The 288,358-nt window shown below is 38.3% G+C and overlaps 3 protein-coding genes across 12 annotated transcripts in view; 2 read left to right on the forward strand and 1 right to left on the reverse strand.

Moving 5' to 3' along the window:
• Positions 1 to 24,201: 24,201 nt before the first annotated feature.
• Positions 24,202 to 134,632, forward strand: fut8 (fucosyltransferase 8). Its single transcript, XM_005803108.3, has 10 exons — positions 24,202 to 24,391; positions 83,298 to 83,879; positions 95,550 to 95,668; positions 97,044 to 97,206; positions 104,017 to 104,131; positions 110,454 to 110,691; positions 121,007 to 121,253; positions 130,129 to 130,305; positions 130,670 to 130,820; positions 132,956 to 134,632. Exons 2-10 carry the CDS (start codon positions 83,677 to 83,679, stop codon positions 133,292 to 133,294), a joined length of 1,752 nt encoding a protein of 583 aa, XP_005803165.1. The 5' UTR covers positions 24,202 to 24,391; positions 83,298 to 83,676; the 3' UTR covers positions 133,295 to 134,632.
• A 78,209-nt stretch (positions 134,633 to 212,841) lies between these two features.
• gphn (gephyrin) overlaps positions 212,842 to 288,358 on the forward strand; it is a 90,136-nt gene continuing 14,619 nt past the window's right edge. For 2 of the 10 annotated variants that reach the window (XM_023347633.1, XM_023347638.1), the window contains exons 1-10: positions 212,842 to 212,983; positions 248,238 to 248,316; positions 254,694 to 254,751; positions 254,852 to 254,944; positions 259,600 to 259,694; positions 259,917 to 259,983; positions 264,835 to 265,107; positions 266,593 to 266,727; positions 278,874 to 278,915; positions 281,043 to 281,117. In XM_023347633.1, the coding sequence (XP_023203401.1) occupies positions 212,920 to 212,983; positions 248,238 to 248,316; positions 254,694 to 254,751; positions 254,852 to 254,944; positions 259,600 to 259,694; positions 259,917 to 259,983; positions 264,835 to 265,107; positions 266,593 to 266,727; positions 278,874 to 278,915; positions 281,043 to 281,117 (981 nt within the window). In that variant the 5' untranslated portion in view covers positions 212,842 to 212,919. Of the gene's footprint in view, positions 212,984 to 247,053; positions 247,337 to 248,237; positions 248,317 to 254,693; positions 254,752 to 254,851; positions 254,945 to 259,599; positions 259,695 to 259,916; positions 259,984 to 264,834; positions 265,108 to 266,592; positions 266,728 to 278,873; positions 278,916 to 281,042; positions 281,118 to 288,358 lie in introns of those variants that run through there. The other 8 variants (XM_023347634.1, XM_023347635.1, XM_005803111.3 and 5 more) reach the window with 8 other exon arrangements.
• Positions 281,128 to 288,358, reverse strand: part of LOC102217171 (red-sensitive opsin-like) — a 7,753-nt gene continuing 522 nt past the window's right edge. Inside the window, exons 1-2 of the mRNA XM_005803109.2 lie at positions 284,480 to 288,358; positions 281,128 to 284,149 (exon numbers count right to left, since the gene is read on the reverse strand). The exon at positions 284,480 to 288,358 is cut by the window's right edge and continues 522 nt beyond it. Coding sequence (XP_005803166.2) covers positions 283,179 to 284,149; positions 284,480 to 284,582 — 1,074 coding nt within the window. The 5' untranslated portion in view covers positions 284,583 to 288,358 and the 3' untranslated portion in view covers positions 281,128 to 283,178. The remainder of the gene's footprint in view (positions 284,150 to 284,479) is intronic.

Genomic DNA, 288,358 nt, shown 5'->3' on the forward strand with positions numbered 1-288,358 from the left:
GGATTCTGTCTGATTTTTCATCACAAACCAACAATTGTACACATTGATATTGTGTAATATTTAAATTGCAGTTTTATAAATTGTGAAGATCTGAAATACTGCCATGCAAAGGATCATTTTTCTCTCTAATGTATAATTTGGATCAACCAATTGTTGTATTTTAACCAATATTATAGTATAGACTAGCTTTAGACCAATTTTGTTATCTACAGAAATTTACAGCAGAGTTCACAGTTTGATATAACACCTTCCGAGTGATATTCCAAATAGCAAGATGTGTCACGCAGACAGAGTCCATGCAGTTCAAATAGCAGTAAAAAAATCCACAGTGTGGTATTCACATTGAATCATAGAGTATTTCTTGTGGTCTAAGGGGACATTAAGTGGTGAAAAACTGTTTCTCTTTTGTCCCCATTCAAAAGCAACATCATTTTGATTTATTTGTCATAAAACCCCTTTTATCTGAAAATAGACGGCACTGTGACGGCCTGCTACTCAAAAGTAGACAAACTACTCATGAGTATTTCAAAAAGCCTGACTTCAGAAAAAGGCGGTTGCCTTTTTAATATATCTCACTCCTTGACTGGGGGCATCTGAACAAGATAAACAGTGTTATTCATTTTATCTGCCGGTGACAGCACTTCTCTTCAGTGTCTTTGCATCCGTCATGACAAACAAAAACGAAAACGTCCACCAAAAGCCTTCTGGGGGAAAAGATCATAATAAAACTGCCTCCACTCCAAGCTTCATATTTTCTGACCTGATCTGGGTGTCATCAGGAATCATTTATCAGCTTTTGATTCACCAGCTAATCGAATGGGTCAAATGAAGGTGTGGGAATTTTCTCAAAATATCACCTCCAGCTAGTTCATAGCAGCAGTGGTTTCTGCTGCTGGCTCTTGTCTCCGTTATTTGTCATTTAAAAAAAAAAGAACAATTATTGTTCATTTGTGTGTTTAATTCACAGGATGTAATCTAAGCGTAAGCAGAGATTTGCTTAGAACTTGCTTGAGCTGTGGAGTCTCTTCAACCAAAGCTTTACACATAATTATTTCCAAAGATTATAAATTGCTCTACTTTGCTGAGCTGAATTACCAAATTCATCACGACCATTTTTATCACAAATACTTGGTGATAATAAGTGAATATTTGATGATGGGGTAATAACACCGAAGTTACAGCAGGAGCAATAGCATTATTATGATGATGATGATGATAATGATGACGGTTATCGTTGTGGCTCTGATGAAGTTGATGATATGCTGTGTGACTGTAATAATAATGACAAAGGGGCTGCAGATGAAGAAGGTAATAAGGTTTTTAATAATAGCATCCAGATAGGAGTTATTTTCAGGAGTCAGATATGAGTCTGGCTCATGGAGATTCATTTCACACCTTCGTATTTCCAGGATTTGACTCATGCATGGCTGTGCTGGTTTTTATGTTCCTTTGGGATATTTTTAGGGCTTTTAGTCAAAGTGGAATTATCAGATTGTCAGATGTGACAAGTTGAGGATGCTGGGGCACGCAAGACTTTGCTGAAATGCATAGGTGTTACTTAAATCGCTTGACATAATATGCAACATATATTTAGGTGCACTGCAGGACAAAAAAAATAGATTTGTCTGTCTGGGACCATTGTGTCCATGTGCAGCCAACATTACAGAGCCTTTATCCATTTTGAATTAACTTGCAATCAAGAATTTCTTTCAGAGTAATGAAATGAAACCCATTTATGAAAATATAATTTAAATAGATAATCTAAAACGGTGATGTAATTATGTTCCTTGCATCAAGAAGATTAGATCCATTTTTTTCCTGCTATAATTAAGCCGATGTCATTTTTGGCTTCAGTTGGTAATTCTTTTCTGAAAAATTCAGATTGATGACTTTTTTGTTTTTTTGTTTTTTTTTCCAATGTGCTTCTGCCGCTATTTTGGAGTTATAAAGTCTGTCCCATTTAAGCACATAGATAGAGGGGAAAGGAAAGGGCAATAGAATCAAAGCAACGCTTTTTGATGAGAGAATAACATTCCAACATGAAGTAAAGCTAAAAAAAAGGAATCTTACATAGTACCCCCTTTTAAAGAAGAATTGGTAAAAATGGGTCTCTCTGTAATTGCACTTTGAGTATTTTCTTAAAACGAAAAAATAAAATCCTATCATATGAGGATTTTAAAATATCCTCATATGATGCCACCATTGTGTGGTTAAACCTTGAATCATTGAGCATTCAACTTTATTAGAACCAAATAATTTTCGAATGCTTTAATTTAAACCTTTTCAGTATTTCTGAATGTTTTTTTCTTTTTTTTAAGGATTCTTCTTTTATTAGTTTTTTTCCTGATAATTTCCTGTCCACTTCCTGTCCATTTCAGATGAATGGTTCTTTCTCTGTTTTTGTTTTTGCTTCCTGGGCCACTTAGCTGTGATCTATGATTAGTGTAGACATTAAAATTGCTGCCAAGCTTCAGGGACACATTATGGTGTCGCAGCACATAACAGGCAACTCAGCAAGGAATCAGTTTTAAATTGAGTCTTTGTTACAAGACAATTGTCACAAAGTCACACTTTTATCCTATTTGTTATGTTCAATCCATAAATGAAAGCTAAAGATAGCATAAGGTCATAGACAAAATGAACTGATTCCTTAAATTTATTTAAGTAAAAAAATCAACCTAAGCCGGACTAACGAGCTAATTTCATGCAGAATGGTCATGACCATGACACAAGTCCAGTCCAGTACTTTCTGACTGCAAGGTAACCATGCCAACAACTCTGCCACCTTGCAGACCAAGACATTTGCACAACTTTGCAGTAGTAAATACTACATTTTTACATTTTGTCAAGTTAATGCCAAATACTGTAACGTTTTTGGTTGGATTTTCTTGTGATACACCAACAAAAAGCTGCACAAAATGTATTCAGACCCTGATGCAGTTAAATAAAATCTAGTCCAGCCATTTTTCTGCACAAGTTGCCTAACTAGTAAATAGAATCCATCTCTGTGTAATTCTGTTTACAATACTTTTGCAAGGCACTGTTGGCCAAAAGTAATAATTGTTTCTAGTATCATTACCCATCTTTACTTGCTCTATGATAATGACAAACTGGTTGTAGTTGATGAATAGGAGGATGCATGTGTGTACTTGTAAATGATGTAATAATAATGTGTTAATGAGCAAACTAATAACTACAATGGCATGAGAATGAAAAGGAGCTTGAGTGAAGATAGTGGCAGTAATCAAGCTAAACACTGAGGCAGTTTTATGCCTAATGGAGTGTATTTTGTGTCTATGTAATAGTGCAAGTGAGAAACAGCTTATTTCTCTGACAGGGAAGCATCATGACACAAACATTATGTATAGCAGGAAGGCAACCATGGCAACGATTTGTCTCAGCATAATATCCCATGCGCACAAGGGTCCAAATTAGTTACAAAGCTTCACTACGTGTTTGCGTTTAGCTAATTTCTACTAAACTATCTTGCCAATTTATCTTCCCAAACAGTCTCTCAATTTGTCTGTCGTTTTCTAAGGATTCATTGGGGTTTTTGAAGCAGGCCCCATAACCAGCGGATATGTATCTCAGAGAACACAGATGCTGCATAGCCGGCTTCACAGAGAGCCGCAAGATCCCTCCGCAGATGTGCTCATTTCTGGGAGCAAAGACGAAACGCCACGCCTGTGTGCAGGATTTGGACACATCATCTGGAAATTATGCAGAAATAAACTGCTAAATAATTCATCTGGGGACAGATTCTGCCTCATGGTAAATAATGGGTTTACTTTATGTCAAGCAGTGTGCCCTTATGACACGTTCAAGCAAAAAGCGCTAATTAAGCTGTAATCAAAGAAACCTCGCCTTTGTTATATGATCCATAAGATCCATATGATCCTCAAGGGTGTTTAAAAAAATGCAACAAAACAAAAGAGAAGAGATTCATTCAAATTAAAAGATTTTTTTTATTAATTCATCACACCGCTGATCGAAGACTCTCAGCTCGTTTTTTTGTTGTTGTAATTATTTTAGAGCTGCTGACCACGACCTCCCCCCTGGGAAGTTCAACCAGCAGAATATCAATAAAGTAAAAAAAAATAATAATACTGAGGTCCATCTCTTCAGTTTTAGGTCGACAGCAGAATGTGTTTGTGTCAGTCTGTCTGTGGGAGTTCAATTAAAGCAAAGTAGATGAGAGCCACCCGCGTTCTCTGAAGACTGTGTGGTAAGAGGAAAAAAAGAGGAAATTTTTAATATAACTTCAACTAGTGTTGGTGTTTGCTGTGTTGATTTTCTGTGGAAGAGGGGTTTAAAAGAAGCCAGGCCAAACTGATCCACTGGAATGAGCTCTGGGGGATAAGTCGGAGGATTAAGTGAAAATGTGAGAAAGTTTTTTTAAAAAAAGGAAAAAAGTCAAAAAAGAGGGAAAATGTCTACAGCACAGAGAGAGGGAGATGAGTGAGAAATGAAGATGAAGTGAGGCAGGGAGAACAGACAGAAAACTGTCTAGGATGTGTTAGGACAGAGGATGAATATTTGAGGCTATAGTTAAAAAAAAAACTTCTAATAAAACCAACTGGCTTCTGGCTGCCTTGGAAAATGGAAAAAGGAGGTGCTGCGTGTTGAATCCAGGGGCCAGTGGAGCAAGACAAGGCCTGGTGAGCATGAACAACTTGGCCAGGCCTTTCTTTAGGGGCGAGACATCATTTACAATCGGTGGTTCTTTAGCTTAGCCAGAAAAAATTAAACTCCTCTATATCTTAAAATCTGTCACTTGCTATAATGCACCACAATAAAACACATCTCATTCTGATGACATGATGAATGGCGCTCTTTGTGTCGTGACTCCTGCTTCGGTTGCGTGACTAATGCAAACAGCACAAAACTTTGCCTGAAAACAAACGCCATGGAATGAAATCGTGGAGAAAATGAGCCTGCTTTGGCCGACAAAAAGAACCGGGAAGCTGCTTTGCTCACAGTAAACACAAATCCTTTCTGCTGGGGTTCCAGTAATGACTAAAGATACCTGCTGTGCTCTCCCCGCTTGTTCCTTTTACACCTCTAGGTTTAGCCACTGCTTCGCAAGCCTGGCAAACACACAAAATGTATTTTGGTGTGCAAAGTGAAAGTATAACTTTCAAATAGTACAAAACTGGCCAACTTTTATGCAAGATTAAAATTCAAAACCAAAAATACTTGTCTAGCAACTGAACTTAGACATAGGATTCATTTGTTAGTAGGTTTTGAAAAGCTTTTAAATTCCCTGTTATTATACAGTAACCCAAATAGAATAAAATTAGGTTTCCTTGCTAAATAGTTGGGTTATCTAACTGTTACGGTCTGACCAGTAAGGCACAAGGACAAAGGCATATGTAAAAAAATATTTTCTATTTATTTTTCCAAAAATTCTTCACAAAAAGACTTCCAACATCAAATCTCAAAACTAGAGCAAAATGGGCCCAAAAGAAATCAACTAAGGCATACCTAACTCAGGATAACAAACCAAAAACTGACCTCACACAATGAACACACAGGGGAATTTATACACAAAGGCTAGCCTACACAAATGAGGAGGGGGATGGGAAATGAGACAAAGACAAACAATGCATAAACATAAATAACTAATTCAAACCAACACATTCTGACTACAACACAGCTGTAAAAACAAAACAACCTAACACCAAAATATTTGAGCAGTTATGCTATTAGTAGAGAGAGGCAGATTCTTTAACATCAAGTCCCCTGCTTCCAGCAGCCTGATGGTTTATTCCACTTCCTCAGTATGTTGTTTTGAAACTGTGTTTATGCTTTCATTATTATTATTATTGTTATTATTATTATTATTATTATTGTGGCTGCAAATTTGTCCTTGTTCAAAGATGCATGTTGTCTAATGTGACCAAACTGCTACTTGTCAATTAAAAATTTTTTGCAACCTTGTATCCTTTAGAAATTCAGAAACTGTGCTTTGTGCCACAACTGTCTTTGAATCTGCTCCTGAAAAGCTTTCCAAAAATGTGAAAGAACTCTCGCAGGATGCAAAGCTGTTTATTTTAAAGGCATAAAAACACGCTTCAGGCAAAAGGCATTTCCGTAGAGCATAAACAAACTCTGAATATATTTAGCAACTTGGTGCATCGGTTTAGCTTAGCCTTACTGCACTTCTCTGTGACTTGTTATTAAGTACAGGATGGAAGTTTCTCCTCCTTGGCTGTCCAAATATTTCTTCCACGGTCTTGTCTTCTTGGCAACAGCAGCAGTTCACCGTGATCTGAAAATATCGAGCAGAACAGAGCTCATCAGGGAAACTGTCACCTCTGTCGGTGCAGAGCAGACAAGAGTGAAAAGGTGCAACGTTCACAGAGAGCGGTGACATGAGTGAGTGGATTTGCCTGAAATTAAGAACTGGTGCCCGCTGAGATATTGGACTCACCTCCCCATTACACATAAATCCCCGCTGCCCTCATTATGAAGTAAATTAATCTTGTCAGATGCCCAGACATGGCTGGATTTAGGCTCACACTTCCCATCTATCTTGACAGTGCGGCCTTTGTCCTCATCAGAGAGAAGAGATGCCCTTGTCAAATGTAAGAGACTCTTCGTTGACGACTTGACAACGTGGTGACTCAACGTCTTCTCATAGTACGTTGAGTCACCATGTTTTCTTCACCAGGACTTTGTTTGGATAGTTCATTTGGTCTGGACCAATGACAACCAAGAATTAAGTCCTGTAGTGAAAACCCACACCAAGTGTCTTTCTAGAGTAACCTTCTAAAAGCTTTATAAGCTATTTATAACCAGCACATGTTAATGTACTTTATATTTTTATTTCACTCAAAAGTTTTATTGTTTCCCCTGAGTCCAGGGATCTACAACTTTCACAAAGGCTCGTAATAACTTTGGACAAAAATAATAATTTTTACAAATGCTATATTTTTATAATTAAGATGTTTTCAATTCAGTTTATTTATGTAGCACCAATTCACAACAATATGAATTGGTGCATGTTTTATATGTTTAATGTAGTTTTTGTTTTGAATTTTCATACCAGAATGAAACCTGAAAAAAAGATTTTTGTAAAAACATTTAGCTATACACTGAAAGATGAAAACAGAAAAAAATGCTACTTTCTAGGAAAAAATGTCCTAATTTAGACATTTATTTAAAATTACAGAGCTGCCGTCCAAGGAAAAATGAAGAAAGTAAAACCATATTATATCATAAAAACTTTATCGTTCTAAAAATCTTTCTTGTGTTTGCATAGTATATTATCATGTTATTACAAAAATAATTAAAATTTTTATAATATAACATTAATAATACACATTGTATGGGTGCATCTTCATTAACAACACACATCTTTCCAAGCATTTTATTGAAGTGTGAGTGTGTATTGTGTGTCTTCTCTGAATCTCATGAGGATAATTACATTTTTGTCATTTGCAACTTTGTGTTGGACTATCACATAAAATGTCAATAAAGTACTTGGAAGGATTTGCTGTGGTGGCGCAGCGGGTTAGCACGCCCCACGTTTGTAGGCCTTAGACCCGCGGACGTCGCGGGTTAGACTCCCGGTCCCGACGACCTCTGCCGCATGTCCTCCTCCAAAAAAATGGCGCCGGCTCAGCTGGCTGCCTGCAGACACAGCTCCTGTCGTGTGCTGTAACTGCGAAATAATTTCCCTGCTGGGATGAATAAAGTAAATATTATTATTATTATTTGGCTTTAACTTGACAAACTATTGAAAAATTCAGTGAGTATGGATACTTCTGCGAGGAGCTGTATCGGTCTTTGTAAAGGTGCACTGCCGTGATTTGCCTGTCATTATTCTGTTCTTGCATCGTCTTTAGTGTAGCTATCAGCAGGAAGAGGAGCCCTTTGTCCCATCCTGCTGGTTAGCAGACTGAAGCCTGCGCGGCCATCACTGCATCCGCGCTTGTCACTGTCGGTTTCTTATCATTAAAAGAAGCCCGATAGCAGGGAGAAATGAAACACGTGGTTACTCCTTCTTCCTGTCTGAAACTGATAGGTTTGTTTTTTCCTCGGCGTCGTTAAGTTTGGTGCGTTCAGTGATGCCTGAATGGACTGTGTGATAAGCCATTGGGAGGATTTTTTGGAGAGTGGGTTAATCTTTGTTCTTTGCATGGTCTACAAGAGAAAAATCAGTTTTTTCCCTAAAGTTTATGGGAGGGGTTGCAGCACTGCTGGATTCTTGTTTAAACGTGTGAGGGGGAGAATATGGTAATCGCAGGTTTAAAATAATTTTTTTCTGATTTTCAATTCTACAGCACCGAAGGATGTAAAAACATGTAATAGTAATTAGGTTTTTCACATTGTGGGAGCAGATTGGTGACTTTAAATGTATCCTGAGGTCAGCTTTCTTAATAGAAAACATTTCTAAACATACTGTGCAGTCTGTGCTTTTTCAGTTTGTAATTAAATGCTCTGTTCCCTGGTAAACACCTACCAGCAGCTGCTGGAAGAGTGGACCAACAGGAAACAAAGATTATTATAAAATGTTTTACCCTTTTTTAATATTAAAATTTAAACATTTTAATTGTGAGTCTTTAAGACATTAGTATGCACATTCTATTACAAAGTTTCATTCAAAGGTTTTCAGTTTAAGTGATGCAACCCCAAATGTTTTGGTGCAGCGATTGAAATGTTAGAATTGAAATATCCTTCGAACATGTTCCTTTTCACAAAGGATTCCTTCCAAGTTCAGGTAAATTAAAAAAGGCCAATAATTACCGTGCAGAAATCAGTTTCATTTTCTTTTCGGATTAGACTGTAGATTTCTTTAAAAGATGTGTAGGTTTCTAGTATTTCTTCAGGTTTATAAATACTCTTTCAAGCCATCTCTTATTTTCTCCACTTGTAGCATAAAGAAATCTCTAATGCACAATATGGATCTTGTGTTTTTAAATACAACCTGAAAGATATGCTTTTTTCAAGCTTGAAAAGAAACACGACTGCACAAAGCTTTCAAACGATACACATTTGAATAGCTGCCATTGTTAACATTGTTAAGAAGCAGTATTGTCTGACCAAGGAGTCTGGATAGATTCTGTTCTCCTATTGAACATCTTTCACAACCATCATGGTTCCTGTGAAGTATGGAAAAGAATGGGACTTGATTTAAATATATTTCTATTATAAAAAGGATAATGGATATGGAAAAATCTTTGAACTGTCCTTGTTGTAATTGGGTATCCATCCACCCACTTCCTCAGTCTGTGGTTTTAGAAGGTCCCAAAATTAAAGCCTGACCACTGTTGAAATGTCTTCCTTGAATTCCTGGTGAACTTTATTCATACTTCAAAAATGAGCCAGACAAATAAAATGTGAGTTTGTAAATGTGTGAAAATTGTATTTGAACAAAGAGAATAAATCATGGGCTGATGACATCTTATTGATACATCAGCTCCATTCTTTTCTAAGGACATAATCTTCAAATTTAACATCAAACTGTATTGAAAACAGTTTGAAACTAGTCAATGAGTTAATTAAATCATGATAAAATTAAAACCTTGGGTTGATAACTTGGCACATTGTTGTCAAAAGTGTTGTGATTTGAAAGACACCTGAGTTTTTCTTTAAAATCTATATGATGATCTGAGATCTAAAGTTTTACTTGATTTTTTTGTGTTAATTTAAACAGCAGGGCTGTGAGCAATGCGCAAAGTAATGAACAGCACTCCCAACTTGACCCCAAAATCTACTGGTGTTACTATTGTCTGTGAAAGAGTGTGTGTTTTCAATTGTGCCTTTAGGTACAGTGAATTACTTTTTTATTTGCTTGATTCTTTTTTTGCCACAGTTTAGTTTTCATTTCTCAATCATTGTCAATTTTGGGAAGATATGGCTCAGAAAAAGCAGTTCTGAAACAGGAAAATAGTGAAACAGCCTCCAAAGGACCATTGTTGCAGGAAAAGGTTACTCCAGTCAAAAACTGACATTTTGAAACCCGTTTCTGACCGAATATTTTTCCTTTTTTGTTTTTTTAATAAATTTCCTTTTTTATAAGAGCATAAAAAGAAGTACCTATCAACCCCTCTTTGTGTGATTTTGAATATATTCACACAGTCCAAGCAGAAGTAGGGAGTACTGACAAAGCTGCCCACATGCAGTGCAAGCAACATCAAAAAATACCTACCATTTACTATCCATGTATCACCACTGGATCTGCCAGATGCAGCAAGAGATTTCATTGAAAACCAACAATCTCACAAATTAGAACAGTGACTTAGCCAGGCCCCTAACTGCAGCAGATCTACAACCATCTCAACTACCACAATCGAATTTAAATTCCTTCTTGACTTGCTGTGTACAAGACTGGGCTTTAGAGCGGTCATGTTGTAAAGATGACAAGGATTTTATTTTTTTTCTGCAGAGGCAAGCACGGCTGCTGAGTGCAGTGTCTGAATTGAAAAGAAATCCCCCTCTTACCAGTAGATCTTGACCTTGAGTCTTTGTTTTACTTTCTATTCAAATGACTGGCCTTTTCAAGCTGAGTGTAACTACTGATGAGTTTCATGGTTGCACCGATTATGCCCTTCATTATCTGTAAATGCCAGGCACTGCTACAAATGGAAGACTTGGAGCCATTTAAACCTGCTTCTGACAGTAAACACAGGTGCCTCCATCAATCATGAGATGACACGAGTACAACAATATGGAAGTAGATGTCAGCTTCACAGTACAGGGTTCATAAAATATCCTGTCATAAACACTAGAAGCCCTCATCGCTTTCTAGAATGCCGGTGCAGGCTCCTTGCTCTGCAACCCATAAACTTGTTTATGTGTTGAGAAGTAAAAGTACGAAAAACACAAAAGAAATAGAAATGCGTTGGAAAACATCTCAAAATGTACACCCTACACCAGTAGACCCCAACCCAAACCCTAGAGTGCAGTTGTACTACATATTTTTGATGTTTTCTCCCTCCAACACAGCTGATTCTAATGATTATGATCCCATTACCTCCTTTGCATGCCTGTAATTGCTGCAGAAGCCTATTAATCACCTACTCATGTAACCCAGGTGTGCAGCAACAGGGAAACACCTCAAACATGCAGGACAGTGGACAATGAGGACCAGGATTGAGGACCTATGCACCAGATGCTGGGTCCAAGATGTTAGTTTTTAAGTGTTTTTATTTACACTTTCAGTCCTGGCTGGATGCAATAGAAACATCCCTGAAATGTGTGTGCTTGAACGTTCAGTAGCTTTTATATTTAGCCTTCTTGAAGACACCTAAATGTTTTCACCTAACCCAACTTTTTGAAATCATGTCTGATTTCAACAATCTTAGTTTAATCTGAAGAAAGGCATCTCCAGTTCCAGATGTCAATGGTGGCTATGGACTGTTGACAATGTGCTGTGTTGTTTTTGTGCCTAACATACGTTTTGGAATTGGGGCCCAAAAATTTAGGTTTGCTTCATCAGATCACAACTCTTTCACCCACATGGTTTTAGAAAATATTACACATCTCTGGATATTTTCTTGGGAACAAAGCATTCAGTCTTGCAATTCTACTCATCAGTACAGAAATAGAGAACACAGTATATAGTTGTCACATGTAGAAGACAGTCAGTCCTTGTTAGAAAACCCCTGCAGTGCCCCCAGTATTGCTGAAAACTATGGCTTCAGGTAAAGGATGCATGTTATATTTCTTCCTCTAGTATTTTTTGTCAACTGTACAGGATATATGCCATATCTGGAAAAGGTTTTGAGATGATTTATCAAAGTCTCATTGTTTTCTCAGGGCTGTGTACTTTTGAGAGACACTGTATGTATTGACGTATTGCTAGCATGTTAGCAATTGCTGCTTCATCTCCAGACATAATACATTGTTTATATCTAGTCGCCCCTCAGGAGTCACTCTGTCCTCAAAGCATGTTTCTTTTCTGTACAACATCTATATTTTTATTTCTCTTGTCAGTCATTATAAAAGAAGTGTCTGAAGGAAAAAGTAAACACTGCAATTGCTCAAGCTCTTGGCAAGTGACCCCTGGTGAGCAGCGTGGTTGGGAAAAAGGGATTTGTTTACAGCCTGAGTGCAGATCGCTGCTCTCTTCTTCCATTCTCGATGACATTTAGCAGCCAACGGCATCAGGCGACACCGAGGACTGGAGACCTGGTCATAACAGCAAGTCAAAATCCTGCTGCTAATCCAGCACACACCATGGGCTGGCTGTTGAAAAAGGTCAATACTGTTGATCCCGATGAGTCATTAAGTGTGTAAGTGTAAGTAGGTAGACGAGATGCGAGATGACTGTCTTTTATCTGAGGTTTTAGTTTTGTTTTTCCATGTTGAGTACCCTTGTTACCTCTGTACCCCAGAAATCCTTTCATCTTTGTTTTAGATGCAGCTGATGCCATCGTGAAATTTCTAGCTGATTTGGAAAAGGATGAAAGGAGGATGAAAATGATGGCGATGATGCAGGGAAAGCTGTTGTGTCAGGACTGAGCTCCCTTTGCTGCAAGGTACCATCACACCTGTTTTTGCATCGACAGCCTTGACGGGACCTCCTGTAATCACAATTTTTATCCAAATTTAACCAATGGGAGACTGTCACATTTGTTTCTCGTTGAGTTCAATCATTTGGCGGATTTACATATCCCAGCAGTTAGCCTGGTGGCACAAAGATGTGGGTGGCATTAAACAGAAATATCAACGAGGGAATGCAGAGTGCACATCATACTGATTTCATATCGACTAACGCACAAGCAGAGTTTCACACAAATCCTTAACAAAAACCATCATTAGTGGATTCTGCTGTGGATTATGTTTGCCAAGCTGCACAGAGTCATGAGGATAGTAATGCTACTGTGATATTACACTGCCATCTAGTGTTTGAGATAAAGAAAACCATCTCAGAATTTTCTACACAACCAATTTAATTTCTGCATTGTGCCTGCATTTGGCAGGTACACCATGACAACCACTTTGTTCAAGAATTTATATTAGAAAGGTGAAAAAGTTCAAGGGATAGAGAGAGGTATAAATAGCAACAGCCCCATACTAATCCATCTGACTACATCAATATGAGACAATTTTAGATTCGTCCTACACCTTTTAAGACAGTATAAGTATTACTATAGGTTAATATGGCCTTTAATGTACTGGAAGCACGTTTTTAAATAAAACGTGCTTCCAGTACGTTTTATGAAGGTCATATGATTATGACCTTCAAGGAAAAAATCTTTAGGATACATGTTTTATTTTAAAAAAAATTTAAATCTTTTAAGGTCATTACTCATTTTAAATGTTTCAAATATGCTGGTCGGCAATGTGATATTTGAGGACTTTTGCAGTGATGTTCTGTTAAAAGGTTTTAAGTGAGTTATTATTTTACCCACAAAACAAAAGTGTCTTGCTTTTCTCATTTAGTATAGTTTTATGAATGTGTGAAACAGCTCTAGATCTGCATCAGTAACGTGTCATTTGGTGAATGAGTCAGCCCTGCAAACACACTCTCCATATGTGGAGGGCTGAACTCCATATATGGCTGATACTCCTAATTAGCTATGAATCAAGTCATACAGCTTGAATTCAATAGGAGCATAAGGCAGCCAATCACATGCAAAAACTGATGTGAAAAAAGGAAGAGAGGGGCAGACACTCAAAGGCTAGAATAGTGATATAGGTGAGATACACAGAGAGGACAAAAAAAATGGTCAATTGGATTTAAATTCAAGTAGGTTTTAAATATTTTACTAAAATGTTAAACTGGACTTATTGTGTTTCCCTTTAGACAACCTATAGGTCTACATGTTATGCAAAACTTGTTTATTGCATTTTTGTTTTTCATGACGTCATTCTCTGGTTAGATTTTTTTTTGCTCAGTTCTGCCTATTTTGATCTTATTTCAGAATGAGCTGTTTTAAGACTCAGTTTATTTCATGCAAATAAGCTGTTGCCCCCCAACTCAGTGTTTGCACTAGCACTTTATATGAAAATGGCTGCAAACAGAACGCAGTTGTACAACCATATATGTGACCTTGAGTCAGACCTTGAAGAGGAAGAAGTGTAGCCTCCTACACAACTATCAAAATGCACCAAGTAGTTTCTGGATGGTATAGTCAACAACACTTGTCTTTTCCAGCAGCCATTATATAAATTGATACAGTCAGGTGACCAAACATGCTCATCTTCTAACAATAAAGTGGACGGCACTGTGCTAGATGAGGGGCTGGGGTCATCTGGGGTTGATAGGTGAGAGACAGTGTTCGCTGATTGCGATGTCAATATCGGGGGGGTTGAAACTGTTCTTTTTCCAGAACCTAAAAGCATTAAGTTATTGCAAGAAAATTTCTGGCTGGTTTTGTTTAGTGCTTGGACTATTTCTAGAATCGGTACAGGCCCAAATAGATGTACAAAAACTTGCAAAAAGGGAATCTTTCATAATAGAATCTTTGAACAATAGCAAACTGTATTTTTTTGTCATGGAAAAAAGCATAGAAATAAGACTTATATGAGAACAACAAATAAAAATCGATTACCACTTTCTTCTTTTCCTTTCGGCTTTTTCCCTTAAGGAGTCCTCACAGCGAGTCATCTGTCTCCATGTAAAACTTGATTACCAGCTAATAAACTGTAATTGATTGACAATTTGGGTAAAAAGAAGGTAACGAGCAACACTAAAAGAAAAGCCATGTGGGAGCTGAGCAAAAAAAGAAACATTTTCATCACTAGTTTGCAGCGGATGGTTGAAATAAGTTGTTGATTATTTGTACCGGGGACAGAGTTGGAATGCAGTGCGCCACTAATTATCTTCTTGTGAGAAGCATACACAGAACATGAAACAGAAAATATTCCCTGTCAGAGTACCTAGCTAACATAAAAGTGTGGCAGTGTAAAAAATCTATAAAATGATGATGATTTAAATTGCTACAGCTTTTTGAATTGCTTTAGTTTTATGATTACTCGGATCGGAAATGCTATTCATGTTCAGTTGTGTTTCACTCAGGAAGATCTGGCAGTGAACCACATCCTGCATTTCCTATGATGATAACCAACCATTCTAAGCAAAATAACGGTTTAAAAACTACAAAAAATTTAACTCAAAAACAAATTATATTCTTTTTGAGATTATTTTAAAACGGCAAAAAACCTGGTCTCAGACTCCAAGACCAACTAATCTGAATTTGCAATAAATGAAAAGGTCAAACTTGTCTTTTACTGCAATTTAATTTCATTACAGTTTGAATTTAGCTCATCTATGAAAGTCTCAGAGATTTGTGAGAGAACGTTAGTGAACAAACAGCAACATGAAGATAAATAAACCAGAACGGTGAGGGTTAAAGTTGTGGTGAGATGAAAACAGAATTGGAAAAAAAACCCAGTAAAGTCCACTGACCACAACATCCCCTCTGTGAAACATGATGATTGGGATGCTGTTCTCCAAAAGCCAGGAGGAACCTGGTTAATGGAAAATGGACAGGGCTAAATGCAGGGCAATCTTGGAAGAAAACCTGTTAGGGACAAAAGAATCAACACTGGGGGAGATGCCAAAAAAACCCCACCTCAGAATAAAGCCAGAGCTTTAGTGGAATGGTTTAGATTAAAGCCTGTTCAACTTTTTCAGTTTCTCAGTCAAAGTCCACACCTAAATTCAATTAAGAATATATGGCTAACTTGATAGCCAATGCTCACACACCACATTATGTTTAATCAATCATGAGTTTGTTTTTTTAAAGGTCTAGCTACTAAAAACTCCCAAAAGACTTGCAGCTGTGATTGTAACCTCTAATTGTTGCTTTTGTTTGGCAAATAATGTGGATGAATGGTTCACCGTTCTGTCAAGATCTTCCATGCATGTAGAAATGCATACATTTCTATTTTACACAAGTTTTTTCTTTAAACTAGGACCTCAACTGGGCTGCACTGCAAGGCAACAGTGCTACTCTGTTGTCTTGCAGCACTCTAGCCTATAGTTAGTAGCATATTACCTCAGCTAATGCACAGTTCCAGCAGGTGTTTGCTAATTGCTTCTGGCTAGTCTGAAGGAGCTGAGTGAGGGAGTAGCAGGTATTTGAGGCAGAACCCCAGAAGCTTGAAAATTGCAGCACCAAGGAGGAGCTGCCGCTCAAAGGCAGTGCTGGGTCCCACCAATCGTTTTGCGCCGCTGAACGGTTGCCATTGGAGATTAAAGGATTTCTCAAACATACATGAAAGATTCAAGGCAACACTCCAAATGATGTTGATGAGTGTGAGGGATTTACCCCCCCTCAACAGGTGTTGTTGTTTTTTTGTGCTTCCTGTATTGTTGCTTTATTTAATATTTTGTTTTGATCATCCTCTCTTTCCTTTGAGGTCATGTGCTGCCATGGAGGCGCGCCCATGAGCAGTGATGCCTAGGACCTGGTGTTTCCAATTTACCTTACTGGGAAGGTCCATTGTTTGAGAAGGAGAGATGTTTGTTTTATTTTTTGTTTGGTACCAGCTTATTTTTGTTCGTGTTAAATTGTTAGTTGTAATTCTGTGAATATTTGTTTAGGAATATTGTTTAGCACAAATGTTTGTTCTTTTGTTTACCTGGAAATGTAATTGTTGTCTCTGCCCTTAATTAGTCCTGGCCATGCTTTAAAAGCCAGGTGGTTTGAATCAGAGGGATGGCTCCCTCTTGTTTGGGAATGTTTGTCAGTTTGAAAATGGTCATGTAATGTGCAAAGAACGGATATAAAGAAAAGTTTAGAGCTCTATAATGGCTGGACTTGTCTGATTTGGGATCGCAAACCAACATTGTGGTGTCAGAAGTGGGATGCGACGCTGATGTCCGGATAAGAGCTAATTATGGGTCCAAAACAGCAGACAAAAGGCCTCAAAGTGGCAGAAGCAGCTCCAGTGGAGGATGCAGAGCAGGATGGAGCTACAGGCCAGCCGACTTTGCAGTGCAGTGTTGAAACTGCGTCTGTGGACATGAACAGTATTTCTGCCATGTTGGAAAGTTCCAGAGTGATTTTGTTGACAGATGGGACAAAGAAGAGTGTAAGCAAGAAAGGAGATGGCACCAGATGCAGGTTGAAATTAACAATCTAAGAGATGATCTGGAGAAGCAGCAGAAAGCTGAAGCTCAATCAGGCCCCTCTTCAGAAGCAGATGGCGAGCCAGCCACTGGGACATCAAAAGTAAAAATTGTGTGGGGAGAAGAACAGGAGAGGGCCTTCCAGGATTTGAAGCAGGCACTGTGTCAAGAACCTGTACTACAGAGCCCAAACTTCACTTTACCCTTCACAGTTCAGACCGATGCACCTGCCAGGGGAACTGGTGGGGTTCTTTTGCAGGGAGAAGCAGAGAAGAAACCAGTTGCCTACATTAGTAGGAAGTTGTTTCCGCGAGAGACCAGATATTCGGCAGTGGAACTAGAGTGTCTGGCTATCAAATGGACAATTGACTCTCTCAGATATTATCTTTTGGGGCGAGAGTTCACTCTTGAGACTGACCATCGGGCACTGAAATGGTTGGAAGCCATGAAAGACACAAACAGTCACATAACACGATGGTTCCTGTCTCTTCAACCTTATCAATTTAAGATGGGGTACATTCCAGGAAAAGAGAACACAGTTGCAGACTTTTTGTCTCGCTGTGAACCACAGCGAGTCTCCTGAAGGGAGAGAAGTGTGAGGGATTTACCCCCCCTCAACAGGTGTTGTTGTTTTTTTGTGCTTCCTGTATTGTTGCTTTATTTAATATTTTGTTTTGATCATCCTCTCTTTCCTTTGAGGTCATGTGCTGCCATGGAGGCGCGCCCATGAGCAGTGATGCCTAGGACCTGGTGTTTCCAATTTACCTTACTGGGAAGGTCCATTGTTTGAGAAGGAGAGATGTTTGTTTTATTTTTTGTTTGGTACCAGCTTATTTTTGTTTGTGTTAAATTGTTAGTTGTAATTCTGTGAATATTTGTTTAGGAATATTGTTTAGCACAAATGTTTGTTCTTTTGTTTACCTGGAAATGTAATTGTTGTCTCTGCCCTTAATTAGTCCTGGCCATGCTTTAAAAGCCAGGTGGTTTGAATCAGAGGGATGGCTCCCTCTTGTTTGGGAATGTTTGTCAGTTTGAAAATGGTCATGTAATGTGCAAAGAACGGATATAAAGAAATGTTTAGAGCTCTATAATGGCTGGACTTGTCTGATTTTGGATTGCAAACCAACAATGAGGGAAAAACATTAAACACAATGTAAAGCTAAAATAAGTCGACTTAACGTAATATTGCCCCTTTAAGTTAATTGATGTCTCTAAATTGTCCTTAGAGGTGAGGATGTGGTTGTTTATCCTGTGTTGCTCTATGACGAACTGGAGACTAGTCCTGGGTGTACCTTGCCTCTCACCCAATGATCACTGATGACAGTCAGAAGCCCCTTGTCTCCTCTCCTCACCACCTTGCAAAGATAAGCTGCTTTCGAGAATGAATGAATGTTTGAACCTGTCATTTTGCAGCACATAACTCTGGGTTCTTATGTTTGTTTTTCTTTTTCTTTTTTCAATTCTGCATCTTGTTCTGAAAAGCTGGGCGGAAAAATCTAAATGAAAAGGTCAAGAGGTTCGACCTGCCTCTCCCTTCAGTGTAATCGACATTGAGGGTTATGTCAACTGGCTTCACCTGCAGGTGGTTTGGATGGTGTGTTTGAGTTTTTTATTATTTCATTTTTTATGTTTCGAACTGCTAGGTTTGTTTACATAACCAGTTTGTGGGATGTTCTCTTTTGAACACAAAAAGCAGGTGAATGTAATAGCAATTCAGTTGGAACAAGTCATGTGAGATTTAGGCAATTTTCCTACCTGAGGTGTTTAGACCACTTAAAACAACCTCTGGTTCACTCCCCTATCCTGCCCCACCATTGCTGTGTGTCATTTGTGTTTATGTGAATTCAGCGGTTGCACTAAGGTGCAGATAAAAATACTTGGTACAATTCAATTATAACCCAAATGGCTTAATACTGTCTTGTTAACAAAGAGCGCTCCAGCTTGGCTCAGTGCGGTTAGGTATGCTATTTTATGGTCCAACGTATTCAGGAGAGTATTTCCAACACTAGTTGAACTCTCACTGGAGGGTCAGGTGGGTGTTAAACGCAAACACTTAGCATGGCATCATACTAGGGCAATTACACTAGTTTGTCTTATACTTGTCGCAAGCAGTGACACTTTTCTTTCCCCCAATCAAACACTCTGTCATCTGAGCAGCTCCACCCTTACCATATAGTACCTCTGGACTTACAACTGAAGAGGGCCCAGGAATGGTGCAGTAAAAGTCAGTTGAATGTCTTCATTTGCAATGGAAACAAATAAAAGAGCTTACTGAAATGCTCTGACCTGAACGGTTCCCCTCAGTGGAAACAAGGCATTCATTTTCCATGTTTTCTACTAACTCGGAGCAAAGCATCTGCTTCCTGTATTTACATTTATTTTTGGTACTCCTGCCCCAGACACATCTGACCAATAAACAGACTGAATGTTGTATTTGTAGCAACAGTTTTTGGCTTGTGTGTGTGTTTTGTATAAAAAACACAAACCATTCAAAAAAGTTACAAGTTAACAAACTCAGCAGCTGCATGCTAGGTGCACAAAGGAGCGTAATCGCAGATCCTCCCTTCTAGAAGACTTCGTAACCATCACTGCTCTTGACAAACAAAATAAATGTGTACATCTCTGCTGTTAACACATTTTTCTCATTTCTTTTAGATAATCTGTTGTTTCTTTTTATCCACAAATATACATGCACACTAAATTTTTTGTACTTATCCAACCTATTCTATTCTATTCTATTCTTATTTGGACCAAAGCAGGCTTGATTCACAGGCCTAGACGTTTGTGTAGAAATGTGCAGTTCCTCTTATACCACATGATGGCGGTGTTTTGCCAGCATTAGTCATTGAAACAGCTAAGTAAGACGGAAAATATGTGTGTAACAAATGTAGGCGAGGGTTGTTATTGTGATTCAGCTCCTTGCCACAGGAGAGAGAGACCTCTCAGAGGCGCACTGCATATTTTTCAAAAATTCATGAAATAGAGGCAACAAATAAAAAAGCCTGTGGGTATTATGAATTTGATTTAGTGGCTTAATTCTCACGGGAGACAGAAAATGGGGGTAGGAAAACAGCATGCAGTGGTTCATGGAGTGTTGTGGTAAATTATACATTTAGAGGCAACAAATTGCAACCTGAAAGCTTGTTTACTGTTTCACAGCATCCAGTACTAAAAGAAGATGTATGCATGTGGTTTGTCTTTCCTTTGCAAACCAACTTGACCCCAACTGGGGTAAATTCATGAGTTTAAAAAGGAATGGTTATGTCTACAAAACATTAGCAACTGTGCTCACATTCCTCTGTGCTTCAGGAAGGCATCATTTAGCAACATGAAAGGTGTGTGTGAGGGAGAATGTCTCTATTGAGTATGTTTCAAGTTAATAAACTTCTGCTGTACAAAGCTGACCCACCGCAATAAAAAATGAATGCCATTTAATTTGAATGATTAGACCAAATCACTGAATAAGCAGGTCTTTGCATAGAGCAGAATTTGATGAAGTGTAACCTTTACGGCACCAGCCGTGTAACTGATGACTGATCCAGAACCTGTCCGCCCAGGTTTGCTTTTAATAAATGTAAATGGGTAGATTTTGCATCAGCATCAAGTAGAAAAAGACTAAACTTTTTCCCAAAAGCTGAGAGTGCAGAGGTGGAAACTGAATCAAGGAAAAATACAGATAAGCAGATTTCCAGCAGGCAAGCTCATCCTTCAAGTTTGACTTTAAACATGGACCTTGTCCAAAAAAAGAATCTGTATTCTTCATTTTCTTACACTTGGTCCTTGAATCTTTCCTTCAGGAGATTTATCAACTTGTTAGCTATACAAGTTTCTGATTTACTGTCTTTTAACTGAAATTATACTTATTTTAGCATTTGCATATGTTACTACTCCATTTTAATTGTTCTATGAAGTGTTTGCTTCATCCCTTGTTAACCAGCTCAATATTTTTTTTTAAAAGATTTTCATCTCTTCTTGATTCATTTACCTTTGAGCTGTCATTTTTGCATGTTCACTTGATCATTTTGTCAACATTTCAGTTCCTTTTCTGAGTGTCTGTTTCAGTTTTTCATTTGTTTTGATGTTTGCAGCCGTTTTGCATGTATTTGCTGCAGTTTTGCATCATGCGCCATCTCCCTGCTGTCCTTTTGTGTTTAAGAGTACTTCCCTCCGCAATTGCACTGGGGTTTGTATCTATTTGTATTCATTTAGCATATCCCTTTAGTCAGTTCTGTCTTGATTTGCATATTTATTTTGTGTGTAAGAGTTTGCAGTCCATTTGAGTTTGTTCAGTATCTCATTTTAATTGCTTTGCACATTTTCTGCTATTTAAATTTTTCTTGTGGTTGTGTGCTTCACTTTGTGCCATTTTGTAGCTCTGTGTAATTGTTTTGCATCTCTTTAGAGTTGCTCCATGAAGCTATGTGAAAATTTAATAGAGTTGCCAACAAGGAATACCAATCATTTTTTAAACAGTGTCTAAACCAGAGCTCAGGAGTCAGGAGATGAACTCAATCTAACAGGTTGTTCCTCAGAATTGTGAAGTAAACGTTTGTGTATTAGTTTATTCAACGCAGTTTAAAATTGTTTATTTCATTTTAGGAAAATTCAGTATTTTTAAACTTTAAATTAAATCAAGTGAATAGTTCAGTTTGGAAAAAAATTGTAAACTCACCAACAATCCTCAAATTAGCCATTTAAAACATATATATTTATATGTAAATAAATTTGAATGTATTCACCAGTGTTTCAAATATGCTTCATTTTATTTTTATTACATTTAGTCATACTATTCAATTCTCTGTATAATATAAAATTTCTTTGTTTAGTGTAAATTCTTCTCATATTCCAAACTTGGATTTTCCATGCATGATATAAAAGTGGATTTCAAGTTTGTCTTAGATTCCTAATCTGCAAACTGTAATCTAAAAAGATGAGGCTGAGACCGAGCACACCTCTTGGGAAGTAATAGGCAATATCGATATAAATGAGGAATGATCACTTTGCATTACACTGCATGGCTCCAGAGGAGAAGGGAGTGACTCCAGCTGGCATCATCTCCTTCTCTATGTGAGCCCGAGTGAATGCAGTACAACAACCTGACACTGGTGTGCGCACTGCAGCTTCCATTCCAACCCACTCACACCAGAATCCGCAGCAGCCAAAATCAAGCCAACCTGCATCAGCCACACGCATGCAGGAAATTAATTTGCTACGCCTTCAAAATAAATCACCTATTCTATTCCCAAGCCTCTGGTGGGAGGTGGAGGCACTTTGAAAACAAGGATAAAGATGAGTTCTGCATATGGAGACTGAGGAACTGATGGGAGAAATTTGTGCTTCATTTTTATTTATGTTTGCGGGTTTCCTTGCAAATCTGCAAACGGCAGATTTTAACTCACAGTCAAAACAATTAGTAAAATCAGAGAGGGCAGAGCCAGAAATTAGCAGAGATTATTGGGGCAGAAACCAGAGCAACTGAGTTTTTTGGGGTCAAAAAAAGAGAATTGCTCTTTTTATTAAATATATGTTTTTCTAAACACCACATTTTCTAAGTTTTCAAAGTACAAACCCATCAATCATTTTGAAAAATAAAGGCCAGAAATCCTTTAAGATGTGAACTAAAACCCATTATGAAATGACTAAATAGCATCAACTAAATATGACTATTAAGTCTAATAGTAATTAAGGGTAGAATATTTTAGCAACAATGTTTGATATTTCTGTTTTAAATGATTGTGTAAACATTGTAAAATAGTGAGGGAAACATTGCCCTCTTTCTCTCTCCCTGGTACTTTCACCTTTTACTGCATTTATGCATTATTTATAGTTATTGTTGTCATTAACATTTTGTTCTCTTAATTTACTCTTGGCACATGCTTAGCCTTGTCTCCTTCCTGTAAAAAGCCATTTACTATAACTTCTGTCTTTTGTATTCTATAGATGAATCTACTGGATTAGCATTAGTCTCTTTAACCATGTTTCTCAAAACATTGTCCACTAACCACTAACAGCTGTATCTGCTACTAATTACGTGTATCGTATTTTTCTTTAACAAAGAAAAGTGACTGCTGTATCCTTTTAACAGTTGGTCATGGTGCATGCCGACTCTCTATTCATTTACTGTGGAAAGCCTAATCCATTTAAAAAGTAGAGGTTTAGGTTTATGTAAAACTGACTTTTTTGAGCTTTATATCATGTCATCATGAAATTACACTATGTGCTTGGAAAGTATGACACCATCCCTTTAACAAAACTATGAAAGTCTGAAGATTCTCTATTGTATGAGCATAACTACTGTGTTTGTTGGTTACTTTCTATGCAACCTCTGTTACACTATATGGTTGTGAATTTGCCTCAAGCTATTTCTGGATTTATTAATGCAGCCGAGGTGCCTGTGTGTGCATCTTCTACCAACATTAAGCATCACATTGCAGGCCCTTTGTTCCCATTTAGTGGTAAGAGTTTGAATGACATCCAGTTGTGATTTTGCATTATTCATCTGTATTTGAAATACTGTGGTGATTAACCATTCAGAAACTTAGTCAATTTCAAACTCCTGGTCTGCCGCAGAAACAATAAAATTCATGAATCAGGGAAATTTATTTAATTGCTTTTCTTTTCTGCACTCTGCATTTATTGCAGTAAATTAGACCTACCCCTAGGCTATACTTCCTTAATTTAAAAGTTGCTATGTGTACATGATTAAGCATGTGGTTCACCTCAAAAAGTCATCTGATTACAAATGTGAAGTTTGAGATTTAGATCTTGTGTTAGTGTGGGAAGTTCGCTCACTTCTGCTGGCTTGTTTCTTTGCCTCAGGCTGGGTCTAATTCTAATGGTCCTGTAGTGTAATTTGGATTGAACCGCACTTTATCTTACTGGATCTGAATTTCATAATATGATATTATGAATTTCAAAATATGATTTTATGAAATGATCTTGAATTTGGACAGAATTGTGTTCCATATTTCTGGAGATAAATCGACGCTTTTTGTAAAGATTATATGTCTTTAAGTTGGCGCGATGTAAATAAACTGACTTGATAACTTCACAAGTAAAGCCCCGGCAAAAATGCCACTCAAAGATGAAATTACAAAGACTTTTATTTTTGAAATTCTTCACCGGATGTTGTGTTTTCCCTCCTCCCCGCTCTGTGTTGACACCGGCCATTCAGTAGATCCCCACCGAGCAGACTGGACTGCCGTATTCAGAGACCCAAGCTCCTCCAGTTCCTGTTTCCGCTGCAGCCTTTCTGCTCAGTTTTCTGGAGCAACAAGACTCGCAGCAGACCCAGCCTCCAGCAGCCTCGCCGCCGTCCCTCCGGTCGGATGCCTCTGGAAGCTGGCGCGTCAGATAAAGGTAGGAAGCGAACTATCGCTTTCATTTTGAACGCAAACGCTGTAAAAGGAGGCAGCGCTTCGGCTTACATTTCCCGGCCTGTTGACTGCGTCGCGGCTGATGAGATCAGGGTAGCCAAATAGCGGTCACGGCAGAGAGCAATCCCTGTTACCGTTATCTGAGCGCCGCTGCTCGGATGTGTTTGTGCGTCTTCTGTTGGGGATGTGAGGATGCTAGCCGGTGCTCCGTGCCATGCTTTGTTTATTAGTGAGCAAAGCAAGTAGGACCGGTGTTGTTACCTTGGTTTCAGTTGTGAGACCGTACATTCAGTGTGGTGGATGAATTAATCATTTATTTGACAGCTTTTCTTTCAGGTACAGTTAGAGCTAGAAGGCACTTAGCTTAAGTATAAGTATTGTTTGTGATGGTGTGGCGTCTGCATGAGATAATGCCGTAAAAGAAAGAAAGAAGAGTGAAACACATGTGACCCACAACCTGGAAAGAAACCCGCATGACACAATTAGTTGTGCATCCTCTTGTGTCGTCTTGTTTTGCTGCGAGTGCAGCTGCCAGTTTGGTCAGCATCATCGCTGCGGCCAGGATGAGAAATGTGCAGGGTGATAATCACCACAGCCAGCCAGGCAGGAGTTTGCTTTCAGTGTCTTGAGGTGTGGTTTAATAAGGCCTCTGATACGGTGATTAAACGAAACGGTCTGGCATTACACCAGGATAGTGACAGGGTGACTTCTGTTTCACACAACTTTACAAAGCTGTTATGATTACAGAGGCCGGAAGACGTCATGCAGAAGCAATGATGTGCTAAACGTGGATGGTGTGAAATGACTTGGTGTAAATGTGCAGCTCTTTGGAAACTGCACGCATCCAATACATTGCATGTAAATATTTGTGACCCGTTCACTTTTCCATGATTTATTGTTACCACCACAAACTGCACTGCGTTTTATTGGATTTTTATGTGATAGATCAAGCAAGTTATAGGGTCTTCTCCAGCCTTGCAGCTCCAGAGGAATATTTCTTTTGTTGCTGTTTCAGTCATATTGGATGTAGAGAATCTGTGAACTAATTGTCAAGTCTTGCCGCAGATTCTCAATTAGATCAAAATCTGGACTTTGACTATGCCATTTTAACACATTATATAATCTAAACCTATTTTGACTTCAGTTTTCTGGTTTTTGTCCTGTTGGACGGTTTCACTCTGCCCCATTCACAAGCTTCTTTACAGCCTCTGACGTAAGTTATTAATGAACTGTCGTGTGTTTAGTTGCATCCATCGTGTCATCAACTCTGACCATATTCCCTGCTCACATTGTGGGGCGGGGGGAGGAATCCACCACATGACACTGCCACTACCAAGTTTCACCACAGACATGCCGTTTTTAGAGTTGACAGCACATATTTGCTGTCATTTCTGGCTTGTGACTTCATTTTGACAGCCCGTATTTGTGGAGTGCACCACTAATAGTTGTCCTGCCAACAAGATGTAGAAAAAGTCCAGTATTATTTGTTTGTCTGCTGTTTATTTTATAAGACTCTTTTCATCTTCCTCACATGACAGCAAACTGTTTTGACAGTAAGTGCCGTAATAATTCCAGACTCCCAATCCATTTGCACAAACATTCCTACTAGAATTGCAGCTGCTGATAAGGCGGAAGGAAACTCAACTCCTATGGACAACTAATTCATCATTAATGTTATCTTATAAAGCCTGCCTTGGTTACTGGCAGAGCAGATTGATTGAGTTAGTTGCCCTAATTCATTCATGAATAAGTAAACAGCCGTATATGTTGCGGCAACAGCACTTTGTGCCACAGTTGGAAGCGGTGATGGCGGGGGGGACGCGAGTCTTGTACTTCGGCAGCAGCGACCAGGCCTTACTCAGATAGATGTCTGCCTAAATTTAAACTGCTTTCAACTGTCAGAGGCCAATTATTTTACGTAAAGCAAAAGTGACTCACTGTTCGGCTGCAATTTGCTTTGATCAGGGCTGTCGTGCCATTTTTTTAATTTTTTTTTTTTGCACTGAACTTAGGTATTCATATCTGCCAAGTGCAAATAATTACATTGGAGTAGTTAATTCAAGGCTGTGCAATTTTTGATGATTAAATCAAATAATAGCAAGGGCAGTCAGAATGATTCTTAATATTTTCAAGAAAGGCTTTGAAGCTTTTTAAAAAAGTTTTTAGTAGAAACCAGCTTTGACTTTTCAAACAAATGACTTCAGCACGCTGGCACCTTTCCTGTCATGTTTACACCTAGTCACATGCATATGTAATGCATTTTGAGAAGTAGGCTCTGTTTGCTGTATTTCATTCTCTCTCTTTCTGCCCTTTATGGCCCCACGTCTAATACCTCACACCACTGTCTGTCTTCATTTTTTGACTAATGACTTCATTAAACACATTAGTGTTGCTCTGCCAAAGCCGTTAGGCGCGCTGCACTGAGCAAAAATTGGCGGTGACTCCTGTGATAATTTAACCTGTATATAAAATGTTGGCATTTGTCACATGGTGAGGAGCCTTTCTGTGTTTGTTTGGCTTTTTTCTTTTGTGCAGCAACTCACTGCCAAGTGGAGTTTTATTTAAAAATAGCACTCGGATTTGTTTTTCATTTCAGTTCTGTCTGCAGCAGCAGCCCCGTCACCTGCACAGCTAGCGCCCATGTTTGCATGAAAAGCCATTCTAATTTCAAGCATCACAGTGTTTTGGCTCAGTGTACAGTGTGTGTATAATGCTTGATATTGGCTTCAGTATGCTGTGTATACATCCTCTTCCCTGCTTTCGTTGTTCCAGATATATCTTGGGTTTTTCCCCTCCAAAGACATCAGTAGGTTGATAATGGGGATGGGGTTTTGGGGGGAGCCTGAATGAAGCAGAATTTATTTCTAAGAAATATTTTGAGGTGGAGTGCCTCATACTTTGAGCATAAACAACAGGAAAGTAAAAACTCTATGCAAGACCTTGAAATTCTTGTATCAAATTGTGTTGACAGAGTGACCAAAGGAAGCATGTTCATAGCGAAGCATTGTATTGTTGGAATTGTTCATCTCAGTGCAGGGAACCTCAGTTTTAGGCTAAGATGTCTGTGTTAAATGTGGGGAATAAATATCTATGTATTATGTGAAGAAAACAACGTTTGTTTGCAACTGGTTGATATTTTGTGCAATATTTGCCTTTCATGTTGGCTTTATTTTTTCTCTGCCATCTTTTGAAACCAATTACTAATCTAATAATACGTACAATGGCAATAATAACAATTGAACATGTCAGTATTTTCCACAATAAATGTATTTTTAATGGGGCTATTGACACAAAATTCACTATCTGAGTTACATAAACGTACAAAGAATCAAAAACAAAACAGTCAATAAATTAGGTTTTGTGTAATAACGTGGAATGGCACAGAAAATAAATACTGAAAATGCTTTGTGAAATGTTTTCAATTCTAAGGAGAAAAGCCTTTGTTGGTATTGACAGTTTATATTGTTAAGCTGGTTAAGAATGTCCCAACTACATTTATCTTTTTGCTATACGAAACCACTTTAGTACCATATGCTAGAAAGCAACCCCACACCAAAATATTCCCAGTTCCTAACTTCACAGTTGATATGCTGGTTTTCATGTTTCTCTTACAAACATGGTGTGTGCAATTTCATTTAAAGAGTCCAGTTTTAATCCTATGTCCTAAGACGATACTCTCCCAGTGTTATATTGGTTTGTTCAAATGTTCTGCAGGAAACTTTAAACAAGCTTCAAAGTGCCCATCACTTAGGTCTGAGTGTGCATGGTTAAAAAAAGTCACCCCACGGTTCCCAACTTATCCAGTTTATCGATAGCAAATTTTTTAGACCAAATAAAAAATCTGTATTGGCCAAAATTGGAATCGGCAGGTCAGGCTTTTTAAAGATTGGTCAGATAGGTGCACTCTATTGCGAGTGTCATTAGAGGTTTCTATGTATGTATCAATTACTTGGGCTTTTAACCACTCTTAGTGTTAACTTCATGTCAATAAACCTATTGAAAATATATAATACAAATTTTTTTGACATGATCAGTACTTGTTTTTCTCCCAGTTCTGTGGTGAAGACTTTTAAGAGAACATCATCTATATCGTATGTATGTAGGCACTGAATTTCTTTTATATATTTTCAGAATGTGGCTAAAGGCCGAAGTCTGTAGGAGAAAGCTGTTCCTCCATCAGTCTTCCCTCGCTGTCATCCTTTGCGGAGGGCCATTATTATCTGTATTGTAAGACAGAGTGTCTGTCTGGTGATTGTGTGAGCCAATCACAGGGTGAGTGTGAGACAGGTTTCCATGGAGAATGGTGGCGAGGACCGGCCTGAGAGGCTGCTGAAGCTCAGCTTGAACAAGCTAGACTGATCCAGGCTGATAGCATTCTCCAGCAGGTGAAAGAGTAAGGCCCCAGAAGCACCTTGCTGTTTATCTTCCTGTCTCACTGAGGAGTTTGGAATAGTTCAGTTTGAAAAGAACAATAGTAGCTCTACTCAACAGCTTTGTGGCATTAGGTTGGATTTTGTTTCTATACAATGGATTTATATAACATAGAGCTATCTTTTGTTGGTTATCAAAGATCCTACGATGTTAGATTTGGGTCATAGTTTAGCTTAGAATGTGGCCTGCCTTTGTTTCAGTTGTTACCAGAGCAAGGGCTTGACCTGAACGCTACCTCAGACGGTCTGCTACCCTGGCTCTGTTTGGCCCTGCAGGGATGTTGCTCAGCAGGAGAGAAAAAAAACCCAAGATAACATTAGAAAAGATGTGTATTTCTGTCCTCACATTAGGCAGACTTATGTGTGTTTGGTTTTGCTATATCTTGGGCAGTTATTGCTACAGCAGCCATGCCTGGGAAGTGAGTCTTCTTGGCTCATTGGGGCTGTCCAGAAATGGGCATCCTGTACTTCCATTCCCCTTTTTTTTCTTGTATAGGTAAGAAGCACATAACTTTGTAGTTCCTTGACCTCCTGTGGTTTTGCATAAATTTCTTCCTCCTCCTGAATTAATCCTTGCAAGTATTCATACCCCTTCCATTTTTTTCACATTGTGTCATGCTGCAACCATTAACTTCATGGAGATTTTATGGGATTGAGCAAGGATTAGCAGCTCTAGTCCCAGTGAGGTACTGTCCTTTTATCTTTGGATACCACTTGCTTCCTGAACTACGCAAGTTATAATGGCCAGATCTTTAAAAACTTTCTGTCATGCCAAGGAGGTTATTTTATCCTTTTGAGTTAGGTGTGTCAGAGTAGATATGCATCCAAATGTTGCAGGACAGTGGTGAGCTTTTGGCCAGTGTTCGGCTCTCTTCACTCACACTATAAAATCCAGTGCAACTAATTGGCATCTGTGTGTAATGGAGTCCCACTAAAAATACAGCTGTTCTGTTAGGGCTTTAGAGTTTTGTTGGAGCACATTAGGGAATAAAAAAGCCCCGTTTGAAAAAGGACTGTGGTTAAGCTATTAAATAATATCCCAAGGTCTGGACTCCTCCAAAGCACATTTTAATCCGTCATCCGGAAATAGAAAGAACCCCGCTGTGAAACACTGTGGTGGCTACATCATGCTGTGTGGATGCCTTTCTTCAGCAGGGACAGGGACACTTCTCAGAGTTCACAGGAAGATTGATTGAGCTACATACTGGCCAATCCTGGTAGAAACCCTTCAAGAGGCTCTGGAAGTATTTTAAACTGCAGAAAGGTTGACCTTCTGGCATATTAATGACCCTAAACCTACAGCTAAACCCACAATTGTATAATTCAGAATGACGTATTTTCATATCTTAGAATTGCCAACTCAGTTTTTAGAACTATAGCTGAGAATCATTGCAAAGATTTGAAAACCTATGTTCCCGAATGCTCTGATTCAATTTGACTGAGCTAGAGCTATTTTGCAAAAAAAAAGTTCATAAATTTCTACATAGCTAAATATTTTTAGCTACAAAAGCAATGAAAAACTGTTGGTACAGGGAGACTGAATACACATGGATGATATATTATTCAGATTATTTGTAAAAGGAAAAAAACACAACAATCAATCTCATTATTGTGTTAATCTGTCATTTCATAAATGCTACTTGCTACATTAAAACTTTTTTTGTGTGTAGTTCTGTGAGTGTGATCAACTACATCAGAACAAATGAAGGTTTCCAGCTCTTTTTCTTCCTTAACAGCTGAATTCAAATGGGTATGACACACAGTGGGAACTTTTAGCTCATCAGAAGTTGCTCAGGGATTCACAGTGGGACACAAACACCCCCCACCATCCACACCCCCCATCTTCCCTCAAAACCTCCCACATCCTCGCAGATTCCCCTGGTGCTCAGTACCCTTGGCCCATCAAAGTGCCTTTTAGCTGCTGTGAGTCCACGGCTGAGGACGGGATCAGAGCGAGCACGGAGGGCTGGAGGGATTCAGAGACGTTGTGAAAAATTCTCAGCTGCCGGAGAAGACACTGTGCTTTCTGGGTTTTAGAAAGTGGCACCACACAGCGCCTTACCTAAAGCTGGATCTGAGTTCGCTTTGGTCTTCAAGACCTTTTTCTCTGAACTGGAGTGTGTTGAGCGCACAACCCACTCTGATAGCATCAAAGGATACGCAGGACAAAGGTTTTGGAGTTTGGAAAAAGCAGATAGAGGAGGAGATTGAGATGGCTGCCTTGCTTCAGGCACAAACACTCAGATCATTTCTAGAACACAACAGAACAGCTGAAGAACCAGACGCTGGACATTAGGATCACAGTGACAATAGCCCCAACTGGAACTCAGAGTCCCCAGGCCCACAGCAACATGCAGAAAGGCAGAAAAGAGCACGACTATGAGCTCATGTGACAGAACTGGTGCAGTTCCCACACTTGGGTAGAAAAGGTTGTGTGACAGGCCTGCCTCTGCGTGGGGCAAAATTTGGGATTATTCTGCTTTCAATGCCGAGTCGGAGTTTCCCAGCAGCCACTCCATCGCCACACACATACACACACGCGCACGCCCTCACACGCACACACGCTGAATGTCCTCCATTTAGCCAGGAATATCTGATTTAGTGCTAACCAGTATCGAGTGCCCTGTGTGTGACCTCTTCACGTGTCCACAGAGGGTTCATCCCCAGGCCCTGGAAAGTGGGCACTGGAATGTGATGAAAGGTGGGCATTACCTTGCTCACAGGTGGGGAACTAGAAGTTTCACTCCTGCTAGTCCTCCTTCCTGGAGGGCTTGTTTGCATTAGTAAGGCAACATTGTGATTGCTGTTGAACTATTGATCTTGAAGGGGTCAATTAATCTCTCTGACCTGCACCGAGAGGTCATGAAGCAAGGTTACTTGCTTTGTAAAGCTGGAAGCGATCCAGTGTTACTTAACACCTAACCCCTTCCTCCCTCCCTCCCATATGTCTTTGCCAAGTTCACAAGAGGTAAGGTGATTAATGTGGATGGTTTGCTGCTCTATATCTCTCAATAAGTTCATTGTAAGTGCATGTGGCATTTGCAGTGTGTGCTGCTGATGATGTGGCGGCGTGTGGCCGTTGGCTGAAACGGTTTGCGAGGGATCGGAGAGGATTGGCCTGATTGGATTTCAGCCGCAGGAGTCCTGTCACCTGGCACAGCGTGGTGCTCTGGAAGTCGGCGGGGCGGTAATCAGACAGCAGTCAAACTGTGAAGAAACCGCAAAATCGGCAGTCAGGCACTGATGGCACACTTACTCACAATGGGGAAAAAATGCCAACAAATACTCGGTATAACTCAAGGGGGTTGTGTGTAAGATGAACAGTAAAAGTTCACAATCTGAAGAAAGGAAAGGTTTCTATTTTCAAGGACTGGAATCATAAGAGAAAGTAGAAGGTGGAAAAATATCGGTGTTGGAGTGATTTGCTTGTTCTGTTGTTTACTTGCTGAATAAATGAGCTTTGGAAATAAGTTGCTTTTTTATAAAAGATATACATCCATCCTCCGTCCACCTGTTGAGTAGTCCACCCATCATATCTTTCCGTCTGTCCATCCATGCATTTGCCTGTACTACCAGCCAGCCCGGAGTTTTTGCAGGTTTTCCATATTTAAAGGCTGATCACCATAGAAACTGATTTTGACAAAGACGTACATAGAAGTACTAAACTATTTTGTCGCCTTTAAAAACTCAAATGCAGCTTTTTTTTGTCTGGATTCCAGGAATATCTGCCATGCTTACCGTCTTTTTCTTTTACGGGTCGAACTAAGATGCTAATGCTTCTGTTTGCTTTTCTTTTTATAGCGCTTGTTAAAAAGCACTCTGGGAAATATAGGAAATCACTAACTCAAGCCAAATATGATGAAAAACACAAACAACAAAATTGTAAATATACCAATGAAAGCTGAAATGCATTGTTTGGCACATATTGTGCTTTTCAAAACATTGCGGATGTATCTGAAGACACGGCATGCTTTAGTTGTTTTATTTTTTTTATATCGCTGCACAATGGAGTGAGGGGGATTTAATTGGGGTCATCAGCAAAAGATTCAGCTGATAATGCAGAGAAGGAAGAGGAGTGGAATTTTAAGTAGTCGCCTGTTAAAGGTACATGGATTTGTTATAGCCATAAGAGACTGAATGTAATCCTTGATCCTAACATCTCAGGCCTTTTGTTGTAAATTCAAATAGACCAGAAATGATTTCCGTTATCCTTGAAACGTTTTTTTTTCTTTTTCTTTTAGCATAGTGAGCAGCATGGCCATATTATTGGAAAAAAATTATGAAAAGTGGATTTTATGTTCATATTTCATACAAATCATTCTCTGCTAGGTTTCTTTACAGCTGATTTAAAATTCAGAAACTTTCCTCAACTTTCACAGTTTATTTCCTTGTAGTCAGGAGGAACACGAACAGACTTTCATGATGATCCGACAGTAAAAAAAAAAATAGAAAACGACCATTTTGTCACCGTTAATGTGACTCAGCGCAGGTGATATATTCACTTGTTTTATCGCTTTCTATCAGTTTGAGTTCATTACCCTTGGCCACTGCATGCTATTTTTACAATCATTCTGCAACCCAAGGACAACCGACGTGAAGGAGCAGCTGTGATTCCCACAGTGAGCAAGCTTTACTTCAGGCTTTCATGTGGTTGGCTCAGCAAAATACTAAAGCGCGGAGCAACTAGATCTACAAAGCAGGGAGAAAGCATCACATCAGCATGTTTTGACAGTTATTGTAATTGCAGTGCATTTAAAGAAAGGATTTATTGTTATATTAACCTAATAGATGCATCTTGAAACATTTCCAGGAGCGTTCCGCTCCTAGAATACGGTTGTAATATCTCTTATTAGACCTCACTGTGATGTTCAATTTATGATCGCTTAATGGTATTCCTAGGTATTAGGGAGCTCTGTTGGCCAGGAAAGTCTAATTTCCAATGCTTTGGTTATTGATTGAATTATAAAATGAATTTATAATGCTTATGTTGCAGCCAGTGCAATATATATGCTCTTCTTTTATTTTATGCTGCATTGTCAATAAAAATCCTCTCCTTGTGCCAGTGCAGATGGAAGTTATTTATTGGTTGCAGGGGCAGTCAGTCTAAGCAATGCGCGTGCTTTATGAAAAGCAACATGCATTACTCTCGAGACAAAGCAGGCAACACAGAATGACAGTGGTTTTTCATGTACAAGAAACAATTGAATTTTCTGTTCCACATCACCCCTAAAATAAATATTTGCAGAAGTGAAAAAATGGGCTGCTTCCATTATCAGATGCTATGTTGAAAGTAAATTGAGATGTACAATTAGTATTGTTACTTTCTGTTGATATCTGATTCATCTTTTCATGTGTAATCCCTCTGTTTTTAATATTTTGCATAGCTGCAGCTTCCCAGTTAATGAGTAAGGTTTTAAATTGTGTTGTCTGTAAATTTGCTCTTCATACCAGTGCTTCAACGTTGATCATTCCTCTACAATATATAATCTCCTTCTACATTAAGCTTCTTATTTATTATAATACAAGATTATATGCTCTCTGGTGTCTCTGAAACTTCAGTCAGTTATGCTGCACATTTTTTACTAGCATTTGTAGATTAGCATTGGCACAGTTTGATACTTTGTAGAATGGAAAAAGAATCTAGTTCTTATTTTCCCTTTTCGTCAATTGTTTTCCCTGTTTACTTTTTATATCGTGGTTTTATGTTTCAAATTGTTTTGGATTCTTAAAATTATAATTCTGTGTGGTATTTAATTAATTCTACATTGAGCAGGGATTTGTTAAAATCGAGTTAGATTTCTGAAACCTTTTCTTATATGTTTGAAAACATAAGCATTAGGGTCATTATAGATTTTGAATAAATGAAAAAACTGAAATATGTGGACAAATTAGATTGTTGAGTAGATTATTGTACCCTGACTACAGTTTCATCAGAAAACAGTTTGTGATTTATTAATAAGCTAGATGTACAAAAAAAACAACAAACAGGCTTTTCCTGATCAATATCGATTCTTGTTTCAATTTTCCAGATCTTATAAAAAACAGTGTGCATTTTTTCATGTATTTTGATAGATGTAACAACTTTTGAATTAACAGTAAAAATTCAATTGCTAAATTATTCCTATTTATGCACCAAAGCCTTTATCTTATTTTCAACTGAATAAAGTGCCCCAAAGTACTTGTTGTTGCTTAACACCATTACAGACAGTCATTTTTTACATGCAGTATTCGGTAGAATATTATAGTTCAAGTGTCGTCCATTCACACTCCACAAGTCACTCATACATTTTCCTAGTTGGGTGAACTATAACCCCCTTAAAGCCCACACCATATGTAAATTTTCAGTTGTTGAGATGCTGGAGCTCATGGAGAGAAAGGCAGGGACATTGTGTATTGGTTAAGAAAGAACTGTATCAGGAAATTGTGTGTGAGCTGTAATCAATACAGTGGACCTCTGGTGTTTGTGGGAGTTGGGGACTACAACTGCTCACCAATCCCTGAAATCTGCAAATACTTGACAAATAATTAAAATGTTTATAACTACCTATTTTAACAGTTCAAACACCAGATATACCTTAATGTGCATTGATACTCACAGTGGAAACCATCTTGGAGGTTTTCCTTAAGGTAGAGACCTTTGGAGATGCAGCCAATTGGCACCAAGGAAAATGAGTGGTCCTGGGTTGGAGGCTTTGCAACCACCAGCCAATAGCATATCAAGTAGTATTTAATCTGGGTATTTCAGCTTCCCAATTTTCATGTGCTTGAGAATATTTTGGGCATGGGAATAAAAACTGTAAATAGGCAAATATTCCATGAATAAGTTAGTTAAGTACAACAGAAAAATCCACAAATACTTGACCGTGAAAAAACGGGGATCCACTGTGTCTTCATCAAATCATCTAATCTTTTTTTTTAGCCCTGACGATCAGAAGCAATGAAAGAAAATATAGTCTGTTCTGATCTTTGGCTGATTCATTAGTGTATATTTGCATGGAACCTTTATTGTATTAGGGCATTCTTAGTTTGTCTGTTGTTGTAAACTCAATTTTTCACCACACTCCGAGTTACATTGCAAGTATACCTAGAAAGAACAAACAAGTGAACAAAAATCCTTGCAAGTTTGTTTTTTTTTTGGTTAAGTTTCCTGTCACTAACTTGCTGTCCCATGTCAGCACTCTTTAAAATAGTGCATTTTGCTGCCTCTGCAGGCTTGTAAATGCCTCTCAGCATTTATAAGAGTGGTATTCACTTATGGCAAGAACCTCAGTAAACCAACGCAAGGCCATATCCATCTGACACTTCTGCCATGTAGCCTCAGAGATTTTGCCCTCTCCTATTGTTCCTCTTTTCATACTTTCATTGCACAATCTGACATTGTCTTATTGCCAGTGCCATCGGTGCATGAAGGACTTTGAAAGGCCAGTTTGGCAGACCCTGTCCTCAGTTTTAGCTTTTGTCTTGAAGAGCAATAACAACATGCCAGTCAGATATGAGGCTCCTAATAGGCCTCAATGTGATGACACAGCTGTCCAAGACCCATTATGTTGTTGGAGCTGTAAGACACATTGGAGGAGGGGAGGAAGGAAAGCCACAGCAAGTGCCTGACCGCAGTCCAAAAAACATGATGCAACATCATTCACTCAAGCAGCAGGGAAAGCATGACAGAGGGCCGAGAAAACAGCATGGAGTTAGGCCGAGCCAGTGGGACGGATCCTGTCTGCGTCAGTTGCCCCTGAGCCAGTTTTGACGAGGATTGAGAAGACATTCATGTGATGCCAGACACGCTACCACGTTGGTAATATGCATCTGTAGAACAGCTACGTGACACGCTGGATGAGAAAAACAGAAACATGTCTTTGTGTGGCTGTTTTTTGATCTGACAACAATGCTACAAATTAAAGTCGGCATATCAAGTTAATGTGGAGCTTTAAATACCTTCCAAGAACTCTTTTTTAACTCTGATTTTGGAAGATAAAGGATTATTGTTGATGGATTCACTTTTATGGCTGCATTGAAACTTTCCATTTTGAAACAAAGAAAATAAAGCTGGAAAGCTTTCTGAACTGCTTTGCCGTGACATTGCAAGATCAATGAGGCACAATGAAACCCCATATGGCATACTTACTCAGTGTCATTTCACGTTAATACCATGTTATGGAGTCATTTAGATACCAATAGATCTGATCTTCTGAGAACTAATTTTATAGGCATTATTGAACCTAGATCTTGGGAGTAGTCAGGCTTCATGTGTAACTCAGCCCTCCGTTTAAAAGCCGATCTATCTACTCAAGTGAAATAACAAAACGCCTTTCTCAATCATAGCAGCATCACCCACCTCACTCGCTCTGTTCGTCCTAATTGAGGCACTCTTGAGCCACGTTTATCACTGTGGCAACGTTACCCCACAGATAATCATTGTCTTGTGGATTAACATAACAACAGAGAGGAGGCTTTGCTTTAATTCCACCAACACTGGACCAAGCTCCTTTGTGTCGGCCTGCCTGTCGGGCTTGTCTTAACTGGGATTAGAAGCTTGGGCCCTCATGTTGTGCACATGCCCTCTCCTCAAGAACTTGGCCTAACTTTCCATTGTGCCCTTGGATGGTTCTGATTATTATGAATAGTAAACATGCCTTGGGTAATCAAAACTTGATAAGAAGATTACCTTTTAAGGTGTAGTAGACATATGCCATCAAGCTTTGGTCTGCCATTTAGACATGGACTGTTTACCAATGTCAATGAATGAAAAGGTTTTGAAACAATCGGGGTTAAAAAAGAGAATGCCATTCCTACAGACTGAGGTCGTTCTTAATTTTTACAGGACAGAATTTTTGGACAGTCAGAGCAACAGAGAATTGAGCATCCTCTGTTGCTCCTACTAACATTATGGAGCAGTTGAAGAAAATGTTGATCATCTGATAAAATTCATACAATTAGTTTTTTTTATATGTAATATTGTAAAAACTGATAATTTTAATCCAGGTTGTCAGATTGTGAAAGTCTCACTCCGGCCCGTGTCTACTACCATTTAACTGGTAACTAAAACTAAAGGGCATTTCTTTTTAAGAAAGAGGCAGAAGTGCCAACCAGCTGAGTTCAAATTGCTTATGATGCTGAAAGAAATTTGTTTTAATGTTAGTCTAAAATTGATCTGCCAAATATTCTTCCTTTTGAAAAAGTGACACGTTGAAAGCATTCTTTCTAAAGTAAATTGACTGAATTTAAATGGCACTTTTTGTGTCATAATGACCACTTAAGGCACTTTACACCAGAAACACATTGGTTCCTTTCCAGGCAAATGAACCAATGTCTTAATATAGCATTGGACACACACAGGGCTGGTGTGAATGCACTCTTTATTATTTCTGTCATGTTGTTTGTGCAAAGGCAACTGATTCTTTAAAGTTGAACATTTTATATTAATTGTGGTTCAAGTGTAACATAAAACCTGAGTTTACATGGAAGTAGTCTAAATAAGTAACAGAAATTGTGACAAAATGACTTTTACCTAATGGTACTGAACCAGCACACATAAGTGCCCTGGTTGGTGTCATTAGAAATGAGTCACAATTGGCAGCAAGTGGGTGGCTGGTGGCAGCTGAAGGGAATGGAGGCAGGCATGGAACAGGAGTGTGCTGTGCCGTCCTATGCTGATCTTGTCAGAGCAAAGCGGTGCTCCTCTGGGACACTGGGTGTAACCATTTGTGTCCTCCAAGCTGCAGGGGGGTTGAGGACTGAGGCGGGGGAGTGAAGGAGAAAGTAAAGACAAACAGTGGGGAGCAGGGGCAGGCACTGACCTCGAAAGCACACAATATTAAGAAGAAGAATAAAAAGCAGTCTTCCCAGTGCTTCACTAATATGCGTGGTAATTTAAAGACTCTACAGAAAAGAAATGTCAGGGATGTGTGGGTGGGCACATTTCAGAGAGACCAAGAGAGAGAAGGAAAATGATGCATCAACAATCTGCATGGTGGTTTCTTGCGGCGAACCAACTCTGGCTTCTTGAGCAAACAAGTGGCGAAGCATGCAAAAGGAATTTCAGGCCCTCTCAAAAAGATGACCACACGATGGCTGGGGAGCTCCTTTGAGCGATTAGCAGAGCCTTTATTCTCTCACCGCACAGACACAAACCTGTACACACAGTGATCTTTGTTCCATTTATTCAGTGATTGTGGTTTCACGCATCTTCCTGCAGCTGACGTTATCTAAGTACATTATCCATTGCTAGGCTTTTTATCCAGACTGATAAGATGTGTTTAAGGCCAATGTTTAATTTAGTGTAGCATGCACTGTAAGTGCTTGGCAAAATCATAGCAACCTGATATTGCCTGAAGCTCTGGATAGCATTTCTGTAGTATTTTGGTTTTCTGTAGTGACTGCTTTGTGAATTCTCTTGAATGTTCTCGTTTTGTGGTCGGTTTTTCAATAATAGAAGATCTAAACGATCAAAACATCTTGTTTTTTGTGTCCATGCTTCCTTGTGGAGCTGCGCACGAACAGTTGGAGCGGAGGGGTTTGGGGAAGGAGAGTGGTGTGAGGCAGGGACCAGGTGACATCTGTGACCTAGCACAACATCGGTGGATGCTGGACACATGCTCCCTCCTCAAAAGCTGCTGGCACTGTTTCTGCCTCACTGGGCCCATGCCCACACAAACACATCCCCAAACGCACACATATATTTTCTTCAGTTCAAGAGCTGCTTAACACATTTCTGTCTAATTAGTTGAGTTTAGCTAGTTTTGCATTTTCAAACAATTGTTTAGCAAACATGAAGCCCTGGCGAGTGTCAGGATCATCCACTTACAAATCACAAATCCCTGAAATGTACATTTTCATCAAATCTGATTGGTGAGCTTTTTACCTACAAATAAAATAAAACTCATCTCACAAATAGGTTCTTTCTAGTGCACATTGGTGCACAAAATGCACTCATATAGGCACCAATGCAATTATACACATTTCCATTGCTTTGCAAAAATTACCATCAGTTCATAGTTTCGTACCTTGTATCACACCCACAAAGTGCATTTAATTACAATTCTTTTGCGGTAGACCAACACAATGCAATATATTGTCGAAAACTGAAAGCAGAAATAAAACATGGTTTTCGAAATGACTTCAAAATGTGCTCATCCAGTGTGTATGCTCACCCTTAGCCTTAAATAAAATCCATGGAACCTCATCACTTAATTTCAGACTCCACCTGTGTGTAGCATGGGGACTGTCAAGGAACTGGGACCAAAGCTGGGACAACACAAATATTAGCTGTGACCACACATGAAACAATATTAGCTGTGAACCCAACAAGTCTAATCTGGCTTTTATGCGTAGGCAGTTAAAATCTTTTTAATGTTTAAAAGCGGAAGACAAGACAGAAAGAATGCTTACAGTATGCTTTTGAAATTCTAACACTGTAAAGACAAATGATCACTTTTAAGTATGGTGTTGGCTCCATCATGATATAGAAAGAACATTCTTAAGCATGATAAGGAAGCTGGTAAAAGTAGACAGGAAGATGAATAAAGATTAGAAGAAATGCTAGAGGCTGCAAAAGACTTTATATTACGGTGGGAGTTCACCTTTTAAAATGAGTATGACCCTAAAAAGACAGCCATAGTAATAATAGTACAGAAATATTAAAGTACTCACTAATGGGGGCTGGTTAGATATGACCGACTTTCTTTCCATTTTTTTTACATGAACAGATATGAAAACCATGTATCATTTTCCTTTCTTTTCACAAACTCATTTGTGTTTGTCCATCACACAGAGAAAATCACAATTAAATGTCATGAAACAAAATAGTGGAAAAGTTGAAGGACTGTTATTACTTGGCTAAGTGCCTGAACTGAAACTTTTTGCAGTTTCACAAAGTGATAATCAGGTAATTAATCATAGTTTCTGAACTATAAACCTATTATATTTAGTAAGCCATTAGCCGTGTTATAATTGAACTGTTAATTAAAACGGAGACCATATTTTTCCTTTATTAAGTCCCAAACTCCCCTCAGTAGTCGATTTTGCACTCAGTGAAAAAGGAAATATTGAAAAATGTCTAAAAAAAAGTGAAGCAGCCAGCTTTTGATTAACTTGTTTAAAAGTAATAAACTACTCTACATAGCATTGCCACAGGGTGGTAATAAAGGCTTCATATGTCATTAGGTGTCCTAATCAGACAAATCTACAATATGTGAAGAAAATTTACTAGTAAATGATTGTCCTGAAGAAATATCTCTCAGGAGTTCTGGGATCCTCACACACAGTGTTTGCATCTCTCTTCCATAACCTAGCAACTTTTTGGGAGACAACTTGTTTGGCTTGTTTGTATTGTTAATGTTGTCTTTGACTATAGTGGCCAAGATAGGACATTGAAGCGATAAGTTACAGAGTATATTAATGTTAGCATTAATATGTAATTTTTTTTGGAGTGACCCAGACAGAGACCTGGCTTGGGTTCAAACGATAACATGGAGATCTATCGTCAAAATACCAGTGAAGACATGCAAAAAGCTGGTCCACTAATTAAGGAAGGGTTTGATTTCTGTCCTACTAATAAAGATGCTTTAATAATAATTAGTTTTTAATATGCCATTAAAAAGAAAGTTTAATAAAAACACGGAAAGTGTTTTTTTTTAATTAATGGAGCTTTTACTTTGTTTTTCTAATTTCTGTGAGCTAGTTGCGTCATTTTCATTCAGAAGCAAACTTTTTTGATAAATTAACATGGTAAGTTATCGTAGAGGCTACAGTGATTCCAGCTCCTTCTGAAAAATCTAAGTACTGATATACCCAATTATAGTTAATACATAACACAAGCACTCTGCCTTTTATTGCTTCTGTTGCTCTACCAACACCACCAGTTCACTTAGCGTAGTTCCCAAAAACTCAAAGTAATTCACATCTAGGACTATGTCATAAAAGGCACTAGATTCCTGCCAAAAGTCAGGATGTATATTTTAATTTTTTTATTTTCTTTGCATGCACCTCTACCCCTCTGTACAGCTCATCACTTCCCTTCTCTTCTCCCTGCAGGGAATACAACTCTTCTCCTACTTTTTTGCATCCTGATAAACCAGACTCTGCCTCTGATCTTTTTTATCTGCTTGCATCTCATGCTGTAAAGTCCTCTTCTGTTTGTTCTAAGCTCCTTGACAGTTTTTTTTCTCTTTTGCCCCCTCATCCCTCTCTCCAACCCACTACTTCTCTCAGGTGACGGCTAGGGCCACGTACTGGTACGCAATGAATCAGACTTGTCAAAGTAACCAAATTGTATGTTGACCCGCATCCCAACCCCTAGTGTTTATCAGAGTCTATGATGTACTGTAGCTAGATAACCCCCTCCGAACTCTTGCTTTCTTTGTGCAGTATAGATTTGTTGCACTATATCTCTGGCAACACAAGGCTCTCCTTGCCTGCAGAGGGTGTGTCCAGCGCAGGCTACGCTTGGATGCGTCAGGTTAATGCTGCTGGCTAGCACGGATCCAGCAAACAAACATCTATTACTGAAAGCAGGGAGAATGGTTATACAGCCAAAAGGCCACACACAGAGTGTGTGCATACGTGTGTGTGTATGGTTGCATTTTTCGACATGATTGTGTAAGCATCCACGCTGACCTAGTATGCACAGCGCATTTCAAGAGGAAACTGTTTCAGACCAGCTATAACCAGGCTTGGGGCTGTGGTGTAATAACATCAAGTTGTACTTGGCAGAAGAAGAAACCTTTAAACAGATTGCAGCAGCAAACAAGTTTGTGTGCAATTCCTGCTTTGTGAGGTTGTTGGTCAGCATTATTTAACTCTTGCAAGCTGGAAATGAGAAATTACTTGTTGATGGTTGGAAAATTAAGCAGATTACTATGTTTTCCTTAAACGTAAATAGAAAGTCCCTCAATTTATTTTAATTCTAACATTTTTTTTTATTATTTTTGTTGTATTCTTGGCTGAGAATTCAGAATCCAGTTTGCTTGCACCCCTCAAAATTCATTGAACATACAGTATTTATGGGAAAATGATTGTGAATTGGCTTCACCTTACAATTAAATATTGATGAGTCTGGGAATCAGAGAAAATAGGCAATTTGAATGTCACCTGAAGCCTTCAGGAATGTATTTCAACTTCATTTCCTTCTGCGCAAGATAATAAGTTCAAGTATGAGTTTCCTTTCTTGGCAGCGCAAGACACAAAAAAAGCCTGGGGAAGAACAACAGCCTTATGAATTACTTCATTGGTTGATTGTTGACCTTGGAGGTGAAAGTGTTTGTTTTTTTTAAGTAAAAAAAAAAGGGCTAATTACTAAAAAGCTCCACTGTAGGGTATAAAAAGGAATAAAAATCTGAACATTTTAAGCAAGCACTAGTTGGTTTAAACTTTTGATGTTAATTTATGTAAATGAACCAAACAAGATAGCTATTGCTTTGTTATCCTTATTTTAAGTTCTAATATTTCCTGTATTCCCTGAAGATAATATTCACAGAACAAAAAAGGTATGTCAACCTCCATGGCTGTATTAGACCCTAGACAACGTTCCCAATTGATCCTATTTTACTCCATTGACCTGAGTGGACATTAACTGGTTGTTATCCATATTGCACGCGCTGCCGAACGCATTCATGCGTATCGCCTGGTGGACGGGCGGGGAAAATGCGCGACAGCTTCTGCGATGGCTGGCGGGCGGCGGTGCTGGAAACTGCGCCAGAGCTTCTGCGGTGGCGAGCGGGCTGCGGCTCTGGAAACTGTGCGAGAGCTTCTGCGGTGGCTGGAACCCCCGCGGTGGCCAATAGGCCGTAGCGGTGCTGAGCTGCGAGGGCCGCTCGAGACTGCTTGCAGCTTTAATTATATTTGATATTTATTGGGGTGTCTGAATTCACAATGATTTTGCCCTCTATATTCCGGTTTAATTCTAACAGCTCTGGAAACGTCATCAAAGCTTAACCTTCATACAGTAATCATGTTGCATGTTGTTGCTTAGTCTACAGCAAATCACAGAAATTTCATTAAGTCTAAAGATGGATGGAGTGGACATTTACCAGCCAATAGCAATTTCTCACTGAAACTCAAACTAACTTCTGCGAACTTTGTTTTAATTCAAAATTAGATATAATATAAAAAATGTTGAAAATGCTGCAGCTTTCTTCATGTAGGTAGTGGTTTTGAATCCAGCTGAAAATGAAGGGATTACAAGATTATACTTGTTCATGAATGAAAGGACTCTGCATGTCTTTAATTTTTAGGACACAGTGCTAACTTCTTTTCCATTCATTAACTATTTCTTTAGTAGCAATGGTTCACTTTGTCATAGTGTTGCCATAAAAAGAAAACTGATCAGGTTTTCAAAGGCCAATAAAAATGTAAAATTTTCTTTAAGGTCTTCTTTCTTTTCCAAAGATTATGAATCTAAATTCATAAATCTCCTCTTTAAAAGCTCGTAAAAAGGACTTTGAAGTACATTGAGTTTGTTGATGCTTTTATTGACAGAAAATGCTAAGAGTCCTTAGCTGAAAATCTGATGTCTCTTCATTGGAACTATAGTGTGAATCAAGGGGAAAGTGGCTCATCCCTATCTGTGGCTAATAGGATTGAGTAGAGGCACATTACTACTTTTTGTAGTTGGTAAAAAAAAAAAAGAAGCTGATACCACATTCAAGACATAATAAATATGTCAGCCCATTTATGGAATGTCAGTTGTTCTTAAAACTTGTTTAGAAATGTAAACAAATGTACTTTGGCTCTGTTAACTCTTTGCCTGGCTATATTTTGTTGTAATTCTTGTAAAAGTAAGTCTTGATATGATATTGTTGGCATTTCAGCCAGCCATAACAGCAGCCCCTCATGCTGAAGGTGAGTTCAGCATGGTAGTTCTAAAATGGCAAATTACTAAAATCTGTGATATATTTTAACCTGCATTAATTCATGTTCATCTTTGAGTGCAAAAGGAAAAGAGAAAACATTTGGGAAGATTCTCTTTTACTAGGCTTTCCCTCCGCTACACTTTGATATTTTCCTTCCGTCATATTTACCCTTGACTTTGTATTGGCCTAAGAATGCAAAGCAGTTATTTTATGTGAAGTCGTTCTGGTAAAATGCACCTCCTTCTGTACGATCTGTCACACTCTCAGAACCTCATTTTCTCTCCATCTGTCACTGTCTCTCATACTTCTTCACCTTCTCTTCCCATTTCTTTCATATGAGTTGATTTACAAACAAAAATAGCTCGCAGATATGCAGTAATGTTAAAAACCGGGACTCTTGAGTTAGTTCTAATATTCCGTCAACTCCTCTGCGTCTCCTTTGTAAGCTCAACACTTGCCGTAGCTCAGGTGTGAGAATGAGGTGGCAGCCTGCTCTCTCTGTCATGTCCTCGGCTCCCACTGGCCTTCCAGATGGCCTTGTTGTCACCACCGTACCTTTTGGCTCACACAACACTCCCCGCCTCCTTCATCAGCCCTATCCCTAAGCCCCTTTCTCCTCCAAAAAGCACGCAGATGGAAATTATTGTGTACGTGTAGAATATCAAACAAACAATTCCTAATTAGGTTGTTGTTTTGGATCTAAAACAAATGGTAAAGCAGAAAAAGCCAAAAAAGATCAGGCTTTGTTTAGAAGGTTTATTTTGTTGCCAATGTTCCAGAAGGCTCAATGAGTTGGCTTTTTGTTGTTGTTGTTTTTTACGATGTTCTTCACATTTGATTTGCATGAAAGAACTTTGTGGTGGTTTCCACACCTTTTGGCATCTTAAAATAATTTAAATTCTTTATTGCAAAAGTAACAACAGCAGCAGAACATCATTAGGCCTGCAACATTTTAGATTCTTCATTGGAATTACTGATGGGCATGTTTAGTGCTAGTTTCAAGTAGGACTGTTTAACAAACTGCACATACTTACATTTGTAATTTTAAGACAAAAAATAAATACTGGCACACCTGCCAAATAAATGATTGCCATTTAGTTGGGATCTGATGGCAAAGATTTCACCCTTTGCTGTAGTTCTCTTACAGTGAGCTTTGAAGAATGTTTTTATCTCCTTTTGTGTGGTGGTTAAAGAAAATTGGGTACTAAGCCAACAATTGCAGTTGTGTTTTTCCTTTGAATTATTGTTCCGATTGAAGAAATTGTCAAACTAGAGATTTTAGAGGATTCCTTGGGAATGTTTAGAAAACCTGGGCTGAAAGAAAAAAAAAAATCCCTTGGAGATACCAGCTTCCCGTGCTGTATTTTTCTAATAAGGCCAGAAAAAACAACAACAAAGAAACAACTCTTTAGATTCATCTGTGCAGGAGGCTTCTGCAGCAGAAAAGTTTTTTTTTTAATCCCTGCTCTTTAAATTATTCAGCAAAAGTCTACAGATGGCTGTTTCGCTTTTGTTTTGAAATGCAGTCATGCATGTTTCCCATCCATTCAGCACTGTGGATTCACTGTGAGGTTTCTGATGGGAAACCAACCACTTGCTTCCTCCTTTGGCCACAATGCGAAGCAGCTAACCCCTGCTTGTTGTTGAGGAAATGAGGGCCGTCCGTCTCACCGTGCCACTCTGACGTGGTTGTCATTTTTGAACTTTGATTCGGGCCCCCTTGTTCTTGGTTTTAATTCTGTTCCCATCATCTCCCCTTTCAGTCATTATTGAAACAAGGTTCATCTATTCAAAGACATATTCCCATTCGGTCTGTGTCTCAGCGGCGCTCCTTTTCATTAACATGCCTCATTCTCACCGCGCTCCTCTTGCTGTTAATACATTCCTCCTTACTTCCCCTGGTGAATTCCTCTGTGGTGTGTATAAATAAGCTCCCATTTGTTGTTCCTATCATGATCATCTCTCCTGCTGTCCTTCCCTCCCTTTCAATCTCTCCCTGTATACCCCTCACCTCCTCTCTTCTCCATAACCTTCCTCTCTCCCTGTTTGCTTCCAACCTCGCTGCAGGGTTATCAGCCTCCTCCCACCCCTGTTTCTGCTCTCCCTGTCACACTGGCCCCGCCATTCTCATCCATCCATGCCTTTCGCAGAGAGCTAAAGGCGTTCAAAGTCCGTGACTCCACCGCTGACCTGTCTCTCGCTCAAAAATAGCGCCGATATAATCAAAATGAGATACATCTCTGCCGCAGGTGATTTTAATCGCAGAGTACAGTATGAGTCGCTTTTGTTCAAGCCCTTTTCAGATCAGCAACCAGAAGACGGAGGGGTTTTGATATTTTTTTTTCTCTCTGTGATGTGATCACAGCCAAACTTTAGTTTTTCAGGGATTTTCATCCATATCTTGCAGTCCACTTGGTATTCTTTGGTTGTTGTCCACGTAATGGACCACATCAGCACTATTCTCTTCAGAGCCATTCTCCCCCACCTCTCACAAAAGAGTTAGCACTTCTCCGGCAAACTCTTGCTTCAAACGGCGCACCCCGCGCTCACGCACACAGCCGCGTTTGAACGGCAGAAATCCCAGTCTTGATGTAAAAAGTGCTCACAAATGAAAAGTCCCCCAGAATCCTCCTCGGTGGAAAATTGAGTCATGGCCCCTTCTGCTTGCGTAAACTGACAGACAAGCCAAGCGAAAAATGGAATCAAAAATGTCCCTATACTCGGGAGTGTGTGGGCTTGAGCGGTGACAGTGTGCAGCTCTGTAACAAGCACATGCAAATCAAGTCAATCCAATCCCCCAGGCTCATTAAATAAAAAAAAAATGTCACTGAGGACAAAAGCTGGAATCTGCTGTAACCTTGCATGTCCATAATAAGTGCTCTTCGCTAATGTGGAGTGGAAGGATGTAACGCAGGTTGACATTATGTGGCTGGCTCCTTCTTGAGTCTGAGCTATTACTGTAGATTCTGATTAGAGAGGAGTGTAAGTTAATTATGTATTCAGATTGACCTGAAGGGACTCTTTCACTTAAATGTTGCCTCATTATTGATTAGTAAGAAAACAAACAAAACAAAACAAAAAAACTAATTTTCTTTAAACAGTGACACAACATGATATAACACATAACACTTCTCTAAAATCTTTCAGTAGCACAGTTAAAGTGGAATATGCTTTATGTTTAGTTGGTTGCTGTGGACTCCACTGTGCTGAGTTTCCACTTATCTATATTTATTTTTAGTGTTGCGTGAGTCAGTGAGTAAAACCATTCTAAATTTATGTCTGATTTGAATACATCAGCCACTTAAAGCGTCTTTCCCCTTTTCTTACTCGTCTCTTTCCTTTCAAGAGCAATATAATCTTTAGTAGTAACAAGAATAGAAATTGTGATTTTTTATTTTTTTTACTCTTAAATCTTGTGAAGGCTAGCTACTATTTGTAGCTTTCAGTCTTGTTGAATTTCAGTTGCTTCTGCAGACACTCCATTACGTAGCCTGTTCTTGTTTAGTTAATGCTTTATTCAGTTGTCAAGTGATTTGTGTTTAAAGTTCACTACCATTACGATCCTGAAATCAAAATCCTAGCTTAAATATTTTAGATTGAAATCACAACTCAACCACACCTGAAGCTTGGCTTTGAATCAGGTTTCTTTGGAAACAGAAACTGATAGTTGGACTCTTCCTTGATGACTTGAGTAGTAAAAGAAAGGCACAGTTAGATTGCATAATTTTTCCCAGCAATGTTGATGCCTTATATTAGCTTTCTGTTCAAGTAATTACTTTTTTGGACTTAACTATCAAGAGTCAGCACACAGCTTCAGCTACAACAGCTAGAAAATAGTGTATCTGAGTGTAGTGATGGATTCAGACCAGAACCTTCGGATACACATAAAGACGGTTGCAAAATTGGCCTTCTATCACCAGAAGAACATTTCCTGGATTAAAGTACTCATGTCCCAACTTGATCTTGAAAAACTCATTCAGGCATTTAGCTGTAGTTGAAATTAGTCACTGCAACAGTGTCTTAAGAAGTCTGATAAAAAGTCAGTAAAACAGCTGCAAATGATCCAGATGCTGCTGCTCGTGTTCTCACTACAACTAGGAAAATTGAGCATATTATACTAGTTTTAAAGTCCTTACACTTGCTCCTTGAAGCTCAAGAAATAAACACTAGACGTTGAACAAAGGTCCAGAAAACTGCACTGATTCTGCAACATTAATTTCCTTTAAATCAAGTTAGTTTCCTGTGATTAATAGCAACTAAAACATCATTAACAATAATCTTTTTCAGACTGTCATTATTTTTCCCATCCTTCCCCCTCTACAATATAATGTTTTTCCTTGTTTATTGTACTTTCACATACTTTTTTCTAATCACATAAGCTCTTTAAAGTGCCATGTTGCTTAAGACATTTTATACAAATAAACTGCCCTGCCTTGCCTTATTCCAGGGGGGAGTGGTTGCTACATTTTGCTACATTAGCTCTTACTCCCTCCTGGAGTATTAAAAGATGTATGATGATGGCAAACAAAAAGAAAAAACTCAAGAGTGGCATACTTTTTAAGTAAAACTGGTGTTCCAAGTTTTCAAACTTTGCTGCACTGTCCCCAAATGAGCCCTTTATATAGTGCTAAAAAGACAGTAATGCACCATGGCCTACATGTGCGTTTCATAACTACCTTTAGTGCTACATTGGTAGTAAAAATGAGCCAGAAGTTGCTCATTGGCATTATCTTATCTATATAAGCCCACAGAAGTTGCATGCGCATACAGGATGTGGGCTAAACCCATAAAACAAATGCAAACACCATATTTTCTGCTACATCACTGGTTTTATTAGTGTACTGCAGAAACCAGCTGCGGGTCTATAGAATAGGACAAACAGAGGTGGACAAACGCTGGATCATAGTGCAAATAGCTTTTTATGGTTAATATTGGTTCTCATGCACATTTCACCAAATGTATATTTATATCTATATATAAAGTAAAGAGTATGTGTATATGTGTGTATATTTATGAAATGAAAGTTTATTGTAAGGTGAAATACTAAAATATTGAAGTGCACCTTTTTTTCCAACTTTTTTTATATAAAATTCAATTTAAATTGTAGCCGTCCAATTTAATATTTGAGAGACTGTTAAAGCAATTTGTTGTGTCTATAGAAGTGCTTTAAGCTGCCTTTCTGTCGTCGTGATTTAATAGGAGGAGAAACAACATCACACCATTTGTGTCTGAGGGAGAGCAGTCGGCATTACACAGCTCTGCAGTTACAGACCTATGAAATCATTGCAAATGCCACATTTTAGTGCATACAAGCGATCTCTAGTGGTCATTGGGTTAGCGGCGTGGTAAACTCTCAACAGGTCACCAGTACATGATAGGAAAACACATGGAGAGAGAAAACAAAAAGTACATTAATTGTTGATGTGACTACATTTTTATGTTGTGGTAGGAAACCGGATTACCCATAGAGAAGATATGAATTCTTGGAAAGAACATACAAACTCCATGAAGAATGACCCTTTGTCAGGATTTGATTCAAAATATTACTTAATGGAAGGCAACAGTCCCAATAACTGTGTTGCCATGCTGCGTGTAGAAAATACAGCTTTCTGTTGTTCTTCACACAACTTTTTTGCTTACTATTTTGGCCAATTGTCTTTTTCTCTATGAAAATGTTTGACTCAGATTTTGTCAGCACGAGCCATGCATATGTACTAACATCCTAAACGCCTTAAAAATAGTTCTTGACCCAAATTTCTGGTTTTCTAATTAACATTTGTACTTGAAAATGACCAGCACAACTGTAGAAACCATGACCCTTAAGTCAGCAGAGTGGAAAGGAGAACCCATTTAAATCAGGCTGCACTGATCTTTGAGTCTTTTCTCACACTGATGGGTCACATATGTGCAAAGAGGACTTGGGCTCTGACAGACAGTCTTCATTAATGCTCCACTCTCTGCTGCAGAGTCGAATCAAGGTGCTCCACACACGAGCACCCTTAAAAACTGAAGCGCTTTCACATGCATACATCCATCTAAGCAATGATACAGGCAGGCTAAGCGTGGGCACTGATGGCTTCACCACCTCAATCGATGGGTGCTTAGAAAGGGAGGGAAAAAAGTAGATGGCAGGCCACTGAGAATGATGGAACGGCTGGTATGACCCGTTGACTACTATGTGATAGCAAGAGCTTAGCGCCACTTCTGCTCAACATGCAAAGCCCATTACATTAACTCACTTGAAATCCAGCTGTTTCCATTAAACGCTTCAATTGTGAAAAATCGGTCGAGCTGTCAGCAGATACACTGAAACCGAAAAAGAGAAAAAAAGCCTTCTCACTCCCAGGTGTGAAATTATGCTACAAACAAGCTGCATTCTGTTTCACTGATTGGCTATTTACCCAACGCTTGTATGCAGAGTCAAAGCAAGTGCAATGTTAGAATTGGTGTATTGTCATAAATTGCCTATGCTAGGTGTAACCGATTTCATTTAAATATCCGCCTCCACAAAGAGCTGGCAGATGCCACGTGTTTCAGTATGTGATCCTCACAATTTACTGCGAGACTTGGCAAAGCTTAGTGCAGTGTCTGTCACAGTGTTCTGTTTGTGCTGTCATTCAAATGTTTACTTCCTGATAGCCATCTGAAGTGTAATCAGCAATATGTGCATTGACTCTAAGCCCATTTAGTGGTGTGATTGAGTCAAACGATGGACAAACAGGCAAAGCCCCTGCAAACATTTTTCTTAGATAGAGGTCAATCGCTGACTGAAGCTGCGTCTCCCTGATCCGTCCTTGACCTTACTGGCAGTAAAGACGTTGAGAGTGCGGCAGAGTGCAAAGTCAAGAGTATACACATGGCGCTTTGTAAACAGCTGGCTTAAGCTAAGGGGAAGAAAAAAAAAATCCAATTTCACTTTTTCATTGTTTGTGATCTTGTTCAATGATGGCTCAATTATACAACTTATTTTCTTGCATACATACTAAGATGTTTTGTCTTTAACATAGTTTTATAAAGTATTTTGTATTTTGCATGCATTTTTTAAGCTTACTGGGACAATTATTGGCTTCTATATTAACAGAATTAAAAGCTATGTTAGCAATTCTCAATGTCTAATTGTTGCATACAGTTGTTGCTGAACAGGAAGTGTAGAGAATTAGGTATGTTAAAGTTGTGTATCAGTGGGGTTATTGAAGGCATAGAATTTGAAGCATATTACATGCTTTTGTTTTTGTTCTTTTTTCAGTTGTATTGTCAAGAAGCAAGAGTTTAAAGTCCAGATTAGCTTGATGCTATCACGCAATACATGTTGCACTAAGTAGAACATTTATTTACTGCTGTTTTAAGAGTATTAAACACCCACTTAGTATTTCTACAGTTCTTATTGCACAGAACATTATATGTTTTTACCATTCTGGTCTTTATAGAGTAACAAGACCATAATAAACCATTATTAACTGGTTAATTAGTCAGGCTATCTACTCCATTAGCAAGTCTGCTGTCTGCTACTTAACAGCCATACCTTTCACAGTTTGCCAACTGTAGTTTTAAAGCAGCGCTACTTTACTACGAGACTTTGCCATACAGAGATACTGCAGAGAGCATGTCTTTATCATGTGAAATAAGTCATGTATTAGACAAGAAGATATAATGAAAAGCTCTAGATATTGTGTATCTTTGTCTGAGACTCTTATTTTGAAGTAGGAAAGATAGTGAGCATGTTTGAAAATATCTTTACATGCAGCAGCTAACAACAGAAAAATGATTTGGTGTTAAAGTAGAAGAGTTAACTTCCCGTCCCTTTTTTTTGTTTGTTTTTGTTTTTGTTTTTAGGAATCTAACAATTTGTCAGATCAAATTTAAACCCAATCAAATAGAGATTTTTTTTCAGATAGAATTTTACATTATTATATTCTACTTGAATAAAAAGGCCACTTTTAAGATAGAAGACCACAAAACAAAGACTAGAGTGAATCTTTCTGCATTGACTACAGATTACTAAAACCCCGTTTGGGATTTATAAAACTGAGAAAATTAGTATTGTTAGTTAACCAAAAAAAAAAAAAAAAATGTGGCAAAAATTTCATTTTGCATAGTTCTCATGAGCCGAATAAATCTTTACACCCCCTGTCTGTCTTATCTACTTTGTTTGCTGAAAATCTCAGATTGCCCATAATAACTGGGTTGCCGCTTCCTGTAAGCTCTCTGTCTCGCCTCTTTCCTGCATCAGCAACATCTCCTCTTCAGCTTGTAGGAGATTTGAGGCTTGTATTCCAGGCATTAGAAAAATCTCCGTTTGCTGCCCCTGTATAATAACACCTCTCCGGTTGGCATCTCACTCATCATAACAAATGTTAAAAAGTTCAAGAATAACTGTCTGAAACCGCCCAGTCAGGACAAGACAAACTAAAATGCAAAACCTGTGTTTCAGAGGAAACGTAAAGGGAAAGAAAAAAAAAATCCCAGAAAAACAGGTTAATTTTTTTTTGTAATTTACCCAGTAGTCTCTTTTCTTATTGCTCTGTATAATTACAGAAGAAACACTTAAGAGCTTTTATGCTTTCTTCTATAAAATTAGAAGTTTATTTACAAGAAGTAGTTTAAGGCCACTGTCACTGGTTTGTTTAGTGGGAACCAATTACGTGTGTAGATCCTCAAAAGGCTGTGCTTAAAATATAACAAAGCAATGAAGAAAAACACCTTTACAATTCTTTCAAATATGAGTATGTGGAAACAGCCAGGTGTTCCTCTTAAAGTCTCATTTTTAAGTTTTAGTCAAACACAAATTTGCGAACTTAAAATAAAAAATTCTGAAGTGTGTGATTGAAATGGCGTTATTAACATGAATAAACTGGAGCAAAGCACAGAAATGGCATGACAGAGATTTAGAAAAATTTATTATGACAGAAAATCCAAACTAATAGCAAAGCCATAAATTACGGTGGACTTGTCCTTTGAAGCGTGTGCTACATTCCCTCGAGACTACCTCTCTGTTTCAGTAGTTCCCACACGAGTCAAATAGCTGCCTCCTAACTTTTTTTTTTGCATAAAAAAGATGTTCAATGAATCTAATTATTCTGATAGATTATGTTCACGTAAACGTTGAACACTGGGCCCTGCTTGTTGGTTTGAAACGCTCCTTCCCTCACGGTCTCCTGCCTAATTAAGTTGTACCAGATTTTCTTTCCCCTCACCATCCTCGTGCTCCGCTAATCACATGAGACAGTTGCAGTCAGGGACAAGACTGATCAATCTCATTAGATGAGCTGATACATCTGAGGAAACTGCATGAGTATTGGCTGCTGGACATGCGGCGACAAATGGAGCCGCGTGACTCGGTGTCTGCTTCAAAGTGCATCCCTTTGAGCGGTTAGGGGAATGAAAACAAGTTTTGCTCCATCAGGAGTGCAACGCGGAGACGGGGTAATGAATTCTAGGGGGCTGAGCATGCTAACGAGTTCATTATTGCTGCACGGTTTAGGAGTAATTACCATTTTGCATCCAAAGCAAGTCAAGACTGAGTTGCGCTTGTCAAATTAAGACAAGTGTGAACTCATAAAAAAGTATTTGCATAAGCGTGAGAATGCACTATGTGAATTTGTTTACCCGGCTGTCAGTGGCTTTAGTTTGCTGACATACTCATATAACCTTTGGTGCATTAGACTGTAACGAGAATTTAATAGCATCTCCTGCGACATGCAATTGTAAAATAAGTCATTTTGATTATCATAGCTTGCAGCTAACTAAAACCATGTAATTTCAACACCAATAAAAAAATATTTTCAATACAGAATGTTGCTATCTCACATGTGAGAGTTTTAGATAGTGACACTTAACGTGTTTTAAACAAACTAAGGGGAAAAAAATAGACTGTATTTGCACTCTGTGGTCTAAAGTTCACTTTTTAGATAAAAGTACATTTTTATTTCATTTTCTAATTGAGGTCCTACAGTTTGGAGAAGGAGTAGAGAGGCACATAAATCAAGTTGCTTCAGATCCAATGTGACGCTTCCACAGGAGGACTTGACAAGGTCTGTCACAATAACAGATTTTGCTGGATGATAAATTGTCCCAATAATTATTGTGATAAATGATAAGATTGCTGTTTTTGAGACCTTTTCCAAGTAATATATTGGTAATGGCAGAATAATTTGAATTTTTTTTCTCAAAAACTAATAAATATTAATTTCGTAAAGAACCTTTGACACGAGAGCTGGAAGATATTTTAAATACCCAAAATAAAACACAACTAAAAACAATATTATTCTTGAATATTGAAAAAATTGAAACATGAAATAAAATGGATTACAATGTCTCTGTGAACAAAAAATATTAATAATCAGAATGCAAAGTATGACCCTAGTTTAAATGGCTTAGTCTCAACAAGTACCCACACTGCCAAAAGTACCAATTACTGATTTACTGGCCATACTATCACTGTTGACTAGCTAGCAAACTGACCTAACCTAATCCCCATAGAAAATGTAGCCATTTCCACTGGAGACAAGCTGGACATTGCTATAAAAGTAACTTAGGCTGCCAAACTACATTAATGGAAAAATTAATGAAAAAGGATCCCCACTGAGTATTTACTATATTGTGGATGGTCATAGTGTACAGCAACATTCACGCAATATTTAAATTTGCATAAATTTATAAATTAATTCGGCTTTTAAATTAATAAAAGCCGAATTATTATTATTTTTTTATCAGCTGTAAAAGTTTGAAATATGTCACTTTTGTATATGTAACAGATGTACAACAAAAGTTACACTTATTTTAGTTAAGTGAAATAAAGTACGTCTTTAGTGCTGTAGCTTACTGAGCTGCACTTATTTGTTTGTCATTGTTCAGCGTTAACCTGCTTAACTCTGAACCTTTCGCTCTGTTTCCTTTTCTAGCATGGGATTGGAAATGGCACGTTCCTAATAAGCAGCCATGCATATAGCCCACATCAGATAAGTAGGTTCGTTGTTTTTTTTTAGGTCTCGGAAGAACATCATTAATTATAAAAAAGAACAAGCCCTGAGTAGTTGTCTGTGTTGCTACTCTTATTCCCTTACTTGCCAGAATATGCAGCCACAGAGGAGGATGTGCGAGAGCATCCCCTGTAAGCCTCAGAACTCTCTGATGCTTCATTAAATCTCTTTGCAGAGGTTGCTCAATCAATGTTCCTGAAAAGACGGGATTTTAAGAAGATCCCAACAGACGTGTAGAGAGAGATTGATTCTGTACATCAGCGGATGTGTGACATTGGCAGCTTAGAGCTAAAATTGCTCCGGATTTAGTCTTCCTCGAGATTTTAAAAGGTTCATTTTACTAAAAAATTTTTTATTCATCTTTTTTCAAAGACCATAATTATTGTATTAAATTTTTAGCATATGATCGCTCAATTGCAATTCCCTGATTTTCTCATTTGTTTGCTTTTAACTGGTAATTAAATCCATCAACTGAATGATTTATAGCCTCAAATTAGGAATCCTTGTTGTTTGCTTCTTCTTTGTTGTCTTGCACATGTATTACTTAAAACATCTTTCATTAGAGTGGTTACTGAATAAATCATAAGAGCACATGAGAGAAGTGATTAAACTTCATTATGTTTTACAGTTAGGGTGTAGCTCCTCTTCCTTGGACTCATAATTAAAGTAAATCATGCCTCCCATGTTGTTGTTGTTATTATTATTATTATTATTATTATTATTATTATTATCAACAGGCACATAGGGAAGCAAAAAAAAAAAAAAAAACACAAAAGTATAAGATCTAAGGCTACAAAGGCACAAAATGTATTCCCAAATAAATTTGCTAAATTGCATCTGTAGCTGGAAGCACATTACATCTGTGATCAGACAGATACATAACTAGAAATGATGCACAACCACATTGTTTGCTGTGCTCGTTGCAAAGCCTCCACCTATTGGTATTTATGACAGAGTGCCTTTGTTGTTCTGAATAAACAGAGATATTACTGCGAGCACAGAGTTCAGCCCTCACTGCCAGCTAGCCACAGGCACACGCTCAGTCTTCTGGGTAAGAAATATGTTCACTGCTGGATCAATTTGAGCGCGAATACCACAAGTCAGGGGAAATATATGACTCTAACTTTCATTTTAATGTTCATCCCTCTTAAGAGGCTGCAAAAGCATTCAGCGGGGGAAAAAAGAGACATTCAGTAGGCCCATTACACAGTTCCAATCAGGGATTTCAGTCGATCAGTGAGAAGTTTAGCAACGCTCATTTGATTCTTCATTCTTGTTCTTGCGTTCCAAAAATGTATACCAGCCACAGAGTTTTGTAAAACTATTCATATTCCTTCGATGTTTCATATTTTCTGTCACAACAACCACAAACTTCAATGTCTTTATTGGGATTTTAAATGATTAATCAATGCGATGTGGATAATTGGGAAGCGGAAAGAATATGATAGAAGGCTTTCAGATTTTTCAGATGCGTTGCGTGCCATTTTGTTCCATACAGCTGTTCAGTGAAGTCCTCATTTGTTGAAGAACATTCATGAACAAGTAGCATAAAGAAGACCAAAGAATGCGCCACACCACTGAGAGTCAGGGATGCTGTGCAGAACTTTAAAGACAGTCTTAGGTTATAAAACTTTATCCAAAAGTGCAAAGCTTGTGGAGGCACAACCCAAAAACTTGCAACAGTAATTGCGGTAAATAGATGTTGCACAATATATTGACTAGGAAAGCCTGAATACACATCCATACCACATTTTAGAAAGTTTTGAAGACCTGTTCCTTCTACCTCACATTCATGCACTACTTTGTGTTTACCAAAAAAAAAAAACAAAAAACAAAGTTTTGGGGTAACACAAACAAAAAGGGAGGAGTAAATAGTTTTGCAAAGTACTGTGATTTAATATAACAATTATGGTTTCGACAAATCATCTCTAACTTCAACAGAAAAAAAATTTCTATTTTTCTGGTTTCTAACAACGGTTGTATCAAAACAGCTGCCTTGAAAAACATGCGGCTTCTCTGCAGGTGTTTAGCTTTGTAATTTTGACTGAGGGTTTGCTCCTCTTTTCATATGCATGCCACTGCAGGTGCACAACTGAGACTTGGAAACTTCACATTACAAAGATTGCTTTTTTTTTTCCCTCTCAGAAATGGGAAACTAGGAAAGAGCTTCTTGAAAATTTGACGTGATTTCCGCAGGGTGAATATTTAGTTGCTAGGCAGCAGTTTTTTGGCATCCGATTGCAATTGTTAACTGAACAAAACAGTGAAAGGTGTGGCAAAAAAAGAACAAAAAACAAGAGTAGATCAGATTCTGTTTTATGAACAAAGTGGCAATTTCATGCGGTTTGAGCCGAGTATGTTGTTTGGATAAATTGGCCCGCATGCTGGACAGCTGATTACCAAAATAAGGCCTTTAATCAGCACGGCTTAACATTACTGCAGCCTCCTAAGAAGGGATTTTATTCAAAGCTCTGAAACTTCTAGTTTTTCTTGGATTTAGAAAATAACCTGAAAATTTCAAAGTAAGACAGAGCTGCTGTGGACTTACAGTTGAAAGCAGATGTTTACAGGAGATATTTTATTAAATGTTTTTTATTTTTTACCCTGTCTGATGTTTAAATATACTAAATATTCCTGCTACATATCAGATAGGATTACCCAAAATATTTATATTTAACTTTTTTCTTTCCTTTAGGTTACATACATTCTATTAATATGTGGTATCATTGCCTTTTAGGTGAACCTTCTAATATAGTTTGGTGGAATTTTGACCCATTCCTCTTGACGGCAACACAAAACTAAATCAGTATTCCAGACTTTCTCCCACACTCTTTTTTTCAGTTCTTCCCACAGATTTCCTGTGGCATTGAGATAAGAGCTTTGTCATAGCCAATCCAAATCACTGACTCTGTTGTTAAGTTACTTTGCAACCACGTGGCAACATGATAAGGTTTGTTGAACATTAGGAAAACCCATTTTGTCCTGTTTTATCTTAATGTTCTGCATATTGTCACCTGATGAGGCCATCTATTATGTAAAGTGCACCAGTCTCTCCTGCAGCAAAATACTGCCACTATATGATGCGGCCGTCTGCATGCTTTAGAGTTTGGAATGGTGTTGTCAGGCTTGCAATATCCCTTTTGTTCCAACAATGGGAATATTAGTCTTTCTGACCAAAGAATTCAGATTTTGTTTTGGCAAATCACAAGACATGTCTCCAGAAATTGAGTGTATTTGCAAATCTGTCTTTGTGTTTGTTTTAAATTAATGGCTTATTCCTCTACTAAGAGAAAACGATGGTGTCTTGTAATAGTTTTATTAATATCTGGTACCATAACTGCATGATGTTTTTGCATCTTTAGATATTTTATCATTATTCACTCATTATCTTCAGGGTTGTGGCTGCTACTTGCCGCTCTCTACCACAGAAGAACTCCATGACATTGATGCAGAATGTTCCTAATATGATTCTCCATCCACGCCCAATTTCTTCCTCAGATTAAAAAAAAAAAATCTGTCATATTTCTAATCTCAGGGCATAATAGTATTTGCTGAGCAAAATCCGTTTAAAACCTGTTTTTTTTATATAATGGCTTCAAGTGCGTGACATTGCCTGCAGCCTCCTGCCTTGAACAGTGGAATGATGGGTCTAATTTTGGGTAATGGGTGACTCAGCCGGCTTCCTCGTGTGTCCCACAGTGGGCTGCAGATGGTCGGTGAGCCACGGGTGCAGGGAAGCCATTGTTACACACACATTCAGTCACACGATGCATCAAGCCTGTGACACATGCAGCCAATTCTGGCATTTGTCAAGCCACATCCAGGGAGAGGATGGTGGAAGTAATGAGCCCTGCTCAACTATAGGTGAGCAAAACGCAGGCGGAAAGGGTTGATCAGTAGCCAAGATAATCGAATCATTTGTCATCAGATTAGATTAAAGCACTGAACCTTTCCTGGGGCGGTCGCAGGGAGCTAGCTGCTGCTCTGGGACTACAACATTGATGGGAAGTTATCCTGTGCGGTAAGTGATTGCTTACTTTTTTCGCTTGAACTTATCCGTACATAATTGGAGATAGACACAAGGTAGACTGCTTGGAAGCTGCAGGTTTTAAAGGTGTGTTTGGCCCTGCATACTGGCTGCTGGATGCGGAGAGGTGAAGGCGTGGTGGGGATTCGAGGGGGTGGCAACCAGCAGCATGCTGGTTCCCAGTGGGGAGTGTGACTGAGGGCAGACAGGAGCCGGGTGCTGCAGTGCTTAGTTTACATTCCACGGAGTCGGTTAAGCTTCACCAAGCACTACTCTGCTTAGACATGCTTACAGACACACACACCTACACACCCCCACGAGCACACCCTGATGTCTTTGCAATTTGTCTGAAAATATAGCTTTGCTACTCTCCTCTGCTCCCCTTTGAACAAAACCCCTGTACTTCCCAGAACCCCTCATCATACTTTTTCAACTGCGTGAACGGATAACAAACCATCACATCTGTACCACTTCGCCTCATCCCCGCCCTCTTTCTTTCCCAAGTTACCTTGGCAACAGCGTCACCTCACTTCATTGTGATGGAGTGTGGATGAGGAAGAGAAGGTCCTGCGAGGTTGCAGCGTGCATGAGTCGGTCCCAAGGGGAGCGCAGACCCGTTTACAAGACAACCCAACAGCATGGTCCTGCCGTGAACCTCCCTACGGCCCCTCAGCCCTCGGAGACTGATTACCAGAGGTCAGAGGCCGATGTGTGTAACCCTTCAGAGATCAGCTGTGTGACCTGACTGCACATAGGGCTTGTCCGGATGGTTAGGCGGTAACATGTCTGCTGTGGATCATCTGTGAGCCACTGAAGGATCAAGGGCAGTGCTAGCATCCCTTCTGTAGAAATTAAAAACTCAAGTAAAGTAATGTGTGTGTAGCTCTTATTTTTTTTGTGTGTGTGTCATATGGTGGCTTTGGGATTTATGCTTTTGGGGAAACATTTTAATTGATGTTTCAAATGTTTGCATTGCCATGATTGTTTGCGATACTGCTGAAGAGTGATGGAGCTATTTCCTTTGAGACTTACTGATTGCCTTTGTGTCAGGGGAGAAAAATAATTTCTTTAGGTTTATGATCAACGGTTTTTGTTAATCAGAGTGCCTCTGTGTTGTTACTATGGCTGCTATTGATTCAAGTGTTAAAGTTAATAATAGATTTAATTATTTAAAAAAAACATTGCTTGAAAATTAAGCTGTAAATGAAACCGTGGTAGGAATTTTCACAGGCAGTTGATTTTAAAGTGAACCTATTAAGCAAATGTCAATTTTTGCATGTTTTTGTACTTTCATTTGGGTCTCTAACAAAGCTATCTCTACTGCTTCTAGAAACAGTTCAAGCGCTAAACATACATATATATATATATATATATATATATATATATATATATATATATATTTTTTTTTTTTTTTTTTTTTCTAACACCCTTGAACCCAGGACCTTCTTGCTGCAAGGCAACAGTGCTACCAACTACGCCACTGTGCAGCCCACGCACACACACACATATATATATATATATATATATATATATATATATATATATATATATATATATATATATATATAGAGAGAGAGAGAGAGAGAGAGAGAGAGACACAGAGAGAGAGATGTATATTTAGCGCTTGAACTGTTTCTAGATTTTCAGAATTTACTGAATTTGATTAAAATATGCAAGAAAAACAGAAGAGAGGATGAAAAAGTATTTGTGTTTCCAGACTTCTCTTTTCCTTCCATCTATCCATTAATCAATTAGGGAATTTCTTAGACAACATGCACTGAAATTCTTTGTATTGTATTGAAATTCATTTCTAAGAGGGAACTCCCCTGTTATTATCCACACATAGAGAAGTGTTCATGGGCATCTGGGGCTTGGTACAATGTGACCTCATCTACTTCTAACATGAAGGGTTTCTTTAAACACAGCATAACTTAAACTTTCTGCACAATATTCACAAGGAATGTCTTTAACCTGAATAAAGCTATCTGTCTGTATAGCAAAATGTAAATATTTAATTCAAAGTGATACTGTCTTAGCTGTATTAGTTTGCTGGAAATATGAATATTAGGTCCTACAGGGGTTGTCATGGCATCTGGTAACACACTGCTGCTTTATGACGCATGCAACCCTGGGCTCCTGCAGAGTGAAGATATAATGAATGCTTTAGATGGAGCAATTTTTTTTGGTGAGAAACAATTCTGAGGATTGAAAGCAACAAAGCAGCAGTAGTAGTGATCATAATGATTTGCACTGGTGCAGTCAGCGACCTTAATAAAGCCAACCCTCATAAACTGAATACATTCGCAAAGCTTCTGTTATTTTTGTCTACAAAATGACATCTAAAAGCTTATTATTGTAATACAGTGCAGCAGTGTTTCTATTATGCTGAACAAAAACACAACTCTGTGCAAACCCACCACCAAGTTCAGCTCGAGAAATGATCATAACAGTCCTCTCTTACACAGCCAACAAAAAGGCATTGTATTCCTGACAAAAGCAGCACGTACCGCAGGACTGTTGCACAGGATTGCATTAGGGTTTACAATCCTTTGTTACATATTTTGCCCACTGTTGGAAGACAGCTACCAACTTAGGCGAACAGCTGAAGCAGTTTAAACAAACAAAACTTACCAGACGTTATGAATGCTTTCAAATGCAGTAGGTTTTTCGCTCCGTCACGTAATACTTCTGTAAATTTGCACGATCAGGTTAAATGACGCCCGACTCGTTAGTCTGTAAAAGAGAGGGAGACTTTTTGTGCCTGAGCAAAGATGTGATATTGAGCCGACTCAATGAAATGTCAACAGAGGCCCTGCCAAAATACACCCTACTTCAGTCTGGACTCTCAGCCGAAATCTGGTGAGGGTGAGCGTCTATCAAGTGGTTGGAGGAGGATTTATCTGTATACAAATCATTAATACCCCCCCCCCACCCCCCCACTCTTCATCACTGTAACCGCTTGCCAACTTCAGGGGAGATCCTGCATATGCTGCAGGTTTGTGCGCTTCACAGAAAGCTCAGCGCATGTCTGTGCTTGGTTATATCTATATTTATGGAAGAATTCCTGGGCTGCGTGAGTCCTGCCCCGTTTCTGCCTCCCCATCCCCATTACCTGCAAAAATGACATTAAGGAAGCGCATAAACATTTCTAGCATCTGACAGGAAAACGGGCTGCACATATACCACGGCATCAGATAATTCAAAGCAGTGGCATGTGACAGGTCGTGCAGATAATGTTCGTTCCTTTCTACCCCTGCAGTCCCACAGAACTTAGTTGAAAGGACCTGTAACCCAGCGTGAACAACTTTTTTTTTTTTCTTTCGTAGGAGACAGTCTGTAATGAGAAAGCCCCATTATGTGTCCAGCAGGAGCTTGTGCCTTTGCGCAGCAGCATCTCCCACAGTTACCCATGAGGTCTTTCTCTTTGTTAGTTAAGGGGAAGAGCAGCCGCAGACGTCCCTCGCTCTCTGCTTGTTAGCCAGCAGTAATGACAAGGCTGTGGGGAGCCAGGCAACCAGGCCAAGATGCTGGCAGCACGTTCCCCTCTGCTGGCCCTCAGCTTACCGACAGGAAGAGGAACAGAAGCAGACAGCATGGAGGACACACTGGGAGGATCAGATCCAACAGACTGGGGAGGAAAGGGAAGATTGTAGAGCAGGATGAATATATATATTTCTATTTTTTTTACCTTTGCCCAGACCGAGACCAAACCGGGCCATTATCAACAGGCATACAGGCGGGGTCAAGGAAGTACCTCTCTTGTTCAAAACCTGGCATAATAGCTGGCTTGCTCAGCAGCACCGGGATCAATGCATAATTTGTACAGAAATTGCCTCTTACGGTTTGTGTTTCTCTGGGATCCTGAATTTAAAGGGACGTGATTTGAATTTCTGAGTCAAGGAACTGTTTGCATCGGGGCAACGTTGCAATAGAAATCTCTGCAGGGAAGAATTTCCCTAACCAGTCATAAGGATCTCACGTTTATCTCATGATCTAATGCAATACTGTAAACACAAACTCTGCCTCTGGCATGTTATGACTTGAAGTGCTTGTACATTATAGCTGTACCGGCTTGTCTTGCATGCCGCATGCTTTTTTTAGATTTATCAGAGATGGAGTCGCACTGAAAAATTTCTTGGTGATTGTAATAGGCCCATTTCAGCCTGATGACCAGCTGATGAGTAAGCTATAAAATAAAAGAAAAGGATTTTTCCGAAATGTGACCACGCCATACTAAGTGCTCCCAGGTCATGCTAACACCTCTCTATGTTGTGGAATTCCGTGTGAAAAAAATATAGGAAGTTGGTTCTTGTAATATGATAGGGTAGGGTAACCCTGTAGGGTCCTTCTACAGTAGAAGGAGGGACTGGGTTGGTCGGCATGCTTTTTCAACTGTCTGGCATATTGGATTTAACAAGTATTTTTTTGCACTTGCAGTGAATAGTCAGTAGTTGATAATGTATTGTATGATGCGCTAGTGCAGGGGTGGGCACTCCTGGTCCTCGAGGGCCGGTGTCCTGCAACTCTTAGATGTCTCCCTGGTCCAACACACCTGAATCCAACAGCTGAATCTCCTCCTAAGTGCAGTCAAGTTCTCCAGAGTCCTGTTAACGACCTCATTATTTGACTCAGGTGTGTTGAAGTAGAGATGCATCTAAAAGTTGCAGGACACCGGCCCTCGAGGACCAGGAGTGCCCACCCCTGCGCTAGTGTCTACCTCAGTTCTGTGTGCATTTATAACATAAAAATCCCCAAAAAACACAAGAAAATGGCTTTTAGGTAGCTGTCCACTGCAGTGACCACTGGCATGAAAGTGAAAGTCATTTTCAAAGAAACAAATAATTGAGGAGTTGACTTTTTAAACCATCTCTAACATCAGCTGTTCATATTTAGAAATGTTGCAAGCATTAATATAACAGCAGTCTCTGAAAATGTAGATCATCAAATTGGAGATTTTCAAAAATTTCCATGACAGATAAATGTTAAACGCGCCAACAGATGGAACAAAACAAAACGTGCTGTGTGTCTTGCTCTCTCTCGCTGTCCTACAGCCTTAATGAACTGCAGACATATCTGAACCAGGCGTAGATAATACAGTTTAAGGACTGATTCTGTTAACCAGGCAATTTTTGTTTTGTGCATTGCTTGTTTTTATGTCACAGCTGGCCAGATCACTCATTCAATGGCCTAGATACTTGAGGGAAAAATGTAGAACTGAATTTAATTGCTTTTATTTTAAACCAAGTCAAAACAATTGGCTCAGTTTCTGTTAAAATATAGTATACCACATTGGCTATTACAGTTAAAATAATAATTTGCTTCTAATGTCTATTATCTGCCCAGTCCATCACAGGGCAACACACACATGCACACATTCTCATATCTAGGTCTATGTCTCAATAAAACAATTTTATACGTAGGAACAGTACAATAATAAAATTCAAACCACAATTGTTTAAAGCTGTAGTATTTTGCTACATAACAAAATACCTAAATACTGTATACCAAAATAATGCATGGGGAGCCATGGAAATAATTCCTATGTTGCTTAAAATTTAAATGCACTAAGTATATTTAGTGTATTTAACGTAAATCATGCTTCATTTGAGGAAGATGAGACCAAATGCAGTCGGAAGTCGCTGCTTTGGTTTGTTGAGCTGAACAAGAAGCTGCTGATGCCGCTTTAGGGGAGGATCAGCTTTTGAGGAAGGATTTTGTTTCTCGGCTTGGCTGGCATTGATAAGCTGCGGCGGGGCGGTTGTCCCGAGCCAGGGCCCAGCACTTGGTAGACAAGAGCACAGATAGTGCAGACTTATTTAGTGGGTCTGAAGATAGTGAACTCCTTAATTCCTCATGGTGAAGCATGCTTTTGGCTCAGGCGTCCACTCATCGGCCACGGCCATCATCCATTCTTTCCCTCTTTCTCATAAATTTGTCAGGGCTTTTCAGAAAGACCAATCTCTTATGCAGAAAAAGAGATTAGCTTAGCTCAGCCTTCTCCAAAGCCTTGCTGGCTGCAGTGCTGAAACACAATTGCCTGACCAATATTGATCAGATCGGGATGTAACCTTGGTCTCTCAAGATTGACCTCCACATATAAGCCTGTGTTTGTAGTTTTGCATAATTTGTTCAGAAAGGGTTGTGCTTATTTTGATTTAATCTTTCTTGATTCTTTCAGCTTCTTCTGCTCATCGAGTGTTGAATTCTTCCTGTGACGCCATTAGAAAGTTAGTACAGCAGACTCTAAAACAGAAAAGAAATGGTGACTGGATCTCCACAAGAGCAAAATGGGATAGCTCTTGTTATAAATAGATGTCATCAATCTGAGAAAATGTCCTTCATTTGGCATTCGTCAGTCCTGGAGGGAGAAATGCATATTCAATCTTGAACAATGAGTGTCAGTCACTCTACTTTCATCCAACACATGACAGCTGTGCACAGCGGCTGCTTACACAGTCAGAGAATAGTAGCTGCAAGGAAGTCGGAGGGAGAGGAAACACAATCAGTGTGTTACTGACAAACCTGGAACATGATTGATGGACAGTTCATACTGGACATGATGCACATGTAAAAGTTTGTACCAGATTCTTATGTGCACCATGTAAAAACACACATCATCCTTTTCTTTTGTCTGACATCAAATAAGACGATTTCTTTTCTGTTTCAGCCAGTTACGATGAACAGATTTTTTCCCATTTGCTCAAAGAACTTTTTAGAGAACTTTTATTTTGCTTTCTTTAAACTTAGAAGTTTGTATACATGAAGAGTGTTATGCCTTTACTAGTTTAGGAATGATGATGATGATGTTTTGGCTTAAAAGATTTTAAATCATTTAGGTTAAATTGACACACCACTTTGGGTGTATTTAACGCAACAGCTCAAACAAACTTGAAAACTAGCTGAATTTTGGGTAACATGTATAAAAGTGCTTCAAACAAATACAAGTTCTCAAGAATGTTTATTTGTCACACTATTTTTTTTTTCAAATAAAAATCGGTTTAACAGTTTTCATAGATTTATCTGGATATATTTTAAGTAATACTTCAAAGTAGAAGTCATGTAGGCTCAAGAGATTTTGTTGCATTAAAATTTTGTTGAGATATTACTCACAAGTTGATTAAATTACCCTTATTGTTTCTGATTGTTTTAGAGTAAAAAAGGGGGAAGCCTACAAACCAGAGTGTACAATTCAAACTACAAAGTGGCAATGAAATTATCTGTAAAGTTAAAGTCAAAGAATAAATTCAGTGACCCTAACTTTTGTATGATTTAATATCAAAATATAAGGATAAAAAAGTTTATATATCTTTTTATAAAGTCTATGTGAAAACGGCATGACGTCTGATGCAAAACGAGTTGACCGTTAACATCCCAAAGCATCGTGAAGGAGTCCATCTGTCCCCTGCAGGATGTCCCTCAACTGATCCTCCCAACTGTAAGGGCGCCAGCGTGTTCAAGCAAGGATGCAGCTGCTCCCAGCTGGATTGCTGTGTTCTGCCAGCAGTGGAAGAAATGTTTGGTCTTTCTCTCCTCACTTTCAGCTTTTACCAAGTCACGTTGTGTAAACTTCTGCTCTGGCTTTCCTGTGTACTAATACGGCCTCTGTGGTGCCTGCTCCGGATGGAGGGCAGGACTCCATCCGTCTGTTTGCACTAACGCGTAAATGTATTTTTGTTCTTGTCCGTACGCAAGGAATTTTGTTTGTAACTGTGATTGCGTTAGCCGAACTCGCCAAGCCTCCGGTTTTCTCGTTTGCGGTTTGCCAACTTTGATTTTTAGCGACAGATCCGTGATGGAAGGTAGAAGGATGGTGGCAGGTTTCTCAGGGGCCAGTGCAGACAACGGGGAATTGCTTCCTTTTATCCACTAGTAAACAGCTTCATCTTCTTCAGGTGTGCCAAGGGTTTTCTTCCCCTTATTGACTCTTCCTTTCGTTCGTGTCCAGCTGCGGAATGCAGAGTTGAGCTATTTGGGGCCAAGCACGAGTGAATACGCCGGAAAAAAACAGGAGCTGGTTTTGAAAAGCCGCAGAGGGAATGTCTACCGCGGCCTGTAATTGTCAGTTTCATTACACTGATATAAGCGGTTCATGAAAGTCAAGGCTGAACATAGTGAATCTGATTAGTGTCTCCAGTCAAGCAGAAATGCTTTAGTTTGATGACAGGATTGTTTTGCTACAACACCAGAATAAACTCTTCTTGAACCAGTCAAAGCAAATCATCCCTCCATTCATAAAAAAAATAAAAAGGATCGGCACAAGAAGGAATCGGTTACATAATATATGCATTAACTACTAACAACTTACAAACAGGTCACATCGAGTGGAAAGAATCATCCAAGTGGAAGCTGATGGGCTGAGCAGACCCACAACAACTCCAGACGTAGAGGCGGAGTGGAAGAGACGGAGGTGAAGTCATGCATACGCACGAGTACGGACCTGAAGCAGAAAACACAACCTGACGGGGACGTGGCGGTCTGTCAATACGGCTTATGATGCATTCAGACTGATGCAGCGAGAGCATAAAAAAGGCGGAACTCTTTAACAAAGATGAAAGGAAATGAATAAACAGTACTGGTAAACATTTGCTTCTGAAGTGAAGAACTGTATACCTTGGAAATGTTCTGAAATAATCAAGAATTGAACTCCGTTTTGGTTCAGTCCACCAGATGTTACTACAGTTCTTTGTAATTCAGTCTTTTTTGACAAGTTCATATGTAAAAACCACCAAGCTTTATGGAAGCTTCAGAGGTTTGGTAAAGAACTAACAACATAACCTTCATCAGAGAAAAACACCAGAGGTTGATGGTACCTCTGGAGGAGCTGCAGAGATTCACAGCTCATGTGGAAGAATGTTCTCTCAAACACAAATTGAACTTTTAGCCTTTTTTAGAACACGCAACACATTGAAAAAAAGAAGCCAATTTCTCAAAAATATGAATTACTTGCAACATTAAGTGTCTGTTGCAATCAAAAGCGCTGTTCCAAAGCATCACCTTTGTATTTGCCATGCATTTACTCTATTGGACCGTTTGAATATACTTTCACTCACCATGACAGACGCCCACACCTGATGTTGATTTTAGTGATTAAGACGATAAAGAACCCAGAGACTGGTGGGACAATGTAATGAAGAAAAATGTATGTTAGGCCCAATATATCTCAGTTATCAGCGAGCAATCATAAAATCAGTTACAATTGAGATGCAATATTAGGTATAGAATTTTATATTCCGAGTGAATACAAAAAGTAACTGTGAACATTTGACCAACTTCATTCAGCCTACTCGAGAGAAAATGTGGGTGGATTTTTTTGTACCTAAAGCTAGGGTGAGTCAAATAAGGAAGTGTGATGATGATGATGATGACTATATAAAGTTTGGATTTTTCTAGGCTGAAGATGCTCCACTGGAGCAGTGTTGTCTGCAAAGCCTCGGGAGTTTTTTAACAGAAGGCTAAATGAGTAGTTCATACGTTTAGCACTGTAAATGACAAAGTAACTGACATAGTGTTGAAAGTTTAGGGAAATATGTGTAGCAATATATATCATATTGGTAAATATCGCAATAACAGCAGTATTACTACAGGCTATCAATATTGGCCCAAATCTTCATATTGATGCATCTCTGATAATTAATCTTGAATTAGAGTAATTCAGGAGTAGAAAATGAACTTGTAACAATAATAGCTCACTTTTGTAAGTCAACCTGGACCAAAATTACACAAAAATCTGAAACTATATTTAATGCAATAATAAAACTAAAAAGCATCAGTCTCACAAAGACACTTTTTGCTTTCATCTTTAGTCAGTTTAATAGATTAATCCTCTTTTTGCACAACCTTTTTATAGGTTTTGTGTCCATGGGACCTATGGGATGAGAACAGAGACACATCAGCCATCTGCTGTTGTGGTTCACTGCGTCGCCCCCTTTGTTTCAACTGGGATGCTATGAAGGAAATGTATTTTCCGTCTTGTACGTAAATCTATATTTGCACATTGTAAACATCAGCTGCGGAGCTGGAGCGCAGCCCGCTGTATTTCATATCTGCTTGCCTCTCTGCTCCATCCGCCACGTACTCAGTCGCCGTTCGTTCTGAACCACCCACCAGGCAGCAGCTCCCAGTAGGTGTCAAAAAAGAAAAGTTATTTGTATTTTGTGCAGCACACCAGTTGATTAAAGCACAAGCGGACATGTCCGGGCAAAAGAAGTCGTTTGCTCACCCTTTCTGAATACAAATGCCACTTTTCAGATTATTTTCTCCATAAAAAATTTTCAAAATCATCTGTTTCCTTTCACTTCAAAAATATGCACTGCCTGTCTATTACATGGAGTCCTAATAAAATTTACGGCTATGATGTGACAAAATGCGAAAGAGTTCAAGGATTACAAGGCCGTGTACATCCAAGGCTACTGTTCTCATGAATTTCATAATTTCTCATTGTTAAATTAAAGTAAGACTGTTTAAATATTTTCAAGTGACCGAGACCCAAACTGATTAAATTAGAAAATTCATTACAGGCTTACCCAACGCTGTTCCCTTCAGGTCCCACTGGGTTGGGGTTTAAATGCCAAGCTCTAACCAAATTCAGTAAGGATGAAGAAGAGGAAATGAAGTTAAGAGGAAGCCAGGGAGCAAAATAAAATGGAAGATGGAAGAACACCCGCAGAGGTGTTCATATAAGGGCAAGGCAACAAAATCTCTCATCTACACTTGTCAATTATTAATTTCACAGTCTGCTTGTTATTTATGGAGGTTGGCAGCATGTCAGCAGCACAATGCAGACAGACCAGTGGTTGAAGGTTGAGCCGATGCTTTATTTTTGTTCCATCTCACTTGGGTATCTTAAGAAACGAGAAAGAAAGAATGAAGCTGACAGTAAAGGCAGAGCCCCTGCAACGTTTTGCTTGCCAGTGACATCCCGACTTCTGCTCGACTCCGCGTCCCAAAATAGATTAAACTTCAACAGTCTTGTCTTTTTCGGTCAAACGTTCTTTTAATTCGGTAACATTTCAAAATGCATGAAACTGCTTTGTTTTGTCGTTGCAGAAAGATTTTGTTTATGCACATGCCAGGAAGGTTACCTTGCAATCAGCTGCCTGGGACAGGTGCCAGCTAATTTTTGTTTTTCCTGTCAAGGTGAAAGCTTTAAGGCTGAACAGAGCACAGGAGTTCTTCACTGATTAGACTTAAGGTCAGCATATTAGCCATCCATTAAGGGGAAAATGATGGGAGTTTATGTAGCGCAGTGATGAATCTCTATTGCATCTCGTGTTTTTTTCATTGCCACATGTCTCGTCTCCTCTTTTCCTTCCTTGCCTCTTTATTATTTTCCACGTCTGTATGTCTCTAGAGCTATTTCTCTTCTTTTGTCTGCCTCTACACGCTTGAGCTGTGTCCTTTGCCCTCTTCCCTGTTTTTAGTCTTCCTCTTCCACAGCTGCTCGCGTCTCGCCTGCCAAAGCTCGCTCCTCTTCATCTTTTCTTTTTCCAGCCCCGGTCGTCTTTGCTTTATGACTCAAGCCTCAGAGAGAGAGCTTTGAATTGTTGCAGGGTGGTGTTACGTTTGCCCTGAGCCAGGGCATAATGGGAGTTAACCGCCGGCTGTAAATTCGGCCGCAGAAGATGCGAGGGGTATGAAATGTTCAGCGGTGGGGCGTGCTGCTTATTGTGCTGGAAATGTAACTTATTGCACATGAGACTGCCGGGCCCCCCTGTTCTCGTCAATCCTCGCTTTTATTGGGAGATTGCAAGAGAAGATCACAGCAATTTTTCCTCACCGTCTCCCTCTGTGGCTGGTGTTCCCTAACCGCCTGTTTCAACCCCAGACACATTTATTCTCCGTTCGTTCTCACTGCAGTGCTTTTCCCAGTTTTCCCTTTTTTTTTCCCCTTTCACTATTATCTTTTACTTGCTAAACTATTCACACACCTTAAAACGTTTTCACATCTTGTCACAGTGCTACCACAAACTTGATTGTGTTTTATTGGATTTTTTTTTCTCGTGGGATTACTCTGATACCCCTAAATTAAATCAAGCAAAAATAAAATAATTCAGAAGTCACCTGATCTCAGTAAAGATCTGACTTCAGAGAACACTAGTGAACAAAGAGAATCATGAAGAGGAGGTTTAATATACAAAACACCTCAAAGAGCACTTTTCAGTTCAAACTCTATTTATGAAAATAGTAGAGCACAAAACAGACCTAACAAAACTGCACTTAATGTAGCTGCCTGAGCAAAGAGAGCATTATCTTAAAGATCAGAGATTCGTCAGAACATTTCAGCCTTGAGGTGTAAAATTTAGAAGAGGCCAACCCCTGGAGACTAGCAGACTCACACATTTAATAATATATTATATGTTATATATATTGAATTCTGTATGTAAAGATGCTATAAATACTGATCTGGAGCTTTAAATGTTGTATTTTTCAAAGGGTCCCTGCCTTGGTTTACATAGGTGTGTACCCAAACTCTATCCTGCTTGTGAAATTGTCTCGAGGCTGTGTAACATCTCTGCGATATTTCCTCCCAAAGACGTCACTGCGTTTAATCCAGAAGCACCTCATTTGTAGTCTTGTCCTTTCTTCCTGGAATTGATGACATTACCATGAAACCACCTTGCATTATGCCAGCCTTGTGTCAACTTTGGCACACCTCAAACTGACAGCATCTATCTTTCTTCCATTCTGCCATTTTAAATCCATCAGGGCCAACTAAACCTTCAGCGAGGGCCGTAAAGAGACAGAAATAAAAAATACCGCAAAGGAGGGTTGCTGCTGCAGTGCACAGTGAGGGGAAAATAATGTATGTTTGCGTCATTTAGAAACTACAACCCTATTTATAAACTAAGAAACCAGTAATTATGAGTATCTCTGGACTCTTTAGCTTTTACTGTTATTTTGCATTCACTGCAGACTGCAGACAAATTATAGAAATGACAATCATCAGTATTTGGTCTCACCACTTTTGCAACTTTATTCTGATTGTAATATGAAGAATGTGAATGTTCAGAGGATCTACTGAGTTGCATTACACATCCGTGAATATTTGGGGTATAAAATCAGGATCATCTATAATGGTGCCTCTACCACTCTCTCTCATTACTCTCTATGCTTACTTTTTGCCTTGGTTTTCCTTTCTTTTTCTGTTTCTTTTCTACTGCAAATGAAGTTCATTCAGTTCATTGCATATTCATGTTTTCCAGCTCGGATTTAATTTTGTTTACAAAACGTTTATTTTACTTCCTATTTTATTGATTTAAATATATTTGATCATCTGTTTCCACATTCATCCATCTTTTCCATCCATACATTATTTCCATCTGTTTGTGCAAGCACCGTAATGCTTCCACTCTTCCACTCTAACTTGCTGGTTCTGTATTTAAAGCTTGGTCAATATAACATTTATTTCCAGTAAATGTTTTGCCATGTAATTTAAAATGCATCTAAAAACAACTGAGAACTCTAGAAATTTCTAGTCCGGACTCTTATGAAAAATGTCTAGGAAGCTTGTTTAGAATGACCTAATGAAGACTGGCAACCTCTGCATGGGGTCACTGAAAACCCGTTCACCCTCCCCTCTCTTTAGCCGGTCCCTGGCACCCCGGGCTGCGAAAGGTCAGTCATCTTTGGGACTCATTATGTGGAACAGAAACTGGAACAGACAGTAAATGCGTGTGAGTCCCAGCAGCAATACTGCTCGAGGTAGAGGGGTATCTCTGACCCTGAGTTTATTCTTTTCACTCTCACGTGACGATGGTCAAGGTTCTTCGCAGCCTACAGTTGGGCTCACACACAGGATTTCTTTACAGCGCTGAGCGTAGAGTAAATGATCGATTTTGAATTTCTCTGCAAACCGCCCATCACCACATAAACACCCGACACCCAAGGTCCTTGGCTCTCGCTGGAGGCCTGATACATGCAGCCGCTTGGATGTCTTTGACTCCTGCACTGTAAGTTTGTCTCTCTCAAATACAAACGCACGCTCCATTGCAGAGCCAGTTCATCACCTTCCCTGACACGGAGGATTTACAACGCCGCCCTTGACCGTGGCTCGGCCCTGAGATCCACCTTCTCTCGTCAGGAGACAGATTGGGTTGGCAGGTGTGACACGCTCCCAACTCCACGGTTTTATGTGGACATAAAAAGTAATAGAGCAGAGGAGTGATAGGTGCTTTTCATTGCTAATTATGTCCCTCTGTGGCAATTAAAACCTGTTTGCATACACTGTTGGCACAAATGAGCCACATCACACCCCCGCCACTTGGCCAGTGAGGTGTATGTGGGTGCGTGTATGCATGAGTACCAATCTTAGTGTCACCCTGGGGACGTGAGTCCATGTGTATCCTGCTGTCAGCGAATTTTCCACAGAGATAACCTTGAAGAAGAGGCCGGGCACTTGGCTGGGACTCTGAGCGCCAAACTGGAGCGGGCCAAGCGATGGCACCGGTAGAACTTCTCCGAGACCTTTAGCCACTTTGAGGAGACTTAATCCCAAAGTTGCAATGAAGTGGAGCAGCTTAAGTGCTTTAGTGAAAGCAAAAGCACACACAGTTCGTTCATGAAAATGAAAGACCGTCTCTGTGGATACCTCTTGAAAAGAGGGGAAATAATTGACTTTTGCTCATCCTTATTTGATTAGAAGTTAAATGGTAACATTTAAATGATCTCCCAGGCTTACATTACTCTGGTTTATCAGCCAATGTACTTCAAACGAAACTTGTCAAATTATCTTTTATTTCGATGATTGTTTTTTTCTCAAGATGACTTTTTTATTTTAAATGAAGGAATCTTTACTATATATATATGAATACGTATATGTATATATATATATATATATATATATATATATATATATATATATATATATATATATAATTAGCTTGCAGTTACTCATGTATACTAGTAAGAAATGTAAATAAATGAAAGATTTTTTTTTCCAAATTGCAGATAAATATCACAGTAGCGCAGCTGAATTTGTGTTTTGTTTGTTCAAATCATTTAACCCCCTATTTTTCCACTGGAATGTAAAGAGATCCGTCTCCTTTTGAGCCCATTTGTTACTTTTTCTTTTTTCTGCAAATAAATTTTGGGTCAGTTGTTTAAGTGGGCCACTAAATCATTTGGGTCTGTCTGAAGAATTTGCTGGCTGGCCAAGCAGTGGAGCTCTTGGGTCCATGTCATTGAATATTGCCCTACATACTTAACGTGGTAGAGTCTTTTTTTGCCACTGCATAAAAAACTATGGATGCCCTGAACAGTCATTCATTGTCTCTTCCAATTGAAGAATAAGAAAGTCTAAACCAATAATAAAAAAGAATGCCTGACTAGAACTGTCATTCTTCAGCTGATGTTTTTACTCTGCTATCATGTTTCCCTTCCATTTTTATATGACTTGCTATTTGGGGTTCTAAAATACTTCAATGCAGTTTCAGTTATTATATGGCGACAAAGCGTCTAGAAAACACTGTTAGAGAATACCTTTATATCTTTGATCAACAACATAAAGTGGAAGGCTTTTGATAAGTTTTACAAACTTCCACAAAATATAGACTAGCTTTTAAAAATTGGACACTCAAATTAGCTTGCCAGGATTTTGGTTGATAAAACATCCCAGGAAATACTCAAACAAAATTTTAAATCCTGAGTTTAAGAGTTTAAAAATAAGTTAAAAATAATCAGGAGCTTTATTTGAAACCTTATCAGATTAAGGTCTTATTTAAAACGTAAATTGATTTATAAAATTGATTGTACACAGCTGAGGGATGTAAACTCTGACAGAGAGCTTTAAGACTGAAAATGGGCAGTTTTTGCTGATTTTACTAAATTAAATAGAACTGAAAAATGTATAAATTAACATGTGTATTTTGAGGTTTGAATTATTGGGTTACTGTCGTATGCCAGATTTCCCAGCAAACCATCTACTACACAACAAATGACTTAATTCATCACATCCTAAATTGTGACATGGAAAGAAATAAAATAATGCAATATTTTAATCAGTCTGTAAATGTAAGCTACGTGTACTGTAATTTGTGCACAATTATAAAATGGCTGCATAATAAACTCCCACTGAGGACATGACCGCGGTTTATAATACGTTTGCTGTAGGGTCTCTCCTTCCATATGTGTATATTAAAATTCATTGCATTTATTTGGCCGCCGTGCCCTTTAGTCCCCCGGCTTTCCATCAATCTATTTTCTCCAATTTCCCCCATGCTTGTCCTTATGCCCGACTTTCTCTCCGCCTTTTAGCTGAAGTTAATGGACTACTGCACATTCGGCTTAGAAATGTTGTGAAGTAAACAGCAGCTCATGAAATATTTACCGCTCTCCGATGTGTGAGGGTGGATGCCTGAATGTCTGCGGATGCAGTCAGCTGTAGCCAGCGTTTTGCTTCTCCCACTCCCACACACACACACACACACACCCTCTCTGTGTGGCACACACTTGCATGTAAAACACCGGGGGCACCCCAAAAAGCTATGGGTGCCTGTGCATCTTGGCACAGAATCAGTATTGAAAGGCGGCGCTGGGAGGGGTAACGTTCTGTTGCTGAGTGAGGCACACATTTTCTTGCATTCGTATTTACTAAAAAGTTGCATTCTGATAACATTTTGGTCTCTGATGGAAGCAAAAATGTGAAAAAAAACATTGATCTATTAAGAATTATAAGCTTTGTTAAATGTATAATAATGTTTGGAAACTAATCAGGTTCATATTCTGCTAAAACGCATAATCTAGGTGGAAATGTTTAGTTTAAGTTCAGCCATGACCTCTCAGATTTCAGCACCACACCTGCCACCCTAGAACAATGACTGAACACCACAGTTTAGTCCAAGTGGAGCCTTACCATTGGTGGAACCAGTAGACAAACATAACATAGCATACTTTGCTAAAATATATTAAATATGCATTAATATATTAAATCAGGAAGGCAGGGCTCACAACTGCCCTGCATTGACATGGCGACTCTTTTCCCCTCCATCTATTAATTAAGATCCCTATTTGACTTTAGTATTTTATATAATATAACTCAAACTGTCTTGAACTCAGTTGAAAAGTTGTCACCATTGTGTATCTAAAACTACTTAATTACGGTAAAATAAATATTCCAAGAACAGAAGGTTGCTGAACTGAATATTTATGCCAGGAGGGACTGTGGAGATTTTGCTGCCAGTTATGAGACTATAAGTAATCACTGTAGCTTAATGGCAACAGAGATGTGTGTTTGTCAAAAAAAAACAAAAAAACGCCTGCTCAGCAAAGACCATTACAGGATATATTATAGATAAAAACTGCCGCCAGAGTTGGCATTTTTGTTGTTAATGTTTTGTCTCTGTAGTCCAAACAGAAATTCCCCCGCATTGTACCTCATAAACTGATAAGGACCATCAAATGTCTCAAACTGGTGATGTGCTGCACTGGAAAAATCTAAATTGTTTGGAATACTTTGATGTTATCAGCAAAAACCCATCTGCTCCTCATTTGGTGCTCACATTGGGTTTTATATTCCATATAAATATTTAAGTATCGCTTATATGTGTAAGTTTGTGTGAAAAAGCTTTTCCGCTTTCTTTAATCTTTCTTCCCCAAGACTGTTCCGCCTTCATTTCCAGATCTCTCACCTGTTTCTCAAGCACATCATACCTCTCCTCCACCATGTTATATGCCATGACATGCATCACATCATGCTACATAACCCCTTGGGGTTGCCAGTAGCAACACACAGAGTTTATATATAATCCTCTGAACAAGCAGAAATGAGAAGAGAGTACATACTGTGTATACACGATTCAGAATGTTTTAAGAGGCGTTCCTATATCGTTTAGACACTTCTTTATACAATGTCCAATATGGGTGACAAACTCCATATTGTCCTCGGAGCTGAGTTGCAGTGTTGGTGTAAAAGAAGCCGCTGTAAGCTGAGCTGCATGCATAATTCAGTAGTGAACCTCATCGCCGTTCTTATTGCCTGGAGACCGGGGGCTGCAGATAAATGACCCCTGCCATGCCCTCACACACCAAAAAAAATCACCAACAGACCCAAAAGCAGGTCAGTCTTACTGACCCCCAGGCCTCTTCAAGTTGCTCCTGCATAGCTACATTTTGTGATGGTGCCAACAGTCTGTCCTACAGGGTCACTCACACCTCAGCAGCTCAGACCATAAAGGGAACGTAATGTTATCGAAAATTCAAGGTGAAGAGAGAGCTTTGGTAAGCTCGGGTGTAGCAGGTGCAGACAAAGGTTGTGTTTATGAACAGCACAGGCCCACTTATCATATCCATTTACAAAGAAGGAAGGCTGTATGTTTAAGGAGACGCGTAGCTCATCCTGCCCATTACTGTTAATAGCTGCATTCATGTCTCCACTTTACTTTGAGGCTGAGGATTTAAGGGAATAAAGGAGAAAACTTTTCTAAAATCCCTCGGTCAGCAAGTCTGTCACACTGTCAAACTTGCATAACTGTCCCACAGTGGGGAAACTCTTATTTATTTAAATGGCATTATTATCATTTCCATTAATAATGTATACCCTTCTGTTCGTTTGACTGAAGGGCAGATGTGAGAGGGTTCTGAAATTGCTCAAATCTTCAGTGGAATATTACTCTGGCAGATTTTCATCAGTGGAACAAATTGTGGCGGAGTATCATAGCAGAGCAACATTTTCTCTTTAATCGGGTTACTTTCTGCGGACAGAGGACTCAATAGACATCGCTTCATTCTTTTAATTATAAAAACCAGGCTATCTGAAACTTTATAATGTGTTTCTCCTCTCCTGTGCCACTACATCAAAGCCAAAGCCGAGCTGAAAGGCATGATGAAAAGGAACTATAGAACCCTTTCTGCTCATTCTGAAGCCGCTGACTGGATTTGATAATTGTCCTAAGGTTCAGTTGGTACAAATGGCTTTCATTTAAATACTGAATCAACATTCAAACCTGCAGGTTTCACACATTCAGAGCAGAGTATGTTTATTTACCAGAATCTTACTGAACGTGGTCATGGTCATATTTTGCTGCTGTCTTTGTAAACTCAAGCAACGTGATTACGTTATTCAATCTACTTATACAGTTTTTGACTGGAATTGGCAATATAGACTGTCCAGATATGCTGTGTCAGGAATGTCTGTTATGATTTTCATTTTACTGTTTGGCAGGAATTAGAGCGGCACGGTATTTTAGAAACAAGCGACATTCGATAACACTGATGAATGTTGCGATAACTATATGAATTGCGACAGTAAACAAATAATTAAAAAGTGTTTATGTCTTTCTCCTTTGGGTTCCCGGCAAACAAAGGACTCAGATAATGAGCAGTTTATCCAGCTACTGGTGGAAAAATCATTACTTCTGTCACTGCTAAAAGGATTTTATAAGAAATTGCTTGAGGTCTGCTGTTTTGTAGTAGTAGTTCCTTCATGACTTGACCACCTTGCCAGCTCTAAACACTAGGATGTTTTATTTGGCCTTAAACAACAAGGATTACCAAATAAATTACTGTTCTTGTGGTAATATATTAATACATACATAATAGGAAGTGTCATTAAATGCTCAGTTTAAAGATTTTGAAGGATAAAATATCAATCAATCAAGTTTATTGGTAGCTGGAGAAAGTTATGGCACATCCACATATTGATTTGTTCTAAGCATTTGTTCTAAGCATCTGTTTAATGCTTGGATGGGTTCAGAGTCGCCTGGTGACTTTGTAATAAAGAGTCATTTACATAGTTATGGTAGCTAATCTATTCCGATAGTAGATTTAGACTTTGTAACTAGCCCAACAATGGTTATGCTTATGCACAAGTTCTTGTAATGATATGCTTACTGTGTAGCCTAAATGCCTCTCCAAGCAAATGCTCACAGAAAAAACTAAAGTTAAACAGTAATTTGCAAATTGTTGCAGTCATACAGAAACTCAATATCTCCAGGAATTTAAACTTTTTAAGGAATGAAAAATGTGTTACTTGTGAATGTAAATTCACAGACTTTGGTGAAAGTCACAAGCTATGTTTGATCATTTTCACAGGGTATTTATCAATGGAACAGCCGAGATATGACTAAAAATAAAAATGCAAGGTTTCTGCCTCAAGGAGACAAATTGCTTGTTTTCCCAAAACTTAAGTCACCACAAAATATTACGTTTTCTTTTTTTGTTTTTGCTTTTTTACACTCTTAATCTAATTTCTTCTTAATCTTTTTTTTTTTTTTTTTACAACTGGTTAGAACATTACACACAATGGAAATATGAATATAAGCAGAGCTGCAATTAAGGAACATTCAAGAACACCTGCTTTCCCACTGCATTGCAGCAAGCAGGCTGTCAGATCACAAGATGTTGACTAAGTAACTTTATTAACTTTTTTATTCAAGCCTTCGCTTACTTATTTTTACACTTTAAGACACAATGCCATAGAAACAGAAAACATGTCATCTCTTAGAAACTAAAGCTGAAGAAAAAAATACTTTAATTACTAAAGCAAAAAGACAAGATGAAAGACAACCAGTTGTATAGGAAGATAGCAAAACTTTACAAAGTAGTGCTATTTTTTTGGTGCTGACTGGGTCTCTTTGCTTATGACTTTTATGACATTTAAGGTTGACAGCATTCAATGTCATCGTCAAGTAGAGGCTCGTGGGATACAGCAGACCCCTTGCAGTCCCAGATCTTTTAGTTTAAAAGTTATTGGAACACCAACCTTGTCATTAACGGCTCCATTTCCCTGAACAATCAGAATCGAGGAGTTTGAACCTGCCAACACTATAAAACCACGGAAAGAAAAAGAAGCTGATATTAAAGGCCACTGAAGTAGTTATTTGTTACCTAGCAACAATAAGCTCTCCAGTGAAGTGGTTGAATAATTAGGTCCTGTTTGCCTCTAGTGCAAAAACAGTTGCGTATAATAAAAAAAAAGATCCTTTTTGCCTCCTAATGCAGTGACTGTATTTTGAACTTGCCTTGAAAATAAATACCTTTATGCACAATATATTCTGTGACATCAATACCCCTCCATTGAACCATTTAGTGTCTGTTTTCACTTATTAGTATGAGCTTCACAAGTAGGTTAAAATTAATCTCAAAATCTTGTCAAATCCGATTTAAACATTGAAAAGTTTCACATGTATCTGTTTTGAGTCTGATGCACTCAAACCCCTTTTATGGTTCCTCAAACACAGAGACAAAGGTTCATTCACCCTGGCTTTTAGTGAAGTCCCAATCATGCATTATCTAGCAGAGTGCTATCCTCACGCACCTCTTATTTTCCATAATAAAACACAGCTCAGCACTTTGTTGTGCTGTATGCATAAAAAGGAGCTTCTCGCATTCCAGCTCAGGTTAGGAAGAACCGTAATTGTTGCTAACTACTTCACATATTTCAGTATTCCTACATTGTTCAGTCAGAAGTGAAGAGGATTCATCTGCACCTCTGTGTTTTACTGGGAAGTTTGTGCCCCCGTTGTCAGAACACCCCCTAAAATATTACAGCATGCCACCGTTTATGTCCTACATATCAACTTTAGCACTGCTGTAAACATGAGCCACCGCTAACTCGTTTCCTCGCTGCCACAAGAACCCAGCAGGAACATTTTTACTCAGTTTCTACAGCTCAGATGGAAACACAAGAGAGGCTGCAGCATGCCAATCAAGCCCATCCCAACCAGTGCCACTCATGGAACATCTAGGATGTTTGGCATCATTCCAGCTTGCTGTTATGATGGCACACATGTAGATGACTTGCACACGCATGCACATATCTGCCACTCTTCATCCTGTCACAGGTCTGGTCTCGGTGACATGGCAGGGCTTTGTTTGGGAGTTGACAGCGAAGGCTGCTTCATAAACTCAGCACGCATCCATCCCCATCCTCTCTGCTGCTTGGGGATGAAGGAAAGAGGTGATCCAGCGTTTGTTTGTTTTTTTCTAGTTGTTCCTCTTCTCTGGTAGTGCACTGAATCACTTTGAGACGGGTTCAATCTGTCACAGAGCTTATTAGGAAAACTTTTTGTTGGGTTTTTACTCCAGACGTGGGACAGTGACCAGAATTGGACAGTTTTTACTTGATAAGTCTCGAATTAACGATCATTGACAAAATACAAAAAAAACCAGTTAATTAAATGTACCAAAATTCTAAACTATCACTTTAGAATTTTTCCTGTTTTCCTTCTCTTAATGCATTAACCAATTGGTGGTTTGTTAACAATAAGCTAAAACTTAGGGAAATGTGTAAAGTTTCAATTCAATTAAAAAAAATGTAATTTTATCCCAAGGATAAAATAAATCTGAAGAAGCTTCTGACTGAAGACTAGCTTTATGTTTTATGACTGTCATGACATGCTTTTCCTTCAGCAAAGACAATATTGTACAGTAACATGTCCTGCATGGCATCATTAGTTGTTGGAAAGTACTGCTAATCCACCTCATTTGCTTTTGCCGCTCTTCTTTAAATCTCTGTCTGGCCATATGTACAGAAAGACATTTAAGTTGTGGTTATGATCCTCGCCCATTTTGATGGATGAAAGAGATGGCGTGAACTTCCTCCTTTTCTCTCTGCTCTTTGGTCCTGCTCTACATCCAAAAAGTCTCCAGGATTTTGGGTCATAGTTCAGGTATTATTTGAGTTTTTGTGAAGCTAATCAGCTGGTTCTAGTTTTGAAAACAGCACCTTGTTGCCACGGTTACTCATTATAGCAATTGTCTGAAAGTAAAACAGTAGCAGCAAAAATCTTTCCCACTGCACAGCATCCAAAACCAGAGGGAATAATTGGTGAAACATTCGCTGCCTCAACCAAAACAATTATGCACAAAAGTCTACAAGGAGAACAAATCAGAACTAATGTAACAAAGCTACTCCCACATGGTGCTGCCATTAGTGACGCAATTCTAGAAAAATAGAGGCGTTGATCTTATATTTAATGCTTTAGGACTCATAACTCCCATATCCATCAAGGACCCTGCAATACATTCCCTTCTTTTATTTGTTGTTATAGTGTGAATTTGCAGATCAGAAAACCGGAGATCGACCAGAAAAAGCATCTCTAATTCTTTTTCTGAATAATTTAGCAAAGGTTATGCTTTAACTGAGGGTTAATGCACAACCCTTGAGGGAGAAGATGAGTGAATATGTGGTGACTGGACTGAATAAAAAAAAAAGAAAGAAACTGAATCTTTTAGTGTCCTTGCTTGTGTATATGTGCATGCTGAGTTCATTGTGGATGTGTACAATCGTGTACATAATGCGCGAACAGGCTAGACGCAGAAAGTGGAACATCCGTGTCCTGTCTCTACAGAAGTACAGCTCAGCTTAGGGACTGCACATCACTGTGTAAATGCAAATTGCAGTGTCATGCTGATCAATCCTGTGGGCTGCTGAGACAGGTTTCTGTCGGGACCAGTCAGCAGCATCCAGAGCTGCTCTATCTTCTGCACGGCGCTGTCTGTCTCTTTCCACTTTGGTTGTATAGTTGCTTTTCGTCCATCCTTAAAGTGATTCTATTTGCCTCAGGACATATTTGCAAATCAAAAAATAATTAATGAGCTGGTTTGCATATCAGAGTTAACCACACGTGACCCGGCTAACTCCTTTTTTCTTTCTTTGTTTCTGCAGAATGCAACTTGAATAAAAGAATCCAGTGGGACTGGACGGGCACAGTGCAGTACTCTTGGATAAGCTGGTCAGCGCGGAGCCGGGGGAGAGGTGAAGCCACTAATCGGGCCGTCATGCTTTAGCACACAGGAAAGACTGGCTGATCACTGGAGAAGCACCGTTTGCCTTTTCATAGATAATCCTGAGCCACAGAGGCGCGCATCTCCCACTTATCTGCCATTTGTCATCCTTGCAAAGATGCCAGTGCCAAGATTAGCGCGGTGGCATTTCTGGTGACGGAGCACACAGCTTGCGTGCGCATCCAGGCAGGCAGGCCGGCTGGTGGATCGACGGACGGACGGGCACACCACAAGATATTTTCGGTGGGCGTGGTGGAAGCATGAGGCCCTGGGCAGGCTCTTGGCGGTGGATTACCCTGGTGCTGCTAGCCTGGGGCACTCTCCTCTTCTACATCGGTGGCCACTTGGTGAGAGACAGCGAGCATCCAGAGCGGTCCAGCAGGGAACTCTCCAAGATTTTGGCCAAGCTTGAGCGGCTTAAGCAGCAGAATGAAGACCTGCGGCGCATGGCAGAATCTCTCAGGTAACAAAATGTTCAAATTGACAGATTTATCTTCAACACCAAACACAAACAAAGTAATTTTTAGTTTCTAATTGTTGCTGTTGTTTGCTTTTAGATATATACTTTATTAATCATGTCCTCTTTATAATATAATCTTCAAATTAATTGAATTAAGATGTTTTCCTTGCAGAGTTACCCCACCCGCAGACAACACTGCTTGGTGGTGAGATGCTTTAAATAATACATCTTTTTAAAAAAAGTAACAACTGAACATGTTGGTAGTCAAACTAGTTAATATAAATGCTTTCTGTACTAAATACAAATTTTTTTAGATATCCGTGTTTTACATTGGCTATTGCTATTAAATTAATGGGTTTGCTACTTGTGTAGTGGGCAGCATTCATGCTAACAAACATAGCTAGACAACAGGTAGAGAAAGCTGCTCTATGTGCATAATAACTGAACAGTAGATGGAAACATAAGTCTGTCTAATGTTCAAAGTTTATGCCAGTACCATTAGAAGTAGACTTATAAATTACAACTTTAGATTTGTTGCTCAGATATGACTATTCTCTCTGAAAGTATATGGAGCAATGGATTCGTTAGCAAAGTATTATATCAGTGAACCACGAGACTTTTGCAACTAAGTATTTTTGGACACATGAAAACAAAATGGAAACATTGTTCTATAACCAACTGTTAGTTTGGCTTGGTTTGCATCTTCAGAACCTGGATTCCTCTTTTTACCAAATTAGTCAAGAGTAAATTGCCAGTTCATCTGTCCTACTGATGGAATTCTCTTTAAATGTATTTAAATCTTTTGTTCTCCTGTATTCCTCCACATATTTGCGTGCAGCTTCTCCTAACTCTGAGGGGGGGGGGGGGGGGGGGGGGGGTGCTGGAAAAGCCAGGAGAACCTGCAGCGGAGGGGGGGGGGAGGGGGTGTTGGGGAAACCAGAACACCTGACGCAAAGCTGTAGAGACTCAGGATTGAAATTAGTTAAAGTTAGGAATCATTGGGTCTATTTAGTTTTCTATGTTTAGCTTTTCCACATTGGCTCCTTTTTTTTTTAGCCCAATATGTAAAACATTAGAATAGAAACATCATTGAAAAACCATGGTAAAAATCTTTAAAAGCACTATATTTATAAATGTCTAGTTAGTTGAGGCTTTCACAGCATCTGTGCAAATCATCCAGTGGAGGACATTTGCAGGACGTTATCTTAGCACTGGCTGCTCTGTAAATATTTGAAATGCTTTTCCAAAACCACATAATTCCCTGGGATTTTGTTTGTACTAAAACTGATAAGGTGAAATTTTGAGTGTTTTTTTTTTTTAAAAAAACACTCAACAGTGGACATAATGCACCTGTTAAAGTCCTGCAACCACCACATGCGGTCGCCTCACTTTCAGTCCAATCACAAGAATTAAAAAAACAACCCGGAGCAGTCGATGGCTTGTGGTGAAGCTTCATCAGACATCCACGATTGTAGCAGCTAATCAGTGGTGTGATAGATGCTGAGTGTGACAGATGGATAGCGTGTCACACGTCTCACCAGATTTTGATATTTTAAAAGACAATAGCACATTGTGCAAGTCCATTAACCGCTCAGCGTCTTTCACACATTCAAGCTATTTGTAACAGTGAGGCAGATGGTTCTGCTCTTATCACCGCATGCTGACAGCGTTTTTCAAAACACTCAAACCCCAGATCTAGACATGGATGTGTGTGAGCTTGCCGCCTTCTACGAAAGATGCGATTAGTGCGTTCTTGCGTGTGTGTGTGTGTGTGTGTGTGTGTATGTGTTTGTAGTTTTAAGGGAAAGCTTCAGATGTTGCCATAGCTGTTCCTCTGTGATATTCTGATTCACTTTGATGCGAGGACCTCATCGGTGCACACAAACATAAAAAAAACAAACACAAGCATTACTTCAGACAGCTGGTCCTTGATTAAATCCCCTGCTTTTGTAATTATTCAGATTTGGCTCACAAACACAGGTGGAATTCACGGTATCAAAAAAGGAAAAAGGAAAAAAAAACAAGTGCAGCTTTCAGTCGATGTCCAGATGGGTCCCTGACACACTGCGTGCTCGCAGCTTGTTATTGAGTTCAGGATGTTGATCTGGGACTGAGGACTCGGCAGTTGTTTACTGGGGTAGAGCAGCGTTGCCTTGTCAAGTCCCACTAAGCTTCAGCTAAGTATCACAGAAGAAAAGCCAAAAGGAAACTGCTGGTTTGCTGAGGTTAAGCTTTATGAGCTATCTACAGCAAAAGGGCTTATTCTGGCCTCTATTCACTTCTATATTTTTAAGCTTGGGGTTAGGCTGCTCATAACTCTTGAACTTTCTGACATTGTTTAACTTCAGAACCACAGACCGCAATGTGTGTAATTTCGATTTTATGTGGTAGAACAACAGAAAGCAGTGAATGTTTGTGAAAGAGGAAAATGGTGTGGTCATTTTAAAATTAAAAATCTGAAAATTGTTGTGCGTATTTGTTTTCAGCGTGCTTGAGTCAATATACTTGTTAGAACTATTTTTGTGCAAATACAGCTGCAAGTCTTTGGTGTATGGCCTGGCCAGCTTTGAAGATCTAGAAACTGAAATGTTTTCCCATTACTCCTTATGCAATAGCTCGAGCTCTGTCAGATTGAAAAAAGTGCATCTGTGAGCATAAATTTAAAGTCCTGCCATTCTCAACTGGATTTAGATAAAATCATCCTCAAACACAGTGTCTGAGCCACTGTAGCATATGAAAATGCTTTAATAAATCCCAATTGCAAAGTCATCTACCCAAATGATGTTTGCTCTGCTGGCGGAGAACTGGGAGGGGCTTAGCAGGAGTGGAATTGATGCGGATGGGACTTTAATACCACCCACGGGCAAAATGTGTTGTTTTGGCCAAACCTTTCAAGAGTCAAAGATATCCTGCAAGTTCCCAACTCGGTTGATGTGCAAAAAGCCTCGGTGCTCACAGGCTGACAGGAGGGAGAGAGGAGAGTGGATGGGAAGAGGCAGGGCCAAGGGGTGGACTAGCTGGGTCAGGCTTGGAGCCCATTCATAACTGCTTGCAGTTCTAGTTCCAGCTCTAGCTCCAGCTATTTGAAGCCTCTAATTGTTTGTCTTCCAGGATTGTGTTTATCTCCGTCCGTCTTCCAATTAACTCTGAACAACATCTCCATTTCTGCCGTAGAAAAGTATCTCTGCAGTGTGACACTCCAACCAGCATTTATGAAATAGCACTTTGTGCATCTAGACAGTGGAGTTCAATGCATAAACTATCTTTAATAAAGGATAGATTTTTGGATAGAACATCTAATATCTACCCTGTCAACAGATTCATCTACATCAGTCTGGATGTTAACATGGGGTAATTAGTGCTTTCCTTGCTTTGCCTGTCAGTTTATGAGGACAGACATTGTTTTCTTTGTGTGTAGTTGATCTCTACTCTTCTGATGTTTTTAAATGTGGACATTTTTCAGACTTGTAGAAAAAAATATTTTTTTATGTAGTAACAGTTTGCGAGAAATATCACTTTAGGGCAGATTACGGAAATATATTTAATTCAATTATTTAATCATTTATATGACTAAATGACTGCCTAATTGTTCGATCCTAACTATCAAACAATGCAGCAAAGTTTAGTTTACTATTCAAACTGATTTATCTAAGAATATCCAGCAGATTTTATTGAATCCACTCATCCCCAACAAGCATGTAGCAACAGCGGACTGTTAAAAAAATCATGACTCAATTTACTTAGACTTTTTTTTTGCACTACTATTTTCCCACTAAAATACAAATAGGAGTTTGAATACTTTAGCAAAATATTGCATGTACCCCATTAGTGTCTGTTATTCTTGTATTATTGGCTTAAAAAATAAATGAGTTGCCGGTGAGCTGTCCATCATCCCTGCCGCTGGCTCCTCTTCACATCTACTCCTCCTTATTTTCCGCCTTTTCAAACCTCCTTCACCTCCGTCCTCCACCTCCACCAACAAACTGCTGACAGTGGAATGTCACAGAACGGCCGACTGTGTAACAACTCGCCAGTTCAATGATCACCTAATTCGGCAGCTCACTCGTTCCGCTAATTTGGAATGAGAACACGGATCTCTGTGCCTCGTACAAGGAGCAGAGTCGATTTCTAGGCGAGCATCCTGCCTACATCTGATGAAAAAAGACAAATTCATCCAAAGCGCCTAACTGTCACATCAAGTGTGCTCATTTTTTACGAGTGGCCTCAGAGAAATTTAAGCCCATAAAAGTGACATTATTACATATCATGTTGAGTTCTTACACTGTGAAAAACTCATTGCATTCGAACTGATTTATAGATCGGAGTACAATTCAACTTGTTTAGTGTCATTACTCCACAGCAGCAAGAGATAGATGAGTTGGGTATTATCAGGCTGCATGGTGCAGTGATTATATATCTGACAGAATTCTAATGTTTTATTAGTTTTATTTTCTTTTTACCACCAAGTTGGTTTTTCAGTTAGATAATTTGATAAATCACTGACAGGACAAGAATCATGTGGCCCCCCGACAGATTTCTTCTTTTTTTCCTTTTTGGTCACACTTTCTGTTCAATAAATGCATTTTATTGAACTGAAAAATGCAGTTTTGAAATGATGATTGTTTTTTTTTTTAAGTGAAGAAAAGCAATGTCATTTATCAAAAAGTAATTACGCCTTAAACGGGAAAATTGTTCCATCCTTGGTGGCAACAGCTGCCATTAAAGCGTTGGCAGGGAGTCTTTTACATCACTGTGGAGATAGTTTGGCCAGCTAATCTTTGACAGAGTTCTGGCACCTTGGATGGTTTTCGAGCATGAACGGCTTTCTTAAGGTCTAACGACGGCATTTAAATCAAATCTACATCCAGACTTTACCCCAAAACCTTCTTTTTTAAAAAAAAATCCATTCAGAGTAACACCTGCTGGTGTGCTACACATCATTATCCTTTCACATCACGAAAGTGTGCTTGAGCTTAAGGTTAAAAGCTAATGGCTCTTAGCCCGCACTCAGTTAGGGTAAATGGTTCAGGTCCAGCAGCAGCAAATCAGTCTCAGATCATCACACTGCTGCTATTATTTATTACTGTAGATATTATTTTTTGAAATGCACACAAAAAAATGTTTTAAAAACTTTCCCTGGATATTTTTCTGAAGGTTTTCAGATTCATCAACATCTGCTTTGGCTAATCTGGGATTGACTTTTTTTTATATCTTTATTGGTCAGCAGTTATGTTGTCCTGGTAACTCTTCCTCTTTCTTTATACTAGAACATGGTGAGTTGCTTTTGGAGATGTTTTAGCTTACTTCATGCTGTCAGATACGTTTTCTTAAGGAGATATTTTAGAGATTTGGCAGAAGAGTGAGTTGTCTGATTATACAATTTATTTCATGATCTGAAACATGTAAGTGTGACGGATAAGCAGAAACAAGATTAAATCTGTTTTGGTTTATCCTAGCTTTAGTCCTCGTGCGCAATTCTTAGGACAGTCATGTCTGGTTAATCAGCGTCCGTCAACGCTTGGATTCAAATTAAATTCACCTGGCTGACCTACAGATGCAGTCCAATGAATCAGGCCACTCTTGAGTGATGTGAGTGACAGGCGGTGTGCCAACCCACCAATCACCCGGCAGCATTAATGAGAGGTGAGCATGAGGTCGAGTTGCTCGGCCTGTCTGGCTCCGCCCTCTCTGCAGCTGTCAGTCACCCCGGGCACAGAGCCACTGCTCCCGCAGAGACGATGACACGTGCCAGCCTGATGGTGCGACACCAGAGGGAGCAAGGGGGTAAGAGTGACAGCTGGGGTGAGTGATGAGGATCTGATCGATGTCCCCCTTTTCCACCCTCCTCTGGCATGCCAACAGAGGGGATGCAAGGATGGAATGAAGGAGGGTGTGAGGGATGTTTAGGAGGAAAGGGGAATCGAGAGAATGATGGATGGCGTAAGGACTTCACTAAGTAAAGAGCAGCAAGGAGAAAATGAAAAATGACATCTGAAGGGATGAGAGGAGTTGCAGAGACCACAGTCATTGCCCTAATCGGTTTTATTTGTTATTTCAGCTTACCTCGGGGCCAGCAGAATGTTTGCTGTTGTGCAATAATGTCAGAAACAAGCCGGTAAAGGAGATTTATGCATGGCGTAGCACTGTTACAGTCGACGCAGATCTCTAAACCCCGTGTAATGTGTTCTGCGAGTTAAAATGGATGCAAGGAATTATTTGCACACACGGGGCCATGTGACTCAGATTTATGTACACTGAAAGAGAGAAAAGTGCATCTCTAACAAATTGTTTATACATGCTTCAGCGGAATTGTCTTTTAATGGTATAGGTTATTGACCATTAGACCTCAATTACTCTCCTTATGTGTCCTCGTGTGTTTCTCAGTTTCATTTTGTCTACAGTTGCTCGTAAAACCTACCATTTCCGAATACATCTGCCTCATTTGGGTCTCTATCTTTCAAGTCAAATAAGAATGTAAATTTTAACCATGAAAAACTCATTTGTATAGCTCAGTGTGATGAGGTCACTGTCTTCTCAAGTAAAGGTTGGAGCGAGGATTGACCTTGTGCAGAAACTGGCGCCACTTCAGGACCTGAACTCCAGTCGGTCTGCAGGGCGCGCTCAGGCACACATAAGCCTCATTGTTAGGACTGTCTGTGGTCGGGATGTCTCTGTCAAGTAGAGCTCAGAGCGGAGCTGGCGAGCTAAAGATGTTGTGGACATGTGAGGCGGGAATGCAGTATACAGAATCAGTTTACTTGGAATGTTAACGTTTGAATCCGTAGACATGAAAGCAAGGAAAAACTTAAATTGATTTGACATATGATAGCATAGTGAAGTAAAACAAAGCCACTGTCTGAACTATTCTTTAAGGCTTCAAAACCGATTTAAGTTTTCATAGTAAAACAAGATTTTTCCACCCATTTCCCCCCACTTGACTTATTGGAATCAAGTGGTGTGAGGTACAAGCAAAGGCACTCAGTTATCAAGAAATGATGAAACACAGTTTTCTGAGGCCCCCTTTACACTGAACTAAGCCCACTCTCTTTTGAAGTATTACAGAAAAGTTTTGGGGTGCATCAAAAAAACAGGACACCCCGGTTTTGTGTAATGCAGGATTTTTTCTTGTTTTAAACATGAACTTAAGATTGAGTTGGAATTAATTCTTCATGGTGGCTGCATATCAGTGGAGGACTATGCTAGAAGCAGTGTTAGCTCAGGCACGATGTGTAGCCTGAATGCCAAGTTATGAATTGGTTATCAGGAAATTTTATTGAGAACTATCGATGCTGGTTGGATCCTAAGGCTGCAATCTCGTCACACACACGCCAGAGTGGCTGCTTTCTGAATATTTTTTCTACCACTGTTGACTATCCAGCTGCTTTCATAGTGTGTCTTAGCACTGCACTGGCAGCTACAAACATATGCTTACATGCAGCTAAAAATGAACAATCCATAATTTTGGTTCACCATTATTCCCACACCTTGCACATAGAGGTGAATATGCAATGTTTTTCCTTTGAAAAGTGAGTTACAGATATAGGGAAGAACACTGCTCCAAATGTACAATTTGGAAAATATTTGTTAAAAGAGCTGTTTAAATGCAAAGTGCATCAAAATTTAATGATTTAAGGATATGCCTTTTTAAATTCAGAAGAGTAGACCTTGTAATTGCACATTAGAAAGTTGTGGGAGATCAAGAGAATCTGAAATACGGATGTGGAGAAGCGCACACTACCAAATGACACCTAAAGATTGGTTTGTGGGTAAATCAGAAGAACCTGTGAGAATTCTAAGCTGCAGTTAAAATGCAAAGTGCATCACAATGTAATCATGCATGAGTATATCCGTTTAAACACAGGCCAGTTGGTTCTTTGTACAAAGCCAAAGGGTGTCCATGTAGCCTTCTTTCATCTAGACCTCAGAGAATGCTTCACATCTCCATCCATATGTATGACTTTTCAGGTCAGCACATAAGTTTCCTTTTGAAGTCAGCCTGAGTATATTAAGTCTTTCTACAGGAATATAAGTGCAGTTTTGCCACGCGGGCCCCCACTGTTCAAACTCGGCCCCTCGGCTCTGATCACCTTGTGAACTCTGTGAACACTGGGTGTAGAAGTGGGAGGCAGTGGTTTCACCACCTGAGCTCAAGTAAAATATTTGAACCTTACCTGCTTCTCGACGCAGTGCTTAGAGGCAGCAGGCCTCATCCTCCCCCTGCTTTCAGAGCTCATCTTTTGTTCTCCTGTATTCCTCCACATATTTGCGTGCAGCTTCTCCTAACTCTGAGTTTTCTTTTCATCTCTTACCTTTCCTGTGTTGTTTTATTTAGATGTTGTTGAATCCAGCTACCTTGTCTAATTTCTCCTTCAGGTTCAGTAGTCTTTTTTGTTGTTGTTGTTGTTGTTGTTCTCTGTTTGCCTTTTCTGGTGTATCTGTTAGTTTTGATTTAGCTCAGTGTTTGGATATATTTTATATCGACAGATCTTGTTCTGGGTGCGTTTTCCATGACTGATGCTATGACAAGTGCACCGGCAATTTGTATTCTAGATAACCCTCATATATGGTGTTCGCACTAATTAGCCTGTGCTCGTATGGCCTATTTCTTCTGCCTTGTTCAAGAAGATATCAAGTTGTTTTATGTCATCGTTTTAGCAGCACTTAAAACCCTTGGAAAGTGATGAAGCAAGTCTTCCTTTTTGTATTGAGGTGTAACCAGCATGTTAAGGTGTGGCCTATGGGGAAACGCTGCTGAATATGGTACAAAGGATAATAGAGGAGAGGAAAATGTCACAGGGTTTTATTTCCATGATCCGTCTCAGGGTCTTGTAACGGATACACCATAGATCTAATAATAACAGGAAATCTGAATCCAATAAGGGCGAACTCTGTTCTTGGAAAGTATGAAAGGTTGATCATTGTCCATCATTGGTTTACATAATGTCTGAGTAGAATATTCTGCTCTTTTTCCTACAGCTTCCAATGCCCTTGAAGTAGATTGTTCAGTTAGTAGTCAGTGAAGTGGGAGGCAAGGGCTTCTGAGGGACCAGACTCGCACATTGAAGGGAGAGTTTTGTGGCGAGAGGGGCCGTTGCAACTTTAAAAGTCTCATCTCTATGCCTGCAGGCGACTGATGTTCTTTACTGAAGGAGCAAATTGAGTTTGCATGCCTTGATGATTTATTATGTCTATTGCTCAGGGGTATTTGCAAATACAATGCTGGAAAAAAAAACAGCACATTTTCTACCATGTTAGTGCCATTTTTCTTCCCCTTGACTGATATAAACTTGGTGCTCTAAGGATGTCAAAGTGCTCAGTTGTGGTTTCGGTGCATGTGTGTGTGGTAGTTATTCACGGTTAACTGAGGGAGCTGGAAAAATGCAAATTTAAATTTGCATTTATCAACCAGAGATAATTCACTAAACACTTAAAATATGCAACAGTTCCGCAGATAAATTTAGATATATGCAAATGAAAATAGTTTATTACTGTACATTAGGTTAATTGAACTGAACGACTGTCCAAACAAGCTTTCAGCGGTAATGAAAAACAGCTTCTGCACTTGTGAATTTGATGACTGCGGTATGTTTTTTTCTTTCATTCTTCCTTTTTTTTTATCACAGATGTCTATGATGTGGAAGAGCCTGAGATGATCCCACTCATCACACTTGTGGGCTTGGAGCAGTGATTTTATACGACATCTGTGATGAAAGTAGTTTTCCTATTTGTTTTAGCACTATTGGGATGATAAAAGACCAGCTGGAATGCTGTTGCACTCTTGTAACGACTGAGTCTTAGAATGTGAACATTTCATGCGTCACTTTAAGTTCTTCAGATTATTCCAGGGCATCTAGATGAAATTAATCTCATTTGGAAACTTCCCTGTTTGTGTTCAGACTTTAGAGCTTTAGACGTGCATCTGAATGGTTCAGCAACAACTTATCCTGTCCTGGCCTCACTTAAGTTTTATTTTCAGAATGATTCCTGCAGACTTCGTTATGATGGTAATGACAGTATGGACAAAGAAAAAAGCTGGTGAAATGAGCTTAAGTTAGAAAATAATTTATTTTATAATTGTGATTCGATCAAAAACTTTGTTTCTGCATTTTGACTTGTTTCACAAATAGATTAAACAATATTAGCCACTGGGTCGTTATTTTGAAGGGCTTTCAGACATGAATTGTTTCTGATAATAACAGCAAATAAGCATGTGTTAGGTAAAGTAAACTCTAGACTTTTAATTTCCCAATATTCCCACCAACTGTCACATTTTCACCAAGACTCCTGATTCCTTTTGTAGCCCATCTCAGCCTGATGCAAAGATTTTGACTTGTCCATGTGGGAAGCATTTGAATGACAGAAATTTATTTTGTAAACAAGTTCTATGCATATTTTGAGGTCAAGAGCATCTTTTATTGAGTGATTTATTGGTGGTTTGGTTATTTGTTTGATTTTTAGTTTGTTGGGTTGATTGACTTATTGGTTTGTTGTTTGGTTGGTTGGTTAAATGGCTGATTTGTTGATTTATTGCTTGATGTTTCAGATTATAACATGGTTTTTGGTTCTGTAGTTGCTTGTGTGGCTGATTAGCTGATTGTTTGCTTGGTCGTCAGTTCGTGTCTTGCTCAGTTGGTTGGTCAGTTTCTATCTGCAAAATGGGAGTGCTGCTAGTATTCTGAATTCTGTGTTTGGAATTACCTACGTGTTAATGTCAGTGACTCACAAATTAATTTCTAAGTTTTGAGTGATTTCTAAGATTTTCAGATTTTTTGCACACATTGAAATTGAACCATCGTAAAAACGGACTTATCAAAATGTAACTATCATAAAAAATTTAACTTGTCAATTTGTACATGAGCAGACATTAAAAAAAATTGGCAGATCAAATACTTATTTCCCCCCGCAGTACGTTGGATTTGTTAAATTTAGACATCACTCTTGTAAAACTGAAGTAAGAAAAAGTTGAAATAGTTGTTTTTGTAATTTCAACTTTACGAGCTTATCAGGTGCTTCGTCGTGTCACAGCTGAATATCACTCTGGGTTTATAATTGCTTTTTATATTTTCCTATTATTCCACATAATCATAGCATTTTTCTGTAAATTGCCATTCAGTTCACAGGTTATTCAGCAGATTCTCAGGACGTAGTTCATGGATGAGTTTGGAAGCAGATGAGAGGTCGAACCCAACAAACATGGATTTTATCCGGTTTGTATTCTGAGCACAATCTTGAGCTCAAAATTAATACACGGGGCCACAACTTTGGGGGTCTACACTGGAATTTTAACAAATTATCTTTGTGGAAGTTTCAGCGGTGAACATTGTGAAATGCAAGCCTCCACAGCTCAGTTTTCTCAGCAACTTTTAAATTGAAAGATGAGACCAGAGTCACCCAAGCAAGAGACGTCTTGAATCAGACGAACCACAGGATATTCTTACCACTTCGCCTACCTCCTGAGTCACAACTGACAATTAGAAGAAAGTTTTTTGACTAAAATAGTCTGCAAGTGGATGCCTTGCGGAATCCATCTAGAGTTATTCAGAGAATAACTGAGCATTCCTAAAAATATTATTTTGTTATTCCGTCAATGCATTGGACTATTACGTTCAGAGTTTTTGACATGTTCCTGCCATTAATTTCCTAAGCCACCCGATGTCTTTTTGGGCCTTCCAGGATACCAGAGGGTCAAGCAGAAGCCGGGTCGCTGGCGGCAGGAAGGCTCCGCTCCCTGGAGGACCAGCTGACCAGAGCCAAGCAGAAGATTCACAGCTTCCAGAAACTAACTGGAGATGGTAAGTAGAAAGGTGTTTTGCAGCCTGGAAAACCTTGGAAAGTGTCAGCATTTTCCAGGTTTGGATTAATATGATGGGGGGGAATAGAATCTGGACAGGTATTTATTCTAGACTTCAATACTTTTCTTGTAGTCTCAAATTCCCATCCATCTGTCAGTTTCTATCTCCACTCTGTATTCAACCATTCATCCCACCTTGCTCTATATCATCAACCCACTCATTGGTCTGTTGGTCTTCCTGTTAATCATTTTCCCTATAATATTTCCTGGTTCCATTGCCAGTAATATCTACCTTAAATTCATTCTGAAGTCTTTCATTTATACCTTTGACAAAGATCGAAAAGTATAAATGAAGAGAAAATCCAGAAATCTGCCGAATAATGAAACTTAAAATAGGCTCACCCAAAACGGCTGCAAGACGGGGTTTGGCACAAAGTTGGAGCATGTTGAGCGCATTGTAAGTGTGTGTGGGCTCACGATATAAATCTAGATATGGTGTGAAACCTCTCAGCTGCTTGTGTGAGCTTTTGCCTGCAGGGACGATGTCAGTTGAGGCCAGTGTTCAACCCGCTGCAGCCTGACGACGGCAATGATGACGGTGGAGCCACAGCGTCAATGGGGCCGGGTTATATGTGTGTGCTTCCTACTATAAGCAGTGGTCAAAGGGGCAGGAAAGCTGTCAGGTGAATGGGGGAAACGTGTGAATGAAGTGGGAGCAGTGTGAATCCCCCCGCCGGCAAAATAAGAGACTGAGAGGGAAGAAAAGAGACGGGGAGAAAATAAAAAAGGACATGTGAGCGTAGAGGGCAGTGGAGGGTCAGTTTTTCCATCATGCTGCAGGGGAGAAAAAGCTAAAAATACCCTCCAGCTTTTTCCACCAGCAGAGCGGGTAAAGTGAGGAGAGTATCTGAGGTAGAAGATTTAAAAAAAAAAAAGAAGAGCTTTACCATCTCCAACACTACCTCCAACTTCTCCTGCTTGAGGCTGTTCTTCTCTTTGCTCTGTTCTTTTCCATTCTGTTTCTCTCAACAGAAACCAGGGCAGGCACATGCAGTACCCTTGTTGGCTGCTCCACATTGTCTGGGTTCAAAAGGGGTATAAATTTCCTGTGTGTGAAAAACATGAGAGAGATTATGCACAAAAGCAGTGATCAAGTGTTTCCTAACGATGTCAAAGTAACCTGGGGTCAGAGTTCCCGTCAGCACATTTACTGGCGAGAGGTTATTTATCCACTATGATCAGAATCTTTTGAGAACGTATTTAGTTTCTTCAGTCTGCATTTGAGTCTGCGTTATTGGTTCATTCTCTTTGATCACACCGGCCGCTTCAAAGTGTTATAAAACCCTGCCGTTCTCTCCTCCCTACTCTCCCCGCAGGGCCCGGCCCCACGCAGGAAGAGCTGCGCAGGAAGGTGGAGAACGGCGTCAAGGAGTTCTGGTACTTTGTGCGGAGCGAGGTGAAGAGGCTTTCCAATGTGGAAATCAGCGAGAGGCAGAAATATGCTGACACACTCCTGCAGGACCTGGGACATCAGGAGAGGTGAGCATGTGCAGCAGCCTCTGAGTTAGGGAACTTCTTTACTCCTTTTAAGCTCGGTTTGCACTTAGTTCCCTCGAGCAATATACAGTGCTCTAGGTTTGTGTTCCTCAAATTGTTTGGTTTGTTTTATTTATTTCTAATTTGAAAGATTGAAACCATTAATGAGACACACAGGAGGCCCATGCTCCTTGTAGCAGTGCATTCCACAAATTTCTTATTTTATATTGCTGTTGGTAAATCTAACACTACACACCACTTTGAAGCCACCAACCCCGCCGTGGAGAACAGTAGTGGCAGCATCATGCTGTTGAGATGCTTTTCTTGAGCAGTACTGAAAGACAAGTCTGAAAAAGACTTGTGGCAATCAGAATCAGAATTTTTTTTATTGTCATTGTGCAAGAAAGCACAACAAAGTTTGTTTCTACAAATTCTACAAGGATAGAAGTTTAGCTAATAATCTTTGCAAAAGCTTGAAAACTGTTATTCATGGATGATCTTGACTCAGTCTAACTGAGCTTGAGCTGTTTTGCAAAGAACGGGCAAAAACCTTTCCATTTGTAGGGGTGCAACGCCGATAAAACAGTGTTCATCAGCCCTGTACTTAGATGTGCTTCTTTTCCATCACAAAGAAACCTGTTTACATTTTTAGTTAGGTGTGTGGCAGCAAGAAAACACCTAAAACGAGCAGGACAGTGAGCCCTGAGGGCAGCGTTTAGAAACACTCTATAATCCTCATTGTTGTAAGTGCAGCAAAAGATGGCATATTTTTTAGGTATTTGTTAACAATAAATGTTGAATGTGTTGCCCTGTTTTGTTTTGTCTCAAATAGCATCCTGATAAAATGCATCAAGTAGCTCTATAGCAAAATACAATAGCCATTGTGTTGTCCTTGAAAATAGAGAAACATGTCTGCTTCAATTGAGTTTTAGACTCTAATGTGTGATATGAGTTTTGCCGGTGTGAAAAAAGATGGCTTTTTCTTGTCACAGCCATCAAGAAAAATGACTTTGTGGGACTAACAGCCTGCTATGGACTTGTGTCCCTGTATTAACAGGTTATTGGATAATAAAAGGCTTAAAATGTCTGAAAGTAAAAAAGCCATCACAAGAAAATGGTTAAAAGCAGAACATAACATTTAATTAATGCAAAATATATATCTTTTTTTCCATAAAGTAACTTGTAGTTACTCTGACAATGTCCTCTGCATGATGTGAAGAGAGGCCCCTCAATAGTTCAGTTATTCATGACTCAAAATAGGCAGTAGAAAAACACACAAAATAAATTATAGAATAAATCTACAGGTGATTGAAGCCAGTTTGATGGATGCAGATAGAAAGTTTGCAGTGTTTTATTTCATAAACAGAAAATTTAATAATTTATTTTCCTAAATAAATTATCTTTAGCTAAACACTTAAGATAGCTTAAATGTGCCAGCAGAGACACTCATTAATCCCAAAGCTCTATGGAGCAAAATATATTGTTAAAGTATTTTGTGGAACGAAAAACATTGGGGGATTGCCATGTCTTTTCAAAGAAACTATGAATTATTTATATTTAATAATACATTTAAATTACATACATTTTTATCTGAAGCTTGTTTTTTTCTCCTGCAGTCAGAAAGTCACTTATTACCAGATGGTTGCAGTTTTGCTCCAATTTTTAAGCAAATACATAAAAATACTAACATTTTCCAAATCAGAATGTCTTTTAAACAGTGTTATCTTTCTTAAAAACTACCCTCCCAACCTTCATTTTCTGTTTCTGTTTTATTTAAAGACAACAACTAAAAAACTCCCACATTCAAAATAATAATAAAGAAAAAACATCAACCAAAATTGCTTCTTCTCTGCTAGGACTTGATTTGGATCCTGGCATCTCTAACACTGCTCAGCAGCACACGCTCCTTTCAGAATAACAAAGGACAAAAAAACACGCCCTCTGAATCACCTGAAATTAGCTGCAGAAGGAAAAGTAGGTGTCACATTCCTAGATGTAATCCTTCCTGAGGCAGTTTACAGGACCTATTGTCTCAGGCATCGCTGCCTAAGTAGCTTTCCAAAAAAGAGATTAACCACCACATACACACAGACTAACTGATGTGGCAAAATATCTTGTCTGTATTTACTTACCACGTCTCTCTCTTTTTTTGATTAACTTATGTGTGATAAGGATAGAAATGGGAGAATGAAAAGCAGCAAAAAGAACAAATGTGCAACTTCATCTTTTACATTCTGCTTAGGATAGGGCATGCTGTGTTCCGAGTACAGCCTTGGTCTTGAGTGTTTTACCGAGTAAAATAGAAATGGAGCTCTAAAATTGAAGTATGAAAGGATTTTCCTGCTTTTCCAGTGGAATCAGTCGTTGCATTACGAGCCGCTTTTTGGGCTCATTCTTCCTTTCGGATATGGAAATAATGTTGATGTTCACAGCTGGCAAGCAAAGAAACATATGTAAATCTGATAGAAGTAATGTGTAGTGATTCTGTGTTCGTAGAGATTCCTTGGCTGTATGCTAACCATCACTTAGCATTAGGAGTGCTAATTAAACAAACCTCGGGATCTGTCACATAAAAACCCATTAAAATAAATTTGAATTTGTGGCTGAAACATGACAGAATGTGTGTTATCTCACGCTACTTAGTTATTGAAAAAGTGTGCCTTAAATTATATCGTTTAATAGTTTACTTCTTATTACTGTGAGGCCCAAAAATAACAGGGTAGTATTTCAAACTTGCTAAGCAGCTTAAGAACTTGCTTCTGTTTGTAAAAGTAGATTTGTGCGATATTGCGATATTTTGTGGTTCTATTGTGATACCAGTAAAAATTATGGTAAAAAAAAAAATTTCTTCTCTGCAAAGTAGAGAAGTACTACAAATGTTTGATGTAATTATATATTACATCAAACATTTAATCAACATATGGGAAATATGAGAAATGCCCACCCCTATATGAAAGTCATACGTTTAACTTTAGGATAATGCCTTTCGTCCCCCACCTTTCCTGTCTGTTTTCTCTCACATGATCTGTTCGTAGTCTTGCTGTAATCTCAACTTGAAACTCTGTATTTGCATGTCCGGTCCTAACCTTGCAGGGAAATGCACGACCGAAATGTTTGAGTGGCCTTCACGCTGCACATATGAATGACCACAAATATTTATGTTGGCACACACAAACTCATCTGCAGGGCTTCAATGCTGCGTATACGTCCTCTGTCTCGGAGCCAGATCCCACAGGGCCTGTTGGCTGATTCCTTCTTGCTCCGTTTTGCGGCCAGCCAGGTGTGTTCCTTACCGCACTGGGCTTGTGATGGTTCCCCTGTGTGAAAATTTTTTAGATCCATTTACACACCACACACGCACACACACACCATGCCTGCTGCTTCAGAATGTTACAATGAGTGATGATACTGTCTAAGTTAGCTTAGAAAGACACTCTTCACAATGGCACACTGCTGAAATGAGACAGTGCGTTTCTTCTGCTTTGTGTGCATGTGTGTGTGTGTGGGTGTGTTTACATGGGCTGCTGAATACATGTGTAAGAGTTCTCCGTCGCACAGGATGTGACTGATTTGGGTCGAGAAGTGAGTAATAAATTAAGCTTGCGTAAGTGTGTCTGAGTGTGTGATGCGTTTGCCCTTAGCTGCATATATCAGAAGTCTCGGGCATGTCTGAGAGTGGATGGCCACGACGTTAGGCAGTGTGTGACATGCACTCGGATTTGCTGTCAGTGGGATGTAGATGGCAGACTTAATCCAAAATACAGCTCAGGAGCCAGAGAGAAGCTGCTGTTGTCAACCAGCATCATAGATGCATAGGTCGTCTTCGAATCTATAAATATCATATAGGAATTGAGTCTTGAAATGTTCAAAACCAGGAATGATTTGAAGGCCTTAAAATATATCAACATATCTGAAGCTCACCTTATTTTTTAAAGGATATTGTAATCTTCATTACAGGATTGTATTTTATTTAATGTTTTTTTTTTCAATTTGAAGAAAGCAGTACACATATTTGCTAAAAAAATATCTTCTGCTCATGATCCTGGCTTTTAACGAATAGGAAAAGTAGTAATCCGTGCTAACAATAAAGGTTTAACCCGACTTAATGTAAGATTAAAAAAAAAACCCAATAGATTATATGTATTTTTATATCATGTATAAGTCTGGTTTAAAAGTTATGCTCACAAATTGTTTTTTTTTTCCTGAAACCTTTGCATTACTCTCTGTTTTGATTTATTTGGTTCTGGTCTTTGTTTGGTCCAGCTGTATGTTATGAAATGTTATGAACGGACCGCTGACCAAACCAGTATAATTCTCAGTCATGTCATGCTGTTACATGTTAGTTGTTGATAGTATGCATAATTGAGAGACATGCAGTGCTTAATGTTTGTGCATACACAATCTAGTTTATGATAAACAAACAAATACTTATATTTATTATGCTAATTGCAGAACCTTATGGGTTTATGGCAACCACAGACCCCAGATAGCTTGACATTTATTCAATAATTTCATATTTATTGCAATCCAAGCATTTCTTGGCAATGCTAATATTGCGTACACTGATACTGAGATACATTTGCAATATGTGGCGCATCCCTAGTTATTGGAATCATAAGTCACATTCTTTACAGTAGGACTTGAGTAAATTATTTTAAATTACTTTGTTCTGAAAGTAAAAGACAATAAAATATTTTATTTGAGGTTCAAGACAAGTTGCTTCTCATAATAAAAAAAGAAAAACAAAAAAACCCCACACTTTTCATAACTAATTTTCCATGTCTCACATTCCTCTAACTGAATGCACTGAATGCCTCCATTCAGTTCACATAGTCTTGCAAACAGTGGAACTTTTCACCTTTGGTGGCTTATGTGAAACTCTGCTTGTGAAAAACAGCACTGTGACCTATTGGGTAAGTTCTACATAATGCTACAAGATTTAAGCGAGGTATTTCCCCCCATGCAGTAGGTATAAGTCTTTTTTATTTTGCCTCTGCTGTTGTCAGGTTCAGAGAACAGCAAGCAGTAGAGCATGCGAGTAAGCTGCTTGCACAAGCAGACTATTGTTCCTGTGGTTTATTCATACAGAGGCTGTACTGTAGTTATTGTGAGAAAACAGTTAGAAGATATTGGAACTTTACACCAGAGTGATTATTTTTAGGGCTAGTAATTTCTCAAAGGTCAAGATTATCCTGCAAAGTGGAGCTCTGGACTTAATAAAATTGTTCCGTTACAGTGAGATGTAAAACAGCTGCAAGGGAAAAGGTGGTTTCGCCCCATAAAGTTGCCAGTTCTACAGCCGTATTGTGCAGTTTATGTAAAAACAGTGTGTTAATTTTTATTAGTTAATAATAACACCCAAGTAAATGTAGCAATGTTTCCCTGCAGACAGCTAGCCCTCTGCTTGTAATTCTATTTTCTTGTTTTTTTTTCTGTTTAACTTCCCACGGCATCACCAGATGCAGTGTTTGGGCGCTGGGTGATTAAACACCAGCGAATGAGAGCTTGTGGCTGTGATCGTCTATCACCTTCATTCATACAAAACATGCTCCATTGGCGAAAAGTTAGATTTGAAATAAAATCCAGGAACAAAGCAGCTCCACATGGCTGCTTATCATAATGAAAGCCGAGCTCATGGCTGTTTTCATACCGATACGTACACCGGTTACTGAAGCAGGTATTGCCATCTGTTTATCTGTTTCTGAACTGCAATTTCACAGTTTATATTTGCATTTGGTAATCTACACCAGCACAAACACTACTCTCAAAATAATCAGATGCTCAAATAAACAGCAAGCTTGGTAAACAGACCTGTATGTGGATGCAGCGTTCTCCTGCCCTGGTGGTTACATAACTCATCATGTTTGTTTGTAACTTTTGATTATATCCACAGTACAGTTGCATTTAGGTTTTCAGCTTTAACCTCACTGCTACCTAAACTATTACCCTTCAGCAATATTCTGGTGACACTTACCATCTGGCAACTGGTAGCAAGCAGCCAGCACCTCCTTTTCTCTTCATTTTGTTTTTGTTTGCAATTCTACATGAAATGTATTCTGTCTTTTTCTTTACATTTTCGGTAGCCAGAGCTATAGATCAGGAATTAACAAACCGTTAGATAAAGATGGGGACATTTTTTTGTTCAATAGTGTTGAGAATACACTTTACTTAAAAACTTAAAAACAAATACCTATACTGTTTGCATATCCATAAAAGGCCATATGCTTTTTAATGTGTTTAGATTCTACTAACTTACTTACTAACGCCATACTGAAAATAGCTGAAAATTAAAAGTGATGAAAATGCAGACGTTTAAAAAATACATTGATTTAAATGCATATGAGTTGGATTATCTACAGTAACAACAATAATTAAAATCACATCCAAACTGCCATGATGTAAAAATATTTTCTTCTTTGTCTTTTCTTTGACTTCTTCATTGTTGTCTTCTTTAGTTTTTCTGCTTCTTTTTCTGCGCTCTTTAAATTTGCAAAGTTAATATTATAGCCTGGGATAACATTTTATAGCAACAGCAATAATACAAATGACAATAATAATTTTACCTGACTTGAGTTAGTATTATTATTAAAAGTGCAATTAATGAGTTTACAAAATATAAAATCCAAAAAATGCTTTGGTTTAATTTAAACCCTCCTCTCTGTTTTTATGTTGGGTTGTGTGTTTATCCTAGAAAGCAGAATGAGCATAACATGTTTTATAGAAAAAAGTCATCTTTATTCAGACTGTGTTTATATTCGGATGTTGGTTTAAAAAGTAATCTCATTGATTGAAAATGTGTGCTTGTTTCTACAGATCCATCATGACAGATTTATACTACCTCAGCCAGGCAGATGGAGTTGGCGAATGGAGAATAAAGGAGGCTAAAGACCTGTCAGATCTGGTCCAGAACAGAATCACCTACCTACAGGTACCTACAAACACACCTGCTGCTCAGGCCAGCTGGCCCCTATTCTCCTCCGCACAGAAACATTTAGACAAAGCTACATTGTTAGCATTCATCCGAGTGTCTGCCTCACATGGACGGGCACGCATACGCATTTTTCCGCTTTTTTTTGGCCTCATTTGCACCATCTTTATGTGCCAGCGTCAGTTTCCACAAGTAGCAGGTAAAAAGAATGAAAGCAGCCGGTTTCAGCCGCGGGATCTGACAAGCGGGATTCTTGTTATTTGTCAGCGTTTTCGAGTCAAACGCATACACACGCTCACATTCCAAAAGACAGTTGGAATGACATATCTGCAGACATGCACACACTGAAATGTCTATGCAGTTTAAAGACAAATACTCCCATGCCCAGTCAGCCACGTTGCTGCATGTTCAAAAAATACACACACACGCATAAACACCCCTACAGTATACATATATGATATTCAGGACTCATCCCCTGGCCTGAGCAGCCCCGCTCCCCTTCGCCGACTCTGCCGCCGCAGGCTTTTCGAACGGGGCGGTGCGTTGCGGCAGCGGGTCCTGCAGCATTAATGAGCCGGTGTGTTTGATGAAGAGGACCCAGTCAGTCTGGCTGGGCGGAGACGGCACCACTAACAGCTGCTGTCACCACTGCTGAGGGATCACACTGCTCTACCAGCTGCCATCACTAATTCATCACACACACCTTCATGCGCACGCGGTCGCACACAGACGGATTCACCCGCACCTACAAGCAACTGTTATTGAAGTTGAGCCATAAGATTGATGCTCGTGCTTAAATGCAAAGCGATAGCCTGTATACACACATGTGTGTGTGTGTGTTTGGCTCTCTCATGCAGTTCCATACATCTATATGTTTCACCGAGACAGACAGGCTCCTCCTTCTTGTACTGCTGTTGCTGCCACCTGCATCAGCTTTCCTCTTCTTTCCTGCCATAGCTAACTCCATCTGTCCACTCGCATCATCCAGCAGCCACGGCTCCTTCAGATGGAGCTCAGTTGTTTTTTTTGTTAGTTTTTTTTTACTCTGATATTTATTACTGTCTTGTTTATTTTTTGTATCTTCATTGCCTCCGTGGTTATTTTCCCAGCGATAATTCATCACAGACAAAATGCGCCTGGTAACAATGAGTCAAATCCCAGCTTTGTTGTGCTTTCTCATCAGCGACACAGTTCTCGTGGCATCATGCCATCGTCGGAGCTTTGTCATTGCTTAGTTCGAAGAATACATGATTACATGATGACAACCAGTAAAGTATTGCAAGAACTGTGTGAAAAGATTATTTATTTTGATTGAAAAAGAGAAAAAAAACAGGTTATGTATGTGGTTTCAGTGCTGTCTGGAAATCATGGAATTCAATTTTGCTCTTTTCCAGTTTGGAAAAAAAAGGGAAAAGTTTATCAGAGGATGGAAAATATTAGAATTTCAGGACTTTAACCGCTGCCCTTCCTTCTGTACTTCTTTCTTTCCTTCCTCTGTACATGTATTTATTCATTTATTCCTCATTTAGCCCTGATGTCCTTCATCATGTACTTTTTCCTTCCCTCCTTTCTCATATAGCTTTTCTTTCATCCTTGTGTCTTTTATTGCTGCCTTCTTTTGTTTCAGTTCTTCCTAGTGGATATCCTTTCTTACTTCTTCACCTTATTCCTTGTCATCTTTCTTGTGTTCTTCCTTCCCTCCTTTATGACAACCCCTCTTATCTTACCTGTGTCTTTCCTTATTTGGTTCTTAATTCCCTCTCTTTTGCCCTTCCTCCTGTTTATTTCCCCTGTGTCCTATCATCCTTTTCATATGTTCTTCTCTCGTTCCTTGTCCTTCTCCCTTGCTGTTTTAATGTTCCTACATCTTTGTCTTCATGGTTTTCTACCTGCCCTTCTTCCTCGTGTCGTCCTCTCAGTCCCTTTAGGCGTTTTCCTTCATTCCACTATCGGCTGTAGAAATCATTGCCACAAGCTTATGGTTAACGTTTTTTGTTTGTTTGTTTGTTTGTTTGTTTTTTATTTTGAGCTGTAAACAGAGGACTGCAAAAGCTGTAAATTTTAATCTGAAAAAGCCTGGAATTTGTACGTGGTGTAAACATTTGAAGTAAAAATGTGATTTGGCCATTGTAAATGCTGTTAAAATATAAATAAATGTGGCTCAGTATACATTACTCAAAAAAGAGAAAAGGGTAAATACACAAGAAAAGTTGATTACTGTGAAATGCAACGGACATGTTTCCTTCCTTTTTTCTCAGTATAAAAAATGTGATCAGAAAAATGTTTAAAACACTTAAAAAAGGAGCTAGAGGTTGTTATACCAAGAAACAGATACCATCAAAATAACAGGAAACAATGTATTGTCTGTTTTTTGTCGAATTGAGGGCATTTGGGTAAAATGACTGTGATATCTAATAACTTGATAACTTGCTTTTCACTCCCCAAACACCTTCTTTTTGTTAATTGTAACACCTTGTCTCCTCGGCTTTTATTAAAGCAGCTTTCGGTGGTGTCATGCAGCGTCCTGGGATCTTCTAATGCCAGACCTCTAATAAACATAATAGCATAAAAGCCCTTGACCAACCAGTTATTGTTACATTTCTGCACATGGCACATAGTGCCACGTTCTATTTTGAAAACTGACCTGATTCTTTCTGCCTTTCTCATGTATTTGACATCCTGTCTACTTTAGCAGATTTGCACAGCTTCCAAAATAAACCAGGTGGGTTTAGCAGAGGGTCATTGTGTATAAACCAGAGCCAAAAACTGAAGCTTGTCCTAGCGTTAAACTTAAACAACCACACCAGTCTCTAAACTTATAGAACATCTATTTAAAACAATGTGATTAAGTGTAAATTGCTCATAAAAACAGCTGGAGCTCTGGGTGGTTTTTGAATAGCCCTGGAACTTATTAGGCTATTTTTACTTATAAACAATACAATTAGTTTGTATTTATTACCTTTAAAACGTTGTATATCCACATGCTGCACCGTAGAAGCGCAACTACTTGAGCAGGCGGCTGGTGATTATTCTCACAGTGTTTCAGTTCTGTATTAATGCGGTTATTAAAAAGCTTTTTTTTTCCACAGTCAGAGAGATGTGCAAATAACTGGAGATGGAAAAAAAAAGTTTCTCCGCAGAATCAAGTTGGACGTATTTTATCCAGATCGAATTAATAAGGTGTTCTCAAACATGTCTGTCATCATTTATAAAAATGGTGACAATTTTTTCTTGTTAGAGATGATGGAGGGGAAAAAACAGAAGAATTTTAGTAAACCATAACAAGTGAAGTATTTGGTTTTAGCTGCTGTTTCACTCTTTTCTGTCCAGCCCTAGGACTATATTTCTGGTTCAGTTCATATCTGAACCAGAAATTTAGTTCTGGTATAACAAAGTTATACCAGACTTGTTATAACATATAACTTTGTTAGTTGGAAAGTAGGATGTTCTTACACATATGGTGCTTTTTTTCTAAAATGTAAATGTCTCATGATGATTATGATTGTGATCAATTCATCTATTTGTTAATTATTGTTCTCATCTATGTATAAAGTCATCTTTTTGTCTATTCAATCTACCCACTGTAGAAATATGCACATTTAACATTTTACTTTGTATTTTGAAATTGACTTTAAAAATGAGGAATTTTCTACTGAGCCTCAGACTAAAAGCACATTGACTTTCTGTTGCTGAAAAAAATCAATTGGCTGTAAACTGTCAACAAAACAGGTTCAATGTCATTAAGATTTTTTTGGCGGACCATTATTCAGAGTATTTGAATTTTTTTATTTTTTATTTTATATTGCTCATTAAAACTTTGGTGAAATCTGTCAGTGTTGCACTGCTGGTGTTATTTTTTTATTTCTAAAATAACACCAATAAGAATACAAAGCCTGATATGAATATACCAACAGTGATGAACTGTTCTTTTATTACTCGAGGTCTTTTGCCGGTGGGAGCACAGAAAACGTCCTACATTCACTTTAAGCATCTTGAAGTGAGTGGATAGGGGGAGCACTGTGGATAATTACCTGAGGTTATTATTCTGTCATATTCAGTTGGTTTCAGCCATCGCTCCTAAACCAACAATAACTCTGTGGTCTGCCCGAACCCGAAGCGCTCCGCTGCTGACCCTGGGTGATAATATGTGAGCAGAATATCATTTAAAGAGGTACTTAACCTACAGTACGCTGCCTGTGCGTGCAGCTGGCGTCATTATCCTTGAGCCGTTCCAGCTCCACCATTAGCAACATCGGGTTCCATTGACGGCGGCTTTGCCTCGGCACGACTCGTGCCATAAAATGACCTCACGCAGATACAGTGACATGCCTCTCTATAGAGAAAGGAAGCTTTGAGAAGGTCGTTTGTAATCAGATGCCACTGACTGTAGATTTTAGTGGGTTATCTTACACCCATGGGGCTAATGGTGAACTGGGATTCTGAAAATAGAAGGAAATACCTGTGTGGGTTGCCGTGTCCCTTTTTGCGGCCGTTGTACTTTGAGTTATCGAGAAAGAGAAGCGTTAATCAGTTTTGGCCATCTTCCTGTCCTCTTTTGCTAATTTGTTTTTTTTTAAATACCATCTTTTTTAAAAACTTTAATCTCTCCTTATTTTTTCTCTCTTTTTTACTCTCTTGTTTTCCCCTTTACTTCTCCTGCTAGCGTGTGATAGGCAACGTTAGCCGGTGGGTGTTAGGCGGCCTGATTACTCTGAACTATCCACAGCTGCAGCAGCCTAATGAGGAAAACACTCCCATCAGCGAATAATTGCTGTTTAGGAAGCCGGTTGGCTTCCAGTCGCTCAGATCGGCTGCAGAGCGGATCACAACCCGCCCGGCAACTCGTCGGTGACATAGCGTGCAGCAATCTGTTGCGTTCCACTTGTTCTGTAGGTAAAATAGACGGTTTATTGTTCCTTCTCCCAGCCCCTCTTATTCGATATTCTTCCCTTCAAACTGCATAACGTTGCAGCTAATTTTTGAGCTGATGAATTGAGAGAGAGAGCATCGGAAAATGAGAAGGAGGAAGAAACAAAGGATATTAAAAGATAGGACGCCAAGAGAGCAGAGGGACGGCTTAAGAATTAGCTTAGGAGAACCACAGCGAAGTAAAAGCATCACTGAAAAAGGGAATAAGAGAAAACAAAAACAACAATGAAAAGATTAAAGGATAGAGCTGGCACTATTCTTTATTTTTCATTTTTTCTTGTTAACAAATCACCGGAAACGACTAGACCTGGAAATTAGTCAGTGTCTGTCAGTGGCATTCAGCCTATTTTGAAAGCAATCAGTAATTTTCCAAAACAGCTGCTAAAGAGCACTCTATCTTTTATTGAGTATCACCCAAACAAAAGCCAAATATAGATTAAATAGCTCTATATTCTTCAGGAATGAATAACTCTGTAGTGAATATCTGGGTTCCTACACAGATTTGAAGTCTGGAATTTGATTGAGGTATTCTCCAGACTGGGATTAGCAAAGACAAAAAAAAAATACAACAGAGTGGGAAGAAATATGCAGATCTCCTCTGACACTCAATTTCCCATTTTTGGTTAAGAAAAATGCAGACCCATTAATCTCTCTATCTGTCTTTTCATCCATTCATTTTAGATTCCTTCCTTCATTTTTCCCTTTCTGTTCCCCCAATCCTTCTTGCTTTATTCCTTCATTCTTTCCTTTCTTAATTATTTTCCTGCTTTATTCATGTCATCCTTTGATCATTTTTCTTTCCCTGCATTCTTTCTTTTTTGCTTCAATCTTTGTTGTTTGTTTTTACTCCAGTCCATCCATCCATTGCAGGTAAAATCTGACCATTGTGTAAATATCTGCTGTAAATTAATAGTGAACGTTTGTATTTGCTTGTTTTTTAAATCGTCAGAAATATCTGAGAATACAAAAGTAAAAATTTGAAAGTAAAAAGGTGCAGGAAACCTGGTCAGATGGGATCTTCAACACACAAAATTATCCCCGGAATTGCTTTTTTGTTGAAGAAAGACAACACTGATAAATTTGCATGTCCTTAAATAAAAGGGTCTTTTTGATTACAACAAAATAAAAAGTTTAGCCTCTTTCAGTAAAGCAGAATGATTGAATAAAGAGACAGCTGGAGATAAATAGAAGAGATCATTTTAAAAGACAAGCTAGGGGAAAATCATGAGTAGGCAACATAAAATTCAGAGTTCAGCACAAGACCGGCAATGAAAACTAATAAAACAATATGAGCCATGTGTTATTACGTGTCAGAGATCAGTCTTCTAAGAAACTCAAGGTGAAAGTTGAGTTATAAAAAAAACGTTGAAACACTCTCTCCTTTTTCTCCCAGAATCCCCCAGATTGCAGTAAGGCGAGAAAGCTGGTGTGTAACATCAACAAGGGCTGCGGTTACGGCTGCCAGCTCCACCACGTCGTCTACTGCTTCATGATCGCGTACGGCACTCAGCGCACGCTCATCCTGGAGTCGCACAACTGGCGCTACGCCCCCGGCGGCTGGGAGACCGTCTTTCTGCCCGTCAGCAACACATGCACTGACCGGTCCGGGGCTTCCACTGGACACTGGTCAGGTGGGTACTTCCCCAGTGACGCAGTCACACTATGAGCTGCATCTAGCGCTAGTGCAGCGCTAACGGCAAAGTGAACTAAGCAGCTGCTCAGTGCTTGGGTTTTCACACAGTTCAGAAGTCTATTATTTGAACATGTTTATTGAGAATCAGAGTATTTATGTACAATTAAATTTGATTTATTGGTTTCAGTGTAAAAAAATTTGACAATTGTTTAACATTTAAATTTAAGATTCAACGGATTAGCACGTTTACTTCCTAAAGCACAAAAATAATATTCATAAGTTGATTATGGTGTTACCATAGCTACAGTCAGATGCTATGAGTTTAATCTTTGTGATTGAGCTTCAAATTCATCTCAGCAAATAATAGCCAATTATCACTGATTGCATTCCAGCTTGGTCCATTAAACATCTCCAAAGGTTTGCTAAACATTCCACCAAATATATAGATTTAGTGAAATGCTGTTAGTGGTAGTGATGTTCTTAACAGGAAGAGAGGCCCCTAAATAACAGAGGTATGGACTCGAGTCATTAAAATCAAGACTTGAGACTTGACTTTGACTTTTACACCAATGACTTGGGACTTTACTTGACTTGAAGCTGTTTACTTGAAAAGACTTTTGTTTGAAAAGGTAATTGTAAGGATCCTGAACGTGACACTGTGGGATAGTTCTGAGTTCTGAATGGTAATGCAGCACGTTATTTTGTGTCTTGGTTAGTGATTCTGGCTAGTTTGATTCAGGCAACATGTTTTTATCAATACTGAGATGTGAAATTGGCTGTAGATTTAACCCCACTTGGACTGACAGATATTTATTTTACCATCACATCCAAATTCAAAACCACTGTGCTTTATGTGCAATGAGTGCATTGTGTGTTTGATTTTAAAAATAACACATGGTCTGTTACTTACATTTAACATAATTGGAACATTGTTTAAAAAAAAAAGGACTCAAAAGGACATAAAATTCCAAGCTCCTGTCTTGACTTGACTTGACCGTCTTTACTTGAGTCTTGACTCGGACTTGAGGACAAAGACTTGAGACTTGCAAAAGAGTGATTTGGTCCCACCTCTGCTAAATAATAATCTGCTTAGGGCCCCATGTAACCTTGGGCCACCTCTGCTCTATCACTGGCCCTGCCAGCAGTAATTATGATAAGTTACCTAATTATCTTTTTTTGGAATAACCCCATCTAAAAAATGTCCCTGGCCTATTGTTCTCATGTAAAAGTAAAGTTTGATGATTGTTGCTGCAATGCAGGATGAGGTTACTTTGTATTGGCCTTATTGCAGAAAAACCCAAGAACAAATAATTTGGGATATATTTCCTATAAACACATCCGCTGCCCTTCTGTCTTGTTTATGCTTGCAGTTTTCAACTGAGTCGATTAATCCTTTCCTTACATCATATCCATTTCAGCACAGGACAGAAATAAATTCCACCAATCATAGCAGGCTTATGAAGTTTTAATTCTGCGTGTTTTTCTTAGTTGCAGTCCCTGGACTGGAGCACGAATTCACTGATGGCTCTTATATTTTCACATTAAAAGCTGCTGCTGGGCAACGTAAACATACTTCTGCCAAAAATCCATTTTGACATCAATATTTAATGTCATCCGGAATATTGAGACAGTGTTTTTTTTTTTTAAACTTGCAACTACTTTTTCACATATTTCTTCTCTAATAAATTATGAACATACAGTCAGCGATATGTCTGGTATGTGCCTTTAAATTTGTCATGTTTCTATTAAGAGTTTTTTTTAGCATTGGTCTAAGTAAATGTCCATTAACTCAGGTTCTGAGCACATTATATTTTTAAACTGAGGTTCCTTGTTACATTTCTCACTCTCGCTCATACATGCAGCAGCCCAGTCATGTCAGCACGGCCTTGTGTTGTTGGCAGGACTTTTATTTGTGTTTGGTGAAGGTTAAAAATTCATCAAAGTTTTTAATTTCCTTGTTCTCCACCATTAAAACATCTTGTCTTTTATTCAAATAAGTCTTTACTGTAAACAACAAAAATCCATTTAATAAACAGCACAAGAAGCATAAAGTTATATGCGTTAAATTAGGTTTTGTTGGGGGTTCTGCAATTTCATGGTTGATGTACAGTGCTCTCCACCGTTATTAACACCCCAGCTAAAGACGGGTTAAAAGTAAATTAGTATTTTACTGTAGGAACATTGTCCCACTCTTCTCTTCAAATTGGTGAAGACAACCATACATCCTATTAAAGGAAGGTAGATGTGTTTTGATCTTAAAGAGTCATGAAATGCCCTAAAGAAAATAGCTACTGTAAACAGTTTTTATAGCGAGCAAAAGCAAAACTGGACAAGGACTCAAGTCTTGTCTTGTCAACGCTCACAATGCAAAAATACAGTAGAAGAAAAAACTCTAAACCTCAGAGTTGAAGAGCTGCAGAAAAGAGAGACATCTTGGGGTCATCAAGTTTCAGTCGTAACTATTAGACGGCTTCTAAATGCTAACTGGCTGCTTGAACATGAAAAGCAATCTTTCTGTTAGGCACAAGCATAAATTACGTTCAACAACATTAACTCTTTTACTTATTTTACTATTTTACTTAAATCAGTGATTGTGTTGCATATTGTACATCTATAACCAGGATGCTCACTCAACTTTTTTTGCACCGTTACTTAAAAAGCTTATGAATTTATTTTCACCTTTAAATTAGCTGCTAATCCCAGAAGTTTGCATCCCTCTGTCACTGACATGCTTATAATTTTATTTTATTTTCTGCAAAGAAGGCGAGCTTTATGCTTTTATCTTTCCTATTTAATTGCTTTTTACTCATTTCATTTTAGGTCTCATGAGAGTGTCTGACGCAAAAAAGTAGTTTATGCACCAACCGAGGGGCAACAGGGACGCGAGATGACAGAAAAACATGCCTCTGTTGCACAAGCTGTATATGGACTTGTGTGCATGCTGAGCATTGAGGTTGCATCCCGCTGAGTAAAAAGCAGAGATATCATTACTGTTTCAGTCGCGATGGTTGTTTGGTTGTCTGTTGCGGTTAGTGACTCAGACAGATGCTGGTGGTTTACTTGAATCCTGTTTATTATCATTCGCTCCCATTTTTAGAAAGTAACAAATTGGAACTTTGAAGAGAAGGCACAGCTTTGCATCAACTTTGTGCAAATATCTCCCAGCCCATATTGCACACTGGTGTCTTGTCGCTTTTATATTTGCAGCATATCTGTAGCTTTTATGCAACCAATGACCGTCATTTTTCATTCTGCAAAAAAAAACTAGCCATAGGTAGTTTTTTTTTTATTTTTATGAAACACAGATGATCCCGATTGCTAAAGGCCTGCAGCTCTGTCCAGCACTTACAACACCTTCATGTGTTCAGTGTATATCGCTCAGGTCTCTCTGTGTATGTTCCAGAGAAATGCTGCAGCAGCAGCAAAAGCTTTAAACTTTTACAGGCAGGAGTGGGCGTGCCAATAGAGTTCCCCAGGATAGAAATGGGTTTATAAGATTTCGTTTCTCTGTTCTGCTTCACTGCCAGTGTTGGCTGAGGAACAGTAAGTGGTGTTTGTGTGAGTGGGATTTTCCCACTTTATAAGCCATTACAAAAGACATGACGACATGGAAATAAAAACTTAATAAATTACCTGTAGTTCTGCACTCAATTTAAATCCTCATTATAATACAGTGCTTCATAAAAGTATTTATGTCATTTTATTGAGATTTTGTGACAAATAGTCACAAGGTACCACGTAATTATAGTTATGTGGAAGGAAAAGGTTACATGATTTCTAAATTGTTTTACAAATATAAGTAATCTAACTGGTAAATAAAGTTCAGCTTTGTGGAATTTAATATCAGTATAAATACAGCTGTTCTGAAAGGGCCTCAGTGGTTTCACACATTGACTGTAAAAGACTCAAACCATTGTCAGTGGTTCAACCTGAAGATACTGCCAGTTACAATGAAATAATTTAGATTAAAGTAAATCCATCCCTTCTGACTAAACTCAGGCTATTTTCCAAATAAGTTCTGGTAGAATTTTAGGTTTCAGTGTTTTTTTTAGTTTTGTGACATCTGGGGGCAATTGGTGGCACTTGGTTTATTTAGCACTGTCACGGTAAAGGGACTTGAATACAAATGCCGGCTACACTTTTCAGATTTATAAGTGTGAAAAAGGTTAAAAACTATACATCATTTTATTCTCCTCACAGTTTTACTCTGTGTTGTGGAGGGTTATCACACAGAATCTTGACAAAATACAAGTTTGTTTTTGTAACATAATATTTTACAAGTTTCAGTTGTTACACATTTTTGCATGTATATTTACTTCAATACGCCGAAAAAATTTAAAGGACTAATTAACAGAGTTTATTTATGATCTTAAGCATTTAGTGCGGCCTTTTACCTCAATTATTTTCTCTCTCATAGCTTCTCTGCGCTCATCTTTGAATTCTTTCAGCTCTATATTTGTATCTTATTGCTTCATTTGACTTGTGCTCTCCTGGGCTCCCTCTTCTTATCTCCTGCTCTCCCATTGCCTTTTCTCTCATATTTTCTCGCCTTTCATATGTCCTTTTTTTGCTTTTTAATGTATTTCCCTTCTTCCCGTTTATGTGAGTGGTGTGTGTATTAAAAGTTACATTTTAAGGACCCATATGTGCCATATAATATAATTCACGCCCAACAAGCGATTCACACTGATTGATTAGTGTTTGCATATGTAGGATAACACTGTAGATACAGGCTTTTTAATGTAAAAACTGTCATTATTGGTTTGTTTCTGTGACTTGTAGGTTATAGAATTTATTCTGTGCTGTATTCCTGAAACCAAAACACAACCTATTCTTTGTATTTATGTAAAATGTGCCTTCAATGTAGTTTTTCATGTTGTTTATGCTTACATAGGGGTGAACTTTTCTGGAGCCTAATGCCTCAAACCAGCAAAATTCCAATTTCCCCACAAATCATAACATGGATAGCCTGCTCTCTTTTAAGTGCTTCTCTTGGGATCTGAGACGCTTACAGACCAAAAGAAGATGCATGCTATGTGAGTCTGTGACATGGTATTTCTGTCAAGAAAACATATTGCTTTAGGGGAGGAGGAGAAGATAAAGACAAAGATAGCGATGGAGCTATTATTGGAGCCGCTGATTTTCTTCTTGCAAATGCGAAACGGAGGAGGGGGAAAAAAAACAAAACATTGCAAGAAATGCACATTCACACAAACATAACCCTCAACTCGGATTTGCTCCATCGCAGAGATTAAATGGCTTGTGGCCTAAAAAAAAGTGGAAAATAATATAATTCCAAATGAAAACCTAACCGTTGGACAGACAAGGAAATATAGATTAGTGATGGCCTGGTCAAATACAAAAATGAGACATTTTATTGTCTTTAGAAAGGTTGGTGCAGATCCTCAGCCATCCAGGATAATGGATTGCTACATGTTATAAATAGAACTGCAAATGTTTTTTGACGTCTTCATCCTAAATCCAAAATGCTTTTTCAATTTTAAAAATGAGTTGGTAGTATCATACTTTAAAGTTGTCAATAGTCAAACCTGAACTGGCCTCCTTGGGTCACTAATGGGGCTGTTGAGGCCAGATGAGACACTGGAGATGCCCTGCATTCATTTCAGTGTTTGGGTTGTCACTTGACCATCCAATCATTATCTCACAATGAACAAAGCAAGTTGTTTTGGCTGCATGTGTCAGTGTGTCAATTTCTGTAAGACGGCCTGGGAATATGAGTCAAAGCTTTTGAAAAATGAAATCTGAAGGCCTGTTTAGGGATATACGTCTCAAGAACATCTTGAGATGTATATAAACTGCTAAGTCTTGATTCAAAGACAGTTGGAAAATGATTGTGGTTCTGACCAGTGTATAATAGTATGAACATTAAAAAAATGATTTATGCAATATTTAAATCCCTGAAGTAAAAACTCTCTGCCTTAACATAAATTTATTTGATCTTACTTTGATAGAGTAAAATTTCTGATTCCTACTTTGGCTGACTAGTTTTAATTCGAGAATTAAATGAAATACATAGTGACCTAAAAGAAGAAAAGTCCTTAAGGTTTCTTGAATCTAGCAGAAATGAAAGAATCACCAGATTGCTGCAAGTCAGTGACTCAATGACTAACTGAATCAAAAAACTAACTTTTTCTAACTAATATCACTTTGGAATGCATGCAACTGACTTAAAGTCGAATTGAATCGTCTATATTTCTGTATATTGACTGTGATGTCTTGATTTTGTTTTGTTAAATGCCTTGAGAGATTATTTGTTGTAAAGCTGCGCTATAAATTAAGTGAATTAAATCCCAATGAATGCATTGAAGCATTGAAGAATATGTCCCAAACATTTGCCTCTAATCAAATTGTATTACAAATCATGCTGTTTGCTAGACTGATGGAACCAAACAAAGAAAAACAACAAGTTTTCAGTTTTGATACATTTAGTGACTACAAGGAAGAATTATTTGACCCGCAGAACATATCACCGCTCACAGCCGATGAAAGGGAAGGCTGGTGATTTTCTTTCACCGGCTCATTGATTCCCGCAACACTATTTGAAATATTGAGGCATTTTTAAGGGGAAAAGCACAACTATCCCCATTTGACAGCTTTTGGAATATTACTTTGCATTCATGCTGTGAAGAGGTTCTTCCTCCAGGCCTTTTCATTTTGATAGCTACATTTTATATTCTTTAATCTTTTTAAAAGAAAAACAGGTTGAAGCAGCAGGGCAGTTTGCCCCCGTCCCCAGTTTATTCCTCCATTTCACACTTATGCGTTACCATTTCATCCCCTCCGACAATAATGTCTAACCTGTAAACAAACCATTTTGTACCCATTTGCTTAAACCATGTACGGTACTGGAGATAAATGGTCGTAAATTATTGTGTATATTTTTATTTACAGACCGTGTGAGCTTTGTGGTCCACTCTATTTTCAGCTATTGTGTTAAAGACGCTTGTTTAGCTCACTTGACTCAGAAGACATAACACATAATGGGGAAAGTAACTATTTTTATGGATATATCTCACTTTTTGAAGTCATGTTACTGAATCTCTTCTGAAATTACTATAAGCTGTAAAGAAAACTTGCTTTGAATGGTCAACTGTCCCAGGGGGGTAAGAAACGTCCCCTTGACGAATTGATATGCTCAATATTAAGTCTTCCAATAAACAATTTCATTTCTTGTTGGGTTGGGGTTGAATTACAACTGTAAATTTACAATTATTTGGTGAATGTGAAAAATAACAAGTAAACCTGTAAGATATCATGGCTGCTTAAAAAAGACAAAAAATGTTTTTGTTTAGACAAAAAAAAAACAATTCCATTAACCTGGTACACATATTTTTAAGGTAATCATTTAAATTGAACATAATTAGCAAATACAAAATTTTTATTATTATAATGTCAGTAGTGATTTTTCCTTTAATTGTTCAAAAGGGTATAAACATTTAACATTCCATTGCTTTAAGGAATTGTAATAAAAACTTTATTGTTTCATTGTTTTAATACAATGTTTAATTATTTTTTTGAGAGACTCCTTCCTATTTCCAATCAGAAACAAATCTTACCCAAATTAAGCTTCTTTAGAGGAAATACAGATTTTATTAGAAGTTTTCTACAATATAGTGTTTGCTTTAGTTAAAATATTCAGCGACAATTACAAAAACCAACTTTACTCTTCTGGGTGATAGATGACAATGCCGATGAAGTGTCATCCATTCCTTTTTCCTATTACCTTTTGTTAGAAGCCATGACAAAAATATAGAAACTCGAATAGCATAATGCCGGGATTTTGATGATCTAATAATAAGTGTTAATGCCCAGACCTACTCCTGTTGCCTTATCTCTGCATATTGTTGCATCTTTGAAGCAAAGATTAGAACAACTGAAGGTTCCTTCTCTGGCTAAGTTCAAATTCATATGTAGAAACCCAGTTTATCTTTAAAACCGTGACTGGCTGACCAAAAAAGATAATTTGTCCAAGAAAGTGCACTCCTTTGTGAAAATATTTCTGCATTGTGCGTGATGCTGAGAGCAGAAGGCGAAACATAATGTTCCCTGACATGCAAAGACTGAAACAAGAGATCTCAAAGATCATAAATTCTGTCTCAAATGTATTATGAATGGAGAAGCTCAGCACTTTGTGTCTTGATGGTGTCACTCTCGGTTCTCCAGTTTCATAGTCTCTTATGAAAGATTTATTGGGGCCAGTACACATCTTAGACTCCAAATACAATACAGGAACTTTTCTTTTAGTTCAGATCCATATGCATCGGAAGAGGCTGTTACAGAAAACATATGCCGAGGTTGTGCAGTTAAGACATACTTGAGAGAGGCTTTGTGAGCTAATTAAGTAGCAGTGAGAAGCAGACATACTTCATATCTCTACATCTGTGCCAAGAAAAGCAGGCTTCAAAATATGCCCGTTCCCCCTTCTATGAATCATGCCAATGTTGTTATATAAGCAAAGACGAGCCTGGGAATATTTTTTCTGTTCAATATTTAATGCTTGTTCTAATTTATATTCAGTTCATACTCCGGCGCACACACACAAATCCAAGCCTTTTTTCCTCTACTTGTTTTTAGCATATTTTTTTAGCTACTCTGTTTCTGTGAAAGGCCGTTTTTAACGAGTCATTATGCCATTTATTTGGAAGCGTCTTATGGAGGCTGTGTTTGCAGCTGTGCTAGAGCCTGTGTATGGCAGTTACGAAAGTCACTTTAGTCTGACAGAGCACAGGCCTCAAAACTTGTCTTTTTACATAATTCAAGGGTTTTATACACATACACACACACGCCAGCAAACCTAGCTTGGGGTTTAAGACTGAAATGGAGTGAAGGTTGTGTCTGCCAGGCACATCCCTTCTGGCGAGATGTGATTAGCTGAAGCTCTTTGTGTGAGTTTGAGAGTGTGAATGCAATTTCTGTTTGTTGCCATTTTTATTTGGACCGACATAACTTATCAATGTCTGACCACATTCATTGTAGTTCACAGGACTTTTTTTTACCATCTGCACATTTTTATAAATTAGTGTGTGTAGATACATGGAGTTTGCAGGCTTGTACATGCTTGTAACCTTTGTTCTGACACGCAGGTGCACAGCTTCTGCATTTATGTATTTGGGTGCACAGTTGGCCTTGATGGTCAGGGAGGTCTGGCAGTTCAGGCAGTTGTGCAGTCCAGAGGACTGACCTTCATAATCAGCTCTCGTCAACCCTTCTTCTTGGGGCTGCTTCCAAGCAGGACTCAACCCTTGGACCATCCAGTGTTGGTCCACAAGCCACCACTTCCTTTTCCTTTTTAAGTGGACTGAAAGGTAATTGTAGCCTTTGAGAAAGGGCAGGCGAAAGTCATGAAGCTTGATTATGGTTACATGGTTAATTATTTTTACCATTCCTGCTAATTATGACAAATTACAGTTATAACTCTAAAACCTCATTATGACAACTACTTAAAAGAGTTCCAAAGATTTTGATGTTTTAAACTTAAAAGATATTTTTCTGTCCATGACACCAATTCGTTCTCCATAATTAGACATTTGCGTCCACCAAGTCCCAGTCCGTTTCTTAAAGGTAATAAAATTGATGAATTTGTGGCTTTAAAGTGGAGTAAGATAATGCACCTCTATTCTATAGTATTGTGTACTCACCAATGCGACTCCATAAATCGGCTTGTAATGTAACTCACTGCTGCTCTAGTTAACTGTATGCAGACAAAATTAGGATCGAAAGTTGCTGCGAAACATCATAAAATGTGATAAAGTGTTTCAGCTGCTTTTTGTGTAATGTTTGTTTTTCTCTGGAGTTTTCCTAATGGGAAACTTGCTCATCTCTATAAATTTGACAACAGCTGCCTTTTAGCAAAACGTAAACATAAAATTTTATACCCAAATCATCTGAAAATGCAATGGTAATAGATCATGTAGTGCAACTTTTATGTACATTACCCAAAAATCCAGATTCCTTTTTCAAGTTCACGGTCCATCATATAACTTTTGACTTCTGGAAGGATGTTAAAATGATAAGTCCAAGTAATGAAAATGAAACGGCTGAGTGATGAGGTTTCACAGAGCTGATGATGTGCCTCTTCTTTGAACAGCAGTTCAATGGGAACTTTAAAAAGTGTGACTGGACAATGGCTGATTGGTGGAGAAGATTGGTCATCGTTGGCACATGTCTGACACTAAGATGTCAGACACTAAGATCTGACATCTTAGTGTCGGATATCATAGGTCACCTTTATGGGTCCAAAAACAGGGATTTTCTTTATCCTTATCAATTATTTTGTATGTTTTCTGATCTAGGGGAGGCTCATGATAAGGATGTTCAAGTTGTGGAGTTGCCCATTGTGGACAGTCTACACCCTCGGCCCCCCTACTTACCTCTGGCAATCCCGGAGGACCTGGCCCCGCGTCTGCAGCGTCTGCATGGTGACCCGTCTGTCTGGTGGGTGTCGCAGTTCGTCAAGTATCTTGTTCGCCCTCAGGCGTGGCTGGAAAAGGAGATCCAGCAGACCACCGCCAAGCTGGGCTTCAAACATCCCATCATCGGGTAAGGACACTTAGCTCTCTCTTTTTTATGTTTCCGGCCTTGCTTTAATTCAGTGGTTACAAAAGAGTCAGTTACTATGGTATTCCTCTACAGTAGAATTCCTTTACTATTAGAGAAAAGAAACTGAAATGTTACTCATTATAGGGTTTTGCTTTGTATTGCTGCACTGCCGGCATATACTCAGCTTATGCTCATGCAAATCAACTAGTTTAAAGAAATTTCATCACTCTGTACTCATCACTCAGAGGTTTTTATTTATCTTTTAAAAGCAGTTTGTTTGATCATTTCTTGTTTTTGCTGTCGCCCTCAGTGACCTCAAATCAAATCAGCTCCTTCAGTTTAGCTAGGAACTTGCAGAATTAAATGCTAGAGGCTGTTTCAAATTAAATGAAATTGGACGAGACAAGGAAACTACACTTTTTATTAGATGCAGTGGCCTAGCATCTGTTCTTTTATCTTCAATGGCCTCTGTTAATTAAGTCGAACTGTTCGCTTCATTTCCTTCGCTGTCAACCAATGTTTCAAGAAGCCGGAGCATCACAGTGAATTTATCAATTTGTGCTATTATTAAGCATTATTCATCTAATCAAAGTAGTCTCGCTTTGTTTCAATGACCTCTATAATCCAGAAAATATTAAACACAAAAAGATCTATATCTGTGTATTTGTTGTTTATTTTGAAATGATCCCACACACACAATCATGTTTTATCAAAAACTTTTTTTTCATAGCTAAATATAGTTTCAGATACATGCGGCATGTGCTCTTTTGTACTAAATTCAGCCCACAGATAAGTCTGTTTATAACAAGACACAACAAAAGAGTGGTATGCTTTCCTAAAGTGTACTGTTTATAGAATAAAGCTTTTATTTTTTTGTTAAAATTAATACTGAGTTTAAAACGCTGGGCATTAGTTTGAAAGATCTTCATTTTTTAATAAAAGCATAGAACACAAAAATAGTCCAAAAATATCAGACTATGGGAAGATATCTATTTTATTTTATTGTATTTCAAATTAGGTTAGAAGATTATTCTTTTTTGAAAGTTATTCATTCATATAATATTTCATAGGAAATCCTACAATCTACACGTTATATTTTCATTTCAATTTAGTCTTTTTTTAAATCAAAAGGTTAGTAAAATATTATGTATAATATATAATAATCAAATTTAAAAAATCTCTCTTACCTATAAATTGGTTTTGCACAGTTTACAAGCATTTCCATATTGCAAATTATGTTGACTAATTGTCTGTCACCCATCTAAGTCTTGATATTACTGTTATGAAACTACACGTATAAAGTTTAGATGAAAATTTCAGATAATACTACGTAGTAGGGTTTATTTTATATGCCTCATTACTGCTCTGTTTGGACTGGGCTATCTGCAGGAGTTCACCACTGTTTTAAACTTACTTGGTCCAGTTCAGCAAGTGAGCTCTAACTCACTTGCCGTTCACAGTCCATCAAAAGTTATATGATGGACAGTGAACTTGAAGAGCACCCTATCAAAATACTGAAGACCAATTTTGAGAGCAGCACTCTCTTAAACAGCTTGTACATTTTTTAGCTGTTTACTTGTTTACGTTTCAGCAAATCCCCATCAGGCGCTGCGGCAACCGGCTCTTATGTTCTGTCAGCTAGCGTTTTCTCCAGTCGTGATATTCTGATATTCTTCTTTAGCAGCATTTTAAATCTGAAATCAAAAAGACTTTGCAAATAATTCTTGGCAGTTTTTCTAGCACACATTGAAGCGTGTTGCAGATGGTATGGGATTTACCTTAAGAAGGCAATAAGCATGATGACTGTTTAACTGTCAGACACTGGGAAGTCTTTCAAATGACTTTCAGGTCCTTTCAGGTAGTTGTAAGTCTCTGCAGAATCCCATAAGACTAACTCTGTTTATTTGAGGAAGATGTTTAAAACAAATGCTTAGACTTAGTGTATGATGTTTTTTTAAAGATTTACCCATGTCTTATCTTAACTGTCTTGTTTTACTTTCATGTTGCTGCTTTATGTCTTCATCTGTGGCCTTAGATGAAGTCATAAAGGGGGTTTGGTCTCCCATCCTCTCCGACCAAACCCTGGCCCTCAGATCTCCTCATTTATGATTGTTCTTCTGTCTTCAGTTGTTCACTCAGGGTTGTTCAAATATTTTCCACAGTCTCTCTTATGTACCCCAGGCATCATGCTGTACCTATATTCCTCCAACTCTCGCAGTTTTCCACATGTTTCTATCACTGCGCTTTGTGCTTTCCTTTGTACAACTCCTAACACACGACACATAGCCCTCCCTTTTTTCTATCCATGTCACCCGGAGAGGGGTTATTAAAATCATTTGGGTGTAGAATAAAGCTTTTATCTCTCGTTATTTGGCTTTCAGTAGTGCCACTTCGCACTGACGTCAAGCTGCAGGAAAAAGCCTGTGTGCATCTAAAAACAATGTGGAGGATGTAAAGGTTGAACTGAAAGTAAACCACAGAACTAATTTCGGGTATGAATGGTACCCTTGAATTTTGTGATACTGGAATAAGAGTCTCCCCCTAGTATGTTATACTTGTTTTGTTTGCTCTGTATTTTTTTTATTTTTTTGTCTTTTGTAATTTCTAAGTATTGTTTGATTTTTATTTTTGAATGTATTCCAAAAATTTCAAAACAATAAAGTTATAAAAAAAAAAAAGAAAGTAAACCACAGAAGTAGTGCGAAGATCAGGCAACAGGAGGGCAGGCTTGGTTTGATGGAGAGGGTGTCAAGAGATGTAGGATGACATTTTGCCCCCAAAGTCTTTCAGCGAACTCACACAAGTCCCAAACATCGCCATCACTCTCTCTGGGCCGCTCCCTTAAGACCCGTTCTGCAGCCATAAACTAGGAGCAGCCGTCAGCACAGATCCAACTCGCAACAATTTAGTGCAGTGTAATATTAGCCAGAATACCCAGAGAGAAAGTGCTGTTTCAGTCAAAAACACGCTTGCATCCTCCCTGTGCCCAGTATGGTTACCAGCAGGTCAGATTTCTCTGTGTGCTCATCAGTTTGGTGTGTTCAGTATGGTTGGAGCTGCAAATTTAAATAAAAATAACTCGCCTTCTGAGTTTACTTGTTTGAATCCATTATTTAGATTTTAATTTTGTATGCTGGTGTAAAAAGAGAGCAAAAGAAGCTTCTATGTCTGAATATTTAACTCGCATAAAACATCATGTTGTCTGCCTCTAGACTGGAACACAGGCAGTCGGAAATAATATGGCCCCTATATTTGTTTGAGGTTCTGGTTCCAGTAAGTAATTTTTTCAATCTTGTTTGTTTTTTGAAGCTATGCATAATCCACCACTTATGACCACCTAATTGTCTAATCATGATGTACTCAGATTTTTTCCATTCATTAATCTATCCACAAACCTTTTTCAAAAAACCTAATCATTTAAATTACTTTCTGTTGTAATGAAGTGAAGCCTCTGCATTCAATTCATTTAAATACTATCATCTTCACAATTAAATCTGATTAAAACAGGATAAGGGTAAGTAAGATTTATTTGGTCAGCTGTACAGAATTTGTTCTTCCGCTTGCAGTGACTGAGGAGGTCCATCAAACATGGGTCCAGAAGTTTTCATATGCAGTATATTTGTTTAAAAGAACATGTGAGACAAACATTTCTTACTTCATAGAGTTCATTTAGTAGCTTAAAAAAACTCACGATGGCTTTGTCTTTTCAGACGGCCCATTAGGTGTTGATGTTCATGATTCATCGCACCTTTATTATGGAGTGTGAAATAAGTAAAGCATACAAACCCACCTTCTAGCCTGGTGTACCTGGCTCATTTGTTAGTGAAGCAGACATTTTATTTCCCATGTTTATTCCTGATACAGCTCATACAGAACCAGCCTGGCTGGAGCCGAACACAACTGGAGGCAGTCCTCCTTAACGAACAAATTACTTATTAAAAGCCATTATGACTGCAGCTTGCCCCCTCTCCTCATATACATTGGTAGAACAATTGCAAATTGTTAAAGAAATTCTTAAGAAATACTTTACATACGAAATATGTTGTTGAATAATTTTGATTTTAATAGATAAGGGCAGACGTAATAGATTATGTGATTAGTTGATGGTGGCTGGCTGCTACAGCTCATTAAAGGTTCTGGACTTGTTCTGCTAACAACTAGATGCAGCAGAAGCTGATAAGAAGATACTTCTCTCAACTGTGTGCATGTAAAGAAAAAAACAAAACCCAAAGAAGCACGCTTTTAGCTATATTTTCTCTGCATGACAGCCATAATAAATATAAACTTAAGGTTGGTAAGGTAACTCCAACTTTCCAAGTCAGAAGTCTGATTTGCAATAAAACAAGAAGAGCAATTTCAGCATTTCCCCTTCCCCTACAGATATCGTTTCCACAAAACTATTAATATTTTGACCTTTATGACGAAACAGAATTGTGTTTTTTTTTTCTTTTTTTTTCTGAACATTTTGACTTTATTCGTGAAATAAACACACACAAATAACAATTTCACAAAAACTGTGAGCTCAACTTCCTGGGGGGAACAGATTAAATAAAAATCTCAAAAACATGAGTGGAACAAACATGACAAAATCAGGTGCATCACTGCAGGCTTGATGGCTCCCTGTGCTGGCATATTCTGAATCATGTTTTCCCTCCGTTCAAGTCGCCATATGCCAGTTCAATTGAAAGCAGTGGGGGATTTGAATTGACATGAGCCGTTTCAATCTGAGAATATGCTTTGGAAGTGCTACAATTGTGCAATCATTGCTGCTCCTCTTTCGACTCCTTGCAACCTTGACAGCTTATTAAAACACTTTACTTTGGCTGCTCTTTTAATTCCCCATTATCTATAATTTTACGCAATGAGGAAGCGTCTTAATAACAGCTCTGGCATGTTTTGATGTCAAAGCACGTGTTGCATAAGCAATGAGTTTATTGCTCGTGTGTATGTAATTATGAGCTGTTTTTCTAAAGACGGGAACTTTAATGGAGGCTGCGGTTTGGAAAGCCAAGTTTCCCTGAGTTTCTGTTGTCCTCTCGTCTGGCTTCTGATAGACAGCCAGAGCCCCGAGGTCAGTCTCCAACAAATAATTTATTCAGTCTATGTGCTATTGTCACAGTCTGCCAGAATCAGCACTTGCTGTGCCTTGTGTGGGCGTGTTTGATGCCATTAATGTATGCTTTTACGCCCACCGTGAGCATCGCCCTGCCTTGCCAATACTGTATGAATAGACGGGACTGAATTGAATCACTGTAGTGGCAGAGTGGGAGAGTGCCGTTAGGTTCGAAAGAGAAACCGGAGGGGGAGTGGAGTAGCAGAAAGCTGCGCGGTGCGTCACTACGGCCTCTGTTGCTCTGACAGATGGAGAACAGGGCTGAAAAAAACAGAGGTTTCACAGGAACAAAGAAATGCAGACATGAAAGAAGGAGGTGAGCAGGAGGGAGGGCTCCTCACAAAGCCTGATGTCAGGACCTCTGTCCGATCACAGACAGAAGACCAAATGAAACACTCCAACATCCGTGTCACCCACTCAACCTTCTGTTCTCACCTCCATTCTCTGGCTTGTGTTTGCCACGTAAATAAATCAGAGCATCCTTGAACAGGCACTGATTGATCTCCTGCCAGAAGCAGAAATTAGGTATAGCTTGTTTATTCTTTTTCCTTGAACCTTTGAGGCACTTTTTTTTTGTGCTTTTGCCTGAGTTTTTTTTTTTATATATATATAAAGGTAGTGGATGCAGCACAGCGGTTAAAAGAAGTCGTTGCGATCCGTAAATCAGTTGAAAGATACTGAACAGATAAAAGACAACAATTCTTTGTCCCTCTGAGGATTTCCTCACCCAAGATGTTCCAATGGATCCTTGACCCAGTGGATGGGTTTTGCAGTTCCCAGAGGGGAAATGTGCAAGTGTTTGCTTGCTAGAAACCTATTGAACACCATTATCATTGTCTTCAGTAAAGAATTTTTCACTTTGCCATAGCGTAACAGTCATTATACCGCTTGGTTCCTAGAGATGAGAAGGTATCACCACAAGGGGGCGCCTATTCCCTTTTTTCTTTGTTGTACTATTGTACAGAGTGAGAACTCGTTTTCCACGTCATTGTAGAGAGAAGCATCGTGATGATGAGGTGCAGAGCGGAAAACTATCCTTGCTTTTCTCGTGTATGAGAATATAATGTTAGTACCGTGGAGATCTGGCTTTACATGGACGAAGTGAAATAAAGTGAAAGTGTGGAATACTTCAACAGTACGTCCTGCTGTTTTGGGTTAGAGTGGCTAACCACCATTGCTTTCTCCTTCTCCAACCTCTCACCCCACCGTCACAATAGGCCAAGAGGCTGCTGGCCAAAAATGTAGACCATGCTTTAAAGAGAAAAACTTTGCAGCTGGTTGCATGTAAAAGATGACTGGCTTCTGGAGAAACTGTTTTCGGCCAGAGAAGATAAAGATTGAACTATTTGGCCCCAATGACAAGAATGTTTATTGTGTCAAGAAAGTATTCCCTTCCAGGTCTGGAAAAGTTTGGAAAATGTTGGAGTTTCCAGACTTTCTTCCACCCAGGCCTTATAACTTCTGAAAATCTAATTTTCTACAAACATTTTGAGTTTTATATTAGTTATTGGTAAATCCACAACACAACTGTAGATTAATATTTCATCCATCACTATTTTGTTTCTTGAGTCACTGACTGGAAACCCAAAGCTAAAAGCACACTGAGGAATCAAGTAAGGGCCATTTTAGTGCTCTTTATTTATTCAGCTGAATCTTTTATTTTAAAACTAGGTCTGGCTTAGATGCCAGCAAAGAAAACATTAAGACTCCACTTTTTTGCAGAAAAAATATCAAAGATCACAAACTGTAAAATAAACAGTATTCAATACTATTACTTTAAACTACTAAACTTTAAGCAATGTCAAGCAAAATCTAAGTCGGTCTTAAATGTCCAAAACATTTGAAAATCTGCCAGCAAAATCTGGTCTGGAAAAGTAAAAAAAAAAAAAAAAAATGTTGAAATGGAAAATGTGTCAGAACCCTAAGATACGAGAAGCCTTTAAAACCAAAGCTGTTAAGCATGGCGCTTCCTGCGTCACGTAGTGGAGCTGTTTCCCTGCTGCATTTCACAAAGTGGTTTTTAATTAGGAAGGACAACTTCCTCCAAATCTCCATCTCCACTTTCAAACAATCTTCTTGCCAGACTAATCCAGGACAGTGTTGGATGGTCAAACTGGAAAATGATGCCAAGAAAATCACAACTTGTTTCAAAATTAAGAGAACAGGCCCCAATTAGCACCAATTAGCTACTAGAATGTCTTTCACAGTCACTCTACTGGTTGGTAAAATATTTTTTTGCGTCACTCTCTGTATGTCTGGACAAATACTTGGTTCATGGACAGGTTGGGCAGCTCGTATAGGGAAAATGTGAAAATGCTCGCTCGATTTTCCGACTTAAATGGGAGATTTCTCAGATTTGGAAATTTCATTTGCTCCCCGAATCTAAATGTCACAATGCAGATTTAGTGGCAGCTGGTTTCATCATTGAATAATTCAGGATAGAAAGAAATTTTGTTTCGTCCTTCATCAGTATAAGGGTTGTTTCTGTGCCAGAGAGGGAGTACTTGTCTTTTTATATTTTCAAGCTGTGCTCTTCTCCTCACATGTAAATTCTGCGACCATGATTTCTCTGTTTTTCTCCTTCTTCCCTGGAAGCAATGAACAGGATGCTAAAAAGAATGACAACTGGGCTCATTATTTCTTTTCTTTCCTTTGTCTTTGAATCTCCCTATGATTTCTACTATAATTCCCTGTTTGCCACAGTCTCCTCATAGCTTTGTTTTTCTCCTATAGCTCTCCTGCTGCAACAATAAAATCATTTATAAATTGGGTAATTTCAATGGCTTTTTATTTTATTAAAACAGCTGGAGAATTTTTTAAAAAGATTCCAGGAAAGGAAGCTTAAAGCATTAATGTTATGGTGCCTTAGTCCTTTTGGTGACACTTTATTTGACCGGTTGTGAATAAGACTGTCATGACACCGTCATAAACATGACATAACAACCTGTCATGAACATGAGTAAGTCTTAAATAAAATTTATGACTGTTGTCATAAAGTGTCATTTGGTAAATCATGAAACATTATTCAGAATGTCTTCATTATGACAACTTGACATTAACCAAGAAATCATGATCTGACATAAACTTGTTATAAAAGTATTATTATTAGTATTTGTTTGTTTTAGTTGTTAATGAATTCATTAATTATTTTTTCCATTCAGCAAATAATGTGACTGCTGTCACACAAAGCTTCCATCACCTTGACTAATTTTTTTTTTTAAATGTTCTTACAAGCAAAATCTCTTTTACCACGTCTCACTTTTTGTATTAAAAATTAAAATAGATTTATGCCTAAAAATAATTGCACCAAAACATTACTCTTCATAGCGTGAGGACTTCTTTGTATTGTACCACAAAAAGTATTTGTGTTGAACAACTTAACTGTAATTATCACAATGGACTAGGACAAAAGAAACAATACAGGTTTTTGTAGACAGGCAGTATAAAATTAGATTTTTCAAAAGTTTTAATTCTGCTTCAGGAATCGGCACATTATATTAAATAAAAGGAGAAATCGATGACGAAATGAATTATTTGATTGTATTTTGGCATGAAAAGCAGACTGCTGTTTTTGCGCTTAAGTTGGAATCCGAAGTGGAAGTGCAGTTCTGATGAACTGGCAAGATCAGTACTTACTAAATTTAAAATATTAATTCACATGTTTGACATGTTTTATTTTTCTTTTGAAAAAACATCAAAGTATCGAAATTATCTGTGGCCTGCAGTGCTCGTCTATATAATCATGTGTTTTTGATTTTTCAGGGTCCATGTTAGGAGGACGGATAAGGTGGGCACAGAGGCGGCCTTCCATCCAATAGAGGAGTACATGAAGCACGTGGAGGAACAATTCCAGCTTCTAGCCAGACGCGTCAATCTGGACAAGAAGCGGGTTTATTTGGCCACAGACGATCCCTCCCTGCTGCAGGAAGCTAAGACAAAGTGAGTTTTTGTGATTTTTTAATCACAGCTCAAGTGCAGTGAAAAAGTATTCTCCCTTACATATCTGTTTATTTATTTTCCTTTTTTTTTGTCACATTTAAATGATCAAAGATAGGTTGGATGAATATAAAAATCTGTTTTTTGATGATGATCGCTGTTTATTATAGAAAAAAACTACCCACACCACTGAGTGAAAATATGATTGCCCCACTTGTTTAATTATAGGTGGCTTAAGTGACTAAGTTTCAAGTGTTTTCAGTAAAATAGCAACACCCATTCCTGTTGAATCAAGAAATTACTTAAATACAACCTGTCTGATGACATGAAGTACTCATCATCTTCATTTGTTTGTTTCTTTCCTCAGGTATCCGGACTATGAGTTCATCAGCGATAACTCCATCTCGTGGTCAGCGGGCCTTCACAACCGTTACACCGAGAACTCACTGAGAGGCGTCATCCTGGACATCCACTTCCTGTCTCAGACGGACTTCCTGGTCTGCACGTTCTCCTCACAGGTTTGCTCACAGCAGTTGACTCTTGGCTTGAAAAATAACCGTGCATGCTATTATATAGCATTTCTTAATGGAGTTTATTAAAAATTTAACTGAATGTTGTGTAATATGGAAAACAAGAAATTTGGTTGAGAGGTAGCAATTTCTTTGCAACTTTAGAGAACAAATTGCCCAGAACTGTATTATTTTGAAAATCATATGCATTAATTTTTACACTAAAAGATTTATCTGATGTGCATTTCGTTTTCTGATACCTTCTGCTGACAGAAAATATTTTACAGCTGTAAAAAAAAAAAAAAAAGCAACAGTTGATGTTTTCTACTTTGTCACAAGCCAAACTGGAACGACTTCATTAAAGACACTTGTGATTGTCAACAACCCCATTGTCCTATTTTCCCTCACGTTTCAAAGCGCAGAAACAATTACCCCATTTACTACAGCTTTGATGTTGCATCACTCCTTTGATTATTTTGGCTTCCAAAGTCGTGTTTATTGCAAATTTTTATGTGAAGTGCAAAGGCCTTATTCCAGTCCTAAAAATAAAGTGAGAGCTCCTTGATGCCAGCGTATAATCCTGGTTTATAAACCTACATCAAAGATCTCACAGAGTAAGGTGCTTAGCTCATTTTATGTTATACCTCTATTCTATAGAAAGAAATGGAGACTCCACGTCGCCGTGGCTGCACTATACAGTGCTTTGCTAAAGTATTCACACCACTTGACGTTTTTCACTCTTTGTCATATTACAACCACAACAGCAGTTCACAGAAATTATTGAGATTAACTAAAATTTAGAAGTCGCATGTGGGGTTCAGTCCTGGGGGATTTCTATTTAATATTTACATGCTCCTTTAGCACAAATAAGATAAGTTACCATAACTACGCAGATGATACACAGCTCTACATTACGATGTCACCAGATGACTATGAACCCATCCAAGCAACGAACAAAGGTGTGCAGCAAATCAATGTATGGATGTGCCATAACATTTTTGTCAGCTGAAAAGAAACAAAACTGAAGTTATTCTCTAGAGTTAGCACACAGATTCAGTTATTACAGCTAGAAACTACTGATTAGGCCCAAAATCTGGGTGTAGTGATGGACTCAGATCTGAACCTTCAGAAACATATAAACTTAATTACAAAGTCAACCTTTTATCACCTGAAGAACATTTCTGGAACACTTCCCATGCGTTTATCTTCAGGCGGAATGATTACTGCAACTATGTCTTCACATCTTGCTTGTTTCATAATTTATTATTGTGTTATGTTTGATTCATGTAAGTCACTTTGAGCTGCTTTGTTGCTGAAATCTGCTATTCAAACAAACTTGACTCAATTTACCTTTGGTTATATTTAAATAACTGACCCAGCTAACAGAGTAAAGGGGGTTGAATAAAAGCCCATAAGGCACATTCAAACACCATGGGTCATTTTCCATCTTGTTAAAAAATGTAATATATTTTTGTCAATCACATACAATCTCAACAAAACTTATCAAATCAATCAATCAAATTTTATTTACCATATTTTCCGCACTATAAGGCGCACCGCATTATAAGGCGCACTGTCGGCTTTTGAGAAAATTGAAGGGTTTTAGATGCGCCTTATAGTGCGGAAAATACGGTATATAGCACATTTCAGCAACAAGGCATTTCAAAGTGCTTTACATCATAACAAACACAAAGTCATGCAACATAGAATCAACAATCAAAACATGACATTAAGTAAAGTGCCATTGTTAATAATTACGTTTCAAATACAACTCTAAACCGGTGGGTTTTTAGTCGAGATTTAAAGGAAGTCAGTGTTTCAGCTGTTTTACAGTTTTCTGGAAGTTTGTTCCAGATTTGTGGTGCATAGAAGCTGAATGCCGCTTCTCCTCATTTGGTTCTGGTTCTGGGGATGACCAGAACCAGAAGACCTGAGGGGTTGGAAGTTTGATACAACAACAGCAGATTTTTAATGCATTGTGGTGCTAAGCCGTTCAGTATTAATTTATTAAAGCTTGTTGTTGTATTGTGACATAATGTGGAAAAGTTTAAAAAGTATTAATTATTTTGCAGGGCACTATTTCACTAATTTGAAAGCACCTTTTTAGACTGTAAAAATAATCCTTGCTTGTGTTTTTTTGTCAGGTTTGCCGTGTAGCCTATGAGATCATGCAGACACTCCATCCGGACGCCTCCTCTTATTTCTACTCCCTAGATGACATCTACTATTTCGGAGGTCAGAACGCCCACAATCAGATCGCCATCTACCCGCACCAGCCACGCAACAGCGAGGACATTCCCCTGGAGCCTGGTGACGTGATCGGCGTGGCCGGCAACCACTGGGACGGATACTCCAAAGGCATCAACCGCAAGCTGGGACGCACAGGCCTCTACCCCTCCTACAAGGTCAAGGAGAAAATTGAGACGGTGAAGTACCCACTGTACCCCGAGGCAGACAAACTGCTCAACTCTCAAAACAAGTAAAAAAAGAAGACAGTAGGGAAAAAAAAGAAGAGTATGGAGAAACATGTAGTCTCCGGTTCCAGGGAAGGAGGCTGCCTTTTTTTGTACAGAAGAAAGAGGCGTACACGCTGCGCTAAGCTGAGAAGAAAAGAAATAGCCTGCACCCAGGGGTGATAGGAACAAAATGCACTCTGTGTGTGTGTGTGTGTGCGAGTGTGTGTATCTGCGAAGGCGTGTATGAGTGCGTGCACTTTTGTAAATGCCTGTGCATACGTCAGGTCACGGAAGACTTGCACCCTACCACTGCTCCCTCTCCCCAGCGCCCCCACCTGACGTTTTGACGTTGGGTTTGTAGAGATACGTAGACGTGAACATTGATTTTTAAAACAAATCAAGAAAAAAGAAATAAAAAACAATTAAGATCTCCACGCAATCGGGCTGAGCTGTCCGTCCTGAAATGACACTGGGACTACTGTTAGCCTGGCACACCCCAGTACGAGCTTCGAATCAATGACTGAAGAAACAAACAAAAAAAATCAAATTATGTGTTTTGATTTTTATTTAATTCTTTCCAGTGGTTTTGATTCTAATCTTGCCTTGTTTTTCCTCATGTACTTTTCTTTGTTTTTTGTTTACTGAATGTACTGTGTCCTCTTCTTGCCATGCTTCTCGTCATCTCACCGTGCTTCCTCCATTTCATGTCATCACGTGCAATTAATTTCACTGAAACCATGTTGTGCTTTTATCGAGTGTTTTTAACGGTCTTAATTTTGTGCGCCTGGGGCTTGTGCATTGTATACTGTACAGTGTGTGTGCTCGTGTGTGTGTGTGTGTGAAAGAGAGAGTGAAAAGCAGAGAAGGATGTGTGTGATCATGTGTGCCTGTGTGTGAGGTTAAAGTCTAAGGGGCCATGTCATAACCATGTGCCTGGTTATTCTTTTTTGTATATCTGAGTGAACAGTGTTCGGGCGGCGGCAGTGGGGACTCTGATCGGCCCTTAGCACTTAGATCAAACCACGAACACCTGTCACTCCACTGCTAGCGATAACAAACAATGATTAGGTTGAATGAAGAGTGATAAACTCATGGTGCACCGATACACGAGCCGTCCCGAGGCTCACCAAAAAGAAGCTCTCCAATGATGATTAGGTCCTTTTTAGGCATTTTTGTCTGCCTCCACCATTGTCGTTTGTTTTCCTTTTTTTATTTTGCTGTTTTAAGATTTGAAATAAATATATGTTGTTTTTTTTTTAAGTGCTATGTCATATCAAACCTCCCCACCATGAAGGCTTTTTTCATAACTTATGTTCTTGGGCATTGTCTTTGATAACCACAAATCAAATAAACTTGAGAAACACATTTTTCCCTCTGGTTTGATATGTTTTTCCTTATGCAATCCATCTTGCCCAGTGATGGACTGGTGACCTGTCCTGTGCCTTTTGACTACTGAAAAGATTAAGCAGGTGCAGAAATAGATTGGTGGATTGGATAGAACTACAGTATATACATTTATCAATTCTTTCCCACTTGTGTAGGGGCTACTGCTATAAATGTAACTTCCAGCATGACTTGTTAATCTATAGACATTCCATTCATCTAAATTGGGTAAATTAGTGGGTAAATAGGAAGGATCTTGTCTCATAGCTCTGAAGGGTTAAGACTAAAAATGTAAAATGACACCTGGATCTGATTGGCAACCAGTGTAGCAACTTTAAAATAGAAGTTATACAAGTTAATCTTTTTGAGCGAGCCAGTATTCTTGGAGCAGAGTTTTTGACAACTTGAAGACAAGCAAGATCCTTCTTGTAGGAACAAGTAAACATGTCATTCAAGTTCACTTGTTGACACTCTTGATATAAGTTTTGAGATGTTTTTACAATGTATTTTAAATTATGTTTTAGAGAAAAAGCTTAATCAAATATAAATGTTTTGAGTCTGAGTCACTCAGTTGCTGTTTATTGTCATACATGCCACTGTCCGGTATCAAAATCTGGCTTTATCTGTAAGTAGATTATTCAACCACCACTTAATGTTTGGTAAGCAGTTAAACAAAGAGGACAGTTTGTGAACCTCGTGTGGCTTAAATGAGCAGCATAGCTGAATATCACAGGATAAGCATCATCACTAATTCGCTCAGTTATATGGCAAAAACAAGGAACAGCCCCAGTCCAATCAGGGAACCTGGAGGCTGTATCCTGATACCAGCCTCTTTCCCTCTACTTGTTAAGATTGCCTCAGGCATGCAAGTGAGTAATAAGTATTTAAGTGAGGAAGAGAAGCTCACTAATGGTGGTGGAAAAGTTTTCCTATAACTGCCCTAAATTACAACTCTTTCAATAGGAGACAGGCATTGGTCAAGCCAAGCAGAGCTGCCAGAGTGAGTGAGTGACGCAAATTAAGAACTGCACCTTTTTGGCAGAGCTCTTACTCCACTACAACAGAAGAGAGAGGCATTACTGCAAATAGGGCTCCACTCTGCCAGACCATCTGATTCTCTATCCTAATATCGCTCATGGCGATACTTGAACTCTTTTGCTTGAGGCAGAGCAATCCAGTTGTAAACCATGACAACAGACTTGAAGGAACTGACTCACATCCTAGCCACTTCGCACTTGCCTACAAATTGGTCTAGTGTGCACTGAAAGCCATGACTTGAATAGGCAATCCTATTCAAGTCATGGCTTTCAGTGCACACTAGACCAACTAGGGAATCCAGGTGGTAATCTCCTCGATTAGAAATTCAGCAATCTGTTGGAGTCTCTTCTTCAACACCCCAGAATAAACTTTCTCAGGGAAGAATAGTGTGGTCAATCAATTATTGGAACACATTCTTGTTAAATACTAGGACCACAACCCCCAGTCTGCAACTCCACAGATGTCATCTGAGATCTCCTTACAACACAGAAGAGGCATGTCAGGCACAGTCCAGCAATGTTCAGACCGTTCAGTGTCTCTGGGTCAGTCTCATACACAGGAGGAACATGAAATTGTGGAGCTTTTAAGCTACGTCAGTGACCTCGGCTATTGCGATACACTTACCTTTCTCCATCCTCAATCTGTTCCACAGAGAACATTTTTACTGGATTGAGGAGTAACTGGCTTCTACCCATCTGTAGAATCAGCTATTTATATTTGGAGACTCTCTCAAAGGTGTCCATCAGTTTTTGAAGAGCAAAAGTTGAAGTTAATCGTTTGATATTTTCATCCAAAAAAAAGAGGACACTGGCATCGAAAACATCTGTCATTTAAGGATCAAAGAATTAGGCTTTAGCTGTTAACTTCAAATACTATCACTAGTTTGTCTTATAAATCATGCAGTTAAGAAAGTGAACTCAGTTTTCCATCATCTCAAAGCCAGGGCTCCTAAAGATGTCATTGATTTGCATTTCAAACTGAGTGCCTTTAATAGAGACATTTCATTCCTTAATTTAAATATAGCATGTGACAGCTACATGACATTTCTGCGTTACACTCTGAAACATTTCTCTCCATGGAGACTCAATATAGACCCATCAATAAAGTACCAGGAAGACTTCTTGCTCTCGCTTATTATCCCATTTCCTACTTCCTGCACGTCTCGATCGTTTGTGATCTTGTTCAGTGTGTCTTATTTATGGGCTGTCTTGTTATTTTGTTACTCTTGAGGGCTTTGTGGGGAGTTTCATTACAGATCCCTCTTTAATTTCAACTGATCTGCATGCTTCATTGGATGCCCATAAGGAAAGTCACAGAGCTGGCAGAGAAGATTAGCTTTTTAGTGTAAGCAAGGAAGAATGATAGTTGGGTTTTTTTGTGTGTGTTTCTCTCTTTTTTTTGTTCCCACTTAGCTTTGACGAACAATATGCGACCAATTTGGCCCACGTTGACAAAGTGTTCACAATGCACATGCTGCAACGAACATATCTTTTCACTGGAAAAGCATCCCTTGCGGGCTTTATAAATGCACCCAGTAACTGGAGGACACTTTAATTAAAATACACTCGTCGCTGTCACAGCGGCCTGTTACAGTCATTTAAGAGAGACGTTAGTTCAGTTAATTATTCTGTTAATTGGCCAGCGCTTCTGATAGATAACACTCAGGTTTTCAACAGGCAGATTTCTTTCTTTGTGTTTCTAGTCTAATTAAAGTGTTGCTTATTAAGAGCGCAGAGGCTATTTGTGAGCCTCCCACATCGAGTCATGGCTTAAAAGGGGAACCTTTCCTTACATACACGCGTCATAACGTTCAACTTTTCCACCTGTTTTTCAAATGTTTATCTTAAATCAATAATTGTTACAGATGCCCAGAAATGACAGCTGTTTTAGACTTTGCTCACCAGGAAGCACTGATGGGGCTTTAAATGTAGTTTACTTCCTCTAGCACAGGTGTCAAACTCCAGTCCTCGAGGGCCGCTGTCCTACAGCTTTTAGATGTGCCACAGGTACAAAACACTGGAATGAAATGGCTTAATTACCTCCTCCTTGTGTAGATCAGTTCTCCCAGCCTTGCTAATGACCTAATTATTCTATTCAGGTGTGGTGCAGCAGAGGCACATCTAAAAGTTGGAGGACAGCGGCCCTTGAGGACTGGAGTTTGACACCCCTGCGAGTCTAAAGTATTTTTTTGCCCAATTCTAATAGATTCTGTACATCTGCAGAGAATACACTTTAGTGGCAAGAACTGGTTTCAGTATGTGCCATTAAAAGTTGGTGTAATGTCATGTTTGAAGTCAATGCAACTTATACTGTAGTTCCTCTTCTAAAGTCACTTGTTACAATGATTTTTTTTTCTACCACTTACAGTTAAGTTAAAGAATAAAATTGCAAGTTGAGAACATGTTAGAGCAAAAGTTGTAAAGTTACAATTAAGTGCCTAACTGAAGGTTTTCTTTATTTTTTTGTCTTCATTTTTTTAGACTATGCAGTAGTGTAGAGGAATTTTCGCTTTAAGAGTTTGTCTGAACTTCAATACATGAATTTAACCAATTAACCACAGTTGAGTTCAGTATTATCATTGCTACCAGTCCTGTCGAATGAAGAATCCCTCAAACAGAAAAGCCCAAAATAGGTTAAATGATCTCAGAAAGCGTTACCTCATGCCCCAATCTAAGGAAATGCAAAAACAGATGGGGAAACAAAATCTATGATGTCTATCAGTCTTGAAGGCCTTTGGGAACTCCAGCACGTCACATTAAAAGTCATTATCCACAAATTGGGGAAACATGGAATAGTGGTGAACTTTCACAGGAGGGGACGGCCTACCATAATCATCCCAAGCCAAGAGTGTGGCAATGACTCATAAGAGAAACAGGACAACATTGAAAGGATTACAGCCCTCACTTCCCTCAGTTAAGGTCAGTGTTAAAGATTCAATAATAAGAATTTGGGGGGGGAATGTCATCCAACACAACACAAAGGTCTGTCTCACATTTTAAACCTTTTTGGAGGTAGTGTTTTCAGTTACATTGGGCCATCAGTGTATGATCTTAAGCTCAAATGTGCTTAGGTTATACCACAAGTTTACTTCCAATAGTTCAAAACAAATATTTGAGATGCTTTGGCATGGCTAGTGTATTTCAGATTGAGTCATAGCATTTTTGTCAATTTAATTTTATGCCCTTTTACTCTAATTTGAAATATGCACAAGTGACATTTATATGCCAAATGCTGCCATTAATTTTATTCAGTACTATAAGCTATAAGTGCCTTTTAAACAAGGCAATTGGAGTCTTTAAGTTTCATTTCTCATTCAAAAGGCTTCCTCAGTTCTAATGATGGCTTTTCCAGGTTTTTATCATTCTAGTAATCAACACACGCTTTGCTTTTGACACAAGTCACCCATCCTGTGAAACGTTTGGGCTGTTGTCACTTACAAGATGCTTCCTAACGAGCTCATGAAGTGTCTCAGTCACGTGTTTCAAGGTGAAAATGGTTTTGAAACCACCTGGGCATGAGAGTTAAAGCCGCACTGTATGTGTTTGGCAGGTGAAACTTCAAGATGTTGTCCCCCTTTAAAGTGAATATTTCTTGATTTGAGCTCTGGCTTACACATGAGCATAGTTGCACCAATTCTTTAAATTACTGGTTTTGATTTAATCTCTTCCTATTTTTATTCCCTGGGTGTAAACAAACTATTGTGTAGCCATTCCTAAGCCAGAATTAAAGGTCCACTAATGTGCAAAATTTCACTTTTTGCATCTCCTGCTTCCAGAAAAAGAACAAGGGCAAAAAGAAAGATACCCAGGTAATTTTTGGGAACAAGTAAATGTTCTGCTGCTCTCTAAAACACAGCCTGTTTAAAGACCGGTAAATTGTTGGCGTCACAATTTGTTACCAAGCAACCTCAAACCAAGCCCAGCCCCTCACCTGGCAACCCAAGAGGAGCACCTCCCACTTCATTCAAAACGTGAAGGAAAATGTTTTGTTATGGGTTGCAATACATAACTTGTGCCATGTATTTTCTCCCAGCCACAAAGAACAGAGTTGCGCGGCTTAATTTCGTTCTTGCTGGCTATGTCCCTGCGATGTTGCCAAAGAAGTTTGCGCTAATCAGTTTTGGTAGGAGTCCTCTGAAAACTACCAACATAACACGGGGAGATTTCCCAAAAATACTTGGACCAAAGGAAGGTTCTGTTCCTACTGTTCATCAGAAATCAGAAGATGACGGCGATGTAAGTAGGCTACATAGTAAAGTTATGTGTTTTGTGTTGTTGTTTGGCTGGAACATGGCAGTTAGCATAAGCTAACGCGGTGCTAAGTGAGGCCTCCTGTGTCACACTCACCATAAGTTACCCGTTTATTGTCGGGATTGTTGTAAATCGTCTACAATGAGAAGATGCTGTGCTTATGAAAACGTGTCAGACATCTGGACATTACCAAGACTTTTTTTTATATATCCCACGTTGACAGAAGTGCTTCCTTTTTTAGCCTCACAAATATATAATTGAAAAGGGTCGTAATTGCTTTAAAAACAATCTGTTTTTGTGCTGACTTATTGTGCTTTGGGGTTTGCTTTGGGGTAAAAACTGTAAGGTTTTACCACTGTCTGCATTGTAACCATTTTCACGGGTCTGACGCGCTAATGTAAACAGAGTTAGGAGGGTTTGGCCAGCAGCAGCTCATTTGCATAATCGTTACGTAGCCCTAAAACAGCGCAAAACAGGCAGAACTGATCTGGTGGTGGTGCTGGTGTGGGTCTGTGTTTAGGTTCTCTGAAGTACAGTTTTGAGCCTTCCAAGGCTCTTTGTGTGTATTACACGGTCTACATATTAAGAGATCTGGATTTAGGAGCATTTGCATGGTAGCTGAGAAGAAGGGGAGTCAGGGTTGTTTTCTCTAAAGACAGAGTTAGGAATACCATCTAGAAGGTACATTTGGGGGATAAGGTGAGGATCTTTTGCATTTACTTACTGGAATATCCAATTTTATTTATTTTTTTTGTGGGGGAGGCAGCGGTGAATATTTTGATCAATCAATGGAATCAACAAAGTCACCATGTTTGCACAATAGTCTGGAGTCTTTTACAAGGCATTTCGCAAGTCAAGTGACATGAACTGAACTGAGTTGAATGAGTGTAATGAAAATAGTCATTATGAAAACTGAAGATTATTAAAGATATTAAGCGACATGATGAGTCTTTAATGTATTTTAGCTAGATGGCTGGAATTAGCCTTATTATTCACAGCTGACTTGATATACGGTAGATGCAGTACTGTGAGAGCATATTTCCCCATTACAAATTTTTATTACACTTTTCTTGGCAGGAGTGGCCTTTTTAAATTAGAAGGTGGGCAAGAGGTTAAATAGAGCAGGGTAAGAGATTCAGTAAATGGCCCAGGACCTGGGAATTGAACCCAGAACAGCTAGGTTGAGTGTTGGCACAGCATATGGTCCACCTGCTTTACCACTGAGCCACAGGATTTACCCCATTACGCATTGTTTTTTTTTTGTTCTTACAGTGGAATATTTTAATCAAATGCTATTGTTGCACTCAAGACCGAAATTGTTGTCAATATGTGCGTGGGTCGGGTTAGGGGAGGGGACGCAAAAATGGTAAGAGTATTGATACTTTTTCACAAATTGTATGAATGTTCCTTTGTATTAGCTCAGTTTCACATAACTGCAGGACAGGATTGCTGTTTGCCTGTTTTCCTTGTACACTTTACTCAGATTTCATGTGGTTGGAAATAATTGGGATCTCGTACATACAAAAGTCAACAAAACAAACAAAAAAGTTTAGCTGTTTATATATCTTATAGCTGAAATGTTCTACATTGTCCCAGTTTTCATTGTCATGTTAGTGGAGAGTTGTGCTAACAAGCAGTTCTGCAAAGGCTGAGTTTGCCACAGTAGCGCTCTGAAGTAAATGCACACATCAGTATCCTAGCATTCTAATATTTAGCAAGTAATGTGCTTGACACCACAGTGCAGCTTTCGTTATCGTGGTAACATTTTCTAGCAAATACTCAAGTACAACTTTTCATACTTTTGGATGAGAGGAGAACCCCACAGTCAGAGGTCAGTCTGAGTCTCGTGCATAAAAACATTCATAGCTATTTTTTTTATTTATTTAGTAGCTGTTTTTGTTTGTGACAAACTTAAGCTGCTCCCTTTCAGAGTGAATGCAAGCTGTAAATTGAGAAACCTTTCAAACTTTATGTACTGTATTTTGAAAAAAGCTGGAACAATTACCATCAAGGGCAACAGTGTGTTTTTTAGGGCTGCTGCATATTGATTAAGTTACACTGATGTCTCAGAGTACTCAGTATGCAGCACAGGAATCTCTGCCAAGCTCACTGCAGCTGTCTTAAAATAACTTTTAGATGTAACTATAAAGAAGATAATTTAACAAATAGGACATTAATAAACAACTAAGCCTACATTAAAGAGGTGGAGCGCATATTCAAGTGTCACTAACTAATAAGCTAGTTTTCCTTTGTTATACATTTGCAGTAAATGTCACTTAGATTCCTTAATGTGATACACAATAACTTGTCAGAGGAAATATTGAAAATGGCAACAAACCGTTTTATATGTCAGTAATATACTCTGTGACTTAAATAATAAAAGCAGATAAATTATTACCTATTGCAGAGACCTGCTCACAATGACACACCCCCACAGACATGGATTATCATGTACTCATGAACTTTTCTAATACATTTAATCATGTACATGGAAGAGCGGAGCAAATCAAGAAAAAAAACACCTTTTTTTTTCTTCTCCCATTGCAGTGGTGAATAAATTTTTCTGATGTGGAAATAACTTCCTAAAGTACTTTAGGGTTAAATTTCTAAAGTAATCATATTTTGTAAAACAATTCTTTGCTATATTTAAGGTTTGAGTAATTAGATGTAAAGATGGCCCAGGAAGCCATGCATGGGTTTATTTAGCTAGAGTATAATCCTGGGGGTAATTAGCTCTTTAAATGGAAACTAATGCCTCATACTGACTTTGTTTTGAACCAGTCTTGAGGACTGCAAAACCCTGAATGGGCTATCCACATAAAAACCTATAAAGAGTGATCAATAGCTTTGGATATGAACTTTCTCTTAATACTTAGAGATTTCTGCCTGAAAGTTTTTTGTGTGGGTGTAAATCTGTCAAAATATAAATTATATTGTATAAAGATGGCCGGGTGCTTTGTTGCCTGGTTGAAGTCTAATCTAGTAAAGGGCAGCTGAATTAATTCTGACTGAGTCATGAAAATAAAAAAAAGGAAATGGGAGCAATGATTGTAGTCCTCGACGGGTGCAATCAGACCTCTGCTGACGTGAAAGTAACAAGTGAAAACTGCCCGATGATAGCTTCCCCACATCAAAGCAAAAAGGGAGCAATTTGAATTAGAAATTGAGGTTTTGTGCAATTCAGACAAGATTATAGATGTCAATTCCTCTTTATCGTAACAAAAAAAATGGAAGCAGTTAAGGTTTTATTAGCTCAGTGTTTTTAAGTCCCACTCAACTCTTCTGTGAAATCTTATTGTATAGGGCTGATTTCTTGCAACAATACGGTCCAAATTAAGGTGGGAAATAACTCAGAGCAAGAAAGGCATTTTGTCAAATGCATGCACTCTACTTAACCAAGATCTCTGCAGTTACCCTCATAAATCAGTCTTTCTAAAGGAGTGGACAAAAGAACACCATATACTTTACATTTCCTGTGTTACATTCTGTGTTTTTCATCTTCTTGCAGTGTGATGCAAGAAGATACTTTGTTGACAAAGTAAACAGATGTCTACCTCCTTCTAAGCATTTTGGTTTAATGAGCTGAAATTTGAATATGTCTATTTTATATTGTTAAGGCCTGTAATGAGGATTATTTGAGATGGCAAAGAGAATATGAGGTCAAATGGCAGCAAAGAAAACAGACATGAAGGAAGATGAAACAAAGGCAGACAAAAAGAGTCCCTCGCTCTCTCATCATGTGACTTTGCCCAGTGAAATAGGGTTTAAGACTCTTATTTTGAAGTTGTAAAAGAAGTCATTATTGCATTGACCTTTTGTGTTGAAAGATTTGGTTAAGCTTTCACCACTTTGAAAATGTTTGTAGGCAAATAGTTTGGGGGGAAAAGACATAACAGAAAATATGAATGAGCTATTGGCACTGTGGAAATTCTGACTGGCTAGTCCTTTACCTCTAAGGTTAGCATATCCCACTGACATAAATATTTGCTCAGTTTTTTTTTCACTTTTTGTGTGTATTTTGGACTACATTTTGACCATAGTTGGTAAAAAAAAAACTAAATGGTATATAAAAATAGACTGGGTGTCCTTAATCACCAAAAACTCCTATTAATGCTTTGCCTCCTTCTCATTAGCCCAGTGTTGCATATTTTCTTGTGAGCTAAATATTTCATACTGTGTAGACCCATTTTGTAAATTAAAGGAAAGACATGTTAACAGAGCAGGTGACCTTCTTAGACATGATTGGTGTCAAATCTATATTTCAGATCTGTTTTACATAAACAGATAGGCCTGTCATGATAGCAAATTTTGCTGAGCGATTAATTGTCTCAAAAAATTATTGCGATAAACGATAATATTGTTTGAAGACCTTTTTACACTGATGTAATGGAAATGACGTAATAATGCATGTGATTTCCTGCCAAAGATAGATACACTTTATTTTCAAAAGAACACTAAACACTGGAACTGATAAACAAAATAAACAAAACAACCAAAAACAAAAACAAAATGGATTCTCAGTCTCCATTAACAAAAAATGTACTTGATAAAAACTAAACAACATAAAGCCAAAGTGGAAATAAATACTGCATTCAACCTAAAGACTGCAGATTATGAAGTCTGTATATTATGTTGCCCTTCAGTAATAATTAGATTTAAATGGAAAAGATGGGCACATCGACTACCTGATGCAATAGTTCACACTAACAACAATCTTAGAAAGTTGGTCTTTCTAAGATTGTGTGGTGTGTTATGGTAGATCGTTGTTGCCGCTCCGATCTAAATCAGGGTTTTTTCCCCGACTGGGATCGTTAACGCAGCCTGTTGAATGTGACAGGTAGCCAATCAGAAAGCGCGGATTCCCTCAGTGCTTTCTGAGGGGAAATTACGTCGGGGAATCCCAAACAGCTGACACGGCGCAACCCGAAGTCCAGCGGACATTGGAGATGATATGTGGAAACAACATTAATGTATATTGAACATGCAAAGAATACAGAAATGACAAGGGGAGGAGTTGGAGCGAAATTCCTACCGCAGTTGATAAACCCGGTAACTTTTCAGCTGTTCTGACGTAAATAGGTTCTAATGATTTTCATTCAGTCAGGACTTTACGCTGACACTAGCCACATGCATTGCAGGTAGATTGTAGTAAAGCATTGATTAATGTCTGGTTTTAAAATTAGTTCACTGGACTTGTAGCCATTATTTTGTGCCCATTGTTGGACACCACACGGCAGGACCGAACCCGATCAAACCTTTATACCTAGGATTTCTGTCGGCTAATATGTGGTCTCAGGTTTTGAAAATGGGCCGACAATCCGCCGACAGCTCTAAGATCCTGTAGTGTGCGCTGGGCTTTACACTAAGGAAATTAGGAGGGGAGGAGTCAGTGGAGAACACCGGAGCAGAGCCCTTTTTCATTCAGTGTCATTAACAGAAAGAGAAAAAGGCCGGAAGAGACGATAATGGCGATAATTGAAATGACGTCGATAGTTTTAATTTATCGTACGATTAATTGATTTATCGCGACAGGCCTATAAACAGATATGCAAAAGTATGAAACTCACAAACTTCTCAAAGGCCTGTTGAAATATCCAAGATTTTCCATGTATCCAAATATGTGAAAAATGTATTTGATCAAAGCTGTGAAACTGCACTTGCTCATCCTAGTCGTTAAGTTAAGGCCCACTGTTCTGTATAGTTCGCATCTAATATTTCAAACTACTACTTGGGGTACTTTGCGGTATCAATTATCTTGAAGATAAAATGCGAACAAATTAGCTGAGATGTAAACCTAATAAGCTCAAACAACCATTAAAAAAGAGTTTTTCAAGCACACAAAATTTTGTTTAGTGTGCTCCTTTTGAGAAAAACTTCTCAAAAGGAGAGTGTAGAGGAACAAATTTTCAAGAACTCGCATATGAATGGAACCAGATGGCTGTGAAACCAAAAAGATCTGGTGGCCACTCATGGAGTGTTTCATTTACCATCTGAAGTTGGATTTGGAAATGAAGTCAAAACTAATTCAACTATAATCCAGTCCCAAAATTAAAAACCAGTCGGTTTTGCCAATCAGTATGTTTGGTCATCAAGCAAACATAATAATAAATTTGTCAGAATTTATGTTTAACCCAAACAGGTTGTGTGGTGCTGTACAAGTGAGATGTTTGAGAGACAAATCAAAAGGATTAATGGTAAATAAAATAGAAATGGAATTTTCTTTTTTAATTGCAGCTATCAATAAGTTTTATATAAAGGGTAGCCATGTTGGATTTTGAGATCAGGTTTAGTGTAATTCCAACATTGGCTGAACTATTAATTTTTTCATCTTTAACTTTTTTTTCCTAATTTTTTCCCAACTTTCAACTAATTGTTGGTGAATACGTATTTATCTCTTTCCCAGTCGTGTTGTAACATTGCTTTAAAATGTCTTGTATTATGGTGGTATTTGGGAAACTGGATTTTTTTTTTTTTTTTTTTTTTACTGAAATGGTATTTGTTCTACAAGTTTTTTGGAACCACTGTTTCAGATGTTGCCCTTCTCCTGCACACCTGACACAAATGATTGCATCAACTCCCCAGCATGATGTCAATTTTCTCAGAAAGCTATTAATAACCCACATGTTTAGCGCAGGTGCGTTGCATCAGATAAACATTTAAAGTATGCAAAATAATGAGCACCAAGGGTGAGAGGTTGGTAGACCACTGATCAAGTCTTTGCTCATGGATTTTAAGATTGACATGGCACACTTTAAAAGTGACACTAACTTATAGTCTATAAGTCTGATTCTTCCCAGATATGTTTCATCAATATTTGGTCACTTTGAATGTAAAAATAACTAAAATCATGAAGGTCAAGTATTAAAAACTAAAGCTTCAAACTGTTTTATAAACTAGAACATTTTATGTTGACTCATCTTTTGTATATAGCATATGATCTACAGTCAAAGCAAAGTGGATTCCAAATAAGCTCCCTGAGTGCTTCTACTGATGAAAATTGGATGCAAGTGGCTTGGAGGGATGTTGACACTGAGAACAGCTGACGTAAGCAAAAAAATAAAAAATGTTTCAAAAGATTTCACTGATTAGATTTATAGCACTTTTTGGCCAAGCATGATAAAAAAAAAAAAAAAAAACTGGACTACTCCATTCACTCAGGACATTAAACTACCACTCAGATTGCAGCCTCAGGTCCTCTAAAAGGAAGCCCACCTGCCATGGTCCGATTTAGCACTGGAGGGGAAGGAGTTGTGGATCTGCCAGAATAGCTCAGACTTAACTTTTTCTTTCGACTTCTTAAAGCATTTTTTTGATGTTTCAGGTTATAGAACATTTTCTGTTTCACAGTCTTTTATGTGATATTTGTTCATGTCTTCATCTTCTTTGGCTTTGTTTTAGTATGCTTATTTCAAGCAAGCAACAACAACCCCAAAAAATAAAATAAACTGCTAGAAAATAAATTGCAAAAAAGAATTCATTTAATTTGAAAATTATGACTTTAGTCATCCGAGGAGATGGGTTGGACAGACAAACTTTGAATCAATATATAAATCAATAGAATAAACATTTAAGTAGTCTTCCTAATTGAGCCTTAAGATTTAAATTCTGATAAGCAGTTTGCCTCCACGGTAAGAGCAAGCTTTAAAGGGCAAGCAAAATATAACCTGATAGATTAGATTTTGATCTAATCTATCAGTGTCTGCATCTGTCATATTCCAAAAAATAAAAATTCTGTTCAACTCTTGTCAACCTGAAGGGTGACAATACTCCATGTTAACATACGACTTTTGTCGGGAGCGCTGTGCTGATTTCCTAAATATCAGCAGAGCAATTCTGCACCGAGTTGACAGTTGGAACACAGCTGGTTGGAGTCACAGATAATTGAGCTGCAGCTATTCGACTCTCTGCAGCTTCCCTATTTGTTGCGAAGCAGACAAAGCTTTTAGTAATAACAGCTTTGATGAAAGGCCAAGCATGTTATTAGCAGTGGTTTCTTAATAATGGCATATCAATGCGTGATGATATGTTATTATAATTTAGAACAGTTTTATTGTAAGATAATTGTGGGCTCTCCCAGTTCAGGTCTCAGTGTTTACATAGTCTGGTAATTTAGTAAAAGAAATAAGGAAATTTGTGAAATAATTGATGATTTTGAAACACGTTTTACAGTTTAAAGACCAAATAATAATTACTGCACTTTAAATGCATACTATGTGCAGAGAGAAGTAAACCCAGCCAAGCTTAATGTTTTCAAGCAAATTTGTATCTTAATTTTCCACATTTAGATAATCTAGGCCACAAACTAACTACTGGGCCTAAAAAAATCTCAATTGATTTGGGGAATTATGATTTTTCTTTTTTTTTTTTTTTTTTTCTTTTGGGGGTCAACTGATGGGAAAGAATTTCTGCAATATATTTTTAAATAGCTTAAACTTAGAAAAACTCATGTTAAAATAAGTCTCATGCCATTTACTCTTGAATTCTCAATTATTGATTAGATTTTCTTTTTAAATTAGGATTTGTAAAGTTCCCATCACCTGCACTGTTATTAAAATGTCCCTTTATGACACAGTCTTTATTTCTAATTAGTATTTCTTTTACTGGTTTGTATTGTGGAGTGAGAAACATTTTTTATTTTTTTTGTCTGGGGAAAAATGTTCCAAGACTTTTCACATATTGTGGTAATAATTACAGCTTTGTAGTCAATACACTGTATTAAGATGACTAATAATTGTTCTTTTGCTAGATAAATGTATCTAAAAGTTCCACCTCTTAACCAGCACATTTTCAGTGCAGAATCACAGATGAGAACTCAAGAAAAGAAGTGTTTAGAGTTTTATTTTGTAGTTAGGTGCAAGCTGTGGAAAACATGGAAACTGCACAGGAAGGCCCCCAGCAAGATTTGAACCTTTGATATTTTTGCTGTGGGGCAACAGTGCCAACCAGTCTTCCACCAAACTGCTAGTATTTCAGAAATCTTTACACACCTTGAGGGGCAGTTCCACAAATGTTCCCAAATGTGCTGAATTGAACCACGCTGAGCAAACAGAGCTGAGTACATTTCAGCTCTCTGTGGCACAGCGCTTTGCTAAGCCAATAAACAGCTTCTTTTTTTTTTTTGCCCTTACAATGCCCCTTTAAAAAATTTAATAAAATAAAACTCCACATTTTATTGTGGAGTTTTATTTGTCACAGACCGTGGACAAGTCTGTGACCAACAGGTTGGAGCTGTCTTTTCAGTAACCGAACCAGGGCTGAAAAGAGTGCTCAAAAGAAGAAACCCCATTTTTAATAGGTTTTCATTCAAGTGATTGTAGAAAAAGAACATTATATGTGAAGGAGCATGTTTGATTGAATACAGATACTTCAAAGGATTGTTTGGATTAGATCTGTGCTTTTGTTACATAAAGACAACATTGTGCAGTTAGACCCCCTTTGTGCATGGATCAGCAGCCGAATGGATGTTTTGGTGGAATGCACCGTTATCACCATGATTAAAGGAAATGGTTTACTATTACTCTTTGTAAGATGGACATTTCATAAATGGAATTATAAATGGGGTTCCACTTATTCCTCCCAACAGTGTAAACAACATGCTAGAGGAGCATCGTCACTAAGAAAGTTGGTGCAGTAGTGCAGTTGCCTGCACTACCTCACCAAGAAAACCATACAACTTATTTTATTTTAATGCTTCATTGTTTCAAAGCTTATCTCATAATTGTGGATGAAATGCAAGTCAGTCTTTTATTTATTTTTTTTTTACATTGGTAGAGGGAGAATTTGTTTTAAATATAAAGCAGCCAACATTTCAAACTCATTTATTTTTTGATAAGGTTATTACCTTATCAAGGTAATAGCCTTAATAAGGCTATTACCTTTTTTTTTTTTAAATATATTTTCTTCTTAGGGTCAAAGTTTTGCCAATTTCTTTGGCCCTAATGACCGTGGTTTTATAGGTTGAAATGGGCTGACTGAAACAGTAGCTTCATTCTTTTTCCTTGCCTATATAGATCTGATGGCAGAGACATTTCAAGTGACTCTCTTGCATTGGTTTTGGTGTAGTAGACCGGTTTTAGGACCGGTCTACTACACACAAAGATTCAGAAGCACACATGGATGATAACGTCAGAGTTTCTTGCTCCGAGACCCGACGGGTCAGAACTCACTGTGGTGAGCACAGTCATGATGATTGAAGGCTTGCTATTACTGAATGACTGTACTGTGATGTTTAAAAGCATGTAGTGTCACCCTAGCAGTCGCAGACAAATGAATCACACACTTACGGCCCACAGAGCCACAGTGTTGCTGTTCATCCACAAACATAATTGGTTATCTCTTCAGGTAGAGTAGATTGTCTCTGTATTTTGAAATGGGTAAATATAACTCTAACATGGGCAGACTCGCCAATACATCAACTTCTTCTCCTGCGACTGCATTAAGAATAATGCAGAGTGATTGGCATCAAATTAAGCATGAAGCAAACATTGGTTTAGATGTTTGGTTATGTATGCAGTATGTTTTTCAATGATTTGATTAACCATTTGTGGTTTGTTTCTCTGATACTGAATATTGCCAAGGACTGACTAGATGGCAAAAGCTGGGCCATCATATTTTTCCCTCTTGAAATAGAAAACTAGTGGCATAAAGATTATAAATACCCTTTTTGATTATTTTGCCATTGACAACCAAGCAGACTGCAGTATAAAAGTAACTGAGCATGGTAACTTCATGGTGGCAATATTCTGGTAAAAGCATAACCTTGTAAGTCAAAGTACTGGGAGCAACAAGTCTGTTTGGCTTTTTTCATCTATGAAGCAGCAGTATGTAATGAATAAACTTAAAATTTAATTAGTAACATGTATAAAACTAAAATCTATAAAAAAACCATGTCTCTGAGCAAGTGGATATCAATAGCAAACCTCTATATTAAATCTACCGAGAAAAGGTTTTTCTCAGACTGTGAGTGCTTTTAAAACTAAAGTGGTTTTTGATTTTGGCTGTTGACAGAATCAATTCCTCTCCTCATACAATGATTTTCCCAAAAAATTTGAAAGGTCTCTTCTGTGAATTCGGGGCTTCAGGAAAGATAATATTGTGTGTCAAAGGCAACATGGATAACTGAAAACATTGTAGAAGCTCATCTGGATAATAGACACAGCACTACAGGTGACCTTGAAGGCACACTAACTTTCACTGAACTATGATTACTAACCCATCAAAAGCTACTTTAAACCAAGAGAAATTCACTTCATTAATCAGTCATCACTTAATTTCTACCAGTTTTTTTTAATTTTGAATGTGTGCATTTTGTTTTCTAGCGCATCTCTAAATGTACTGAAGGCAGACTTCATATGAATAAGCTCCTGAGAAGTTCCTTTATCCCTAGATTTTCTATGTTTTTTTTTTTTTTGTCACATTAGAAAGTTTTAAATCAAACAAACTAAGATCAAAGATATTTATAATAAATGCAGATTCAGCTGACATTTGGTTCTGTTAAGGCCAGAGTTCATAGTTCAACAGAGACCACAGTACGAATGTTAGACCCACTGCTGGCCAAGAAATACACAAACACTTGTCTTGCCTTGATGAGAACATCTTAATAGTTTCTAAAGATTTGGGGGAAATATTCTGTTGGCTGATGAAATCAAAGTGTCAATTTTTGAAATGTGGCCTCCGTGTAAATTTGACATAAACTAAACCAGGAACAAAAAAAAAAATACCAATAGTCAGACATGGAGCAGGTGGTAGTGTAACAATACTGGGCTGCTTTGTTACATCGGGACCTTCACGACTTACCTGATGGTTTGTTTCTCTGATACTGAATAATGCTCAAGAGCAAAGGATTTTAAAGGGAGTATCTAATCATCAGTTTGTGATCTTAAACTCGAGCACACTTTAATCATGCAACTGAATAATGAACTAAAAGACCAGCAAGGCCACCCCAAAAGTAAAGATTTTGGAGTGGCCTAGTTAAAGTTGGAGTTAAATCTAATTGAGATGTTGTGACATAATCTTATAATTGCTTCTCATACTCTTAAAAACCTGCAATGTGCCTGAATTGAAGCAATTCTAGGAAGAATAGTAGGTCGCTATTACAACAATAAGCCCTTCCATCCAGGGATGTAAAGGACTGACGGCCAATCACTGCAAATGGTTAATGGCTGTTCTTGCCTCAGATTGTGGACATAGCCGCTTTTTTATGTTTAGGGCATAATTACTTTTTTTGCAGTGCCAGGATGACCTGGGTATCTTCATTTAATAAATGAAATACTCATTTGCTTTTCGTATTTACATTTCTCTTTGTATAAATGTTTGATCTGAAACGACGAATTGTGCAAATATTGGGTAAATACTTTTTGACAAAGTTGAAAAGCAATCTAAAACAGACATGTATTTCAAGCACAGTTTACAAAATAACACCTTTATTGTTGAAATTGTTGCATGGCCTCAAACACATCTCATAGGTTGTATGAAACTGCACTTAGGAGCAAGAACGGTTTGGTTATTTTAAAGGATATTCTGAAATCTATATATGCTCTCTTGGGCCTGCATTGATGTAAGATGGACCTGAGGAAAGGGGGGGACTGTTCTATTTTCTTAAAAATTATGAAAGTCATCCAGCTTCTTTACATCTTCACATTGTTATGGATCTTAACTTTTCAGCTGTGTTCTGCCTAGGAAACGGCATTAGTAAGCCACACATCGATCAATAAACAGGAAACCTACACACTTCAATGCCTGCAGCATTTTCATATCCTCTCTTTTGAAGACAGTGTGACTTCTTTTGACAGAACACCTTTTGACTTTCCACGTTTTATCAGCATTTATATATGTTACAAGGAAGTTCAACCAGACATAAGTTATTTATTGTCTGGCACTGAAAAATGTACATCATCTCAATCATTTACTATTATTTCCCCATGACCATAGTTTCCTTCCTTCTTTCTGCATAGTCTATATGAGATCTAATCTCACTTGCATTTCTGGTGATTATGCTGTTGCATGGATTAAAGTCTTGTTCTCAGCTAGTCTGAACATCTTTAGTTTAATGCTCCATGCACTTCTAGAATAATACTAAAACTTCAACACAACCAACTAAACTACGGAATAAAGTCCAACACTTCAAAATGATTATTCCTTAGCTGAAAGGTGCTGATGCTGGAGTTCAAGTGTTTTTATACCACAGGTTTCCTGGATAGTGATGTCACATTGTGAAGTAAAATAATGGGCATTGTGCCAGTGGTTTTGTCGGTTTTACTGTCCAGCGCTAGGAGTAACGTTCCTCCTAAAGCGTCTGCTCTCCCTCTGCGTGCCGTCATGAAGCTTGCTGCAACAGCAATAGAAAAGGACAAACCCCGCCTTCTCTCCCTCCTCCCCGAGAACTGCTGCCTGCGGGGTTTAGCCCGCTGTGATGACCATTAGCGTCTGGCTGAGGCAGCAGGAGATAACAGGTGATTTAAGGCCTTGTACCCCGACATAGCCAGAGAGAAATGGCCGGCTGCTGCTTATCTCCCCCTCTGCTGTACTCCACACACTTTTACATTAGGCTCCCCCTATTCAGAGCCATCTGTCTTCCCAGTCAGGGTTTGATAAAACCTCCAGCGTTCTTTACGAAGAGGAGGAGCAGGAGACGCACACCGCTACCCCACCTGCATACTTATGCGCCTGCAATTCAGAGGTGGAAACTGACAACACCTCACTGCCTGAATACTTCATCTGCAGTGACTTGGAGCCTAGGGCGACACAGTGAGACTCAACAACAATAGCTTAGCGCAGCATGCAGTTACACGCAGGATACAGTTCCTGGTGGTGATAGGTGGACCTGTGTGTAACATCACCCCTGGACTAATTGCAAATCAATGATCTTGCTGAGATGAATGTAGTACATAATAATTGCCTTTGGCTTGGAGTGTATGAGCCATTCAAGACTGGTGCAATATACACCAGTCACAGCAAGAAAACTGATAAAAGCTGAGATGTTATCATCCCTGAACACTAAAAAAAAAAATAAAAAGCTCTACCGTCATAAGACTTTCTACCTCTGAACAGCTCAAAGTCAACGATGGGAATATAACCGATTGCTCTGACAGCTTTTCTATGTCTATAGAGTGCTGATTAAATCTTAATACCATAACATATTGGGCAGCCTCTAGTCAGAAAGGAAAGGATTACTCCATCCATCTCGGATGTGCATATGTGGAGAAATATCTGCTATCTCTAGGGCACGAGTGGGGGAAAAAAAATGCTTGTTATCTTAAGGACAACACAGAAGATCCAGAGATTGGATGTAAAAACTGAGATGGTTAAATTCAGCTGAGGCTCAGAGCTGTATAATTGCCCTGTGTTTTCTGTGCTTCCTGCTGAGGAGGCTATGTGGGCAGTGGCTGTCTTCCTTTGGTCCCTGCTCTGCAATTACGGTGTCATTGTGTGACAGTGGAACAGCCTTGGCAGCAGTAAAAGGACACAAAGTTCTCTTGTGTCAAACTTGACAAACTGAAAGAAGAGTGGATTCTGTTTTATTCTTGAATGTCATTTCTTTCCTCTTGCTGTCTTCCATCTCTCTGCCTTTTATGTGCCAACGCTTCCATTAACCTTTGTCCCAACTAAACCTGAGGGCCAAGTACAAGTTGAGAATTACAATTAACTGCATTGAACAGGTTAATGCAGTCTTCTTTGAGACTTTACTGCAGGTCTTTAGGTCAAATCACAAGTGGAAGTGCAACTGTAAAGAATATACTCTCAGTAGTGGATGAGCCCAATTTATTCTCACAATTGGACGGCTGAATGGCAATGACTAGGTTGTCTTCAGAATATACTATCAGGATTGCATGTCGTTTTGAAGCCATTCAAATCTTTGTTGACAAATTGGATGACATTAGATTAAGGACCTAAAGTAGGGTTTTCAAACTCCAATTTTCAAGGGCTAATGTCCTGCAACATCTGTTAGAGGTGAGGCTGACACATTTTTTTTTGTTAAATGGTTTTTCATTTTCTTCATGAATGTCAACTACTTTGTTCTGGTCTACAACATAGAAGTCTTGGATAATACATTAAAGTCTGCGGTTGAAATGAAACAAATGTTAAAAAAAAAAGTTAAGGTCGTATGAATATTTGACATCTTTTTTACATTTCTTAGAAATAAAACTTACAGAGAAGCTAAATTCTTGCTCTGCATAATGTATCAAAACTGCAGTCCTCTTGTGAACAATTTCACAAGATGTAATCCATTAAAACCAGGGAAGAGATGGACTGTGCTTGTGCCATTTCGACTGGAAGTTTTGCCAGCTGGCTCCTAACCAATGAAAAACTGTTTTAATACATTTCTCCGGCTGTGATAAATTTACTGCCACGTTTTGTAATAGACCTTCGTGCTGGCCTGCATTCAAAAGAAATGTCAGCTTCAGTTTGATTATGTCTACTTTCATCATATTTTAATTCAGGTGCATGTATCTGACAAAACCTCTCAATTATCCAGCTCATATCTGAAGATGCAGCTGTTTAAGGAGCTTGAATGAGTGGTATTACCTATAAGCCTTATTACGGATAAGCCCTGACTTTCCTGAGCATGTTAGTCATCAGAGTAATTCGACTGAGGATACTTTCTCTGTCAATTATCCTTGTTCTCGTTTTGGGGAAGATTACAGGAGGCTGGTTATGGCTATTTTTCACGGTACTCCGGTATTTGATCTCTGTCTTTTTAGGTAAAGCGTATTCCGCCAGTTGATTCATCCCTAAACAGTTGATTTATGTAATGCTGACTTGCGGGATTTAAACAGCAAGTCTGGGTTTTAGAAACTTTGCCCGGTAAGGCTTTTGTATTTCAAGTTGAGCTTTATTTCTTCCACGCGTATGAGTGGAGCCTTGAACTCTGAAGACACAATTAGACATGCTGTTAGATTGCTGCCTTAAGCAGCAGTCCCTCTGTGATGATGTCCTTGCCATTGACCCAGCTCTTCTGTCATCTTGGGTGTCAAACCATGTGCATTGACACAGTTGCTCACTTCGACTCTGCTGCAACGGTCACCCTCAAACAGATCTCCAGCCTGGTGAACTGAGTTTCTCATTTTACATCCTTCTCCTTTCTGTTACCCTGAGCAGGGCGTGAATGAGCAGAAGAAAGGCAGCCTAAAAGGAAATCATGGCTGTGTGTTTAGAGTGTGTGACAAAGGTTCACATGGACATTTTTAATCTTTCGCTCCAGGCTGTTGTTGCCACAAGGTTACAGGCTGCAACCATGGTTGCAAACCACTTCTGTATTACAACTCCAAGTGGCATTTCATGCTGCACTCACCTTCACCACTCCAAAGTAATTTGACACACAGTTTCTAACATATCTGGAATCTTGCACTTCTCTGGATTTTGTTCAATTTACAGATGAATCCAATACTTTCATATAAATTTGACTCTTAGAACATTTTGTTCCTAAATGCACATCACTGATGGGATTAGGAGTGTCTTGTTAACAGGTAACAGGGATTTCTAATATTATAGAATTACAGGAATATAAAATAACAATCAATCATCCATACCCCATGAGGATCAAAAAGAGAAATGAGGGATTAGCTCATAACTATACAGCAGGGGTTTGACCTGGAGTGACCACAAGCACCATTGGCAGCACACCATGCTGGAATGAAATGCATTGGTGCCTCTTGCTATAGAGCACAGACATACTGTACTTTCATGAGTTTGCCAAGGAACATTTAAATGATTCATAGACGCCTTGGGAGAAATACGGTCAGATGAGACCAATATCAAAATCTCTGCCATCAAAATATGTTGCGATGTCTGGATTTAGAGAAATGTTGAGTATGATCTGACACAATCTGCAAATTCAACTGTAGTGGCATAAAATATGAGTTTGGGCTGTTTTTCTACCAGCATAAAATGACTTCACCTTATTGAAAGGCTAATGCAAAGAGGTAAAACCTTTATCCTTCGTTCAGAGTCTAACAGAAAGGCAATAGGGGTCTCCCCACATGGAAAAAGGCAATTTTATCAAGGCAACAAAAGGGTAGCTTAAAATCTTGAGACGAATGCAAATATTGTGACCAACTGAAGAAAATACCTTTATGCTGTGCTTTGCAAATTAAAGTCTCTTCTTCATGTTCTAAGTCCTGCTTTGCTTTAGGGTCAAAGACCTATTAAATTACATGGGAACCCATTTTTAACTTTATGTATTTTTTTCTAAATTACTTGGATGAAAGTCCTTTAGCAATTTGCACTTTGACAGTTAGGTTTCTGTTGCCAGAAGCATAAGTCTGGCTGGCTTTTTGACCACCTTTTTTGGCAGGATAGGAAGAGCTTGTTTAGGCTTGATTACATGGAATCAGCTTTTCAGCGTATTCCAAGCTTTTTGTTTGCCTGCTTTATCCGAAATGAAACCCGTTGTAATGTGTTTAGAATATTTGTCCCGTTTGAACATTCAACTGCAGGCATGAGTTGGTTTTTCATGTATTTATGATGAACTGTAATGGCTTTAAAACGTGTCACTATGCCATCTAAATGAAAAATCAAGATTTGTGATTGGTAATACCAGTATTGCATAATGTGATTTATCAAATACCCTTCAGTTTTTTTTTGTTTTTGTTTCCCACCCCCCCTCCTGTAATAATTTCACCTTTGCTCCAATGATCAAAAAGACTTACAAAGCCTTAAGCAATCACATAAGAGATCCCAGCTGCCTTTTGGACTTTTTTCCCCCCCTCTATTACTGAAAGCCTAAAAACCAGCCGCATCTCAACATGCAAAGGAAGTTGCTGTACACGAGCCTCTACAGTTGTAAAGCACTTCAGTAGGCGGTTTAAACCGTCAAACAGATCTCCTCCTTTGAGAACGTTTGCCCATAAATGCTGCCTGGCCAGAGCAAACAGCATTATCAAAGGCTCACCCACCAAAACCACATGTTTTTCAATCTGTTCCCATCTGGCAGCTATAGCAGAAGCTTACCCCCTCTCTGCAACAGCTCAGAAGGAGCTTCTCCCCTAAAGCGGTGACCTGTCTGATCTTCAGCACCGAGGATCATTGGATTCATTACTGCACTGTCTCTTTTCTTGAGTTTTGAATAAGTTTTCTTTATATTATTCCCACTATATATATATGTAACGCTATACTGTTTGCACCAATGCATTCATGCTTGTCTTCATACTATTTTTTTTAAAACTATTTCTTAATACTTAATGCATTTCATTTATTTTATATAGTATAGCTGATCACATTGAGAAGATGCTTTGCTAAAATAAATATTTTACTTTTTATAGCACTTTTTTATTTGACAGCCACAACTTAAATCTGTAGAGGTTATGTGTGAAAGACCAACGCCAGCTAGGGCATAGATGTCAAATGTAAAGATCATGACAAATGCTTTGATTTTTAGTTTTTTTAACAATCAAACATGTAAAGTGAAAAATATAGTGTGTTTTTCAGTCCTGTGTTATTCTGACACACCTAAATAAAGCCCAGTTAAATTACCCTCAGAACTCGCCTAATTAGTAGGCTTTACCTGTGCATAATTTAAGATGTTCTGTGAAGGCCTCAAAACTTTGTTAGGGAACATTACAGCAACGTGAAGAGAGCCATTATTGAAAATAGCCATAAGTCATCACATTTTGCAGTTTGAGACAAGCCACACAGGGGAAACTTCAAAACAAATGAGATATGCTCTAATTAACACACCTGTGGTCTAGTTTGACCACAGGTGTCAAACTCCAGTCCTCAAGGACCGCTGTACTGCAGTTTTTAGATGTGCCACATGTACAAAACACTGGAATGAAATGGCTTAATTACCTCCTTCTTGTGTACATAAGTTCTCCAGAGCCTTGCGAATGACCTAATTCTATTCATGTGTGGTGCAGCAGAGGCACATCTAAACGTTGCAGGACACCAGCCCTTGAGGACTGGAGTTTGACACCCCTACTCTAAACAGACATTTGGTGGGATACATAAAAATGGATAGCACTAAAATACAGGGATATGTGGGGATGAACTTGCCTTCCAGACTTTGTTGTTTGATGTTTAGTTGGAAAAATGCTGAAATGCATCTATGTGTGGTCAAGCTTTTATGCATAAAAGCTTGACCATGCATATATATATAATGCAGAAGTATACCATATATGCATATCCTTTTATTTTTATTTTTTTAAATAGATTTTTCTACATTGAATATATTGGTGTTTGCTGTTGGCAACATTGTGCACATGTATGTTAGCCTTCGACACTTTTCTTCTACCCGTTGCATTATGAACCAACTCAGTTCCATTCTTCTGTACAATAAGGGAACACTCCCTGTATTGCTGTATACATTTGTTGTGAAGCACAAAGGTGGATTAAGTTAATGCTTGAATGAGTATATCTTATGACCTGGAAAAATAAAATATTGTCCATTTTACTGCTTTCTTTGTTTCCTCCTGTCTGATCCCTCCAAGCTCTCTATTGTTAGCCTCACAGATTGTCCTTGGTTTGTATTTCAATGTGGCTCTGATTAAAGTGTTTCCATTTTTCTCCCTCGTAAACACGTGAGAGAGGACAAACAGGATTCAACTTTCTGTTCTTTCTATGTTGTCTTTGAGGTGTAATTCAGGCTTGACACTCGTTATAGTTTCTGTTAGATCTCATTTCCTGAAGCTTCCCAAATCACGGCTTTTCAAAGTAAATGTTCTATTAGTTAGTGAAACATTAAACAATATTATTCTGTTAATTGCAGTTTCAGCTTGAACTTCAAATTATACAGTTAATTAACCAAACCCTTGCACATGGTGCTCATGCCAATTTTATCCCCATGGCCCTAATAAAAGCCGTGTCACCTTGACTGTCATCCCCTCTCAGCATGAGAGGCAGGTTGAAATTACGTGAAAGTATTTATTAGACTGCACAAGCACGCTGTTCATCAGCAGCACAGCAGGGGTAATCTCATTTCCAAGTTTGGTGGAAAATTTAACTTATTCACATCTTCTCAGATGTTTGCTAATTTACTTTATACCCATAGCATATGTTATACTGTTCCAGAGCTAAATTTGTCCCTCAGAAATTCTAGGTTACTCACCCAGGAACCGTCAGCGTTTGGATATTAGTAGACCAATCTAATGTCTAAAGGCGGAGGTTGAGTAATGGTTTAACAAACTGGATGATCTTTCATCAAAAGGTTTTGTTCTTACAGTTTAGGCTCTGATTTGCAGGGTAAGTTGTGGAGATTCCACATGTTTTTTTTCTTCTGTTCATTCTGTTCACTTAATGAGCTTTTAAATCTGTGGCTTCCTATGAGAAAAAAAACTTGAGCAATTAACACTTAATTACACATTTGTGTAATTGAGTTACAATGATAAGTGACCTCTAATCATGTAGAATCAGAACACATTTAACTCCATTACTTTTAAAATTCTGTTGGATTTTTAATAGGACTCTGTTTATGCAACTTAACAGCCTTTTGTCAATCTATAACTCTTTATTCAAATCCATATGCTGCACTTTAGTTGCAACATTGTTCCATTCCATGTGCAGTGTATACAAACCATTTTGTACCCATTTCATATCAGTTTGAAATCAGCCAGTCACTTAAATAATCTGACTACATAGATTTTTAATACACATACAACACAAATTGTTGGTGCAGAAGTTAAAACAGGAAGGTAGTTTCAATAGTTACAGCAAACAACTGCAGCAAACCAGTGAATACAAAGAAGGAACTTGTCTTCCTCGCTGTGACTGTTTCTGACCATTAGCTGTGAATTTCTGAAGATGGCAGTCGGACCATAAGGAGAATACGGAGACTTTTTTTCCCCCACGAGATTATCTCTCATGTTATACTGTTACAACATAGTAACATTAAAAAATATATATGTACCAAAACATTTTTATACCATTTACCTACTGCAGCTCTAAGGGGATGAATAATCATAATGCTCAAACTTCCCTCACATTCGGATATATTTTTTTATTTCCTGAAAACTATGTTACACCCTGTTTCCATGGTGATAATCCTGGTTTCGACCTGGTTTCGAATCTTAATAAATATCAGAGAGCATAACTCCTGATCAAACCAAACTAATGTTGAGACCTTTTGTTGAAGGAAACTATTTACTACAATCTGAAAAGCTTTCTTACTCCAGGCAAACTGACTTTTGGAGTATCAGAAAGCCTTTAAAATAATTTGAATTGTGATAAAACATATATTTTTTAAAATGCAATACTCAACAATAAATGAATTCTAACAGCTTTTTAGGAGCTTGAAAGCTTCCAAGATGAGTTACTGAACATTGGTCGTTTTCAATCAACAGAACTTCTATTCTGTGGTTATTAGAGAAAATGTCTGCATGCTGCCTTGTCAGGATGAATATAAAAAGTGTATTACTATTTCAATACATCTTGATCACAAGCCAGCTCTTATAAAAAAATTTTCAACTTAGGGACACAGGGAAAATACAGGGACACACTCCATAAAACATGCCTGTGCACAGTGATGACTGCAACTGTGGAATGCTTCCCTATTAATCAGGAGTATGTTATTGTAATGATATTAAACCATCTTAGCCAGTAGCTTATAAATGTCTGTAAAGGAAAACAATTATAGATTCAAAAAGCTTTAATACATGCTATTATTGTTTTTCTCCTAGCTCTTAAAGGCTCTACATAGACAGGCAGAAACTTTAGTCTCTAACAAGACTTCTTGGGTGTAACATGATTTTTTTTTTTCCTGACATGATATAAATTGGTTTCTTCTCATGTCTGTCATCTGACAGCTCCATAGTCTCCCTCAACTGATCATGTGTCAACCAGCTGGATAAGCTCTTGACTGGTCCCTCATTTAAAAGGCATTCTGTTCCCCTTATGCAATTTCTCTGTTTCTCTTTTCTTTTCTTTTTTAACCAAAACATTGGATTTTTTTTTTTTTAGATATTGGAATTTGATTTCATACTTCCTACTTTATAACTAAACCTGACAGAATAGTTCTAAGTCAGATGTGCCAGATGCTTTTGATGACTCTAGTAGAAATGGCACAGTTCTACAAGTCACCAGTTTACTTCAAAGACAGTAAAAATATACAATATGACTGTTAGGTTTGGAACTACTTAAACCTACTAATCGAAATGTCCCCTTATTCCCCATTAACTCCAGCTACAAGTGAGCCTGATGCTAATCTGAATAAATCATTATTTAATATGAATAACAAATTACTAGCTTTCTGAGTAATTTTACACACATTTTTCATAAATTCAACCTTCATTCTTGTGAAGACATCTATTCTTGTTGGTGTAAGATAAAACCGTGAATATTTCACCCAGTTGTGAAGTCACCTTGATTGCATCCAATCTTTTAAAGACTTGAGAACAATGTCTAATGAACTTCACTTTGACATTTGTCAATTTGCATAAATATACCATAAGCCTAAAGCGGATTGTGATGGGTTCATACTGTATCTGTCAGACCAGCTTGAATAATGACATGCAAAGCAGTAATGTGCCGCACTGTGTCTTTAGATTGTCACAGGATTAACATAGCTGAGCTTTTATTCATTCTGGGAACGTTTTTGCCGAGTGGGCAACTTCCTTTGCATACATTCTCTTTTATTGCTCTGCTCTTTTTTACAGCCACCATTCCTGTAGCGTATATCCTCTCTAGGGAGGTTTGCTCGAACAATTCTGTGTTGGATTTGTTGATGAAAAGCACCACAAAAACGCAGAAATATAGCCTCCTCGTCTGACAGTTCGTTTCAAGCAGACCTGGAAGAACAAAAATTATGACTAATAAACTGAACAAGGCAACAGAGGGTATGTTTCAACTTGCCTCCAAATTAATAATTCACTGACATCGATTGAGATCTAGAAGTCCCAGAAAAGTTCATGTTTTTGATATCTTTATATGAAAGTTCTTCTTTCTTTGTCTTGTGGAGCACCATCATGAGAGTTTACAAGACAAAGCCAAAATCCTAGTCAATCCACCCTAAAAGAGAGTTTGTCTTGTGTACTGAGGAGAAGGTTTGCAGCACAAGGGTGTCATAATCAATATTCCGGGGAGAAGCTGGCAAGGCTCCTGTGAGATGAGCTAAAGACAGATCTTATCTGCTTTGTGTGTTCGAAAGAAGGGGCTGTAGGGTGAACGACGAAGAGAAAGACAGCTGAAACAAGAGTTAGATGGAGGGAGTTCGACATTAGCTGAACAGCCATTCTCCATCAGAGATAAATGGAAGAGGATACGCTCTGAATAATTTATATATACCAAAAATAAAATCAGAAAAGCTTTTCTTGCTCCTTACAAACTGATGAGTTTCCTGGAATCCTCGGAGACTTGGAAACAACGTAGGAAGAGTTAGAGTTTGTGCAGGGATGCTTATGCAGGTCCTTTTTAGTCAGCTGAAATATTTGCGGCGACATTCATAACTCGTTAATGATCATGCATCTTTCAACAGCGAATTTGCTGGGACTAATTTGTCTTGACAGGATGTACAGAATGACTCAAATTGCAGTTTGCACTCAATTAAAAAGGCTCTAAAACTACAAAGTGGACATATAATTTAAACTTTAGCACATTACTCTGATATATGCAAGTTGGCTGCTGTTGAGATGTATTAGGAATGGGTCCTTTATGACTGTTGTTTCAGAACGGATACAATAAAATGGTTTGCAATATGAGATAAATAAGACAAAGTCCCTGATTGATGTATGTTTACAGAGTAGAATGATACTGTTAAGTCGGTTTGGAGGTCCTTTTCACAGAATTTTGGGGTTTAAAGACTTTTATCCTACACTTCTGTACTGTAGATATGAAATGCACTTAAGGTAGGGAAAGGCCCTAGGCCAACTCCTGCTTACCCTGCAAGGTGAAAATGCAATGTCTTAACCAATGGTAAGCTTGATAGTCTCATAAATTTCTTTCCACTGGTTCTGACCTTTAAGGCAAGCCCAAAAAAATTGGATCAGACTGCAACCAAATGTCCTCCGGCCATCTAAAACTTTATTACTTGGACCTTGTAGAGACATTTTAAAAAATGTCCTGAAAGTTGAGCCTAACTTCTCAGATTGTACAAAAGTCACTGAAATCCATCTCTTTATTTGCTTTGTCTATTTTTCCCTGTTAAGGATGGCAGAGGAATGAATGGTAGACTAATACCTGTCTCTAATGACCGTCTCAAGCTTTCAAAAAGCCAGAAGCAGAGTAGACCCTGAACAGGTCGCCAATCCATCACAAAGAAAAACAATTGTGGACACACATACTCCTACCAAGGGAGAATTTATGGTGCATCCGATTTGTATTCAGAAGGTATAACTTCTGAGTTTAAATTTGAAAAAATTAGAGGCCACTGCAGCCAGATTTGGTATTTTCCCCAAGCCACGCTGAGTTCAATATCCACCAAGGCTGTCACTCTTATAAATATCAGAAAGGTTGTAGCTTAAACTTTGACTATAACCTTTAGCTGTTTAAAATCTAGAAGGTCATTAATCTTTAACAAAATTAAAAACCAAGTTAAGAACTCAGTGCACCACCTGGAAACCTGAAACTAATAATTAACAATAATGGTGTCAGGCTTAGTGTCTATTGGCCTGAATGTCACTTTGTACAGATATGACACCTGGAAGACAGAGTAATGAAACCCTCCCAGAAAATGCACACAGATTATGATAAAACCAGCTCTTCCTTAAAAAGTGTAATAGAAACTATATAAATTAGAGGAACTATTACAATGAATTTTGCTAAACTTTACTGACTACTAACTATCATTCTATTTACAAGATGTCTTAATGACAGCGTGTGTAAGGGTGTATGGGGCATGACAGACCAGAAATAACTGTTTTCTGGTTGGGTATAGATACAGTTAGAAAACTCTATTCTGGAAACAAGATGGCCACCACAAATTGAACAAAATGACAATCTAAAATAAAGCAGAACTGGGGGGGCACATGTTTTCATGTAAGATCACTTGTTTCATATAGATTATTTTGAAATGCATGGTAGAGAGAACAATGGAACTTGGGAACAGCAAGATTTCTAGAAGAAATATGTCGATCAAGAATTGGCCTCTGAGATAAATTGTTCTGATCACTCTGTTTCCCCAAGTCCAATTACTGTATATCTGGATTCAATTGGCTACTAAGGAAATTCCCACTAAATTTGTGCTGTTGATAACACTAAAACGGAGCAATCACTACTCTACTGCAAGCAAGTGGGGCTTTTTCAGGAAAATGAAAACTTGGAATGGTTTCTTGGAGGTCAGGAATCAAATTTACCATTGGAGACATCTTTAGCAAAGCATTGCCTCAGGAAGATGCGTAAGGGAAGACATACTTCTCTTACGTCTTCCCTTGAAATCCTACTAGCCTCCTATCTCTACTTCATTCTATTTAGGCTTTCAAAAAGGTCCCTCTGTTAAAGGGTGGCCATTTTCCATTGTTTATTTCAGTCAGTAAGGAGTGCATGCCCTCTAAGAAAGTTTATGTAAAAAAGCCACCCAGCCATGTTTAATTATCCTTTTCAACCCATAATTTAGAAAGCTAAAACAGTCTCATATATTACAATCAAAGCAAATAAACATTTTCCTAAGAACAGGAAAAAAACAAGGCATCAGTAATGTAAAGTGTGAAACAACTTTAAACTTCCTCTATACTCAGAAATTTCCAACTTGTATCCAATATTTAGGAGCAAAGACATCATTAGAGTAAAAAATAAAGTCTGTTTTTATGGTTGATATTCATACAGTGTTGACATAAGGGAATGGTTTTGCCTGAAGGGAATAATTTAGTTCAGGATGGAGTGTGCCTTAAAATCACTAGCACCGTATTGTCATGTTTTTTCAGCGCACATTTAAAAATGGCCCTTTGAACATACTTGTTCCTCTAGACCCTCAGCACTATGTTCAGCTTATTCAGATAAACAACAACAACCAGACCATAAAATGGGGCAATCAAAGCTGAAGCTGTGGAAAAATAGAACAACACCAACAGTCTTCTGATAGCAGTCCCATGAGGGTGGAATGCTCTTCACTCAACGTGGAGGGAAAAAAAGTGTTTTGTAGACCGAAAATGGGATTTCACCACCAGTGGTACAGAAATCACTTTGGCAAGAGCTCTGTTGGGGGAAATGCAGCATTTATTAATGGATTTAGACTCTCAGGAAGCTCGACAGCATCAAGTTTAGCTCAACTTTCATCACTCTGAGCTGCACTTTATTAACCTCATTTGTATGTAAGACTTGGCTGTGCTTCTAGGTGAAATGGAGCTGCACAACACCTCCGGCTCCAGTAGTTTCCCCACTCAGAAAGCACTGAGGAATGATAATTAGCATCCTGGTTGCTCTCACAAATAATGTCATGATGGACTTTGTAATTGAGGCAGACACCCACACTGGTGTTGGTTGCTCCACTTCACTTCTCTTAGATGAGTGCTACAATATGAAACGTACTAAAACAATAATCATGTTTCGAGTTAGGCTATATTTACAACAGGCTGATTAGCTATGACAGATCATTGCAGTCCAATCTCCTCAATTACTGCAGGAGAATCAAATAACACTACTGTATTTGAATATAAAGTATTACACGAGCCAGAAGGCTGCAGGTACTTTTGCCTCTAGCTGGTGAGGCGGCACATTCTTTGGCTGTGAGCAGTTGTAATAAGTGAAACTGGAACCATTGGGTTTCTTAATGTTTAGGTTCTGTTTAGACATTTAAGCCATATGTTGGCTAGCAAGACATATGTCTAATTGCTTCCTGTTTGTTTTTTGTTTTTTTTTATTCAGTGTTTGTGAGGCTGAGGCTGGTGCTTTAGTTTAGTAACTGTCTTACTTGCAGCAGAAAATGATGTTATTGTTTTCACTTTAAGTATTTTAACTAATGGACAGACGGAGCAGGGCCAGGAGAAATATTTATTAAGATAAAACAATATTGTAAACCTACAGTACATGTTACTTCACATTATTATTTTAAAGAGCCTGTTTCATCATATTTTGGCCGCAAATCTAAGTAGTACTAACTACTACTAAGATGGAAGTCTGCTGCTTCAGAAGAAATTTTAATTGATGTTAAATTTCTTACTGTTGCCAAGCACTTTTTTTGGACAGGGATGATGATTCAGCAAGTGACTCAAAAACACTGAGAAGTTGGTGTTTATTTTCATTCCTGCAATTTATAGAGAGCTTTATTAGCTGTGATTAACCTGGAAAACAAGATTATTTTTTTCATAGAAATGAGTCAACATCAGTATCTCTGTTCTGCAGATTCATTACATTTTTACAGCACGTTTCTGCAGCTTGAAGATAGATGGCAGTTTTTATGGATGAGAGCCGGCCCGAAAGGATTACAGCTAACGATGAGTGGATAAAATGTTGTTGTGCAACAATAGGCTTGGTTTGGCTATGAATAACTGTTAAAAAATGCAGAAAGCCATTACTAACAAAACTAGTAATTTAGATCAAAATTACCAGAAATTATCAGGAAATAGCTTAATAGTTATCAGTCTCAGTTGTTGTTAATAAATACCTGCCTGATGAGGGTTTGGTATTAAAATAACAACAGATGAAGAGATAAGTCCATCACTGGTGTTTTTTTTTTTGCACAAGTTCTACACACATACAGAAATAAGTTTTTGAACAAAAATAATTAATAGTTAAAATACTTCAATCAACAAAGTCACTACACTAGCAATCCTCAACTAAACTATTAAGAAGTAAAAGTGAAAGGATGGAAACCACTAAACTACCAATAAAAATTATGCAATTATGTCATGTTGAGTGTGAAAAACCAGATTTATGCGAGAGGCATTTGGAAATGAAGACAAGTTATCAACTTTAGTCAGCTTAGGTTGCACCAGAGCTGACTAAATATGCTGTTGATTACTCACACACACCAAATATGGAAAAAGGTTTGTTTTGAAAATGAGGCCAAGATAGCTCTAAGCTAATTAAGATTAGGTTAAGAACAGCAATTGGTATGTGTTCAAAACAACTAGTTCACAATGCAAAGCAAGAGTGAAGATAAAACATTATTTTGAGACGGTAATGTTTTATTAAATATTATGAATTGCATAATTTTGGACAATTGATTAATTATTAATTAGTCTCCCTGGTGATGGATCTAAATAAGTATCTTGGGATACTAAGAAGGCAGATTTAGAGTGTTCTCCCTGACAAGGTGGCAGCTTAGCTGGACATGCAGAAGCTCATGTTTTTCTGTTTCAAACAATCTTTTACGTTCAATGTGTGCTTTGAGCATTATAAATGACAATAATTGTTTGCTGCAAAAGGTAGCACAGGGCTAACTTTAGCATCAGTTGTTACCTTAGTTTAGCTAATGCTTAGATTTTGGGGAAAAAATGGCATTCAGCAAGTTCTAATAACCATTTCTGTAGCTTAGTGAGAAGAGACTTGTCTGCATGGTCTTTTGCAGTTGCTTTTGCTAACATGTAACATGTTCTTGCAGTGAAACTCCTCGTCTTTCTCCTAAATCAAAAGTGGGTTAATGCAGTACATTCTGGGATTAACATGTTTTTTAATACCAGTCTCTTTGTACCTTGTATTTCAGTCCAACAATAGTAAACACAGGAAAATCTTTCCTCTTATAAATGGTGTCGGAAAATTATTTAACCTCACAGTTAAAACCAGAAACTTGGTGGCCCCATAAGAACAATTGCAAAAAGTAATTTTGTTTGCATAGCTGTAGGACTCAGACAAGAGTGAAGATGCATAATAGCCCTATATTTTCTCTTCTATTTCTCACCAACTCCTTCCATGAAGACATTAGATGTGCTTTAACCCAGTTGGTCAAAGTTCAGTTCAACTGAACAGCAGAGTAGCATGTCAAACAAGCACATCTTAAACAGTTTCCTTTAATAACTACCACAGCATGCCTTCCAGCTGGATAAAACCTGAAGGAAACACAGAAATATTACAGTTGTAACGATATATTGAACAAAATCCTTTTATTTAAGCCATAATGCAAATGCCTGGCTACAACAAATAGCACAATTAAAAGTGAATATCTTAGCCCCACATTATTTTTCATTTAGCACATTCACAAGAGAAGTCAAACACAAAATATAATGAAATTGTTTTTTTTTTTACCCCACAAAAAATGGGATCTTGTCAAAGGAAACAGAAAATCAAAATAAATTCACAAACATGAAATCCAATAAAAACCAGCATATGAATCTATATTTTTCTCTGTATTGTGGTATGAAGTTCTACCCTGTAGGCGAGCAGACAAATCTATTTATCACATGAATCAGATGAACTTCAGTCTTTAGGAATATGAGATTACTGTGAATAATGTGACGTCTTTTATTGAGTTGTTTCTGCACAGCACTTAGCTGCAGTTTTCTTATTCTTGCCATGTGTTTGTCCTTTCTGCAGTATCAATATCACATTTGACTAAATTTTCCCCTTAGCTGCAATGGGTCACTGAGCCATTTAAGTGTTCAGATGTTTAATATTGGATTTTGTACCTGAGGGAGAATTTGAAATGATGATTTATGCAAGGTTTTAACTGTTCCCTCAGTTGACATCAAGCTTCATTGTCTAAGTGTGGTTCTGAACGCCCCTGACGGCACAACCAGATTCTCTTTTAAAGACTAAAATCCATTGCTCTTTAACATTTCCCCACGAAACAATATAGATTTTTTTGTGTTGCTATTTTATCTCTGTCTTTTTCACATTTTTTGTTTTTTTTTCCTTGAATCTCGTCAGTGTGGGGTACATGTGTATTCAGCTGACAAATGGGAATCCAATTATTTAATCTGAAGCTAAAGTGCTGACTTTACAGAGGCGCCTGTTGTCTCCAAAACCCATGGGTCCGAAAGTCCGTCTGCTCGGGGCATTCCCCCAAGAGTAGCATCTGTTAGTGCATGTAATTACTCGAATTAATCAAAAATTGTTACAGGAAACCAAGAAGGCTTGTGTGGATCTGAAAGCTGTCTGCAGATAGTTTTCCTAATAGCCTGTGAATCCATCTTCTACTAAAAATGTCCGTAAAATTGAAAATAAAAGCTAACCTAAAATTTGTTTTGCGTGTACGTTGAATTATACTTTTTTTTTCTACAAATGCTGTTTCCTCTATGTCCATTCAAGTCTTCCTTCATTTTTGTCCACTTCCTAATTTTATGAATAATTTAAGGCCCCTAAGTAGGAACATTTCTCTGCTTTCCTGCTTTTTTGCTAAAGCAGCACGTTTCAAATGGTCACACATAAGATGATGTACATGAGGTTTTAGAACCTGCTTGCCAACATAAAGTAGGGGGGGAAAAAAATCAAAAAGCATCATACTGTGCCTTGATTTGAAGAAATTCATGGACCAATGAGAAACAAAGCCACTTACCTCCATCATTCCAGGTTAGAAAGGTTCTTTTTATAAGGCTTTGAGACTCCCATGAATCACCACGAAAGGCATCGTCCTTAAAATAGCTTGTTTTTACTTAGTTTCTACTCAAAATCTTGTGGTTATTGAAAATAATAATAATAAATTAAGTTGTTTTCAAAATCTTTCATCAGTTTGTAGAAACTGACTTAAAAAAATCTAAATCAAACCCATCGCTGCTTTTATCTCTTTCCAGTCCATTTTTTATTTAAAAAAATAAAAATAAATTCCTTTCAGAGTTTTATCTCTAGATTTTTTTTTTGTCTCCAATTTTCCTTCAGTTCCTCTTGTGGACTAAAATTATTTGACTTTGACCACATCTTACAGGCAGATAAGCCAAGGATCAACCTTAAATCAACAGATAGGACCTTCCCCGCAAAACTAAGAGATCTCAGAGCAGTGAAGGCGATAATCAAATCATTTGTCCAATCTCTTTATTCTTCAAAAACCCACCCGAGGACTAAGCTGCAGCAAATCTGATAGTTTTTTTTTTTTTGTTGTTGCCACATAATAAACACGATCATACAAAGAAAATGACAGTAAGGATAAAAATCTGAAAGTAATTGAAAAATAAATTCAGTACTCCGAAGGAGATGAGACTGTGTCAGTCCTCGTTTTACAGTTCAGAGAGAAATTTAACAGACAGGATTTGCTAATTTTACTTTTTTCTTTCAAAGAACCAATACGACTTTAGCATAAATTATGAAGGGGTCTCCACTCTGTCCCTGAGTCTTCTGTTTTAACAAAACGTTCACAAAGAAAGCGCCACACTTTCCTGCAGACGGCTTCCTTTGTGAATGATGACTTTGTAATTTCCATCCAGGAGTTTTTAGCAACTTGACATTTGAAGGCATTTTGTGATGAATCTTACAAATGTACATATTCCTCACCACGTCCGATAAGCGCTCCCCGAAAGTATTTGTGTGGGTACCAAAACCGAGTTGTGAAAGGGGACTAGTTGAAGCAAAATATCAACATTGTGTCTGTATTTTATGCAGAAATGAATTAGGACAGCAAACTTCTAACCAATCACACCTCATGTCGCGCAGAGTTCTGCACAAAAAATCCAAGTCTGGCGTCTCAACGGGGAGACGTACATCACACGATTCACATGATCAACAAGTGGATGAAGCCACAGGCAAAAACCATGAAGAAGACGACAGGAAGTAGTTGGATAATTTTTTAATGATTAATTGCGTGAACGACCTTATTCACGTGTGATTTTAATTAGAATTAATTTTAATTTAGTTAGAAAAACACCAATGCTGAAATTGTTTTTTTTTGTTCTTTTTAGCAGATTATTGACAATTTTGTGAACATTTGTAATAGAAACATGACAAGTGTTGATCTTGCAGAAAAGCACAGATAAAGACAGAAGTACTTGGCAAGTAATACTGTCCAAAGGATAATGTTTACATTAATGGCAGCTTCGATCCTTGAAGGATTTTGTCCATAAAAATAGATGGTTATACACTGAATCACCAGGTCAAGTCTATCATCCATGAAAAGACAAACTGTGGAACTGACAGAAATAAACAGATAAATTATGGAACAGTTTTTAAAACTGCTCAGTGATGGGAAACATTCAGAAACCATTGGGTTTAAAATGCACATAGCAGTCACTTGAGTTTTTAGGATTTTTAATCATAATCATATCACTATGATCTCTGCATCTATTCTCCCAAAGTTTTGATCTGAAAATCCTCAAAGACTTAACTGAAGTCTCAGGTGGAGTGTTTAATCGTTTTAGTTTTTGATAAGGGATCAAAAACAGAATTATAAACAAGAACTAGAGAATAAATATGTTTGTGACCAAATCTTGTTTGTTACCCTGAAGGACTCGGAAGCTTTCAGAAGTGTTTCTACATGGTGTGTGAAGGCTCAGGGCTACTGTGCTTGTCAGATCACCAAAATCACAAGCAGTCTGACGCTGACATTTCAGCTGTGTGTGCGCGCGCCATTTCCTTTTACAATTTCAGGTTTTCCTGCTGGTGATCTTTACACAAAAGTAAATGTTGCTTTGCCATTCAACAGCATGTGCAAACCTGAGATTGCTCTCAACTAAAATAGTAAGGACTAAACACACAAACGGAAAGAAACCCGCTTGTTCAATGCATATTTGATTTGCTGCTTTTACTTCTTCTTGTCACTTTTTTTTTTCAGGAAGCTCTTGTTTCCATGCAACCAATCCTGTCTTGCCGAATCTGCCTGTTTCTTCTTGTATCTATTTCAGAACTACTTTGAAAGCCAGAGTATAATAAAAACACATTTTTATCATTAAGAAATCATGTAAATGGCCTAGTTCACTCTGCAGCAGAGTGAACTAGGCCTGCTGCTGGTGAATAGAAAATAAGTTGTTAAAAATATTTTTGTGGATCTTTATGTCCAGCTCCTCCTCGACATGCTGTAAAATTAATCTTGCATTTACATATTAGGAATTCCAGTATTTATTGCTGTGAAGAGAGCCATTCTACATAATAGCTGTTTTTGAAGCACGAAAGGCAGTGCTCCCTGTTGTTAATTAAAACATTAGGCAGGGTTGTTATTTCCTGTGACAATCTTCATATGCAACACGTTTATGGCTCTGCACAGAACTATGGAAGAAAGCGGCGCCAGCGAAATACCCGAGTGAACCTTTAACTACCCCACTTATGTGGGACTGAAAGGCTGTGGTGCTCATTTCATGGGTAAACATGTATTTCCACTTGGCTGCCTTCCATCTACCCTATGTGACAGTCACTCAGGCTGTGGCTTACAATGGCACTGTTGTGGGGTCTGAGCAGAGGACGGAGCACAACACCATATCAATTTCTCATCTGTAGCTTTTATTTACACATTAACGCATGGGTACTTGTCGTCTTTTTACGTCTCACTGTAGACCAGACTATGTTTTTCCTCTTTCTTTTTTTCCCCCTTCCTCTCCAATTTCTGCCTTCGCCATCATCCTCCTTATCACTTCACACCTATGCAGGCTCACATGTGCTTCACGGATTAAGCTGCCGATGTTTTATGATGCATAAATCGGTAAGAAAGTAAAAATGTAATTTGTAGATTCTGCTAAGTAATTTCACATCAGAGTGACTTATCACTGAACTGTGGATTGAGACATATACCTCAAGGTTTTCAGCTGAGGATGGTATGGTGTTTTTCAACTGGAGAGAGGCAATTTTTTTTTATGTAAATTAGCATTTAAAAAGCCATTGTAATTGAGGCAGTGTTCCTTAACATTGCAACATGGGAATGTCAAGTGATTTAAGCCATACCTTTGATTTGTTATCTGTTCAAAAATATTTATTTATTCTATGCCCGAGAAGTTTTCAATCCATCTGGCAAATTGCTCCAAGTACTATGGAAACCATTAGCCTCAGCAGCTGTTGCTATGGCGAAGATTTTTCCTGGAGGCATGAATATAAGATGGAGGGAACCCAGATTGCTTCACTGTTGCATCTGGATATAAAACACCATGACAGAGTTGCTAAATTGAACTGACTGGGAGAAGCACAGTGGCTTCTTTCTCTATTAGCTAAACAACAGTGACTGACTTTGGATATTTCTGTCATATTGATGTACTGTAGGTTATTTGTTGATTTTTTTCCCTGTGTTTTGAATAAACAGCACTTGTTTATTCCAAACTTTTTATGACTGAACATAGATTTATAACAGTTTTCAATCCATCTGTCAAATTAATTAATCCATGCTGGCGAGCTTACTTCCAAAACACATCTTTTGTAAATGAGAATGACTACATATTTTCTGTGAAGGGAATTAACATGATTGTCAATTTAGTCCAAAAGAACAATCGTCTTTCTCCAGTTTTGTCTTGCAAAGTTTTGTAACTAAATGATCAGACTAATTATATTTATTCAAACACATTAGGTTATATAAAAGTAAGCCTGAAAACTATAAACTCCCTTGTATTTAATTGGGATGTTAAGTAACAGGTGGATTTTATGTAATCGTGAAGTGGGCAAAGGATGATAAATTTTTTTTTAAAAATCTTTTACGAATGAAAACCTTGAAAAGCCTGTATATGTAATCTCATCTGAGTCAATCAGCTGAACGTCTTTTGTTTGCAATCGCAGATGGATTTATTTTTGGAATATGTCTTGACCATTTAGAAGTATTTAGCAATATTTTTGTATTCTTTCTTGCAGAAAAGCTCAAGCTAGGTCACAGCGATTGATTGGCGTCTGTTGGAGCAGATTTTTAAAGACTTGCCACAAATTCTCGATGGGATTCAAATTTGGACTTCGACTTGTTAACTCTTCCATCGTAGCCCTGGTTGAGTGTAGTGTTGTCCTGTGGGAAACGCAACTAAACAGTCTTCCTCATAGTCTTAGCAGGTTCTCATGTAGGATCAGCCTCTGATGGGAAGTTGTATCCATCTTTCCATCACCTCTTCGTTTCCCTGTCCGTTAAAAAAAGCATCCACACAGCATTCTTTTTTTTTTAGTCTTGCTGTGTGGATGCGTTTGCTGATTACTTGACTTCAATAAGCAACTGGCAGAATTTTATGAATACCATAAAATACTTTTCCTTGCCTCTGCAGTCACACGAGGCTTTGACTGCCGATGGTTTAAATTAGACGATCAAAAGTGCAAATACAGTTTATCGTTGAAACTTTCACCGTATGTTTTATTCGCACCTCCGGTATGTTGTATTTTTATGAAAAATGTTTCGACTTTCAAAAATGCAATTGCAACTTAATGGTTTTGTCTATTTTTTTTCTGGCTTAGATTTTGGAAAATCTGACTTTCTGACTGTTTTTTTTCTTTGTAAGCTTTAGTGCAAAGGTACAGTAGTTAACACTATCCTCTCAGCTAAAACATTTTCAGACCTTTCTGTGAGGAGGTTTTTATGTGTGCGTTTCTCTGGTTACTCCAGCATTCAGCTGAACAGTCCTTGTGTAAGTAGCGAACTTTGACCGCAGTGTTGTGAAGCATGACTGTGGAGCTAATAAACTGAAGATATATGTCAAAGCACTCCCGACAGAGCTGAACGTAGCCGATCAGTTTGGAAACAAAGTTCACACATCTCATATTGCACTCTGCATCACGGTTTTTCAGTATCTCTCTACCTTGATGTTTCTATTCATCTCCTTTTCATTGTCAGAACATTGTCATTGCTTTTGTTTTGTTTTTAGCATTAAACAGATGTTTAGTCATAGCTGACAGCACTGCAGCTTTGCACCTCTAAAACATAACCCATCTTATTATAAAAACTGAATTCACTACATTCCAGAAAATTTTACGGTTGCACACAAGGTTCCTCACTGAACCCTGTGGATAGCACAGTCTTTATCCAGCCGTGACAAAACTAGAGTTAGGTAACAGATAAAAAGGTAGATTTTCCTACCTACCTGGTAGATAAAAGTAAAAAAAAAAGTATAATATACCAATGCAAAAACTATGAATCTTGAATTTTCTTAAACATAATTTTCTATGATGTATAAAACAAATTTGTGGCATTCTCCAATTTAAAACCACAAAGTTATCCTTCCTTGCAGGCTTAGTCGACACCAGACTCTCTCTACTATGCTGCCGCTCTCTTGTGGTTTCACAGAAATTCTATGATTTAATATTTATGTTTTAGTGTTTTTGATTTAGCTTCTGTAAACTGTACTACAAATGCAGTGACATCAATCACTACATACATATTACATATTAATTAGTGAATGTAAGTACTTAGATGAGGTAATTAAGACCGCATGGAATTCAGATTTTAAGATGCACAATGCATCTAATAAGGTGAAAGGAGGATTTAAGTGTTTTAAGCTAACATTAGGTAATAGAAATAATATGCTTGTAAAATAAAAACAATACTAAACACCAAATTAAAAAAAACATGTTTAACTAATTAAATTCAAAGCAATATCAGAATTGGGATTTGATATCTGTTTTCCTTTAAAAGAATTGAGTTTAATTTGTGAAAGATTTTTCAGATTTCTAAGTGAATCCCGATCAAAGACTAGTTTTCTCTAGTCTCTCTTTAAAAACAGCACATTGCCACAGAAACACTTTGGTAAACCACCTTTGGCTGAAATTCATGCTAATTAAAACTCCATTCTACAAAGGGCAAAAATAAACAAAACAAACGCCACATACTCTTCCACAAATGGGTATTTGAGTGCATTTTTGATGGACTGAAGTAAAGTGGAAACATTTGCTATTTGGGTAATTAAAATTATTTTGTATGTAATGACCCCATTAGCTGTGCAGTTATTTACAGTACTGGCACAACGCATTAGGGATTTTCTGCGTCCTGGTACATTTGAGAAGGTGAAAATACACATCTGTTAGGACTGTTGGTTGTTTGCATAGTTATATTGTTGAGAGAAAAAGTATGCAATCATTCTGTATGTATCACCACATGCTAGTTTCATAGTTGGCATATAAGCTGGCAGTTCAGCCCTGGTATTAGCTGGAAATATTTAGAACATAATATAGCAAAACAACATTCAGTTCTGGACTTTTTTATTGTTTACAAACGAATAGAATTAATCTTAGAAATAACTGGGAAAGGATTGGTTAGAAGAGATGCGACAGCATCATTACTATTTTGTCATTTTTACATTTTGGGCATTTAAGATGCTTTTGTTTGAGTTTATCCAATATATACAAAATTAATGGAAACATTATGTTTATACATTGCCTGTTCAAAACAAAGTCACCACCAGGATTTAACTAAAAAGAAAGTATGAGCCTCCTGTTTGATAATTACTGCATGGCTGATCATCTGTCTGTTGGCAACAGGTTATTTAACCCCAACTGATGCAGTGAGTAGTTTCTTGTTTCTTAAACAACTATGTCCAATTGTCCAAAGCAATATTAAAAATTGGAGGGAAAGTGGGGAATCATTGTCTTCCAAGATGACAATGTCAGTGTTATTTGAGCTCTAATTGTAACAGTGGTTCAGGGATCCTGCATCGTCCACCACAGTGTCCATACCTTAGCCACATGAAGTATCTTTGGGATGTTCTGGAGAAGACTTTTTGCATTGATCAGATTCTCCCATCATAAGCTCTTGGTGATGGTCAAATATTATGTGACCTTTTTTGGTAGTAATTCTTTTTGTTTGGCCAGGCAGTGCAGTTATCTTTCATAGATGTAATATAATATGCCATCCATGGTTGTCTGTTGTGCATTCTTGCTACTACAGCAAGTAAAAGAGACAGCAAAAGACATATTTTTTTAAAACACATTTCCAACTGCACTTTTTGTGCAGGCAATAAATATACAGGCCCAAGGTACAAATATTTTTTTATTTCAGACAAAAACATCAAACATGAGAAACAATGTTTTCTGCCAGGAGAGAGAATTAAAAATGATCCTGAACTGAAGAGGCAAGGCTCTATTTGAAATAATCTGTGCTTTGGGACTGAGGTTTGTTATTCCTTGATGCTCTATTTTGAGAAGAATGTGGGTTTTCTTATTTTTTCTTCTCAGTTATATGAGAATAAAATAAATTTAAGGTCCAAGCATTTATTATTCAAAACAGAATTGATCCAGTGCTAAGGAAACAGAACTCTGAGCAAAGAAGACTCAAATGACATAGAAAATCTATAAATACAACCTGCAAAGAACAAAACATGACTGAATAGGTCTTTCTGTCTTAAGATATTAATATCTTGGTTATGAATAGTCTTTTACAGCAGTATACATAATACTAAAAATACACATAAAACTCGTAACTTTTCCTGCATTCTTTTTCTGCTGACTGAAATTCACCAAAAAGTTTTTTTCTGTCTAAAATGCCTTTGGTTAAATTTTTTTTAGCCATTGAGGATAACCCATGGTTAATGAAAGAAAATTTTAGAAGTTATAATTCAACTGTAGGTTGGTAATGGGTCACATGTCACGGAATGAAGGGAATAAGATTAAAATTGATTTTTTAGATATATATTTTTAATCAGTTCAAACTTTTTTGATGGAGCCCAACTCTCAGAGGCTTCAAAAGTTAATCGAAACTGTCAGATGAGGTAGAGATATAAGGAATAACTGAATTTCTCCCTTTGCTATAAATCCATAAGAGATCAAGGGTATAATGATGAGAGGGTGAATGTCTGTACACTTGGAATTTAAATAAAAGGCAATATATGAGCAGAAATGGAGAGTATAGTTGTTGTTTTTTTTTCAGGTACTTGGTTCACTACAGTAAAGTAGCTTTAATATTTTGGTTCGGAGATAAATAAGTCTCATTGTAAAATGTCTACATCTTAACAGGATCAAAGATCTTGATGGTGAGTTGTCTTTAGATCAAATCTACTTCTAATCTGGGGATCTTTTTTTTGAGAAGTGGTTTGTAAAGTTTCATCAGAAAGGCCACTGGTTCAAATCCCAGCCTGAGCTGTATCTGCATAGGACTTGCATGTTTTCTACAATATCTTCTATGCATAGATTACTTTAAATTGTCCCTGAGGAAATATGTGTATCTGGCACAGCTGGCCTGTGATGTACTGGCAACCTGTGCAGGTACCAAGCTTCTCCATTACTATGAACAGGTAATGGAGAATTTTTCCCTTTTATTTCAATTTATTTATTGCAACTGCCATCACTTCATGTAGTACATAATGGGCCAGAAATAACTACAGAAATTAAACAGCTGTCCTGTTGTTTCTGGTGAAAGAAATGCTTTAGGCTGCATGTCATTTGCAGCCTACAGCAGGATAACATCTGTAGCTCTGTCCATCTTTCTGACAACTATCCATATATCATGATGCTTCTATGAATATCCAATGGCAGTTATTTTGACACACAAGGTTTTCCATGTTTAAAAAGTTCATCTAAATTGGAGGACCTTCTTCTGTAGGTACTATGTGGCTTATTGCCAGTGGGATTTGAGGAATGTATGACTAGTATTTGTCATATAGCCAAAAGATTTCCCTTCCTGAGCTGTTGATCTACCATGACTTACCATGGTCCTCTTGACTGCTTCTCTGACAATGATCTCTTTTCCTGGCTTGGAAGTTTAGGTAGACAGCCTTGTTTTGGTAGGCTTGCAGTTTTGGCATACTCCATTTTAGATTTCAGAAGAGAATAAAAGAAGACTTGAAAAGAAAGGTTGCTCTTTTGTAGCTAAAATAATTAAGGGGTTAATAAAAACAATAGATTTAGCCAACAATTTAATCATAAATCCACTTCATCCATCTTAACGGCATGAGATGGAGACTGAGAAAGTACCTATGCTAATAGCAAACCTAAACATATCATAGAGTTTTTCCAAAGAAATTAGGTAACGTAGCTGAAAGCAAGGGTAATTCAACATCTTTGATGTGTTAAATTAATGTAAAAATGTTACTTTTGCTTTCATCCAACACTTTCATCCAGATTCATGAGTGTGAAATAGTGTTTGGAGACTAATATGGTAACCCCTCTCTGGTCGTTGTTTTACGCTAGATACAGTTTTTCATGGCAGTTCTTTTTTTTTTTCTTTCTTCAAAATAGTCATATTATATTTAATTGTACTTCTTATTTTTATCAAACATCAGAATGAATTCCACATTTGCTTGAAATTGCAATGTGGTGTTGATAAGCATCACGGAGTGGGATTTACTTCTGTGGAGGCGTGAACTAATCTCCTAATAATGAGGTCCGTCTGCAGCAGTGGCAACAAGCGCAGCACCTGCACTTTAATGCTCGACACCGGTCGACACGGACGACATCATACTGCCAGACTAATCGGCATTCACTATCAAGCCTGAATATAACTCTCCATTTCATTTGAACCTCAAATATTGCTGTTGCCAGATACACCTGTTGATTGCTGCACTGCTCTGCCTTTGCACCCGCCTGTTGCTGCACACATGCACACCCCCGTACCGCCCGCTCTCCCTAAAATGGTTTCTCCTGCATAGTTTCCATAGAAACAGTCTAGTTTTAGTGATCTGTTGTTTAGCCTCAGACAGACTGGCTAATTTTTTCTTTTTTTTCTTCATTTTTTTTTACAATGAGGGTCTTTGATGATAAAGAAAGCTAGGTTGCAGGATTTACATAATGAATGGATGCCACGCTAGATCAGTCACAACCCAGAGCTGATGATTGCTTTTTGATGAATTTCTTTCCCCTGTGTCCTTAGGTAATTCAGCTGCAGAGGTCCATTCTGTGCAAAAAGGGCAATACACACATTTAGACATTTAGGTCAGCTTCTATCTGTTTACCTGAATGCAGCCTTGACACAGCAGTCATAAGGTACAAAACCAAAAGATTACATTTTACATAAAGCCTCACAACAAGGCCAGCAGAAAATGGCCAGTTCACATTCAGCTTTATGGGGAAGTTTTGTTTTTTTGAGGACATCTGAAGACTTTTTGCACCTCGGGGTAAACTTAGTCATCCATGCAAACATTGTGAAAGGCCTCTTCTAATCTGACCCATGCGAAGCACAAAGACGAGCGACAGATATACATTTATATACGTCCGAGTTTGCGTGCCACACTGTGGAGGGAACGGGGAAATTTAATCGCTTCTCAACAGGTGTGAATGGTATTGATTTTTGCCTGCTTTTTGAGCTCCAAACCCTCGGGAAGGGACACAAACCCCTCAATCAATGCAACCTCCCCTTGGGGTCTAACACCACTCTAACACACTGCCTCCTATTTTTGTGAGTGTGTGTAAACAATGGATTCTTGTGCTTATGTCTGTGAGGGTTGTACAAAGGTGAGCTTTAATGCGCTTTTAAAATTGTTGTTTCTTCCTGTGGGGAAAAACGTAAAGGTCTTAAACAGAATTTTGTTCAGTTTTCAGCTTGCAAAAATACTTCACCTGTTGCTGGGGAGAGGAAGAACATCAAATAGTTGAGGGAGTCCGTTTTGGCTTGGTGAGTGCTTACGTTGATAAAAGGCCTTTCCTTTTCCGTCTGTCAGAGAGCTGAAATTACGTGACCTCCGGCAGAAATGGTGCCACTGTGATCTGACCCCTCTTAGTGGCATAATCTCATCTGCTTGCATTTTTTTTTCTCCCACTCTGCCACTCCTCTATCTATATCCAAACTCGCAAACTCCCACTTCTTTGTGACTCTCCAGTAATGCTTGCCTCAGCAGGCAGGAGGGCCAAATGGACTGGATAAAGGGACTGTGTTTACTGCCACAGCTAATATCCTCGTTAACACTAATCTGTGGGGAGTGTGAAAGCCATGGCGAGAGATGGAGGCTTTTCAAAGCGGAGAAAGAAGGGAGGAATGGGTAGAATGGAGTTTGGGGGGGCGGGAGACTAGGAAACAGAACCAGACAGACTGAGAGACCAGTGAGCTCATCTGAGCTTTTGATACCTTTCATGATGGAATGAAAGGTATGAAATTAACTTCCCTCACCCATCCACTCCCCCCTCTGCAAGCTGGCTGCACTGCGCGCTCCCCATGCTGTGTATCTGGCACACAGACCCACACCTACACCGCAACATAAATTCTCTCATACATGCAAACAAGTATTCTCATTAACAACCCAATGATGTTGGCAAGCTTCCATGCATAATCTGTGTCTCCATTAGACACACACAGCTAATGGATCATTACTTTAAGTATGTTCTCTGTCAAGCATGAACCTTGAGCAACAGAAAATCCCCATGTGGTGCAGAGGCACGCAAAGTTCAGGCTGCTTGTTCAAAGGTTCTCTGATCATAAGTAAAAAGTCATTGTCAATGGCTTAGTTTTTTTGAGGAGGGCACCTTCTCTGTAAACATAAATCCTTTTCGGGCCATCAGTAAAAACTGACCTGGACTTGAGGTTGTAAAAAAACCGTGAGATCACTGTTTTTTCACCTGTTCTGTCTGAGATAAAAAAATGGATATAATTTTTGGTAATTTTGAAACCATCTGTTTCAAAACACAGATGGCAACATCTGTATTTATTGACAACTCATTGTGTTAAACTTTGAAATAAGGGGTTTTATATTGCATACATCTCATAGGACAAGCATCTCTAAAATAAAAATGGAGTAATATTACATAAGTGTGGGGAAAAAATGATTCTAAGCATCCAAATTAAACCAAGAGCATTTTAAAAAGCCATCTTTGCTTTGTTTAACAATAATACTTAAGTACTACTGTTAAGTTTTGACTTGTCTAATTCTAAGGTTGTACCAATACTAAAAAGAATTAAATGTGCTTGTATTTTGCATTTTTATCAAAACAATAATTTTTTTTTTTTTTCATAAAACTCAAAATATTTTTTAACAATCTCTCTGCTCAATGTAGCACTGCCAGCTCAGGTTTGATCAGCCCAACCACAACTACAGAAACACACTTCACCTAATTGACACACATACCTTTTTTTTTACATAATATTTGTACTTGCCCCCTCAAGAACCTCAGCAGATCAAGAAACAAAAGTCTCTGAGATCTTTATGTGAACAGTGGCTGGGAATATGAACCTTTTCCTTACTCCACCTATTTTGCTTTAGCAGTCAATTGGGATATCATAGTTCTCATTTTTTGAGGAAGCTGTTTTTGTTATTTTGTTATCTTGTGTGTATGCTGATTTTTACTAAATCCATTTAAAGACATTAAAGATCAATTTAGTAAAGAAAATTACTTGGTGTAAAACTTAATCGCAGCAAATGAGTAGGACACTGGCATACATTTGAAAGTAGCTCTTTACTTTGCTATATTTTCTTAGATGCAGAACTGTTATAGCATTTGAAAAGCCAGATTCAGTTCAGTTACTCCTTAACTTGAGCTGGACACCATATAACTAAGATCAGGTTGAGATGAGTTGGACCTATATTTCCAGTTCAACACGAGCTACAAAAGTCAACCAATTCAGAAGGAAGCAGAACTAACCCTTTGACATAATTTCTTATGTATTTTCATTTGCCAGTTGAAAACCACATTGAGAAAAGAGCAAAACTTTTAAGTTGTCTATGTAATTCCACATCTGCTTTTGTTTAAACTGTAACTGTTCTGTTTCTGAATGACAAATGACTCACATTTTTTCTTATCACACAGATTGTTGCACTCAAAGTTTCCAATTCCACAGTCCTCTTGAAGGAGTCAAACATATGTCAGCGCACAGACCGACGATCAAAATTCAGCATGGAGAGTACTCGCTGTCAATTGGACTGGCCTTCCATTGTCAGCCATTTCTCAAACACACCCCAACATTTTGCTTGTGCTGCTCCCCACTTGCTGATTGCATCTTTCATGTCAAACCAGAAAGCAATTTTTCTTGCAGCTATGAATCATCCCTGCAGATCCGTTTCAGAGTTAGAAATAATAAATTGAAGCCTTGGACAAAAATAAAAAAAAGGTTGTGTGCATCAATCTAGTGCATTATTTGCTACAACCCCCCATCCCTTGAGGTTGCTTCACTTCTAGTACAGGTTGTTTAAACCTGTACTATAACCGTACGAACTTGCCTGTTAAACAAAACCCATTCACATCTCCCTAGATGCTGGTAGTTGTCCTGTTGTGGTTGTTATTTCTGGGTGTCAAAAAGTAATGACTAGAAGGTTGTTAACATTTAGCCTCCGTTATGTTTTATGTTCACATTACTATTAGATATATTGTTCAATATTTCATTTTGCGTGCTATAAATCCCAAGGACATTGGGTACACTGAGATTGTAAAGCTGTAAAACACTTAATATTGTGTTTCTTCCCCATGTGCTGATTTACCAACAGGTTGAGGGCAGTGGATGCAAGGGGCAGACAACACTTTACTGGAAGTCAGTAACAGCAATGCACTTTAGCTATAAACTATATATATACGTATATACTGTATATATCACATGTAATAGTGCTCAAAGTGCTTGAAGCTCCTCAAATCAAATCACAGCAGGAGACAAAGGGTTAGTAAGACATAAGAATCAAAGTATAAATAAATTCCTAGATTTGTAGTTTTGCCAAACATAATTATATTTCAGGGCATCAGAATAAAGTGGTCATATAACAATCACTATTACATGCTAGGATTAACAGCATGTAATAGGTGTTAATCCTACACCAGCTTAATCAGATTATCTCTTCTAAACCTAATTTAGGGTAAGACTTGAGGATATTAGAGATTTTCCGGACCCATTAGACTGAGACCTGGTGCATGCCACACTTCTGAATTTTTAATAAATGTTAAATTGTAGCTCCAGTTTACTTGGTTTCCTTTTACTTGCACTTAACATGTCTGCACTGTTTTGTGTTGGTCCATAAGGATCTCCATAAAAAGCACAGAAGGCACTTATAGCTGGCATGTTTTGTTGTTTTTTTTTTTTTTGTGAAGGGTTTTGCCTGTTTCAAGAACGAGAGAGAAATGCTAATGCCAAGGAGAAGTCGACTGATGGTACAAACCAATGGCTTGTTTTAAGCATAAAACCATAAAGCTGATCTGATGAATTTTAAGAAATACAGTATCCCTCAACATGTCAACACAGATGCTGGCAGGCTGAGATTTAACGAGAACACATAAAACTGATGCTTCACGTTTTACTCACAAGTCACAGTCCCACTGTGAGTCCATCCATTTTCTAAGATCACTCTGTTGTGCTTTGGGTTGTGATGTCTGGAGAAAATCCCAGCTGTCACTGGCATGGGTGTGGCACACTAAATGATCATGAAGAACAGAACACAAAGCACAATAACATTTCACATGGTGAACAAGACAAAGACACTTTCTCCTTTTTATTTGTTCTAAAGTGATGGTTTGTCTGTGGTTTTGATGTTGCTCAACTCTGTAATTGGTATTAAGGTTGTGCTAACCAAAACTTATTTCAAACATTTCTATCTCAGGTCAGGGTGATTTCACTTCGACATTACTGTCAGCTTCACTTTTTGTTATTAACACACACGCCACTCATAGGTAGCCTCTTGTCTTTTTTTTTCAGTGGGTTATGAAACATTTAAACTCTGCTGGATAAAGCTGGAGGTTGTTCATTTCTCCTTTTGGACCATGTTAAAGAATTAAAAGCTTAAATGTCAAAAAGCTTATCCTGTCAGAAGATTCACCAGCTGTTAATCCTAGCATGTAATTGTTTCTTTTCCTTATCAGCACATTTACAACAGCAAACTGATAAATCTATGCTTATGGATTCAAATGTCAGCCTTACACAGCCTGCTTTTGCTCTTCATTTATTTCAAATTAACTTGTTATTTTTATCCTGTGGGGCGTGCTCAAGTCCTTGTCTCTCTCTGGTTTCTGTTTAATGTGCACTATGGATTTGTCTTAATCAAATCGTCATTCACCATGAAAGCGACTGTTTTGGTAATAGCTATGCCTCTGAAAAGTAGATACAGCTTGCACACCCATTTTGAGTCACTGAGCAAATGGATAAAAAAACATTTTTTGAATATATTCCATAGAATATCTTGAATTAGTCATTCCTGGGTTTTTTCTCGTGTATCAATATTCCCTGGGGGTTTAAAACATAAATGTTTCCAAGTTAGTGGAGATCCATGCTTACAAGTGCCGAGGAGTATGTCGTCTTAGGGTTTTAAAAGCTAGAAATCCACATTATTGCACTGTTTCTTATAGTTTTTCATTTAGTGCCTCTGAGGTGAAAAGAGCCTTTTTTAATCTCCATCTTTCATACTCTGAATTTTTCACTAACTGGGGCATAGGAACCCCATATCAGGTCTCCAGATCAATAGCTACGAATGTGAAAAACTGGAATTACCTTTTGGGTCAGTTGGGTGGACTTCATATAAGAATGTATACGTGGAAGGTGGAAGATCAAATAAACTGGCTTAGGAGTATCAATTTATTTTTGTACATTAAGTATCTGTGTGAGAAGGACGAAATATATTAGCCTTGAGGCTGGTTGAAAAATGCAGCCATTTCAAAGGAAAACAGGTTAAAGCATTTATATTTAATTTTTCTTCACTTGGGTGCATTACATCAGTATTTTTCAGCCCTACTCCTCAAGGCACACTGTCTTGCATGTTTTAGATGCTTCCGTGCTGCAACACACCTGATTCAGATGATTGTAATTCAGCAAAAGCCTGTTAATCAGCCATCAATTGATATCAGGTGTGCTGAAGCAGAGAAAAATGCAAAATGTGCAGAATAGTGTGCCTTGACGGCCACGGTTGGGAAACACTCCCTTGGATTACGTATTCAGCAATCAATACTGATTTAATAACAGAGAATGGTACTAAGGAGCTACCATTGTTTTGGGTGATGGAGTCAGATTGAAAGTGTGTAACTTAAAAGTATGGAGGGCCTGGCTGTCTTGCAGTGTCAGAGCAGATTTGCTCCACAAAGGAGAGAGTGGGAGATTCCTTAGACGATTAACTTTATTGACAAATCACATCCCTTAATGGAAATCACAAGTGATAAAGTGGGCAATTCTTAAAAGTTAAAAAGAAGTCAGGGAAACAACAGCAATCACAACCACAATGAAAAAATAACAAAAATGAAATAAATCGAAATAGGAAATGTAAATAAAAGATCAAGATATATAAACTAAACCACCACACAGTTTACCAATGCTAAATTTCCCCACATAAGAGACGAAGGTCATGCCCTTCAATATGAACAACGATTGCTCTCTGCAGGCATCAGTAGGATATAGTTTATCCAAAACCTGTGACAGGTTATGACCTACAAAACATGGGATCAATTCATCTCCAGTAAATGCAAAACAAACGCAAAAACAGTCATTCAATATTTTGGAAGTAAGGACACTTACTAACTTTTAAAAAATTCAACGTGTATCAGTTATTGTGAGACGCAGGCAAAATTCCAAACCGTAACCAAACATTTCCACTGAACTCTCAGCTGACTCTTCCTCCTCTTTGACTAAGTATCCCACTATTATCCTAAAGAATTTTCCAGCACACTCCACTGCATTAGGTTGTTCTTTCCATGTCCATCTCCCCCTCCTCCCCCTCCTGACACCTCTTCTGGGCCGGGATGTCCGGCTCCACCTCCTCGATGGCCCTCTCTGCACTGCGACACTCCAGAATTTCCTTTGCCTGCTGCTTGACTGCTAATCGGGATTGGTGGGGAGGAACGAATGGCTGCGAGACATGGTTTTCCTCTTGAGCCTATAGAACTAGGCCAAGGTCACTCGTATCACTCTTTCGCTGCCACTGCCCACAGCCAGCGGCAACAAAGAGAGAGTGAGGGGCGTAGGACTTAAAGGAAAGAAAGATAAGGCTGAGCTCTGCTCTGCAGTCAAATGAGGTCTTGTGAATTGAAGAAAACACTAGTCAATAGCAAAGCTGTGGTTCATTTTATTTTTCAAATTAGCAATTAGATGGAAGGCACCGAAATATTATCATCTTATGAAATGCCTATTTACCCTTTTTGATGAAATATTCAGGCATGTCACCGTGCGTGAGAGTGAGCCCATAGGTAGCCTATTTTCTGCTCTCTCCTTGATCAACACTCATCAATAATTCACTCACGGCCCATTAGTTTTGTGAGAAATGCCAGAGAGCAACTTAAACTCGTCAGGAATTCATTTCTTACTCGCTGTGTGCCGAAACATATGGCATGGAAGCTGCTCTCATTGTGCATTTAGAGAGGCTTCACTGAGCAGAATAGTTACACCGTACACTTAAAAGGAAGACGGCTGGCAGTTGACCTTGAGGCAATATTTATATCAATTCCAGTCCAGATCTACATGAGATTGTTGGTATTGAGCGACTGGAGAGCCTCACCTCCCTCCTGTCCGATCAAACGCATTTGAAAGAAGGGTTTTCTTGGATGGCAAACAAGGGATTGTTATGATGTAAAAGCATTCAGTGGCCCATTTCCTCTCCATGCACACATTGTGTTTTATTATGAAATACGTTGATGGAGACTGGGATGAGGATCTCTGTCTCAAAAAGCACAGAGCGTTGACATCAACAAGATTGTTCTTGTTCCGGCTCATTGGTCTTGCTGTAATTTGCTCTCATGGGCATTGCCCCCTCCGTCTCCGACACAAGATGGTGCTTCAGGAATCACGGCTGGTATTCAAACCAGTGTTCACACATTTGACATTCGACGTCAAGAGCCCGGAGACTTTGCTGGATCACTTGGCAAAAAGCAACTGTGATCTTAAAATGCAGCACAGTAGTAGAAGCTGACGCATACCTGCACCAGAACGAGGCCTGTGGTCAGACACAAATTTAATGATATTTGGTCGAGTGCCTGGTTGTACACATCAGCTATTTTATGAATTCTTGCCACAGGCAAGTGTCTCTGCCAGCCCTTTTTATTTATTTATTTTTTCGACCTTTCATTCTAAACCCCGTCCCTCTAACATAATCTGGCTCTTTGTGCACAAAGTGTCAAGTATCAACTTCCAGGTTACGTAACGCCTTTCTAAGTATTCATGCAAACAAAATAGTGTTTCATTAGGTCTTTTACAGGTTACACATTTTCTTATTGTTAAAAAAAAAAAGGTTTTGCGTATGCTGACTGGGTAGAAAGTACACAAAAGTTAACAGCTTAGTGGTGACATTGTCACGGTTAGTGTCAAGTTCTCTGAAATCTTTCATTATAACAATGTGAAAAATTAATTTTCTCAGTTCAATTCAAAGCAAAAGTAATTCATTTTAAGCCCAATTTTTATGTCTTTTAACACAACATTTGCTGTATCTACTGGAACTTAATTTGGACATAATTACTTTAGCTGAGAAAAGCGCTGTTTTTACTGTGTACTGTTACGATAATAAGATACTATAAGAGAAGGAAGCAGATTTAATTTACTGCATAACTGGTATCTATAGACCTAAAAAAGTTTAGAAATTCACAGATGGATGTTCTACGTGTAGCGTTCTTGTGCCTTCTATCACTCTTAAGAGAAAGAACTTTCTCATTCAAATCTTGAGGTAATTATTGTGGTCTATTTATTATTTTGCCACATGATAATGACAGTTCTAATAAAGTATAATGCCCTGCGCATTTTTCTTGCTACATTTGAAGCTATGCTGACTCAGTGTGGGCACAAATTGTAACCAGAGCGAGAATTAAGCACAGTGAATCCAAGTAAGCAGCTGCATTTGGTGGCAGCTTGAGTACCCGCAGAAAGAAGATGCTGACATTTCATAAAAGACACTTGCTCCATATGTTGCAACGCAGACAAATGTCAAGAGATGAGAGGGGTGTGGGCATAGGCTGGAGGCCTTGTAGTCTAGAGTGTGAAAAAAATCAAAGCTTGAAAAATAACATGCAGTCTTCTTTATTGGAATGTTGAGGATTTACCATAACACATAAATTAAAATGGAGGGCATCAAGATATTTTTACTTCGACCTTAATTAAATAATATTCTTAGAATTGCCAAGAGAGTAAAATCCTCAGATTAATTCTAAATCAGAAAATGTCTGCTTGAATCAGCTTGTAGTGATGTTGGATTCAGCTATAAACTGCTGCTTCCTTTGAGTGGTACATGATCTTTCCTGACATTTCCTACTGTGTCCTTCAGCAGTTCATGCAGACAGATTTGACAGATACGACAAGACTGAAGACAACAGAAAGGCATCAGATGGACACGACATTGTGAAGGACTTCATAGTCAGAGCGCAGCTGAGACAGGTAAGAACAACGATATCAAAAGCTGGTGGTAAGGTTTAGAAGAAGAAGATGTAGTGCGGAACTCTTCATGAACAGCAAAAAAAAAAAAAAAATGCAAATATGGGTGTCAGTTTGCCCAAAACTCATTACAGAAGAGGATCCACCTTTTAGATCTCAGTCTAAAAGAAGGAAGAGTAGAAGAAAGACATCAAGGTGAAGAAAGTATAGAAACCCAATGTCTGGTGTCCATGATACAGCATAAAATTCCTAATCAGTCTAGCCTTTATTCTGACTTCTCTAGCCTCTCATGCCTTCTCGGCATGTCAAGCTCTGTTGAAGGCTGCCTACTTGATCACTTCGATTCAGTTGTGTTGGACCAAGGAAACATCTGAAACATGCAGAGTGGCAACTCTCAAGAATGAAGTTGTCCATATCCAATTGTCAACTCAATCCATTTATAGGGCCAGATTCAATAACATACATTCCAATTTCATCCTAGTTAAGTCCATTTTATTATGTCGATTAGTAAAGTTTTTTTAATATTTGTCAAAACCCTGCTAATTGCTGTAAGGACTTTGCATAAAAAACCCCTGCTCCTGAATGAGTATGTGCTGGCAGTGAACCATTGATTACACAAAGTTGTTTACTTTATAACCGTCCCTCATTCTAATCATGCATGTGGCAAGAGTGAAAAGGAAAGACCTTTTTAAGAGAGAGAAACTTTCAGCAAAACAGGACGTGGTGTAAGCAGCTCACAAAAACAAGGCAGCACTGACCCAGGAATACTTTTTAATGTTAGAATTAGAAAATATATCATTAGGAGAAGTTATGTGCATATATATTCTTAGCTTGTGTAAATTAAAAATAATCTGGTGCACCCAATTTGTTTTAATGAAAGATAATTGAAGTTCTATAATAATTTCACCTAGGAATAAAAGCATAAAATAAATTAAGAGCACAAAAATGAGTCACTGCACACTTCTGACCTGAAGTATTTCCATACCAATGAGTTATAGCTGGTTAAGTATCAGTAATTACATAATGTGTGGTACAGTAAATGAACAAAATCCCTCTTTATAATTGTTAGGAAAAACAAAAGCTGTTTTTGAAGGGCAGTCTTGATAATGAGGTGCTAGAATAAGAACGTGATCACCCCCTCAGCAAAACATACTGCCTTTGAAGACATACACTCCCATCACTTAGAATGGTTCAGGCGTGAAGCTGGTGAACAGCTTGCAGGGCTCCTACAGGGAGGGATTTCACAGCCTCCCTTCGTGCTGTTTTGTTTTTGAAAATACAGCTGTCAAATGGGCTAGAGGAAGACTCGCCAGATCACAAAGAAGGCAGCAATCAGTTTCATTTTGCTATTGCACGCAGGTCTAATCCATTTCTGCCACTGGTGAAAAATGCCAGAGTAATCTGATCTCAAATGGAGCTGATTATTTCTAGCTTTACCCAGGACATGTTTAGTGGAGAGAATGGTATTTTGATTAGATGAGACAAAGTGGCGTGTTTCTCTAAACAATTTTTGCCGATAAAGCTAACGAAGCTGCAACCTGACAAAAGAAATAAATTAGTTTTTTTGCTGGGGTCCAAGAAAGTAAAATCTAAAAATGACTGAAAAATAATCACATTTTATCTTCAAGTCTATGCTTGAGTGATGCATTTTTTCCTGCGGGAATATTACTCATGGATCTCGACTCATGAATCTTCCTGATTTGACATGAACTTTTAAACAAGCAAGTCCTTGAGCTAGACCACAGACATGCGACTGCTTTTGAGTTAATTAGCGGCATGCATCATGCGTCCTTTACTCCACCTACTTGTGGCTGCAGCGACACATTAATTGGGTCAGAGAATGACTTTGTGCTGGCAGAATGTCACAATAACTGTTTTCATAATCGTCAGAGATCAAGCTACCAAATGGGAGTCAGAGCGGTCGTGCATCTGCAGTAAAGAGCCAGTAAAGAGCCGCAGTTCTGGGCTGTTAAGCCACAGGTTGCAAAAGTCCTCAATGACTAAGATTTTGAGCTAATTGACATAAAAATAAAAATGAGCGCCACATAAGGAGACATTAAAGTGAAGTAGTTTTTCACACATGCATAATTATTGGACAGATGCAATATTATTCCCTTTGACTTCTAGGCATGCAGGCATTAAAATACTACCATTAACATCATTACCACCATGAAAACAGATCAACAAGTCATGTTGAATTAGGGCTAATGTACCAGCCAACAGGGCACCCGGCTGAAATGCCAGCATGCTGTTCTCCGCTCAGTCTTGCAGGAGGTCTAATCTTGCTGCCCACTCACAACCCTGAAACACTTGCTGTTGTCACAGAAATGGATCTGCCTTTACTGATGTGCTCAGCTCTTTTGTGCATGTAGGGGTGTATTTGTGTGTGTGTGTGTGTGTGTTCTTAAATTGGATTAATTGAAGTAATGGGAGGTTGTCTCACCCTCCCTGCCACGCTTTTTATCTCGCACTAATTGCTCTCCTCTTCCCTGCCTCCATCTGTCGCTCCACCCTCACGCAGTATTTGTGTATATTGTCTCTTTCTTCTACTCTCTCCGTTAAACTTCTACATAAAGAAATGTCCAACTTTCTCATGTGTTTTCACTATTTGTTACTTATACGCTCTGAAAAGTAAACCATCATCGAAGCTAACAGTTCATAGTAAAACAGGACATAAAATGTAACAAGAAAGAGTAACCACCCATCATAAGAAGAATTTGTGAAACTTGTTTCCATGGTGAATGTGCAGATGAACAGCCAAAATATTAGAAATTTTTTACAGTAAATTATTTTTAGCCATGCAGTCAGATGTCAGTGAAAAGCAAAACTTCAGAAAATACACTGGACCAATCATTTACTTCTGCTGCCTTACTTGACTTATTGATGAATGATTGTTCCAGTAAAAATAACACACGAGGATCAGCATAATATGACTTGAAGATTTTGAGGACGTGGCACTGAGGAGACACTTGATGAACGAGGTCTGCGAAGGTTTGTGCGTTGCGACACACAATGAAGGAATCTGAAATTCACTTAGTGTTTGCTGTTTTATCACAATGTCTTGTTGTGAGAGAGGAATGCAACTGAACAGAGAAATATAATCACAAGGTCTTTCGGAGAAAACTTTTCTTTTCCAAAGAATTACTTGCCAGTAAGACCTTGAAAAAGACAGTGACCCGAAGCGTACATTTAACAACCCAAACGAATGGAAGAGACATACATTCACCAACTACTAAATTAGGTCCACCTGTTCAATTGCTTGTTGATAACTGTAACAAATTGGTCAAACAAATGAGAGTGACTCTCTGTGCCTTTTGGTATCTAGATTTGGTGAAGATGCACCTAATATGGATGTTTGTGCCTGACGGGTTCGGCTGTGCATCTCAGAAACTGTTCGTCTGCCTGGATCTTTTCACGCAACCATATTGTTGTGTTGACTGAAATTCCATGATGATGATTTTAGAGGTCAGCGTAGAACGGGCAGACTGGTTTTAAATGACAGAAAATCAAGAGAAGCTCAAATAACTTGAAGCCAATCTTAATTGGCTTTAAGTTATGACTAGGTGCCACCGCTGTCTGCATAGAATATGAAACTGGACTTCCAGTTTCAGCAGAATCATCCGTTGTGGGCCATGACAGACTGAGAAAACCTTTCCCAGACCAATGAATCTCATTCAGATGGTAGGGTAGAGATTTGGCACAAAGAGCAATAAGAGCATGCATCAATAATACCTTGTTCCAGTGATTCTGGCAGGTGGTGGTATATGGTGGTATCTCAAATTGATTTTCCAATTATGGCAATGTGTTCAATGTGCAACAATTGTCTCCACAGTGACAATATCTTAGTGTAATAGCGCTCTTTTGGAATGTGGCTGAGCGGACGATTGCTATTATGGATTTTCAGGCGACAATCTCCAACAACTGCGTGACCTTGTCATAAAGAATTAAGGCCATTCTTTAGAAAAAAAGGGGCAACCCAACCTTAGTACCAGCAAGGTATTACTACTAAGTTGACCAGAGGGTGAAAAAGGATAATTATGTTGTCGACTGCAAAGAGTTGTGATGTAGCAATAAAAAACAAAAATTGGAAAAGTTGCTTCAATATGCAAAAGGGGCAGTCAGAAGGTGCTGACGGAAAGGACCAAGAAGGTTACAGAGAGTTCCAGAAGACTTTTAGAAGATCAAACTCAATACTACGACTGTAAGATACTTTAAAATAAAACACTAACATTAGAAGCAGGCATGGTTTGTGCTCATCGTGGTAGAACTGGGGCACCTGCTCTCACTGGTTCAATTTAAAATTGTTAGATAACATGTCCTGCACATACTTTTTGTGTGGGTTGCTACAGGAGTTTCTTTTTGTTTATGGATGCTCTGAAATGAAGAATTTGTTTCAGTATTGATATTCCCTATGGCTGGTATGGTCAATAAATGTTATTTAGTAATATTTTATGTATTTCCTTACCCTTTCAACACTGTGAAAAAACAACCACATGCTGACTTTGCTTCCCCGCTTCAGTTATCCACCCCACAATCCTGTGCTATACTACGGTCACATACCCAAACAAATACCACATGGCCATCCTCCTCCTTCCCTCCTTCTGAGAAACATACACAAGTGGCAGCAAGATGGAAAAAAAGACATATGTTGTTGATATCTGCCAGGCTCTACTCATCAGACTAATATCGATAGAGAAAAAAAGGCCAACATAGGCCAATAACGATGTTCATACAGATATATTGTTCATCCATATTTTCTTTTCTTTTTTTATTTACTGAATAAGCTCTGAAAATTAAAACAAACATAGGCACAGCCATTGGCAATCAAAGATGGAGTTAAGAGTACAAAACACAGTTTAAACAGCCATCCATCCATCCATTCATTGGATGCAAGGACTGTGGCCACTAGTCCTTGCAGAGTCTTAGGGGACAGGTGCCCATCTCCAGCAGTTATTGTGGTGAAAGCTTGGTACACCCTGAAGAGGTCAGTAGTCCATCACAGTGCAACACAGACACAGAGCAAATTAACCATCCACTCTCATACTCATACATTAATCGGTCTCTCTAAATGTACAAACACAGCAGAAGTTTTTGTACTGTGGGAGAAGCCGGATCACCCGGAGAGAAGTCCTTAAAGATGCTAGCTTAAGTTAGCTTACTTAGCCATGGAGACTGAAAAAATGGTGGAAATAGATTAACTTTCCTCTGTACAAAAACCTGTAACTACTGGACATTTTAAATGTTTCGGCATCTTCATCCCATAAGAATATAAAAATGTTTATACATTATAGTGAGCTTACAAGTTTTGGCACAAGAGGAAAGCAAACTCCTTAGTCCTGTTTGAGCTTTTATTCTTAGCTATTTAACTGGCTGCCATGTGAGCTCAAGATGTTACAAATAAAACTTGTGCATATTTTAGATTTTATTACAGGTGTGATAAAATAGGAATAAAACAGAAATGGATTAAAATAAGTCTAACTTGATCTTATATGTGATTCTGGTAAATTCATCCACTGTAACCTTGACAAAGAAAACTTTTGCAGGGAAATTCTGTTTGATCACTTTCCTTCTATTTCAAATACAGTATGATGTGCTTTGTCGCTTTTTGTGTTTGTAACCTAACAAATGTGATAAGATTAATTAATTTTATGCTTTATTGCTATAATGCTTTTTAATTAAGCCCACAGTTCTGTATTAAAAATGTTTATTGCTCTGATATAATCAAATTTTAGATGTCATGATTTTATTAGTTGTAAGAAGAAAATCATCATAATTAACAGAAGTAAAGGCTTTCAAACATCCATATGTGTGAATAATCCATTTAATGAGTTTCACTTGGTTATAAAGTTCCTAAAATACAGTAAATTGACTTTTCAATAATACTTTAATTTATTGAATGTGGCTGTATACCCTTTAATTGCAGTTTGTACATATAAAAACAACAGCTCATGTGTTTTGGGATTGGTTGCCAGTAATGCTGTAAGGTTCCTTGTCAGTCTCACACAAGCATTATGCATACTGCATGGGACCTTTATGGAGCATGGTCCATAATTAACTCGATCACTGGTAGGTAATCAGGTTAAAATAGAAACTCTGCTCTGTGGGTAACCAATGGAAACAGATCAAAGGTCCAGGAGTAGTTAAATGTTTGCATGTGGTATATGACCTGCAGGAGGAACAAGGAACCTCATAAAAGAGAACCATCAAACTCAAATTAGTTACGTTTTCATCTCTTGTCTCTTAGTTAAAGGCTTCTGAAGGGGAAGGAGAAGAAGGTTTGTAACTTTTAAAGTCCAATTTTTTTTCCAATTCATACTCCAGACGGTGGACTGACACCCTCTGATAGGAAGAAGTGAATTATAGTTAATGACTGAGGAGACTCCTGCTGGCCAGAGGCTCCATAAATTCTACACTGGGCCATGTCACACTGCCCACACAAGTCCGCTCTAGCTTATTAATAGTAATTTGCCCACCTTGTGTTTGATGCAGTGCGGCTCTGGCTGGCCAGTTCACTGCAGGCCGCTCCCCTCTGTATTTCACTCAAGGTTCATTGTTGCCTTATGAAAGCAGCAGAGCGGTTTGAGGGCTACACTGACACCTGCTGGTTACCAACTCAGCCTCTAGTTGATTAATCTCTTTCCCCATTAACCCGTGCAATGATCCCCACACTGAATTGATGATATAAATGTAACACAGCTCACACTGCACACCACAGTGGATGTATTCATATGATGATTTGACCATTAGCCTATGACTTTAGACAAATGGAGCCCCATTATGGAGGTGTGAAGGGGGAGAGCTAAGCCTCCAAGAGTGGTTTAAAATTTCCCCCAAGATATTAAATCATGCCCTACTTTCGGTTATATGTCTTTGAAAAACCAGCATTGCTTTTAATGAATCACAAGTTTGAGGTAGAGTGATTCCCAGTACTGGTAGTAATTTATTTTTCAAACTTAAAAAAAAAAGGAGAGAGAAAAGAAAAGTGGCCTCACTCTGAATATGGAACATTTTCCCAGAGACTGTTCAAACTTAAGTTTTCCTTCTCTTCTAAAACACTGTCCCTAGGCAACCTCTTCACTGTCGGCTGGAGTCATTAATAGTTGAGAAAATGCAATATTAATGTGTGTACATGAGTGTGTGTGCTGTTTGATTCCTAGACTGGCAATGTAAGTATGCAGGTAGTTTCGAGCTATTTCCCCCCTGGGGCCTCTTCATTGCTACATTTGATTTTTCACTCCCCCATCATTTCTTTAAGCACTCATTTTCTCTCTCTCCTCATACATTTGTGCATGCGTGTGCATGCACACACCCACATGCGCGCACACCCCCGCACAGACACACACACACACATTTTCCCACCAGGTGATATTAAGTTAGCCTCTGAGGCGGAGCAGTAATATCTGCCTGTCATCCCGGGTCTGTTCAATAAAATCAGCAGGATTATATTGACACAGAGGATTAAATTATTTTACATGAGAGATTATAAATCCTCCTAGGGTATCTGGCTTTGTAAATTGCTATTAACACTTAATTCAATCTTATCTCTATTTTAATGCATGTCTCCTCCACAAGCCCACATTAGCATAATTTAATGCCTGGAGATTGTAAAAATCCACTATCTGCAATTTCAGAGGGATTCGGGATAACAAACATGACGTTTAGTGTTTGATTGGCTCGTGATGACGAACATTCAGGTGTAGTGAAATGAGATCACGCTGAGACAGAACGTAGAACTTATGTGATTTTGTTTATTTGAATTTACCTTGAAAATTATTTTTCAATGAAAAAAAAACTGGAAATGCTCCCTCTTGTGCATGCAGATTTGTCATATTAAACATTTAAATTGATACATCCAGATTTAAAATTACTTATAAATAAATAAGGTGTCATAGTTTGGCTAAAAAAAAACATCTGTCTTTTAGGACATGAGGTTCAGACAAATAATTTCCACGTTATTTCTAGTCAGCCGTTATTTACGTCTGCGTTACCAGAGTTCAGGTTGATCTCTGGTAGGTTCACCACAACTCAGAAGGTTGTGGTCCACTGTGACTTTCTGCAGGGAGAGGCAGCTGCATTTATCAAATATTAACACAAGGTGGTGCTCTTGCTCTCTGGGAAAAATGCTTACGATGTTTTGTGACTCCATAATGTTCTGCAACTTTAAGAGGCGGCAAAACGTCTCTTAGAAGATGTGGCTTAAAATAAAAGTTGAAGTTTTCTGGAAATGTTTTATTATATCCATGACAGCATCACTTAGAACTTTTATTATTTTATTATCTATTTATTTTATTAATTTACAGTTTAAAATGAACCTGTCACATGGGCAATAATTTAGAGTGAAAAGGAAGTTTGAGGGAAAAAAAAAACAATATACTCTACACCTTCTCTCAAAAGTTAAATTACTATAAGCAACTAAGCTTACTGATAAATATTATATTCTAAGCTTGACTATAGAATATAATAGTCAAGCTCAGTGGTGGAATACGTTTGCTTTTTAGTAAAGCTACACAGCCTTGCTAAAGTATCCATACCCTTTTCACATTTAGTGGTTTTGATGCAGGTTTTTGTTATTCTTTTTTTATTGAGTTTTTATGTGACACACTAACAAAGTATTACATGTTTAGTGAAGGAAAGAAAGTAGCTATAAATTTTATTCCAAATAAGCAGATGCATTTGTTATCATTGTAAACAACAAACAAAGCAGACATAAAATTCTAAGGATAAGATGAATTCAATCAAATATTTGATAAAGGATGGAAATGAGTAAAAACCTGGATAAATCCATATATTCTTCAAATATATTTAACCTAAAATAATTTTGCACCTTCATCCTTTTTATATTACTAGGAAAGTGTCGTGGAAAAAATACTATTTCCAAGCACTGTTCAGGTGAAATCACTCAATCAGGTTTATTCATATATTGTGCACAGTACAGAGAGCTTGTAGGACAATCAGTAATGAAGCAGGTCTGGGTGAAAAGCTCTGTCATGCAGAGACAACACATGACTTTTATACCAAGGATAAATAATTAACAACAAGGGGTGAGACAATCTGGTTCTGATGCAGCTGTAGAAAACAACTTCCAACCTTCTACATGTAACCCAAATAGTTATTTTGGTGAGAGTTCACAATCATTCATATAACATGACTAGCAGATGTGACCTTAATGTAAATTTTCCATCACAGAAAGCAATAAATGTTTTGTGTGTTCAGTGTCAGATTGGATGGAGAACGTCAGTGCACAGCAGTTTTGAAGCTTTGCAAAATGTTTGTATTCAGTCCTGAACTTTGGCTTCACCATTCTAACTCTTGAATTGACATTGATCTAAACAAATCCACTGTCTTTCTGTCTGTATATCTGGATGGAAGGTTAACTAGTCTCAAGCTTTTTTCAGCTTCTAACAGAATTTCTCTAGGATTTCCTTGTGTTTAGCTTCATCAGTATACTGTACCCAACAAGTCTAATTGGCTTTTCATTTCCTAAAATGAAACACAAGCTTCCCCCCAACATGATGTTTCTATTACCTTCTTTTAGTGTGGGAGTGGTGTATTTAGGATCTTAGTACCTTTGTACTGGGATGAAATTACACACAGGTGGACTTTGGAAGTTTGTTGCAGTGGATGTAATTTGGATGTCAGAATTTTAGTTGCTCAATTTGAATACAAGCTGCATTTTTCCAAAGACTTCAAATATCTATTAGATATTAACAATTTCCTTCCACTTTACAGTGAAACATTGTTTTGTGTGTACCACAGTAGCTTGTATGACATACAAGCTAAATATTTTCCAAGGGGAAAATTGTTGAACAACACAATTACATTGAAAATACAGGACCAATATTGTGTGAGGAGAAATATTAAGTGTTTGTTTGCACTTCCATTCGGAGGGCAGGGTACGACATCAGTAAAAAGGCACCTGATCTGTCTGCTTTGGCACAGGTCGTGTTAAATCTTTTAGAAAATTGACCAGGGCCATTTTAATGTCATTAAGACACAAATTGAGCGCAGTGCCCACCTCCTCCTTGTCTCTGGACAGTGCAAATGTCAGCCATGTCCTGCTAGCGAGAGAACAGAGCAAAGAGACAAGTGTGGTGCACAGGCCTCAACTTGCCTCCTTCAGGACAGAGGTTCAGGAACAATGTGTGTCTTTTTGTGTATCAGTTGGATGGAAGGGGGGGAGTGGTTGTTGTACAGCAAACACACAATCCCACCTTTCTTCCCTTCTCTCCTCCCTTCTGCGGCACTCTGGTCTCCTGACCATTCCCAAGTCATTTCAATCTAAATGCAAATTTCATCAACCTCCCACTAAAAAGACGGATATAAGTATCAAAGCCGGTGTGTTATTCATGCGTCGCGTGGCGTGTCGCTTACCATAGCATCTCTACTGCATAGGCTGACCATCTCCCCCTCAGCAGCAAAAAATATGACAGCTTTCTTTCTGTTTCTTTTGTAATATATGCCTATATCTTCTCTTTTTTAAATTTTTTTATTCTTTATTTCCTCTCTTGTTCTCGCCAAACAGCATCTTCCATTAGAACTTGTCTGAAATCAGTCCAATTTGCTTCATTGTTTTAAAAAGCTCCTACACATTCATGCTTAGCCTCTTCCAACTTCCTTTTAGAGACTCTTGTAGTAGACGTAAATACTCCATATGTTTTTTTCACCTTCTTTGCGCTAAACAGCTCATTGAGACTTTGCGCATGCTTGCAGACCAGCACTCATCACTTCCTGTAAGATTGTTGTACTCGAGCACACACGCACGGGAGAAACACTGTACTTAAGAATTCATCTTTCTTTTTTTTATCATCTGCGTTTATTTTGCAGTCAGTTGGGGTGAGTTGAGGTACCGGAGTGATAGGTGGATAGCATGAGGATAGGTGCACTGAGAGCAAGGTGGTGAGGAGGCTGATGGAAAGAGGCACGGTGCCCCGGGGAGGCTGCGCTCCAGGGGTTGTTAACATGCAGGTTGCATATTTCTGAATTGCAGAGCAGCCTTACCTTGCAGCACTGGGTCACTGAAGCACTTCTCCCTTCTACGGGTGCAGTGTTTCAGTACATATACATGCGTTTTGGAGGGAAAGTCTTCTACGTGCGTGTGCCTGTTTACATGCAGATGTGTATCTAGCCACGCCGGCAGCAGCAGCTGCAAACGTGCAGCACTGATGTGAAGGGATTTTTCTGCCTCTCCTTCTTTCTCGCACTGCAGCAAGAAACACTCATCAAACTGCAACACGCATCTCACAGAAGACCTCGGATACAGCAGCAGCAGCAGCAGCGGCGGCACAGAATCGGCTTCCTGTTAACACACAGACGTGACACAGCGACAGCCAACAGCTTAACACTCTGCTCCCCAGCTGGCTTTGCTCTCAGGTGGGCCACTAAGGTCTGCCAGATAAAAGCTTGCACTAAAGGGTATCAGACGTTTTAACCAGAGGGGCGACGCTCTCTCTTTCTCTCTCTCTGTTGCATGCCCCTCCATTCAATATCTGGCTTTCATGCCCGAGTGTGTCCTTGGTAGGTCAGGTTCAGTTGTTGAATGTTGGGCCTGCACACCGTCAACATGCGCTGGGGCTCTAAATGAGCTTTCCTTCTTAACATCCTTGTCACAATCCCCTGCACTTGTCACAGCATAACAGCAACTGCATTGTCAGAAAACCTCCACATTGTCGTTATCCAATAACAGTGTCATGCAGGGGTCAGAGTTCAGGTTGTGGGTTGTGCATGCAATTATTTGGTTGCAATGCTGTGACTTTTGATAAGTGTTAAGCTTTTCCCGCTTCAGTTTTGACCTGTGAGTGTTTTGAGTGCCAAAAAGAGACGGTGGGTGGAAAAATGCTGCACGACATAAAACTTCTGTTGAATTTGTTGTGGGAACATGTCTGGAAATGGTTTGTGTTGGAGAATGTTAGAAATACACACAAGCATGTCTCTATAACATTCATACTGTATGCAGATCGAAGCAACAATGCTATGCTTTAAAAAACATTGTTGTGGTTGACGTGTTGAACTTACACATTTTGTGAGTAAACAATCTCAAACCTATGTAATATAATTAGGATAAAGCAGCTCAAAACTAAATGATACAAGGAAAAGGATCCTTTTTTTCAAAAAAAGAAAAAAAATAGAAATCTGAACAGTCTGAAGTGCATTTGTATTCAGCTGCCCACAGTCAATAATTCATAAAGCCAACTTTTTGCTGCAGTTACAGCTGCAGGTGCTCTGAGGTTTATCTCTACCAGCTTTCCTCAACCAGAGACTGAAATGTTGCCCAGTCTTTCTGCAAAACAGGTTAAGCTCAGTTTGATTGGATAGATGGCATGTAGCAACTGTAATTTTTAAGTATTTCAAATGAATTCTCATTTGCGTTTGAATTCTGGACTTTGACTGGAAATCTGCCAACATAACAATATTATTTGGTGCAAAGGTTTTGGCTCTAGGCATATTCCTATCATCTCTGACCAGTTTCACTGGGCAAATATATAGGCCAGTTTCACTGGGAAAATATGTAGGCTGACACAATATTCCGGGATAGTACTGAGTGTAGTACTTCCCACATTTGCAAACAATATATTCTCACAAAGGTAAGTAAATATAAAGAAGGTAAATCATGTTGTTCTGTCAGAATAAGTCTTGAGCACCTATGTATGATTGTGACTATCTTTGTTTTTAGTGCAACCATTTAAAATGTACTACAGGATTTGCTGTTCATGTAGGAAGACCAGTTCCAGACGAATGCTGTAATTCAACCCTGGGGTTCCTTGTACATATCAAAGGGGACTTTCACTTTGTAGATTGATTTTTTTTTTTATTCTCACAAGAGCCTCACTTTTGACGTTTTCAACTAGCATCGCTCTTTGCTTTAATGTGGTTCAGGGTTGAATGGAGCATGTTGCTGTTGGGAATAAGCTAAACTGCCACCCAGGATCTTTGAGGAAACCTCATGCAGAGGCATAGCTCTCTGTTTCAACTTCTCTGGCTTCGTTGTTGATCTCTGAGCCCCTGCAAATGTAAAAAGCATTACAGAAATAGATTTGCCACATCCATGCCAGTATATTTTCTGAGCAGAGTCCTTTTCAGCTGGTGATATGGCTTAAAGCTTAAATCCTCTGGCCGTGTGACGGGCACACCAACACAAATAGGCCAAACTGCGACGGGTTCAGGGTTTAGAGAGCCAAAGATGAAGAGGTTGCTGAATATTAGTATTTCTCAGCAGTCTCCTTGATACTAAATATTTCTATATGCTATAAATGATTTTTTAATGCATTTCATATTCAGTTAGTATTAGTAGTTGCATGTAGTTTGAGAAAGCGACCCTGTTTAAATCATATAAATATTTATAAAACACTGCCAGCGTCTCAGAATTTTACCCAGATTAAAAAACGGATTAAAGTTTCATGCTGATGAAAGATCACAAAATGACTGTGCGAATGCTGTTCTGAGGTGCGGTCCAAAATAACCTTCAATCTGTAATTCCTTTCTGTGAAGTTTTTCATACTCTTATCACAGAAAATGATATGAATATCATTTTTTCCCATTTTATTATTTTTGAGCCAACACGCACGCACTTAATTGAAATTTTTCGACATAATAATCAAAATTATACATGCAGCTCTAAGTCTATAGTTTCTCCCTAGCAAATAATAAAGTTGACTTAATGTCACTTAAGTGACACTACAACTGCACATTTTTTATACCCAGATTCTGGCCTAATTGTGTCTGTTTTTGACCACTTGGCAGAAGTCGCAGCATTCATTCTAAACAGAATCTTTTAAATATAGTCAGCAACTTTTTATTAGAGTTGAGGTTACAAATCTCCAAGGGCATCGAAGCATCAATCAATCAATCAATCAATCAATCAATCAATCAATCAATCAATCAATCAATCAATCGGTTTATTCACTTCACCAAAACCATTCTCTTGTAACAATTCATCTACATGAGTGAAGAGGAGCAGGAAGAAGAAAAACCTTATAAAAACCTGCCCCTTTCTCAATAATTACAAAATAATTTTTTTCTGTTTTCATTGCTGCATATGTAAAATTGAGAGTATAAGTTACAAATAATATATAATTCTCCTCATTGTTAACTCAAAAGTGTATGACATTATTTTTTTAAAATTGGTTTAAAGTAGGACATTTTTTCGAATCCTCATCCAAACTATTCCATAATTTGACTCCATACACCTGAAATGCACATTTGTTTTAAAGTAGTCCGCACAATTTACTTACTTACTTCGGTTATTTCTGAGCTCAAGACAAAAAACTTTTGTAAAGCTTAATGTTGCTTTTGAAGCAGCAACTTACCTCTTTGTCAAAACCCTTTTACTTAATGTTAAACTAAAACTTGGTTGGTTTCCTGGCACTGACTTGACTTTTAAGCATAGTAAACAAACTTTCAGTTTGGTTGAGATCCAGGTGTTAGTAACCTTCCAAAAACTAGTTTTAATGTGTCCTTGGGATCATTGTGTAACTGAATCACACACTTGTCCCAGTTTCAACCATCTGACCCTCATTATTATTTTTGGGTTAAATGAAAAGTTTCACAGAGATACATAGACTAAACGTTAAGCCACAGCAAAATTAACAATGTTTGGAAGAGTCGAGGTGAGACTTTTAAATCTAAAAACACTGACAACTGAAATAGTTGCATCATTCTGTACAGTAGACCTTTTGGTGCACAAAATGGAAGAAATGAAAACAAAAAAATACCTCTAAATTCTTTAAGCTTCATCTCAGTTCAAACATAGATACCATAATGTTTTTTCCAATCAGACAATGATCTTAGACATGCGCCAAAACTAGCTTTTCAGTGGTTTATGCTTGTAGAATGACCGCCGCTTTAACTTTATTGAAAATGTGTGCAACATATTTAAAAGCAGATACTAGAAAATCAAACAATAGTGGTTGAATTGTAACTTGACGAGGGACATTTACCCTGTATTTATTTGAGGTTTTGTATGTTTTTGCATTTAAAAAATTCAAAATGTATTCATTCTTTCATACCAAATACTTATTTTTAGCAACCAGTGCAGTTCTATATTGTGTAACCTTTCCACTCAGAAAGCCCAGTTCCAATGCACCAACAAAAGCCTAAACTGTGTTTACATTGATTTAAAAAAACAAGAACCAAAACACAAGTAACTCCCCCAGGCAGATGCAAGTTTCACTTTTGGTACATTAAATTATTTACCTATTGGTCTCAGCAGAAAACAAAAAACTTTTTAAGCTCTACTTGGTTAAATATTCCCTTCTTGTTCATCTTAAATTGTGAATTAGTGGCTAGTCTTACAAACACAGACTGTATATTATTCCTTCCACTCATTTTCCTTTCTTTATCACTTACTTGGGAAAGTGTTTATAAAAGGTTGCGTGCCTTCCTTCACTACATCGGATCTTTTCCACATGACTGACTCATTTTTTCTGACTGGCCTGGATGTGAGTCAGGGCTCCTGCGGTGAAATAGGAGACCATGCAGTGGTCACCTGGGGTGACAGCAAAGGGTCTTCATGCAAAACAAACTTTTTAAAAAATCAAAGAAAGTACCCTGAGTGCAATTTTAGGAGCTGCCGATGGGAACAGGGAACGACCCAGGCCAGAGGGGGGCAAACTGTGAGGCTTCTGCCCCAACTGTCAGGATGACTGCTTGGCTAGTTGATTGACAGGCTGTCAGATTGATTGTGTGGTTCTACAGCTGCAGTAAAATGCCAGGAGGCATGGATGATGCTCAGAGGTCCACCAAAGGCCTCAGTGACCAAGAAGACATGTAGATCTAGCTGCCATGACTCTTTTCCCGTCCTCGCAGCAATTTTACTCGCAAGATGAGGCGTAGAGGCTGGAAATTATATTAATAAGGCGGTATGGGAGTAAAGGGCAGAAGCGTGTAGACATGGACGTTCCAACTGGCTGCAACATGTTTGCATGTTAGAGCTTCAGGGGAGGAGCTCTCTGCAGGAAGGTGTCCAATCCACTCAAGCCACGCTGCTGATTCCTGGCTTCTGCATCCGCTCGCAGGCCTTGTCAGGTCCAGCTTCACTCTTCCTCTGCCTCCTTCTAGTTTCTTACCTCCCCCCTCCAAAACGTCCACCCGCCCACCTCCAACTCCACCATGGAGCTGACAGCTTGGCCCCAACAGCTCGCTAACCACATTACCTGCACTCACCATAGTCATTATCCTGCACTGGACCCACTGGAGCTTGAAAGTCATTCCAACTTCTCTGCCAGTAGAGGTTAATAGGTGTGTGGATGTGAGATTACATCCCAAAGGCTGCGCGGCATCGAGCAAATCCCAGAATTAAATTCTTTCCAGGGAACGGCTTGGAGGGACAGATGCCAGAGGCGTGTTTTTTTTCCCCCTCCCTCCTTTCTCTGTAATTCAGTTCACACTACCTGACTTGCATGTCAGAGCTGATGATTAGAGACAGCCACAAGTGTTCTGAATCAACAGTGCATGTCCACTCCTGGAGGATATGGTTCTCTTGTGCTCAACCTTTAATTACATTTGAAATTTTGTGCCATTAATTTATTTTAGTGACTTATTGCTGGTCATATAGAAACGGACATTTCTTATTTCAGCAAAACCTGAACTTCTTTAATACATTTCACAGAACTATGGCTTCAGGTTATCATCAGTCTTGATTTATCTTGTAATGAACAAGAAAGTACAAAGAGAAAAGGAGAATAATATAAGGTGGACCGGTCGAAAAATGTTGGATCCATGGTTTCTAGATGTATAAAATGCATTCCCCATAGGTCAGATTACAATTGAAGGAAAAAAAGCGCAATTCTGATAGTTTAACTCTGATTTGACATGCGTAAAGAAAGTAAAATTCATGCATTCCTGAAGATGTTCAGATGTAGGCCTGAGTTTGGTCTAATATCAATTTATTTACAACTGAAATGGGAGAAGCTAGTAAATACATAAAATCTGATATTTATAAGCAGTTTATAAGAAGACACAACCTTTTTTCAGGTAGCCTACACTCACTCAGAATACTGAATCTGAAGTAAACCTTGTAGCAAAAGTAAAAACAACCAGAGAGAGAAAAAGATTGATTTATTTATTGATTATGTGATTGTGAGGCAGCCTAGAGATGCAGATCATGTGTTTAGGGGTCTACAGCACAAATAAAATTTGCAAAGTCAGCTTTTTAATGGCTTCTTATGAACACAGATATGTTACCACCACTGTATTTCACTCTGTGTGCCACAGTTTGGTTTCCTTAAATCAGTCACATAAAAGTTTTTTTTGGGTAGAAGGTTTCTATGTTTGTCTCCTCTGCATTAGGAGCCAATTACACAGCTTAAAAAATGACCTTGGTTAGTGTAGTGTCCGAGGTTGTTTATGAGGACATTCTGCTTTTCAAATGCCAGTCTTTTAATTATGCAAATGGACTACAGGGAGCATGTGTAAACGTACAGCCCCCCCTGTCTTGTTTGCACAATGCCATATATCCTGAGAGTTAATAAAGACAGCCAGCCCTTGTTTCAAATCGATACAATTTGAAATATGAAATAGCCCTTTCAGCTGCAGCAAGCCTCCCCCCGTCGGTATCCCTCTTCGCATCTGAGGCCTTCAGTCTCCTCCCTTGTCCTCTTTTTCTTTTTTCCCCTGTGGTCCAGCTCTGTGCATGCCGATACTATGAGACACTGGCCAGCTTTAGCGAAAGCAAGTCCACATTGCATTAATTCTGAGCGGTAAGAAATCCGGTATCAGATGTAATGGGTTTGATTCCAAAGCCCCGCGGGCCAGTGTTCAGCACTGCTGCGGTGGTGGCGGGAGTCGGCGGAGATCCTGCACTCATAAGAAAGCTGCCTAATTCTTATATGCACTCTTTTTTTCCCCTCTGCTTCTCCCTCTTCCTGCATTTATACGTTTCCTCGGATGAGCGTATGTGTGCTCCAGCATGCCTTAGACCCGTACCAACCTCCATGTCATGTTGTTGCCAAATTACTGCCTCTAAAGAAAGGACTTTGTCTCCAGTAGTCCTTAATTAACTCTGTGCAGCTCATTCACAGATGGATAATTGTTTTTTCTGTCTTCCTGGCTGACATTACCTCTTCAGCTGGGGCCAGATTTAGACAGGTATTCTAGAAAAAAAAAACATCAAGGGATAACACTGAACAAGCCCGAAGGTAAGTTTGACTATCTTGGTGTTTTTCTTTGGGAGATATTTCAGTAACCACTGCAGGGCGCGTTTCCAAAGACAGGCTGTGACTGGATACAGGAATAGCGACATGAGCCAAAAAAATTACCCTCTACCTTGTAAATGACAGAAACGCCTCAACTCCCTTTTACAGAACTAATATGCTGTAGGCCAATCAGATGCACATAAAGTGCAATTTGATGTTCAGCAAGATGTCTTCTGCATGAGGCGATCAGGTATCATAAAATGTGTTTAACTTTGCGGAACTCTTTAAAATTAAAAGCTGAATGTTTTATCAGGCGTTGAACAACTTTAAACTTTTCAGTTGAGCAGCCAGAGCAGGCTCTGGATCAGTATTGAAAGGTTTTAGGGTCAAGTGGCTGCATGTTTAGTTTTTTTCATTGTTTACATCAAGATTTATTTAAACACTTTTTTTGGCCATTTCAAAAATCATCTTCAATAGCATAAATAATAACATGGTATCTGAAAATATGGCATATTGCATACATTACCTTGCAAAAGTACATACACCTACAACGTCTTTGCATTTTTATCAGGTTCTAACTACAAACGTCACTGAATGTTATTTGAATTTTATGTAATAGACCAACATGGGGCAGCACATAACTGTGAAGCGGAAGGGGGAAAAAATCACTTTGCTTTCCCACACCGCTCTTTCAACAAGGATGGTGTGCAATTGTATTCATGCCCAAACATTCACTCACCATCTTTCAGGGTACGTGTCAAACATTACTCATCTAAAGGGAGATGTTTTGGGGTTTTTTTTTGCCCATTATTCTTTGCAATGTTCAAGTAGTAAAGCTCAAGTCCCACCACAGATTTCTGGCTGTTTAGTGTTATGATTCCCCATAGCATGATTCTGCCACCGCCATGCTTCACAGTGGGGATGGTGTTCAGGATAAGTCCAATTTAAATGACCTGCTTCACTTTATGCTCTGAATTTGGGCAAAACATTTACTTTTTAATCACATCTGACTTGAGTACAATCTTCAACTATTGCTTTCCAGACATCTACACCAATGTCTTAGATGAATAGAACAAAAGTGTAACTTTTTTAATATCTTCTCCACAACAGCTGTATTTATGCAATGGTCAATTTACACAAAGGCAGACTCTACTATATAGTCTCTTTTCAGAACTTTATTCATAAAGCTATTGTATTACCTTTCTCAATTATGTGCTTTTTGTGTGTATCAGTCACAGAAAAATCCTTATAAAATGCATTGAGGTTTGAGGCTGTCACTTGGGAAAAAAGTGTGGAAAAATTCACGGGATATAAATAATTTTGCAAGGGGCTGCATGGGTAAAGAAAAGAAAAAACGGAAACCCACTGTTCTCATTCCAGACTGCTCACCTGCCTGAAAGTGTACCATAAGCAGATCTGACTTTGCATAATATGAACCCAACCAGCACCACTCGCCCCCCTTCCTTCATCTGGCAGTAAGGGACTTCCCTGTCTGAGCTCACCATGAACTACAGGACCGTTTAAGTTCCTGTAGAAAGGAACTTAAACAAACTGTAGAAAGGAACAGAAAGAAGAAGTTTACAACTTCTTCTTTCTGCTGAGACTCTCCTTAACACTGGCATGGATACAGTGGTGGTGTATTATGACTGATAGTCCCTGGCTATATTATCAACCCATCTGAGATCAGTGTGCAGCTTTACTGAGGATTAAGCGATTACATCATCTTTACAAAATACTCGCATGCACAAGCAAATTCATTCTCATGCAACATAAACATGGTCTTCAAGGCTCCATGTGGTTTTCCTGGTGTCTGGAAAACCAGAAAAACCAGGTTTTCCAGGTTTTTTTTCCAGCCACTGGGCTTCCTGTCTCCTCCTACACATCTTGCTTTCTTTTCTTCTCTCAAGCTTGACACCAACTGGGGATTTTCCAGTTTTGATGGAAGCCTCTGGACCATGAAGTGGCCTTCATGTTTGTTTGTGACTGTCTGAAGAAGTATCTGCACCTGCATTGGCACTGCAGAGGTAAATATCAATAAAAATTCATCCGAGAATCCTAATTCTCTGTATTAGAATGTCTTTGTGTAATGTTTGTCTTTTGCTATGGACAAGATGACAGATTTTTAATATCAAGATGAAAGATCAGCAAAGTAAATAGGTTTTTTAATACACTTAATATAGTTGTTTCAACTATTGTGGTGCATCCCTTCAAAAAATGATTACTTAGGTCTGCACATCTAGTGTACAATCTCACAGAAAAGTTTTATAATAACAACTTAATAGTGTTGAATGAGACTAAATGTTCCCATTTTATCACGTTACAGACACACACTTCAAACTAATTTTATTGGAGCTGTATTGGGATTTAGCTCTAACAACCCAGAACAGCTTCCCTAAACCTGAAAAAAAAGACATCCCCACAGCATGATGCTACCACCATTGTGTTTCAAAGTGAGTTTTTCTACCTGAGCTGTGAATCCCTGCAGCTCCACCAGAGTTACCATGGACCTCCTGGCTGCTTCTCTGATTGTTTTCTCATTTGTGTCTGAGTGGGATTTCACTTCTACCAAATGTTCCAATTTTATATGGCTTGAAACAAGCCATATAAGATGTTCAAAGCTTAAAGTATTGCTACTAATTCAGTGAGTTCTGAAGGCAGTTTGTTACACTGGATTGTATTTAAATGTATCAGAGTAGAGAGGGTTCAATAAGGATGCATGATCCCGTTTTTAGATTTTTATTTGCAAAGAAGGTTTGCAAATAAACCCACTGTAAAATTAACTACTTTAAATTATCCAATCATATAAAATATTTTTACATTTTTGGTCTGAATGCAAGAACATTTGGAAAACTGTAGCTACAATATGCTTTATTTACTTTATTAGCACCAATGGGAAAATCTGTTTTTTTTTTTCTTTTTTCATTGTAACACAATAATATTTGTATTATTCATAAACTTCTAAACACAACATTGTTATAGGGGGAGAAAACTAATTTGTCTAAATAAAATCAAAGTACCTCAGAGGCAAAAATCATGTTTGTTCCACCTCAGGCTCTAAGATATGATAGAGCAATTTTCTTCAAATAAGTGCAGCTGTAATATGTGGAACATTTCCCATAAGTTAGTCATTAATTCCTTTAAGTTATCTCTGCCAGTCCCAGGCAAGTGTCAAGCAACGCATTAACACAATTTGCCCTTGTGAAAACGGATTACTGTTTGAAATTGGAACACGAGGTTGTAATTCATGTAATATTTTGGATTTTAAAAAAACTATTTAATCCTGAAAAACCCCATGTTTAAAATACGTTCTTGGCTAATCTTTGAAGGTATACACATTTTGTTTATAACAGAAACATGTACATTTATGTAAACATAAGAATGTTAACTATTAAACCATGTGTAGCAAGAAAAAAAGAGACATTATTTGAAATTAAATCTTTATAAAAGCCTGGATTCTCTCTATTGTGTCTTTGGGAAGGATATATATTTTTGAAAAGTGTATCTGTGTATAGCGGGTAGAAAATGTGCCATTTCTCGCTGTCATGTCACAAGACGCAAACATAACTACATTACCGAGGTGATCTTTTTTGGAGTTCTTTCGTTTCTGAACATTATTCCTCTGTTTCTATCAGAGCATGCATGCCTCGCTTAATGAATTATGCATACTGATTGATTCCCAGCAGATGCTGGAGGATGGACCCTTTCTCCATGAAAACAAACAAGAGACATTATACACCATGGACGCATGCAGGGAGTCTATAAATAGCACCTTGATGCTTGTTTAGCCCAGAGATGCAAACTTGCATTTTTAAAGGGTCAGACTGAAGTAACGCTTCTGCATTGAAAAAAAGAGCCGTTCATTTGTTTTCAAATGGAGGAAATGGTTGTTGAGGACAAAGCAATTGAGTGAGGAGGTTGTGTCTGTGTCATTGGGTTTTTAAGCTAAATTTATTCATTGGGTTACAGATAAAATGTTAGGGACCCCATAGAATAAATCTTTTCCCTTTTCCCCCCCATATCTACAGCATGATTCTACATTCATCATTTTACAATAAGATGGTTAGTTTGTTCTGGGTAATGTGCAATGTTGGTTTTACTGCCGCACGAAATGTTTGGCATGTATGCAAAAAGTTCAGTTGTGTTCATATGACTAGATGATCTTCCTCCACATGCTTTGTCACCTGCCTGGCTAGTAGCACACTTCAAAACTTGATTTTTATAATTTTCTTTCCACAACAGGCTGATTTATTCCCACTCTTCTATAAAAGGGAGAATTCTATAGTATACAGTAAATATTACTGGTTGTATAGATAGAGCACAGAACTGGGGATTTCTGAAGCTAATGTAGAATTACATTTTGATTGCTTTGTTGACAGCCATGTCTTGGTAAGTTTGTAGTTCCATACACTGTTCATTTTAAGTTGTACGACTGAACAGTGGGTCATAATGCTTTAAAATGTTCCATGGCTTCTTCCCTGACCTGTCCGCTGTCTTACTAGGTCGTTATGATGCTGATTATTTTCTAATATTCTCCTGCAAGCCTCTGAGGGCTTCAAACAGCTGCCTTCACACAGAGATGCAATTGCGCACAGGTGGACCATTTCTAAATATTGGATCACTTCTGAAGGAAAATGGTTGTTTACAGATAGAGTAAATTTCAAAACATGTTTGCTTCTTCGAAATTATGCACCACATATATTATATAAAATTCCAATAACGCGTTGTTCTGTGACAAACTCTGGAATAATTTAAGCAAGAGTGGTCGGTATGAGAATTAATCAAAACTACAGACTACTATGATGGCAGCCGGCCAGCTGAGTGATGCGTGCGGTTTTAAACCGCCCCAGCATCCAGCCTTACTTCTCTGTTGGCGTCCTAATGATCACTCGGCTCTCTACTCATAGCGTCTGGCTGATTTTTTTTTTCTTTTTCTTTTTTTTTGTGCTGTATTCCAGCCCTCTCTCCTCCTCTTCCTCCTCTCCCTCCTCATCCTCCCCTCCCCTTGACTCTTCCGAGTTCGATGAGATCGGCTCTGGGCCCTGCCGTGAGTTCTCGGTGCGGGCGACAGCGCTGCTGAACATGGCGTCAGACGGGATGATTTTAACAAACCACGACCACCAAATCCGGGTCGGAGTCCTGACAGGTAAACGGCACAGCCGCCAATCTCTTCCTTCACATCGTTCTCATCTTTCGTTGGGTTGATTTTACGCCGGCTGCCTGTCTTGATCTTTACAGATGTCTGCTGATTTTTTTTTCTCTCCCTACTTTGTGCGGCGGCGGCGGCGGCGGCGGCGGCGTCTCCGTTTCTCGCTGGGTTTTCTTTTTTCTTTTTTGCATCCTCTTGGAGGCGACGCAGGCTTACAGTCTGGATTGTTTCCCTTTCCTCTCATATTTCCTGTATACATGAGATCCATGCATTTAAATCTGTAGACGTGCGTTTTGCACTGTAAATGTCTTTTCCAGCCGTGCTTCCCCCCGCCCTCCCCATCCCCTCTGCTTGGGGAAAAGGCGCACAGTTTATGTGTACTGAATAATTCATGTCTCTATCAGCTTGTCAGAGCTAGAAAAAATATTACAGCTCACGGTTTGTTGTTGGATCACTGATAAAGATGCTCGAATTTGTGTTATTGACATTCAACTGACCACAGCGATTCTTTGAAGTGTTGCTCACGACAGTCGCGTTAGGTAAATGATGAGCGCATCCTTGGCCTTTTTTTTTTAAAGAGCAGGACGTGATGTTTGGAGGAAAATCTTTCTTTTTTTTAAAAAAAAATTGCATATAGACATTAGATGTTACATATGTTGTGTGAATAAGGAGAACTTTGTCTTGATGAGGCTCCGCACGCCAGTAAATCCTGGCATGCTTATTTAATTCAGCGAGTTTACGGCGTGTCTCCGATGTTCGAAGCGTTATGCGGATGGTGTTGGAGCTGGTCGCCGCCGGCCTTCATGTCTCCCATTCTTTACATCTGCGTGCGTGTGTGTGCGTGCGTGCATTTGTGTGTGTTGCTATGTCATGCACCTGAGCGTCAATCAGGCGAAACCAGCGGTTGCGGTCATGATCGGCGAGTAAATCAAACAGATTTTGCGGGGAATGTAAGGAGGGAGGGGTTTGGTGGAGGTGATGGTGCTGCTTGGGTGGATACATGATAAATGCTGTCCAAAGAAATACGCTCCCTCTCCCTCCCCTTCCCCTCTCCTCTCGGCTTCTTTCCTCTCTGTCCATCCTGTGTGAGGCAGGGTCGATCAATATTGCAGGAAAGCCACGCACGGATCCCCCCACCCCTCCGCTCCTCCACACATACACGGATACGGTAGGCTATTCCCTCCATATGTAAATCCGCAAAAGGAGGAGGCGGAGGTGGTAGGAATCACTGTGTAAGACCCTCTACTAAAATCTGCCAGGGAAACCCCCACTACCGTCAACACTACAGCCACTCGTCTCCTTCCTCTCACCCCCCTCCTTCCCTCTACGCCGCGTTGGAAGGAGGGAGCGCGCTGTCCGCGGTGCTGAAATCCAGCGCCGCTCACAAATCAGTGCGGCACTCAGAGCCGGCTCAAGGTTTTATGAGAACCTGGGCAGATCTTCCTCTGGGGGTCAATTTTTAACTTTTCTAATACTCATTTTAATACTATGTTAAAGGATTTTTTTTTTATCTGACTAAATTGTGCTCTATTTTCATTTTCACTTGAAGATAATGGTGTATTTGATCTGCATTGAGTCATTTCTTATTAACTTCTACAATTAAGTTGAAGTCAAAAGGGCTCAGATCTGACAGACTAGAATTGTAGAGTTGTTTTTAGCTTGTAGCTAAAAACAACTAATGTGTGCTTATGTGTAATGTACTTACGACTCAACCAATTACGTGAAACCCATACGTTGTGGAGATGACTTGTTCAAATGAAGCTGCCAAATTAGGGGAAAATGTTATAAAAGTGACGTTGAATGTGGAATGGTTATTGTTGCCAGACAGGCAGTTTCAGAAGCTGCTGACACAGTATGCTTTTTTTTTCTCTTCACCAAACCATTTCTCTTGTTCAGAGAATTTCCAGTGAGTTGTTGTTGTTGTGCAGATGAAATTGCCTCTTTTTGTTGCCAAAGGAGAATGGGCAGACTTGTTTCAGATGAAAGACAGCAGCAGATCCAATAATCACTTGTTGCAATAAACAACACTACACCACACTAAACCTACAGAAGCTGAAGACCAAACCAGGTACCGGTCCTGTTGGCTTAGAAAAAGGAAACTGGTGCTACTGGACACACCCACCAAAATTAGAATATACCAGATTGCCCATTCCAACAAGTTTCTATTTCAGCTATGCCCTTAAGATGGCCATTTCAGCTTGCTTTATATAATTTATATAGGCTTGTGGTGGTGCTGCATCAGTGTGGAAGATATTTTTTGGCCCACTGCTGGTGTCTTAGTACTAATTGAGGATTTCTGAAATGCCACAGACTACACGAGTATTGTTGATGACCATGTTCATCCTTTAATGACCAAACTGTTCCCATGTTCTGACTATTTCCAGTATTTCAAAGCTCAAATCATCTCAAGCTGGATTTCTGATCATAACATTTCTATACTGTACTCCAATGGTTCCCACAGGCCACAGATCTCTGCACAAATATGCACCTTTGGAATGTAGTGAAATGGTGTATTTGTATCACAAATGTTCAGCCAACAAATCTGCAGCAATTATTTAATGCTGGTTTGTCCCTGTAGAACAAAATCTCTGAGGAACTTCTAGAACAACTTGTTGAATGCATACCATGAAGAATTAGGGTAATTAAAGGCAAATTAGGGTTTTGAAGGGAAAACAGGATCAAACCAGGCGCTAGCAAGATGTACTTAATAAAGAGGCCGGAGAGTGTGCGGTCTTTTTTTTTTTTTTTTTTTTAATGTGAAGCCTAATATGCAACAAGTTTATTAACTCAGACTAAATATGCTGTTTTGGTTTTGGGAGGAATTATTTTTCATTCTCAAACCACTGCAGTGCAGACCAAAAGGATCATACTTGCTGAATTACAAAGTTAAGCTGCCCTTAAAATATTTGCTAACACAAGCAGCTCAAACCACCAAATTACCTTTCATATGTCCATCACCTAATAACCACTCTGGTTTCTCTCTAGTATGACAGGGACCACATTATGATGGTTAGATAAATAGGTACGACCTCTAAAACTGTAGTTCTTGTAGTCAACAGTGATAAACCCAGGACAGGGTCATGACCCATCTTGGCATTTAGACAAGCTGGTTACTTACATGTTGCTGGACAAATTTGCTTTACTAAAATAATATCTCAATATAGAAAACTAATTGTATGACTGGCTTTTTAAATCTAGACTGCATCCAACATCAAAGGAGTAAGGCCAAATTGCTGTAATAGTAACCCGTGTTTGTCTGACCTTCAAAAATTCAGATTATTTACGTGTCACTGCCTTGCCTTGGTGTGCTTGGGGTGGGTTAATGTAAATGAGCTAGTTTGTCACATGGAGGTGCACAGTTGTTAGTGTTGAAAACAGTAGAAAGCTGGCAACACGCAGCACCCAAGAGCAACAAAGGACATGCAGACTCGGCTCTGGAATGCGTCAGCAGCTCCAGGTAGACCAACAACAGACGCCATTCCAGGGCAGCCCTATGTCCTGCATAGAGGTACAGTAGGTTGTTAGGGAAGCACAGGAGTAGCTGCCCCCTGCCCAAAGAGCCACAGCATGAGGCAAAAACTGCTTTGCATCAAGTAGGAGAGACCCCTCCAACAAGGCAGGCAGGCAGGCAGCAGCCCACTCCTGCAGCCGGCGGTTGGAAGGACCAAGGTAGGGATGGCACGTCACTATCCCACCTGGGTGGCCCACCAGAGCTCAGCTTATTGTATGTGGTCAACACAAACACGCCACCACCCCCCTGATGCTGTCTAGTATATATAGTATATTAAACAGGGAGGTATAATCATGCCTGAAAACCTGAAGTTATCTATTTAAATATTAGCTACTTGTTACTAATATTTAATGCCCAAATTTGCAAAGGTGTGAAATGGGCGAAATGAACATCACTTGTTTGCGCAGCAGGAAATGAAAAGTATCTGACATAAAACAAGTAAAAATAAGAACATGTTGTACTTACTGCACATTTCAACATTTACAAACAAAATTAATCCAGAATTTAAGGAAAGTTGACCGGAAACTTGTTAGGACGTGCAACCTAACCCACTGACTCTACTGTATTTGATCACCAACAACAAATATGAAGCAAAATATACGGAAACATAAATTAAGCAGAGCTTATTTAATACATTTCCATATCATTGTTTACTTTCTTAAGAAAGCAGTATTCCTATTACTTGTTGAACTGAATTAATTTTATATTTAAGTTGCAGCTGAATGTTGACCATTTATTGGTGTTGCACTAAAAAATACAAAAAATGCTATTTATTCTTTAAATGGCATAGTATTGCAAAGTACTGCCTTCAAAAACTGGCAATATGTAAAATTACATGCAGTAGATATTGAGTTTTAATTATTTTTTGTATTGCAACATTTTCAAATCACTTTTTCTACACTAAAGCTCAGTTAGCACTAACAAAATCTGCATGATTAGGAATCTAGAGGTCAGGATATATTCATGTCATGTCCCATCATTTCTATTAGGGCCCACCACCACATCAGAGGGGGTTAATGTCTCCATGTGTCATCAGTCACTTGGAATCCTCAACTGTATCCCCTACGTTGTGACAGATTGCCAGCTTGATCTCACTGTGCAGTGTTGACAATTCCTGCATGCATATGCAGACGTTGAGATGCGTAGAGACACAACTGACAGGCTTATTTGTCTTTTTGATGTATATCTATGTGCAAGAGAAGGAGGGCTTGCATTGGCAGGGAAACGGCTTCAAAGGAGCAAGGGAATAAACTCGGGGAAAACTGTGCACAATGCACATTTTATCTGACCTTTACCATGAAAAATTGAACGATGACAATTTTGATAAGACAATTTGGTTATTGCAGCAAAGCTCAGCCTTCTGTGGTGTCACATTACGATTAAGGGAGTTTGTGTGAGCAGAATGTTTATGAACGTCAGAGGATTAGATCAATCATTTGTCTCTCTGGGGTCAAAGGTGAGACAGCGACCTTGGCTCACCTTCCTCCATCACTTAGCTCCACATCCATTTAGACAGGAGACAGACAGCTGTGTTTAGACCTTTACACTGTGGGAAGGAGCTGCATTTAACATGTGCATGTATTTTGTGGCTTGCATGGAGAAGAAGTGGGGCTTATTAATCAGGAAAGGGAAAGGAGAAACGTGAGGTAGGATAACTGGGGGTGAACATGCCGTCACTTGTCAGAAATGACTTATAAATCTTCGCTTATAGAGGCGATGGAGGCTTCTCACGCTGTGCTCCACATGTTAGGAAGTGTATTTAAATCCTTGTGTGTTTTTGAATGTTGTGTATATCGCTCTGTGTTCCTACGCAGTCTGAGGATTCAGCCAACAATGTCACTGAGTTATGTATATTGATTTTTAGATACAGTTCTTGAAAAATTCTTTATGGGCTCCAGATTCTGTTACTGCAAAATATTGCAACTGATGGTGAAAATCATTTTGAACTTGCAGTGATGTAAAATTTATTTTAATGTGACAATTTTACATTTTGAATGTGTCGGCGATGGGCACAAAAAAATTCTCTTATTTTACCTTGTTTGTAAAATGCATGTTTGGTTTTTTGGGGGGTTTTTTGTCTAAGACTTGATGCATGAGAATCTGTTGTGCGTTCCACAAATGCACCTCTACTATGGGCGACACTGAACACAATATATACTGGGAATTTTTGGTACCAAACGAATATAGCATTTCTTAAGCTAAACAGATCCACAATTTTTGTGCAGAACCGAGTTCACTAGTGCTACTGTCCATTGTACAACTTCAGAAAGAAATACCAAAATGGTCCTTAGAACGTCTTTTTATGAGGAACATTAAGGTTCCTTATTCAGCTAAAGTGAGGATTGAGAAAAAAAGAAGCTCTGAACCAAGCGTTTGTCAGCTTTTTTCAACACTTAACTTAATTATTCAACAGAAACAACTTTAGCTGAATATAAACACCACTGGTATTGAAGAGAAAATTGCTAAGTTTCACATTCTGTTGCTTGTAGTATCACTCAATGGGCCTAAAATGCTGCATGGTAGCAGACATGTTGATAGCATTCCCTGAGAAGAGAGGGGATAACTCAATAACTGAACATTTAAAGAGCAGATAGGGACTACTCATATGTTGTATTATCTATAACAACTCCCAAAGGATATAGATATTTTTTATTCTCACATAGCATAGTCTTATTCCAAAATTCCCTGAAATTGATCCGTGGATTGGCTATCACTGCGTATAGTTGATTAACTAAAAATTATTATGAAAAATAAAAATCTCCACTTTCGTTTTATACTAGCTACTCTTTGATGATGATACAATCAAACTAATTCTTTGTTCACTACTGAATAAAGAAAACAGAAATGATTAGTTTCTTTCGATCAAAGCATACAAACACAAACTGAGCCACGACTTTGAAACTGATCTATGTTCTCGACTGATTTTTGTTTACTTCACTAAGCTTATTATGCTTTTAAGAGTTTTTTTCTATGTTAATAATCAAATCCCAACATAATATAATTACATTGGATGTAATTATCATAATTTGAAAAGTTTAAAGGGTATCTAATACTTTTGCAATGCATTACAGATACATGTACCTGTATTCAATAGCTTATCAAAAGGCATCCAATTGATTTAAATCTGCATAAGCTCCATCTTGTGTGTGGATCATGCCATATGGCAAAATTAAACCGCAGCACACCATGCACAGCTATGGTTGCTCTTGAATGTGTGGTGTAACTCACTGACCATAGAAAGCTCCATTGATGCCGACTGCTGAGTGTGTGACTTAGCTTGGGGCTTTCCTCAAAGAGACTCAGATATCCTCTCACCGGCCAACTTCTGAAGAGGACAGGGAAACTAGATCATGCGACAAACAGTTCAGATCATTTTCTGTTCTTTCTCTCTGTGTATCAGGTCCATCTTCATTTATGTTTCTCTCTCCCTCAATTTTTTATGTGTCTCCCTTATTTGGAACAACTGAGACACAGAGTGTGCTGGTGGGTTTCCAGACATATACGTTTGTCACAAGGACATACAGTTGTGGCATTGAGTGTTCCCAAAACAGCTGCATTCAGTCCCTCTTTGTTTGCAATCACGCGTCCCCTAATATGTTGCCACTTTATATGGTTATTGTATAAAATGTAGAAACAGAATAGTGTTTATAACATCACTGTCTATTATGTGAAATGTAAAGGTGTCAAAGTATGTCTGTTTACAGATGGGCTTGCAAACTTGTATATGAAACTACATGTGCGGGTGTTCTGTTGAAGGTTAATGATACATTTTTAATATAATTTAACACCTTGATTTGTGTTGAGAGATTACTAAAAATGCCGAGAGGAGAAGCTAGAAGTTGGATTGATGAGAAGAGAATCTTGAATCTGGACACTCTTCCTGTCCCAGTATAACCAAAGCCAGCTAAAATAGTCCTTTGAGGTTAGGATGCCCCCCTAGATGCTTCCTTTGGGAAATGTTCTGAACATGTTGGAAGGAGACCCTATGGCAGACCTAAAACTCACTTGAGGGACCAAATTATTAATGATAGGAATAATGGGAAGTAGAAGGTAGTAGTAGAAAGGTGTGTATAACCTTTCAGTGTCAATGGGATTTATGGGTGAGATCAAACTTCTCCCCAGAAATCCCAAATTAGGCAAAACAAAATTGTATATTTCAACAATAATGTGAATGTATTTCTGTTTCTCTTTAGTCTTGATGAGTTTGGAACTTTTCAGGGTTTTCTCTCTTAGTTTCTCAATGTCAGCTGTTTGATCCTTAAACCTCTTTCACTTGTGAAAGGTGCAAATAATGATGGATGCAAACAAAATTATCCTACATTTTACACTTTACACCTTTGTTGTTGTGTTTTTCAATTATATCCTTTTCAAAACTTCAGCTCTGTTTCTGTGTTTAGCTTTTTCAAAGTCTTATGTGAACATGGCGATCCTATATTTCCAATTTATGGTCAAATATAAAAGCTGTTATATCCTGTAAATGAGTACTAGAATAATGGCTAAATTAAATAAAAGGAAGGACCATCTGTTAGCAATCATCATTTCATTTGTTCGTTTTGCTGCAAATTACTTCTGCCAACTTACTGGGCTACCCTTAAAAGTATTAAAATCTCTTTATTCTCTTACACTAGAATTAGTGGGAAAATAAATGTTTGGCTTACACGTGGTCTTAAAGAGATTTGTTCCTATTTTCCTTTTGTACCTGAAACTATGACACAAATGAGAAGTCAGATGAATTAGACGTCTTAAACTGTGGGGGGGAAAAAGTAATGGTAAAAAGAACATTTTCTATCACAGAAACTGAAAGTTACATTTTGAAATTAATTGAACTTTTTTTTTGGACATGGCAAACAAACATGATTAACTACAATGCAACTAAATAGCAACTTTCATGGCCATTTTTAGAGAGATTTTCAAATTATTTGCTGGAAAGAAAAAAAATGTCATGCTGTTGCCAGACTTGTGTGGGTATTTTTTTCCCCACAGATGCCCACATTCCTAAATTAGATGGCACTTTTAAGTTACCCATAATTAGGAAGCTGGTTGTTTACAACAGGGGGTTCACATTCTTTCTCCCAGCATCATCTTGGATCAGCTTGCCCTCCCGAAACCTTCTTAGACGGTCAAAAATTTGCCAGTGCATAGATGGAAGACGTATAAAGTTACCAGCAGAGGCAGAATACTTTTATTAATACTGGGATATTATTAAGACATATATTTCCCAGCCCTAGTGGGAAATATACTCCCTCCCAGTTAAGAGATGACATTACATACAGTTTTCTGGAGGAATTCACATTTTGTGTTTGACAGTATTTTAAGTACCTCATCATAGAAAGTATTAAAAAAAATTTAAAAAGTATTTTCTCCTCAATCTTAGTGCCTTTGTTATGTCACAATGCCTACTTTCCCCATGTCTCCACAGGGGACACCAAAAATACACCACTAAACTACAAAGCAGACATTAAAATAAGTAAGTACTTACTCCCTCATGGCCACTGGTGTGTCTCTGCTTGCATTAGCAACAAAACATTATTATCCTTCCCTGTTTTCTACTCTGCTGACTCTGAGTGGGACAAATGTAACATGCTGATAAAGGTGACATCACGACTTAAAAAAAAACAACAAAAAACCCCCCCACAGAATATAAATGTTACCTTTCGGTTCAGTGGTGATGGCTGTTGGATGAGAATCAGTGAGCCCTGGGCATGTGACTACACACTAACATGATTTTTACTCTTCATTTTCCTGCTTTGACCCAACTGTCTGTGTCCAAGTGTGTTGGAGTCCTTGCTGCGCTGCTACTGGGTGATGTCTTGTAATGATCTGTGGGCATCTGCTCAGCAATATGCTAGTTTGAGAGGGATATGCTTGAAACAGAGGCGCTTAAATGGAAAGAGACATGACAACTTGGGCATTTGCTTATTTCTTGTGTTTCCATATTTTAATGCGTTTTCTGCATTTTACATTTGTAGCCCATTAATTCATATCTCTTAAATCTTGTTAACATTTTGTCATATTACAACTATGTTTCAGTATACTCAACATATAGCATAGCGTGTGAGAAAATAAATCATGCTTTTCCAATTTTGTTGACCAGTTTTGAACATCTCACATAGTACTCTTTAGTCTGACATTCAAACCAACCAAGAACTCACCATCAACCAAAAGTGACGGGGAGAGTCAGAGAGGCAGCCAAGTGGATCATAGCAACTTTGGAGGAGCTGCATAGATCTACAGCTCAGGTGGGAGAATCGATAACACTTTATTTGACGGGATGTGAATAAGACTGTCGTGACACCATCATAAACATGACATAACACCTGTCATAAACATGAGTAAGTCTTCATGAATATTTATGACTGTTGTCATAAAGTGTCATTCGGTAAATCATGACACTTTTAATACAAAGCTGACATTATTCAAAATGTCTTTGTTACCAAGAAATCATGATCTGACATAAATTATTACTATTATTGTATTATAAAGTATTACTGATTAAACTTTAGCTTTAATAATAAGCAGACTATGGAAAAACATGTTGGTGGTAGCATCATGCTGAGGGGTGCTTCTGTTCGGTCACTGCTGAAATTTATGGGGAAGAACTGAGCTAAATACAGGACAGTAAGTAGTGGTAGAAAACATGTTGAAGGGTGCAGGACTTAAGCTTGAGACTGGAAAACACCCATTAACTAGAGTATTACAAATTAATGGTAGTTTTATTTTTAGAGCATATGTGTATTACAATGGTCCAATCAAAGCCCAGACTGGAATTCAGTTGAGAATTTATGGCCCAACTTGTCCACTATCAAAATCTTGTTTCTTCTTCTTCATAATTTTTTGACTACAATTATCTTAAACTGCTGTTTTATATCAAATTAGAATAAAATCGTGTTTGTTGTTATATGTGGGAAAATGTAAAAGATTTTCAGAAGGCATTGTGTTTGAATTCATCATAGACCATCTTTCTTACAAACTTTTGTTTGCATGCAGCTTTCAGGGGGGGATTTATTTTTCTTTTGGGTGGTGCGTGTGCCGTAATGAAAACACAAGTAGACCCTCATTTAATTTAACTTTATTCCTTCGTCCTCTCTATATCAAGCACTCCCACACACACGCAGACACACACACACAGCTGCCACAGAGGACAGCAGTAAGGCATGTGAACCACATGACCAGAATAGACAATCTGGGATCAGAGACATGGACACAGAATGTGAATTAAGCCTTGACTGCAAAGGAATTACTTTCAGTGTTTAGCTGGGAAGTGGAGTGGGTAAATGTGTGTTTGGCTAAAAGGAGTCATTCCATTTTTTAACATGCCATCTCTGTCTCTGTGTTTCACTCATTTTCTATCTGCTTTAATAGAAATGATCATTGTGCACGCTAAATGGACTTTGGTTGCAGTTGCAAGATTGAACAAGAGGCAGAGGGTATGTGACAGACAAGTAGAGGAGTCTCCTGGAGACTCTTGTCGAACCTTCAGTGACGAGGTCTATCAGGGCTGGCTGGAGAGCTCTTCCAAGACTGTGTGGGAATGTTTGCTGGAATAATACAACAAATAAGTGGAACTACAGGTGTGTAAACTTAGAAATGTACTCAAGATGACTTTAAGATGTTAAATTACCCAGTCTTGGGTTAAAATTCCAATATGTTGATATGAATTGGCCAAAGGACAAATGAACCCAGAACCCTCTTGCCTGCTTTTTAATTTCCAATAATTAGGATACAAAATAACTGACTTTACTATTAAATGGCAACACATAATTTCTCCCTCCTTTCTGGCGAGTCCCTTGTGATAACCCGTTAAAAGAGAAACCGTTGAGTTATGATGACAGAGATTGAGATAAAGATACTGTAGAGGTTTTAACTGATGAGTCACCTAAAAGTCCACTAGCTCCTGGATCCTTGCTTCAGGTGTTAATTAGAGCAACATAGAAAAAAAAGATCCACAAGTAAAGAAAAGTGAGACAAAAAACCCCAACAAATCACCACAAATTCATCAGGATGCTGTCATCCTATTCTTTTTTTTATATTTGGCTTTTGTCTAACAGTGCTCTGAAACGGACACCTTTCTCACATTTCACAAGGTCAGCTAGGTTAAATATAGCGCTAATAATACAATTTGTGAGTTTAATTTAGTTTATTTATCATCCACAATTAGCCACAGCAATGCTGCCACTATTCTTACAGTGGTCCACACACATGAGTTACATTTCTAAAACAGTTTACAGAAAATTAATAGAAATAAAACAGAACAAAACAAACCAACAAAACAAAGACATTGAAGACATGGCAAAATACATGGAATTTTAGGTTAAACTCACAGTTCACTATAGGGTAGTATTTTCAATTCACATCCCGGAACTTATATTGTCTGCACTTTACTAAAATACAGTTGTATCCATCCTTAACATTTTACTATCATTAAATATAACATATGTCTGCAACTGGGTGTATGTTACAGAGAACTACATCTACAGAACAAGAAAACTAATACTAAAAACCAGATGTAGCCAATCATTAGCACCAGACGTCTACCTTTTGACATCATTTTTGCCTGTTTGAGTTCATTGTGCAAGCTAATTTTCAATGCTCTGCTTGTTGCGATCTATGCACATATTGTGCAACGTAGTACTTGCATAATTAACATTACTGGAATGATTATTGACTTGAAAGTGGTTTCTGTGCACTGGATTTATATCCATCTTAGTTGTCTGATTTACAAGGTAATACTTACACAAAAGTCACCTTGTTAAACTAAATCTCAATGCAAGTGGAAAAGTTCTGTTTTTATAAATAAGCAATCGAATGTCATAAGTTTGCCACATTAGCTTTAATTATTTAAAAGCAAAAACTGGGCAAGTGTAATTTTGTGTAATCAGAGTTGCAGCTTGATTTGCACCACAGTAAGTCAGACTGATGTCCTGGGCTGCCACTGATTACACCTAAATAAACAAGATTGTTAAGCATAGTTAGGATGTGGAAGGTGTCCTGTCGTTTCCATGATTGAGTTAAATGGTAAATAGCCTGTATTTGTGTAGTTGAGGACCCTAAACACTTCACACCACATTTAGTCACGCATCCATTCATGCACACCCCTTTCACACGCTGATGATGGCAAGCTACATCGTAGCCACAGCTGCCCTGGGCAGTCTGACAGAAATGAGACTGCCATGCACTGTCGCCACCGGGCCCTCTGACCACCACCAGCAGGCAAAATGGGTGAATTGTCCTGCCCAAAAACATAACAACTGAGACAAACAGAGCAGGGATTCGAACCAGCAAGCCACCGGTTACACCGTCCACACTGTAACAATACCTGAAGTCTTTTGTAATTAGCACCTTTTCCTGCTGTTTGTGATCTATCAATAAGATTTGGTATGTTTTCACCCTGAGAAAGAAGGTCTTAAATATAAAAATGCTTTGTTAGTGCACATGCTGTAATTTCAGTGAACATTATTTCTGGCTAATCAGATTTTTGAGTTGGGCAGATGGCTATTTTTTTTCAGTGGTGGATATTGGGGACATTGGGTTCAACAGGCAGAATTAATGTAGCAAAACCTACTATTGAGTTGCATTATGGGGAAAATATCTCAAGTAGCCCAGTGCTAAGGTAGTACCGGAGTACAATTTAATACATTTTTATCTTGCATTGATGAATCCATTCACACATGAAGTAATTTTTAATATTTAGTTGCAAAAATCATGGTTGCCTCTTCGGTCCCCTGTTAAAAATATTTGCATCTGGCAATTTTAGTGTTTGCTGATTGAATTTGTTAAATAATTTGTCATGAAATAAAATAGATATTGTCCTTTGCCTGGAATCAGTAAACAGACTCAGGAAATTACAGGAATACTGGAGAGTGCTTCAGATGTCTTGGGAAATGCAATAACAATCAAATCAAAATTGCTTAATGAAACAGCGCTATACACCATCATGAAAATAAATTGAATATCGTTGCATAATATTGCATAAATGCTCAATTTTCAAAAATTTTAATATTTGAGTCATTATAAGTAGTCAAATATTTTCCTCACTAATCTCTCTCTCTTTCTCCATTATCACAATGGTCCCACCACTGTCTTTAAGCTTAACAGCTCTGCCCCTAAAATTTGTATGCAAGTTGTGAATATCAGGGCAGTGAAGGTCCATCCAAAAGTCAAGCAATATTCCAAACACCCAGAGTGTGAATGTGTGGGGCTTAAAATGAAAAGGTCTAATAAATATTGCATACCAGCAAGCAGTCACACATTGATATTGCGCTGACAATCTTGATTATAAATATTATATTTTGCAGTTGACAAAAACAAGGTGAAGGTGTGAAACTGGAAAACTGTGGCACTCACTTATGGAAACTGCCCGTCTACATTGTCTTTGACAGACATCTAGGATGTCCATTGACTTGTCACTTGAACAAAACTCCCTTCTTCCCCCACGATTCTGCCCCTCCTGAGGCCACAAGACCAGTCATGCTGAGGCGTGATATACTGATTGATGTGTTTTGCTTCAGGGTTCCTTCGTCATCTGATTTGTTTCATGGTTTTGACATTACCAATGCAAGTGTAAAACATTTAGAATGGAGTCCACTTAGCAATAGAATAATACATAACACGGTTACAGATATTAGGATCTTTGGCCATGTCTCTTTTTGCACAAGATTGTCCAGAGTGCTTGCAGATGCTTGCTTCAGCGGACCCAACATGCTTTCAGTTGGATCTAGGTCTTTGGACAAAAAGTTGTAATTTGTGTTTCAATGTTATTCTGCTGGCATATCAATGGCCCATTTTTATTTCCAGTCCCCCAGCCTCACAGATCGTCCACTTTACGTACCGGACGTCAGGATTTCTCTTGCACTCAGGCCAAAATCCACCTGAAGTGTTTTTTGGAGTGAAGATAAATCTTGGTCTCCTCTGTTCAAATCACACAATTTTAGAAGTTGACCAGGCCACACCCGCAGCTTGGCAAGTGTTATTTTTTTAAACACTGCATTTTCATTTAGCAGTGTGGTTAATCAGATGCAAGGCAATGATATCTGACACTTGGCAAGTGTTATAAGGCTCAGAGCTTCAGAAATAAACATCACAGGCTCAGTCACTCTCCCACTCGTATCACATTTTCCTTTTAGACCATATCTCCTCTTTCCACACTCTATATTTGTCCGGGTCTCCTCACCTCTCGCTCTTGCCATTTTTTTATATACGTTTGCTGTCTCTCGTTGGTCAGCTCACTTCATTTCACCAAGAAACAGTGAGGTGTATTATAGGCCTCTGTTCAAATGGGCACGTGAATAATAGAAGAGGCCAGCTTTTTTCTAACAAGGTGTGCTTGATGGCCAAATCTGGTAATGTGTATATCTGTTGTTTTTTTTTTTCAGTCTTCTCTCTCATTCTGCCTCTCTATTATTTAGTATCACACCTTTTCTGTTTCTACTACAAAACCCTTTTAGATTATGGTAGCTGGGAATCAAATGTTAATCGACACCCACCCACACACTCGCACATTTCAAAGCAATCTGCACACACACTCAAGACAACCTGCTTGACTATCATGACTTGATAGATTTATTGCTTTTTGCATCATTTATAAGCTTACAACAGAGATGACAGGTGGTTTTTCAATCCAACCACATGGCTGTAAACATTGGTAACAGTGAGTCAAGGAGTTTCTTTAACATTAACTCTGTTCAGCTAAATACCCTTTCAATTCTTATTTTTATTTTAAAGAATTGTCAGTGAAATGAATCCGAGCACTTTTGACTCATTTGAATTCAATTTGAGATGTTTGTAATCAGACATTTCCAAATTCAAAAATATATGAATGAAATTACTTAAATACAAAAACAGATATACGTTTAGTTTATGTCACAAATGTAGACTGTTAATCGTGTAAGCAATTATATCCAAGAAAAATTTTAGTCTTGACTGAATTTTTCACTGTAGCAAAGTTTTCTTCCAGCTCTGCATTTTAAAAACAAGTGAATAAAAAAGTACTAAAGTTATTCCAGAAATCAATGTTCTTTAAACTTATAGCAAGTCCTGCTATAACTTTACAGCAAATTTTGCTATAAGTTTGTTTGTTTACTATTTAAATTAAAAACAGTACAAGTCAATATATTTCTTAGTTATCAACTGAAAATTTTCTTTTGGCATTACAGTAGTCATGCTAATGAGATTTTATATTCAGACTTTTGAATGTTCTGTGATTTATCCTTTGAGATTGGAAAGCCTCCTTGCCATCACCCCAATCTTTAGTGTTAGCTCAAAATATCACAAACTACATAAAAAAATATTGGGAGAAATGCATGTTGCTCTCAGTTTCTGTTCTGCACTAAACTCTACAATATTCACCAAAATCATACGACTGAATTGATTAAAACATTGCTTGTGTAAATAATAGAAACAGTGGAGTATGAAAAAGTTAGAGTTCAGGCACAAATCTCACAAATAATCTGCGCACACAACTAAAACCAGGACAAATTATCTGATTATTCCAAACTGAAAGACCTGCAAATAGTGATATAAGATTCATGAGCCTTAATCTCACTGATATGCAAAAAACCTGTAAATGCAATAACGGTTTGGCTGTCTTCACTGCTGATTTGTGATCATGTTTATGATTAAATTGTCCATGATAATATCAAGCAATAGAAATAGTCTTGTGTATCTTTGCGCCATCTGCCACCTAAATAAAACTAGAATTGTATTCCAACTAAAATATGTCTTTGGAAATATCACGTTTATAGTGAATTTGTCAGAAAAAAAAGTTATTAAATAATGGCAGTCGTTCTTTAAATGTAAAGGTCACGGATGGTATATATTGAAGATTTAATTAGACAGAAAAATGACATCTTCTTGAACTTAAAAATAACACGTAAATTACAGGAAAGGTGAAAGGACATACGTTTGTGTGGCTCTTTCCAAGACAAAGTAAAATGTTCCTAAAAATGGAAAAAGCTCCATGAGCTGAAGGTCACACTGAGCCTCATAGGATGTGGGCATCTAAAATGAGTAGTAACTAATATAGCAAGTAAATTAATCCACAGTGAGAATAATTTTCAACTGCAGACCTTGCAGCTTGAAAGATTAACATAAATTATTTGAAGGTAATCTAAAATATTTTTAGATTTGGTTTAGAAGTATCTTGAATTTCTGCTCCTAAAATGGATCCCTGCATGCAGAAATGTACGATACTCATTGTGTGCTATGTATTGCACTTTACAGAGGATGTACAGATGGAGTCAGAAGGGTGTTTGTTGCTATCGTATTTTAACCAAGCGTGCGTGTGTGTGTGTGTGTGTGTGTGTGTGTGTGTGTGTGTGTGTGCGTGTGTGCGTGTGTGTGTGTGTGTGTGCGTGTGTGTGTGTGTGTGTGGGCGTGAACATGGGTGAGCTCTGATAGTGGGAAGCTGGAATGTAATTGCAGCCACCGTCCAGAGGTTTGAATGTAATGAAGGCAGCTGCTTACAGGCTTCATCATTAGTACAACTCCGCATGGGGCACTTCCTGCATATGTGTGTGTGGGCATCTCTGTTTATGTGAACCAGGTATCAGTCATGGATTAATGGAAGTGTGTCTGCATTTTTATCGGATTGCTGTTTTTAATTTACCCCTTAGTAAGTTGTTCTACCATCTTTCCTTGGATCATGTTTTTAAAAGTCAACAAGAAAAACCATAAGAATAAATGATCAGTGGTCATTGCTTTGACTTTTTCACAAGATTTTTTTTGTCTTTAAGTACATTGACTTCAACTAATGATTAGTTTATCTGTCTGGTTTCAGAGATTAAAATATTGCACTACTCAAGACTCCAGAGTAAATCAAATCAATTCATTACATTTACTTCCATCCATCCATCCATCCATCCATCCATCCATCCATCCATCCATCCATCCATCCATCCGGGCGAGAGGTGGGGTCACCCTGGACAGGTCGCCAGTCTGTCGCAGGGCAACACAGAGACATACAGGACAAACAACCATGCACACACACATTTACACCTAGGGAGAATTTAGAGAGACCAATTAACCTGACAGTCATGTTTTTGGACTGTGGGAGGAAGCCGGAGTACCCGGAGAGAACCCACGCATGCACAGGGAGAACATGCAAACTCCATGCAGAAAGACCCCGGGCCGGAAATCGAACCCAGGACCTTCTTGCTGCAAGGCAACAGTGCTACCAACTGCGCCACTGTGCAGCTCACTTACTTTTAACATGTAAATATAATGTTCAAATATTCACTTATTGTTTATGGAACAAGTGAGTATTTGAAAAGTTAAGTGGTTTCATGATTGGTCATTAAATGAGCTGTCATGCAGTAGTAACTAATAGTAGCTAATATCTATCAATTAGTGAATCTTGGCGCTAACTTAAGTTGCACAGCCTTTTTTGAGTTGCTTCTTAGGGCTATGTAGAAAAAACAATTCAAATATGTACTTGAGTATAATCTAAGCGTCAACTGAGGCAGGGCTCTAAAAATATTTGTCTTGACTCAATGTTATCATCACAAACTTAGCTGTTTGGCCAGCTCCCAATCACTTTTGTTTAGGTGTCTTTTTCTATTGTGAATGTTTCTTTCACCTTTTTAGAACTAGTATCACAATCTTCTTTCCTTCCACTGAATGATCTTGAGCTTATTACTTTAAAATTCTGTGCTGTACACTTTTTGGGCTCCACTGTGCTTGTCCACTGATTTCCCGATGATTGTGGACACAATTTGCCAGAGTCGCAGCTGTGCTGATCAGGCTTTCGATTCGCCTTTTCAGAAGTCAGGCTGGCAATAAAATGGGATTTGTGGGCAGAGAATGGAGGCTAGTCATGGGAGGGAGGCAGACAGTGGGCCAGACGATGATGAGGCTGCCATCTTTGCCACATGGGGACCCCATGGGGATGCAGTTTAAATTAACTTTCCACTTACTGAACAATGTGTCACTTACAATATGGTCTTGTCGGGTGCCCTAGAAATCAGTTTGACAGGTAAATCTCTTGAGACGTGTTTGTCTCTATCAGGGTTTGGCTCAAGATGTGCATTTTTTCTGACCATCAAATAATGTCTCTACTCAGCATAAATGTGTGACTTTACTTTGATTCTGGATCGCTATCTGTCAGCCTAATCGTGATCTGCAACACTGACTGCAGTTGCACCATAACCCATAACTTTCTTTATAAAGACCAATCAATACCTAATCTGATTAGACCTCAGCAATGACTTGCAACTAACTCTGAAGGGCACAAGATAAAGAGACACATTGTTAATATTAGCCAATAACTATCCTTTACAATCCCTGGTCAGTTTCCAACCTTCCATCACTCTTTTTTCTTTTTTTTTTTGAGTGACACACAACGAATGACTTTTGTGTTACCATGCAGATTTACACTGCTTGTTTAAATGGAACCTCTAGCTGGTGCAGCCCTGGGTTTCCCTGCATCAGCAGCTTGGAAGGATGCGGGAGTAGGAGGAGAAGGTGGGTGGAAGAGGCTTGGAAAGAAGGGAAATGGAGGCAGAGCAGAGAGAGAAAGTAAGGAAGAGTCAAAACTGTGCAGCTATTGATGCTAATGTAAGCATTTCTGCTGAAATCAATAGAGCCGCTTTCAACCAAATTTGCTTCAAATGCGAGAATGGTGTATATCTTATTAATTTCCCCCCCCACACACACACACACATTTGGGTAAACGCATTTGTTTGTTTTTCAATGGGCCTAAAACAACTTTAGTTATTTTGACTTTTAAAAATGTTTCTGAGCTGCACAATTCTGCAGGCCAGTGAAAATTAAGAAATTTAACAGTCGCAGTCTTATGGAGCAGTTGCAGTGATGCTTGAATGAGATTTGTGTTGCCAAGCAGGACAGCAAGTAGCAGCAGCAGTTTGCAGTAGTGTCAGTATACATAGCTGGTTCTGTTGTTGTTCACATTGTCTGTGTCGGATCACTTGAACAACTACAAAATCCTAAACAAACTTGCTTACACTGATGTATTTGTAAATGAGGGGGCTTCCTGAAGAGTAAGTGTTTCAAGTAAGTGTTTCTTAGCATAAGGGACAAAATGTTCCAGTCAGTTGTTACAGTGTACAGTGTCCCCTCTCAGAGTCAGCCTCTTCTGACCCGTCCTATAAAGAGGATCAGTGTTGTGAGTCCAGTCCAGTTTATTGTTCAGGTGAACACCCAGGTACCTAGAAGAGTCCACAATCTCAATGTCCAATCCCAGGACCAGTGCCGTGCACGGACTTTTTGTGGGGCAGGTGCTCAAGTCGGAGAAAAAAAGGGCATCTTGTGCAGCACATGGATCCACCGACTACCTTAGTAGAATGGGACTTTTTATTGGAACAGCTTGAAGATAATGTCTATATACTATTGATTTCTATGTTAAAATCAATAGCCAAATGCTATCTTGGGCTACATACAATACATTGGGAAAAAAGATGTCTGAAAGGCAATGTTTTGATCAGAAAAAATGGCAGGTGCTCTAGCAACTCCTAGTGTCTACTTGAGCACGTCCCTGCCCTGAATGTTCGCCGGGTCATGGAGGTGGGTCTGCATCTACAGAAATCCACTATCAACTTCTTGGTTTTAGCAGCGTGGATCAGGAGATGGTTCTGTTTGCACCAGTCTACAAAGTCTTGTGTCTACTGTCTACACTGTGAGTCATTCTCACCTGTGATGAGGCCCACTACGACAGAGTCATAGTTTGTAGATGGCAGCGTGGGGAGTTAATGGAGAAGTCTTCAGTGTAAAGGATGAAGTAGTATGTTGCCCCCACAGTTCCCTGTGTCTTCACAGACTGTGGACGGTCAGTGAGGTTGTCCAGGATCCAGTGGGTCAAGAGGTTGTCTTTGAAGCACTTTGAATTGTCTGTGACTGAAAGGTGCTATATAAATAAAGTTGCCTTGCCTTGCCTTCCTGACATCTCCATCTTGTCCCTAAGCAGTCCTGCCTGGAAGGTGTTGAAAGCACTGGAGAGATCAAATAAGTCAAGTCAAGCTAATTTGTATAGCACATTTCAGCAACAAGGCACTACAGAGTGGTTTACATCATAAGACGTCATACAGTCATCAATTATGAAATAAGCAATAAACATTACATTTTGTCAAATGTCATCAAGCAAATTCACATCAAATGTATTGATCAATGTTTCACTTCCTTCTAATCAAAGGCAACTCTAAACAGGTGGATTTTAAGCCTTAAAAGAAATCTGTTTCAGCTGTTTTGCAGTTTTCTGGAAAATTGTTCCAGATTTGTGGTGCATAGAAACTGAATGCAGCTTCTGAATGCTTGGTTCTGGTTCTGGGGATGAAGATCAGACCAGAATCATAAGACCTGGTCTGCAAAGTTGATACAACAGCAGATCTTTAACGTATTTTGGTGCTAAGCCGTTCAATGAATGATTGGCGAAGTGGAGTATTTTAAAGTCTATTCTCTGATCTACAGGGAGCCAGTGTAAGGACTTTAAAACTGTAGTGATTTGCTCTATTTTCCTGGTTCACCTGCGGCGAGAACGCGAGCAGCAGCGTTCTGGATCAGCTGCAGCTATCTGACTTTTTTTAGGCAAACCTGTGAAGACACTATTACAGTAATCAATGCGACTAAAGATAAATGTGGGTGAGTTTCTCTAGACCTTGCTGCAACCTTTGTCCTTTAATCCTGGAAATGTTATTCAAGTGGTAGAAGACTGACTTTGTAATTATCTTTATGTGACTCTAAAGGGTCAGGTCTGCATCCAGCACTGTATCATCGTTTCGGGCCTGGTCACTAGAGCCTGAACATGATTTTCACAGTACTTCCAGTCTTCTCCATAGCTTGGTGCAGGAGGTACATGATGGTATCATTCTTCCTGATGCCAGGCTGGTAAACAAACTACACCACAAGGCAAAGATGGTTGAAGACCAACCTCTCAAGTATCGTTACCAGATGCAAAGTTATAGTGCTGAGGCTCTTTGGATGTTTGATCTTTGGAACGGTCTTCCACAGTCATGGTTTTAACCCCAGCTTCAGGCTCAGGTAGAACATGAATCCCATGACAGCACACAGTTGATCAGCTCAGTACCTCTGGACTTTGGAACTGACGCCATCCAGACGGTTCACACGTTGTTCATCACCTGCGGTGTGGAAAGAGACAAGATGGTGGTGGGGGAACAAGGTTGTGGGGTGGAGACCTCTGAAATGAGGGTAGTGGATGATAGCAGAGAACAGAGGTGTAACGTTACAGAAAAAATAGCAGAAATCTGATTGACAAGACACAAATTAGTAACCATTGAGAGATTGCTGCAACTACCTATCTGTTAGAGAAGCAGTCTGACATGCTTTAAGTCTTGTTAACCCCTCTAACCTGAAGACTATTTCATATTTGTTGTTTTTTTTTAAGAAATGTGGCCAGCATTTGATCATCTGTAGTTCCAAATACATACTACATTGATTTAGTTAAATGAAATGTACTTTATGTTCTAAAACACAAATATTAGCATTTGAATCCTTGTTTAGCATTAGAACCATCATGGACAAACATAAACCACAGTGTTTGATCTAGACAGTTTTATAACATCACATTTGTGATTTGTGAAAAAAACTAATATTTGGAATTTTTAAGTTTCTAAAGGTACTGTTTAAATTTGGTCTCATCTTTTTCTTGTTAGCCACCAGTATTGTTTTATGTCCCATTTGGTGAGCTGAATGTTTTATTATACTCATATTAACAACATATTACCAAATTGTGTTGTACAACACTGTATGTGACCAGATTAATGTTATACATTTTACCAGATGTGTGAATTAACTGTTTATTATTTCAGCTGTGACCTCAGGTTATCTGTACTCCAGCCTTGGATTGCAAGATTGGGATATGAATAATATTTATACTAGGGTATGAAACCGTACAAATGAGCATTACTCATTTTAAAACAAAGACAAAACAAATGGGCAGGAAGTATTTTAGGCTAACTCTAGATGTCCATCTTATGAATTAGAGCAATACTGCAGTTAGTGTAACTAACATTACAAAGCAGTTGTCCATATTTGTTTATAATAGAGTGTAGATCCTAAAATTTAATTTTGGTTTTCCAAAATCCACCAAGGAGAAACATTGAAATCTCAAAAGGGTAAATTAAACCAAACTTTCTGTGCTCAGTTTAGCCTTCCTGTTATCTGCAAAAAGACATGAACATCGTGTTCTCTCTCTGCCTGATTGAATTCCCTATCATTTGTATTTCTGAGTAATATAGAAATATCATTAAAAAAATTGTCAGTGTAACTTTAGCAACTATTTGTCTTCACATGTTTCTGTCTTTCAGTTAGTACTGACTAAATAGTGTTTTTTAAAGCTATTTTTTTTATCTCTATAGGAACTTTACAACACATCTGATAATCATCCATTTGGTATTTTATACCATTTAAATACTTAGTCATATAATTGCTGATACTACTTGCTTTAATATGCTTCTGTACATTCTATTGAGTTTGTATGATGTGAGTATCAACAACTGTTTGAAATGTCACAGAGAGCTAGCATGCTGCAGGCCCTTTACCATCAAAATGTCACGCGACCTGGAGAAATGTCTGCAATACCTCATCGCCCAACAGCCACGCTGCTGCCTAGTCTTTGCACTGCACAAGCTCACGTGCCTACACTCCTGCTTGGGTACAAGATAATGCGATGTCGAGCCACGAACACATTCATCATGCCTGTTGTCATTAGAAACAGGGCTCATTATCCCCTGCGCCAGTGATTTATAATTAATATTCGCAGGAGGGTGTGGCAGATCGTCAAGCACCTCCAATCCATTGATTTCATTCAAATAGAAAAGTATAGAGGGAGAAGAAGACAGAGGTTGTTGAGGAGGTAAAATGTGTGTGTGGGGGTGTGCGTACGGGTGTGTGTGTCGAGATGATGTTGAAGCTGCTGGGGCATTCCTTTCATGGCAAGTGAGACAAAGACCATAGAAGGTAGAAAGGAGCACTAAATACTCAAGGTCACTGCATGTGTTCCCTGGTGCTGTAAATAGTCCACAGAACTTTTTAACGTGGCTTCATTAGTATGTGTCCTTTCAATATTTATGGACACATTAATAAAATATCAGTACGTCAAGCCTTTGTGAGGAGCTGCAGGCTTTTCACTGCTGCAGTCTTGGGCTGTTCGCTGATGTTGAGAGGGGAAAGACAAGTTTATATGAATGCTACGTAAACTGAGAAGTGAAAACTTGTCTACAAGCTGGCTTATAATAGATACACATGGAGGACAGGAGCTTTTAGAAGTTTTCTTCCTCCTTGGAGGTTGCATAAAGTCACAGCTTTCATCATAAATAAGGGTAATAAATAAAGCAGTTAAGTTAATCTGTGAACCTTAATTTTAAAGTCCACAGATTTTCATCTGGATTCAGATATTTACTTTGACTAGGCAAGGTAACGTATAAATATTCTAATCTGTTCCACTGTAATTGTAGTTCTATATTTGATTTGTCCTGCTGGAATTTGAACTTTTATTCCAGAATTAAAAAACTATTTGCAGGAACTGAATGGATTTAGCTCCATTCAGTACCTCATCAACTCTGAACCCTCTTCTCTGCCCTTGCTGAAGAATCTCAAACCCACAGCATGATGCTGCTCCCACTATGTTTCAGTCTGTTCAGGGTGATGAGCACTGTTAGTTTTCTCTTACATTTCAGATGTTCCCGCAGAAGTTCAGTTTTGGCTTTTTCAAAACAGATCTACACTTGAACCTTTCCGCACATAGAGAGGCGGTTCAAGGTGCTTTGCACAATAAAAACAGAAAATTATGAAGTTATGAAGGAAACACCGTACAGTCAACAATTGGACAAACATGACATTTTGAGGAGTGCCATTGTCAAAATCATACACATCAAACATGTTGGTCAATGTTTCATTTATTATGGTTCAAAACCTTTAAATCTCAAATTCTCATGCAACCACTGAACCCTTCAATCATTCTCACTTTCTTGTCCACATTACATTAATACCTTTATGTCAGATAATCCCCTCACCAATAACTTACTCTTTTTCTTATTTTCTTTTACTAGGAAAATGAGTAAGTTATTTTTTTTACTTTACTGATCTCCCTGTTTAATATCATAGTATCATCACTACTGTTTCCCTCTCCCTGCATCCCCACCCCTTCCTTTCATTCACTGTGATTTGCTCTCTTAATCCTGACAAGGTTAGACTGCAGTTCTCCCACTCTAAACTCCACATGCCAACTTTACAACCTCTCCTCCATCACCACCTTTACTGTGACTGGGTTGGAGCTTTCTCTGCTCTCCCGGGACACAGAGCCGATGCCAGGAATGGGCCTTGCCTGCATGCTTTCCTGAGACACGGCTGCAAAGAACTAAATGGTCTTTCCCTCGTCCTGTTTTTTTTTTTGTCTTTCTTTTTTTCCCTCCACACATCTGGTGTGTAGGGACCGGGCGATGTTGTGCTGTTTTGTCCTTGGCTCAGTGTGGATGCTGGATTTTGGCTGAGCTTCACTGAAATATCTTTGGAATTCAAATGCAAAGCCGGCCCACCGTTGTGTCCCCATAAACCTGCCGGACCCGTTTGGTGTAATAGCAGTGATCAGTGAACTGCAAAGGTGAATTATTATCAGCAGTGTTGGCAATGGTTTGGTGCAATTTCTTTTCTTTTTTGTTTTGGTTCGATTCCCTTTTTACCAGCTCCTGCCAAGTCAGTCACCCAAGAATGGCAAAGTGTTGCTCCCTTGTATTATGTAACTCCACCCCAATTTAGAACCGACTTCAAATAAATGAAAATTAAGCCACTGGTTGGCTTCTTTCCCTCTAGATATAAATAGCTTTTTCTAATCTTATCTAGAAACAGTGTTGTAAAGGGGGCTACGCTTTGAAATGCAGCCCAACGATTAGGATCCCATTGTTCCGCTTTACACCCCCTCCATTCTCCCAGCTGCTTACAGTAAGCCTCAAGATCTGTGTGTATGTGTGTGTGTAGTCCTACATGTGTGTGTGTGCTGTCACAGGCATCACAGTGTGATTGAGATTGTGGCTAAAGTTAAGAAAGCATGTGTGTGTGCCTCGTGTTGTGGATTTGAGAGTTTTGTGAGTAATTGGTGTGTGTGTTGCTGCTGGGTGTGTCTTTGATGATGAATACTGTGCCTCTGCTGCTTACCCCACCGCTCCCCTCAGAATTAACAAGGTTGCTAAGATACAGTGGTCTTATATTAGATTAGGTTATCTGCTGTTATTGCTGTTACTATATTTTACCTAGCACCATGAAGCCTTTATTAATTTGGAAATTTATCCTGCCATGGAATGAAGACGCTGTTATTTGTGCATCATTGCTTTTCTGCTCTTCTAACTTATAAGAAGGGTGTAGAACTGAAAGCCCCCCCTAAGTCATGTGTCTACATCAACCCATTACAATCTGGAGGAGGATCCAACCCTCTGTTCATCATTAAACCCAGTTAATCCGAAGCCCGAGGCCCAGTGTTTTCATTTGACACAGAACAAGCTAATAAAATGCAACACTGGTGGCAGTAATATATTTTTTGGATGAGACCTATTGGTGGGGAAAGGTGTTATCCCTCCCACCAGCAGAGAAGTCCGTCCAATCCAGTGTGTGATCTCCAATTGAGCTCTTCTCGACTGAAGGGTCATTTTCACTGCTGCAACAAATAAAGAACAATGGACAACAAATGTGCAAAGTGGGCTACTGGGACATTGAGTGGATGTTCTGTTTCTTTCTCGGAAGACTCTCAAATGTACCTATCCAGATGCAGTGAGCAACCAGGTTCAGTACTTTATTTAGTTAAGCCTGTTGAATTATTGGTAATCGAGAGGGTTACGTCTTGTTTAAAGTTTATCACATATCATGCTGCTTTTCCACATTAAGCTGAATGCACCATGTCCTAGGTGAAGCATGGTGGTGGCATCATCATGCTTTGTAATTTTCATGCTGCTTGGTTAGAAAAATCTTAATTGGTGTGTGTCAAACCTGTCTTCTGTTCTGGTGTACAACACAAATCTACTGAAGATTCACCTGAGAAAAGAACACAATTCCAGTTGCAGGTCTGTCACAATAACACATTTTGCTGGGCAATTAATTGTCCCAGAAATTATTATAATAAACGATGACATTGTAGTTTTGAGACCATTGTTAATTAACCGCATAGAAATGCCATAATAACACTCTCAAATGTAAATAAACTAATTCCTAAAGAACATTTAACACTGGAACTGGAAGATATTAATCATTAAGCTGGGCAGGTGTAACAGGCGATACTGTCAATTAGGACTTTTGTGAAAAAAGTGTAAAATTACTACCGTGCACTCAATGTCAAATGTTTGCAGCATTTTCTGAAGGGATGGCTTTCCAGTGATGTTATAGGCCAGCAGCTCTTCAGAGGGCAAACTTTCTTAGCGCACATCAATTTTCACTGGCCTTTTTGTATTTTGTTTGTTGATTAAATACATCAGTGATTGATTTTATTTCAAGCTGCAACGGATGATTCCGTTTAGTGTGCAGACGCATTTGTTGTGTTGCCGTGTTAAGGTTCAGCTCAGTCATTCGGTTGGAATTCAAAGTGATCCAAGACTGCAGTGGTCAGGTTCAGCAGGTAACTGATGTGGGAGTTCACACCTGTGGGTTCAACACTCAGGAGGCAACATCACTCCCTCTCCATTCATTTCCTATGAAACTTGCGTGATGAATCGATAGTCACTTGGACTCTTCTAGCCAAGCTACCAGCAAAGTCCGTGCATGTAAAACTCCAAGCTTGCTCATGTAGACATACACACACGTACTACACTTTAGAAATTTGAAAAATGTTATACTTTTGTCGCTGTTGTCCTGTGTGTTGTGATCAACCCGAGTGATCCTGTTTATCGCTCCCCCATATGTCGAGCCCCTCTCGTTTGCACTGGAGTGAAGCTTTTTGCTATCCAGACTCGTTGGTAGAAAGAAATGCATACCTAAAGAAAGATGAGACAAAAACAAACAAGTATGGAACTGGAAATTATCTTTATCATTTGATTATTTATTTCTTATTGCAACAGGCCTATCCAGTAATCCTGATGTAGGTTGGAGTTTAGTTACACCATTAACAGAAACACTAATTTACTGTAGGCCCTCTGATGACATGTTGGGATTTTTGAGACTTCTTTTTTTAGCATCTTATGGTCTCCTGCCAGAATGAACCTGCCTGAAAAATCAGATTTGTGCATGCATTAGTTGTCTTAAATGTCCTCCACTTTTAAATCCTTTTCTATACAGACGAATGGCTCATTTGAAATGCTTTTGAGAACTCCTTACATTTCTTACCAGCTGCTATAACCTGCTTTCTGAAAACCTGAGACAGTTTTTTCAGGCTTGCAAAACATATGTGCTTTTGTTTCTTAACAAGACCTTTACAGGAAAGAGAATCTTAGATTTTGTATGAGATCCTTACACGATATCCAAAAAGTCGAGATGTCAAGATCTTTTAGATTTGTGTGAAGCGCAAAGTTTTTAATATCATGTGTGTTATACAATGTCTTTCTGAAGGGCTTTTAAATTATTTATTCAGACTTTTTCTGGTTTTTTTTTTTTTACCAGATAATTTCAAAGGAATGTTACTTTGTTTAGGCCTTAACATTGAGTTTTAGATAATTCAGTCATTCAGTGGCTCCTTAGCTATAATAATGACCCAGTGATTTACTCAGAACAACAAGCGTAGGAAGAAATTATATTAAATTGAATCCCTAGTGTTTTTCATTCATATGTAGCCTGCCACGAAGCCAAAACTGTTCTACTTCTAACATCAGTTTCTAAGATCAGAGTTGTTAGCAATACTTTAACAACTGTTGCTCTGTCCTGCACTATGATCCACGGTTCAGGCCCTTCTATGTTTCGAGGCTGCATGTTGAGGTAACGTTAGGCACCTGCACCTGATAATATAAGGCTTTTGAGGAGTTTTATTCTTTTCACACATGTGACTGGAGATGCAGACACATTTGATGTGAGGGATGCATTCGAATGAGAGCAAATGAGGGCATCCTATAAGGGAAATCCCCATTAGTGTGGGATCCCATGGAGATAATGAGTGCTGACTGCTTTATGTCCCGGAAATGATTGAGTGGAACATATTAGCAGTTTATGAACCCTCTCTGCCAGTCGCTGACAGACTGACAGCTCACAGCCTGCTAGCTGGCCAACCTACTGAATTAGAGATGCCTCATGGCTGCATGCTAAAGTAACTGTTTCAGAAAATACACCTAAACTGCAATTCCCTTGGTAATGTGAAGTCACCTCTATGTTCCAGCAATTCTGTTCCCCAAATTTTTCTTGTACTCAGCTAAAAATGCATGTGGTCCTGACTTTCACTTCTTGGTATCAAATATTCCTTAAACATCCCTGGTTCATATGTATTGAATTTCTAAACATCACACCTTGGGAAAAGAGTTTAGTTCTTTGAGCTTTTTTAAAGTCTTTACTGATATAAAGTTCTCTGAAAAAGTCTTGAGTTATTAATCACATCCTTTCCAATGAACTATATTTTTATATGGTTCCTTAAAGGTTTCCCTCACAAGAGAGATTGTATCTCAAGGGAATTCCTGGTACACTAATGGTTAAATAAACAGTCTTGAGCAATTCATCTTCCAATAAAGGATAATTTAACTAACATTCTTAATGCGTTTTGTTAAGGGCATCAGGGCGTCAGGGTTTAAATTCTGCTTTAAACGTCAACCTTTAATCTATTTTAAAATGCATTAACATCAAATTTAAGAACAATACATCTGTTTGCTTTTTTTCCTTCTATTTTCTAACTCTCACTTTTTCATTGGACTTATACACCAAAACCAGTTTCTTAAGTTTAAGCTTGAAATTTTGATCAGGAAAAGACAATCATTTGAAATAAATGTCTGCCTCGTGTTAGAATATTTAATCTTTAGCCTGTAGTCTGACTGTAAATTTTTTTTCTTCTCAGATCCGCTCCCTTTCTCTTGGCCTCTTGATACTATTCTCTTGTGTCCTGGCCTTCTTTGCACAGCCACAGTTTAGCATTTAACCCTTTTCAGAAGACATATTCACCAAGCTCGGGCTTGGTAATCTGGATTACATACACAAGTGGTGTTGCCTGGCATAATGCTTCTGAAGCACTGTCCTCCTGATCTCCACCCACTCCTGTGGCCTGTGGACATCCAGGCCTCTGAACTCACACCCGCTCACAAGTGCAGACAATTTATAATAAGAGACAGTACAAGATATATGCCCTACAAAATAAGAATTTTATTTTGATAATAAAGTTTGCTGCTTGACTTGTAAGTCTTGTAATATGTTATTTTTTGCTAGCCAAGAAAAAGAATCTGTGATCGAATTCAAACATCAAAAACATTCCTTGCAAACAAATCAAGAAATCTCATGAAAGAAGCTGGTCCTTGCAAACAAATTTTCTATACTTATTATGAATAACAAGTAAAGAAAATTATGCCTGTCTTGGAATTATATTGACATGAGGAACTGAACAAAATCCAGGCTGCCTGCTAACTTCAGAATATAGAGACCTTTATTTGTCAATTTTATACTAGATATTTAGTCATTGAGAAGTATTTAGTATTTACGGAAAAAAAAGTTCTCCTTTCCAATGTATGGTCATATGCAAACTTTATAGACCTTAGTTAGCTTGAATTTCATGACACTAAACTTACAATAAAACTTGGCTTGTTTTTGTCGAGTGGGGGAAAAAAATATGGAAGCACAACTGAAGCTTGCAAAGCTGCATCTCAATGAATGAAAAGACTTGTGGAAAATGTCAGATGACGAGATGGGACCAAATTAGGGATGTTTCGAAAGAATTTAAAGCATCCTGTTTAGAGAAAACAACACGTCAGTCCAGACGATATAAACTGTTGAGCATAGTGGTGGAGGGGTGATGATTTGGGCTCAGTTTGCAGCCACAGGACTTTGGTTATTGACTGGAACATGAATGTATTGTAGAGTAAAATATGAGATGGCAGATAAAGATATGCCCAAACTGGGTCATCAACAGAATGTGACTCCAGTAAATCTACGACAGAATGGCTTAAGAAAGAGAAGAAATGCAATGGCCTAGTGAAAGTCAGAACCTCAACCTTACTGCACATGTTGGTGGAGTCTTAAGATAGCTGAGCAGCAACAAATGTTTGTAAACCAATTAACCAAAGCAATATGAAGGACATTGGGACATAATTATGTACAACTGACAAAAAACTCACAATAACAAATATTTAATGTTCCTGCTGCTAAAGATGGTTCTACAGGCTACATAATCCAGAGTAGGGATGAAACAATTATGTATTTCTAATATTTTATTAAATAATCTTAAGAGTTAACCACATTACTCAATTATCGTTCATCAGAATGAACGATAGAATAATTGACTTAATCTTTAGCTGCAGATCTAATCCAGAAGTGGGGTTCATGTCTCTGATTAAGACTTTAGTCTTTGTTTATTAAATATCCCCAATGTAGAATATCCTATGTGGTTTGATGCGCTTCGGGTTAAACTTAAATCATTTTAGAATCTGTCAAAGACTGGATGTCTTGCATGTCAAAATTCCCTGAATTTAGGATAAGCAGTCTTTTTTATCAGGATTCTACAAGTGGAAGCAGATCTGAGTGGGATTAAGTTATATTGATTTGCTCCAGGTTTTTTTAAAAATTTTTTACAGTGTTCAAGAAGATGCAATGAACGTCTATATGAGCTGCAGCTTCACCTGGAGAAAGGTGCACAGCCGGAGCGAGCGATGTGGGAGGGTGCAGCGTCGTAAATTCTTTTGCTCTGCTTTCCCCTCCTCCATTTCTTCCGCCTTCGTCTCTTCCCCTTTCTTCAGCTCTTGCACAGGATCACATTAATATTCCTTTGAAGCCTGTTTCCACTGCAGCCAGATCTCCCTGTCCCTCTCTTCCACTCTCCTCTTTTCTTCCCTCTTTTTTTTTTTTGCTCCTTTCCTGCTCTCAATTTCAGTTTTATTTCCCAGCCATTGTTTTATGAAAGGGATTGCTTTTGCAGCAGGGGAGGGCAGTTTTATTACCTTCAGTTAGGAGTTCCCTCTTGTTGCACATGTGCGGGCGAATACGTGCGTGCACACACACACACTCAGAGGGGTGGTGGATACCGATGCCTTTGACAGACCGTGTTGATTGGTTCAGAATGGTTGCTGCCTCTTGTAGGAGAGAGAAGCAGCTATTTTTAGATCAAGGGGTAGCTGGGAGAGAAAGACTGAGGAAGGCTCTGAGTGTGCGTGTTTGTAAGGAATACTGCAGTCTTGAAAGAAGTTTCCTCCTCGCATACAAACATATGCACACGCGTGGATTTATGCAGCTATGGCTCTCCACAGCAAAGGTGTACTCCATGTTTTTGCATCCCCGTTTACTCTTTTTTTTTTTTTTGCTTGCTTACCTCCACCCTTTTCCAGCAGTCTCTCTGTCTGCGTTGTTTCATCCTCTCTTCCCGAGTTGACTTGGTGTGCAAATGTCAGCACTTTCCGATTTATTTGCCAAAGCCCAGAGCTACGTCCAGCTTCTTGTGTTTACCTCTCTTTGCACAAAGGTGCCCCATCAGCAGTGCCTTGTTTTTATCACCCTCCTGTTTAAACGAATTTTCCTTCCTCCCATCTTTATATTCTCCCACATCTTTTCCTAAATCTCTCAGCCTCATCTTCCCCATCCTGATTGCGTGCCTTACTGGACAGCTTACTTCCATCTTGTACACCCTTCTTGCTTCACTCCCTCCCTTGCTCTGTCCCTTCTCCCCCTTCCTCTCGTTCATGGATCATAGCACTTCATTTGAGCAACATCATGACATTTTCAGTCTTGACTACTTCTAGCACATCAAGTTTTTTGGCTTAAATCCACCCCACCAACGCCATCACCCTCCAAATCGTCAGGTTGACTTTATTTTAGAACACGGCCATGTCCACTCATGTGTGACCCCTTCAGATAACAGGACGTATCGTCTTTCTCCATCTTACTAAACTGTCCCCTTTTCTTGTCTTTGTCTTCATCGGCATCTCACCTTATTTGTCACTCTGTATGACTGTGATCACCATGATGACTCACACCTGCTCTGTAGTCAAGGGGCAACTGTGGCTTTGTAAGGAATGCTTGGAGACAATAAAGGTGCATGGTAATGACAGGATTGGTGGATTGTATATTTCCTGTGGTGACGACATTTATGTGTGGTACAGTATTAAAAAGAAAGACGTTTTTTAGTCAGTTGTGATTTGGGGGACTTGTTGTTACTTATGAAAGGAATTGAAACCAAGATTCTTGTCTGACTACTGTTGGTAAATTGTGGTTTGTAATTGTAATACAATTAAATAAAAAAATTATGTAAACATATACATTTATTTTCTTATTCAATGTGACACCAAATGCCCTATTTACAATTTTGAATTCAACAAAGATGTCTCAACATTAGATTAAAGCGCACATTTAAAAAAAAAAAATTATTCATCTATTATTTTACCAGGAAGTCTACATAAGGCCAAAGGCTCCACTGTATTTTCACAATAACTTGTACACAAAAATTGATAACATATTATATTGAATATTACAGCTATTGAAAATTAGTTAATTGTGCCAAGCATTATGCCTCGTATTATCATCTGTTTTAAACAAACCATTTATATTTTCAAGCCAGCATTAGTGCTGAAGGGATATATTTGTTTCATCCCTTTAATTTTTATGGCTTGAGTGACTGTTTTCTACATTCAAGCAGACAAATGTGACCTTCCTTAGAATAAAGTTAAAACATGCATTAGTCTTTGTTGACTCCTATATGTTAAAGAAGACTTTGACCAGCCATCACTCAATTGTTTTAATCCAAAACCTCAGCATTTCTTTTGTCATCCCCCAAAAAAGAACTTTAAAACATTAACATGGTGTGATGTAGTTTTCTTTTTTACTTTTGTTACCAGGTAAAATATTTGATTACTAGTTCTCATCTACAAGAGGGTTTAAAACAGTACAATAATTCAAATATATAAATAGAAAAAATAAGCATGATAATCATGAATCAACGGCATAATGAGAAGCATTGTTGTGATGTTGTGCTGAAGGAGGAGTGTTGGAAAGAGCAGGAGCTTCTTAAAGAGACAGAGCTCTAATTTTGGGACTCAAATCTCTTTTTAGTCATGTTTAATAGCAAATACCAGTAAGTAGATACATAATAGCTCATAATCTGCACAGAGATCTTTTTAGTCCCGTTTGGAATTTTTTATGTCTTACACATGTTGGGCAAACCAGATGGTTTTGAGCATACAAAAAAAAAAGCTGGGGTTACTGGAAATCATTTAATTTTATAATTTTGTTTAGTGGACAACTTGTTTTCACTATTTTCTGTACTAAATATCTAAAGATATATTTAATTGTGTCCCCCTTATCCCCTCATCACATTGTGTTTTGATTCATTCGTGTGTTGAAGGTAGAAACTCTCTTTATGATGGGAACTTTTTGTTTTATACCAGCACATGCTCCGTAAATCAGAGGTGACATATTTACCTAATTGCAGTTCAGTAATATGACAAATGACACAGCAAAACTGTACAAGAAGATCTTGATAAGTACTCGATTGTTTTGCGTGGGCACAAGATTTCTGATTAATAGATGAACACTCTGCTGAGCAAAAGCCTCGACTCACTCCTCGTGTCTTTTCCTTTTACCTTCAAGGAGTCAAACTTCCTGTACATCTTTAAAGTAGTCTTGAGCACAAGTAAAGTGACGTGTGCTTTCATTCCATTGGGACATGTTGTGGAAAAGTCCCTCAGGGGAAGGCCTCAGGGCAGACCAAGGATTTGCTGAACAGATTACAACTCCTGGCCGTCCGGGGAATGCCTCAGCATTCCCATGGAGGGAGTTGGGAATTGTTCGAGGTCTGTGGTTTGATGGATGGATGGATGCTTTTAAACAGTATTTGCTTACACTTTCTGAAGGTCTTTCCGATATTTTTCCCTTGACCTTGACTTATTTATTACTTATTTTCAATGCAGTCCTTGTATCTCAGCTAAACTAATTAGTTTGTGAATCTGTTTGAAATGGACCTCAGTATAAATCATCCCAGCAAAAAGCAAGCCAAACCAATTAACCATTGCTGCATTTGCCCATCACATAAATTTTGAAAAAAGAAAATTGCTTTAAAAAACCAAATAGAAAGACCAGTGTTTTCCTCCAGCCCGGTGTATTTGATTTTCTCCTAATTCTTAAGACCCTCACTTGCATAAAGTCTGTCTGTTTATTACAGATCTTTGCAATTAAAATCATAAAGTCTCATGTTTTTTTTTTCTTTGCTGTGGTATGCCAAACATTTGATAAAAAGCTCTTGACTCATCCTCTTTTTTTGGTGAAAAAAATATTTTAAGTCTGTCAATTTTTTTTTCATTCTTTCTTTCTTTTAAACAATAAAAATAAAATATGTCAACGTGGCTAAGCTGTCTTGGGCTACATTAAGTCTTCATTTTTACCAACAAAAACTATTTATGATTATTTAAACAGCACAATTGTATTCCAATTGAAATTTAAATATGTTGTTTTTTTCTTTAATGGGTGAATATTTGCCAAGAATATTATTTTCCCATATTTCAATTGAATCACATTGTTCTGTTCATGCTTTTGTTAGACTGGATGAGGTTTTCTCACGTCAAGAGTTGCTTGACATGAGAATGAGTCATTTCTCACCAGTTAACATTGGCTAAACTCTGAAGCCCTTCCATGTATTGCACTAAATTGAATTTATGCCAAATAAACTTTCTCATTTTTCTATGTCTTTCTTTCTAGTTAGTGACAGCTGTTTTCGGAACCTAGCAGAGGACCGCAGCGGCATCAACCTCAAAGATCTCGTCCACGACCCCTCCTTGTGAGTATTGACCTCATTTTTTGGACAATTCATCCCCAAGCTGAAAAGACAAAAAAAAACTTCATGCACATAATCGTTTAATCCAGCTGAAAGGCCTCTTAAATCTGGGCTTCACTCTCACACAAAAATTCATGCTTTTGCATCTTTGTGTATTCTTTTAGTTAAATACTGCAACTAATGGATTAAAATGGTCTCTTCAGCCTAAGAAAAATATTTTGCATGCAAGGAAGAAACATGAGCCTTGGTATCTTAAAAGATTAAATATTTTCATCAACAAAAATATAATTTAACAATTCTGTAATGCTCGTTTGTTTAGTTTTTAACATTTTTAACGATATGTTAAGTTTAAATTAAATTAAATTAACATGTTCCTGAGAAATAGACCCAAACCGTTATGCCATATCTGTTCCAGATTTGTGGTTCATAGAAGCTGAATGCTCCATGTTTTGTAGTGGTTCTGGGGATCCAAAGTAGACTAGAACCAGAAGACCTGAGTGGCTTGGAAGGTTGATACGTTAACAACAGATCTTTAGTGTAATTTGGTACTAAGGCATTCAGTAATTTATAAACTAACTGAAGTATTTTAACGTCTATTGTCTGAGTTACATGGAGCCAGTGTAAGGAGTTTAGGATGTGAGCTGTTGTCCAGGTTTTAGTGAGAACATCACCTGGTAACATAGTAGAATAATTACAGGAAAGATCTTTGACATTACAGCATTCAACCTTGTTTCATAACTGCTTACTATATTTGTGCATATGTTCATGTACATGGTGACATTTCTCTATGGTGATAAGTTCAAAATCAGGCGGAAAGTTGCAGAGTTTGGTCACAGAACTCTGTGAACCAATTCCTGATCTCCAAAGCTCTGACCTTTGGAGACCATTTTTTTTCTCCCCCAATTTCTGTGAGAAATTAACAGTTGTCAAAATATTTATTGGACCCTTTCTGTGATTGGCAGTCAATTATTATTTGCGTTACTAGGGAAGGTGATATCACAACCTTTGCAACCTTTAGAAAAGCAGCTTTTAAAAAAAATTACTCAAGAAATCAGCTTTAACTCCATCTATAATCTTATATTAGAAAATACCATGATACCATGATGTGGTTATTCTTAGCAACTGTAAACATGAGTCTCTTTCTTGTATCTAAACTTAGAAATTTTCATAAGTTTGCCAATGTTTCCAAATCCAAGGTTTACTGAGGGGAACAATTCAGAAGCATAACATTTTTATTTGAAAAACTGTTGCCATCTCCCTGTATCTGCTGCTTTCTTCAGGAGGGTAGTTACAGAGCTGCTTTTTCACACCCAAAAAAAGTAGAATGGTGCAAAAGGACCAAAACTTTAAATGTACAAAATGGCAAAGTAGAGAAATGATCACATCGCTTACAGTTCCTGTTCTTTTTTTTAAGTTTAAGTCTTCTTTCTTCAGTTAAAATTTCTACAGAAGTCTTGTAGTTAAGTAGTTTGTGTTTGAGGAGTGCACCAATTTGACCAAGATCAAATTTTTATGTTTCCAAAGAAGAGCATCTTTGATATTGTTGTTATTTTGTAATCAGCTCATCAGCAATGATTTAATTCAGATTATTCATACAGCACCAATTCACAACAAATGTCATCCCGGAGAACTTTACAAATAAAGTAAGCTAAGGTAATGTTGATGTTCTTGCACAATGCAAGTCAATTACTGAGATCTGAACAAAATAAAAAGTAGAAATATTATTTTGATAAAATAAAGCTAAGTATTTGTGTATTGATGATCATCAGTTGGCACCAAGGGGCGATTAAAGTATAAGTATTGAAATGCTAAGAGCTGAAAAAGTCTATTCATTTTTCTACCCAAGCGGTCAATTAAATTTTTGATTTTTTTTTTTTTCCTTCCTGAGAGATGAACCAAATGGGAAAATCAAAAATTGTTTTCTTAAAAATGACCATTGCTTGTTGCTTTTTCTGTAATCTGACTTGCTGCTTTTGCTTACTTGCTGTGTGTTTGGTGCCACCCTTTGATTACTGCATTGTCCCTACTGGTACACACAGTCAGCCCGGCCACACAGATTGTGGCTCAATGTTGTTACATGCAGAAACCCACGTTGGTTCATGGATACAGATGACAAAATTTACGTCAATTTAGCAAACTGTGGAGAAAATACAATGTGTATAAATCAGGCCTTGCTAGGGCACACTGCAAGGCCTGATTGCAGCTTTGTTTTTGTACTAAAAGCAGTCATTTGTGTCCTGCACTGGTTACTGTTTTTTGGAATGCCTTACTGTCTGACATTGAGCTGATGGTTTACATAAAATCTCTTGTTTGTTGCTGCTTACTCCATCATGACCAGCTTGAACACTGTTTGTTCAATGTGTCATAGCTGCCAGAAATAATAAAACAATTGGGGGGAGGGAGAAAAGGCAGGAGAACAAAAGGAGGAAGTGAAGGAATGGAAGGTGAGATTTAGTGAGGCACCACAGTAGGACATTTAAACTATAATCACAGCATCTCTCAAGTAGGCTTTTTCACGTGGAATCAGTCAGTCTAGTTTCACTTTTGGGAGCATCTAGAGGTGTACCGGATGATGAGTGGAGACAAATGAAGTGAAGCGAAGGCTAGACCTAGCAGCAGAGGGGAGATGAACAAAGAACGCTGAGACTCAAGGACATGGAGGTGAGGAAGCGGTGGATGTGTATCCATCTGGGTGTTCCTATATGTGTGTGTGTATGTAACTGTTTTCTTCACATGTTTGCCTCTGTGTGAATATTTTTTCATGAGTCAACAGTTTGTCAGCACCCTTCACTGACTTGTGTTGCAAAGATCTTCTTCAGTGCTGCAAACTGCCAGGACTAAAAATAACCAGAAAAAAAAAATCAGATGTGTGACACAAGAACTAATTTCACTGTCTGATCAGGGACAAAGACAAACCTGAAGGCTTCCAGGGCACAGAGACAGACCTGTGGTGAAGACTGTTTAAATGAAGACAACGTGAAAAATCCCTGCACCAGATCAGTCAGCTTCTTTGCTGAACACTTGTTGCTCTATGATTTTTAGTATATTTACTATAAATTCTACTATATATTCTTCCGGTGTGCCAATGTTGTTGAAAATTGGACCAGGGTTCAGTTGCACATTACCTGATACTAAAAGTAAAAGCAGAATGAGTCTTTTCCATTGACCATTTACATTTGATACCAAGCCAATTTTCCTGGCCAGAGCAAGGTGTATAAGAGAAGATTCATTTAACACAAAACAGCTCCTTAGCTAGTGTTTGTCTAGATTTGCTCCAAAAATATCCAAGGGAAGAATTGCAGAGCATAAATGAATCCACTATGACCTGTTCATTATACCACAGATGTTTGCATTTAGGTGTAGCTGCTATGGTTTAAAGAAAGAAATTAAACTTGAAAGCCAGAAACTGTCAGAAATGGCGTAGCTGAAGCATGGTGGCATTTATTCCATAAATAACCCTTGCAGGGTGGAGTGTTTCTGCACACTTTTTAATATTGTTTGTTTCTTTGGGGTTGTGTGCACATCGTGCGTGTGAGTAGAACGCCGTGGTGGCCACTCTCAGCTCTCAACACAGTAGGGGTTTAAAGGAGTGAGCTCATTCTTTTCCTCCACCTTTCCCACTATCAGCAAACATGTTGAAAGGTCACCCCTTGAGAGCTTTCCTACATATGGATGAACCAACAACTTACCTCTAATGGGCTCAACTCAATGTTACTACTGGGAGTGTGGAGATGACCAAGGAGGCTTTTGTCTCCCCCCTGGATGTAGTGTGTGTGTGCGTGTATGGATGCAAGAAAAATACAGAGAGTGAGATTGAGTGCTTTCTATAAAGAGCGTGTATTATTAATGAAATCACCCTGGCAGATGGGTCTCTTCTTGGAAGTGTCCCACAACCACTGAGATTTGCAGCAGCCCTTTGTGCATGCGTACACATCCACACACACGTACTTCCAAATTCTCCCTCACTTGTAAAGTGTGTCCCTTTTTTGCACTCTTTTCACTTTGTGCCTCTCTTTGTTATTCAGGCTTCCCATCTTCATCCTTCTTTCGGTGCTCGTCTTTTATTCATTGTAAGATTTGGCCGAGATGTCCAAGCTTTCAGGCCAATACTACTGCCACTCTCTCACCCATCCACCCCCGTTTTCCTCCTTGTCTGCCCCTCTTCTTGCGTCTCTTCTTCTTTTTTTCCAGCTGCATTAGGATCTGTCCACACCGAAGGCAAAAAGCTATCTTCAGCGCTGACTACCTTTAGCCAAGCGTTTGACAAATAGATTTCTATTGTGTCATAAAGATATATAACTGCATTACAAAAATAGAATGTTACGTTTTCCTTCTAATAAAGTCAAACCCTTTACTCATGATAACATATTATTTTGTAAGCAGAACTAATTCCTTCTGTATCTAAATTTTTACACAATATGATGTTGCCATCCCTATAATTTACAGTTTAGATGAGGTTCTCAAGCCATAAGTTTTCCCTTATTTTCTCCAAGCGCAACAATGACCATTATGGCCAAAAAATTCTAAAATCATTTTGTTTTCTTCCTTGCTGAGTGGCCTTTGTTTGCTGAAATGAACAAGAATCTAATTCTTACAAAGACATGATATCATCATCTGAGCTTCCTCAAAATGTTCAGGCATATTACTACTAGCATATGTAAAAAATTATCTGACTTTGAAAAAAACCTCATATAATATTTCTCAATATTTTGACATTTGCATGTAGAAATAAAGTTTGTGATGATGCCTGAAGTAAAGATAGGAAGTTTAAGTTTTTTCATTTTAAATACTGTTTGGGGGACGTTATATGCATTTAAATATATGGTTTCCATTGTATTCCCTTAAAAATAAACATCTGTAATCTGTGTGTTTTTGCATTTAAATATAACTACATGTTATTTTTTTCATCTCATTATTAAAATTGTTGTCTATGTTTATCATTAGCATTGTTATTATTCACCTGAGCATCATTTAAGTTGGTAGTTCACTTTCCATTGCACTGTAATTTGGCCACCTGTGCAGTTTGGGAAAACATTAGCAATGCTTGCATATGTGAATCAAAATGTCTGACTGGTACTGTTTTGTCTCTTATACACATTATTGTTACACAAATCTGTAAATTGCTTACTTGTTCATCATATACGTAAAACAATGCGCCTGAAGATGTTAAATACATCATAGCAAAGAAATGTGATCCCTGTTAATTATTAAAAAAGGCACGGAGGAGCTCTCACACGCTCCCAAGCATTATACAACACAGCAACCAGAGTCTCCAGACAGGAAGAGCTGCCAAGGAAACACTGGGAAGGAACTCCAGTTATTTGTGAAGAGCATATTTTCATTTGGGCTGAAACGGAGAGGCATGAAAAACCCCTGGAGCACACAAGAGGTGATTTGTCCTGACAGCTCCTTTACTGTGGCGAGGTCTAACGCAGACACACGCAAACACATAAACCAAGGAACGAGCGTACGTGCACAAACGCATATAAACACGCATTAATCCATACAGAGCTGCCAAAAGCCGCTCCCTTCCCATCAAAGCACACTAAGCGTTGGTAAATCACCCATGCCACCATGTCAGGTGGGACGACCTGTGTTTGTGAATAACCTCCTCTTCATCCTAAAGGTGCATTTTTTTAAATAATTGCTCTCTTTTGTCAACGATCCATTTTTGACTTTTGCACATCATCAGTCAACCTGTTAAAGTTTAATATTTTGACTTTATGTATGCTTGATAACTAAATATTCTAAAAGTATTCCAAAAGACTGTAAGATAGAGAATTAACAACAATTAACTGTTACCAAGCGTTGGCTGCAGGAGGGTAACATGACATTTATGTGTCATGGAGGGGAAACATGATGCACTACAATCACAAAAATAGATCTCTAAAGAAAAAAAAAGAAAATTGTTACATAAGGATTTTCTGCAGATTCTTCACCTTCAGTCTGGGTTTTTTTTTTTTAGACAGTGTAATACTGTGTCTGACCACAGGAGGGCGCCATGATCCGACGTTCACTTCTCCGAGCATCCTCTCTCTGGGCCATCCTGGGGAAAATCCTTTCATAAGGAGTTTTCAAGGGCATTTCCCCCCTTGTTTAGTTGCAGTGTTTCTTGTTACTTTCATATTTGACATTGTTTATGAGTCTACATAAATATATCCCATTAATGACCCCATCTCTGTTAGTAAAGTATCATGAGACCAAACAGATTGTCAATTAAATACCTAATCACCTTATCACCTTGGGTTTTAACTCATCTTCTTTGCATATAACATGCATGTCACAATTTCTCCAGCCATGAGAACTGTGCTGGGTTTGTAATGATAAAGAAAATAACTTTCTTTCTGTGCCATGACATTGTGTTCTTCCTTGTCTCTAAGGTTGGGGGGCATGATCGTGGCCTACAAGATAGTGCCAGATGAGATAGATGAAATCAAGGTAAACATAATTGGTCTGCTCCTCTCATTGTTTTGTAGTGATGTGTATATCTTCACATACGATTTCCATAAGTGTGCATTTTGTGCATGTTTACCAACAGGAAACACTGGTGGATTGGTGTGATGAGAAAGAACTCAACCTCATCCTCACCACCGGGGGCACTGGCTTCGCCCCGAGAGACGTAACACCAGAGGTGAGCTTATGTGAACTTCTTGTCAATCAAAAACTGCAATGTTTTGTACTTTAGCAAACCCTGGAAAACAAAATATGAAAAAAAATGAATGACAAGATATATAAAAGTATAGCTAACCAAATTACAAAGTACATCATTAATAGATTTTAAAATCTAAATCAAATTAAGATATTTTTTTTCACACGTAACGATAACAAAAAATAAACACCAAGATCTTTTGATCAAATAATATCCTAACGTTTCTGTGAAACTGGATGTATGTTGTTGGATGTTTCTTGTTGTTATATCAATTTTTATCAAGCTTTTGTTTTCGGATCTCCTGCTTTACTTTATGTTCTTTTACTCACGCTGACATTTCAAAACAAAAACGCACAATGTGGGCTTAATCTCAAAGCTGTACATAAGGGACAGTAATTAAAATTAAAAAATATGAGCACAATGCCAAAGCAGATTATGCCATAATAATAACACAGAAACTTATTTTTGGTGATTGCGTTTTATATTGTTGTTGTCATTTTGCTTTTTTTAAATAGATTATTTAAAGCCAAATTCAAAATTGAACATTAAATGCACAGATTTGATTACAGGAGGCCAAAATTAACTTTATAGCCCACATTCAACACACTTCATATCAGGAAACCAATCACTGCACATCACTATAAACACACCAACTGGATGGTAAGACATGGTGGAGGCAGTATCATTCTGCTGGGATGTTTTTCTTCGTCAGCTAAAGGGGAACCGGTCAGATCTGATGGGGAAAATGGATAAAAATAAATATAGATAATGCCATAATAATAACAATACATTTCCTGATAGAAAATGTTTTGGATACTGCAAATTTTTCTCTACAATATTAACACTAAGCTTACAGGAAAAGTGAACTTTATGTAGCAATAATTGCAAAGAAAGGGAGTTTCACAAATATGACTCAAAAAGCATAACCACAGATGCACATCATACTTTTTGAAAGCCAAATAGTCTATTTCTTTAATTTAACAAAAAGCATGCTGAAATCCCAATAAAACACACACATGTCTGTGGTTCTAAAGTCACAACATATGAGAAAGTGTAGGGAATATACACACTTTTGCAAGATGTCTTGCTTATGAGACAGTTCTGCAAACTACAGGTGTGATGATCTCTAATGAAGGTCGTAGACGAGCTTTTTTAGGTTTGAATGTGTGTTGAGAGGCACATGTCTCCTGCTGCATTTGCTTCATTAACAGCTTGCTTTTGCTGATCACACACATGTGTTACAACACTGATTACCACTAATTAGTCCTGTAGTCAGAGGGGAAATAAAGGAGTAGAAGTGCTTCCTTTATCAAAAGCTTTTTCTGTAAGAGGAATGATAGTTTAAAGACAAAACTTAATTTCATATCTAGTTATTATTTTAATAATCCCCCAATATTTTTTGATATTTTAAAAAGTTCCCTCCGTTGTTTTATGCTAACATTTTCATGAAATAATTGACATTGTATACTCTGTGATTACTAATGTATTCCAGAAGAAATTAAATGAAGGGTATTAATACAAAGCAGCTAATCAGGTATTATTTTGCTGTATAATATTTTTGTGATACCTTATTATGTAAAAATGAAAATTTACTGTTGCCTAATATGAATTTTGTGGATTATAGAGACATTCCTCTTGACTACTTGTCATTAATGGTTGGCTGGTCACCACATTTCTATTTTGTCTCCATTTGTCATTTGATGGTATATTGTATTTCGTGGCTATTTTGATTAGTATTACTGATGTTATTCTTCTTTGTATTTACATTTTATATATTATTTCTTGTTTTTACTGTGTATATGTAAACAAAAGCACATGTAGGCATAGACATTGAAAATTATTCTTGGAGGTACATCTTAAAGAGTGCTGTGTGTCTCTAATAAGAAAGCTTTTCTGCAAAATAATGTTTCTTCCCGAACACAAGATGGATAAAATGTTATTAAACCTCAGTGGAAGACAGGTTTAGATCAGTCATTATTTTAATTAATAAATAAATGATTTCTTTTTGTGTAACTTAACTCCATTGTTCGACATACAGTATATGTCTAAATACACTACAAAATGCTTTTTTGTGGACAGAAAATACATAAAGTCACATTCTATTTCGGAATTGCAATATCAAATTGTTTCCAAAACTCTCCATGCATCTGTCCAAATTGTCTGTGTCTGCTGTTAAATTTCGCATGTTATGTGTTTTATTGAATCCATTACCAAATTACCCAGTCTACGTCTCGGCTGTCTGAACGCTGAAAAGAAAGCCTTAACTATCTCTTCCACATCTACATTTATCTACATTAGCAGTCGATATTGATTTGGTCTCTTAAATCACTGGGGAAATATCTTCTCTTCCCATTAAACCCATGCAATTAAACCTTTGGATGTTAAACTCCTCTGCTTTTGAAAGTTGATCTCTTTTTTTGTGGAAGCAAGCTTGGGGACGGTTGTTTTTTTCTAAGTTCTGGAAAAGTGGATGCTGTATTACAAAGTGCTACCAAATAATATTACTCTTATCTTCAGACCAAGCTAATTAAATTTAAAAAAGGAAAATAAAACCCCATCTTACTTTCATTTACATTAAATTGCTGATTATGAAAAATGTCATTTCTCTGTGATAAAGGGTATCACTGTAGGCCTTTCTTAAAATCTAATTTTCTAATATTTCATAACCTCATAGTCTGGTTCCAACTAATCTCCATGTTGATAGATTCTCTGCACATAATGAAACATAATGAAAAAATATAATTCATTATCTCACTAAGCAGAGGAACAACTAAAACGTAAAAAAAAATAATTAGTTAAACTAGAATTTACTTCAAAACAAATCCATCCCAACACTTCTTCTGGTCTCCTGTTTCCTTTTTTCTCCCTTCTTTATGTTCCTTTTCACAGGGTGCATATAAGGGGCTCCTCCACTTTTAAATATTTTCTCTGCATTCCTGTTGTTGAGTTTCAAGAATCACTTCACTCAACATAGTTTTTAAAGGAGACTTCATCTTTCCTGCTGCCTATCATTCAGTGCCAAATACAGTAACCAAATTACTTGAGGAAATACTGTACATTACTTTGGATTCTTTAAGATTCTCAGTTTAGTTCAGACCTTCTTCTTGAATGGGTTCAGATGCTACTATGGTCCAAAAGTAATTTTTTTTGTTATCTTGTAAGCAGTGATGTCGGACCACTTTTTTCAGTAACGAGTAATCTAACGCGTTGCTATTTCAAATCCAGTAGTCAGACTACAGTTACTTATTGAAATCACTTTGAGTTACTGTGCGTTACTGTGTGTTTTCTTTTCTAATTAAATTTTATTTCCTCTGCGCGTCTTGGGGAGTGACCACCATTTCTATGCGAGAGTATCAGCAGTGACAGAAACATAAACAATGGATGGAAGAGGGAAATGTGCATTTTGTTGCTGGAAAAACAGGAACTATTTTTAGTTTCTGTCGCCAAGACCGATTATTATAAGCAGCTTTTTGCTTGTTTTTTTATCTAAAGTCGCTTGCAGGCCATTAAACAATCTCCCCTTCAGTACAACCTTGTAAGTGGAGACACATAGTTGATATTACCATTATAAAATAACTTGCAATTAAGTATTGGCAAAGACCAATGTAATTTTCACAGGTGGCGGAGAGTTGTTGTTAGCAGCTGCTGAAAGTAACTAAAAAAATACTTTTAATGTAACTTAGTTACTTTCCAAAATCAAGTAATCAGTAATCTAAGTTACTTTTTCAAGGAGTAATCAGTAATCCGATTAAAGTTACTTTTTCAAAGTAACTATGCCATCACTGCTTGTAAGTTGTCCAAGCACATTTTAATTAGTAATTAGCTCCTTTCTTTATGCAGTTAAAGGACTGATTTTGTAAGTTGTCTAAAATTAAAGTCAGTTCAACAAAACCAAAATAGTCACTAGGTATGAGCACAATCTACCAGATTTGTTTTAGAGTGATTATTAAACATTTTAAATATTTTTTGTGTGTAAGAATACTTTGCATTATTATATATTCTTGTATTTTCATTGTTAGATCTTATTTGTTCAAAATGTATTCTTTAAACTTTCTGTAATTGAAGTTCTAATATAGCAAAAACATGTATGGTTATTTGATTGATTCTTCATTGAGGTCCTATATGCTATTGATTACAACATGAGAAAATTTGCAGTATTTTATTTTGTTTGCTTGTTTTATTGGGGTCTTTTTTTACCACTTAAGATTAGATTTGAGGTTTTTTCATATTTTGTGAACATTTGTCATTTGAGTCTTGACATTTTTATTATGACTGTATAGCCCAGCAAACCAAACTCAAAAAGTGCATCTTATATGCACTTTTTTTTTTTTTTTTGCAATTTCATTGTTTATGAATAGATCAGACAGAAAGTGTCAAACTATTTTTGCCAAGTTATATTTTGCATTTTAAACAACTAAATCTGAACTAGAAATATCAATAAGAACATATTTTGTATTTCTGAGTTGGATGACACCAAAAAAACATTATAAAATAGTTTTACTTTCTTTGATTTCATTCTAACATTTGAAGAACAGGTCTGCAGGTTCATACTTTTAGACTGATAGCAGAGCTAGCATAAGTTTTAGACAACAATCACACTTGGTTCTGTGGTTCTCCGTGTGTGTGTTTCTTTCCAGGCCACTAAGGAGGTGATAGAGCGGGAGGCTCCTGGGATGTCTCTGGCAATGCTGATGGGATCCCTCAATGTCACACCATTAGGCATGCTTTCCAGGTCCAACAAACACAACAACACAAATGTAACATTTAAAGACAAATCCTAAATGGTGACATCAGTCAATACTCTTCTCCTTCTTGGTGACATTTGCAAATGATATTGCAACATTAGGATGTCGAAATTGATTACAATAATACAATATTGATGTGCATTTTTTTTCACATTGACTGAACATGCAGTTCTGAATCATGTTGTTTCATAATGGATCTGTGTTCACAGACCTGTTTGCGGTATCCGAGGCAAGACGCTCATCATCAACTTACCAGGAAGTAAGAAAGGCTCCCAGGTAGGAAATGATAAAGTTGTCTGTTGTTGACATGACGCATACGATTGTCCACCAGTTTCAACATGTATAGCAGAACACAAAAACCACATATGAAGGAAAAGAGTGAATCTGCAGAACCATTATTTCAAGACTAGAGAGCATTACTTAAAATCAAAGATTTCTGAAAGGCTGTCCATATTTTCAACTCTGACATGTTTCATTACAGAAAGCCTGAATGAATTTTTTTAAAATCCCTTTTACTCAGCCTTCCCTTTATCAGCTGAAAAACACAAATTCACCAGAAAATCTTACTCTGAGTCTTCTCCATCCAATAACACCATCCACACTTAAGAGTGTTTTGTCTCCAGGACCTGGTACTTGAACTTTGTGGTATTCTGGAAGAAGATCCAATTGATGAGTTTTCAACGTTGGAGGTCGGAATATGGCTGATTTTGGTTCTGTGCAATGATTGATCAATTGGAAACGTGATCGTTTTTGCTGCATCTCTAGTTTTTATTTGGGATTTTTGATGCAGTGACAAGAAATCATTAAACATCAGTTGCCCCAGAGGCTGTACATGGATGTATAAAAGGGCATACTTCTAGTTTATTGACTGTATTTTTAGTTTGTCTGTGAATTGTGGAATAAATCTACAGACCATTGCCAAGATTTTTTAGCCACCCTTATTTTTTGTTTTGTTTTGCTTCTAAGGAGCCAGACTTGCACATAACGTAGTAAAGTGCCTCTTGATTGACTTCGGTTGCTTTTTTTATTTATTTTCCATTAATTCTCCCCACACCTAAAATAAAAACAAATAACAAGTGTCTTAAAGTCTGAGCACAAAACTCATAACAAATGTATTATAAGAATGAAAGTGCATTTGTTAAGCTTTGGCCTGTTTGTATGGAGATCGTTGTCTTTGCATTCTCCTTGCTCCAAGACATGACACCCATTCGTGCTGCATAAATTAATTTATATGTCGATATGCATAAACTGTATATTTGTAAATTTAATTACTTCTGACTTAATGTGAAGTTCCGTTTGCATTTGCCAGAATTTTTTTAATCAATAGATACATTAACTATATTTTCCTTGGGGTTTTATTGCTTTGCCTTCTGTCTATATGAATATGAAACCATGTAGGTCCACAAGTGTCTCCTCTCTCGCTCTTTTGTTCTCCCTCCTTGCGTTGGTGTCCAACACATCCATCTCTGTCTTGTTACACGGTGGCTTTACTCGATCAGTTTTATTTTCCGTTCCATCAGTTACACCTCATTCCTCCCCCATCTGCTGCCATATTAGTGTCTCCCTCGTCAAACCCCAGGTAAACTTAAAGGTCCTGGCAGCTCATTGGAGGCTCTTATTACGCTGATCTCTTCTCATAACGATAACAAGGAAGTCCACTTGAGCTAGGCAGATGAAGCCTATTAATGTCAAAGTGTTCATTGTGAATTTTTAGCTGCAGAAGTCAAAAACGACATAGACAGATTGTGTGAATATTTTAATAGCTGGGATTTGTGGGACATATCTTATTAAATGTGTATAAACTAGACTAATTTTAACATTGGTTTGGAGTCTGTGATTTGGAAAATAGTGCGCCAGTAATACAGTTTTTCCATAAAGGTAATAATTTTAAAAAGAAAACATTCACATGGATTAATACAGTTTCGCCTCTGGTCAATTCAATTCAAAGACAAAGATCAAATGAGTAAAGGATGAAAATTTTCTGACTATTATGCAGGAATAAAATCTAATGATTAGACCGTGTCTTACAAATGTCTGGAAAATAAACATCTCTGTTCAAACAAAAAGAACAGAGATACACTGCAATACCACTTCCAAGTAACCATTTGGCAATAACATCAGAATCAGACAGACATTAATGTCTTAAAAAAGAAATATCCACTTACTTTGATTCCTCACAATTGTTGATTGTATTCATTTTCAGCACATAATAGAAACAGTCTGATTTGTGCTAAAAGAAAATGGTAAAAAGATGCCATTGCTGTTGTTTCTAGTGTGGAAACTGTCTGTTTGCCAAGTGCTAGAAATGCCTCAATTCTTCCAGCTGTTATGGATGCAATGTTTGCTTTGTATCTGCTCCAGATGAACAGCACATATTCCACTTATTACAACTAGATGCAAATATGATCAGCAGTACCACAGATGCAAAAGATTTCCTCTTCTTTTTTTTTGCATAAGTTTACATGATCCCTCTTAGCTACAAACATGGCAGCTGCAGAAGTGATTGACTAAATTGGAAAAGAACAACAAAATGGAAGAAAAACCACTCAGAACTGTAATAAAATCTGTATTAGGATTGCTTCAGAAATTACGATTTTTTTTTTTTCTTTAAATTGCGGTTATGCAGATTTTAAAAGTTGACAGGTTTTTAACGCAAACTCCTCTGGTCTGTGTGAATGTGATGCAATTTGCTCTGGCTGTAATTTATATAAATATGTATATATATTTTACTAAATATTACTAAATATTGTTCGCCTAAATTCATGAATGGTGCCACAATATGTAACAACTGCATCGGAGCAAAGATATGTTTTTTGATTGGTGGAGTGAATGCAGAAGCAGTTCTGCCTTTGGGTCTAGTTTATGAATCAGAAAAAAGTACAAACACCGGTTTGGAAACATGTAGCGTTATGAATATGTGCACATTACTCTAACACTGCCCTGCATAAGACAAAAGCTTGGCTATAGAAAGGATCTGACCTATTTTGGTCATACTTGAACTCACAGAGGATGTAGATGATTGGATAATAAGTCTAACATTTTATAAAAGTCTCACCAGTTCTTGAGCAGATGACTTTGTAACCTCCTCAAATGTTTCTCCTTTAACCTTATAGATTTTGAAACTCAATTCACAGTCACAAATTATTACCCGATTAGGTATGCAACTTATTGTTTGTTTCTATTTTATATATATATATTGTCAGTGTTACAATCCTGTGGTTTTGGTTTCTGTTAAACTCTCACTTAAACCGCCTCTCCCTTGGTCTTCAGATCTTCCTACCCTCCCCCATGACCCACTCTGACAACAACACTACTCCTTTTCCTCTTGCACTTTTGTCCATTGGCAGTATAGCCTGTGACTATGCTCTTTATTGTTCCTGACATTTACTCTCCTTTAGGACAAAACGGTGAATAAAAATAAAAATAAACACTCTTGATGTACCTTCAAAATGTTCCTAGGACTCAATGAAAACTCAAATTTGGAGAGAAGAAATATCTCCAGGCTCTTAACATCATCTTTGCTTCGTCTCAACTCACCACCTAGATCTCCAGATTCAGATTAGACTTAAAACACATTATGATTAGCCATTAGCAGTCTTCAAGGAAGTTGTTGGCCTTCTTTGTGTTTGAACATTTTTGTACGTCTATTTGCGTTTCTACAGCTTCTGGAAACAGTTTAAATGCTTTAAAAAGACACCCAGCCATTTTTGGCAATAAGTTAATATTCTTTGGTGTCTGGAAAAATTAACCGTTTTAAAAACCTTAAAATTGTAACGTCACAAATTAGGAGGCATTGCCTAAACCCTAGACCCATCACCTAGCAACCTAGGCTGAGCTCCAGCATGTTTGGGTCAGATGGTTTTATGCTGTATGGGTTGTACAACGGCTGTTGGAAAAGAGCGTTTTGTTGTTGACTTGCCATCCAGAAACCACTTGCTGCATTCTTGTTGGTTGTGCAGGAGGCTCCAATTCTGCTTTTCAAAGTTGTACGGCTGTATATTTGCACATTTGTTTGCAGCCAGTTAACTCACGCCCCCCCAACAAATAAGTGAGTTGTGGCCAGCGGCATCTTATTTGGATTTAAAGTGACAGGAGGCCCTAAAACAGCTCATTCTGAAAGGAGCTCGAAATAGGCAGAACTGAACAGACTAAAATCTCATAAACTAAGATTTTCACAAAATATGTAATGAAAATGTTTGGTGTAGCTTATAGGCCCATCCTAACCCATTCAAGGAAGCATAATAGATCAACTTTAATGCAAGAAATGTGTGCAAAGGTTTCCTAGCAGACATTACACTATTTCTGAGATAAGCCACTTTTTTTCTGTTACACTTGGTGGTCCAATAGTCTGCCTTAAACATGCAGACAGGAGGAAAATGCTGTTTCACTCATGCATCAATGTCAGTGTGGGTATATGGAATTTCCTCAAATCAAGGTTAATCCTGCCAGATTCAGTCCATCTTAGATAACAACAGATTGTGGAGTGGGAAGCTTGCAATGAAAGCCCGTTGGCAGCCAGTGTAAAGTGTGTGGTGGATAAATAATGTATCCACTCAATGCTTAAAATACACAGAGCAATAAATAATTTCACAGATTAGCTCTTGTCTTGAGAGTGAGGAGAATAGAGCGTTTAGCACTGCTGAGAAGCCCACAGGCACACTGACACAGAGAGGAAAACGGAGCTGGAAAGACATGGAAAAGAGAAGCACTTTAGAGATTTGGCCTCTAGTCGGCACTGTGACGAGTTAGTTTCACAGAAAAGCAAACAAGACTCTCCTTGTAAATTCCCAGACTCCCTGTCATCTCTCTCCTCAGATTTGCATTGATACAAGTATGATTTTTCACAGCATAAAATGTAATTCTTTATCTATCTTGGATTTGCATTTTAGTTTTATACAGAGGAAGTGTTCTGACAACTCAACAATATGATGCATTACACCATTTCTGTTCAAAGCTAGTTTTCAGGGAGTATTTTTTATCATTAGAAAGAAAGATATTACATATTTAAATAGTTGTTGGGTTTAAAATTTATGCAAAAAAATTCTAAGCTTTCATTATGTTTCTACTGTTGATGCTATTTTCAAAAAAGAGCTACAAACAAGTGTGTTTAATATCAATCTGCCCCAGGAATGCTTTCAGTTCATCCTCCCAGCGCTGCCGCACGCCATCGACCTCCTTCGGGACGCGGTGGTGAAAGTAAAAGAGGTGGTAGACGAACTGGAGGACTTGCCTTCGCCACCGCCACCCCTTTCGCCGCCTCCCAACAGTTCGCCACGCCGCCAGACAGAAGACAAAGGTGTGCAGTGCGAGGAGGAGGATGAGGAGAAGAAGGACAGCGGGGTGGCATCCACCGAGGACAGCTCCTCCTCCCACATCACCTCTGCATCCATCACTGCCAAGGTACCAGGACAGATGAGAGGGGAGGATTGTTCACTTTATTTTGTTGTCATCAAGCTTGATTGCATCCAGTTTAAGCAATTGTTTTTGACATCTTCGCACATCATTCATGCAAAGCATTGTGTTAAAAGTCCCTGGTGTGTCACTAAGCATCACTCATTGCCAATTAATGTTAAACCATGTAAAAGACTACTTCTACATGAATTTGTGTGCGTACAGCTTTTTTTATCTGTATCATCAAGTGCATTATGTCATCATGTCATTTCCTAATCCTGAGTTGAATAGCTTCCTGTTGGACAGTGAACTCTATGCCAGAATGGATTAGCATCCCGGTGCTTTGGCTTAACCTTACATAAGATACACCTGACGGCTGAAGTCTGCAAATTTTGCACACAACTATGTTCTGAGAGAGCATGTTTCCATTCCCATCATCCTGTCCTGTCCTGTCTGCAGCACGGATCCTTCTTAATGGCTGTGTTGTCAGGGTAACATCCCACCTCATTGTCCAGTCACAGATGCATTTTGGTAAGACTCCACCATGCAAAAATCTCACCCATCGTTAACAACACTTTTCATCAACATGTCCTAAGTGTGAGAAGATTGTGTTTTCATCAGCACAGACTGACGGTTTCCTCTTACAAATGCTAAAAAATTGATTTGCTGTGGCTCGTTTACGTGTCTATGTCCAAATTTGTGGATTATATGTGCAGCCATGGGATAAAATTACAATTTTTTTCTCAAGAAATGTTCACATATTGATTCCAAATCTTATTATTGTATCTTTTTTTAACTTGAACAACAAATTGTGCTTTGCTTTACTAAGTAAGCAAGTCAACATAAATTTGTTTTCCTGAGGATAAAATTGGGACACCCTACCCCCTCACCTTAGGCTAAAATCACTTTCAACTTCAACATTTATATGTCATGTGCACAGAAACATGTTTCCTTGTACAATAAAAAGACACACTTTGTTGTCTGAAAGAATGTCACTTAAAAAAGTGCAAGAAGTATAAAATAGCCCTACAACAATAGCAAAAATGTTATCTACAAGTACAAATCACAAGATGAAAGTAATAAACGTGTGCATTTTAGACAATAAATGATTTGAATTAAAAAAATCACATTATTTGAGGCTTTCTTTCTGGCAACATGATAGTAAAACTACTCCTAAAAGTACATTTTTTACAGAAAGTTACCGAAGTAAATGTAACTGAGTAGATGTAACTACTACTTACCTCTGGTGAAAAATCTCTAAATCTCTCTGTTGATGAATTGCATTTTGGGGAGACTTACTTACAGTACTTAAAATAACTTCTGTAAGCATTTTGTGATTGATAAATGCTAAGGGAGCTTTAATTGGAGCCATGTGCTATAGTCATATAAAATCAACACAAAAGTTTTGGCAACAAAGTTAGGCTGTGTAAGAGATTACATAGTCTGTGTATTGTGTTTAGATGACTGCGTGTTTGCGTATATGTTTGATCTCAGATCCCAGACTCCATCATCTCGCGGGGTGTGCAGGTGTTACCCAGGGATGCAGCCTCTCTCAGTACCACGCCCTCCGAGTCGCCTCGCGCCCAGGCAACCTCCCGCCTCTCCACTGCTTCCTGTCCCACACCCAAAGTGAGTGGACACTCTGACACAAACAAATACACTAACCTCAAATATACACACATGTCACTATCAGGTGTGTGTTCATCGGAACACCAAAAATGTATTTCTTCTGTTAAGTTCTGACATCTTATATTTTTGAAATTTACTTTCTTTTATTTGCCTTCTTTCTCTATTTTTTATCATGACCTTTTCTTTCAACATTGCTTTATTTCAACAGGCCGTTGTTTGATTCAGAAGATTTTTGCAATATTTATTTCATTGGGTAATAGTCAAATAATTTTTGTTTTTAATTAATTGTACAACCTCTTACATGTTTTACTTGAATGCAAGCTAACTAGCTGTCACAATTTCTTCACATTGCAAAGCTATGCATAAGAATAGAAGAACTGTAACTGTAGATGACAAACTTGTAAATCTGTGGTGTTTTGGCTTCCTATTCTGAGCTCTTACCTTATACATAGTGAACCAGAACAATAAATGCATCATACTTTAAAATAATCTATTTCAATAGTACTTTACATTAATTTCAATTAAAATTTTCTTGCTTCACCACTCAAATATTCAAAACAATTCCTGAAATCTTCAGCTTTCTATCTCATCCCATCTTCACATTAGACCAAATTTAGATTTAGTAGTAGTAAAGTGACGTAAAAAAAAGTTTGATAACTTTGCCACCTACAATAAAATTTAGTAAACGCTTGACAATTCCTAAAAAATGTTGCTGTTTTTTTTTCTAAGTCTGCTTTTCTTTTTTTCTTTTTTTAAGATGATTGGGATTTCTAAGAACATTTAATTTGAAATCCATGACTTCCTGTCTCCAAAATTTAGCAATTGTTTAATATGGGAAAGACAGGAGAACATAATTTTCAAGTAAGGCAGATGTTGCATTGCACTTCAGGGGTCAGGAAATAAAAGTTAATTTATTCACAAATCTTTACCAAATGTGTTAAAGATCTGGATACTACTGTATATGAATGAGGTCAGCGTTTTCAAATACAATCAGAAATATGCTGCAGGCCTCTTGGCTAAATTTAGAATAATTTTTAGATGCTCAATTAAAAGGTGGTGAAAGGTTGCTTTCAAAGTGCAGTTGTGATCCTTCCCAACGCCCAACCAAAGTGTTTTGAACCTTTACCTCATTAAGTTTTTGGAAAATCCCAACCTGCCAGTCACATACAAAGAGTTGTTCACCATCACATCTTCTTTTCTTCTTAACTTGTCAGTCCTTTACACCATCACGTCTTCTACTTTTCTATTTAACTCATCAGTCCTTTACAAAGTACCGATCAGCCCTTGTGACACAAATTTCATTGGCTGCCACATCACTCCACTGGTTTTGGCAAAACATCAGTCTTTGATATGCCAAGATGGCAGTACTTTCCAAAAATAAATTGTCAAACTTTTCTTTTAACTCAAGCCAGAAATGAAGAGTCTGAGTCATAGCAGCCTCTGAGCTTGCATATCAACACAAACTTTTTCCAGCTTAAAAAAACCTTTACTGGTTTAAGTCTAAGCCAAAATAAAACTCTGTTTTCTAAAATTCAGTTAGTTTGTAGCTTAGTTTGAAGCCAAGCATTTGCATTGATATCTACCTTAAGTAAGAAGCCATTTCTCTGTTCTTTGGGGAACAATTGTGGACTCAAATGGAATAACAGTGATTGTGAAAAAATCCCTTCTTTTCTCTTACTGCTCAGTTTTGTTTATCATGTTCTTTATTACCGGTTTATTTCTTAATGCTGGCTTTTGTTACGCTTTTAACTTTTTCGCTGGATCAGATTATATTCTTTTCGCATGATTGTTGTCTTTTATTTTATCTTACTTGTGTTTACATGTTTTTCCTTTTGCTGTATAAATGGCAGCAGACTGCAAAGTTACACCTCATAACAGCTTGACACGATACACATGTACACTGCAAAGTTTCAGTGTCTCCTCCTGAAATGTGTTCATGTTGTTTTTATGTGAAAACCTGTTGTTGATTCTGTTGGTCCTTATTTTTGTTTATTCATGGAAACAGCAGGCAGTGAATTTTATGCCCAAAAAACATCTTTTGTAAAATATCACAGGATTTTCTGTCTGTTGTCTCTTAGAAAGGATACTAAAACATTGTTATACATGTATGTTCCTGACATCCTGTAGTTGTCATGATGTTAATTAACAGCACATTGGTTCTCTTGAACAGAACTGGAAGAGACTGCTGTGTAAAATGTCCAAGTATCCCATCTTGCTTTATTTGATCTCTCCTACAGGTTTTTAAAAATATCAAATGGCATCAATTCTCTTCTTTCCTCTCTGACTCTTCTTCCTGCTCTCTTTTACTTCATCTCTGTGTCAACTCTCCACGTGCCCCTCGGACAGCAGGCAGGTGTCATGGAAATGGAGGATGGGGTTGCCATGGAAACTAAGAGAGGGATGGGATTTTAGAGACAGAGGAAATTAGAAGGGGGGCAGGGAGGGTGAGGGAGTGCATAGATAGGTCACGCAGCATGGGGAGCCTCCTGAAAGTACGTTGTCTTGTTTAGGTGCCTATAGGGTTGTGAAAGGTCAAAGACAATAAACCACCACAATGTGTTATTCAAGAAGTCTGATTGAAAAGTTGTCTGTTGGTGTGAACAGAGGTGGAAGTAGGATAAATACTGATTAAATCTTGTTGTCTTCTTAATGTTATTTATCATCAGAATATAATGAAAATCTTCCAGTTTTAGGTTTGGGTTTATGTATGTATTTATTGCTCATGCATATTGTTTGTCTTCATTGTAATTGCACTAGATTTGTTTATACAGGTCCAGGCGTTTGTTTTTGATTGGCAACTTAGTCTGTTATACTTTACAAAAAGTGCAAGTAAAATTTCAGCTTCCAGGACTGCTTTTGTTTGGTGTTTTCTCAAATTGTCAGTTTCTGGCTTCTATTTTTATTCCTCTACTTGCTAGTTGTGGTCAGAGCCTGTTCCAATGATCCAGCGAAAGAGCTTCAAACTCAGCTGTGTTGTTTTGACCAGTTGAGTGTGTAACTGTGAATAATTGGAAAAAGGGGAGCTTTAATACTTCCGCTAGCTTCAGTGGTGCATTGAGGCTCTCGCCCCCCCTTTCTGACTGCCGCCATGTCTGTTTGGTGAAGTCTTTTTCTGTCAGCAAGCAAGGCCAGAGTTTGTAATTTACATGAGTGTCTGGGCAAATGTGTCTTTGTTCATAGTGAGAGATAACCTGGGATTGATGTCTCATAAAGGTATGCATATTTGCTTTCCTGATACAAACTGTTTCCTGGCGACAAGCTGCCATATGTACTGTAGTTTAAAATTCCCACTTTGCAGTCAGATGCAGATGGTGTGTGCACATTGTCCCTGGAGCGAGAGGCAAAATGGCTCTGTTCACTGATGTATTTTAATGTCACTGAGATTTTGCTGTTTGATAGCAGGGTATAAGCAATGCTTTGTGGCCTTAAGAGGGAAAGAGTGGTAGAAGATTTCAATCCTACACTGAGCTGCTGCTGCTGCTGCTATCATTACACAAGGCTTCATACTGCACAAAGAAGAGTGTTTATGTATGTTTCATGGGTTAAACAAACTCAGCAGTTTATTCTGTTTATGATTAAATCCTGTGTTTGTTCACATGGAAGAAAGAAGAGCACAGAATTGACAACTGATGTCCAACCCTGCCTGTCTGTTTGCACAGCAATAACTGGGAATGCATGCACACACACACGCACACACACCCCGTGCACACCCCTACACCCACACACAACAAATCTGCACTCAGAATCCTCCTTAAGGGAGAAAACGTGTCTCCATCTGACATGCAGTACAGAGAAACCCAACAAATGCAGACTACAAACTGAGCAACTCTGCAGCCATTCATTCTACCTAATTTTCTCTGTCTGTCACACATGTTTCCTGATTCATGCACACTCAGAGAGATGCAAGCAGGAGCGCACGCATTGGCAGGATTTAGGGAGTCGCTGCACCCTTACACTGCTGTGAGCATTTAGTACGGTTATGTAATATAGAGTTTGGATTAATGAAGCATATGGGAGACGGGGCTCTGACTCAGAAGATAGCTGACAGTGTATCTATATGTGGGGTTCAGGTTGTACCTCCTGTTCATGTTTTAATAACAGCAAAATGTGAGGCGTTATTTTTTTTGAGTCAAAAACTCATGCACGAATGCTGTTTAAGTTTAACTTGTGGTTGAAAAATGTTCCTTTTTTTTCATCCTTCTGTGAATCATGTGTGAATGTGCTGGGTGGCAAGTTGGATTTTGGAAGAACTTAAGGTTTTAAGGTAAACAAAGATACTCACCAGAAACTATTCTGGTCTGTTATTGAGACTGGAAAACAAACGAAATCTGAAAGTTTTCACAATGTCATTTTTGTAAACAGTGATGCATTGGTTATCAGTTTCAAGATATACCCTGAGTTTAAAAAAGGTTAAATTTCTAATTGCCCTCCAAATTTTCCATCATGATCAATCATCTTTATTGCTTTGAAACACTTACTCATGAAAAAAGATAATCTCTCAAAACATTTTGGTGTTTTCTCCTTGCAAGCAGAGTTTGGCCAGAAGTCTTTACTCTGCTTCTCACAATCTCTGAAGCTTTAGGAGAATGGTTGGTGTTCATTAAATTTTTTCTTCTCATCCTTTGAAACAGCTCTGCTTAAACATGTATGAATAAAATAATTAGGCAATTATGACTCTGTAATTACCTAATTATTTAGAGGAAGTTCAGCCATTTGATTCAGGTTTGCTGAATCAGAAACGCATCTAAACAATCCAGGAAACCAGTCCTTGATAGCTACAGTTTGACAGCATTCAGAACAACTAAGGTTGCATGTTGGTCTACGTCACGTTTGACTGGGACAAGGATGAAAAATAACTCCTCATGCTGTTTGGCTCAGGCCCAGTCTGCACACAGATCACAGAATCATCGCCTCCAAATAAATGGTGACAGAGGATCATTGACACAGTGAGGTGATGTGACAGATGGAGATGAATGATTTATACCCTGACTGTTAGCGAAAGCACTCCTACAACGTCAGCGCAGCCGGCTGTGGTGTGACAGAGCTGTAATCTTAAAGCCAGCATGGGAGGTTTCTGTCTTTCTGCTTGAGGAAATGGATGATAGCAGTGGCCTTTAAGTTCTCTTCAAGTTGAGGTCCATCCTGTCCCTCAGACGGAATTAATTTTACATATTTGTAGACAATTGGAAAAACATAAGTTGATGTTTCTCAGCCAAAAGAAACAAAAGTCTTAAATCTAGTCACAGGGCAGGCAGATGTGATCCAAATCTGCCTTTTTTGGGCCCTTAAGCTACATATGTCCATTTTTTTATGGCAGTCTGAACAAACCGATTCCGATATTTTCACCTCCCGAATATTGGATCTATGCCACTTCTATATGTGGTACTAATTTGGATACGTATCTGATTGTTTTCAAAGCGTCTGCAATCTGAACGATCATGTCGCATTTTATCTGGCTTTTATGTCATTTAGGCATCATGGTTCTGCACCAGAAGAAGCCAAACGCAGTAAATTAGGACAAAAAACAATCACTAAAAATTATTATTATAAAATTATGAAAGACATCTGTGTCAGTGCCCATTTCATCTAATCAGACTGCTCTACAGAAATTGCAATCTGTGCTCCACAAAAGACCATCGCTATTAGTTGTGCTTCTTTTTATTCCCTTTCTTCATGTTAGGATCTTGTGATGATCATGCCGGCTCCCATTTTTGAATCAACTTAAAAATTGATCCACAAACGGCTCCATCTATTATTACTTTTGTAAACAGAGCGCTGCTGTGTGACCTCGAAGTTCTTCTGCACCTGAGGGTCACTTTGTGGCGTAAACCGTCCACACAGAAGCCTCATTGTAATTAATAATAATATTAATGACCACATAACAAAAAAATCTGATTTCAGCATAAAAATTGGAATTAAGCATCAACACCTGCTGAGTGAATGTAGCCATAAGCTCTGAGACGCAGTTCCTGGTAGACATATTTTACATGGTTATTGTGAACATGAAAATAATATTGATGTTGGTCTATTAATGTCACATCACAGCATGCAGTTTATTGATTAATGAGTTAATCTATTCTTGACTAATCTTAACGATCAGCTAATATGTATGGATAAGTGGCCATTTTCTCCTGTAAGAGGGCGGACCATCTTTCCATAACATGAAGGGCTTCATATGTTATCAGTCTAATACCAGAAATAAATAATTTATGAATAAATCAATAAAAATCTCACACTCAGGTTGCTGCTAAATGATAAAGCACTCTTCTCTTTCCCATTTGGGTAGAAGTCTTCTTATATAGGTGCCCCAGCACACAGTGTGCTGATTTACCTCAGGTTTTATGTTCACACTGATGTATATGTAAACCACAGGCTTGGAGTAGACAGGTCTCCAAAGAACACACTGTGACACTGGCTCTGTATGCTGCAGTGCACAAGTAACGCACAGTGTCGCTGCATTTTTTTATTTATTTTTTTGCACTGGGAGCTTTACTGCTCAGCAGAAACAACAGATAAGACTTGTTATATGACTTTGTCGTCTCCCGAAATTATTCAAGTTTGGTTTGAACCTGACAGTATCGACTGCAGATTGATTGCCGAGGTGTGTCTGTGTCTCCTACACTCAGGCAGCTTCCAGATACCTGTTATTGTCCTCGTCCAGTGCAGTAAAAATGCTCATAAAAATGACTTCTCCTCTCTGCGCCTGCTGGAGGTGTGGAGAATTTATGATGGAGAGAGTAAGGAAAAACAAGGGCCTGAAGGAAGAGAAGTGTGGGAGAGAGTGAAGAGAGCGCGAAAGGGACAAGGGAGCTAATGAGTTTGAGAAGACAAGGGACAGGGAGGGAGTGGGAGGTGGGGAAAGGGTGATGAAACTGCAAAGAGGGACTGTGTGACCAGCCAAGCCTGTGCTGCATGATTTGTCTCTCTGTTTGCTTTTTGTCCATCAGTACTTGTATGTCCAACTTTCAGGAGTTGTGCCTCAGTCTTGGTCTCAGACCAAGTCATATAAAACTATAAAAGTAGCATAAATGAGGATGGAAGATGTGATGGGGAAAAAAATTACATTTTCCCTGATAGAAATGCTCATGGGAAATGCACAAAGCCTCACACAGAGAGCCACAAACACAGACTTCAGTCAGTCATGCGTGGATGATTTTGTGTACAGCGCCGCATGTGCAGCCACTGCCATCCCCTACTCTCCCTCTCCCCTTCCTCATTTCGGCTGTTTTGTTCCCTCGCTGCTCTCCTGCTCTCTTGTGCATCCTTTCCAGTCCAGCCTTTCCTTGTTCTCCCTCGCTCTCTGCTCAGTCTTCCTCACCCTCGCGACTCTCTCACAGTTACCGAGTGTGTAAAATTGCGCGTAAGTGTGTTGGCGTGTGCATGTGACGAGGAGCTTCATTCTGTTTCGACTCCAGGCAGAAGATGGTAAGTAATGTCGTTCCTTCTGCATATCAGAGAGAATGTTTACAGGCTTCTGTTTGTGTGTTTAATGAGTGAATGTTTTAGTGTTCTTAGCTGAGTGGGTATGGGCCTGGATGCATGGAGTGTATATTTAGTGAAATCTAATTTGTACATGCTCCTGATGAGCCTGAAGAAGGCACACTGTCAGGCCACAGAAGGGGTTAGGAGGTAAGAGGCTCAGTTTTGGAGCAATGAGGTTGTCTACAAGCTTAAAAGTATCAGTGAGCTGCAGAGTCATGAAGAGAAGGAAGTTCCTGTTGTGCTCCTGCAATGTTGGAAAGTGGCAGACATGGTTACATAAAACGGCAGGATGAGGAGTGGGGATATGGAAGGCAACATCTTACAGAGCTCAACTCTTGTCAGTGTTTAAGCTGAGCAATCTACTGAACCTTACAAAAGGTAACAATAAACAACTCTTGTTCTTGATTTTTGTCTCTTAAGGTACGATATGGTGTGTTGAAGCACTGACACCGCTCAGCTGCAGCACTACTTTACATGGAAAAGAGGGCAGTATGGATGAGGATGAAAAATGGATAGATGGCTGCAGGAGAAACAGTGGAATTTGATTCTGATGAGCTACAGTGATCAGTCTTTATTCTTTTCGGTGCCCATTTTTAGACAAGTTCTGTGATTGAAGATGCAGAGTGTAAAGTGCATGTTCAGAGTTCACATCACTTTAGAGATTAGAGTTTGTTGAGGGCACAATCCTAACATAATTTCCATTCTGCTCATGTACAGTCAATGTTATGCAGTGGTAAATATCTAAAAACAATCAAAATGCAGCCAAATGCCATGGAAATCATTTTAAATATTTTTGCAAAAAGGCCAAACCGAACCGCTGCGACAAAGCATTACCCTCCTTACAGATGGCTTCTGTTTTAACTTTTACATCACATTTGAATGTTACAGATTTTATATTTGACAAAAGTATTCTGAGTAAATACAAAATGCTTTGAATCATTGTTATCCTGCTTAACACAAGTGCACTTAGGCTTTAGGTCACAAACTAATGGGTGGCAATTCTAATCCAGGATTTTCTAGTCGAGGGCAGAATTAATGGTCTCATCAATTCAATTAAGACGTGTAGGTCCTTGTGCACCAAAGCAGCCCCAGACCATCAAACTACTATCCACCATGTTTGACGGAAGTTTGGTATTCTTCAGAAACGCTTAGTTAACTTAAGATCAAACACATCATCCAAAAAGTTGCAGTTTTGTCTCTCTAATAAACTGGTTGTTTTATCTTGAGGAACATCAAGGCCTGTACTCTCAAAGAAGACTAAAACACGAGTAGTGTTGTTTACTGATGTTTTTTTATTATTATTCTTAGTTCTCAAATTCAAAGATTTTTTTTAGATTTTACCTCATAAAGCTAAAGTCTGAAGTCACAAAGCCTTAAGATAACTGCTAAAGTGAAAATAGTCATAGTATTGAGGAACCTTTTAATGAGCCAAAGAAGGGAAGATGGCAGGAATACCGAAAGAGATATTTTCTGAAAACAGATAGTTGTAAAAGTAGCAACATTGCGAGAAGCTGGAACAAATCACACTAATGATGAGGATGTAAGTAAGGCGCGATCAAACATTTTGATGCCGTCATGACACTTTTCTTAACCAGTCTAGATTCAAAGATCAATTATTTTTCTCTCAATTTATTACTGGAGCCGTATTTGTTATGTCTTATTTTATTTCCTGTATCAACCAATCACAGCATCACAACTATCAACAAGGTTAATCACACCTTCTCACCAATATAGGAATATATTTCTCCTCTATGCTCAGAGTTGCTCTCAGCAGCTGCTTGAATCACTCTTAAGCTAAGACTCCTTCACATGAATTTTTAGACTAAAATTTAAGCTTTCAGAGAAGACTTTGAGAATACAGACCCAGGATGTTTTTTGGCAAACGTGAAATTCGCCTTTAGTTTCTCTTTTATCACTGAAACCTGTCATGCTGTAGATTTTGCGCCATGTGCTTTTGTAACCTCACTGAAAATATCATTTTTGTTGACCAGCCTTTCTTGCGAAGGTTGGAAAATATTCATCTGGCAACTACATGCTGGCTTTTTTCTTTGTCTGATATATTTCTTACCATTTTATCTAAAACATTTTAATTTACAAAAACAGAAGAAAACTTTAGAGTGCAAATAATTCTACAAGGGCCTGTACATGATGAAATCTGTGCAGCCAAAAAACAAGCAAGCCGATCTACTTTATATATATACATATATATATATATATATATATATTCTTGCTTTTCCGTCACAGTTTGTTTAGTTTTTCTCACTACAACTCTACCCGAAAGCAAGCAAACCTTTGCAACAGAGAGTTGAAGACAGTGGAAAAGTAACATTTTCAGTCCAAAGGGTGAACTGGGGCAAATAACTTAAAAATAAATGCCAATTGCATCATCAGCAAAAGGGTCAGGAACACAGTTTTAAGAATGACACTTCTCTGTTGCTTTTTTCACAAATCTACCTAGTTCAACCTTTACATAGCCTAAAGGAAGCTGTTAGGTATCCTGTTAACAAAAAGGAACCGACAAGTTATAAGAAATAGAAGGTTAAGGGATACTTAATTGTATATTTTAATGCAAAATCCAATTTATTGGTATTAATATTTTGGGGGTTTTTATATAAGACTGAATGAATTACCCAGTAAGATGTGAGATGTATGCTTGAAGAAACTAGATGAAAGTAGCTAAGGCCAGAAGTTGTTTCTTCCTTATTTTGCCTTGCAGTGTATTTTGACCATATGGGTCAAACTGCTGTGGGCTTCAAGTCAAACTAATTTCAGTCCTTTGTGTTTGTTCATGTGTGCAGGAAACATTCTGGTTTTGTTCTAAAGACTTGTCCCATCAGGTGTTTAAACATAAACCTTCTTCAGCTCACATTCAGTATTTACATGTCAGGATTAGGAATCATCTTTTTAACATGCAGGGGTGTGTGCGCGCTCGTGTGTGTGTGTGTGTGTGTGTGTGTGTGTGTGTGTGTGTGTGTGTGTGTGTGTGTGTGTGTGTGTGTGTGTGTGTGTGTGTGTGTGTGTGTGTGTGTGTGTGTGTGTGTGTGTGTGTGTGTGTGTGTGAAAGTTTGCGTGCACCGTATGTGATATTATATTTGTCTCGACTTACTCACACCCACTGACTCTGAGAGTTTGCCTGGAGGGCAGTGGAGGATGGAACCAGAGCGAGAGAGCTTTGAATAGCAAGACAGACAGAGAGAGAAAGAGAGAGCAACAGTCAGACACAGAAGAGGGGGAAGACAAACGAAAAGCCTTGGGGGGGAAAAAAAGGGATTAGACTGTCCAAGCAGCTCTACCGAGCATGCTCACTCACCACGTGGGCAGCAAGGAAGCGGGGGAGACTGGTGAGCAGCAGAACATGTGCCTGTCAAATCAGCTGTGTCAGCTCTCAGTCTCTGCTACATGGGAAATTTTCTCATTATTTTAGCTCATTATTTTTCTATACATGTAGACATGGAGGGAGCCGTGAGGGGGCTGCGATGAATGAGGCTAGATTAGACGGCTTGTGGTTGTGGTTAACGTCGTCCGTGCTTTTTCAACATAAATTCTCAATTCATTGACTTATGTAATCATCTCAAAGTGGTTTGAAACGCATTGTTCCTTTTGATTACTTTTGGTCACAAAAGTGTGCTTTTTTTTTCGACTTTTACGACTTCCTGCGTAATGAGCTTTGTAAAAATATACAATTATAAAGGAAAAATGTTTTCCAAATTCCAAAAACAAAAAAAATGAATGTTGTAGCAATTCATTTGCATTTTGCAATAGGTTTTAGATTGTGCTCAGATTTTGTACTGCAGAAAAATGTTGAAATTCAAACATTGTTTTTGCTTCCATTTTTAAATTAGATCCTAGTTTATATTGATTTCTCACTCAAAATCCCAGTAAATCTGAAAATATGTAGGTGCTTTTGCAGGGCCCTGTAATCTATTCTGTTTATTGTTCGTCATTATTTTACTGACAGACACCTTCAACTGTATTTCTCAGTGAATACCGTTCCACTTTCCATGCTGGAAGGTTTTCAGACCAACAGCAGTGTCTCTGCCAGCACAGTGTCCCTGTGCTGTTTTTGTTTTGATGTTTATTTTGTTTTGTTTTTTCACAAACTAGCACATGGAGAAAAAGCAGAACAGCAGCTGCCTTTGATTCAGTGATGAATTTTCAGAGGAACAGATGAAAAACAAAATAACTGTAACTGATAAACGCAAACAATCTGATCTGCTCTACAATTTAACTGTTCAGTGCAACCTAAAATTATTTAACCGGCACTTCTGTGTAATTGAGACCACCTTATTACTTAATATGTGAAGCATAAGTGCTGATCTGCTCATGCCAGGAAACAAAATGAAATGATGTTTGAACTGTGTGATTATCCTGTGTGAAACCTCTGCTCCAGTTGATCTGGTGAAGACTGAATCCCATTGAGACTCCTACCTGCTGTCCTGACCTTTCTTGTGCTTTCCTGTCCCGTCTTGTCCTGCCATGTCCACCCCGTCCTTGGCTGCGTAGGCCCATCTACGACAGTCACACAGAGACCCGTGACCTAGACGTCCTGAATGACAGAGGGCTCCCCCTGTCAGTCTCTGTGTGCCTCTGTCCCCTGCTCAACCCAGCTTTTGGCTCTGTTAAACCTCTTCTCTTCTCCCCTCCTTTCTCTCTCGCGGCACCAGGCGCGGCTCCCCTCCTGTTCATCCACCCTAAGCATTGCTGAGGTACTCCTGCATGTGTTGTGATGCATCGTAACCATGGCATCAGTCGATGCTTCATCCTTCTTGTGCAGCACTTTTGAATCCCTGTTGTTTCCGTCATGTGTTTCTGTGCATCTGTTTCGTCCTGCCTGCTGTTCCTCTGCATTTTTCTTTTTCTTTTCGGTTATCCCTCTGTGTTTCTGCATTTGATGTCACCTCGATGTTGTCGTTTCATTGTGGATTTTGTCTTGGAATAAAATGTGACCTCCTTCTGGTGAACATTCTGTTTCTACCTCTTAACTTGTCTCCATCCTTTTAGACCCAGCCAAATAACTAAACCTTCATCACTTTACATTTGCTTAACTGATCTTTCAACCTCAGCACAGTTGAAAGATGCTTGTTTTGTGTATCTGAATGTAAGTGATATTGCTTGCACAATGTGCATTTCTCTTCCTCTTTTGCACATACAGGGCTTCACATAAACATCAGCACATAAAAGGCTGATTAACAGCTTTCACAGCTCTGATGTTTGCTTGTTACCTTGGTAATAGTCCAGTGATTCTGGTCTGTAGACGTAATAATAGAGACATGAGCTCAGTTGGAAGGAGTAAAATGGGAAGAATGTTATAAATTCATTAAGTAATTGTATCTGGGAAAGCTTCAAATAAAAAAACCACACATCCCTAAAGATACCTTGTTTTTATCAAGTTTTTCTGAAATACCAAAACTATCTTAAAAATCGCTACACATACCAAAAATTTAGCTGTTTTTTTTTTTCATATTAAAAACAAACATGCATTCAGAGTTATCAAAAGCTTAAAGGCATGAGTTTAGGAATTCATTTATTCAAGTACATCTTCTTCAAGGGTAGAAAGATCACATAGCTTACAACTTATATAAATAATAACTCGGTGCTCAAGTTGGAATTTATTATTAATTGTCCTTAATCCACACAGGGTTGAAACTATGCACATGATTTTAAATATACACACATGTAACTCAAGTAATGTTTGGTTAAGCAAGTTTATAAGTTGCAGAGAACCTACATACTTTTTGTATCAAACCAGGAAGCTTCTGGCAGAAATGATGGAACTGATTTCAAATTGTTGGTCTATTGCCACAGACTTTTAAGCATAGTTTATGAATTTCCAATATGCAATTCCAGAAGCCTAATGTTAGCCAGCTAGCAGTTAGCCATACATTAATTATATATCTGCTCTCTTGTCTCCAGGGTGATGGCACAGACAAACCTTTCTTAATGTCAAAAGGACGATATTAATAAATACAATCATTCAGTTCAATTCAGTAAAAAGCAGTTTATTTGTATGGAACCAAAAGAAATTGGTCCAATTCAGACCCAGTTATAGCAAATAAAGTTCAGTCCAATTTGTGTTTAGTCCAATAATTTCCAACACAAACTTATCATACAGTCAGATTAAATTAAATACAACCCAGATCAGTTCAAATGAGCATATAATCCAATTTTGTTGAACTTATAATGTTAACCTATCTGAGAAAGTCCAGCTGAGTGAATTGAGTCATTTACTTGAACAGTCAGCCCACATAGATAAAAACTGGTTGATTTTAAGTACCTCTGTTTATTTTATGTGACGGTACTTAAATGATTATGTTAAAATCACTAAGCCTCACTAAAACTGTGATCTTTACTGCCTGCCATTTTTAATCTCGAGCATAATTTGACTAATATTTTAATAAAACCATAATTTTTTCATTACTTTATTTCTCCATAGAGAGGTCTTTGATAGTGTCTATTTTAATAATAGATTAGTGTCTATTTTATTGCATACACAGATATGTGATCACGCTCTCTGCTAGAACTGCTTTAAATCTACTGAGCCGGTGCGGTTCTGTTGTGTTTTTGGAGGTTACAGTGAGATATTTGACTTTTTGGATTTTTATTTGGTCTGACTGAAGAGTCAATGGAGCACTAGTGGCTATTTTGTACATTGTTTGAGTCTCTAATCAAAATGACCAGACTGTGGCTGGAATTGTCTGGATAATCTAAAGGCACCACTACAGTAACTGATCATTTATGTCCGAGTGGGTGTGCATGCCTTTTCTAGCTTAGTACTGTATGGGTGTGGGTGTGTGTGGTTTGAAGATGAGTGACTATCCTGTGGCTTCCCCCAGGCCTCACGGAGAGAATTCAGGGCTCACCTGGATGAGGTCATCACGCTCAAGTCAAGGTACTCTACCTTGGACCAGGTAAACCCGCTAACCTTCTAGCAACTTATTTACTGGCATGCAGGCTTCCCACAGAGCACCTGACCACCTAACACAAGTGACATGCATTGCCACTCACACACACAGGCAGAGAGGCAGTAAGAGAAAAGGGCTTTTTAATCCCACTGGGCTTCAGTTCGGTTTACCATGTTTCACTGGAGCATTTTATTAATTTCACAGTCTCCAGTGATAAAACAAAATCATTAAATACACTCAAATGAGGCCTACATCACATTGTAAAAGCATTAACTGTGAGATTATATGTGATAGACCTCCACAAAGTATAATTTTGCTTGTCTGTAAAATCTCACTGAAATCAAATAGAGAGCATCAGAAACAGCAATTGCTAAGGCTTGCCAAAGATTTTCATTTGGATTTATTTTATCTAAATGATTCCATTGCAACTCTGTCTATATGTTTAGCATCAGAGTTGTACTGTAAAGTACATCTCTACCACAGCATTAAGTGTTTCACAGTACCTTAACATATTTGCTTGCGTTAGGGCCCTGTATTTATTTCCATCCATTTTTGCCAGGATAGTACTGCTCCAGCGTCAACGGGTCAATGAGTGCTTCTCTGATTAAAGATGTTCTTAGCCTGCCTGTCAGTTTAAGTGGACAGTCATGTTGGTAGTTTTGCAGCTTCATCTTTCTGTTTTTGTTCACTAATTTCCTCTAGCTGACCTCTGAGGCCTTTGTAAAAGACTTGCATTTATACTATTATTAAATTACATGCAGGTAGACTCTATTTTCTATTTCAATAACTTCCAAAGGCAATTGGGGGCAAAAGGTTTTATTTAGGGCCAGCACAGTCCAGGGGGTTAAATACACATTCACACCACACTTTTCAAGTTTAAAGAAAGAAAACAAAAAAACAAAACATATTTTTTTCCACTTCACAATTCTTGTGTTGGTCTATCACATAAAATATTAATACAATACTTTAAATTCTATTGTTTTAAATTTCCTCATTATGTAATTGCATATAACTGTAATTTAACTGTACTGTTTTCAACTCCTTAGAATTAACTATGAATTTGCCAATCTGGTCAAATTTAGGATAACTAAATTGTTTTACAAAGTGGTAATATGGCCTAAGTACAAAGGCTGGTGATAAATAGCTAGATAAATGTGTTGTCAAAGATTACATATTGATTTGATTAATGTTTTGGAGCAAAAACATCTAAAACTTGCTACCCCAATAATTTTATTCAGCTGTAAATGGAATATGTACTGTGGTGAGACACATAGCAACATAATTTAGTTATTACTGAGTTGTAAAGTCCACATTTGTGCTACCACCTATTCTGATCAACAACAGTTCTCTGAATCATTGCCTCTTTCTCCAGATCTGCACAAGCACTCATTCTTTTTCATTCATCGTCCGTCTGATCTTTTGTAAGGCTTGATTATTGCCTGATGCTGTTTTGTTTGAGTAGGGGGTATTTTTGTGCCAAAGACATGAGATATTTCGTGCTATTATTTTCCACCTTACAGATTTCTTCTGTGTTGATGTATTGTCACATTTGAATGTTTCAGCTCATTGAATGAAATTTGATGTTGGACAAATAAGACCACATTGAAATCCAAACACACCCAGGTCAGATTACTGTAATACCAATAATTTAAATAAATTACTCAGATAGAACCTGTCTGGCAACACATAGCAGGCAAAGTAATTCTTAAGAAGCACAGATCTAGAATAAATTCAAGAACAGATGAGAAGCAAAGTAGTCAATGACACCCAAAAGGTGCCATCAAAATGGTTACAAAACCATTTCTAAGGCTGTAGGGCTGCAGTGAACCACATTAAGAGCTGCTAGTCACAAATACAGACGACAGAGAGTATTGGTGAATAGTTGACTTACCAAAATTATTGCACTGACACATCCATGAGTTCTTAAAATAATGAAAGTTCATTTCATGCATTGACACACAAAACCTTCACTTTTAAGCTTTTAACGTAAAACAAACAAATTATATTTTACATACAGTTTAAATTATAAAAAACAACAAAAAAAACAATAACAGAGGATATAAAGGTTTATTCAGGAGCTACAGAGGAGACCTCTGTCTTTGATGTGGACGCTTCAGAGCCGTCATCCACCTCTTTCCCAAAGAGCTGCATGATGCATGTGCGGAACTGCCGGTTCATGAAGACATAGATGACCGGGTTATAGATGGTGGCACTCTTGGCAAAGTATGCAGGCATGGCAGCGGCTAAAGGGTGGAAGGCATACCCGGGGTTGGCTGCAGCAAAGCAAGCAAAAAAGGTGTAAGGTCCCCAACATATACAATAAGCCAAGATCATGACAATAACCATCCTAGATACTTCCTTCTGGGCATTCTGGGTTGACTCGCATTCCTTCTGCTGCATAGCAATGTCACGAATGGCCAACCACACTGCCAGGTAGCACAAGATGATGACAGCCAGAGGAATGATGCAGCATGTAATCATGAGGACAATCATGTAGGACTTGACACCAGCGTCCTCACTTCCACTGAACACATCGGGTCCACAGGAAGTTTTCAATCCATGAGGCCAGTACCTGCTCCATCCAAAGACAGGAGGAGCACACCACACTGCCGACCAGACCCAGGAGAACATGATCCCAGCTGTGGCCCATTTGGCATCAAACTTGGCATTTCCAAAAGGTTTGCATACAACAATCCATCTCTCCCAAGAGATGACAGTCAGAGACCAAAGAGCAGCAATACCACAAGTTGAGACAATGTAGCCTTCAAAGACGCACATTGGATGTCCCAAAATAAAGTATCCAAAAAACTGGTTGCACACGCTTATGGTGCTGGCAAAAACCGTCTCTCCAAGATCTGCAATGGCAAGGTTGACTAAGATCCAGTTGAGGGGATGACGGAGTTTCTTGAACTTTGCTGTGGCTGCCAAGACCAGGCCATTTGTGAACACTGATAAGACGACCACAAAACACATCCAAACTGTTGTTATATTGTAAACCCATCGAGGAGCGATGTGGTAGTTCGGTCCTTCAAAAGGATCTGGAAGCACAAGTTCACATTTTAGTCTTCAACAATCATACTATTTACTGGCATATAGGCAAGGAAAGTATCGTGTAAATGCAGATTAATTAGTTTGTCTTCAAATCGAAGTTAACTAATAAATCAAATTTCAAACACTTCACTAAAGTTTACTTTGTGCCAGCAAGCATTTGTCTAAATATCACTGCACAAACTACAGTATATGTCATTCTGCTTACACTGTATTTATAGTGTAAGCATATAGTGTAAGCACTGTAGATATTTAACATATTAATTTAATCTCTGATAACACTAACTTTAACCCAAATTGGTTCAAAATTAAAAGCATACCTTTTGTATGATTGCTGTTTGTGTATGTGAAAGCAGAGCCCCTTGTAGTTTCTTCATTGTTCTTCCAGGGAGCAAGCGCCTGTTTTCCCCAATCTTCTGCCATCCTGATCTTGGAAAGACGATCTGAGCTGCTTGATCTTCCTCTGGCTTGTAACCTTGTGGGTTTGTGCGGTGCTTATCCTCATACTTTAGCTTATACACCCGCAGTTCACTGAACTCTGATGGGATTACTTTAAGACCAACTAAAGAAGCCCATCCCCCCATCCGGAGCGGAACGCTGGCATACAGCCATAGCAGCTTCTATCGTAGGTTTGAAAAGTCATGCATCCCTCATACTCCTCCACATTTCACCCTGACACAAAAACTCAACCTGGACCACCTACCTTACTCTCCTCAGAACCCCCTGCCTGGACGAAAGATCTCTGAGACAGATGTAAATATAAGCTCTTCTAGCACCAGATAATCAGGAAAGCTCAAGGATCTGATTGTGCAACCCATTCTCACTCCCAACTGAATGTGTTGGATTGTGTGTCACTATCTTGTCTGAGAGCTTGCAATAACTTTTTCCCATCTTCAAGTATCTGGATTTGTGAGTTACTCCTACTTCAGATAGTTACTTTGCATAACTGATTCAAAACCATGTGAAGAACATCAAAACCCGTCCTACTGGACCCACTGCACACCACCAACTCCATTAAAAATGTAAATAAAACAGTATAAAGCCTAGTTAGTCTGTAATTAAATCCAGTTTGAACAGTGTGCTAAGACCTTAAAGAGACTATTAGATTTCTGGGGTAATTACTTTTTCACTGATGGCCAGACTGGTTCAGATAGCTTTGAAAATTGTTTTTCTTTAATCAATATTAACATTTGATTGATTATCTGAAACATTTAAGTGTGAGGGGAAAACAAAGTGAAAAGAGAAGAAATCTGTAATTGGGCAAAGACTGTTTCACTGCACTGTAAGAACTGGAATTAACAGAGGAGTGATGTGGGAGGTAAAAAGCATCACTACTACACCTATACTCATTCCTCCTCTCTCCAGACTGGAACTTTTTTTGCATTATCATTGGGTCATTTTGCCAGGCCCTCTCCCAATCTGACTCCATGCCCCCTTTTTAGCATTTAGTCCTCTGCTTGATCCCAGGGGGCAGAGGCAACCAAAGCTAACTAAAACACCTTTCCTCTTTCTTCCCACAGTGAACATTTAAAAAAACCTCTCCTTCTTTTGCATAATTTCTCTGACAGCTTCTCTGTTTTGTGCTGATGTCAGCACCACAGCAGTTGCATCCCATCCTTTCACTAAAATCCGTCTTTGCCAGCTGATCATCGAGCTTATCGACCCCCCTCCCTCAGCTGCAGCTCACCCGCTCTGAGCCACATGTCTTGCGAGCTTGGGTGCACTCGCTGCTCCGTCTCTGTAGTCATTGCTGCCACTTGCTCCCTGCCACATTGATCTTTCTGACACATCTCCATTATTAGCATAACGCTGTTAGTTAAAGAATCAAGATTCTGCAACTCAGATCTTTAGATGTACACATAAATATGCACATGCCTCTCAGCGGCAAAAATTGTATTCACTTTTTTTGGGGGGCGGGGGCTTAATAAACATACAGTATATATCCAGGCTGTTGTTTTGTGTTTGTGTATTTGAGTACTTGTAATCATTTTTGCATCCTTCATATTCATATAAACCTTTTTTTCCATCTTCACATGGTGGTCTCTCATTAGTAAAGGGGGGGTGTTGCAGCTATGGACAGACCAGACGTCATTGTGGAAATGTTTGACAGTCCTCTAACTATAAAAAAAATACAAATCTGCTTTTGCACTCACATTTCTCATATTCTCCTCACTTCCCCACACATCTACCTGTCCCTCCTCCAGCGCACTCATATCTATTTGCAAACTGTCTTTGCCTAAGGCTTACTGATGGTTCTATCTTCTGCACCAAAATGTTTTGTTCTTCTTTTTCTTGTTTTTTTTTTTTTTTGTAGCCTCATAATAAGCTTTTATTTTTTAGATTAATGTGAAGATTTTAGTTGTATTCTGTAAATCAGATGAAGGTCTATTACTATAAGGCTTATGCAAAGCTGGAAGGTAGAAGGTAGCTTTATTTTTATTGTTGTGATGTGATTGTTGTGACCAGCAAGGTAGGGAGATTCTTATGCGATTCTTCATCTACGATCACATATTTTCTTACAATTCTGCATTTTCACTGCTTTTATGCCTAGTTTTTGATTGTTACATTGTTTGTGCTTTTACCTGTGTTCAGGCTCGATCTGTGTCTTGCTGTAGCTGCTTTTAGCTGCCATAGATCTTTTTTTTCTTGCATTTAATTTTCCCTATTGCTCTTTTTTAGTATATTATATGGCCAGTTCTAGCACAAATCCTATTGACTTGCAAATTTCCAAGGGTTTCTAATATGAGTCCCCTGAAAAGGACTTGAAATCAAGCAAAAAAAAAAGCTTAATATTAACAAAGCAATTATAATTGAAGAACTGAAGAATTAATTATAATTCTTCAGTGTAAAATTAATATGCATCTATCACATTGTCTGCTTTAAAATACACATATTTTTTAATTGCAGTAGGAATCTCACTTTATTTTTTGTTGTAGCAAATTTTGATATAGTGCAAAAATAGAAGGTTAAAATTTAGTTAATTTTCTATTGCTTTTTGTATGTTTGTCCAATAGGAAATGGGCTTCTCCCAGTTCGGTGCACAGTGTAAGGATATGTAATGGATATGATGCTGATGTTTTATCTGATTTATGGGACGAGGAGCTAAAACAGGAGTTTGCCCAGGGTGTAATAAATGCAGAAACAAATTTTTGCTGAGTTGATAAGGAAATGCCATCAAGAACATAGATGCATCACTAAACTAACCTAAAGGAAGAATTATAAAGTTTAGAACTGGAATTGAGAGACTAGATGAGGACCAGAAACCCCACAAAAAATGAGGACATAATATATGACGTTAAAATTTCTCCAAAGACGCTTTTTGTGTAACTGTTTGAGATTATAGTCTTGTAATAAAATATGCATGTATTTATAACGCATGTTTTGCTAGGGATGTCAATAATCTACAAAGTCTCTGTGCAAATCTGCATATGTGGAAGATTCCAGTTTGTTTGTGGTCTCACAACAAGATGTTAGAAAGATCAGGGCCCTGGTATCTGAAACCCTGAAATTTGATGGACATTATCAAGAGTCACTTCATACAAAAATCCTGCATGTCAAAAAAAACAAACAAACAAACAAGAAAAAAGGAACAGGGAGACCAGGAATAGCAAAATGACCCAGATGCAAGTTTATTAATTACAAAATGGAGTGCCAGAGGAAGAATGCTGACACTGTATGCTTCCAGGACAAAAAGGACCAAATTTTAGTCAAAGAAAAGCAAATGGTAGTGAAAGTGAGAAGATAGTGTGACTTTCGATCATTCTTACAGAATGTAGAAAATGCGAGTCATTATATCTTTAATGATGCCCAAAAATTGCATTACTGACGACTGGCTTCCAGGTTATTCAGCAGCAGAATATAAAACAAATGAAATGCATCAAACCTATATCCATAAAGTTTAATGTTCAATATCGGATACCTATATTTTTCTGATTTCATGAATCTTTTAATAAAATTTTTTATCACAATTGAAAGTTATACTTATTTAAAAAGGATAAAGTTATTTAAAGGCGACGTACATTGAAAACTGAGATGATTAAGGACAAACCTTTATCGGTTTTAAAAAGTAGTAATTTGAGTTTAAACCTTTACATTTTTGATACATAACCACATAAATAATGCAATATTAAAATCCCTCTCAAGAGCAAGGCCAAAATAAAACCCACATTTATCACGGTCTAAACTGATATATTTACAAT

The sequence above is a fragment of the Xiphophorus maculatus genome, chromosome 15 (assembly GCF_002775205.1).
Source record: "Xiphophorus maculatus strain JP 163 A chromosome 15, X_maculatus-5.0-male, whole genome shotgun sequence".
Taxonomy (NCBI): domain Eukaryota; kingdom Metazoa; phylum Chordata; class Actinopteri; order Cyprinodontiformes; family Poeciliidae; genus Xiphophorus; species Xiphophorus maculatus.

Bases quoted from the DNA above. Each gene is read 5' to 3' on its own strand.
- fut8 (XM_005803108.3), top strand. From the start codon at position 83,677: ATGAGGCCCTGGGCAGGCTCTTGGCGGTGGATTACCCTGGTGCTGCTA. The intron at 83,880-95,549 runs GTAACAAAATGT...TGGGCCTTCCAG, and splicing joins CGCATGGCAGAATCTCTCAG to GATACCAGAGGGTCAAGCAG. The intron at 104,132-110,453 runs GTACCTACAAAC...TTTTTCTCCCAG, and splicing joins ACAGAATCACCTACCTACAG to AATCCCCCAGATTGCAGTAA.